The sequence below is a fragment of the Acanthochromis polyacanthus genome, chromosome 5 (assembly GCF_021347895.1).
Source record: "Acanthochromis polyacanthus isolate Apoly-LR-REF ecotype Palm Island chromosome 5, KAUST_Apoly_ChrSc, whole genome shotgun sequence".
NCBI classification, from domain to species: Eukaryota; Metazoa; Chordata; class Actinopteri; family Pomacentridae; genus Acanthochromis; species Acanthochromis polyacanthus.
This window is the reverse complement of record NC_067117.1, coordinates 32,327,090-32,586,075: the sequence shown is the minus strand read 5'-3', so window position 1 is coordinate 32,586,075 and position 258,986 is coordinate 32,327,090. Positions and strand designations below refer to the sequence as shown.

Sequence of the window (258,986 nt, the reverse complement as noted above, 5' to 3'; positions counted from 1 at the left end):
ATAAATACATCTTTAAGAGAAATGGGGTTTCTGAATATATTGTAGTTATGTTATCCAGTTTCACCTGTTTGCAACTATAAATGCACATTTTTATGACAGAAAATGTAATTTTCCTGCAAAAATATGGATAAAAATGCATCCAAGTCTCACTGACGTGCAGCATCACACTAAGATAAGTTAAAAAATTCTGTGACTGTACTCAAGACAGTTCACTGGGATGTTAGTGACTTAAAATGAATTTTGAATGATAGTAGAAATCTCTCAGAAATACATAAGCCTTGTGGGACTCCTTAAAAAAAGTGGCTTCTTATAGAATTCCCATCCAATCTCACCTAGGTGCAGCAATAAATGCACATTTCTATGATAGAAAATATACATTTCTTCCATCCACACAGTTATAAAATACAACATTACGGGTTAACGTTGTCAAGAAAACTTACCCGGGCATTTGTTACTTTTGATTTCTCTATATTTAAGGCATATATCTCAAAAATACATATCTACTTTGGATCTCTTCAGAGAAAAATGGCTTCGGTACAGTTTGTAGCTTTGTCACCCAATCTCACCTGGTTAAAACAGTAAAGACGCATTTTTATGAAAGAAAATACACATTTCTTCCAAAACTATGGCGAAAAAATGCACCTCCACCGAATTAAAGTGCTCTAAGGGTTAGCATGGTCAAAGGAAACTGATGTAAAGAAACTTACCTTGAAGTTTCCTTGAAGTCAAATGTGTTCAACACGGTAAAATATCAAATGATTTCAAATTCCACCACCTCTCCAGAAGTGCAATATTTATAAACTGACAATTAGAGTGTTTTGCCTGAATCAAAAACATGTTTAATAAAAACTATACTGGCCCCAAAATAGAAACTCAAATTTACATCCATCTGTGATTTCCCATCAGTCTAACTGCATGAACATGGTTCTAAAATGAGCTCTGAACAGCAGAACTTTCTCAGTTTTGGACCAATGGGCCGTGTCTGTCTTCATCATGGCTCCACATGGAATAGAATTAATAGAGGATTTAGAAAATATGACTGAGACTTTACAAAGATGGAAAAGGATCCAGGAAGATCAGCCAGCAAACTAAAGACCAGTAAACCACAGAGTCAGTAACAGGAGGTATAGAAGGAGTCATAGCAGCACTAATCAGGGCTGCAGTGGTCGTCCTCCTAAAATGACTCCACAGACACTGAACTACTTTCACCATTTAGCTGTGAAAAACAGACAGCAGCTGCTTCAGACTTGGTCCAGGAGTTATCAATGGAAATCAGAGTTTGTGTGAAGCTCAGACAGTGAAGGACACTTCAGAACATCAACCTCTATGGATGGAGGAAAGAAAAAAGCATTTATTCCTATTTGGTACTTGTAGATGTAACTTTGCTAAACAACATGAAGAGCATGAGAGCATTATTTGGTCAGAGCATTATTTGGTCAGATGAAGACAAATCTGTTGGGCTCAAATGGAGTCCAACATGTTCAGAGTGAACCTGATCAGGGCTACACAGTGAATGGATAGTCCTGACAGTGGAGAACAGACGGGGTGGGGCGATGGCATGAGGCTGCTTGAGTGTCAGTGACATTTATTAATGCACCATCTGTGGATAAACCAGCATACTGGCTGACTGGATGACTTCCAGTCAGGAGAAGATTGAAGAAGAATATTCCAGCAGAGAACCATCCGAAGAACAAAAACACAGAAGAGTTTTGACAGAAGAACAAAGTAAAAACTGCAACCTGGACAAGAATGCTGCCTGACTTGATTTCAGTATGACACCTTTGGGGTATTTTAAAGGCAAAGGTGGAGCATCACAACCCCTCCAGCAAAGAGCAGCTGAAAAAATAGTATCTGAGGAATGACAAAAATGTGTAATCCTTCATACTGAGGAGGATGATCTACTGAGAAGTTTACTGACTACAGTTGTGAATCATTTGATACTTCAGTGATATTGCCCTTAAGTTGTCCTCACTCATGTTGTATACAACATATTCCTTTCCACTTAACACAAAAACACTTTCAAAGGCAAAATTTTGACATTTTTATTACCATATTGCATAAAAGTCATCTTTTTTGCTGCCTTCAGATGCACATTTACATATTTCTTGGCCCATTATCTCCACCTAGCTTAGTGGAACAGTGTGAAACTATCTGGATGTTTGGAAATTACATTCCCATACAACTGAATGGTTTTCTCACAACATAATTATTGGGTGGATTATATTCAGAAGAAGTAGTGTTTTGTATACAAGAATGAAGCACCACATGTATTATCTTAGCATTAGAGTCAGCAGGAGGTGGTTGGGCTGGATGGTGGGCGTACACAACACAGATGTGTAGCACCACAGACCAAAGTGGACATCCAGGTTTAAGCAGCAAATGCACGCTGGCTGGAAAAAATCACTGTTAAAGGTACTTTGTCAAGTCATAGTGGACCACACTACGATCTTCCCCAAACCTGAGCAAAGTATCCAAACACGACCATTTAAACAATAGAATGATGCTGAATAATTTGTTAGGTAAAATTGTTCATTATATGATATCATAAATGATATTAGCTGCAGCATTAAGTCATTTACCACATTAACAGTGTCTAGACTGGATTTATATTTCATTTCATTGAGAAAAATAGTTTTTCTTTAAAAAATGAGGACCTTTCTAAGTGACCCCAAACTTTTGAACATGATGTATATTATATATTAATATCTAAACTTTGTTTTGTAAATTTTCTTACCTCTGTACTATAAAGCACTTTGGCTACACAGCTGTTAGTTCAAACATGCTGTATGACAAACATACAAAATACATTTAAGACATGCTCTGTAGAACTGCAGCAAAAAAAAGAAAATAGAAAAACACTCAGAGAGTGCAGCACTCCACCAAGGCTGTTCATTCTCTCATATGACATTGTCAGAAATGCAACATTTTTTGGTAGAAATGCAGCATTTGTTTATTATTTATTAATGATCAGAAATCACAGCAACATAGAGTGTGTCCATTTAATATAGATGAACCCACAAACAAAAGGACCTTGCAGTGACCACAGGCGTGTGGTATGCCTGTGTACGTCATGTATGGATACTGAATCATGTGACCTAAATATGTAGCAGGCGGTGGGAATTGATGGGACTCAGAAACACCCCCACAATTTAATCAACTGTTCCTTGTATCATTTTTGACAGATAAGTCCCAATAAGTCCACAGCGTGGGGATTTGTAGTAGGATCACAATCACGTGATCGTCAACAGGCAGCTGACGTAGTGTTCACTTGTTGTCATGGTTACAGTGACGCTGTGTCGCTATCTGGCACTGATATAGAAATCTATGGCAAATCCGTGGATCCAGACTATAAGCTGCATCACTGCCAAAATCTAATCACTTGGTCCTTGTGTCATATCTGACCTTCCCTGAAAATTTCATCCAAATCGGTTAGTCCATTTTTGAGTAACGTTGCAAACAGACAGACAGACAGACAGACAGACAGACAGACAGACAGACCAACGGCCAGACAGCCAGACGGCCATCGCCACATAACTCCACCAAGGATTTTGATTGCTTCCAGGAAATGAATCCGTCAGTAGACTTTTGTTATTCATGAATATATTGGCGCTTTGTTGAGCATCAGTGGCAAACATCTGATGCCTGCAGCTGCTGAAAGGTGAGAATTTGACATGTTTTTTGAGTCACAAGTATTTCTGTAAACCAATCACAGTCTTCTTAGGCTCTGCAAAGCCCACGATGCAGTGATGGTGGCCGTCATAAAACAATGACAGGTGGAGTTGTTTCTGTCTGACTATTTGGATGCAGAAAGTTGAATGCTGTCATTCAACCAACTAAATTCAATGAAACAAACAAGCAGGAACGCCTTATTGCTCAATACTTTGTCAAAACTTACCATTTTCAGCATTTTTCTCAGAGGATGTAGCACAGGAGATTTTGAAAACAAGAAAACTGCAGGTTTACACTTGCAGTCCACATCCACAGAGCCGCCAACTAGCAAACTTACTACCGAGCTCATACGCATCTCCATGAAAACTGTATCTGATGATGAAAAGAATGAGAAAAGAGTGGAAAATAAAAAAAACAAAAAGTGTGACTTATGTTGGCAAAAGCTCCCTTCTTGTGATAAACCAGACACAGGAAACTCTAAAACCACTTGACAAATCAGCAGGAACTCAGTAGCAAAGTTCCTCATCAAGAGTGAAATACGGCCGTCTCCTGAACATCTGTGGACCAACCGATCTCCTATCTCTGGTTTCCAGAGCGTTTCAGACAGCCTGGGAGGATAATCCTGCGTCCTGGGTTCACTTCACTGAATCTCTGAGTGCTGAGGTTTAAATTTTTCAAACACTTATCTTCTCGCTGCAGTTTGAAGCTGCTGAGTTCCCATGATGCCTTCAGTAGCTTTGGCATGTCAAGAACAAAGTGCCGTTACCTGACTTGTGTGCTCGATTATAGTACATTTTAAGTGATATACTTTACTTGTTAATTCTGCTACTGGGAGGATTTCTGACAGCTGGAGTGTGTTACAGTGAGACTAGTGCTGCTGCAGGTCAATCAGTCCTTGTATGGAAGAAAAATCTGACAGTGGTGAACTTCAAAGAACCTCATAGAAAAGGAGCTGAAGCTTTTTCTGCTGCTAAATTAAACGTACATATTATCCACGTGGCAGTTTAAATAAACTTAATAAAATGTTTGCTTCATACATGCATCTTCTGTTGTGGTGGAAGTGAACAATGGGAAAACCAGCTGGAGAAAATGTATTAAAATGCTTCCTCTTGAGCGATTTTGTCATCACGACACAGAATGACTCACTGCTTTTTTGGCATCTCCTGCATAATTTAACAGATTTTTTGGTTGTTTTTGTTGGAGAGCATACTTATTTTATCCTTTACTGTGCTGCATCTTACATTTTCTTATTAAACTAAACACATAAGAGAAGGTTTTTACCCCAAGAAACTGTCTGAACTGTTGAAATTTCTTCATTTTACATTCTTTTGCAGCTGTAACATTGAAAAGAGACCAACACTGGGTACTTGGGGCCACCACATTTTGCAGTCTGTGGCTCTTCCTTCATAATTGAACATTTTGTGTTGTTTTGGTTGGAATATATAATTATTTTTCTCCTTACTGTGCTGCATTCTAGGATTTGATCTTAAACCAAACAGGTGAGAAAAGGATTTTATGCCAAGAAATGGTTTGGGTTGCGGTTGTGTTGTGCACTTTGGCAGCAGTAACATTTAAAAACACCAACATTGGGGTGTTTGGGGCCACCAAATTTCACACTGTGGCTTTTTGTGCATAATTTAACAGTTTTGTTGGAATATATACTTGTTTTTATCCCTTACTGTGCTGCATCTTATGATTTCTTATTAAACTAAACATATAAGAGAAAGTTTTTATTCCAAGAAATGGTCTCAATTGCAGAAATTACTTCACTTATATTCGTTTGCAGCAGTAATATTTTAAAAAAAAAACCCAACACTGGGCAACTTGGGGCCACCAAATTTCACAATCTGTGACTTTTCCTGCATAATTTAACAGTTTTTTGGTTGTTTTTGCTTGAAAACATGTCTATATTACTCACTTACTGTACTGCATTTTAGGATTTTTCATTAAATAAAATGGATGAGAAAAGGGGTTTATCACAAGAAATGGTCTGAATTGCGGTTACGTTACGTTCTTTGCAGCAGTAACATTTAAAAAACACCAACACTGGGTACTTTGGGCCCACCAAATTTCACAGTCTGTGTTTTTTTTGTGCCTAGTTTAACAGTTTTGCCGCTGTTTTTGTTGGAATACATACTTATTTTACCCCTTATTGTGCTGCATTGCAGGACTTCTTATCAAATTAAACAGAAAAAACAAGGTTTATGTATCAAAAAAAGTCAGAAGCATATAAATTACTGCACTTATATTCTTTTGCAGCAGCAACATTTAAAAAAAACACGGACATTGGGCACTTTGGGGCCACAAAATGTCATGCTCTGTGGCTTTTCTTGCATAATTTAACAGCTATGTTGTTGTTTTTGTTGGAGAACATACTTACTTTATCCCTTACTGTGCTGCTCTTAGGTTTTATTATTAAATTAAACACAATAGAAAAGGTTTTTACCCCAAGAAACCATCTGAATTGCAGTTAAATTCCGTTCTTCGCACCAGTAACATTTAATAAACGCCAACACTGGGCAATTAGAGGACTCCAGAACTCCAGAACAATCTGTGACTTCTCCTGCATAGTTCAACAATTTTGTTGTTTTTGTAGGAATAGATACTTATTTTATCCCTTACTGTGCTGCATCCTATGATTTCTTATTAAACTAAACAGACAAGAGAAAGTTTTTATTCCAAGAAATGGTCTGAAGTGTAGAAATGGCTTCACTTTACTTTTTTTTTGCAGCAGCAACATTTAAGAAACGCCATCATTGGGTGCTTTGGGGCCACCAGTTTTCACAATCTGTGGCTTTTCCTGCATAATTTAACAATTTTGTTGTTGTTTTTGTTGGGAAATGTACTTATTTTATCCCTTACTGTGCTGCATTTTAGGATTCCTTGGATTTTTGTTGTTTCTTCCAATGAACTGTCTGAACTGCAGAAGTGAACTTTTTGTGCACTGATATAGTCTTCACTTTAAATTCTTGTAAGTTTTGATGTTGTTTTTGTTGGAAAAAATGTGCTTATTTTATCCCCTACTGTGTTGCGTTTTCCATCCATCCATTCTCTATACACCGCTTTATCCTCACTAGGGTCGCGGGGGGTGCTGGAGTCTATCCCAGCTGACTCGGGTGAAGGCAGGGGACACCCTGGACAGGTCACCAGTCTGTCACAGGGCTACATATACAGACACACAATCACACTCACATTCAGACCTACGGGCAATTTAGAATAATCAATTAACCTCAGCATATTTTTGGACTGTGGGAGGAAGCCGGAGTACCTGGAGAAAACCCACGCATGCACAGGGAGAACATGCAAACTCCATGCAGAAAGATCCTCGGCTCAAGATCCAAGGCAAAGTGCTAACCACTACCCCACTGTGCAGCCCTGTGTTGCATTCTACAAATTCTTATTAAACTAAACAGAAAAGAGAAAGTTTGTTTTTTTCCACCAACCACCTGAATAGCAGAAATGTGTATATTTTACATGGAGTCTTTGCATTACTTTTTTTTGGCAGTATTGCACATATGACAGCAATACCATGCTGCAAAATTAAAGTATTAACATTTTTTCAATGTACTAATTACAAAAAAATAAAAGCATTCACCACAGATTGTGAAATTTGGTGCCCTCAAAGCGCCAAACGTTGATGTTTTTTTTATCCTGTGTTCACAATAATAATTTGTCTGCTCAAGTTACTGTCATTTTTGAGCAACAAGAAACCAAAAACAACCTGTTTTTTATGCATTTACTGTTACAACATTGCTGTCGAAAGCCAGAACACAAAGTTCAGCCTGATGAAATCTATTTAACCAGTTTATTTGTTTCAGAAAAAAAGGCCCAAAATCACACAAGTATGCAAAAATAAACACGATTATTGCTATAATTTATTAATAACTGATCAAAAAGGTGACAAAAACAAGGAGCTAAAATGCTAAAAGCTTAAGAAATGCAGAATTCTATGTAAAGAAATGAAACAGACATGATTGATCAGTGGGGAATATTACAGGATGTGTTATTTATTGCTACAGATAAGAGAAAGTTGACATCCAGCAGGCATCTGGTAGATTTTCTGATAAAAAAACGAGGCAGAAGGAGGTGAGAGTGACACCAGCAGTATGAAGGATGCTGATGCTCTGATGCTGAAACATTGATTTTTATCAACACCTTGCAGGAGGCTCTGGACTGATTGTCGCTTAGCTGAAGTAAAAACGCCAAATTCAACATGTGTGAATGTGCGTGTTGCTGGTTAACCTTGAATCTCACCTGGTGGTGCAGCATCCACAGTCAGGACGGGTTTAGGTTTCATGCAGATGCTTCTACTGATTCTTTAAAACGCCTCGTTGATGTGAAATTACTCAGCAAACAGTGGAAAAAGCAAAGTTCTATGAGTTTGCTAATAAACACGACAGCACTGATGAAATGTTAAGAAGAAGCAGAGAGAACAGCTGGTACCGCAAGTAAAGATGCAATAAATGTGGAATTAACCCTCAGAACCCCTAAAATCCACCAGAAGAGTCGAAAGGAATGTTATGGTTGAAAGAAAAACACAGAAATGACACCGTTTGTCAGAGCGAGAAACCGTGAAAACAGAGAAAACTGGTGGATTTTGAGCATTAGAAAGCACTATAAATTATGCTTATTGATTTTTCAACACCAAATATTCATAAACAGACAGTATCTCCTCTCTATAAATCCTCTATAATGTACAGATGCAGATACTATGGTCTGTTTTATGAACCTCAGTGATTTAGAGTTGGTTCCATTCTGATCCTGAAATTTACACATTCTGTCACTTTGTGTAGTCTGTTGATGTTTTTTCTGTTAGATTTTATGTTTTCTTCAAAAAAAAATCTTATTTCATTTTATTTTAATTCAAGGCAAGGCAAGGCAAGGCAAATGTATTTATATAGCACATTTCAACAACGAGGCGATTCAAAGTGCTTTACAAAGACATTAAGAACAGAGGATGATGATTATTAAAAGAAAAACAAAAGAAAACATTTATGAAATCATTAAAAAAAAGTCAGAACAGTAAAAAGATCAAAAACAAGAGTCAGAAAACAAGGGCTGTTTAAAATAACTGTCATAAAATAAGAGTTAAAATAACTGCTAAAAGTAACTGTCATAAAATAAGGTTTAAAATAATTTAAAATACTTTAATCAAAAGCAGCTGAGAACAGGTATGTCTTAAGAATGGATTTAAATGTGCTGAGAGTTTCAGCTGATCTACAGTTTTCTGGGACTTTGTTCCATATATATGGGGCATAGAAACTGAATGCAGCTTCTCCGTAAAATTTTGTTTAACTGTATTGTATTATTTAATTTAATTTAATTTTGTTTTATACTTTATTATTATATTTATGTAATTTAACTTAATTTTGTTTCTTTTTGTTTTCTTTTTCATTTAATTTTAATTAAATTTAGTTTTTTTTAAATTTAACATCAATTTAATTTTGTTTTGTGTAATTACTATTATAATATTATCATTATTATTATTATTATTATTATTATTACTGTGTTTAAATTAAAGTCACTGTGTTTTGTTTTATTTTATTTTATAATATAATTTTTTATTTTATTTTTAATTTAATTTGATTTTGCTTTTGTTTTATTATTCATTTAAGTTAATTTAATTTAGCTTTGTTTTATTTATTTGGGGCGGCATGGCTCAGTGGGTAGAGTGGCCGTCTTGCAACCGAAGGGTTGCCGCTTCGATCCTTGCCCCGTCGTGTTCGAGGTGTCCCTGAGCAAGACACCTAACCCTGAATTGCTCCTGATGGGGTCGTGGTTAGCGCCTTGCATGGCAGCTTCCGCCATCAGTGTGTGAATGGGTGAATGTGACGTATCATGTAAAGCGCTTTGGGTACCTTGCAGGTATAGTAAAGTGCTATATAAATACTTACCATTTTATTTAATTAAATTTTGTTTTGTTTTATTATTATTTTGTTTCATTTTACCTTCACCTTATGCACGAATATTCTGTGTTGTCTTATCGTTTGCCCCTTTACTGAGTATCCATGCTGCTGTAACAACCTAATTTCCCTCTGGGGATTAATGAAGTCATCTAATTCTAATTTATCTGAAATAATAAAGAGTAATTATGAGTGAAGGTACTTTTTACAAACAGCTCGCGTGTCACAGCGCTGCAGGCAGCAGCTCAGTGGGTTATCTGGAGGTTTGTTTGCAGGACAAACAACAGCGACAGGAATCAAACGTGTGACCTTTTAAAACCACAAAGCTGCCCTCAATGCGCAGCATCCAACAGAAAAAACATGTTGCTCCGGCTCTTTGAAACCGCTCATCTTCAACCTGCTCAGATGAGGTTTTTCAACCTCTGTTTCCTCAGACTGATGTGTGTTTTAACTGAACATCTGCAGCCAAATCTGACATTTGTTTATTTACTTACATTCATTACCAGCAGCACTTGGCTGCTTCATGCAAATGTTCCACATTTAGCCTGATTTACATCTGCAGGCTGATGGCCTAAATTAAAAAAAGCACTCAAAGAAAACACAAAAAAGTGCAGAAAAACAGCTAAAATATGCAACAAGCAGAAGTTAGAGCGCATTAAAAGCAGAAATAAAGACCCGGCACTCACAGTAAAGAGAGAATCATGCAGCATGGCAACACAGGAGCCTGTAGCGTAGCAACAAAGATATCAGATTACCTGCAGACAAAACATCAGGACAGAAATTCCATTTTAAAACTCCATAGAGGTAATAAACACTCCACTGTATGGACATTAGAGCACATTTATTGTCCAGTAATCACAATATTTAGGTTCATTTAAAGGGACACGGTTCAAATAAAGCTGCTAAACTGAGGCCCAGATGGAATAATTCGACTTTTATACCAGTGGATGGAAGCTGCTTTTACCTTTTAGTGAAACAAGACAAAAACATCTGTGATTCAAGCTCAAAATATCTTTTTTATCATCTGCAGTTTTTCCTGGTCTTGCATCAAGAGACTCATTTTTCTGTTTGAAAATAAAGTGTGTGTTATTTTCATAAAACCACAAATGTAATATAAAATACATATAATAGATGTCACTGTCATAGGCGTCAGTTTAGGGGGGGACGGTGGGGATGTGTCCCCCCCACTTTTTGTCAGGGGTCATTTTGTCTCCAACACATTCAAATTCTTCACACATACAGCCATGGCCATAAGTTTGGACACAAGTACCATGACGCTTGTGAATCTTAGAAAATACCACAAAATTGTCACTTACAATACAGTACACAACTCCTGAGAACTATATTAAGTTTCATATTTAAAAAAAAACATCAAAAGAGTTTGGTGTCATTTTGTTATTCTTCCCAAATTCGGTTGTGAAAGTACTGCATTTTTTTGTTATTTTCTTCTAATATTATGTTTTGGGAACAAAGTTGTTCCAATGGTTGGAATTTATTGATAATATTATATCCTTGTTGATTTGTTGACTAATTAAACTGGTGCTGTCAAAAAATATTAGTTATGTTCTGTAATAGACATCAAAACAGACATAGTAAGTCATGCTGTGTCCAAACTTATGGCCATGGCTGTAAGCCGTTGTAAACCCAGTTATTTTCAGTAGTATAGAAAATTCCGACGCTCATGAACGCACCACCTGCACTCGGCGGAGAGTTGCACAGACATGCAGCACACCTTTGTGAGGTTAAAAAAAGACGTGCAGATGCTAAATTTGCGCTCGTGCCAAGTGGAAGCTCCGACCAGAGGCGTGCAGGGGCAAAATTTCGGCCCGGGAGAATTAGTACTATAGCGGCCCATAGACCCCTCTGTCCGTATGTACTGATAGCTCAGCAGGTTGCGCCTCTCCCTTTGGTGCAGTGGTTGTGAGTTCAAGCCCAGCCAGTGGTATTTTGTCGCCGTTCTTCGACATTTTCTCAAAGTGCTGTGGTCTCCATCCCCCCCACTTTTAAAAACAAGCTGACGCCCTTGGTCACTGTGCTATGAATTTGTTTTATTTAAAGCTTTTCCATTTCAAAAGATGGATTTTCTCCAAAGGCAGCATCAGTTTGTTTGTAAAAAAATAAATTTTCAGGAAAAGGATAAACAAAACCCACCTACAGAAACTCTAAATTTATCAAGGGATCATCTGAAGGAGAGGACACTGTTTAAAAAGGTAAACTTTTAATTGTATTTTTTTGTTATTTTACTGATTGCATTTTACTAGTTTTGTAAATGACACAATATCAAAAAATACAGAAAAATGAAATGTTACATGTTAACTGTATAAAAAGAACATTTGTAATTTCTCCCTGTTTACATTACAAATAATGTCTAGTAAAATCACAGAAAAAATGAATGCATTTACATGTTTAGTAAAAAAGGATTTTTTAATTGTAATTCTTGATATTTTACAGATCTTTTCCCTGATCTATTTGAGTAAAACCACAGAAAAAATAAAACTATTTAAAAAAAATAAGAACTTTTTTAGCTGTATTTTTTTTATATTTTACTGCTTTTGTAAATGACACATAATATCGAACAACATTACAGAAAAATGTAATGATTTTTCATGTTAACTGTAAAAAAAAGAACATTTTCAACTGATTTTGTCCCCGTTTTGCAAAATTACATGCAAAATCTAGAAAAATTAGAGAAAAAATGAAACAATTTACATGTTAATTGTATTTTTTTTAACTGAAATTATTGTTATTTAACTGATTTTCTGCTTTCATTCTGAATAATTGTTGTTATTTTAGGAAAAAATGCTCTATTTAGGACTGAAAAATGGAAAATTATTTGTTAATTGCTTTGCAGATTTTTTCTGTTTTGTTAAATTACAGATAATATCTTATAAAATCACAGAAAAATACACACGTGGACAAAATTGTTGGTACCCCTCAGTTAAAGAAGGAAAAACCCACAATTCTCACTGAAATCACTTGAAACTCACAAAAGTAACAATAACTAAAAATTTATTGAAAATTAAATAATCAAAATCAGCCATCACTTTTGAATTGTTGGTTAACATAATTATTTAAAAAAACAAACTAATGAAATAGGGCTGGACAAAAATGATGGTACCCATAACTTAATATTTTGTTGCACAACCTTTTGAGGCAATCACTGCAATTAAACGATTTCTGTATTTGTCAATGAGCGTTCTGCAGCTGTCAACAGGTATTTTGGCCCACTCCTCATGAGCAAACAGCTCCAGTTGTCTCAGGTTTGATGGGTGTCTTCTCCAAATGGCATGTTTCAGCTCCTTCCACATATGTTCAATGGGATTCAGATCTGGGCTCATAGAAGGCCACTTTAGAATAGTCCAACGCTTTTCTCTCAGCCATTCTTGGGTGTTTTTGGCTGTGTGTTTTGGATGGTTGTCCTGTTGGAAGACCCATGACCTGCGACTGAGACCAAGCTTTCTGACACTAGGCAGCACATTTCTCTCCAGAATGCCTTGATAGTCTTCAGATTTCATCGTACCTTGCACACTTTCAAGACACCCTGTGCCAGATGCAGCAAAGCAGCCCCAAAACATTACTGAGCCTCCTCCATGTTTCACCGTAGAGACAGTGTTCTTTTCTTCGTATGCTTGGTTTTTGAGTCTATGAACATAGAGCTGATGTGCCTTACCAAAAAGCTCCAGTTTGGTCTCATCTGTCCAAAGGACATTCTCCCAGAAGCTTTGTGGCTTGTCAACATGCATTTTTGCAAATTCCAGTCTGGCTTTTTTATGAGTTTTTTTCAGCAGTGGTGTCCTCCTTGGTCGTCTCCCATGAAGTCCACTTTGGCTCAAACAACGACGAATGGTGCGATCTGACACTGATGTACCTTGGCCTTGGAGTTCACCTTTAATTTCTTTGGAGGTTGCTCTGGGCTCTTTGGATACAATTCGAACTATCCGTCTCTTCAATTTGTCATCAATTTTCCTCTTGCGGCCACGTCCAGTGAGGTTGGCTACTGTCCCGTGGGTCTTGAACTTCTGAATAATATGAGCCACTGTTGTCACAGGAACTTCAAGCTGTTTAGAGATGGTCTTATAGCCTTTACCTTTAAGATGTTTGTCTATAATTTTTTTTCGGATGTCCTGGGACAATTCTCTCCTTCGCTTTCTGTTGTCCATGTTCAGTGTGGTACACACCTTTTCACCAAACAGCAGGGTGACTACTTGTCTCCCTTTAAATAGGCAGACTGACTGATTATGAGTTTGGAAACACCTGTGATGTCAATTAAATGACACACCTGAGTTAATCATGTCACTCTGGTCAAATAATTTTCAATCTTTTATAGAGGTACCATCATTTTTGTCCAGGCCTGTTTCATTAGTTTGTTTTTTTAAATAATTATGTTAATCAACAATTCAAAAGTGATGGCTGTTTTTGATTATTTAATTTTCAATAAATTTTTATTTATTGTTACTTTTGTGAGTTTCAAGTGATTTCAGTGAGAATTGTGGGTTTTTCCTTCTTTAACTGAGGGGTACCAACAATTTTGTCCACGTGTGTAACATTAATTTACATGTTGACTGTATTTTTACAAGTGCTAATTGTCTTTGTTTCTTTTTTACATTGCTAATTATCAGCACCTGATCTATCCATTCATAGTGAAAATGTCTGTATGGATAAATGGGGTCCAGATAATTGAACAATTAATACATTAAAAGGGCGTAGGTGCAGCTGTTCACAACAGTTCAGCCACATTTAAACTGATTCTGAAGAAAAAGAAGAACAAATAAAGTCAGGAAAATGCTGAGTCATGCTTCAGACTTCTTATTTGGCTCATGATGTGTCTTCTAGCATACACAAAAACACAACATGAATGTGTTAATTCTGTACAAACTAATTACTTATGTTCCACTGGAGGGACTATTAATATCTATTAATTTTTCTATCTCTTATCTACCTCTTGTCTTAGCTCACTCTTTAGTAAAAATTGTTTTCTACAAAATAAGACAGACATTATTAGAAAATCTCTAAGTTTTCAGGCGATACGAGGTTGTTGGACTCTAATAAAGACACAGAAATATTTGTTTTCTGCACAATAAAAGAGTGTAAATTAAAAAGTCCACTCTAGTTTTCCAGAAATGTGTTGTTTTCAAGCCCAGAAATGTCTGATTCAGCTGGAAGACGAGCAAAAAAAACAAAACAAAAAACAAAAAACAAACAAACAAAAAAATTAGACTAAACTATTGGTAAGACAACCAGTTAAACATTTGATTACAAGCTGATCCTAAACAAGTTAACCCTCAGATGCTCCAGTGATTGGACCCTACATTCTTCTGTTAGTGGATCAAAAATGACCCCTTTAACAATCAATGATTTTTTATGTCATGTTGCTTAAGAATAATCATTTGTATTATTGTTTGGATTATATTTGCATAGACAAAAGAATGATTTCATGTTTAAAATATGTTTATTTTTCACTTTATAACAGATTTTGAACATTTTGAAAATTGAAAAATAAGGATATTATACAGAACAGCAATAGAAGAATGTCCACATCCATTTTGTTGACATCTTTTCTTTCCTCTCTTTTCCTCCAGCTGCTGCTGCTCTCCATCCCTCCAGGTTTGTGTACTTCATCATCTCTTGTGTGATATTATCAGTGATAAAGAGCTATCATGCATGTTTTGGTGAGACGGTGTTGGTAAGACCCGGTGCAGGCCCTGATCAACATCTCAGGATATTATGGCTCTGTGTTCTGCTCTGGTGGGAGGGAACTCGCTACAGAAAGAGTCCTCATGACTCATTGTGATGGACATGTTTGGACTCCACTCTCCTCCTAAGAAGACTCATCAGAGGAATCTTCTGTGTCTGATCCTGTTCAGTTAGGAGAGATGGACTTCCAGGTGGACGATAATGTGGATACTCATCATCTGAGATGTCAGAGATTTCAGATTCTGAAACCGTAACTGCCTCACCATCATCCAGCATCTGGACGACCATTTCTAGAGTAAACCTAGCAGCTATGACACTCTAGAAGAAGAAACATAAAAGGAACAGAATGTTCTGAATGACACGGAAACCTATCAGTCAATATGCAGCTACATAAATAACACACACAAACACATTCAATACATAGAGTGTGTTATTATGTATCATCAAATTATCCTGCTTTATAGCAAGCTAACACTAGCTAGCTAACACTAGATAGATATATAGATATATAGATAGATTCTATCTATCTATCTATCTATCTATCTATCTATCTATCTATCTAATTAGCTAGCGTGTGTTAGCTTGCTATAAAGTAGGACAATTTGATGATGCATTCCATAATAACACAAGAGTCATGAATATTTATGTTTATTTTTTTTAAAAAATGGGACAGTTCACATTTATGTACATTTCCAGGTAAATACAGGAGATTGTTAGCCTAGCCGCGCTAGACAACCCAAGGCAACGAATTTAATTCTCTGCCAGGGTGGGTCTAGTTACCCTCCATAAGGCTCGAGGTTGAATTCTCCTAAAACTGGCCGGACCAATCACCATGAAGTGTAGAGTCAGAAGGCGGGCGTAACTAAGTGACGACAGAGGCGCGACGATTCTGACAGAAACAACCGGAAACAACTAGTCCAGCTGCGCTAGACAACACACGGCAACGAATTTAATTCTCTGCCAGGGTCGACAACAAAAACGACAACAGTCATTGAGCTCCATTAGCACCGACTCTGAATAATCTTTCTGTTAACATGTCTGTAATATACTTGAGCTTCACCCATTGACTGTATAAATAACGCTTCACCGAACTACCGCATCCTCTGATTTCCGGCGCTCCAGGAGCCTATTTGTTGCTGATTGGTTGTATACCTACCCAATTGCTGCAGAGTGATTTGCATGGGCGTAACGGACGAGGGGTACGCGTGGGACATGTCCCCCGCACTTTCCACATCTGTCCCCTCTGTCCCCCGCACTTTTTTCAGCCGTTACAACAGCTAAACCCGTTATTAGTATCCAGTAACGTGTTTTCCCGAGCCGTCTGTGAATGCACCATAAGCGCATGCTAACGCAGGTGTTCCACAGGAGACGTGCTGCTGTGCTGAGCAGTGCTGAACGTGCGTCTGGAGTAATGTTTAGCAAACCAGCCAGAGCTAGCAAGAAGCAAAAAACTTTACACAGTTTTTTCCAAACAAACCGTGTAAGTTGTGTGACCTTGTTGGATGCAAACAATGTTAGACTTGTTAGCTAAATGATGACAAGGTAAAACGTGGCAATATATCAATATGTTAAGCTAGTTAACAATAATTTAAATGTTGTTGCCTCCGTTACATTACTGCTAATTAGTTTATTCTTGGAATAAACCCAGTCCTCTTTCACTTCTGGGCAGAAGATGTGCTCACAATTGCTCTCCATGTATTTAAGTCTTTTGGTCCCAAAAGAGGATAGTCAGGGAGGAGAAAAAAGAATAGGCTATCTATGGTATAAATTTACAACTGTTTTTTACTCCTTCTCTTTCTAATTCTATCTCAGAATTTTGATTTTCAGATTTTTTAATGATTATTTCCATAACAAAGAGCAGAGTCAGGCAGGAGATGGACCAGAGGCGGCGGCCAGCAGTAATGTTGACCATGCAGGGTCTGCAGAGGTGAAAAAAATATATAAGTGGCTGAGAAAAAAATATGTATCTATGGGTTAAAGTGATTTTGAGGTTAAATTCTACTGCAATTTTTACTCTTCCCAATGCTATTTCAGAATTTTTCTTACCACATTTTTTATGTTTATTGCCATAACAGAAAGAGCAGAGTCAGGGAGGAGATGGATCAGAGGCCAGCAGCAGGGACAAGGATGTAGGGTCTTTACAGGTAAGGAGAGATTATAACTTCCTGGAAATAAGATATCTATTGCAGGGAGAAACCAGGCAGTACTGATCATTTCATGTTCAGTGTTTGGCACCTTTGGCTACTCGTCCAGTAGATGTTCAAGGGACATTGTTGTCAACTCAACTAGAGTTTGGCCACTAAAACTTTAGATTTTATAGTTTAAAGTTTTATACTTTATAGTTTAAAGAACTAGCCTAGTTGGTCCCCTGGTATTGTACTGTGGCTGTTAGGGATTATGTGGTTCTTTAGCCACTAAGGACGGTGCAATTAAATGTAAGAGAATGATAAATCGCTCTGAAAAATTTGTCCCCCTCACTTCTGAGATGGTGGTTACGCCCATGCTGATTTGATAGACAACCTTTTAGCCCACCTCCCTCCCTGTCGAGCGGTCCTAGACCCTTGTGCCTTCAGAACATGGGTCTAGCGCGGCTAGGCTAGGAGATTGTAGCCATACAGCTAATTTCCATCTCGAATCCCATAGGCGGATCAAAAATAACAAATTTACAAAAAACATACCATAACTAAACAAAGACATACAAAAAAGAAAAACAAGCAAAAAGTGACAACACGTAGTGCACATAACAGACAAAATGTGTAATGTGTCAGTATGTTGAAAAATATCAATTTCATGACATAAATGTGTTTCTGAGGTAACAAATGTTGATAATACTGACATGTATCAGGTCTTTTTATGTAAAATAATCTTTCTGATCAGTGACACTTTTCACATAGTGTGTGTGGTCCACAGTAAAAACTTTCCTGACAGCAATAACTGATCACAGGTTTCCATGAGATTCTATAGGAACTGCATGCTGGTCATTTGTGACCCACTTATGGAAGCTTGGAGAAGTAATACAAATATTATAATTTCTTCAAAAGTACGTATGAAAGGCAACTTAAGAATTTAAATGGAATGATCTAAAAGAAACGATAACAACTTTTCTTTACCAAGATGTTGCAAGAGAACGACCGCTTTGGGTCGTTTTTGACCCCTTTATGTTTCTAAAGGTTAACTAGCTTGTCTCCTGTTTGCTGCAAAAGCTTTTATATTTCTAATCGAATCATCACATCTATTCTGCTTTCATTTTTGGGTTAAACTCTACTTTCACAGTAGTTTCACTTCTCTTAGCATATTTTCCAGTTAAATTCTCAGTGAGAAGTAAACTTTGAAGCTTTCAGGTTTGACCTACAATAATCACCACAGTTTAACTCACAGTCTTATCAGTTTAACTCAGCACTTCCTGTGTTCTGGGTCTCCAGAGAATCAGTCGAAGCTGCACTTCTCTATTTTTCTGCTGTTCACGGTGAGCTGAAAAATACACTGCAGGCGCTTTATTCTGGTGAATTTGAGCAAAAACATACAGTAAAAAAAGCTTGAATGGCGCAATACCTGGCAGAGTTCAGTGTGTCAACACAGAGAATGAGATGACCAAGACCAGCATGATACTGCCTCCACCATGCTCAACAGTACGTACTGTATGTGCTGGAGACTATGCCTCAAAACTGGCTTCAAACTAATTCCAGATCACGTTCAGACACTTTAACGTCACTTTAGACTAATTTGGACAAATTTCGAGTCATTTTGGAACTTTTTAACTTACTTTGGAGTAGTTTTGAGTTGTTTTGAACAAACTTTTTGAAGTTTTTAACATATTTTTATCCATTTGGGACAGATACTGTGTAATTTTGGACAAATTTCAACAAATTTTGGACAGCTTTTGAGTTATTTTACACAATTTTAAGTCATTATGGACGACTTTGAGAAATCTTTGACATCTTAACTCATGTTAGACCAATTTGGAATGTTTTGGACACATTTTGAGTCATTTTTAAGATATTTAAAGTAATTTGGAACAGATTTCTCAACATTTTGGACAAATTTTGGACAATGTTTGAGTGATTTTACATAATTTCTAACTCATTCCGGATCACATTCAAATAATTCAAAGCAATTTTTGACAAACTTTGGACACATTTCAAGTCACTGTCGACAATTTTTATGTCATTTTGGACAACTGTGAGAATTTTTTGGTATATTTTACCTAATCATAGACCACTGCATCTGCACTTCCTGGCAGCAGCTGTACCCTTCCTGGCTGAAAATCTGTGTCCTCAGGCATGTTTCCTGCCTTAGGTTCTTTGTTTTAACCGTTTTTGTTTCTGAAGAACTTTCAGATGTGCTGGCTTTATACAGACATAAAGCATGGCAACAAAAAATGTGTCTTTTAATGAAAAGCCTGACCTTCATTAGTGGATAACTGCTACCAAAATGACTCAATATTTGAAATTTCTTGTGTATTTTTATGGAACTGTAGCCCAGGCTCTAAAATTATGCTTTAGTGTAGTATTTATCCCCTAAAACAATTAATTGGAAAGGTAGATAAAATGCTTAAAACAGTGAATCTTATTTTGAAATAGATATACAGTTCATTTAAGTAGATTAGCATGTGTTAAAAACAGTTAAAATGTTATCTAAAAAGGTAACAATGGGAGTGAATGACACTGAATTAGATCATATAAAAATGTACATTTGATAACAGCCTGTTTAAAATGCAGAAGCTATTCTGATAAAAGAAATTTAAAAAAAAAAAAAGCTTTGCCAAGAAGAGGAAAGAGTAAGCCTTGTTTGTCTTATTGTGAAGGGCTAGATCCCATAACCCACAATTCCCAAAAGCTCTGTGAGCCTATCAGTGAACCCCGTTAGCGTTGTCTTTTCTGGATGACGAGAAAGCCATGCATGCTGCCTCGTTTTGCCTCGGAGCATTTCAAGGATATTATCCATAATCATCTTGTTGAGCGATGTGAACGACCGGATGGCTGGAGGTAATCAGGTGAAGTGCTATAGCCGCGCCATTTTCATGCTAACTCTGCGTTTTTTGTTTTTTTTGTGTCGTCATCTATTCATTGATGGAACCATTGACGAGGGCTTGAGCCGTACCTCATCAGGAGCTGGTGATTTGAGGGAGATTCCAGGTTCTACAACCGAGAGATTCCCAGTGTGGACTGGGTGGCGAGCCGGACCCGAACTGTTCATTGTCAGAGCATGCAGGATCCTCGAGTCTTGTCTTCATCAACCATGGGGTAGGGTTAAATGAACATTAACGCACTGACATCAATTGACAAAACGGGCCCCAACCAGAGTAAATTATGAGTCAGTTTTCAATGTCAGCTTATACTTTGTTTGAGTCACATATCCTGTCATACATGTATCCAAATGTGTGTTGCACTTTCCTTGCTTTCCCACCCCTCCCTCTTCTCCCATCCCTCCCCCTTGCCCTCCTCTGTCCCTCTCAACCCGCCTGGCCAGCAGGCAGATGGGTCCCCCCTATATAGAGCCGGGTTCTGCTCGAGGTTTCTTCCCTGTTAAAAGGGTGTTTTCCTTGCCACTGTCGCTTTTGGGCTTGCTCTGGGGGTCAGGCATATGGGTTCTGTAAAGCGTCTTGAGACGATTTGATTGTAATTGACGCTATATAAATAAAATTGAATTGAAATGAATTGAATTGAACCAAACAGAGGACTCATTTGGAAACAATTTAAGTTTTTTGCCGGCTTTATTACTTTATTATTTTTCATACATTGTCTGAACATACTGTTGTGTTCATTTGTTTGTCCTGTTTGTAATAATAAGTGGCCATACAAACAAAGCATTGTTGTCTGTGTCATTATTGATGTTCAGAAACACTGGCTCTCAACAGCTTAGATTCTCCTGATAGTGGTCCAATTGATAATATTGATCTTTACTTACCTGTGCTCTGTTATCGTACAACACAACAAAGGGTTACAGAACCAATCAATTTTAAGGTTTTAATGGCTTTGTGAGGAGACTGTGACTGTACTGAAAGGAATTGCACTTGAAGACCTAAGACTGATTCTTAATGCAATATTTCACGCATAGGGTGTCCGAAAACTGTTTTTCCACCGCTGTATACAGTTTAACGAGTACGAGTGAAGCATGTGATGGCAAATGTGGGTTTATTTTTCACAATGTTCGTTGACTGGAATAACCATGATACGATAATACGCGCTCTAACTGATGATAATTATGCTTTGAAGTGTAAATAAATCAAAATACAGTAAACTTAACACCAAATCTTTGAGCAGAAACTGCAGCACAAGATCTCAACATTCAGAATTTGCAAACAAACCGAGCAAAATGTATGTACAAAAACAACACATCTCCTCCATTAGATGATGAAAAGCTGCCTTTGTCCAATGATTTCTATTCAAGAAGTGACATTTGTCGACTGAAAAACAGATTCGTTGTGTTGCAGAAAAAGGAAAAATGTAATGACTGCAGACTGTAAAATCTGAACGCAGCAGGTTAAACACACACTGTGGTGCAGTAACAGTGCAGCAAATGATCCTGTCAGACGGACGCCCATGCATACATAATCAGCGTGGCGGCCATTGTAGGTGTTTACCTGACTCCGTCTATCTGGGGGGAGGAGGGACGAGTGCAAGCGCTGCATCATGCATGTCAAAACTGAGGGTTTGTGCTGTGCTTTAACGTGAATATTAACACTGAGTCTGCAGCAGAGGAGCTCCTGAAACAACCACCGCAGCCTATCATTTATTAAAGCTTTTACACTGAGCTGTAAAAGGGCGTGCTGAAATTCAAAACTCCATTTAAACGCTGCTTAAATGAAGGAGAAGGGCCCAGCGTGCGAGTTTTACAGCTGAAGTGTAAAAGCGAAGGAATTAAAATGATGTATTGATGTTCATATGGAGGTAGTTCTGCCCTCCAGCTATCGATACTCTTCCAAACCAGAACCTGGGCTCTGATTGGTGGTTGGTGGTTCACATTTGACATCATACTCATGTTTAAATTGATTAAAAAAAGGTGAGATTTTCTTCGTATTAGAAAAAGCCTTGAATCACTTATGAGTAGATAAAAAAGATATAGAAGCTTAGAAACTGAGGCGTCCAAAGCCATGATTTTAAACCACATTTTTTCACTGTTACTTATACATGTTTTCCACTCATTACAACGTGGGAAGTACTGTTGGCAGTTTTTTTTTAAATTTGCATGAGCAATAAAATGAAGTTTTACAAGAGCATTGAGTTTATGAGACATAATTTTAACTATATTGATAAAAAAAAAACCTGAAACGTGTGTTTGACAAGAGTAAAATACACAGTAAAAACACACAAAGAGCGTGTAAGACAGTAGAAAAGAAGTCACATCATCAGAAAGTATCATGTTTATCAATTAAACTTATTTTATGCCAAAAAAAAATATTTCATTGGATTGTTTACATTTAGAAATAGGAGTAAAAAGAGCAAAAGAGCCCTATTTTTCTATTTTTCTGTTGCTTTTGGGGAAGTATTATCTGCATGATGACCAGGGTGTGGATGAATTGAACAAACTGGTTTCTCTTAATTGTACGTGAACAGTAACATGAAATTAAAACATCACTTTTATTAGCCATTACATATTGATGAGAAAACCTGAAGTGTGCTTGAAAATACACAACAAATAATCACAAAGAGGATCACATTTGTCAAAAAATAATAATCGATTACACCTATTTCAAACCCCAAAAAGGCAGTTTGACATACAGAAAGAAAAGTAGGAAGAGCAAAAGTGTCTTAAACCCCATCAAGAACCTGTGGACTGATGAAGAAACAAGTTGTTGGAAAACCAACAAATTTAAATTAACTGCACTAAAAAGAAATAGGAATCTGTTCTTTCATAATCTTTCCTCTAAAATTACAGCTTAATTGAATAAAAAAGAAATAAGAAAGAAATCTTTACAATATTTGCTGTTATTTTCACCATTATGGCAGTTTTGAATGTGACAGCATCTCACAGTTTTTTAACGTTTTGGACACATTTGTTGTCACATTATCTGGATTTTTATTGGATTTTTTTTTATAGTGCAGCTGATAAAGTGGCAGCTGATGAAAAGAAAATGTGGCTATTTGGGCATAATGAGCAGGAATATGTTTGGAGGACAAAATGAGTGACCTTTAACCCCGAAAGCACAAATGTACTGTCAGGCATGGTGGTGGCAGTATCATGCTCTGGGGCTGTTTTGGTGCAAGTGGAACTGGTGATTTACATCAAGTAAACTGAATAATGCAGAAGGGAGATTAAGTCCACATTCTTCAGGAAAATCTAAAATCAGTCAGAAAGTTGAGTCTTTGATGCAGTTTGGATGTCCAACAAGACAATCACCCCAAACACAAATCTGAAATGGCAATGAAATGGTTAAATCAGGGTAGAATTAAGGTTTTAAACTGCTCTCTCTAAAGTCTTGACTTAAACCCCATCAAGAACCTGTGGACTATGATGAAGAAACAAGTCAGTGTCAGAAAGCCAACTAATTTAACTGAACTGCACCAATTCTGTCAAGGGAAGGCTCAAAAACACAACCGGAAGCTTGTGGACGGAAATGGCCAAAGGAAGTTTAACCAAATATTAGCATTTCTGTATCTATATTTTTGACCCAGCAGATTTCATCATATTTCCAGAAGACCTTTCATAAATCTATAAAAGAACCAAAATACAGGGTTGGCTTTTTTTTGACAAAGATTCACGTGTTTCAATGATTCTGTTATCGAAAATTTAGAGTTATAGGAGGCCTTGGAAATCAAGACTACCATGATACATATGGTCTTCACAAGCAAGTAAACAAGTATTTATTGCTGCTATCAGTTTGGATAACTGTAGGTCTTTAAGATACCAGAGAGTTTGGTCTAGAAGAGTTTTGAATGTGAGAAGGATTTTAAATTCTATCCTGGATTTTAAGAGAAGCTGATTTCAGAAATAAAAGCTCCTCCGAGATTAGCTGGAAGGTTTTCCAGGAGTTATTGGCACATCCTGATTATACGGAGCTCAGTCTAAAGAGTTTCAATGCATGGACTAGTTTTTCAGCATCACTCAGAGATGGGATGTTTCTAATTTTGACGACAATGCACAGGTGAAAGCAGGTCGTCCTTGAGTCCTGCTTTAAGTGTGAGTTAAAGGACATTTCCTGGTTGAAAATAATTCCAAGGTTCCTCACTCTAATGCTGTACTTTTTCTAAAATGCTTGGAAAAACCATCTCTTTTACCACCCAAAATTAAGCATTTTGTCAATCAAGGATCAATTACTAGTAATTATGTGAAATAAAGCAAAACACTCGGTGATTTGTGAGGAAGAAGCAGATCTCTGTGTTTGGAACGAGGCTCTGAAGTGTTTCTAATCCACAGAATGAGCGTCTAAACGTCTGGTCCAGAAAGAGTTAAATTATTCTGCATCTGTTCCATGCACCCCTGCAATCCCTACAGATCCTGTCTGCTTTCTGCTGCTTTTCCTCCCTCCTCCTCCTCCTCACCCCTTTCCTTCCTCCCTCCCGTTGCTTGGCCCTGAGCCCAGAGAGAGCTGCCTGGAAGAACGAACACATTTTCAGCCCTAAAAAAAAAGGAAAAATGTTCAGATCTTGTGAGTTTTTTTTTTTTTGTTGCCCAGATGTAAAAGTGTTGGTTTCCTTTTTGAATTTCCTCCATCTAAACACCGGGGGAAACAATATGCACCAGTTTCTGCAGAGGACTGCTGAACTCGCCGGCCTGCTTCCCCACCGAGTACACGCATGCATACGAATAATCCATCCCATAATGATAAACCGCCACCCGCCTCTTCATTCTCTGTTGGCTTTAATAAACATCACTGTTCTGCATTTATCTTAAACAGCCTCAGTGTTTCAATGGAGCGACTCATTAAATGATAATGAACTGGACGCTGTAAACTATAAAAGAGTCTCAGGTGAGTCAGAGAAACCAATAGCTTCAATAAATCCAATTAAGAGGAGCTTTATGAACATAAAAACACAAAATATTCAGCAAATGTCATATACAAGTCTACGTTACTGTTAAAACGTAGCTGTAAACTGAAAGCTGTAACCTTCAGAAAGATGGAATTTTTGTACAGGAAGGAAGGAAGGAAGGAAGGATGGATGAATGGAAAGAAGGAATGCAGAAACAAAGGAAGGATGAAAGGACGAAAGGATGGAAGAAAGGAAAGACAGAAGGAAGGAAGGAAGGGAGGAAAAAGACGGAAGGAAGGAAGGAAAAAGATGGAAGGAAGGAAGGAAGGAAAAGGAAGGAAGGAAGGAAGGAAAGAAGGGAGGAAAGAAGGAAGGAAGAAAGGAAGAAAAGAAGGAATGAAGGATGGGAGGAAGGATGGATAGAAAAAAAGGACAGACGGATGGAGGGAACGAAAAACAGAAGGAAAGAAGGAAGGAAGAGAGAAAGGACAGAAGGAAAAAAGGAACAAAGGAAAGCGCGAAGGATGAAAGGATAGTAGGAAGGAGGGAAGGAAGGATGGAAGGACAGAAGGAACAAAGGAACAAAGGAAGGATGGAAGGATGAAAGGAAGAACAGAAAGAAGAAAGGATGGAAGTAAGGAAAGAAGGACAGAAGGAAAGAAAGAAAGAAGGAAGGAAGGACAGATCGAAGGAAGGAAGGAAGGAAAGAAGGAAAACTGTTCAAGAAACACTGGAGTGCCAAAACACACCTTACAATGACAACCAGAAATACAGTAATTTTACACAACTGAAAAACATTTTCTATTCATGTGTGTGAGATCTAGTTTTTAATGTTAAATAAAGGAAAAACTATTAAATTACATTTTAAGATGAATAACTCATATAAATAACGATAATATATATATATATATATATATATATATATATATATATATATATATATATATATATACACACACGTGGACAAAATTGTTGGTACCCCTCAGTTAAAGAAGGAAAAACCCACAATTCTCACTGAAATCACTTGAAACTCACAAAAGTAACAATAAATAAAAATTTATTGAAAATTAAATAATCAAAAACAGCCATCACTTTTGAATTGTTGATTAACATAATTATTTAAAAAAACAAACTAATGAAACAGGCCTGGACAAAAATGATGGTACCTCTATAAAAGATTGAAAACTATTTGACCAGAGTGACATGATTAACTCAGGTGTGTCATTTAATTGACATCACAGGTGTTTCCAAACTCATAATCAGTCAGTCTGCCTATTTAAAGGGAGACAAGTAGTCACCCTGCTGTTTGGTGAAAAGGTGTGTACCACACTGAACATGGACAACAGAAAGCGAAGGAGAGAATTGTCCCAGGACATCCGAAAAAAATGATAGACAAACATCTTAAAGGTAAAGGCTATAAGACCATCTCTAAACAGCTTGAAGTTCCTGTGACAACAATGGCTCATATTATTCAGAAGTTCAAGACCCACGGGACAGTAGCCAACCTCCCTGGACGTGGCCGCAAGAGGAAAATTGATGACAAATTGAAGAGACGGATCGTTGGAATTGTATCCAAAGAGCCCAGAGCAACCTCCAAAGAAATTAAAGGTGAACTCCAAGGCCAAGGTACATCAGTGTCAGATCGCACCATTCGTCGTTGTTTGAACCAAAGTGGACTTCATGGGAGACGACCAAGGAGGACACCACTGCTGAAAAAAACTCATAAAAAAGCCAGACTGGAATTTGCAAAAATGCATGTTGACAAGCCACAAAGCTTCTGGGAGAATGTCCTTTGGACAGATGAGACCAAACTGGAGCTTTTTGGTAAGGCACATCAACTCTATGTTCATAGACTCAAAAACCAAGCATACGAAGAAAAGAACACTGTCCCTACGGTGAAACATGGAGGACGCTCAGTAATGTTTTGGGGCTGCTTTGCTGCATCTGGCACAGGGTGTCTTGAAAGTGTGCAAGGTACGATGAAATCTGAAGACTATCAAGGCATTCTGGAGAGAAATGTGCTGCCTAGTGTCAGAAAGCTTGGTCTCAGTCGCAGGTCATGGGTCTTCCAACAGGACAACGATCCAAAACACACAGCCAAAAACACCCAAGAATGGCTGAGAGAAAAGCGTTGGACTATTCTAAAGTGGCCTTCTATGAGCCCAGATCTGAATCCCATTGAACATATGTGGAAGGAGCTGAAACATGCCATTTGGAGAAGACACCCATCAAACCTGAGACAACTGGAGCTGTTTGCTCATGAGGAGTGGGCCAAAATACCTGTTGACAGCTGCAGAACGCTCATTGACAAATACAGAAATGGTTTAATTGCAGTGATTGCCTCAAAAGGTTGTGCAACAAAATATTAAGTTATGGGTACCATCATTTTTGTCCAGCCCTATTTCATTAGTTTGTTTTTTTAAATAATTATGTTAATCAACAATTCAAAAGTGATGGCTGATTTTGATTATTTAATTTTCAATAAATTTTTATTTATTGTTACTTTTGTGAGTTTCAAGTGATTTCAGTGAGAATTGTGGGTTTTTCCTTCTTTAACTGAGGGGTACCAACAATTTTGTCCACGTGTGTATATATATTGATAGATTAGCATCACTTCTAGATAGTATATGTCTTTGAAAACACATTTTTTGAAACATTTTTGTTGTCTAACCTTATATAATTTTGCAATGAATCAACAAATAAATGTAAAATTATAAAATTAAAATCTTATTTTGTAAAATGACCTGTTAACCACAATAAAAAAGGGCCAAACTGTAAAAAAAAAAAAAAATCTGCATCAATAATAAATCATTAAACTGGAAAATGGTAATGTTTTATTTGTTTGTTATCTATGTTTGTTTATTTATTCAACCAGTACTTCTTCATCTGTTCATTGTGTTAATTTAGAAATACAGATGCAAATAAAATTGGGAAATCACAATGAATTTTTGAATGCATTTGAGCAGATTTTATGTCAAAAAGTGTTAAGAATTTGTTTTAATATCAAGTTTATATCATTCTGTTTCAAGTTCTTTGTGTTATTTGTACATTAGACATGTAAATGCCATTTATTTTTGGCATTTTACAGAGTTTATTTTATTGCCAGTACAGCAGAAAAATACATTTTAAAATCACAAAATTACAGATTTTTCTTTTTTTTAAAGAAGATTACAGATCTATATTTTTCAATGAAGCTATTTCTATTTTTGTTCTATTTATTCTCATAATAAATCATGTCAGAGCGTTTACATAGTATAATTTAATATTTTATTTTAGAAAGAAACCCAACAAATCCAATGACTGCCTTTGAGAAAGCACTTGTATTAATTTATTCTGAGCAGAACCAGACACATGAAAGTTTACTACCTGTCTATCTCTCTACATTTAAATGTTTTACTTGTACATGTTGTATATGTAGCCCTGTGACAGACTGGTGACCTGTCCAGGGTGTCCCCTGTCTTCACCCGAGTCAGCTGGGATAGACTCCAGCACCCCCCAAGACCCTAGTGAGGATAAAGCGGTGTATAGAGAATGGATGGATGGATGGATGGATGGATGGATGGATGGATGGATATTGTGTTTATGACATTCTCTGAACACACCACACATGTATGTCTGTCTGTCCAGCAATATGAATCCTAACTGTTGCTCTTCTTCAGGTTTCTTCCCATTTTTCTGAGTTTAGAACATGTTCCAGAGTCTGTAAAGCTCCTTGAAGTTAATTTATGCTTTTAGATTCTATAAATAAACTTCATGTGACACTCGGGTTTCAATATTTTCACAGTCTGAGGTGTGATTTGGGCGTAAATTCTCATCTGACGCAGCTTCACTGAGGGGCGACACGAGTTCGAAGGGTGAAAGTGAAAAACAAAACCTTCTTTTTCATAAGTGTGCGTTGATTAAGTCGTGTTTTGACTCCGTGTGTCAGAGCAGATTAGCGATATTTCAGCAGAGAGGGGAGGGAGTCGCATCTCAGCGGGCTCCTGCAGACAATTGTTCCTCAATGTCAGTGCCAATTAACATGAAAGATTGCAAAGAAACTGCAACTCTGAAAGCAGAAGACTCGTTAGGTTTAGATTTTCAGCTTCGTTAGCTCAGTTTAGCTCATCTCATGTAAACAGAGAATCCAGGTGGAGTCTGAACTTCCCTGTGCAGCGATTTAAAGCTAACATGCTAACACTGCAGCAGTGATCTCTCACATTCACATGCTAAAAATGTATGCGCCCATGGTGCACTGCATGTATTTTTAGTGAGCTGCTGGAGCTCCAAGCATCCCTCACATGTCCTACTTTATTTTCAGCCAGGCGCTTACATGCTACGCTACACTGTTAGCCTCAAATCTGCTATTATTTCTGCAATAGCTGAGTTTAATCCTGCTTGATATGCAGCTTTTAGGATTTTAGGTTGCCGATTACAATAAAAAGTTGTGCTTTTTTGTGAGTTTTTAATCGCAAAAATGAAATAAAAGCTCATTTTTTGGATATTAGTGTGTTCTTATTACCAGTGCAGGTGATGTGTGTGTTACTGGTTGACCTCTACGACCTTGTGAGGATGAAAATTCTGGATATTCTATTTTTATCATGAGGTTTCAGGTGCAAAATAAGATCAATAAACGGTTTTTAATCTGTCGTCTTCCCTCCTTTTCATGCAGAAACAAACTCGGTAAACAAACGAGGACGTCTGAAAAGAGGGTTTCCCACAAGACGGGAGGATTAACGGCAGCGGTGCCAAGACGCTGTGCTCATCGCTCATGTGTGAAGCCACACAGACAGACGCCGCTTTGGCTGCTGCAGCTCCCCTTTGGCAGCCATGTTAACTCCCCGGTCTGGTCCATGGCTGTTGCTATGGTAACTGATGCTGGTCTGCTGAGTGTCGGGCGTCTCACCCCTGGCACCGCTGCGAAGGACGACGCAACATGTTTGCAACAAGAACAGCAGAATGATCAAAGAACAACTGTTTCCTGAATGAAAATCCTGAACTGTGACCTGCTGAGGGAAGGAAAAAAAATCTCATTTCACTACAAATCAGAGGATAACACAGCTGTGAGAAAAGTTTTACTAAGATTCACTGATGCTTCGTTGCATTAAAATGCAGATTTAATTTGAATTGCTCTGCACATATTTGGAAATCAGTTTGGAAACCATTTCAGGCGACACATCTGGAAGCATCTGGTGTTTTTTTCACTGTTAGAGTTGGGAAAATGAGAAATACTCTATTAATAGTATAGAAAGTCACGCTGGTCACCAGATGTTCAAACTGAGAGGATTTACATGTGAATGTTTGAGTTTAAAATGAGAAAAATGTTCTTTATTTAGTAGCATCACATTAACAGCAGAGGGCATCGTGCTACAGTGATACACAACATCTCTGTGTTTGCCTCAGCGCAGTTCAACACTGTAAATACAGACACTACCAGTGGACACACCTTCTCGTTCAATGCTTTTTCTTTATTTTCATGACTATTTATAATGTAGATGTTCACTGAAGGCATCAAAACTATGAAGGAACACATATGGAGTTATGTAGCAAACAAACAAGTGTGGAATAACTATAAACATGTTTTATATTTTAGATTCTTTAAAGTAGCCACCCTTTGCTTTGATTACTGCTTTACACACTCTTGGCATTCTGTCCATGAGCTTCATGAGGTAGAACCTGAAATGGTTTTCACTTCACAGGTGGGCCTTGTCAAGGTTAATTAGTGGAATTTCTTGTCTTCTTAATGGGGTTGGAACCGTCAGTTTTGTTGTACAGAAGTCAGGTTGGTCCACAGTTGACAGCCCTATTTGACAACTGTTAGAATCCATATTATGACAAGAACCAATCAACTAAGTAAGGAGAGACAACAGTCCATCAGTACTTTAAGAACTGAAGGTCAGTCAGTCCGGAAAACTGCAAAAACTTTGAATGTATCCTTCAGTGCAGTCACAAAAACCATCAAGCGCTACAATGAAAGTGGCTCACATGAGGACCACCCCAGGAAAGAAGGACCAAGAATCACCTCTGCTACTGAGGATAAGTCCATCTGAGTCACCAGCCTCAGAAATGGTGAGTTAACAGCAGCTCAGAGTGGAGCCCAGATAAATGCTACACAGAGTTCTAGTAGCAGACACATCTCTACATCAACCAATCAGGCGTTTATGGTCAAATAGCTGCAAAGAATGCACTCCTAAGGAAAAGGAACAAGCAGAAGAGATTTGTTTGGGTCAAGAAACGCAAGGAACGGACATTAGACCAGTGGAAATCTGTGCTTTGGTCTGATGAGTCCAAATTTGAGATTTTTGGTTCCACCTGCTGTGTCTGTGTGACGCAGAAAAGATGAATGGATGGTCTCTACATGCATGGTTCTCACTGTGAAGCATGGAGGAGGAGGTGTGATGGTGTGGGGTGCTTTGCTGGTGACCATCATTCAAAATTGATTTATTTATTCAAAGCTGAAGGAATACTGAAGCAGCATGGCTACCACAGAATCCTGCAGCGACATGCTATCCCATCCAGTTTGCCTTTAGTGAGACCATCATTTCTTTTTCAACAGGACAATGACCCCAAACACACCTCCAGGCTGTGGAAGGACTATCTGACCAAGAAGGAGAGTGATGGAGTGCTGCTTAGGTCAGATGACCTGGTCTCCACGGTCACCTGACCTAAACCCAATCCAGATGGTTTGGAATGAGATGGACCACAGAGTGAAGGAGCCAATAAGTGCTCAGCACCTCTGGGAACTCCTTCAAGACTCTTGGAAAGCATTTCAGGTGACTACTTCATGAAGCTAATAGAATTTGGCTTAGAGGTGGGTTTTATTTAGATTTTTTTTAACCAGCAAGACATATTTTGAGGTTTATTTCATCAGTTTTTATTCACACATTGAGCCCAACACAAGTCAATGTGGTCAAAGTTGTGGATTCCTTTCCACTGAATCAACACAAAATGTCGTCAGTGACCACATTTTTAACTTTTTTCTCACTCAGATTAAACCGACAGTGAATACTTTTTGCACATGTTCACATACTATTTTATAAACCAACTGTACTTTTCTCATTCTGCTACTTCAACACTTAAAGCAAAATGTAAAAATAAGCACAAGCTAATACCTGGGCTGTGCTTTCACTCTAAGATGACCTACATGTAAAAACTCACACCAGGTGAGGACAAGTGAGCTGAATCCAGAATATTTTACAATTTAATAGAATAGTTTTACATCCAGTCACCTTTTATTCCGCCTTACTTGTCAAGTTTTCCTCATAAACGCAGAAAATATGTGACCATCAGTCACATCAAGCTTTAAAAAGAGTCTTTTCCAGGTGTGTTGAAGAGAGAACTGAATTATAAAGCACTGCTGAATGCAGTGTTTATTATTTTACTGTGTTGCTGGAGTGTTACGGTTCATTTTGCACAGTTAAAGCTCAATTTCAGCTCATTTTAATATCCCTTAAAGACATGAATATTAGGTTAACAGTTATGCAAAGTGTCAAGGATGGTGTAATTAAAAAGAAAATGAGGTGAGATAATTAAAACTAGACTATTTAGAAAGTGGAATGAAGAAAATGAACAAGATCATTGTGTTTGTGTGCTCCTTGTATAATAGGATATAACAATACTTGTCCTGTTCTAATTATGACTCCCTTCAGTTTTTGACGTACAGTTTCACATTGTGCAGATGAAAAACACAATCTGTTGCTTTTTCTTGCTGTCTAATTCAGTGAAGTCAGAATTCTCAAGGTTTTCTTGTCTTAAATCATTGTTTTTGTCCCGTTTCACGATGTAGTGCTCCCAAGAAGTCTTTTTTTCTTTTGGTAGTTGCGACGTCTTGTGTCATTGAGTCTGTATTTGGTCAGAATCTGTCTCTGCTCTGTATCTCAGAGAGTAAATACATATTCTGGTTTGACAGGCTGTAATGATGATTTATATCCGGAGAGCAGTGAGGTTTGTTTTGGTTTGAGCATGTTTCATTAATGTAATGATGTGTTTGACTCTGATTAGAGGTTGGAGAGGAGTGGATGTCTGAGGCAGATATCTGATCTGTTAGTCTCAGGGCACAGCTAACAAAAGGAGCTTTTTTTCGTTGGTTAGTTCTTGAAGTTGTGTGTGATCTGGAGGCCCATTTTGAGATGTTCTTCTTTTTTAATGCTCACAATCAGTGAGTAATGGCCTGCTTCTGCCCTGCATGCTTTAGTTACTGCTTTTCTTTGGGTATTTGATATGGACCTCGTTGGGATGCTTGTCCCAGCTGGTGTAGTCTTGAAGAATGTGTGGGCTCCAAATGTCAATACCATAGAAGGTGACTGGTTAGATCACACTGTCACATATTCTGGTTCAGATTAATATTGAATTGAATTGAATTTATTTATTTGATAGGGACGATCCAGTTTAACATAGTTCCATTACTTAGCATGAATCTGATGTGCTGCACAGAGAGTTTATAGCAAATGCTAGTTTCCAACTCTTGTCCCTAGATGGGCCTTTAAATATAAAAGTCAGGATATATAACATCATAAAATAACAGAAAAGTTTACAAAAGAACAATAAAATACATGTTCACATAAAAACAAATAATTACACAAACCAGTTCAAAATAAGTTAATAAAAAAAACATGGCAAACTAAGAATGATTACAGCTCTGATTTGCTTTTAGCCAGCACTTGACCTTTGCAGAGAAGGGTTTTAAATCTGTGATTAATTTGATATCAGTTGGTAATGAATTCCAGAGTTTAGAGCCTCTAAAAGAGAAAGCTGACTGTCCAAATGTGGACTTACATTTTTGTATACTACAGTTTCCATTCACCTTGCTTCTCGTTACTCTGCTGCTGTTCTGTCTTTGAATAAATTTGGATAAGGGTTCGGGGGCAAGATTATTAATACATTTGAAAACTAATTTAAGGAATGAAAACTGCATGAAACTTTCAAAGCTCAATAGATTGTATTTTTTCAAAATGTGGCAGTGGTGCCAACAGATGGGTTTTTTGTCCATTACTTTAAGGGCTTTATTATACAAGGATGACAGACTTTTGATTGTTGAAGGTGAACCCTGAGCCCAAACTGTCATACAGTATGAGAAAAGATCATAGAGTGCATAAATATCTGAGCTGCCTGAATTGGTATGTACTGCCTTATTAATTTAAAACAGTTCAGATTACTTTTTACTGATTTGGCGATTTTCTTCACATGTTTATCAAATCTGAGCTGTGGATCTAAAATGACTCCCAAGAATTTGAATTCATTGACTTCTTGTATTTCTAGAGCCTTTATCTTCACACAAAATCTTTCAAGTTGGCACCGTTTCCTTATGGAGAAGCACATTGACACTGTCTTATTTAAGTTTAAAACAATAATAATAATAATAGTAAATAAACTGGTATGTAATTTTTTTGAAAACTCTGTTCTAATTGCTTTTTACAAACAAGCTACTGTTTATAAAAGGATTTTTGTCTACAAGTTATTGAACGAACTAACCAGTACTTGATTAAAATATACTTTAACCCAAAACGGTTGGTTTGTCTTTAGAGTTCCTCTCTTCTGGGGTTCACCAGAAGGCATGTGGGAGGCTCTGAAGTAAACTGGAAGAAGGTTCTTTGGTCTCATTTGACAAAAATTTTTGACCGTCAGACTGATGCTATGTTTGGTGGACACCAAATACAGCACATCATCACAAACATACTATCCCCACTGTGAAGAATGGTGGTGGCAGCATCGTGATGTAAAGCATGGTGGTGGTATCATCATGATGTGAAGCACGGTGGTGGTATCATCATGATGTGAAGCACGGTGGTGGTATCATCATGATGTGAAGCACGGTGGTGGTATCATCATGATGTGAAGCACGGTGGTGGTATCATCATGGTGTGAAGCACGGTGGTGGCATCATCATGGTGTGAAGCACGGTGGTGGCATCATCATGGTGTGAAGCACGGTGGCGGCATCATCATGGTGTGAAGCACGGTGGTGGCAGCATCATGATGGGAAGCACGGTGGTGGTATCATCATGGTGTTTCTCAGCAGAAGGTCCTGGAAGGGTTGTAAAGGTAGAGGGTGAAATAATGCGGCAAAGTCTAGAGATGTTGAGCTGAAGCTACACAGGAATGGTTTAAACACAGCAAGGTAAAAGTTTCGGATGCCGAGTGAGAACCCAGACTTCAATCCAACGGAGAATTTGTCTCTGTTTAGTCTTCATCCCTGTGCAACTTGAAAAAGTTTGAGCAGTTTCGCAAAGAAAAATGGAGAAAAAGTGCAGTGACCACATGCACAAGATGATTGAGACCACCCAAACAGGCCCAATGCTGTATTTGCAACCAAATGTGCATCTACTAAATACTGACTTGGTGTATTTTCAATTTTATATTTTTAATTACGTGACATTAATTTGTAGAAATCTAAATCTAATCTTTGAATTTTGAAGACTGTTTTTTGCAAATTCTTGTCCAAAAAGTCAAATTACATCGATATAATATTGCAAAGTTGAAAACTTTCAAGGGGGTTGAATATTTTTTACAGACACTAAAGAGCACAGAAAGTGAATCACATGGCCATGGGCAGACTAGAGCAGACACGACCACGAGACATGTATGAAGTGTTTGTCAGTAACGAGACCTGTGTGGAGTATCTGTCATACAACTGCACTTTACAGATTTTCATCTTAAAGCACCGACATCGAGACGTTTCTGAATCCTCTCTGAATGACAGCAGTTTCCAAAACTGTCCTTGAATAAACTCGAGCCGTGCCAGCATGAGCTCACACTCTCTTGCATTAATGCAACGTCAGCTGTTGCAGTGACGAGGGAGTGGAGAAGCAAAAGGCCTGCAGATGCACAGGATGCACTCAGCTCAGCTTCCTTATCTCTGCCTGCCATGTGTTCGTGTGTGTGAAGCAAATATCGGTGTGTATTTCAGCCAACTGACGGGGGTGTTTGAGGTGTAAGTCTGTCTCGCTGAGCTATTGCAGAAATGTGTGTGTGTGTGTGTGTGCATTTTAAAGCTTGGTGGGTGTGTTTGTAGGTGTGTCTGCAGATCATTCATATGGATTAAATACTGGCAGCTGACTGTCTAAAAAACTCAACTTCTTCAATCCAAAATGTAACAGAACACACTAAAATATCAGCATCACAAATATAGCACTGCACGTTACAGACAATTACAAATTAAGCTATTTAAGTTAAGCATGGTGGTGGCAGCATCATGATGTGGGGATAGTTATTTATGTTTTCCTTTTCCTTTTTTTTAAGAAACCCATAAAAAATGAAACCAATTATTACTTTCAGAACTGATGATGCATCAGAGAGTGTCTCAGGACTGTTTACTGAAGCAGTTTCTGTCACACTGACCAACTGAAACCAAAACACTCTACATCAGAGTCGATCTGGAGAGTTTCACACGACGGCTTTTAGCTTAATTGCAAGGACTCGAGAGTCTTCATACTTGTGAGGTTTTCACAGCTCAGTGAGAGAAAAACTTTATAACAGCACTTCTCCACAGTTCACTTTGTGTTTATGGGCTGAACATTTCTGTTTAATACGGGGTTTATAAAATCAAATAATAAAAATGTGACATTAATTAAGAGGTTCATTTTCTTGAGATAATCCTTACAACAATAACGTGTTTGAACATTAAAGCATGTGAACATATTCTAGTTGAACCAAAAAATAAAACGAGAAAATTACTCAGAGAGCGCAGCCCTCCACCAAGGCTGCTCATTCCACCACATGGTACTGTCAGAAATGCAGCACTGTATTTATTTATTTATTTATTTTTTGAAATGCAACATTTGTTACCCCACCAAGGAACAAGCTATGTGACGATCGGCGTACGTTTGTCCTTGCGTCGGTTAGTCCATCTGTCTGTCTGTTCACAACATCACTCAAAAACAGACCAACAGATTTGGATGAAGTTTTCAGGGAAGGTCGGAAATGACACAAGGACCAAATCATTAGATTTTGGCAGTGATGCAGCTTATAGTCTGGATCCATGGATTTGTCAAAGATTTCTGTATCACTGCAAGATAGCAACATGATGTCACTGTTATTGATCTCTTTATTGAAATTGAAATTGAAATATTAACTATTTAAAATACACATACAAATGACACAAACAAGGAACAGCAGGAAGATAAATCTTGTAAACACTGTCCCTGTGTTTCAGGGGAACCATGACAACATGTGAACACTACGTCAGCTGCCTGCTGATGATCACATGATTATGATCCTACTACAACTCAACCGCAGCGGAGTCATTAGGACTTATCCGTTGAAAATGATTCAAGGAACAATTAAATAAATTGTGGGGGTGTTTCTGAGTCCCATCAGTTCCTGCCGCCCGCTATGTATTTAGGTCAGACGATTCGGTTTCATTGCTAACAGACAGACAAACCAACACCGACCGTCACATAGCTCCGTCATGTTCCTCGGTGGAGTAATAACAAACCTGTAAGTCTGACTGATATGAGCTCTCTAAGTTTTTTGCTGCTATTAGGATATTTTGTGCATTTTATCTAAATCATTTTAGTGTGGAGGCAGAAATTTCAGTTACTTTTTTAAAAAAAAAATTAGCACAAAATATGATGCTCTGAGGTTTTTTGTGCAACATGTGAAGCAATTCTGACAGCAAAAAAATGTTTACTTTTTCCTCCAGTGTGGTTATGTTTTTGTTATCTGTCTGTCAGCAGGATTGGTTTTTCATTCAACTTGGTGGAAAAAACTGAACAAATTCTGGTGCAGATCTGGTCTAAGTTGCATTCCTATAAAAGAGATTAATCACATTTCCTTCACATATTTACACACAAGTGTTTAATTTGAGAGAAACTTGCTCCCAAACAATAATTTAACAGGTTTTAGATTATGCCTCCTGTCATTTATTCACTTGATAGATATCTACAGTCTCTCTGCTCCAAACATATAGACGTGAAGAGAATGCAGAATGTTTATTTTCACAAATGCACGGCCATCAATCAGGGCATAAGGCAGCAGTGTTTCTGATGTATGCGGTCTGTGCAGGGGCCAAGCTCTTCAGTCTGAAAGCCAAACATGATACTCGCCAAGCGGGGTTGGGGGAAGGGGAAGGAGAAGAGGAAGAGAAAGAAAGGAGACTTCAGAAACATTTACAGCTTTGGGAAGACAGAAAAAGATGTAGAAAGGAGGTGAAGATGAAAGAGGAGTTCAAGAAGATTAGAGGATTGGAAGAAGAGACTAGGGAACGAATGAGAGGATACAGAGATGATAGAGAGAAACAATGCAGCACCTCCAGAAAATAAGCGGAAAGAGACAAATACAGGTCGACAAGTTCAGAAAAAAGAGGAGAAGGAAACATGATGTGAGTGTTGAAAGTTAGAAACCTGCAGCAGAGAAAGTGGAAGGAAAAAGTGCATTAATTGGAGTTGACAAAAGGGGAAAAAAAAGAGTGGGAAAGAGGAGGAGAGAAGCTGAGAGAAGGGAGTGGAGAGGCAGCTGAGGGGGAGAGCTGGAAAATAAAGAGTGTGACGGACGAGCTGAGGGCAGATATGAGGAGGAGAAACAGCAGAGACGCTTCGTTCACCGTCGTGTTTCCAGACGCTCTGATGCTGTAAGAAAAAAAAAAAAGCCTCCTGAGCTGCTGCTGCTCCAAACTGAACGCTATCAGGACAGAACAGGCAGCTGCCAAACCCACCGACACTCTAAACACACTGACTGATGCAGAGAGGAGGCAGCGCTGGACATGAAGCGTTTATTGTGCTGGACTTGGTTTGACAGTTGGGAATAACCGGTTCTTCGTGCTGCCAGGTAGGATTAAAACGCCTTCAACCGCTGCTGGTGAATCATGTGGAGTCCTGTTGGTGATGTTCACTGTTTCTAATGCTGAAAGTTTAAACTAGATGCAGTTTAGCATTGAAAAATGAGCAGTAAAGTGTTTTATATGCAAGTTTAACGTCTTGATCACCTGGAAAAGTGTCTTTCTGGTTTCTGTGACTTTGCAGTTTGGGTCTTTAGTCTTTGGTTTGACTTGTTCATCAGCTCACAAGTTTATTAAAATGGCAAAATTTAGAGCGTTTTCTGCAAGATTTTACACACATTCTATGTAAAAGAACCCAAAACTATGAGTGGTAAATGAAAAGTTTAATATTTTCATGCACAATCTGAAAATCTTCTCTGGTTGCTGTTGCTACACATGGATTTGTAGTGAAACTCAGCAGTTTAAGTGGTTGTTAATGTGAAACTTTATATTAGACGCAGTTTAGCATCAAACCAGAAGTGCAAAAGAAGCATTAAAGCCCTTTATATGCAAATTTAATGTCTGGTTCACCCAGAAAAGTGTCAGTTTGGGTCTTTCTTCTTTGGCTTGACTGGTTTATTACCTCAAAAGTTTATGAAAATGGCAAAATCGACCAAATTCCTGCAACATATGGGAGATTTTATGTGTAAAAGACCCCAAAAATTATAATTTGCGAAGTGAAAAAATTTCATATTTTCATATAAAACCTCAAAATCTTCTCTTTAAGTTGGTGCTACACATAGATTTGCAGTAAAAGTCAGCAGTTTGAATGGTTTTTAATGTGAAAGTTTAAATTAGATGCAGTTTGGCATTGAAAAAGAAGCAGTAAAATGCTTTGTATGTAAGTATAGCGACTTGTTCATTTGAAAAAGTGTCTTTTTGGCTCCTTTGGGGTTGAAATTTATGTACTTTCTCTCTGATTTTACTCATTTATCAGCTCAAAACTTTGTTAAAAAGGCAAAATCTACCAATTTCATGCAACATATGGGACATTTTATATGTAATCTGTGTAAAAGACCCGAAGAACTATTATTGTGAAGTGAAAAAGTTTCACAGTTTCATGCAAAATCATACAATCTTTTCTGGTTGCTGTTGCTACACATAGATTTGCAGTTTAATGTCTTGTTTACCTGGAAAAGTGTCTTTTTGGCTCCTGTAGGGTTGGAATTTGTGTACTTTCTCCCTAGTTTTACTCGTTTATCAGCTCAAAAATGTATTAAAGTGGCAAAAATGATGTTATTTCTGCAACATGGGAGACTTTATATGTAATCTGTGTGAAAGACCACAAAAATTATCATAGCAAAATGAAAACGTTTCACAGTTTCATGCAAAATCTTAAAATCTTCTGTGCTTACTGTAGCTGCATATAGAATTGGAGTAAAGTTCAGCAGTGTGAGTGGTTGTTAATGTGAAAGTTTAGATTTGATCCAGTTTATCATCCAACCAGAAGACCAAAATGTGCAGTCAAGTGCTTTATATGGAGTTTGGGTAATGTCTGGCTCAAAACTTTATTAAAATGAGTGGTTTTGGGGAAGAGCTTCAAACTGTGATCTGGTAAATATGAATTTCCTTGACTGAGTATGGCTTGAAATCTGTGTCCAGTTTTACTTGTATATCAGATCAAAAGTGTATTAAATGGCAATATTTACAACATTTCTGCAACTTATGGAAAAATTCACATAGTCTGTGTGAAAGACCCAAAAAATGATCATTTTGATTAAAAAAATGTCACATTTTGATGCGTTTTGCTGCTGCACATAGCAGTGGAGCAAAGCGGAGCAGTTTGAGTGGTTGTTGGGACATTTAGGAGCAAAGAAAGTGTTGGTTTGTTGAAAGAGCTGCTGGATTTGAAGGTGAATATGCGTTTCCTTGGCTGAACCCGGCTGGGATGCTGGTTTTATTGGTTTTGCGGCTCACTGTTGCTGGATGTTGTTGGTCTGCTTCAGTATTTCTCTCCTATCTGTCCTGATTCTCTATTATTTGCTGAATAGTGTGAGCTTCTTTCCCTCTTTGGAGTCTTGTTTCAGTTTATTTTCACGTCTCAAGTTACATCTGTACAGAAAAAATCCCAAAAGAAAACAGCGGCAACATGATTCTGCTTGTAGAAACTTTGGCTGAACTCGGTTCAAGTTGTGGTTAAAGAAGATTTTAGCAACCAGGTGCACAAGACTGAACATGTTTTAATGACAATATTTTATTATATGATTCACTAAATACAGAATGTTCAGGGAGATGTGCAGTCAGACAATGATTAGTCAGTGAAGAATCTACTGTGTCTCTCTCTGTGAATCATTAGGTAATGATTAGTTATTTAACCAGGAAGTTCCCAGCTGAGAATAAACCCTCTGTTCTGAGGAGAACCTGTCAGAGAAGCTTTACAGAGTTACATAAGAAGAGAAGATCAGCAGACAACAGCTGACATGGGACAAAAGAGAAGCAGGTTAAAAAAAAAACTGAAGGATTAAGACAAACAAAACTAAACCAAACTCATGAATAGCAGCTGTAACCTTCAGTTAAACACCTTCAGATCGATGCCTGGAACTTTAAACTTCATCTGCAGCCAGTTTCTGCAGGTTGTTCCAGGATTCTCTGGGCAGCAGAAATTTAGATGATATGACTGAGAATCAACATCAGTTATGTGCACATTGTGTATGTGTAGCTTTGACTGGACTTTTTAATCAGTCAATGAATGAATGAATGATTGAATGAATGAATGAATCAATCAATCTATCTATCTATCAATCAATTGTTAAATATATAAATGAAAATAAAGACATAAAAATAAAGAAATAATTAAATAAATAAAATCAATAAACAAAAAATTAATTAATAAATGAATAAATAGATAAATAAACAAAACAAACAAACAAATAAATATAAATAAATCAAATAATCGGCCAATAAATAGATACAGAAATAAATGAAAATAAATAAATAAACATATAAAAAAATCATAAATAAATAAATCAATTAAGTCAAATAAATCAATAAAATGAATAAAGCAATGAAAACAAATAAACAAACAAACATATAAACAAATAATACATGAATTAATAGATGAATAAAAATCAAATAATAAATAAAATCAATAAACCAAAAAATAAAATAAATACATAAATAAATTTATGAATAAATAAAATATCTAGTAAATGAATAAATAAAAATCAAATATGTAAAATCAATAAACAAATAATTAAAATAAATGAATAAATAGATAAAAACAAATATACTAATAAATCAATATAAATAAACAAATGAATAAATAAATTAATAAATAGACATATAAATAAGTAAAAAGAAATAGACAAAAACAAATGATAAATAAATGAATGAGTAAATAGTTTTCTACATTCTTTTACAAACGTTTAGTTGTGTTGATTAAACTGACACAACATAAACCTGGTATATGTCTCGTCATATCTTCATATGTAATTTATTTTCATTTGATTTGTGAATTCCTTTCACTGATGTAACAGTAAATCACTGAAGAAGTTCAAATTTAAAATGCTAAAACATTCAGATGTTGTCAGATTCAGACTCTTCATATATTTACTTTAGGGTGCACCAGTATCACTCTTCTTTCACTGCATCCCTTTCATTGTGTTTCCGTGTTTAAATAATTACCATGATCCAAAAAACTCTGATCTCTACAGCTGATATCATCAGAAACTCATGTCCTAATGTTTTTGGTTCTACTTCCTGCCTTGTGACCTTTTTCCCTTCTCTCTCTCTTTTTTTTTTGAATCATTCCTTTTCCAACGTTTCTCATGAACCCCCTCAGCGAGTGCAGCTCCAACTGACAAACTGCCAGAAAAAGCATCAACACAACAGAATCTGCTCCTTCTTTCTCCACATATCCTCCCTTCTTTTCCTTCTTTTTTCTCTCCCACCATCTATTTGTCGCTTCCCGGGGGCTCCTGAAAGCCCCAGAATTCCTCCGGTTCATAGTTTTGTCAGGTTTAATTAGCACTGTTGCAGCGTTGTGTGTGTTTGTGTGGTGGTCGGTGTCATTAGATGGACTCAGCAGGAGGCCAGAGCCTGTCTGAGGGGATCCAGAGACTTTTCACAATAAGAGCGCCACCTTTGAGGGTAAATCTCCTCCATGCTTTCCAGTTTGTGCTAATTGGTTGAGACTGGTCCACAATGGCCTGGTGCTGGTGAAGGGGCAGCACATTATGAGGTCAACAGCTCCGGTCTTTGTGGTCTAATGAGGCGTGCAGATGTTCAGTGCTGTTGACGTTGTGGTTTTATTGTTGTTCTGACACACAACAAGGAGGAATCCTTTAATAAAATGTGTAACTGATTCTACAAGCAGGGGAAGAGACAGACAAGTGTTGGAGTAACTTTCAGGTCGTTTTCTAATGATGAACCTGCTATTTACAGATAATTAGTCTAGATCAGAGATGTCAGACTCATTCTAGTTCAGGGGCCACATTCAACCTATGATCTCCAGTAAAATCACAGCATAAAAACCTATAAATAATGACAACTTCAAGTGTTTCCTTTGTTGTTGTGCCAAAAAATACATTCTGAAAATACTCACATTTAAGGAATTTTCTTTTACAGAACATCATGAACAACCGGAACTTTCTTGAGAGAAATGCATTCAATTTCAACAACATTATGCCTCAGTTTATCATTTACACCTTACAGCTTTATCTACAAAACAACAAAATATTTAGGCATCTGGAACTTAGCAATTTACTTTATGATCAAAATGACAAAAGTCAGACAAAAAACAACAAAAACAAGACAAAATATTACAAAGAGGAAACACAAAACAACAAAAGTGAGAAATAAAAAGGACAAAAACATGAGACAAGCAGCAAAAGTCAGACAAAAGAGACAATACACAACAAAAACGGGACAAAATATTACTAAAAATGAGATACAAAACGACAAAAGAACAATGAGCAATCTAGTAGTTTATTTGATGATCTAAATGACAAAAAGACAAAAAAACCCCAACAAAAACAAGACAAAATATAACAAAAATGAGACACAAAACGACAAAAGCGAGAAACAAAGCAACAAAAAAATATACAGATGACACAAGCGAGACAAAAAGGAAACACAAAATGACAATAATGAGAAACAAAACAACAAAAATATGAGACAAGCGACAAGAGTCAGACTAAAAAGGACGAACAACAAAAACAAAACAAGTATTACAAAAACGAGAGACAAAATGACAGAACAACAATGACTAATCTGGTATTTTACGTTGTGATCAAAACAACTTGTCATGGTCTAGAAATTATTTTAAATTTATAGTCATACAAATGTACAATTTTACAATTAATGTATTCTCTGTAATTTTTCCGCTTTATGAAGTCTTCCCACGGTCCGGTCTTGGCCCACGGGACGCATGTTTGACACCCTGATCCTAATGACTCATTTTAACATCAAAGTGATCATTTCAGTTCATTGTCGTGCAGCTCAGTACAAAATGGAAATATGCAAAACTGTGGAATTAAATTTCAACACAATATAAATAAATGAACAATAACAAGAGATATTATTTTTTTAATTATTAATATTATTTAAATCTGAAGCTCAAATCCAAGTTTCTATTAAATTCATTAACAAAATGGGAAAAATTGATCTGTGTATTAAACAAAGTAAAGTTAAAATTAATTTTTAAACTTTTTCTGTGTTCAAATGTCACATGTTTCATTATTTTACAGATATTTGTAGCTCCCATTTGGCAGTTTTCTTCAATATTGTTAAATTACAGATAATCAAATAATAAAATCCCTGAAAAAATATTAATATAAATATTAATTTACATGTTGACTGTAAAATTTTATAGAAAAAGGGTCAAATTCAAAATAATGTGACAATAAAATCAAATAAACAAACAAATCGCTAAAATCAATAAACTAAAAAATAAAAATAAGTGAATAAATTAATAGAGAAATAAATAAAACAAATCAATAATCAAACAAACATGATTAAATATAAATAAATCAATTAAATGAATCAATATATAGATACATACATAAATAAATATAAATAAATAAAAACATAAGCAAAGAATAAAGAACTAAAACAAATTAAAGCAATAAAAATATAATTAAAAATAAATAAAATAAATAGGTAAATAAATAAAATAAAATCAGCAAACAAACAAATAAGTATGATTAAATCAATAAAATCAGTCAAAAAATAGATAAAATTAGACTGTTTTATTGTAGTTAGGTCAACTGAAAATATTATTTTAAATATTTTTATCTTTATGAACGTTATAGTGTCCCTCTTTTTTAATATGTTGTATTTTTCCTGATACCTTGCCACCAGATTTTCACCTTTTTATTTTAGTTCTTCACCTTTTATTTAACAGTGTATAAATACAGTTCTATATTCTGTATATTCTTTGCATATTGTGTTGGTTGTCTCTCTGTTCTGTGTTTGTTTTTGGTGTTTAAATGTGTGTGTTTGTGGTCGGTGATGGATGAATCATAATTTTACCAAAGAAATGTGCATCGTGTTCTGATCTGAGGTGGATATTATCAAGTTTGTGGAAATCTCAGTGATTTATAATAAAATCCCATCCAAAAAGCGGCTTCACTCTCATATATTATCCTTAAACACACAGCCGACGCTGCTTCCAATTAGTGGCATGACTTCACCCAACAGCCTCTTTTTCTGGACTGATCTTCATGTGACCTTCAGGTCCATGAACCCTCTGGAGAAATGATGAACAGAAAGAAAGATCAAATCAGTTCCTGCTGCTCCACATGAGAAACTTTTAAAAGCTTTACATTTTCTTTTTTTTCTTTCCAGGATACGATTAGTTTATGTGCTACTTCTTCTGCCAGGAGAAAGCATCGTAAAGCTGTCGATGTGCTAACAAATAAGTGTCAGCTGAGGGAAGTAATCCAGAGGAGCAGATGGAAGCTCTACGCTGAGACTGATTAACTGCAGCACAGCGACAAGTGAAATTCTTTCCAGAAACATTTCTGGATGAGATGCTGTGGGTTCGGCCAACTGAGCGATCTGACAATCCGGCAGAGCTTCTGTTCCATCTCCTGAAAAAGTGCTGCTTGGAGCTTAGTCACCTTAGAAATCAAAGTCAGTCAAAGCATTAGTTCTCTAGCTGGACGACAGAGCGACTTTCAGATATCAGAAATTCATATTTTTAGAGAGACTGCTGAAATATAAGCATATTTTTCATCTGTTTTGGTTCACTTTTGTGTTATTTCTGGTTCTAAAACCTATTGCAAGCCACCTCTACCAAAGACCAAGGCTAGTGTAGCATTTAGCAGTCAACAAAACACACATTTTCATGTTTCTTTTTCCTTTTTTTGCTAAAAACAAACCAACAGAAGATAGAAAAATATAGAAAATATAAGTGACAACTTATATTTTAATGGTGACTCGTATTGCTAACAAGCGTTCTGGCTAAGAGCTAAAAAGAAGATTAATTTTCATATATATTCATAAAATATGAAGCTTTTTTAAAAAAGGTTTTTTTTTGTACGTTTCACTTTTAAGACGTAAATTTAAATCAAAGCTTTGAAGGTGCTGGTTGGCTGATTTTGTTGCAGTATGTGAAAACAGAAGCATGCTAACTGTTTCCACCTGTTCCCAGTCTTAATGCTAAGCCAAGCTAATGGGCTCCAGATTGTAGCCTCATAGTTCGAGATAAAAATGGTATTTTTTTTCATCTAATTTGGACTACAGCTTGCATTAAAATGATATAATATGAGGTTGTAAAATTAAAGATTACACCAAAACCTTTCGACCTTATGACCTCTTCCAAAAAACTAACAAAAAAGAGCAGATGTGTGAGTTATTAGCAAAAATTCTAATCTAAGCTTCCTTTACTGATCTGTGAACTGCTGTGAACTTCCTGATCCTTTATTCGTCTATAAACCAAGCTATCATCATACCAGACTAAGATCCAGGTTGTGGTTTCATATTTAGTGTTTTCTCAAACATTCAGTTTATAATAATCTGACATTAATGTTTAAAAAGAACAATGGCAGCAGAATGATGGTTTAACTTAAAATACCCAACACCTCCGTTTACGAAATATACCTATAAAAACAGATTCTCCTTGAAAGCATCTGTATTTGCCATTAAAAGTCCTCATTAGAAGCATTTTCAGCACTAAAACATACTTTAGATTACTGAGAAAAATAATTAGCTCAAGTGTAGGCGTGATTTCTTTAGCAAATGGCAGAGGTCAGATATTTTGGAAGGAAACGTTTCCATTGTTCCAGGACGGCTGCGGTGAAAATATGTCTTCACTTTTGTAAGTGGGAGTGAAGACAGACAGTCGTTTTTTATTGTTGTATTGCATAAAGAGACTTTTGTATCAGACCTCTCGTGAACCTGAATAGAAGAAAGCTGCCCACTCCCTTACTGGTTTCACCTCAACTGGTCGACCAACTGGTTTTGTTCAGGTGTGCTGAGCATGTGTTAACTATTACATCACATTCATACCGGTTAATTGGAGGCAACTGAATTTGAATGAGCAGAGTTTTGTCCTGGTTGGTTCATTTTTTGCAACCTAAAGGTCCCATTTTGTGCAATTATCAGAAATTTAGTTCAAGTTTCACATGTTTCCAGCATTTGTCTTCTGTTTTTTCAGCTAAAAATGCCACAGAGATGGTTGATTTCTCCATGAGTTGATATTTCCGGGTTTTAGTTCTGCTTTAGACGGGCTCACTTTAAATGAAGCTGAGTTGCTGCTGGCCCCGCCCCCTTCAGGAAGAAGACTGTCGCTGTGTCTGCGATTGACCGAGCAGAGAAAAACAGTCAACAGATGGCAGCCAGTTTAGATGTGAATAAATGTGTGAGACGAGGACTTACATGGAAATTTCTGTGACTTCTCAGACATTTTTAATTTGTACTCCTGTGTTGGGTGAGTTTGTCGGATGATGTTACAACACTGGTATTTTAGCGGCTCTGTTAGTTAACACGTAGTCTTAAAGGGATGTGTTTCAGTCACTATTTCATCCTTGTTCTGCTGCCTGACAACAGAAACAGAACAATATGTAAACGAAAGCAGCTTTATTGTGAATTCAGCTGTATTGAAATGCAGTTTATGTGAGCACAGCGAGCAGGAGAGAAGCTAGCGGATGTAAAAACAACAGCTGAATTCAGGTTCAGCTGAAGCACAGCATGAAAACACATTAACCCACTTAGTCCTGATTATTGGTTTAACCTAAAACTTCCACCATCTCTTAATGGCCCTTAGGGTTACAGTTTTCACAGATCACAGAGCTAACATTAGCCACATTAGCCACACAGCATGCTAACACTGAGATTGTAACTGTTCTGTTTGTCTTTTTTACTGTAAAAGTCACCTATTGTTGTGACGACATTTCCATCGATAATAATCCACTGAGTGTTCAGTTCTTCAGATGCTGTCAGTGTGTGAAGACTCTTGTGTTCACTCCTATAGCCAACAGCAGAACATTTGGTGACTTTAGTTCGTTGTTCGGGCATTTTAGAGTTTAGTCGAAGCAGCTTAAGAAGGTAAATAAACCTGGTGGACTTAAGAGTTTCTACTTTGCACTTCTAAGTTTGTAGGAACCACAACAAATATGGATTTTCACCAGATGGCACCTTTAATTAAGTCTGTTCCAGAGTAAATATTTATAAATTCACTGCATTTTCAGGTTTAACCGTAACCTCATCCAAAGCGGTTTCATTTGCCTGAACTCAGCTGCTGAGGTTTCCATTTAAGAACTTTTGTGAAAGTCATTTTTAATGTGTCGTACATTACAGCTTCCTGAACACTGAGACTCTCTTTACTTTATTATTGTGCTTCTTTACCTGCTCAGGTCCTGTCCACTCTCCCCCATATTTCCTGTCAAGATTTACTGTGCTGTGCTGACTAATAAAGCAAGAATGCTATAAAAAGCTAACAAAAATAAGCTCTTTATTTATGATCCTGGGTTTTATAGGCCTTTTTTATTATTATTTTGGCGCACAAAGACAGTCTGTCAGACAGACTTCTAGTGCTGATCTCAATCTGAGCTTTTATTTGCCAGCAGATTGTAACGGTTGGAAATGATTTCTGGGTCAGCAGCAGTGATGCTGAGGGTCCAATTAAAGTCAAGTTTGAGGAGTTTTGTGTCAATTAAATGTTGATTTGTAAGCAAGAGTCTTTTTCGGGTACAAATAGGGAGCTATTATTTCACAGGGGTCCCTATTTTCTTTGCAGAAATCTCTTTATGTGACTATTTTACCAATATTTCACAAGTTTTTTAGAACACTGTAATGCCACTGAGCTCATTTACTTTGGAGCATTTTTTACATATTTGTACTCTACCTGGTTATTTCAGCTTGTGGCTCCTCAACAACCATTTCAGAGGTCGATATAGCACTTTTTTTTTCCACTGACAGTTTTATCCAACACAGTTTGTGTTGCACACAGATGCCGTCTATCTCAATGTACTTCATGTGTACACTCAACAACAAAATCCACCAGCACCTAATAACACTCAATAATTTATCCCTTTTATCTGAATATGTTCTGTATATCTAGGAAAAACAAGCAAAAAATTTACATTTAGAGGTTTTATCTGAGGTAATACGCCATCAAACCCAAAAATAGTTCACTAAATATTGGTAATCTGTGTGCTTTAGTGGTGCTGGAAGGCAAATGTTGTTGTTTGTTTGCTGCATCCACCAGGTCCCAGTCTTTATGCTAAGCTAAGCTAACTGTCTTCAGGTTGTAGCTTCGCATTAGAGATTAAAACTAGTGTAAATTGTCTCGCCTAATTGACATTAACTGATAGTTTATGAGACTAAAATAATGACATGTGGTTAAAGATTTCATCTATGGTTCTGATGTTTTGACCTTGGTACCCCTTAAAAAAACACACAAAAAGCAGATATGTGCAAGTTATTAACAGTGGCACCAAAGAATGAGTACTAACCTGAATTTACATACACCGCTCATCCATCAGCTATGATCGAACCATCCTGTGGAGGGTTGCAGAGGTCTGAGAGGCGGATATGTTTTATGATTTTTATAAGCATCTTTAGGGGTGGAAATTGTTGCAGGAAGTCGCTGTGGTTAATCCTCGTTTGTCTCATTTTTATGTGCACTAGTTTGCAGACAGCTTTTTACAGTAGAGCAACAGTTTTACAATGACAAATGCTGTTAAACGGGGCAAACGGCTGAACTAGACCCACCTTGTGTTTCAGTGCTGAGCTGCAGTTTAGATGCTGTTGCTGCTTTAAATCTGTCTTAAACACTCATGCACACTTTCAAAGAAGCGACAGCAAACTAAAATTAAAATGGATGCACTAAAATCTTCACTTTTATTCTCGGAACAACTTACCTGTGTCGACTTCATGCTGCTGTTGGATATTACCAACATATATCGATCCGAATGTTAGTCAGGAAGCTACAAAATCGACTAACAGACTGAAAAACCGGCTCTAATTTCAGCAGGTGAATCATCTCTCTGAGCAGGTATTTCACAGTGATTTGCATTTATTTGATTGTCTGACAGCTCAAAGTCTCATCAGTGTGTCTGAAATATTCAAAGATCCTTCATCATCTGAGAACAAAGAGCTTGAGAGATATTTAATTCTGCAGCAGTGTTTAAAAATTTAATGTGACACCTGTTTGTTGCACATTGTGTAACAGTAAACAGGTAAAAGCACCACAAACATACTGATAAAAATGCTCTGTTTCGAGCTAAAGTGCTGCATTCAAGATCCTCAAGTAAGACGTGCAAAACGACTACCACTGAAAGTATTAACTCTAACTGTACTCTGATGTACTGCATCATATTTATGACATGATTAGATTGTTGGTAGTTTTTACAGTCACAGCTGGACCAGGTTCAGCTACTCCCACTAAATTTATGTGGTGCCATAATAATGGAGGGGTTCTCAACTCGGGGGTTGAGGTCCCAAAAAGGATCACATAATAAATCTGGAGGCCTCATGAGAACAGGACACAGGAGGCTGGAAAAAAGGAGTTACACAAAGTTGCAGTCATAGTTTGGTTATTTGCTCCGCTAAGGAGGTGGAGCCTCAGAGGAGTTATATGACGATCAGCGTTGGTCTGTCTGTCTGTCTGTCTGTCTGTCTGTCTGTCTGTCTGTCTGTCTGTCTGTTAGCAGCATTATTCAAAGGTGGACTAACAGATGAAATTTTCAGGGAAGGTCAGAAATAACACAAGGACCAAGTGATTAGATTTTGGCAGTGATGTTGCTGATAGTCTGGATGCATGGTTTTGTTAAAGATTTCAGCGGTTGAAAATGATACAACTGAGCAGCCTTGGTGCAGTACTGATCTCTCTGAGTGCTTTTCTAGTTTTGGGAATATTTCCCTTTTTCTGTAAAATTCTGCAGCTGTAATAAATGATCTCCAACCAAACATTGCTTTAATAAAAACAATAAACTTGATTTTTGTAGCATATTTGAAAAAAAATTAAAAGCTTTACAAAACACTAAAACATGGGCTGCACAGTGACAAAGTGGTTAGCACTTTCACCTTGCAGCAAGAAGATCCCCGGTTCAAATCCCGGGGTGAGTCTAAGATCTTTCTGCATGGAGTTTGCATGTTCTCCCTGTGCATGCGTGGGTTTTCTCCGGGTACTCCGGCTTCCTCCCACAGTCCAAAAATATGCTGAGGTTAATTGGTTACTCTAAATTGCCCGTAGGTGTGAATGTGAGTGTGATTGTGTGTCTGTGTATGTAGCCCTGTGACAGACTGGTGACCTGTCCAGGGTGTCCCCTGCCTTTACCCGAGTCAGCTGGGATAGGCTCCAGCACCCCCCACGACCCTAGTGAGGATAAAGCGGTGTATAGGGAATGGATGGATGGATGGAACATTAAAAAGAATAAAACTTTAGTCCAAAAAACTGTGCAATCTTGAAAAAAACAAAAACAGCACCAGAGAAGGAATCAAAAGGTTGTATAAATACTTGTCTGTGCAGGTTTTAAACCTGATTGAGCTGCTCTGACAGTCAGAGGAAGCTTAATAAAGCAGCTAGAAGTCAAAAGGTTTGGAAATCAGTGTTTGAATCTTAACAATGTCCTGTGATTTGTAAAATCATCCACTTGTTTCCAGTGTAAAACGTCAATTGGAGTGGAAAGTACATTTCCTTCTTAAATGCTCTGGTGTAAAAGTGTGAAGCAGCATGAAATGAGTACACCTACTTTAAATGTTGTTGCACTTGAAGGCTGAATGTTATTTTCTACTGCAGGACTGTTTCATCAGAGCTTCTTTGAATGTAAGAAGAAGGAACAAATCAGGCAACATAAATCTGTTTTGGTGTGGACGCATCCTGTTTGGACAGCCACAAACACACACATGTATTGTATGTACAACAGAACTCACACAAAGGCCAAGGACACGACGTAATTCACGCTAGAGGCCGAACTTTAAGGTCGAACTCTAGAGGGTTCATCCAGGCTTCACAGTGATCTACAAGGCCCACGAGTCCGATCTCAAAGAAAACACTGATACTGCAACACTCTGCTGTCCTCAGCGCTAACAACCAGCCGGAGTCAAAGGTCGAACCCGTGTTCTGTTCCCTGACAGCTCAGCAGTGTGACTTAGAAACAAACACCAGACACAATGTGGCCACGAAGATAACGGTGGAGGTCAGTTAGGCTCAACTGTGTGGGACAAATGCTTAAAACGCACTACCTGAGTTTGGATATGCAGCAGAAATAATGCAGTTATTGTTAGATGTTGCAGTTTGAAATCTGAGTATTTCTACGTATAAACAACCAAAAACAAATACTTTAGAAAGACTATACTGAAAATTCAGAAACTAAAGTAGAAAGTGAAAGCAACAAAAATGAGTCACATGTGATTTCCAGTCAGCCTAACTTCAGAAACACAGTTCTAAAATGAGCTGTGAACAGCAGAACTTTCTCTGTTTTGGACCTATGAGATGTGTCTACGTCTGCTTTATGGCTCCACATGGAACAGGATTTTACAAATGATTTACAAAGCCTGACTGTGAGAGTTAACAAACATGAAAAGGATCCAGGAAGATCAGCTAATAACCAGTGAACCAACAACAATCAGGAGTCATAGAAGAAGTCATAGTAGCACTAATCAGGGCTCATAAAATGACTCCACAGACACTGAACTACTTTCAAACAGTGTGAAGCACACTTTGGAACATCAACCTCTGTGGACGACATTCAGAAAATTATCTTTAGCTTGACAGTACAAAACTGCTTGATTAAAGTAAGCTAAAGAACATGAACAGAAGTCTGATGAATGCTGGAGAACATTCTTTGGTCAGATGAAGATAAATTGAAGCTGACCAGTTCTAGCACAGTGAATGTTAGTCCTGACAGTGAAGAACAGAGGTGTGAGTGTGATTTAATGGGGCTGCATGAGTGTAAAAGGTGTTGACAAGATGAAATTTATAGATGAATGTCTCTGAATAAACCAAAATACCTGCTGACAAGATGACTCCCAGTCTGCAGAAGGTTGAAGAAGTGGAATATTCCAGCACAAAATCCCACAAAAACAAAGTGGAAAATATGACATGGACAAGTACGTGTCCTGACTTGAATCCAGCAGAAAACCTTTGGGGTGTTTTAAAGAGAAAGTAGAGCAACACAACCCCTCCAGCAAAGATCAGCTGAAATAAATATTCTCTGGTATTTGGTGTCCTTCAGAGAAAGATCAAGTCTGTCATCAAAAATAAAAGATAGACATAAAAATGCAATATCTTTAATTCAGCAATGAAAGGTCTGTTAGCATGTGGAGCACTGAGTTCCTACTGTGTCTATTTAATGTAGTAAATCTAAACGTATAATTTTCAATTTTACATTAGAGCAAATGCTTCCTGTTCAACTTAGAAGTAATCAGATTACTTCAGAGTTATCCAATCATCATCAAGTCATGTACTGTATGTGTTGTGTGTAAACATGCGCTGCAGTGTTGTTGGTTGAAAAAATGATGCATTTGAGTCAAGTTAATTTACTTTAAGGCTTTTAATGAACCAAATTATTACAGAAAACCACACAGTCCAACAATAACAACAACATGTGTATAATATCTTCCTACCCTGCTGTGTCTGTATACGTGTTTGCTTTTGTGTTTTATCATTTCTCAGCATGTGGTCTGGTCCCCTGTATGAGCCTTAAGCCTCTTCTCTGTTTACTGCTGATAATGATGACGATAATGTGCTGCTCTGGAACAGAATACAGGATATACAGCAGCACTCCTGAGCTGAGACAAGGCCTTCTGCAAAATAAACGATCTCGTAAATTGTGCAGCATTAGTGGGAATAACATCTACATTGGATAATTTGACATTTCAAGGTCTTTGCCCAAAGCCAACGCTGAGAGTCCATGTACAGCGAGATCTTATTTATTAGTCTTAGTTATGGACGATGTGTCAGTTTTTCTGAATATTTATTTTTCCTATAGCAAGGATGGAAAGCATATGCAGCTTTCATCCATACATTTTAATAACTCTTTACCTACCTCTGACCATAATATGTAGAAAGAAAAGCTTTTTTAAAATGTAAATAAAAGGACTGTTACTGCAAGCAAGAGTTGTGCAGAATCATTCAGTATCAATGTTCTTCTCAAGTTACAGGGTTCAACCAGTAGACCAGCTTCTCAAAACATATTGAAGCTTATTAGAAACTGTCCAAATAAAAAGCAAATAAAACTAAAGTAACTGCAGAAATAACATGTTTGACTGCATCAGTGTGATGTGCGTTAAGGTTGGAACCTTTACCTAATGGTAAAGACAGAACTGGAACATTTGACTTTGACAAACCAGCCGTTTTTGTTTATCTGACAAAGAAAATGAAGCACTGTATGGTTGTGTGTGTGTGTGTCTGTTCTCTGTGTGTCTAGACAACCATTCATTCTTTTTTTCTTGGTCTGCATTTATTCTCATTGTTTAACTCCATGGAAGGGGTGTGAACACTTTATGAGATTAATGCATATTTTGGTCTTGCAGCCAAATATTTTATTATTTAGTGCATGCGTGTGACCATCATCAGCCCTCCCTGAAAGCTAAGCTGACACTCTTTACTACAATTCCCTGTTAAGAGCCAGGGAGGGCAGTGCTACACCTCAGTGGTGACGTGAGGGGAAACAAAGGGTGGACAGGACAAAACAGGACGGACAGGGACAGGGACTAGCAAGCGGTGCTATTACATCTGAAGAATATCAGGTACTGTGTTATTCCTGACTATTAATTACCCATCAATAAGACAAACAAACAAACAAACACATACACAAAAACAGAAAACCAAACAAACAAAAAAATAAATAAATGAATAAATAACCAGACAGTACTGAACACCATAGTTGTGGGTGTCATGTCAGTATAGAGTGGAATAGGCCAGAAGAAGATACTAGAGAAAAGGAGAGTGGGTTTAGTATGAGATTAGACTCTGGAGAGAGTCAACCATTCATTCAATCTACTTCACACTTGGCGGGTGTTTTACTGGGAAGCCAACAATGTGCTGCGTCTACTCTGAAGTCATTTGAATGAGCGGTTGTCATGTTTTAGCTTAAAGCTGATTTCTCTTTTTTCATGTTTTAGCTTAAAGCTGATTTCTCTTTTTTCATGTTTTAGCTTAAAGCTGATTTCTCTTTTCTCACTCTTTCTAATGCGATGGTAGAATTCTAGTTTCAAATATCTACAGCGTCATTTTGTCTAGTTCAGACCTAACAGTGGATGTCCAAAAAGGACGTCAACATCTCATAAAGCAAGAACTGGAACATTTGATTTTGACAAACTAGTCTTTTTATTTATCTGACGGAAAAAAAATGAAGCACTGTATGTGTGTGTGTGTGTGTGTGTGTGTGTGTGTGTGTGTGTGTGTGTGTGTGTGTGTGTGTGTGTGTGTGTGTGTGTGTGTGTGTGTGTGTGTGTGTGTGTGTGTGTGTGTGTGTGTGTGTCTGTTCTCTGCATTTCAAGACAACCAATCATCAAATCTACTTCACACTTGGTGGGTGTTTTACTGGGAAGCCAACAATGCGAAGTGTGGACTTTGAAGTCATTTGAATGAGCGGTTCTCATGTTTTAGCTTAAAGCTGTTTTGTCTTTTCGCAGTCTTTCTAATGCGACGGTAGAATTCTAGTTTCAAATATCTGCAGTGTCATTTTGTCTAGTTCAACATCAATATCTTGAAGTTAAAGACATCTTAAACTTGGGTTATGACTGTAGAGGTTAGAAACAGGAAAAAATACTAATTCAGCTGCAAATATGTGCAACAAAACTACAGAAATCACTAATAAAAGAAATCAATACACATGGAGGGATTCCATTTCGATATCTGAAATGGCAATAGTGGATAATTAAAGTGATATTGTGCATGTCTGAAATATTCTTTATTGAGGAGAATGAATTGAAAACCAGATATCTGCAACACATATCCAGTCTAGCTATAAAATGATTTGACATAGTGTCGAGTGTGAAGTTGTTTGGATGAGCGATTCTCAAGAAAGCTGGCTCCCAACATGTACTAGTGTTTACAATGTATGTCTTCCCACCTTTCCAGAGACCAGATTTGTGGTATTTTCTTGTTGGCTTTTCCAAATACGGACTCATCTGCCACTATGCTCGTCTGCAAACGTCAGTATAAAATATAGAGCAGGTTGTTCACTAATGGCAGGCTGGTGGTTCGATCCCCAGCACCTCCATAGTTGCACAAAACCAGCAGCTGATGAGTACTTTTCACTGGTGTGTGACTGCATATGGGTGAATGAGGAACATTGTCAAGCAGTTTGATGACCACTGAGGTTGCAAAGGGCTGTATAAGGGCGCAGACTGTTTACTGAAGTACAATTTCACCAGCAGTTTCTTCTTTAGGTTCACTGTTCCAGGTGCAGGACGATGTTTGCCTGCATTCACCGTAGCAGGTTTTCAATGGCCCTTGGTTTCCCCAAACATCTGTTTTTTGCTCTATCTGCTGAGGAGAAAGGAGCCTCCTGAAAACTGGTGAAGCTGCTGAAATCTCTTTTCTCAGGCTCCCCAAATCACAACTGATCTGTCTCAGGTTGAACGAATAGGAGGCGTTTGGTTTTAGGGTGGATTTTTGGAGCCGGGACGCCCCCCGCAGGTGCCATTTGTCGGGGTAAAATGCCTCGGGAGGCAGAGCAAGAATTTCTATTTCACACTTGGGTGAAGGTCCAGATTGGCCCAGCCACCACCACAGGGCTCCTTCAATGGCCTACATTTTGCCAAGTGAAGTCAATGATGTGAAAGGAAAAACAACGTCACAAAGCTTCTCGTATAAACAGTCTGTCACTCTGCAACTATATCAGAGTGACTCATGTAAAGTGGCCTGATAACACAAAAAACAAGATGAATATGTGAGAGCTTTCACAGAGTTTTTATCTACTGTTCCTAAAGTACAGTTTTTACTCTGGGCCTCCAGAGTCCTGGCAGTTCTGCAGGTTTTGAGCCAGATTTTCCAAACGTTAGCCTGCTGAATCACAGGGAGCTTTGTCTTACTGAAACCCTGCATGCTGTGCCACATGTATACATTTCTATAGATCAGGTTTCTGCTCCATATGAACACCAGCTATACTCATGGAAATCAGTGTTTGGCAGCATTAAGACAACATTATGGAGATAGTGGGGTTAAAGGGAGTTGAGAGAAGGAGGTTGTTTTGATAGTTTTGTAGCAGAAAACAGAGAAATCCCAAATCCCTGATTCCTTTAGGTAATAATGGATGGATTGAAGTCTGCTGCCTGTGATAAGATGGTATAGAATTAGGTACAGATTAATGTTTATAGAAAGTTTCTGTCCTTTAGGATGTGCTGCTAGTGTTGATGGGATCCAGCACTGTGAGTCTGCATTTTAGAAATTCTTTATTCATGTAGTTTCAGTCCTTTGCATCACCAGCAAATCAAGAGTAGTGGACCAGGACCTGTTCTGAGCCTTCAGTGATACACCTGCATTCTCCTGACTGACAAATCAAAATGTCTGCTAGGAAAAAGGTCTGATGTATGAAATACCAACCAATTAAGTCCTGAAGCCTCAGTCGGCAGAGAGGAAAGACGGAGTGTCAACCTGCTGTGCATCGACGGTCTCTGAATGCAGCAACAGCAGGACTGAACCCACTGGCCTCACTTCCTGCAGGGCCTCTGGGTATCAGGTACAACACCAGCTCTCACATACACAAACAGGGTCCCACTGTGAACTTTATTCCTTTTTTTCTTGTACTCGGGCTCCATATGAGAGTGTGTGAAACATTTCATGAATCTGGATGGACGCTGTGTGTTTGTATTAACCCTAAACACCGTGTTAACTCCATGTTTTAATCATTTTCTGTCCCACTGAACGAAAGCATAGAAACCATGAGGGTGATTATTTTCCAATAAAGTTCATTCAGGCATCCACAGATTAATGGCAGAAGGGTTTGAAGTGATGGATCTTGAGATTCAGTTAGGATTAAATTAACATCTAAAGTAAATCTGCAGGAGAACAGAAAACCAAACCCTGGTCATTATTTATGGATTCAACAAGTAACTTTAAGGCAGCAGTTTAAAGTTATGTGACTCACAAACCTGCTGTTCAGACACGCCAGCAACGTAATCATTTATACAAAGCTTCTTCTTCTTCTTCCTTTTCATCCTCTTCCTTCTTCTTTCTTTGTCTTCTTGGTGGAAAGACAAAAAGCTCTTTAAAGTTGATTTAAAACCCAAACTCTAAAGAGAACCTCCTCTAGATCAGGTAGACCAACAAGAGAGCCGTTTTAATGCCACTGAAAGCTCTGACTGTAGGCTCAACAAAGCTTGTTGGCTTAGCTTGGAAAATCCAAACTGAATCTCCATGTAATCTCCTATCTCCATGTTAGGAGATACAGGAGAGTCAGTTTGGCATTGGGCGAATTGAATCGCGTTTCCCTCCCGGGAAAGTTTGGTACGACCAATCATAGCACGGGAGGCGGGAGTTAATGCTGCGTCATCTTCAGCGCCTGGATTACCCATAAAACACCTGCGCACCTCCCGTAACCAAACACAAACATTAACAAAGTTATTCCTAACACCGCTAATAGTTCGGAAGTCGTCTTTTGTTGTGTAGCCTTTTCAAGAATAAGTGTTGTACTTGAGAGTACCCCATGTAGTCGCAGATTTTTGTGACAAAAACGGCAGTAATCATTCACCGCGATGCTTTCTCGGCTGCATGCCATTGTTGTTTGGACTACATGGACTTCAAGGTCGATTTGTTTGTGCGTCACATCCGTGTTACGCTGATTGGTTCTTTCTCGTTCAAGCTGTATTCGTTAGCCCCTCCTTTTTGAAATCGTCTCCTATCATCATAATGCCAGACTGCCTTTATTTGTATTTATATTAATACATAAATAAAGTCAGTCTGGATTTTCCAGGCAACAATAACCTGGCTCTGTAGTAAATCTTTCGAACATCCTAAAGCTGTACACAGAGATAGAGGACTTTATTTGTCGTATTCATATTTGTTCCAATTTTAGGCAACCAGCAAAACCAAAGAAGTCCAAAACAGGAGCAGGCAGACGACCAAAGCCAGGCTGAGATCATGGACAGGGAGGTAAAAGGAGGAATGGAACACATGAAGCACATTTTCACCGGTGCAGCTGTAAATTGTTATAAAAAGCATTCAGCTTGGACTGGAGTCAATTTAATCCATTTCATTCTCTCCAGATGTTGAAAAAAAAGTGTAAATGCTCACAGAATCTTTATTTTTCCCAGCTGGAACTAACACCTGCACTGAAACTAGTCATTATTCTGCCTTTTTCAAACACTGACACAGTCAAATATCGAAAAAAAACCGTCACTTTTTCCCCTACTTGTGATTCACAAATACAATTAATCCACCTGTTTGTGTTAATTTGTGGATCACTGGATGGAACCAAAGTGTACAAGTTGAGTTTTTTCTGGAGTTTTGTCACTAACCAGCTCCTAGATTTGCATATAGCCAAGAAAAATCAAACTGAATGCGCTGAAATATGTGTTTTTGACCAACAGAGAGTTTATAAAAGGAGGATCTGATTAGTATGAATGAAGGACAGGTGTAGATGCTGAGCAGAATCAGCTGCCAGCTTTTAAAGCGGGACACTTTTAAAACCTGACAGTGCAGGTTTCTGCTCTGTTTAAATTCCACTCACTGCCTCCACTGACCTGACTCTAAGGCTCATGGGGTAAGTCAACAAAGCAGCCGGGAGGATCCACAAGATGCATTGATTGTATCCTCAGATGACTTTTGTGTGGAAATCTGAAACTCTGCAAGCACAACATTGCAATATTAACCACAAAACCTGCCGGGAAAAGAAGAAATTGCATACATGATTGCATTTTTTAGAGCCAGAAACAGTAAAAACACAAGAATCAATGAATTTTTAACCGAGTTCTTGAAGTAATCTTGTACAATGTGCCAAAGCATTTCCAAATTCCACTTGAAATTGTGAAATTCCTTCAAAATCATTTTTTCTACATGTCTTAATTTAAAAATCACCAAAATATAATTATGCATGCTCTGTTTTGTCAAGTGACAAAACAGAGCAAAGAAGAGACAATATGGGAACTAATCAAAGAGACTGAGTGGAAAATTAAACATATTTCAGAAAAAAAAAAGAATGCAGTCTGGTTAAAGAACAGTCAGCAGAGAAACAAGTTGTTGGAAGATACACTCAGCATGGTGAAACATCTTTGCAGGGCATCATGAAATACGCAGTTCGTAGAGCTTGTGAAAATGTAAATGATCAAATATCTTTAGCATGTAGAGTCACCGCTTTTTCCCAGCATTTCCAACACCTGTCTCAAGATTTTTCTTCATGTCTTTAATGATTTATGGCTTCATATTCTTGTCATTGTGCACAGGAGACTAGTTTGAGTTCTCTCTGCTTCCAGCCATATTTGTTCTGTTTCCATTGAGCTGCAGGACTTTACATTACTGTGAAAAATGAGTCCACAGTGAGGAAAAATGTGACTGTAGAAAAAACGTCCAGAAATTGACACTTGGGATTCATTAATATGAATATATTAAGCTTCAATACTTCACCTTGACTGTGCAAAATCATGGTTGAATGCAATTTAATAGCATGAAACCACAAATAATGAAACCAATATCGACAATATTAATGCCTTAGATTTGGTTGTTTGTCTTCACATGGCAGCAAGGACAATAATTTAGCAGCAAGTGCAGATTCCAATTGTGTTCTTTTGTATTTTGACTTTGAATTACAGGTTGTAGCTTTATTCAATACTGACAGTAATACCGGTGTTGTCATCAAAATGTTATGCTCCATCACAGCTTTAGGTTGTAACAAACTTCTACCCGGTAGTCCACATGAATCCCAGTCTGCTGTAACTGGACCCTCTGGTGTCGTTTAGGACATCTGCTCTGAGCATCTCCTCGTCCAGGTTTTGTCAAAGCTATTAACGTCTTAAATCATCGACCTGATGTCTGCAGCATGTGGACAAATAAAACCTGCAGGAACATTAGACTCAACAGACTTCAGAGAGACGTTTGTCTGGAAGAGTTGTCAATGTGGAGCAACTAAGCTAATGGTAGCACGTGTAACGCCACTTTAGCTTAGCACGCCAGAATGCTAGCATTCTAATTTAGACTAAACTGAAAGTGCAGCTCAGGCTTCTGAGAATGTCGTTAGTTTGTGGGTAAAAGAAAAGGCATTAGACAAGTTACAGATCTTTAGGGTTCATCCTCTGGTCACCATTAACTTTTGCTCCAAATTTCTCAGATAATCTAGCTGATACTTGGCAAGACATCTCACAAAACCCCCAAAGACTGAAGCTAAAGTGGCTAAAGCTAAAAGCCAATCAAATGATCACAATATAAGTATTATTTTTTTTTTTTAGTGGGGTGGGGGGGTGGGGGTGGGGGGGGATGAATGTCTCTAAAAATGAACTCAATCCCTAGAAAGATGCTGATACGGTGGTTGACAACAACCATGCATGCAGCTGTACTATTTTCTGGTAATGCACTGTTTATGTGTGCTTGATCAATGGTTAAGAAATTGTTGAGTAAAGCTTCACATATCAGCTTTGAGCTATGATTAAGAACAGCTTTTGTTTGTCAGGCTGTGGACTCATCAGCAAGTGGTTTCTGAGAATTGCATCTTACTGGATGTTTTTATTGCGTAATACTCTGATAAAACCCTGAAGATTTACCCGTTTATCTAAGTACTTCTTCATCCCACATATCCCGAAACACGCCAGCTGGTTTGAAAGACATGTTATCTTTATAAAAATAGCCTGAATGACCCCATTTCTCTGAGTCATGAAGTGTAAAAACAGGAAGAGTCATCTGATTTTCCAGTGGAAAAATGGCCAAATCCAAGCACATTACAGTGGTATTTTATCAAAATGACTTTATTCTACATGTCTCATTTAAAGATTGGGAGAAAAATAAAACATATTTGATTAATTTAGTAAATGGAGTATGGCTCTAAAATGGTGAACAGAGGAGCAAATTGTTGGAAGATACAGTCAACATGGTGAAACATCTTTCTACAGCTGATGAGCAGAGTAGAGGAAAAAAAAAGCTGAAAAGACTCAAAAAAATAAAATATTCATGTTTAAAGTGACTCAGATTTGGTTCAAATGGCAAAAATGTCTAAAAGGTATAAAAAAAATATCCAAAATGACTTCACTCGTCAATTTTGTTTTCAAAGTTATTAACAATATTTATAAAATTACTCAAAAATTTGACCAAAATGATAGAAAAAAATGACTGAAAATTTGTTCAAAATGACCTGAAGCAATCATGACGGTAAAATCAAACACACTGGATGATTAACATAAATGTGTCATGGCTCTAAAACAGTGAACAGTGGAGCAGGTTGTTGGAGATACATTCAGCATTGTGAAACATCTTTCTATGGCTGATGAGCAGAGTAGAGAGGAAACGTTTGTAGAGATTATGAACATGGAAATATATTTTCAAAATGACAGAAGCTGTTATGGGAGGGGGGGGGGGGGGGGGGGGTAGAACCCAAGCGCAGACTCAACAAACAGGCATTAAAGGGGGGGAAAAAAATGGGTTTTATTGCCAAAAATCAAAACTACTACAAACCAAGAACTAAACTAATGAGGCAGCATGAAAACCAAACAGTCAAACACAACAGAACTACTGGGGAGTACTCACACTATGAGAGCAGCTAACAACCAAGGGAGCGAACAGGCTAAGATTAATCCACAAAAACCACAGAGTCCAAACAGAGGGAAAGCAGTAGAGTCCAAAGCTGATGCAGTCCAGAGGGGTTTTGTGGGCGCCGGCGACCAGGTCAACATGTGAGTTTGTCTTACAATGTTCCAGCACTGAGTGAGAGAAGCAGAGGGCTTATGTAGTTGAGGAGGGGAGCAGGTGAGTGGAATTTGCTGATTAACTGCAGCTGAAGCTCATGCTGCAATCAGCTGGCAGAGCCAGGGGCGAGTGACCAGGAGAGAGAGAGACAGAGGAGGGAAAAAAAAGACAGGAGCAGGAGTGGGGCCATGACAGAAGCAATTCAAAAATGCTTCAAATTAGTGCTCAAAACTGACTGAAATTTGTCCAAAATTACATAAAACAGTCCACAAGGACTCAAAAATGATTCAAAATGACTTAAAATTGGTCTTCAAATGATCAGTAAAGGAAAATCAAAACCACTGGATGAATGAAATACATGCAGCATGGCTCAGAAACAGTGAACAGAGGAGCAGGTTTCAGTTGCACTCAGCAAACATCTTTCTCCAGAGGATGAGCAGAGCAGAAAAATGTCTGGTTTGCTGTGAAAATGTAAATAGTAAAATATCTAGCATGTAGAGTCCCATTTCCCCAGAATTGGTAACAGCTGCGGACAAAATGAGCCCACAGTGATTAAAAATGAAACGAGAAGATGAAAAAAACAACACCCAGAAACTGTTTGGCGTTCTGACAGTTAAACCACCGTGGATGGAGATTCAGATTAACTGACGGTGGAAACCTTGTTTTGTGAAGTAATTTGCAGGGAGAAACACACATATGAATGAAGAGTAGAAAATAGAGGACAGAAATTCTGCAGTGTCAAAAGATAAATGAATTCTGTTGCCCAGAAACGTGTAGCATGTTGCTGATTGTATGTATAAAAGACGGACAGAAAGGATTTGAACATGCAGAGAGTGACTTTGTGTGAGTTCAGCATGTTTAGGACTCGGTTTAAGTGGTGTTGACAGCAGGACTAATCATTGCTGAAGACCGTGGAGAGCTTCAGTGATTACAAACCCAGAAATCTCCTCGTGTTCCTCACATCAGAGACCACAAGAAGGATAAACACAACAAGAAACAGGCAGAATGATGCCGAGAAAGGTTTAGTTTTTCCTCTACAGGCTCAGCTGATGGAGACGATGAGATAAAGAGGAGTAAGGATTAATTCTGTCTGTCTTAAATAAAGCTTTAAATAAGAGATTGATTATGTTGTTCATCATAATCACAAAGAATTAAAGTACAGTGTGCAATAGAAGTGAGTACACCTCTGGGGGAAAAAAACACCTGAATGTGAAACGATTCAGAACAGAAACACCTCTTAGTAACAGCATTTTATCTGAGCTGACAAGTCGAGTATTTCATCTTATGAGCGGCTAAAAGCAGACTGCTACTACTAAAGTAGAAACTCAGTTCAGCAAAAGTGAGTGTCTATGTCTTCATCATGGCTCCACATGGACAAGAAATCCACAGATGATTCACAAACTCTGACTGAGAGACTTCACAAAGATGGAAAAGGATCCATGGAGATCAACTAAACGTATGGGCGGTATCTATGTCTGCATCGTGGCTCAACATGGAAAAGAGTTACAAGAAAAATACAACTGTGAGACTTTATAAACATAAGAAAGGACACATGAAGATCAGCGAGCAACTAAACATCAGTCAGCAGTAGTCAGGAGGTATAGAAGGAGTCATAGCAGCACTAATCAGGGCTGCAGTGGTCGTCCTCCTAAAATGACTCCACAGACACTGAACTACTTTCACCTCTTTCTGTGAAAAACAGACGACAGCTGCTTCAGACTTGGTTCAGGAGTTATCAACGGAAATCAGAGTTTGTGTGAAGCTCAGACAGTGAAGGACACTTCAGAACATCAACCTCCGTGGACAGCATCCAGAAAACCATGTTTGATTGCTGTCGGTACGAAACTGCTTGACTAAACTTTTAAAATGCATGAAAAGAAGCCTGATGAATGCTAGAGAACATTCTTTGTTTAGATTAGGATAAATCTGTTGACCTCAGACCAACATGTTTGGTGTGAACCTGACCAGGACGAACACAGTGAATGTTGTGAAGCCTGGAGGTTTTAGTGTGAAGATATGAGACTGCATGAGTGCCAAAGGTGTTGAGGAGAGACATTAAATGGGAAAAAAACTTCTAAATTTGTAACTCTGATGTCCAAAGATGAGTGTTTAGAGGTTTATTCAGTGTCCACAGATGCATTTAATACGCTTCTATACTGTATGTGGATTTTGTTCAGTTTCACTTTTACTCAAATTTTACAGTCCAAAGCTGTGAATTTTCATCTTTACTTCTTATTGTTTCAGTGTTTGAAGATGAAGTGACAGCAGCTGGATCTGGACCCTGACAGCTTCACAGCTTGGATGTTTCCATCGGACGAAACGGGACAACAAAGTAAGAACAGACGGAGAATCTTCAGCTAATGTCCAAACATATCGACACATTCACAGCAAACCGCTCTTCTCTCCTGATGAAAGTCTGGAAGTTGGCCTGAGATGTAGAGAGATGCAGAATGAGCACAAAAGATGCAGAACTAATCAAAAGACATGCCAAAATGATTTAAAACTACTTTCAGAGACACAAAAATGATGCAAAACCGATGCAGAAAATACAAGGTCTTGCACAACAAGTTACAAAATGAATCCAAAAGCATGCAAAATGGCAACAAATAGTCACAAGAAGACACAAAAACCCACACATAGACGGCAAAAGACCTGAAAGAAATGTAAAATGATGCAAAACCAACGCAGACAAGACAAAGTTGCTTAAAGCGCCACAACAAGCCACGAAATGGATGCAAAATGACCACAAAAAGGGACAATGTGATGCAAAAACACATGAAAAATGTACAGAAAATTATACAAAATGAGCACAAATAGGTGCAAAAAAAACACGCACACACACAAAAGGAGCAGAAAGAGATGCAAAATTATAAAAAAGAGACACAAAATGACAACAAATAGACTCGAAAGCTAAAAAACAGTCATAGAATGAGCACAAAGACACAAAACTGATTAAAAATCATGCAAAATGATTCAAAACTGCTTCCAGAGACACAAAACGAACACAAGTGAGACACAAAAATTATGCAAAACCATTTCAGACAAGACACGGTTATACAAAGCAGCACTACAAGTTACAAAAACATGCAAAATGACAACAAATAGTCACAACAAGACTGGGTTTTAATGTAGATGTCAAAGCCACCGCCGACATTGCTCACATAGTTCCACAATCTGCTGTTTATTGATGAACACAATCAGGATCAGTCGCTGTGTGTGCACATCTGTACGAGCCGGCAGATGTTTCCCATCCTTCTGAGCGAGTTTGTGCAGAGTTGTGTGCTGGAAAATGCAGATGTTTGTATCTTCTGAGGAGCCGGGCGAGCGAGGAGGCCAGATGTTTGTGTCTCCTCAGGAAAACAGAGATGTACGCTGTGTGGCGAAAGAGTTTATGTCAACAGGTTTAAGGGATTCGGTTTCTTTGGAGTCTTTTAATCTTGGCTGTGGCTCGGCCTAAACACACAGGAACCCTAGACGTCACTACATAACACAACACACAGCAGGTAGAAGGGAGAGAAGTCTGCAAAAAAGAGTCGCAAATGAGGAAAGAGAGGAGTCGGGAGGCCGACCAAGTAAAAAGACATGTGAAGATGATGAAAGAGAAGAAGATACGCAGAGAAATGAAACCTGAGAAAATGGAAAAAGAGGCAGAGAGTGAGGACACAGTGAGAGCAGAGCCAGAGACAAGAGGAGGACAGCTCATCTCACACTTTTTCCCTCTTTTCTTTTCTCCTCCTACATAATTATTTTACATTATTTCCTGTGGCAGAAGTGAATCCCGTCTGTCCTCCTACGTCTGTTACCCCACTTTCTTCATACAGTCAAGATTTGTTTACGTTTAGCAGAAGGCTGAGAGCAAAATGGACTTTTTGGCTGCTTTTCCTCACCAGCTCATTTTATTTAAATATGTCACTCTACTGTCAGCCATAGTTTACTTTCAGCAGTATGTATGTGTTGTAAGTTGTAGCTGCAGTAAAGTCTGTTTAAGGTTCAAGAATTTCAAACTTATTTAACAGTTGTAACTGGTTTTCAACATTTTACTGTTATTTTACAAATTCTCCCTGTTTTTGTAAAATTACAGAAAATAACTGCTAACATCACTGGAAAAAGTAGTGAATTAATTCACAGTAAAAACTATTAAAAACAAACAAACGAACAAACAAAATAGGCCAAAACTGTCATCTGTGTATTTCTACAAATTACAACTATTTTTTTAATTTGTAAATATAAAATTGCACCTTTTATTAACATTTTTTTTACTGTATTTAAATTAGCAAAATGTTATTTTACAGATGCTTACTGTTATTTTTTGGAAAAAATATTTATATTAAGGATAAAAATAGTTTAAAAATGTTTTAATGTAGTAAAATTACAGGAAAAAATATTAATTTGCTTGTTCACTGTAAAAAAAAATTAAAATTAAAAAAACAGGCCAAAACTGTAAATAAAAACAATCCTCATCCAAAAATCTGTATTTTTTTTTCAATTTTCTTTTCTTTTATGCATGGTCATAAAATTACACTACTTTTTAAAAAGCTGTATTTAAATGAGTAAAATTTATTTATTTATTTTTTTTTACAAATGTTTGCTGTTATTTGTTAGAAAAAATATTTCAATTAAGAATAGAAAAACAGTAATTAATGTTTTAATCTAGTAAAATTACAGGAAAGTAATTTGCTTGTTAACTGTAAAAAAACAAGGCCAAAACTGTAAATAATAATAAATATTTAAATTAACAAAACCTTATTTTACAGATGTTTGCTCTTATTTGTAAGAAAAAATATTTAGTTTAGGAACAGAAAAATAGTTTAAAAATATCTTAGAAAATTACAGAAAAAAACATTAATTTGCCAAAAACAAAACAAAACAAAAACAGGCCAAAACTGCAAATAATAATAATGCACATCAAAAATCTATCTGTGTTTTCACAAAATTTGTTCTTTTAAACATGGTCATAAAATCACACTACTTTTTAAGAAACTGTATTTAAATCATAAAAAACAAAACAATAAACATCCACATCAAAAATCTATACTTTAAAAAAACTGTGTATAATATCTACATGAAAATTTTTTATTTTTATAGTAATTTTTAAAATTTACAATGTCTGACTGTAAGAATCTGCTAAAAAATCTCATTATCTGACAGATATTTTCTGTTATTTTCACAGTTTTTGAACATTACAATATTTTACTGTTTTACATATTTTGCTGCTAGATTATCCCCATGCTTCATTTTTTTGATTTTGCTCAGGTTTATACATTTTTGTTTACTTGAGTATTTCCATTTGTTCAGAAACTCCGATCCAAACACAGAACTCACGCAGAGTGTGAAAGTTGTAAAACTGTTGTTGAACAAACTGTTTAAATGTGCAGTAAGGAACAGTTTTCTTCAGGTGGTTGTTGGGGTGAATCAGAGTCAGCGTTGGGCAGGACTGACGTGAGCTGACTGATGGACTGGGTGGAGCAGACTGGATTTACTGGGAGTCTCAGGTTGAAGCTGGTGCAGGCAGGCTGGCTCTTGTGTGAACACGGGTGGTGTCGATGATGAAGGAAACGTCACAGGAAGTAGCAGGGAGTGAACCTGAAACACAGAAACAAAAGAATTACTCAGGAGTTGTCGAGGAACCAGAAAGAGAAACCGACCTCTGTGTTAGTGTGACGAACTGAACAGTCTAGAGGAAGGTGGAGTAAAGAGCAGCACCGGATGTACGGCAGCGATTTGACTGATGGATTCTTCTCAGGTGTGAAGGTGGTTTAGCCAATCAGAGGAGGTGGAGAGTCACACCCAGAAGGAAACAAAGGTCCAAACCAAATCCACACCTTAAGGCCATCACAGCGTCACATACAGTAAAAATCCTTTTTATGTTGGTTTTGTGGTCATTATAAACCTGGAGGTGTAAAAGTAAAAGTCTCAAGACGTTTACTTCTGCAGTTACTCAAACCCCTACGTGCAGATTGTGGTTAAAAGAAACTTTAATCGAACAAAAGTTACTTAGCAAAAGGTGTGGAGCAAACACGAGACAATTTAGGGGAAGTAAAATATACATAACGGAAACTAATCCGGTGAAAAAAGGAAACCATAAATAGAAAAATGAGATGCTAAATGACCCAAACTAGATGCAAATCGACCACACTGAGCTGCAAAACCCTAGCCTAGCCGCGCTAGACAACCCACGGCAACGAATTTAATTCTCTGCCAGGGTGGGTCTAGTTACCCTCCATAAGGCTCGAGGCTGGATTCTCCTAAAACTGGCCGGACCAATCACCATGAAGTGTAGAGTCAGAAGGCGGGCGTAACTAAGTGACGACAGAGGCGTGATGATTCTGACAGAAACAACCGGCGCACAATAAACAGTTATCTTTCGACTCGGCTTTGGCCACAGCCCTTAAAGATTTGAAGCTAAAATTCAACTTGAAAGATAAACAAAGGACGGCACTGAAGTGTTTCATTGAGAAGAAAGACGTATTTGGACTTATGCCGACGGGATATGGCAAATCCTTAATATACCAGTTGGCTCTGCTGGTTGGGAAGCTAATGGGACTTAGCCACAATCCGGCGCTCTAGGAACTACGTCAGCCTATTTGTTGCGCTGATTGGTTGTATACCTACCCAACTGCTGCAGAGGGATTTGAAAGACAACCTTTTAGCCCGCCTCCCTCCCTGTCGAGTGGCCCTAGACCCTTGTGCCTTCAGAACATGGGTCTAGCGCGGCTAGGCTAGCAAAACCCTAAACCTAACCCAAAACATGATGCAAAATGACCACAAAGAGATGCCACATGACCCAAACTAGACACAAAATGACTACAAAGACGTACAAAACGTCCACAGAGAGATCCAAATTTTCTTATACAAGTTGCAAATAACCACAAATATGTGTAAAATAACAGTAGATGTCACATTTCTTGGACTGAACCCAAGCAGAGAACCACGCTACTGAGGCAGAAACAGGTTTGGTGGGGGGAGATGAGGTGGGGGGCCAGGAGTGGGTGCAGAGGGAGGTGGAGGGGTGAGTCCGGGTCGGGAGCTCACTTCGTGGTAGTCGGACTCGCGGACCCTAATAACAGGTCCGAGGGTGTCAATAGGTTCCTCACACCACTTTGTGGTGCTCAGACCCTAATAACACATCCTTTCCGTTACGATTGGCACTAAAGTATGTATGGCATTCTCAGAAATATATTAAAACCAGTTTTTTTTAAACAATCTGAGGAAGATTTCAGGTAAACTGGAAACTAAACATTTTCATAATGCTATATTTCACAGGTCCTTTGCTTTTGTGCAATTTTCCCAGAAATATTCTGCTTCATTTTCAAAAAAGTGACTCATGCATAGCTGCAAATTACTTGAAATTCCAGGAAACATTAGACACAATTTGGGATTAATTATAAGGGGAGTAAAAAAGGTGTGAGTTGCTACAGTTTTCATATCCTTCTTTCTTTTGTATTTTTTTATGTGTAAAAACACAGGAGTATATGCATAAATATAACTTCAACTTTCGCAGAAATAATTAATAATTGACAACTAGGACATCATTTCCGTCACGATGAGTGCCAAAGTGGGACCAAAAAATTCTGAAATCAAAGCCAATTGCAACCAAATTTTGAGGAAGGTTCCAGGTAAACCAGCTGGAAAAGACAGGACCTATAGAATCAAGTGTTTCTCATATTTCCTCATCACTGCAAACCTCCAAAGAGCCTCTTCTACTGTCGATGTCACCATCTCTCTTTCCTAACTTGTCCCTCCCTTGTTTGCACTCCACACTGAACCCAAACATTTTGACGGAGCAGCTTGCTGAAATGTGGCGCTAACAGAACTCCTGCTCAGCACCAATTCACTCGCTTAAAACAACAATCGATGGAGTGATCTGAAAACAAAACCTCATCGTGTGGCGAAAACACAAAACCAAGAGAAATTAGTCACCGAGGAACAGAACCGCTGTGACGCTCTCAGATGTTTGTCCAGCAGCGAAATGTTCTGATGGAAATATTACTTTAATTTGCGTGAGAAGTTGTAATGTCACAGATTTACCCATAAGGCTTTGCAAAGAGTTCAAGAACAAAGAAACTGTAGAAGGCAGTGATGCAACATTAAACAGGATGGAAAAGACTAAAAAAGACAGATGTTCATGCGTTTTTTTTCTTACAAAATGTGTCTCGACCATTCACGGTTCTTCTATGTACATTTTTTGAGGAGTTCTGGGTCAAAGGCTTGGATTTATTTTCTTTAAAATGTTCGTTTCTTCCACAGCAGTTGAAAAGATTGTACATTTCCAAAGCAGCAGCTCTTTATGAGTGGTTCAATTTACGTACTCCGAAGTCTGAGCTGCTCTAGCTGCTATTTTAGGAATGCTGAGCAGGAAGCGGTGTGTATGTGAACGCACATCCAACCAGGAAAACATAGTTCTTCACCCGGGGGAACGTGAGTCATCTTTGACCTCTGACCTTTTCAAAATCAGCCAACCAATCACGTTTCAGCTGAGCCAGAGGTGCCGACAGGGCGCTGGACTAAAACCGGTCAAAAACAACTTAACCATGAACAAATAGAAGATAATTAAAAGCTGCAAATCCCTTCACACACACACACACGTTCCCTCTTTCTCTTGTCTGTCTGAAGAATCTCTTTTATCTGACGATTTACGACGACTCACTTCACTGCCACGACTCTGCAGAAACAGATTCACTCTGGAGAAGATAAATGATGCTTTTGTGGATTTTGTTGACTTGGAAACTGAGCAAAAATCCCAGAGGAGCATGCAAAGTAATTTAAAGCTGTGTTTCTAATGATCACAGATGATCTCTGAGCCAGAGAGGTTTGGAAATACGCAGAAAGAAGATGGAGGGATAGAAAGGTAAAAAAAAAAAGATAATGACATAAAACAACAGAGAGGAACAGGAGATGAGGAAAAACAACAGGGGGAGAAGAGAAGAAGAGAATGTGTTTTCACTGATGGCAACATGCAGGAGGGATGAGAGAACGGCCACACAGGGGGAAATAAGACCCAGAACCACAATCACACACAAGGAGATTACTGAACAAGTCTACAGGGATCAGCTCAGAGGTGCAGAGGGGTTAGCAGGCTCATGGGCTGGAGCGACTTACAAGGTTTAAACCACTGATAATATTTTTTGTTGGAAAGTGAATCAAAGGGTTGCAAAGAGATGTAAAATGTCCAAAACGTGCATGACCCAAAATGACCACAATGAGATGCAAAAGCCTACCCCTAACCCAAAACAAGATGCAAAATGTTCAAAACAAGATGCAAAATGACCACAAAGAGATGAAAACTGACCACAGAGATGCAAATAGGCACAAATAGATGCAAAATGTCCAAAATATGATGCAAAATGATCACGAGGAGATGCAAAATGTTCGAAACCTGATGCTGAATGACCCAAACTAGATGCAAACTGAGCACAATGAAATGCAAAACCCTAACCCAAAACAAGATGCAAAATGTTCAAAACAAGATGCAAAATGACCACAAAGAGATGCTCCATGACCCAAACTAGATGCAAAATGACTAAAACCAGATGCAAATAATCAGGAAATGTTGAAAAATGTCCAAAATGTGATGCAACATAACAACAAGGAAATGCAAAATGTTCAAAACCAGATGCTAAATCACCCAAACTAGATGCAAACTGAGCACAATGAGATGCAAAATAGCCAAAACTAGATTCAAAATGTTCAAAAGCAGATGCAATACAAATACAAAGAGATGCAAACTGACTACAAAGTGCAAAATGTCCACAAAGAGATGCCAAATGACCAAAACAAGATGGTATATGTTCAAAATGAGAAGCAAAATGACTACAAAGACATGCAAAATGTCCACAAACAGATCCAAATGGTCTAAAACAAGTTGCAAATAACCACAAACAGCTACAAAATAACTACACAAAATGTCCAATATGAGATGTAAAATTACCAGAAAGAAATGCAAAATAATCAGTGATATGCAAAATGACATCAAAGAGCTGCAAAATGTCCATAGAGATTCAAAATGTCCAAAACAAGATGCAAAATGGCTAAAACCAGATGCAAATAACCACAAAGTATGTAAAATGTCCAAAAGTAGATGCAAAATGTTTAAAACCAGATGCTAAATGACCCAAACTACATGCAAACTGACCACAGTGAGATGCAAAACCCTAACCCCCCAAAAAGTTCAAAATCAGATGCAGAATGACGAGAAAGAGATGCAAACTGTCCAGAGAGATCCAAATTGTCCAAAACAAGAGGCAACATCACTAAAAACAAATGCAAAAAAATTACCACAATGAGATGCAAAATATTGATGAAAATAGATGCTAAATGACCTAAACTAGATGCAAAAAGTGACATGGAAATTGTCCACAGAGAGATCCAAAATGTCTAAAACAAGTTGCAAACAATCACAAATAGGTGCAAAATAACAACAGAGATACAAAATAATAATAATAATGGAATAGATTTATATATCACTTTTCTGGGCACTCAAAGCGCTTCACAATGGGTCCATTATTCATTCACTCACACATTCTCACTCTGATGGTGGTAAGCTGCATTTGTAGCCACAGTTGCCCTGGGGCAGACTGACAGAAGCGTGGCTGCCAATCCGCACCTACGGCCCCTCCGACCACCACCAACATTCACACACATTCATACACCAGTGTGAGAGCAGCACTGGAGGCAAATATCAGATGCAAAATTACCAGAAATAAATGTAAAATGTCCAAAATGAGATGCAAAATTAGCAATATGAGATACAAAATGATCAAAACTAGATGAAAAGTGACCACTAAGAGGTGCAAAAAGACCACAAGGGATGCTGAATATCTAAAACAAGATGCAAAATGTACAAAACCAGAACCAAGCTGAGCACAAAGAAATGCGGGACCACCGTGAAACTGATCGACTAATATAATTAGTGAAAGTTCAGCCAAATTACTTCCTGTGCCTCTTCAGACAGAATCAGGAGTATTTCCTGACTCTGACCCCCCTGACTTTATGAGGGATTTCCCAGGTTTCTGGGGTTTCAATCTGCCACCACTTAGAAACACGTCTGACTGAAGGAAGCGATCAGAACAACGTGAAAGCAGCGAATGAGGAAGTGGAAATGAGGCTAATTATGATTAGAAACGAGACCAGAGAAACCACATTAAACACTCTACCACTCCCTGAGAGGAGGAAATATATCCCTGCTGCTGCTGCTGCTGGAGACATACAGGCCCTTCTGAAATATGTGTGTCTGTGTGTGTGTTAGTGTGTGTTACTGTGTGTCTGGTTTGGCCACAGAGCTGTTAGCTGTTAGCTCGCTGCAGACCCTCACCAGAGGCCTGTACATCATGTGTGGTGGCAAAAACACACACACACACACAAGTTGACATGTGTCAGACATTTGAACGTTTACACACACACACACACACACACACACACACACACACACACACACACACACACACACACACACACTGACAGGCCCCAGACTCCCATCTCTTTACCACATGAGGCCTCGTAAATCACCTCCAGGTCAAGGCTAATTTTTTAGGACCAAATCTCACCTCAACTCCACAAACCCCAAAGATAATACACACAGAGTAACACACAGACACACAGAGTAACACACAGACACACAGAGTAACACACAGACACACAGTAACAAAGTGTTTTATGAAAAACGAGTGAATGGTTGCGATTGAACCATGATCTGTGAGAGCTAAAGAACATCACTGCACTAAATATTATATTGATTAGAGGCTTTGTAATTAATTAATCTAAATTAATCACATTTTTATCAAACGGCAACATTTAACGCAATAAGCAAAGTTTTTAAATTCAAATAAATGCTGGTTGATGACTGAACTGATGAATAGACATATACGTGAACTTAAACAACAAAAATGTTTCATTTATATTTATCTGCATTTGTCATCTGTCTGCTACATTCAGATTACTGCAGACTCAAAATGCGATTAAAACGATTATATTCTACATTTTAAGACTTTTTGTAAACTGAAGCACTTTCAATGTCTTGAAAAGTGGTCTATTATGGGATGGCTCCCAGGACTGTAGAAGGTATGTGTCAATTGTACCTTATTAAGGTAGTCATCTGGATAAAGTAGTTTCTTTTATGTAAATTCGGTGCAGGGAGCAGAGGTCTGATGCATCGCGAAACTTTCATCAAACGTCTAAACTAGCCGTCGAACTAAAACGAGGACAGATTCAACAGCTTATTTCTAGCCTCAGATGTTTTCAGGAATACTTTTTGCTGAACTGTTTCCATAGTAAAAGAGAAAATTTATGACTGAGCCACCATGTTGGTCCAGTATTTCTAATGAGTTGAAGGTCTGAAGGGAGTCATGTGACCACCTAGTGACCCACTAGTGACCCGCCCACCAAACGGTGATATTCAGACATTTCCATGTGAGAAAAAACAGCCCTGTGGCAATATAGCTAAAGTTAGCTCTGGTGCTAACAGCAACATGTTTTACATTGAGGTGATACCGTCGGCTTCAAGTGCTGCGATGATCAGAAAACTCTTTGTTGCACAATTTCCACACAACCAGGCTTTTATCCATCCATCCATCCTCTATACACCGCTTTATCCTCACTAGGGTCGCGGGGGTGCTGGACCCTATCCCAGCTGACTCGGGTGAAGGCAGGGGACACCCTGGACAGGTCACCAGTCTGTCGCAGGGCTACATATACAGACAAACAATCACACTCACATTCACACCTACGGGCAATTTAGAGTAATCAATTAACCTCAGAGTATTTTTGGACTGTGGGAGGAGAAAAATGCCAGTGGTGGGACTCAATCCTGCTACCTTCCACTTGGTAGTCTCTCTTCTCCTCACCCTGAGCTACTCGCTCAGATAGGCTTTTATCCAAGATGTTAAAAAGAAAACTTTCTACCCAACAAGTTCAATGCAGACTCGTCTTCCTTCACTGTTCAAACTTTCTGACAGTGCGTCCTGTGAATCTTTCTCATGGCTGGAAAACAGACTTTAGGTTCATTACCACCACCTACTGGGCTGGAGCGTTCATCAGAGTTACTGATGTGCCAGAAGTTAAAGGTGTGATTAAATGCATTTTTTAACAAGTTATATTTTTTCTAATATGTAAGAAAGAGATTAAGTAATTAATCAAAATTAACCCATTAAAGTCCCAGCCCTAGTCTAAATATTGATAGAAATAGCTAGCAATGGACTTAACAATGAGATATAAACAATGGTTATTGGGACTTTTTGGGGGGTTTCTGACACTTTTGGATAATTAAACATGTCCTGGTTAACATTATTGCTGTTCCTGAAAATGAATGTGACAGCAGGGTTAAACAGGTTATTTATAGAAGGAGCTTTCTTGTGTCGCTTTGCTGCTTTTGCACAGTTCAAACTTTCTTTATTTCCACAGCAGCAGGTCTAATATCCTCCCTGATGTCCCGTTTGTGTTTTATTTTGCTTCGTCTTTTGCTATCACGCTAACAGCCCCAGCTCCTCATCCGTCCGTCCGTCCGTCCTCAACATGTGCTGGATGTTTTGCTTCAGAGGAAATCCCCCAAATTCCTCTGAACAAACAGACTTTTTCTGCAGAATCAAACACATACTGCAGAAAGAATGTGTGAAGCAGAGGCGAGTGTAAAAAGTGTGACTGCGTGGAGCAGCTGAAGCTTCTCACAGGTGATTTTGTGCACCGCCGGGTTGAAAATTGTCGGTCAGACAGGTGGAGATGTGATCTACAGAAACAGATTTTCTGCTTGTTTGACACTCCGCCGTGCATCACATTCTTCTTCTTCTCTTGTTTCAGCTGCTTAGTGTGGCGTCCAGCCAGAGATGGAGTTTGTGATTCTGCTGCCGTCAGCTGATCCGTTTTGTTTGGAATTCCTAGAAGCCTTTTTGTTAATCTTACGCAAAGAAATCCGCAGCTGTCCTGTTTCATCTCTGCAGGGCTTTTTCACACCAAACAGCAAACAAGTGTCAGTCAGCACCCGAACAAAGTTGTGTTCTTGTTTACAATTTGAACAAACAGCCTGACATGTACATAGACAGCGTACGTTGGTTTATGTCGTTGCTTTGGACTCGTTCTTCAATGTTCTTGTACGTTGATGAGCCACAACATTAAAACTACCTGGATGAAGTTGTGTTACTCAGGTCCTTGTGGTTTGTGGTTTTGGGCCTCCATGGATCAGATTTGTTCTCTGTAACCCAGAAATGTTCAATCAAACTGAGTTTGTAAGGAGTTTGGAGACTGTTCCAGGGCCCTAAGGCTCTTGGTCGTGTTCCTCGAGCGGTTCCTGATCACTGGCGGCTGCTGTGGTCACATGATCCACGTTTCCTAAAACATTTCAGGAAACGTCAGACTCTTCGTACACTGTGATTTCCAAGCAGTTGCTAGGTGTTTTTTTTTTTTTTTTGCTCTTGTTACATTTTTACTTTAAAGCTGCTGTCCGGAGTTTCCGTTTGTTTTCAATTTATGTATAATTTTTTAACAAAGCTTAAATGTGTTAGTCTAGTTCGATACTATAATATAAAGTTAGTATAACGCGATATGAAAATTTATTCCTGAGCTCCGCCTTCCTCTCATAGACCCCCATGTTATTCCAAAAAGCACCGGTTGCTGCCGACCAATCAAGTTCGAGCTTCAGCTTTGTCATGCTGTCAATCAACGGTTACGCGCACAGTAAGCAAGCCCATGCAGAGGTGGGCGAGCTACGCACTACGCAACCGCGCGCACATTTGTTTTGCTTGTGGAGGAGAGAGCATCAGGGATCAGCAACTTCCAGAAAAGTTACCAATCCCACGGCTTGTCAGGCCAAGAGACTGCAGGACGTTTTTTGGCTCGGGGTGCTCGCGTCGCTCCACGACCACGGCCTCCATAGCCCGCCTGACGGCTTCGTTTAGATGCCCGACCTCTGGAGGAAGATGTTGGGGCGTCTGGGACATACTCTTTGTCAGAGGAGTCATGCAATTCTGAACTCTAGATAGAAATAAATAAACAATGTAACACATATACACGCGTAAATGCACTAAGTTTGATAAACAACGTCATCGAGAGGGATACACGAGTGTAATCACATATTGAAACTTTACTCGTTCGTCCTAGCAGATTCATGTTATTTTGGTATTAGGACAAGTTAGACTCAATACAGCATTCTAACGTAATTCCTTTATTATTTACTAAATGTACTAAATGTAGAAGAGGGGAAAACGGCAAAACAGGCGAGATGCTGCAGCACTCCGGGCACTCCTCTCATGTACTGTGCGCATGCACAAATAAAGGGGCGAAATCAGAGGGAGGGTGGGACCAACAGTGTTTTGGGAGACGCTGCGATTCAAACTCCGGACAGCAGCCTTAACCCAACAACAAAAATTCATTCTAATTCAAAATCTCAGCATTTCTCAACAATCAATTTTTTGACTCCTTGTACACAAATAATTGATAGAAAATGTTTTTATTCTTGTTACATCTTAATTTATAGAAAATGTCCAGTTTTTAAATTTAAATTTTAGTCTATAAATTTACCTTACAAAATCTATTAACTTTTTTCTTAGACTTACATAAAAAAAATACAGAAAATATTCTTTTACAATAGATACACCTGTGTTTTTTTTTAAAAAAGGAACTTTTTAAAAAACAACATAAACAAAATCAAACTAATTATACTGACTATATATTTATTTGTTGTGTTTATTTAGCTATCTATTCACCTTTAATTTATAAAAAATGTCCAGTGTTTTAAATTTATGCTTTGTTTACATTGATTTACCAAAAAAGATGTTATTACTAAACACTCACCATTTAAAAAAATACATAAAATCTTATTTTACAATAGACACACTTTTAATTTTTTTTTACGTTTTCTAAAATGTTGCACTATAACTATTGCACTATAAACATATTGTTTATTTATCTATTTATGCATTTATTTTTCAGTAAATTATTATTATATATTATTTAGCTATTGCTATTAACACACTGTTAATTACTGGACAAACTTCAGGTAATTAAGCATTTTTATTATTATTTATATTTATTATTACTTATAATGATCAGTGTCTGTCAGAATGACGACTCAGTGGCTGAGTTGAATCCAACTTAATTAATTTCGGGACGTAAAGCTGTCCTCAGAGTTATTCCAGCATCTTGTCTGTCATAAATGACTTTCAAACTGAATCATTTTCCTCTTTAAGCAGCTGAATGCTGTCGTCATGGGAACGTCTGACCTGAAGGTTCATAAGGAGGGAATTAATGGGACGGAAATGATAAAAAAGTGAAAGTAAATCCACTAGACTTCCTCTACGGGGACGAACTCAGAGTGCAGTGAAAGAGCTCACTGGGCTAACTTTGGTTCCTAATGATCCGACCTGGTTTCTCCATCCTCTAATGTTTGGTCCTGTTGCCGTGGTGACTCAGGACCAGAGTGTGTTTCTCATTCTGGGTCAGGACTCTAAACTGGGTTACTCTGAGCTACCGATGCTGGCAGCGCTCATCAGTTCTGCCACGCTTCTCTTCCAATCCAGGCCACAGGGGCTGCAGGCTGACCTTGATTCAGTTTGTCTGCTGAGGTGCTGCTCAGCAACACGACAAATCCATAATTCAGAGGTCTGCTTTTAGACCGGCAGTAGATTAATCACATTAAAGAAAAGATGTCAGAAAAACTGCACATTTCTGATGTTTAGATTCCCGTCAGCCGCTTCATTATAACAGTCTGAGGGAAATAATAATGCTGTTAGGGAACATCTGGAAACTTCAAGTTAAAGTTTTTGGGAATGATTTTATGAATATTTTTCCTCAAGGACATTTTAGGAGACAAAGAACCTTATTCTTGAGTTATTTTAGGCAAGTTTTGAATCATTTTTGTTTGCACATTACTCATTTTGGACCAAATTTGAGTAATTTTCAAACAGTTTGAGTCTTTTTGGACACATTTTTAGTCATTTTAGGCAAAATGTGAGTCATTTTTAAACATCTTGTGTCTTTTGGGACACGTTCTAAATCATTTTGGACAAAATTTGAGTCATTTAGGACAAATTTTTAGTAATTTTGGACAAAATTTGAGTTATTTTTGTCAGGTTTTGAGACATTTTTGTATGCATATTACTCATTTTAGACCAAATCTGAGTCATTTTAAAACAAACATTTTCAAACCTGAATGAAATAACATTTTCAAAAGTTACTTTATTCAGGTTTTGAGTCATTTTTGTGTGCATGTTACTCATTTTGGACCAAATTTCAACCACCTTGTGTCCTTAGGGACACCTTTTGAGTTGTTTTGGACATTGGGAGTCATTTTGGACAAATCTTGAGTTCGTTTAGGCAGGTTTTGAATCATTTTTTGTGTATGTTAGTCATTTTGAACTAAATTTGAGTCATTTTCAAATACCTTGAATCATTTGGGACAGTTTTTGGGTCATTTTGAACAAATCTTGAGTCATTTTGGAACTTTTTGAATCATTTTAGACAGATCTTGAACAAATATGCCTATTTTAGGGAGGTTTCATTCCTTTTTGTGTGCACAATACTCATTTTGAACCAAATCTGAGCCATTTTGGACAAAATATGAGCCATTTTTGTGTTACGATTGAGGCGGTTTGAACCCAAGCAGCAGGCAGACAGACTGGCAGGTGGATTAAGAATGAGGTTTAATATGTTAGAGAATAAAGAATAATCAAAACAGGAGGCATGGGGAATGAACAGAACGGGCCTCTAAACTGAAACTAAAAGCAACGGTGCTCGGCCGCGGTGGAAACTAAACTAAAACTAAACAGAGGGGAAGAGGAAACTCACTTAATAATGGGGAACGGGAGACGAGGTGGGGGGCTGAGCTGAAGGAGCCAGTGGTGGATGTGGCGGGGACGGCAGAGCAGACGGAATCAGGGCAGATGAAGGGGGTGCAGATCAGAGGAGGGTGACGGGCAGACGAGGGGTTCCGGGGTGAGAGGCAGACGAGGTATCCAAGGGGAGACAGAGTCCAGGGAACAATGTGCGTGAAGCAGTGTGCAGCATGTAGAGAGCAGAGTGCAGTTTGCAATGGCCCAGTGTCAGAGCTGAGGCAGAGCCAGGCTTTTATCAGCCGCTGACTGCTGATCACGAGCAGCTGGGCTCGTCCACAGCTGCTCGTGATCAGCGGAGCCAGAGCACCGGAGAGAGAGAGGGCGTGACAGTTTGTGTCCTTTTGGACACTTTTTGAGATATTTAAGACAAATCTGGAGTTATTTTATGCAGGTTTTGAATAATTTTTGTTTGCATGTTACTGATTTTTAACCAACTTTGTGTCCTTTGGGACACTTTTTGAGTCTTTTGGATACATTTATATCATTTTGAGGCTCATAGTGATGTCAGTATCAAATCAAATCAAACTTTATTTATATAGCACTTTTCATGCAAGAAAATTGCAACACAAAGTGCTTTACAGATTAAAAACAATGCCTCATCATCTGATCATTCCACCCCCTCTCCTCCTGATCCCACATAGTACAGGAACACTCATACCTCCCCACCACCCACGCCCGCCCCCAACCCACCCCTCAAACATGCAGTGAAGTGACAGACATTAAAATAGTTGACATAGGGCTGGGTACAGATGAACCAGAGGAGGAAACGCCACCTGAGGAGTCGTCTGCACCGAGAGCAGAATGTCAGCCATGGCAGCCAGGGCATGACATGGCACCCAGTGGAGGCGTGGGAGAGACGCCCAGACTCCACTCATGCGCTCACAGCACCCAGGCAGCCACAGCCGAACATCGCTCTCGATACAGAGGGCTCCCTCCGAGGAAACACTGGGATAAGACTTGCGCTAAATAAAACAAGATAAAATCAGGTTAAAATGTAATGTAAAACACAGGAATGATAGTAATAGTTATAATAAAGCGGTATAACTGATCAGTATTGATCAGAATGATTGTGATTATCATTTTGACCGTAACTGAGCAACTCCAGTCAGTCATACGGAAACATTTCAGATACAAAAAAACAATGATGTTGACCAAAAACAGGTTCTCTGTCTTGCAATTGTTTTTATCTCATGAGGGCACTAATTAGTTTGACCGTTTAATCAGCAGCTCAAAGCAAATCCAGATCTGAATTAAATCCAAAGGACAAACATTATTTCAGTGTAGTTGCATCTTTGTCATAGACAGGTTTCAAATGATATACAGTAGAAAAAAAAATCTTCAAATCGTTTTCGGTTTTCCGTTAGAATGCAGATGCTGTCCCTTACACACATCATTCTGGAATGATTCATTCTCTCCAAACAGTTTTCCAAGTCATCAGAAAGGAAATTCTTGAGAAAAGAAGCATCAGAAAACCTAAATATCACAGTGTTGGATTGTTCAGAATCCGTGCCGCTCTAGTTAGTAAAATGCTAAACTGTTACCAATGCTAACACTAACAAACCGCTGCAGCACATTTAGATATTACAGGAATATAAACTTAGCAGCTTGTGTGTTCAGGAGAAGAACAGCAAGCTGAGTAGGTAATGGATGTACTCCAGTTTTAGACTTTTTTTAATACGTCTGTTTTTCCTGTTCTGTAGTTTTTGCATGAGATGGGATGGCACCATTTCTTGCAGGATTTTCTACCACCGAATCATTTTTTCAAGTGGAATAAGAGCGATTTCCTCTCTCTGTCAAGATCTGTGATTAGGTGGATTTCTTTAATCCTAAAAAAAGAGCCAAGAAGAGTCTAGTTTCTTAATTTGCTAGAAGGTTATTTGGGAGTTTTTTGTCCAACGATGCCAAAAACCGACTGCCAACATCCAACAATCCATAAAACAAACACCAAGACAAAAACAACATAAATACTGCAATTATAACTTGTACATAGTTTATTTCCACCATCTCTCAGAGAATAAAAGGAACAAAGTAAGTGAAGAAAGAAAGGGGGGAAAAAACAGGCATTTATCACCAGTATCGGATCTTAAAGAACAAAAAAATTTACGTTGCAGTCAAAAACCATGGGTGCAACAGAAAGTTTCCCTCCAATGAGCATCTAAAACCAAAACCAGCAGGTTTCTGTAAAGTCATTCTGAGGCCATAGTGATGATGAAGCTTTAATTAGATGCTGAATGAGGAGGTTTGCATGATGATTAATCGTTTTTTTCCCCCATATTAAACAGAAATTCTGATCACAAAGGCTTTAACATCGACTCTTTCTGGACTCATTTAGAAGAAAAGTGCAGATGAAAAAAAAGAATAACGATGTTGTTGTTTTAACTTCAACCTAACTCGGCATTCACAGAAACCACATGTAAGAACAGATGGCATCCAGACTGTGAGAGTGCATTAAAAAAACCTCTTACTTACATGTAGTATTTTCCTTTAGAACTGCAGTACAGTAAGTATACCTGTGTACACATGATGGAATGTATTTACCCTGCATGACCTTTTATACGTTGAGCCATATTTCGGTGTTGTCATCACTGGCATAAAAGAAATACTTTTGTGGTTCCTTTCTTGTAGAATAATCCTGATTTGTCTGCATGTATTTCCTGCAGAAACAGTTGAAGAAGCTGCCAGCCACAACTATAATTGCGTACTTCACCGACACTAGCAGAGGCCCAGAGCTTCCTCCTATAATTAGGCTCCATCAGGACTATTTGGGCTTTAAAGGCTGTTTTTGTTGTCTCATTGTATTTCTGTTCTAGTAGAACAACTCCAGACACATTTGTAGGGATCCCTTCAATTACACTTCTAATAAAACTCCTTTTTATTGCTTTTCAACAATGAATCATGATCAATTTACTCTGGCTTTTTCAACAAGAACTTACAAAAATTGACTCTTCCATGTCAAAGTGAAAACAGATTTCTGTTAAGTAAATGTCAAACAATGGTTGCTGTCACCACCATGCTTTACATCATAATGCTGCCACCATGCCTCACATCATGATGATACCACCACCATGCTTCACATCATGATGATACCACCACCATGCTTCACATCATGATGATACCACCACCATGCTTCACATCATGATGCTGCCACCACCATGCTTCACATCATAATGCTGCCACCATGCCTCACATCATGATGATACCACCACTGTGCTTCACATCATAATGCTGCCACCATGCCTCACATCATGATGCTGCCACCACCATGCTTCACAATGGGAATGTTGTGTCTCTAATGTACATTCTTTGGTGTTAGCCGGACATAACATCCAGTCTAATTGGAAAAAAAGATCCATTCTGGTGTCCTCAGACCAAAGACCCCTCTTCCAGTTTACTTCAGAGTCTCCACATTTCTACTGGTGAACTGTAGTCCAGAATTAATATGAACTTTCTCCAACAGAGTCTTTCTCTTTGTCTCCCATAATGCTTTGACTGATGAAGAACAGACAGCAGTCAATGTCTCAACAATCTCTCCCATCTCAGCTGCTGAAGCTTGGAGCTCCTTCAGAGGAATCATAGGTGTCTTGGTGGCCTCCCTCACTATTCTCTTTCTTGTAACTCCATCAGAGGAGTCATAGGTGTCTTGGTGGCCTCTCTCACTGGTCTCTTTCTTGTTCAGTCACTCAGGTTTTGAGGACAACCTGTTCTAGGGAGATCTACGACTGTGTCATATAGCTTCCATTTCCTAATGGTGGAGATAACTGGACTCTAAGGGATATTCAGCAATTTTTTTCTTCTTGTAATATCTCTCGACTGATACTTTTCAACAGCCTTTTCACAGAGTTTTTTGTAACCTTCCTTTGTCTTCATGGTGTAGTTCTATCCAGGAGAACTGATCCACCAGTGGCTGGACCTTCCAGATACGGGAGTCTTTATACTACAATCACTGAGACACATTCACTGAACTCCAATGATCTTTATTTTACTAACTGTGGGACTTCTGGCTGCATCTGTATTGAATTAGGTGAGTCATTTTGGACTTGAAAAGAGCTGATTCCTCTGTAACCTGACAGAGTTTGAGCAGTTTTACAAAAAAATGGGGTAACAACAACTTATTTCACATTTTCTATTTATAATGAATTTACACTTCCAAATGGGGGTGAGTACACTGTTTGTAGGCACCGTAATAAATTACTGTTTGGGATATCTGTGAGACAGATGAATGTTTAGTGTTTGAGGAACCTGAAGTATACCTTAAACTGAAATAGTAAAAATAAAAGTTGGTGGTAGAGGTTCACTGTAACATCGGCATGCGGAGGTTAAATTATTGTCAGACATAAATTAAGTGAATATATTATTGATGGTTTTTTTATGAAATTGGTATTGTTTTTTTGTTTAAGGGGGACTTTTTTTGCATCCTTTGGTACCTTACTGATGTTTGTTGCTGTCAGACTAGATTATATATGTTGAGTGTCTGGAGGCACATGAGTGATGTTAAACATTTGTGAGACCTGACGATGGCATGAGACAAACATCAGTGGATCTCCACAATGTTGTAAATCCTCTTGTACACAGAATCATGGTAATCCATCTCGTAGTTGATGAAAAAGGGGATCCTCATGGGGGAGAAAACAAAACTGAGATTCCCATGACTCTTTGCAAACCTCTTGCAGTAGTTGAGATGCTGTAGGTCTTTTTAAAAGTGAAAAATTTGGACCTGATTGTGCAACAGGTGGCACCAAAGTGATAAAAATTCACCTTCTGGGCATCAAAATTCATGCAGTTCTTCCAGTACCTTCTGAGAAGTCTGAATTGAAATAGTGCACTAGCCAACAGACTGGCATGGCAACCCTTAGATGCTAGCGTGGCTAAAAGTCTGCTGCTCTGCCATCACATGCTGTAAAGTCACATAGTAAATATATAACCGGCCTCCATCTGCATACCAGTTTTCTGTGCATATTTGTGGCTTTGTGTCAAGATGCTTCTCCGCTAATGTGTCCCAGAGATGTTTCCTGTTTTGGATGGTCCCGGCGTTAAGGGTGGTCTGGCTGATTTAAGCGTTTGCGTGAGCGCCTGTGTAAATAGACAACAAGGTGAAAACAGACTGCGACCAGAAACCAGCGATAAAAACAGCTCAGGTGGTGTGTTTGTTTCAGTTTTACATCCTTGGCGTTGACAACCAGTTTTACGTACACGATAAACAGATGCTTTCTCATAAAAGAATTGTTTCGTTTGGATATCAGAGGTCTGGCAAAGATTTCGTTCGAACAAAATACGATCTCTGGACATCTTGAGGCAGTCATGTGAACCCGGTTTACAGCTGAGAACACTGGTTTGAGTACAAAGACATTGGGAGTAGCTTCATTTTATTGGTTTGAAATTGGTGTGGTCGAATTTCTCATGAAAGTCTGGCAGCTCAACCATCCACTGACAGTTTTCTTGAAATGTAGCATCATTTTCTGTCACTGAGCCGATGTGGACAGTTTGGCTGCATGAGGATAATTTGGATTTAATAGGAGATGGGAAGGTTTAACAGATGAGGACTTTTTCAGTTTGCTTGCTTGACTGAAATCTGCCTCTTTGGGTCTGCAGGATGTCGGTGAAGCTGCGATTCGACTCCCCTTCAGATGGAGGTTTGGTCCACAGGAGCCGATCCTTCACCGGGTTCAGCTCTCTGACGGGTCGACGACGGTGAGTCACACCAATAAGAACCTTTCAGTCTTAAAGAAACAACAGCACAACTATAGTCTTTGTACTTTAGTCACCATCTCCTGTACAGGAAACCCAAAACTTCTGCTTTAGATTGAGTGGGTTGATTAAACAAGCAGGGTGTGGTGGCTTTAGGAGATGACTAAACAAATTAAAGCTAACCACAGAGCTTTAAAGGCTGGTCGTCCGTTTATGCAGTTAGAATTAACACAGTTTGTTTTTGATTATTAGAAGGATGAAGAAGATCTTTGGGGAAATGCTCCTTTATCTCTCAGCTGTCTGGAGGGGGCGTGTCTGACGGCATTTGATTGACAGCTGGCAGAGAACAAAAGATGAGTCAGCAAACTTGTGCCAAATCTGCATATCATGAGCAGAGAGAATGTAATTAGTGGTATTAGGGACAAAAGACTGACTGAGGAGACATTTACAGAGACGCTGTTTAATGGCCTGCAGCTATTAACTTGAACACTGTTGCTCTTTCAGCCAACACTTTTTTATTTTTGCCAGACATTTACCAGCTTTGTGATCAAAAATTCATTCAGAATCATAATTTGTAACATGCAGCAAAAGTAATGTTGTCTACATTCTTGTATGTCCCAAATGTAACATCCAGCATGCAGAAAATAAAGTAGACGGCTTAGAAGAACATTAAATTGTAATCCGCCATGCTGATTCTGATTCAGCTGCTGCAGGACATTTTGCAAATAGTGATAATTCTATTTTAGATTTGGCATGATGTAATGTGGATCAAACTTTACTCTAATGTGAATGCACATATGTCTTTTACCTTCAAAGATTAAAGCTTGGTGGCCTAAATGAAGAATGAATTAGATATGAACTGATATGCATTACCGTTCAAAAGTTTGGGGTCACTTAGAAATGTCCTTGTTTTTGAAAGAAACACATTTTTTTCCCCAGTGAAGATAATGTGAAATTAATCAGAGGACTAATAACTATTCTGGCTGGAAACGGCTGATTTGAATGGAATATCTACATAGAGGTACAGAGAAACATGTTTTAATGCTACATTGTGTTAGCTAATGGTGTTGAAAGGCTAATTGATGAATAGAAAACCCTTGTGCAATTATTTTAGTGCATGAACAAAAGTGTGAGTTTTCATTGAAAACATGAAATTGCCTGAGTGACCCCAAACTTTTAAACAGTGGTGTATTATAGACAGTATGATCCATTCTCAGTGTACCAGCTAACAATAGCATGTGTACCTATATTATATTAGTGAGTATGAGGATGTTATAATACTTCATCGCTGTCTAATCAAACCCAACACTGACGTGCACTAGTGGAGTAACCCACATATACAGTGACTCATCACGGATGCTTCATTCTGCACTTCTAGGGTGACCATATTCTGTTTCTCTGAAAAGAGGACACACTTATAGCTTGCGTGCGAAAAATTTTCAGCCCCCCCCCCCCCCCCCCCCCCCCCCCTTTAGGGGTTTTCCGTGGGTCAGGGGGCTTTCTGTGCTTCAAACTCAGTTAAACAGATATTCTGAATTCCCCAGAAAAGAACACTTTACCTGGATATACAGAAAAATAGCCCAAAACACTCACAAACAGTTGCTTTATAAATAATATATTTATTAAATTAAAGCAATTCTCCTAAACAATATAATCAGTCACATACAAATATGGCATGCTCTAATCTTTAATAGTTATTGACTCAAGTTGTGTAGGAACACATGTATTCAGATGTTTAACAAAATAAGAAATAATCATCTCTCTTAAGTCTGACACTTACACCTTAGTAAGGAAAAGTGAGGTAGAGTACCATTCTTCAAAATAACCTCCCAATTATCAATTATGTAAAAATAGTAATAATGCCTCAAAATATTAAACAAAAAGAAAAAAGAGAGGTAGCCTATTCTTCAATGTTCAGTTAGCCCATTCTTCAAAATAATGTGTCTAATGGCAAATGAAAAAAATATAGAAATAATGCCTCAAGTCAACAGTCCTTTTTTCCTTCTTTTTCCTTTTCTTATTAGCTATAAGTCCCAGCTTTGCAGACTGTACATTCTGCCTCCCATTTGACACGACCCGGACGACAACAGGGGTACTTTTTTTGCATTTCATCAGTGAAATGACATTTGCGTTTCGGCATTTTCTTTCGGTTCGAGTGCTCTCTCGCAGTGTGCCGACCTTCCTGTCAGCCTGCAAGGAAGCGAATCTCCAGCGCCGTGGCGCGCACCGGCGCTTCAGAGACGCGGCGCTGGCGCTCCGCAGTGGAAATTGTCTGATAGAAGAGAATGGGTTCTAAGTGCTGCGCAGTACGATTCAAGAGCGCGGCGCTGGGCGGCGCGTCGGTTTCGCGTTATATGGAATTTAGGGGATCAAAAACCCGGACATTTGAAGGACTTTTATAAACGCCGGCCGGACAGGCCGGACAGCCTCTCAAAAGAGGACATGTCCGGGCAAAAGAGGACGTATGGTCACCCTATGCACTTTTATTCTCACTGCCTGTACAGCTCTGTAATGTATCAGATAAGTATTTATATCTAGACTTCAGATTATTTTTTTTGTGCTGCACATCAATCCTCCTTGGCGTCATGTAACAACTGATTCCGTTAAAAGATCATGAATTACCAGTTAGGTGGCTCAACAAACCTCTCTACTGTCAACTTTTTGATGCCCTGGGAATGAGAATAATTTGGCAGATTAATGGGCTTTAAACATGCTGGTTGTCTGAACTTGGTACCTATAGAATAGTCTGATTCACTGGATGTAGAATACAAAACAACAACAACCCCCAAACATGCTGAAAGTTTAGATTTGAATGGTGCAAAAAGGTACGCCTGCTTGTTTTTTTTATTTTTTATTTTTATTAAATAACCGTTTTATTGACAGTGTTTGCCTCCCTGTGTGCAAATATTCCACAGAAACAGTGCCCCTGGTTGTTATTCTGCAGAGGCACCACTGCTGCATCCTGGGCTTAGCGCCACCCAGGATGATTGTTGTCGATTTAAAGAAATGCAAACAAGCCAGAGTAGTTTTTCCCTGTTGTAGAAGGATAATGACACAGCGTTATGGATGGTTTTGCTCAACCTTTAGTATAATTCAGACCAGCTGTTTCCAGTCTTTCTGCAAAGCTGAAATGACCATGCAACATATTTATCATGCAGACAAAAGAGTTGCATCAATATTCTCAAACTACAAGCTCAGAATCTAATGTATTCCCCAGTTGAGTCACTTTTCTGCAATTTTTCCTCACATACAGTGTATAAGATGCATTTTAAATGGGTGTAGTGTAAAAAAAAGTTTCTCCATGAATACAGTGTCTGCACCGAGTTTTTGGCAGCTGTTTATGACTCCCGTGGCTCATTCATGTCATTAAAAGTTCTGCACATTGTTTTGACAGTCACAGCTTTTGTCTACATCCACTTCACCCCGTCAACATTCTTGCAATTCACGCAACGAGTATTTTAATTCACTCGAGTCTAAACCATTTCAAAGCCCGAAACTACTGCTGTCTAAACCAACAAAAGAAAAAAAAAGCTTGTTAGGTGACAAATGTCTGAGGAATTATTTCCCAGAGGAGCCGTAACTGTCGGGATGAATGACAGGAGGCAGAAAATAAAGCTCAGTGAAATTGCAACGAGAAAGTCCGACCAGATTCAGGCCACATGTTGACGGTAATAAATCCTCCCTCTGAGGATGGTGTTTTTTTCATACAGCGAAACAATAAATAAAAGAAAATTAAAACTGTCTCGTGTTGTGTTGAGGGAAACCTCGTCACGCTCAGACTGCTTCTTACCAATGGACAGACAGTGAACGCAGCACAGGCTGGAAGATCCCTCTCGCTCTCTCTCCCACGAGAGAGAGCGAGAGGGAACAAAATATGATGTTAAAAAAGGAAAGCCAGCTGGAGTCCACTTCCTGAGTGTGTGTGGATGTTTATACTGTACAAACACACAACAACAGCATCCACAAGTTTTTCCATTTTAAACTCAGATGCACACAAACAAACAGGCTCTGATCATTCCTGAGCATTTCCTGTCTGCCATGAATCGTCATTATGGTGCTTTGATGTATCATCGACCTTTGGTTCCTTGCATTCAAATTACTATAATAACAACGAGCTTTAAAATGCGTTTGTAAAATCTGAAATTACAACCCAAATTTGACAAAGAAGTTCCAAAAAAGGTGAATGAAAGATTCACTTTTCTGTCTGGGAAAAGTCCATTTAGCATCAATATTAGCAAAGCTTGAAATGAAAGACATCAGTGGAGTGTATGTGTCTTAAAATATTAAATAATGTGTTTATTTGCAGAGTTTTTATGGTAAGAACCAACTTTTATTCCAATTCTTGCACATTTCATTCAGTGACTTCTTGTTGCACATGTTCATAAACCCAATTAGAAACCCAGTAACTCATATACACAGCAAAGAAATCAGCATTTTCCAGATGAAATCCAGAAGAAGTCCATCTTCCCTGATGATAGTAACCAGGACTTCGATTCACATGACAGTTAAGAAACCGAGAGAAAACCTCTAACCTGCATGAAATCTCTTAATAATTGATCAGTTCAGGTGATTTACTATCTAAAGAAATCCTTGTGTTGTTCTACTTTCTCTTTAAAGCACCCTAAAGCTCTCAAACTTCCTGGGTGCAGTTTGTGAGAGTGATGTATTAGAAGTGGTCCGGAAGTTTAAGAGTAAAAAATCTACAGACGATAATTCTATTGATATGTCACTTATAAAGGAAGTAATGGACTCTGTCCTCAAACCATTTACTTATATATGTAACAAATCCTTCCAAACAGGTATATTTCCTGATAAGATGAAAGTGGCTAAGGTGGTCCCAATCTATAAAAATGGTGACAAACACATCTTATCAAATTACAGACCGGTGTCTTTGTTACCTCAGTTTTCAAAAATACTTGAGAAATTGTTTGCAAATAAACTAGATGATTTTATAGAAAAGTATGAGTTACTGAGTGATCACCAATATGGGTTTAGGAGTAATCGGTCAACATCTTTAGCAGTGATGGAATTAGTGGAAAATGTATCTACAGCTATTGATGAGAAACAATATGCTGTAGGAGTTTTGGTGGATTTGAGTAAAGCATTGGAGTCAATTAATCATTCCTTACTTCTGCAGAAATTGGAGCGTTATGGTATCAGAGGCGTTACATTAAACTGGATAAGAAGTTATTTAACTAATAGGTTTCAGTATGTAAAATTTAACAATACTATGTCACATTCTAGAAAAGTAAGTTGTGGTGTTCCACAGGGCTCGGTATTAGGACCTAAGTTATTTATACTTTACTTGAAGGATATTGGTACAGCACTTAATAAGTTGAAATTTATTACATTTGCTGATGATACAAACTTATTTAGTTCAGGACCAGACATTAAAGAATTGTTGATAACGGTAGAAAAGGAGTTGATCAGATTAAAGGAATGGTTTGATATCAATAAGTTATCATTAAACAAAACTAAAACAAAATTTATGGTGTTTGGTGGTGTTAGGGATAATTGTGAAATTCACTTAAAATTAAATGGAGTCGAAATAGAAAGAGTATATGAAACCAGATTTTTGGGATTAGTTTTAGATCATAAACTCAGTTGGAAGCCACATATAGAATATATAAAACAGAAATTATCTAAAAGTATTGGTATTATTTACAAAACAAGCCATTTTCTGAACAAGAAAGGTCTGCATATATTGTATTTCTCACTTATAATGCCATATCTGACATATTGTGTTGAGGTTTGGGGTAATACTTATAGAACGTATATAGGCCCTATAATTAAACTTCAGAAAAGAATTATTCGAATAATAAATAAAGCTTCTTTATGTGAAACTACCAAGAAACTATTTATAGAGTCATGTACCTTGAAATTTTTAGATATTGTATACTTAAAAACATTAGAAATACTATTTAAAGTAAAGAATAAAAGTCTCCCTATATGTATTCAACAATTTTTTAAATTAAGAGAAAAAAATTATAACTTAAGAGGGCTGAGTGTCTTTGAAAGGGGTAAGGTGAGAACTAATGTTAAATACAGATGTGTCTCATATCTGGGTGTTAAATTATGGAATGGACTGAGTGAGGATTTGAAGCTGTGTAATTCTCTGTTGAGTTTTTAAAAAGCACTGAAAGGGACAATAATAAAAGAGTACAATGTAAATGACTGATATGTGAAAAAAAAAACTAAGAAGGCTAATGCAGAGTAAAACCTTGTTTTTTTTGTTTGTTTTTCATCCTTTGTGTCTTCTATTTCATGTATTACTGTAATGCTCGCTGATTCTAGGGATTGTATAGGATAGGCAAAATAAGCTTCGGCTTCTGCCTATTCCTCTTTCGGTTACAGAACGTGTAAAAATTCTTATTGTATATACATGTGTATGTGTATATGTGTATGTATGTATGTATATATATATATATATATTTTTTTTTCTGAAGGTTTGGGATTTTTTTTGCTTGTTTCTTTTCTTTTTTCATCTTTTTTAGAGAGGAGTAGAGGATGAGGAAAGAGTAAGAGAAGAAAAGGCGGGAAGGGGAAGGAAGAAAAAAATTGTTTGCTGTAATCTTTGTAACCGAAATAAACCATTCATTCATTCATAAAAGTGCTCTGTTGGATTCAAGTCTGGACAAATACTTGTCTATGTCATACTCCAGGCCATACTTTCTGCTTTGTTCTTGTGGGATTTAGATCTTTGGATGGTTCTCATGCTGGAACCATTCTCTTCTTCAGTCTTCTGCAAACTGGGAGTCTTCTTGTCAGCCAGTATTTTAGTTTATTAACAAACATTCATCTATAAATTTCATCTCCTCAACACCTTTTACACTCATACAGCCTCTTATCATTACATTCCAACCTCCGTTCTTCACTGTCAGGACTAACATTCACTGTGGTAGAACTGGTCAGCTTCACACCAACTTCACCACTGCAGCCCTGATTAGTGCTACTATGACTCCTTCTATACCTCCTGATCACTGCTGACTCTGTGGTTCACTGATGTTTAGTTGCTCACTGATCTTCATGTGTCTTTTCTTATGTTTATAAAGTCTCACAGTTGTATTTTTCTTGTAACTCTTTTCCATGTTGAGCCACGATGCAGACATAGATACCGCCCATACAGCCCAAAACTGAAAAAGTTCTTGAGAGCTGATATAATTCTGAATCAGTTGATATTAGACCGTGGTTTCCTGATTTCTGTTCTACTCTGTGTCTCTGTTTTTAGGCCCCCCTCTGCTCGTAACTCTCTTCGCTCCAAAGCCTCGACCGGAGGTAAATCTCCCAGAATGCACCTCTCCCCCCGCAGAGGTTCAGGAACTATCTGGTCCATGCAGCCGGAGCAGGTCGACAGGGTTTTCCAGGCTCTACGCAAAGGACTCAAGTACGTGTAGCATCTTTATATTCAGGTATTCTGCTGAAAAATGAAGTATAGTAACTGTGATAAAGTAAAAATAGTGATGTAAAAGACATCACTGCAAGTATTATCAGCTACATTTATCAAAAGTACTCATGTACATTCAGCAGAAAATGGCAAAGATGTTGTTTTATTGGTCAGTCGATTGTTATAGATGCTAGTTTGAAGAGCTTCACATTCAGTATTTTAGTCCAGTGGTTCCCAATCCAGAGGTCGGGCCCCTAAAAAGGGACACAAGATTAATCTGAAGGACTTGAGATGATTAAGGAAAATAACACACAAATCTATATGCATTTTTTTTGCACTTTTCTCTACTTTTTTGTTCTTCTTTAAAGGTTAGTTGTTTAATTTTTCATCTTTGAGACTGAAACTATTATTTTAATGGAACCCTTTGATCAGTTCAGACCAATGTCTCTTTGCTTTAACTCTTAAAAACACAGCAAGTGGCTCCTCTAGATATTATGTTTTTTAATCAGAAAACAAACCCAAAAGTTTAGGAACCACTGATTTAATCTTTAAATCATTTCTCATGTATATAACTGGTAACTATAGCTGTCAAATAAATGTGATGGAGTAAAACATGAGATATTTTCACATGAAGAAACAGAAAATGCACTGCATGAATCTAAAAATTGTGCAGTACTTTAGTAAATGTATCTGCATTATTACTTTCTACCACTGTTTATCTTCCTCTGTCAGGTGAAGCTCTTGTCTCCTTCAAATGTTATATATTTTTTTACACTGATGTGATTCTCTGCAGCGAGTATCTGGAGGGTCACCAGGCTGAGATGGACTTTTTGTCTTCACAGCAGAGAGAAACTAAAAGAAACTCCAGATTGGTGAGGAGAGAAACTGTGTATGTTTCAATACGATTGCATAAAATGGCATATACAGTCTGAATAATGGCCTTTTCTCTATTTCCAGGCTTTTCTCTATGACCTGGAAAAGGTAAACTGCATTATTTCCAATCAAACTAAACATATTTAAGAGCTTCAGTATGGATCTGTACTGGTAATTTATAAAAAGTGATCATTTAGACACTAAAACTCATCATATTTTTTGTTTTTCACAGGAGATCAGAGCACTGGAGAGATACATAAGACGATTAGAATTTCAAATCAGCAAGGTGAAATAGTGCTTTTGTAAAATTTTTGTCTTGATTTTTACATGTTTTTCTCAGGTTTAGGAGATGCTGATGCATGAATGTGACCGTTTGCCAAACATCTGAGGAAAATTTGGAGATTTTTTTGGTGTAAATTTGAGAATTTGAGGAAAAGGACGGTAAAATAGCCGTTTTTAGATTTTGAAATAATTATAACATGTGCAAGCAGCTTTTCTCAGGTTTGCTACAAGATGAAGCTAGAGTGAGATTGAATAAATGTGTGACTAAAGCATGATTTGGCTTCTATTTCAGTGTCATAGAGCTCCATTGTTATCCAAAAACCATTAAGCAACTTTTTTTTTCTGAACTTGTTTGCTCCACAGACTGATAAAAGTGCTAAAACGTTAGTGTGAGAGTTGTCATTATAACAATTTTGGCTGCTATTAGGATGAGTTTATTGATGTTTTTATATTATTGATAATAAGAAAATATTGGAAATCAGTTTTATCCACTGGAACTGTGTTTCATGGAAACATAGAAATAAATGGATGTTTTCGTGTCCCTGCAGGTGGAGGAGCTGTATGAGACGTATTGCATCCAGTGGAGGTTGTGTCAAGGAGCAGTCAACATGAAAAGAGCTTTTTCTCTGTCGCCGTCCAGCAGAGCGTCCAGAGAAAGTTTGCTGGAGCTCGGCCGCAACCACCGACACAGTCTGCAGGTATTTAAACATCGTCATTTGTATCTATGTGAAGGTCAATGTGAGTTTTGATATTATTACTGAGGACTTGTACGCATTTACAGATTTTTGTACAGGTCTTTGTACCTATTTACAGGTCTCTGTGCACATTTTTGGGTCTTCGTAAGCATTCGCGAGTCTTTGCACGCATTTACGGGTCTTTGTACGAGTCTTTGTACACATTCATGGTTCTTTATACAGGTATTTGTATGCATTTACGGCTCATTGAACACATTTACGGGTCTTTATATGTATTTACGAGTCTTTGCACGAATTTACGGGTCTTTGTACGAATTTACGGGTCTCTGTACGAAATTACGGGTCTTTGTACACATTTACGGGTTTTTGCACGAATTTACGGGTCTTTGTACACATTTACGGGTCTTTGCACGAATTTACGGGTCTTTGTACACATTTACGGGTCTTTGTACACATTTACGGGTCTTTGTACACATTTACGGGTCTTTGTACGAGTCTTTGTATGGATTTACAATTCTTTCTATGCATTTACCGTTCTTTGTATATTTTTACGGGTCTGTGTGCACATTTATGAGTCTTTGTGTGCATTTACGGGTCTTCGTACACATTTACGGGACTTTGTAAGCATTTATGAGTCTTTGTATGGGTCTTTATACACATTTAAAGATCTTTGTACGCATTTACAGGTCTTTGTATGCATTTACAAATCGTATGCATTTACAAATCTTTGTACAAATTTCCATACAGATTAGCAGGTTTTTTTTGCACATTTGAAAACCTAATTATAGATATACAAGTTTTAAGAAGACATTTGCAGATTTCAGTTCGCACTGACAAATCTCGGTACACATTTACTATTTCTTTTACACATTTATAAATCTCACTAAAGACCCAACTTGAGATACAGACACACAACTCTCCAAACACATTTACAAATAATATCCCCATACTCACAGACTACGACATGATTCCAGCAGAAGAACCCTGACTGTATTTGAGGTATTGTAGTTGTGATTTACTGTCATCAAAATCAGCATTTTTTAGTTTGTCTAAGTGGTGCATTAGACCTATAGATTAGTGAATTCAAATACAGAATATTTCTTCCTCCTCCAAACCTCCCGGAGCGAATCCATAAACTGTAATTTAAAACGTGCTCCGGCCAACAGAGACGACCACTTATCCATCATTAGCTCAGAGCAAATGGCCAATAGTCGCCTCATAATGCTGCCAAATGAAGCTCTGGCATGTGGCTGTGGGTCCCACAGTGATTTTCCTGTTTGCAGCCGCAGGATGAGGACAATTAAAGACGACAAGGACTCATTCATGTCCTGAGTGTGTCTGTATTTTTCTGATTCTGAGACACTTTCTGAAATCCTCACTTCTTTTCATTGGAGTGTTTTCACCGTTTCACTGCTTTTTAGTGAGTTTTAATTCTGTTTTCTGGTTTTTGTGTTTATGGAGGTCCGTAATGAACCAGAATAAGTCTTTAACAGAAAGGTCATCACCTCCAGCAATAGCTCAGACGTCTGTCTTCAGACCACACACACTTTATGTCTTCAACTCCATCACATGTTTCTGATGTTGTTGGACCCCAAAGTTCCCCTCAAAGGTCCCACCTGGAGTCACACAGTAAATCAAACATGGCAGCTGTGTTTATTAAATCAGTGTTTGGATGTGTTGTTCTGTTTTCTGCAGAAACCAGGCTCCTTGAAATGAGGAAATGGAGAATTTTTTAACCATTCTTATTTGGAATTTACTAAAAAAAATATAGTTATTTACAGATATTTCCTGTTTCACTAAATTAGAGATATTTAGTGAAATCACAGAATTTGTTTTTAATCTGACCTGGAAAACAGGCCAAAACTATAAATAATCTGCATTTTATCAAATGGTAATTTTAAAAAACTGCATTAAGTATTTAAAATTATAAACTATATTTTAGCTTTTCCCATAACCACCCCCCCCAAAAATTGAAAACTGTAAAAAAAAAAAAACATTCAAAATATGTTTTTATTTTTAATAAAATATGCTGTCCATTCTTTTACAATAGTTGACCTTGATTTTTTTTACAGTATTTAAATAAAAAAAACAATTATATATATATTATTTACTAATAGTATAAACTAATTTGAAATGAATTGTGTATATTAAATGTAGAAAAAAACAGTAAATACTTTGTTTAAATTTGTATAAATTCCCAGAAAAAAGCATTCATTTACATGTTGACTGTAAAACATAAATAATTTTCCAGATATGTTCCATTGTTTCAAAGAAAAAAAGAAAATTGGTGAACCACATTTTAGCTGTTATTTCATGGACTTTCCCGATTCTGTTAAATTACAGAAAAAAATGTTACCCTAATAAACAAGTCAAATCTCTGTGCTATTTGTTCTTTTTGACTGTAAAATATATTTTTAATGTATTTAAATCCAAAATATATATTATTGAACAGATATATGCACTAATTTGAAAGAAATTCAGTATATTAAGTTTTGAAAAACAGTAAATCCTTTATTGGTTTTGATCATTAGTATTCAATCTATTTTCATGTATTTGTTGCCAGATTTTCTTTTATTCCTTTTTTTTTAGGAACACAGTCAAACTCAAACTGAAGTCTCGTCCATATGTGGATTCTAAGAGATTTTACATGTAAAGATGTAAAAAAAAAAAAAAAAAAATGTAACAAACACTGCAAATTCAGAAATTCTATCTGTGGCCGCAGTGTGGCGACATGAAAATCAAGAGGAAAACTTCTCGTAACTTTCAGAAGCTAGTCAAAAATAAATGAGACAGTTTTATCGAAATGAGGGATTTATGGAGATTCAAATTTATTCACTGTAGAAGCTGAATTAATGTTGCACCGTTTTAGTTGTGTGGAGATTTTAATAGAAGGACTTTTCTTCTGATATATTTTTAGTTTTTTTTAATCTCAGCTCTGCTCTGTGTTTACACACAACATTAATAGATGTTACAGAATTGTCTGACACTCGTAAATCGTCCTCTTGGTTCTCAGTTTTGCTTTGTGCTGCTTCACTTCCTGCAGAAATCGGCCCACACAGTCAGCTGCTCCACACATGCTGCTGCATCTGCTGCTCTTTGTAGTAAAATCACTTTGTTTGCCAGGAATTAATCTCTTCAGAGAAGAAGAATAATCATTAATTTTACTTTTGAAGCTACGAACTGAACTGAACAAGAATAATTACTGTTTTGAGCTCCATTATGATTTGTTTGACTCCGTTTCCTGCTGTTTAGTCAAAATTCATATTTCTAGCGTTTCTTTATTTTTTTATTTAGACAAATAGTCTTCAGTTATCCCTCCTTCTACAATCCCAGCACAACTTAACAGAGGATGACTGTATTTTTGTATTTTAGACCTTTATAATCCCCAATTTTGCATTTAATATCAGTACGTGATCATAAAATAAACACTTCATATGTAGTTATAAGTCGACTGTAACTCCTCCTGTGGTTAAGTGAAGGCTGACAATATAATCAACACATTTACAGTAACATAAAATATGTCTTAAAAGGAAAATTGTAAACGTACATTAATATACACTTAAGAAACACATATTGTTTATTAAACATTTGGAGTATACAGTACAGAAACAAGTTAAATATTGGTTAAAATAAATAATTTCTTTAATTCTCTGAACCCCAAAAAACAGCCAGCAGCTTTGAAAGGCATGTTTTGTTTTTTAATTTGCTAGAATTACACCATTTATGAGAGCTAGAGAATGTCAAAATTAAAGAACTGTGAGGTTTTTCCAACTTTCCATTGGTCCTTTAATCATGATGTGAAGCACGGTGGTGGTATCATCATGATGTGAAGCATGGTGGTGGTATCATCATGATGTGAAGCACGGTGGTGGCAGCATCATGATGTGAAGCATGGTGGTGGCAGCATCATGATGTGAAGCATGGTGGTGGCAGCATCATGATGTGAAGCATGGTGGTGGCAGCATCATGATGTGAAGCATAATTTGTTGTTAAAATATGAATCTAAACAGAAGCTAATAACTACAGCCGTCACATAAATATAGCAGTGTGAGAAAAGATAGGATTTTCTTGTACTTCGGTGCCGTATTTTTCTTTAGGGGCCTTTAGTAAAACTGATATTTGCAGTAGGAACTGAATTTCTGGATGTTGTGGCATCAAAATTCTGGCTAAATCCTTGGATTTCACTTTATATAGAAAATAGGAACTGTTCTCTCATTTTGTTTTGTTTTTTAACTCAGTTCGTTCTTCTCTCCTCCCTGCAGGACATGTCGGCGATGGAAGGAGAGCTAGAAATCCTCCTCGGAGAGCTGCACATCAAAATGAAAGGTCTGAACATTCCCCAAGCAGCTAGCAGGTTTCTCACTGACATGCCATCTTCTAATGTCTGACATGTGTTTTCACTCCAGGTCTGATCGGCTTCGCTCGGCTCTGCCCCGGAGACCAGTATGAGGTGAACTTCTCCATTTGAACACAAAAAAATTCTGGGTTGGACTCTGTTCCCATGAGATTTAACTAAAGAAGAAGATTGGTCGACATGAAAATAACTTTGCAGATGCAGTTTAAAGCTAATACCACAATAAAAATACAGTATTGAATAAGATTACAAACAGTGCTGTGGTTTTTGCAGCTTTTTAATTCTAAATCTTACATTCTTTTGTAAAACTGACCCTTTAGCCTTCATCATTCGGTCATTTTCTTCCACCATAAAGAAAATGACTGAGACTGATGATGTCATGCCTCTGTGATGATGTCACACAATCAGGTGTTGGTGCGTTTGGGTCGCCAGCGATGGAGGATCAAAGGGAGGATCGAGTCGGACGACACTCAGTCGTGGGACGAAGAGGAGATGGTCTTCCTCCCTCACATACACCACAACTTTGACATCAAGGTGATAGAACAAACTGACACATAAACACACTCATGTACGCACACAAACACGCACCTTAACACGTGCATGTTTTACACACACACACACACACACCTCTGTCAATGGGCACTTTAGTAAAATCTAGAATACTTGTGATACCTCCCTCTCTGCTGTTTTGGGTACATTTACTCAAGCATTGTCCTGAATTACAGTTCTGAGGTATTCATACTTTACTGAGGTATTTCTTTGTTGTGCTACTTTGTACTAAAGCTGCAACATTATTCCATGAATCAAATGTAGAACTAGAAAAGCACTCAGAGTGTGCAGACCTCCGCCAAGGATAGAGAGGAAAACAGGAAACCCATGCAGTAAAAGATCATGAGCTGGAATTGAACCTGTATCTCTGACACAGTTCTGTTTACAAATCACCTTCTTAACCAGTTGAGCTATCTGGACACCTTGCTCCAATTTGTTGGACGACATACAAACCTATGATGCTTTTGTCATATTTTGGACCACATACTAAAATATACTAAAAAATTCAAAGTGATCCAGAATCCAGGATCCTTTCCGGATTGCCACCAAAATTAAATCAGGTCTTCCTCTTACCATAGTCTACATCCATTTAAAATTTCATGTGAATCTGCCAAGGCATTTTTGAGTGATCTTGCTAACAGACAGACAGACAGACAGACAAACGCCGGGTGTCACAGAACCTCCTTGGCGGAGGTAATAAGTAGTTGTAATACAGCTGGAACCAGCTGCTCACAGTTAGTGAAATAAAGCTAATCTGAGGTCAGTGAATGTGTATCGGTGATTGTATAAAGACTCTTGTATCAGTAATCCTGGACAGAACTACACCATGAAGACTAAAGAATGCTCCAAGAAACTCTGAGGAAAAACTTATTGAAAAGCAGACATCAGGAGAAACTTTGAGAAATCCAAGTCACTTAGATTTCAGTTAAATCTCTCACTAGGAAATAGAAGGAATTTGGCACGAGTAAATCTGTTTAAAGCAGGTCGTCCTCAAAACTGAGTGACCGAGCAAGAAAGAGAATAGTGAGGGAGGCCACCAAGACACCTACGACTCCTCTGAAGGAGTTACAAGATTCAGCAGCTGAGATGGGAGAAACAGTTCAGACAATGACTGTTGTCTGTTCTTCACCAGTCAAAGCTTTATGGGAGACAAAGTGAAAGACTCTATTGGAAAAAATTCAATGAGGCTTCACCAGAAGGCATGTGAAGCATGGTGGTGGTATCATTATGGTGTGAAGCATGGTGGTGTCAGCATCATGATGTGAAGCATGGTGGTGGCAGCATCATGATGTGAAGCATGGTGGTGGCAGCATCATGATGTAAAGCATGGTGGTGGTATCATTATGGTGTGAAGCATGGTGGTGACATCATCATGACGTGAAGCACGGTGGTGACATCATCATGACGTGAAGCACGGTGGTGACAGCATCATGATGTGAAGCACGGTGGTGGCAGCATCATGATGTGAAGCACGGTGGTGGCACTATCATGATGTAAAGCATGGTGGTGGTATCATTATGGTGTGAAGCATGGTGGTGGCAGCATCATGATGTGAAGCATGGTGGTGGTATCATCATGATGTAAAGCATGGTGATGGTATCATCATGATGTGCAGCATGGTGGTGACAGCATCATGATGTGAAGCATGGTGGTGGTATCATCATGATATGAAGCATGGTGGTGGTATCATCATGATGTAAAGCATGGTGATGGTATCATCATGATGTAAAGCATGGTGGTGGCAGCATCATGATGTGAAGCACGGTGGTGGCAGCATCATGATATGAAGCACGGTGGTGGCAGCATCATCATGTGAAGCATGGTGGTGGTATCATCATGACGTGAAGCACGGTGGTGGCAGCATCATGATGTGAAGCACGATGGTGGCAGCATCATGATATGAAGCACGGTGGTGGCAGCATCATGATATGAAGCACGGTGGTGGCAGCATCATCATGTGAAGCATGGTGGTGGTATCATGATGTGAAGCATAGTGGTGGTATCATCATGATGTGAAGCATGGTGGGGGCAGCATCATGATGTGAAGCATGGTGGTGGTATCATCATGATGTGAAGCATGGTGGTGGCAGCATCATGATGTGAAGCATGGTGGTGGCAGCATCATCACTTAGAAGATGATGTTTTAATTAATTTACTTTACTTGGTAGGAATCGGTTTTCAGTTTGAATAAAAGAATCTTTTTTCTAAGTTCTTGTCAGCAAAAGTCTAAATTATATTGCCAATGATTAAATGTTAACAATTTAGAAAAGAGCGAAACCTTCACGGGAGAAGAATGTTTTTTATAATATTTATCCCCGTTCTATGTGGTTTACATGTGTCTGTTTCTAACCTGCTGTATCCCGTCTCCCAGGTGACGGAGGCGAAGGGTTTGAGTTGGCTGCTGGTCGGCATGGTGACGTGTGCGAGCGCTGACTTCTTCGTGGCGAGGCCTCAGCTGATGCTGGTGGACATCACTGAGCTGGGAACCATCAAACTGCAGCTGGAGGTCACCTGGAAGTACGAAAACACAAATACGCCTCAAACACACAAAACAAATGACATAGAACAGAACACTGCCGTTAAACTAACTGATGATGTGGTGAAGGATGGAACGACGTGAAGTCTAGGAGGAAAAGAATCTGTAGAAAATAACAATGAAAGAAAAATTACAAAGTGGCGAAATACTGTTACATTCACAAGCAGTGAATATATCGAAAATACCAACATAAGCATATTTTCAGTTAAAAATGGTAAAATAGTGTAACTTGACCACTGGTAAAAAAATTTTTTTAGTGCTTTCATTTTATTTTAATTTTCAGATTTTTTTTACAGTCAGCGTGTATATATTTAATTTTTCTGTGATTTTGCCAGATATTATACATATATATATTTACTTCATTAAATATAGTAAAAATAACAGATTGAATGCATTGCAACCTTGTTAAAAAATTACCATTTACATAGCTTATGTGTAATTTTAGTATATATAAACTATAATTTAACAAAACACGGAAAATCCATAAAATATTTAAATTTCTTATAAAACAAATGATTAAAAATCTGCTTTCATAGTGCACAAACAGTAAGTACAAGAAAAACTTGGAATACTTCAATGTTCAGAAACTATAACCGCAACGCCAAATAGCTGTAAAATAATATTCTTTTCTCATTTAAACAGAGTAAAAATAATCTAGAACTGATTACTATTTGTAAGAATGGACATTATTCACAGTTTTTTTCTTTTACATCTGCACAAATACTTTTATCCTGTGATTTTACAAAATACTATATTTTAGCAAAATAGGAGAAATCTGAAAAATGTAATGTTAAAAATTATTAGCAAAACTTTTTAAACAATTTATTTAACTGCAAATACCTGTAAAATAATTGTTTTTTGTACAGAATTAAATGCAATAAGAGTATCATAATTTTACAGTCAAATATTGTAAAAGAAATTAGTATTTGTAAAAATATAGATTTTTAGTGTGGACGTTATGTTCAGTTTTGGCCATTTTATTTTACAGTAACTGTGGAAATTAATGCTTATTTCTTTTTTTACTAGTTATAACCTGTAATTAAACAAATCTGGGAAAATCAGAAAAATTACAATAAATCATTCAAAAATTATATTTAAATGTGAAATTATAAGGTATTTATATGGTGATACATGATAAAAGAATTACTTTTTTGTAAAAATGCTGATTTTTGATTTGGATGTTATTAAAGGTTTGGGCATTTCTTAAAGTCAACATGTAAATTAGTCCTGTGGTGGTGAAGGACAGAGTGATTAAAGGCTTTTTGTCTGTAGGGAAGAGTTAAATCCCCTCGACACAAAGGAAACTAAGAATAATTGGATGATTCGATGAGGGAATAGGTGCGGACAGCTGTGTCAGGAAATCGAATCTGTCGTGTAAAACACGTGAAAGTGTTGCCTGAACTTTGGTCTTGACCTCAGATAGTGAAGTGTGCTGCCTTTTTTTCTCTGTTTGTATGAAATTACATGAATCTCACGAAGGACAAATGCAGTTGTTGCACAGAGAAACTTCCTCTGCTTCCACAAAAAGATAGAAATGAGAGACAACAGCGAACAATTACTGCTGGAAAACCCAACATCTGCTGGTTTCTCTCGTCTCTCCCACTCTCTTATTGTAATCTTCAAAGAGCTTCCCTGTAAAACGGCGACTTTAAGCTGTAAAACACGACCAAGCATCAGCACAGATTCTGTTGTTTTCTTCGTTCTCCGCTGCACCTCTAACCTGAGCCAGCTGTTAGCGAGCAGCTGCCTGAATTCAGGGTGAACATTGCACAGTAAACGTCCTCTGCACCGTGACGGATCACATTTCAGGCTTCAGGTGGACGACGGTTCAGAGATTCTCCCCAGAGAGACAAAAAAAAACCATGAAGCTGCCAGAATCACACTCAAAAAGCACAAAAAAAAGACTCCTGCAGCCGTGAAAACACACAAAACACACAAAATATACCAAGTCACATGTTACTGTTTTCACTGGTCTACAAGCAAAATGCTTCCAGAGTAAAAGTAGCCGAACTTGAGCTACGTTCAGTTACTAAAAATGAAAAAAATCAGTCAAAAGTTATGGTTGGCTCAAGTTAGCAAGATAGAGTAATAAGTCAAATACTGAAACTCTATACGTAGTAATGAGAGAGCAAATATTAATTGAAAGGATATGTGTGTGTCTGAGCTACAAGTTGTGACTCAAAACATTTCTGCAAAGCAGAACATATTCATCTGTGCTAGTGTTTTCATAGAAGATGCTTTCTTTGACACATTGTACACTCTGTTACATTTCATAAGTCATGAGGAGCATCGATCTAAATCCGATGTAGCAGATTTTGTCAGTGTGTGATGCTTTTTTCAAAGTGTCTCATATTTTTTACCAGAGATGCCTCGAAACTGTGTGAACAACACAATTAACTTCAGTTATAGAGTTTTTTCTTGCCCCTGTCGCCTTAGGGCTGCTCAGGGGGTTCAGGCATATGGGTTCTGCAAAGCGTATTGAGACTTGGATTTTGAGAAATTTGGCCTGTAATCGGCACTAAATTGAATTGAAATTGAATCATATTTGAGGTGAGGTTACCCTTTGCATCACAAAAGCGCAGTATAACTGCTGTTGTGAAAAAGGCATGTTATTTTTGTTTTGGGGCTGCACAGTGGAACAGTGGTTAGCACTTTCGCCTTGCAGCCTTCCCGGGATCTTTCTGCATGGAGTTTGCTTGTTCTCTCTGTTGGGGTTTTCTCCAGGTACTGCAGCTTCCTCCTGCAGTCCAACAACATCCATCCATCCATCATCTACACACCACTTAATCCTCATTAGGGTCACAGGGGGGCTGGAGTCTATTCCAGCTGACTTAGGGTGAAGACAGGGGACGCCTGGACAGAATAATCAGTTAACCTCAGCATGTTTTTGGACTGTGGGAGGAATACTCAGAGAAAACCTACACATGCACAGAGAGAACATGCAAACTCCATGCAGAAAGATCCCGGGAAGGACGGACCATCAACCGGGATCTTCTAGCTGTAAAAGTGAAAGTGCTAACTACCACGCCACTGTGCAGCCCTTCCAAAAACAGTCCAAAATCTGAAGTTAATTGATCATTCAAAACTGCCCGTAGGTGTGAATGTGCGTGTGATTGTTTGTCTCTATATGTAGCCCTGTGACAGACTGGTGACTTGTCAGGGTGTCCTCTGCCTTCACTCTAATTCAGCTGGGATAGACTCCAGCCCCTCATGACCCTAATGAAGATTAAGCGGCTGTAGATAATGGATGGATCTTTATTTTGGATGTAGTATAGGGCATCAGGACAAGAGTTGGGCCCCATATTATTGTTGTAACACATGTGCAAGTAATCTTCGTCAGTGGCTCCATAAAAAAAAAAAAAGAAAACCTATGCTTTCTGCAGTTCCAATGATTTGGCGAGAACCAACAGTGATTTCTATTTTTGTATGGTTCCCCCAGCTGCAAAAGGAATATCAAGACAGTCAAAACAGACTGTGCAGTGTCCAAATATTCCATCAGCTCTGCACCCTGTACCTCATGGAGCAGAACTACCAGATCCTGATCCTTCAGAATCCTTCTCACTAGACTCAGATGAGGACCAGGATACTACTCCTGCTGTAGCATCAACATCAGCTGACCCAGACTTTAGGCCACCATACCCCTGTATGGTGGAAAAAAAACAGGAAAAAAAAGTACTGGTAAAAAACACTTTAGAGCATTTAAAAGAAGAGGTTGGAACAATAATTTCAATTACATCAGAAGACAACCAAGTGTAAAATATTTTGCACATCTGTAACAACACCCTTCTCCTCTGCTGAAACACATCTCATATCACAGGATGAACTAAATGATCTGGTCAGGGATTTGGAACTCCCCAGGAGAAAAGTTAGGATGATCCTGATGCCCTGTACAAGTACCAAGCCAAAAAGCGTCATGTCCATTCTGAATAACTGTTGTTTCAAGTGATGTTTTAGGTGATGTTTCAGTTTGTATTTCACAAATACATTTAGTTACAATAAGTCACAACTTCTTAAACTTCAGTGTACCGCCGGCGGTACACCTACTAATTTGCATAGGAATTTGAAGAATGTCCGAAGGCTCCAAACGCGATTATACAAACACTATACGCCGATGGAAAGCTTAGATTCTCATGAATCCGCTGGTATAAACCACTTTCAGATGTGATTACCACAGCGGGTGAGAAAAACACATTTGTCCGACAAAAACGAATATTCATCCATCCGTTCTCTATACACGGCTTCAACGCACACAGCGCGACTCACATTTCCGGGTTCATTATTACACACAGATGAAAATATTCCACAAAAAACGGCCATAATCCAACCTTTTATATCCAGACGACACAAGCCAGTAAAATATTTTGTCCAAAACATGTCTTGAAGTCGGTATAAAATCCACGAATAGGTCATTTTCAAGGAAATGCACCTCGCAATGTGCGTCCAATATTCCCTGTATTTTTCGTCATTTTTTTATTTAGAAATAGAATATTAGCGATTTTTTTGTACTGAAAATGGCTGGAATTGACTGCAGCTTAAAGGGTTAGTCCTTGCCAGGGACCTGAATTAGCACCTGAACACTTCAGATATAAGTATTCTTTCAAACGTTAGATTTATGTACATAGTAAAACTTTGTCATTAAATATCTTGGAAACATTAGCCAATCATCACTTTTATCATTTGCTTTCTGCTTCATCATATCAAAGTATGTAAGATTTTGCCAATTTTTTTCGAAAGCAAACCATTTCCAAAAGTTTGTAAACCAGTGTTTGCATCAGTTTTTCTGCTGCATATAAAATCCATCCATCCATCCATCCTCTATACACCGCTTTATCCTCATTAGGGTCGCGAGGGGTGCTGGAGCCTATCCCAGCTGACTCGGGCGAAGGCAGGGGACACCCAGGACAGGTCGCCAGTCTGTCACAGGGCTGCATATAAAATTCTGTGAGAAAATTGGTTGAGGAAACACAAAAACACAGCTAAAGGCGGCTAAAAAAAGATGATGCTTTGTTGCCAGATAGCTCAAACTGATGTAAAGCTGCATGGTATAAATAGTTTGCATGATCTAAAAACCTCCTACTCAAAAAGTCACGACTCCCTAACAACCAAAATGTCACCTTAATTAGAAAAAAGACATTCCAATTTACCCACTGATCATTAATCTGTGTAAAGACAAGTTCAGAGGTCGATGGAATTACATCAACGTATTCCACAAAAGCACAAAATCCATCAGTTTGCAGAGTCCATGCACCAATTCCTGCTTTCTCACAAAGCTAAAGGCTAAATGAGGAAAGGAAAAAGGAATTTTCCTTGTCTGGAAAAGCATAAAACCTTATAAAAGTCTGGAAATTTGCTCAGTAGACCGGTAGTTAATAGCCAAGAAAACCTGGTTAAATGGATGAAGTAGTGCTCTGTGTATTTGTGCGTGTATATGTATGTGTTTAGCATGTATTTTGTGTCATTTCCTTTAGTCCATTCGACAGCTCTGAGAAGATGAGGCCGCTGTCCGTCAGCAAACAGTCGGTGTCGAGCAGAAAGAATTCAGTTTACAGCTGGACAGCGCCGAGTACTCCGTCCTTCACAGAGAAGTACTTCATAGTGAGTACATGAACGATCCTCATTCACACTGTAAAAACATCTGTACAGCACTCGTTGTGTTCGTAGTTTTCTTAGTTTACTGCTTTTCGAAGTGTTTTAATTTGTTCTGAATCATCAGAAAGAAAATCCTGGCAAGAAAAAAAAAAACACTGTGACAAAACGGTGAAATATTGTAACACTCAGAAACTGTAGAAAAAAAGAAAATAATGATTTAAACACTGAAAAATAGTGTAAACGTGTAAATTAATATTTTTTCTATGATTCTCAAAATACCAACTGCAATTTAACAAAACGGGGAACATCTGTAAAACAAACAAAAATGCAAAAAAACAACCCCGAAAATAACAGCAAATATCTGATACAGCTTTTTGATGCGGAAAGTATTTACTGTTTAACAAAAAAAATCATTTTTCATTCCTTAATATGCAAAATTTTCTCACAGTGACTGCAAATATAGGTAAAATAATGAATTTTTTTGCTCATTTAAATACAGTAAAGACTTTTTTTTTTAAAAAAGGAAAAGAAAAAATACAGACTTTTTTTTAAAGATTGCTACTGATGTAAACTTCTTTTTTGTAACTTTACAAGGTAGTATCTGAAATGTAACAAAACTGGAAAAATCAGCTTTTTGTTTGTTTGGTTGTTTGATTTTACTATTTTCAGTCCTTAACATACAACAATTTTTGTTAAAGACCGCGAATACCTATAAGATGAAGATTTTTGTTGTTGTTGTGTTGCTGGTTTAAATATAGTGAAAAAAACATCATAGCTTTCCAGTCAAACGTTGTAGAAAAACTAATTACTATTTGTAAAAATATAGATTTTTTTTAAGTGGATGTTATTCACAGTTGTTGGCCTGTTTCTTTTACAGTCAACAACAATTAACAGTAAATGACTTCAAAAATGACTCGCGCATAGTAATAGCATACTTGTAGAGGCCTCATACGGTGTCCAGGAACATATGTACTGACTAAAACTGGTGGGAAAACTCTAGAGTTCAAGATCCACACTGAAACTGTGGCAGCTGACAAGAAGCAGAGGAGGGAAGTTGTTACAGATCTGATGGTCTCAGCTGACAGTAAGACCAGGAAGTAAGAGCAAAGGAGATCAAGAAGTTCCAGGAACACCTGGAACAGATGTGGAAGGTGAAGGACACAGTGGTCCCAGTGGGGATAGAAGTATTGAAGACTGTGACCTTAAACTGGCAACAGATTCCAGGTACAACATCTAAGGTTTCTATCTGGATACTGAACAGAACTGTAATATGATGCACATGTACTAGTAACAGACTGGATCTACTTTTTATATGTACATTTTTTTGTTTTTAGACGTTCTAGACCAAATCACACATCTTGGCATCACCTCTGGTCAGTTATTTTGGGCTGGCCTGGTCCCTTTCAAAATAAAAGCAGAGAGAGACATAATTGTATTTTTAATGAACAGTGGGACCTACAAACGGAATTGCACATCATATTTAAATAAAAAACATTTCAAAAGCTCGGTAGATTTGCAGCAAAATAAGGTCTAAAAAAAGCAGTTTACCTCCCGGATTACACTTCTACGACTAGTGCACTCAGCTTCATGACACCATAGGACTGGCTGGATTTTTCCCAGTTAGCGGTAGCATCATGGTGTGAAGCATGGTGGCGGTAGCATCATGGTGTGAAACAGTTCAGCAGATGATTGGCTGTTTCAAAGACGGGGCGGGACATATGTCGTACAACCGACATCTTTGGTATTGGAGGATTCTTCCACAGATTTCCATTCTGCATTCTTCTGTTTTGATGTTTCTGGTTTTATTTCTTGGGTCATGTGTGTGAAACTGCAAGTTTCATGTTCAAATCGTGGGAATCAATCATATTTATCTTGATTGTAATGTTATGTCATTTTATTCAAAATCCAAATGCTTTATTGGTTTTACATCAAGACTTTGTCTAAAACACTGTCAGTTAAAACCTCTAAAGTTTGCTATGTTCATTTCTCTTCAGTCGATGGTTCGAGAGTTACAGGTTCAGGAAGGTTCGCTGCCGTCTCTGGTGTCTAAAAGTCGCCACAACAGAGGAGGAGTTTCTCTGCTCAGCTACCTGTCCAACCCATCACACACCTCCATCGCTTCCAGCAACAGCCCTCAGAGCCCGAACACACCGAAGTAAGTAACAAAGGTTATATACAGCAGAGCTACAGGGACGGTAGTCTTTAGTTACTGGTTTAATTTAACTTTTTTTTATTGTAAAGCACTTTGTAGATGTGTTGTCAAAAGGTGCTATATGCATATTATTATTATTGTTATTATTCAACAGTAGAGCCATTTGCTGTACTACTTTTTTGTTCATATCTTAACATCTCGCTCAAGTTTCCTGTAGTCTTTTCCAGACTAAATTCTTTCCTCCACAGTCTGACCAGGGCTCACAGCTACCCATCCAGCCCCAGTCAAGGCACCAGTTTTGGGGGAAGTCAAACTCAGCTGTCCCTGGGAGAGGAAGAATCTGTAGAGGAGCAGGAGGAGAGGAAGAGGATGGAGGAGAGGGAGGAGGAAGAAGAGTGGGGAGGTGAGACGCCTTCTTCACCAGAGGAGAGTAAAACTGGATCCCTGCAGGCCTTACAGAGGTGAGGGTCCACTCAGGAGTATTCAATGTTTGTTTTGTTTTGCAGTTTTAATGCTTTCAGAGAACAAAGCATGAAAAAACTAAAATGTTTCTGAGCTGTTTATGAGCTAAGAGCCATATCTTTGTGCCTCGATCAGATCCAGCACTCCAGACATCCTCAGAAAGAACACAGAACCAGAACCTGAGAGGCAAAGTGGAGTTCTGGGTCAGGACTCTGTCAGTGTGCAGGTAAGAAGCCCTGAAGGCATCACAAACATTAAAGTTCACCTCAAAACTGTACTGAAATTCTATCAAATCTTATCAAACAAAAGGTTCAGAGGCTAAAACCCTGATTACAGCTGCACCCATGTAGTTTTCTCAGTTTACAAATAATAATCTGTTTTTTCATCAAATACCAAAAATGAAACCACAAGAAAACTGGCCCAATTTCAATTTTAATTATGTCCATTAATACTGCAAATCAAATGTAATAAAGTGGACTGTCCCTTGGAGGTTTTCCCTGTTTAGTTTCTTTTTAAATATAGAATCACAGTCCCATTAATTTGGATTTTTTGACAAGAATTTACAAAAAAGATAAATTAGTCCAAGACCAAAATTGAGCTTTTTGTCCATCAGACTAAACACTATAACATGCATGTTTGATGGACACCAAAGACTGCAAGCATGGTGGTGGTATCATCATGATGTGAAGCACGGTGGTGGTATCATCATGGTGTGAAGCACGGTGGTGGTATCATCATGGTGTGAAGCACGGTGGTGGTATCATCATGGTGTGAAGCACGGTGGTGGCAGCATCATGATGTGAAGCACGGTGGTGGCAGCATCATGATGTGAAGCACGGTGGTGGCAGCATCATGATGTGAAGCACGGTGGTGGCAGCATCATGATGTGAAGCACGGTGGTGGCAGCATCATGATGTGAAGCACGGTGGTGGTATCATCATGATGTGAAGCACGGTGGTGGTATCATCATGATGTGAAGCATGGTGGTGGTATCATCATGATGTGAAGCACGGTGGTGGCAGCATCATGATGTGAAGCACGGTGGTGGTATCATCATGGTGTGAAGCACGGTGGTGGTATCATCATGGTGTGAAGCACGGTGGTGGTATCATCATGGTGTGAAGCACGGTGGTGGCAGCATCATGATGTGAAGCACGGTGGTGGCAGCATCATGATGTGAAGCACGGTGGTGGCATCATCATGATGTGAAGCACGGTGGTGGCAGCATCATGATGTGAAGCACGGTGGTGGTATCATCATGATGTGAAGCACGGTGGTGGTATCATCATGATGTGAAGCACGGTGGTGGCAGCATCATGATGTGAAGCACGGTGGTGGCAGCATCATGATGTGAAGCACGGTGGCGGTATCATCATGATGTGAAGCATGACGGTGGTATCATCATGGTGGGGGGATGTTTCTTTGCAGCAGGTAGAGGTCAAGATGAATGCAGCAAAGTACAGAGAAATCATGGAGGGTTATGACAAAATGACTGGAGGTCAGAAGGTTAATCTGCGTCTTTCCCACATTTGTTCCAGGACTCTCCAGACTCTCAGACATATTCTGACTCAGTTCCACCCTCTCAGCCTCCAGCTGGATCTCTGTCTTCACCCCTTCCAGCTGCTTCGACTCCAGGGAAGCCGGTGGTCAGTGGAGCCCAGCGGAGAGCTCAGGCCATCAGGCTGGGAGCTCTGGTAACAGAGCTGGAGAAAAGCCTGCAGGACCAGAGCTCCTCTGACAAGGAGATGAGAGCTTTGGACCACCAGGTCCTACATCTGGCCACCATACTGAAGGTATGTGTGGAGTTATGTACTGTAAAGAAAAAAGAAACAAAAATCTGTGAAAAGCAGGCAGCAACAGTGGAATACTGCTAAAAAAAAACCTGTGAAAATAACAGCAAATATCTGTACAATAATGATTTTCTTAGATGATTTAAATTCATTAAAACTGCACTGTTTTTTGTGTGTTTTTGTAATGTTTGTATTATTAGTCAATGTGTAAATTAATACTAATTTATGTGATTTTACTGATTAATATTTATAATTTCATAATGCTGGGAAAAATTTGGGAAATGACCACTCAAAACTATTTACAATTTTTCACTGCTTAATAAATCTATTTTTTAAATAACATATTTACACAATATTGTTTTTTTCGGATTGAAATCCAGTACTTTTTTGCTTATTTGTTTTGTTATTAACAATAAACATGTACATTAATACTTTTCTACAATTTTACCAGACATGATTTAACAACACTGGGAAAATATGGACAGTAGACAGTTTTTTTTTAAATTACTGTTAAAACTTACCTGTGATTTTTTCCAATTGTGTGCCATTGTCAACACTTAATATATTTACGTTTTTGTTTCCAAATAACAGAAATTATGTGTACAGAAGTTATATTTTTTATTGATTAAAATGCATAAACTAATAGCGATATTATATGGTCGAATGTTGTAAAAGAACTACTTAATATTCTGGACCTTATTAACAGTTTTGGGCTCGTTTTTCACAGTTATGTAAATTATTACTTTTTTCTGTAAGCGTATTAGTTAATCTGTAATTTAACGCCAAAGTGTTCAAAACACTACAATTAAAAACGATCATTTTATACATGTACACACAGTGAGTGATCTTCTAGTGTTTTTGCTCTTCCAGAATGACCTCTCCATGCTAAAGAGCTCCTCATCAGAGGAGACTTTGGCTGTGGAGGAAGTCCTCGGCAGCTTCGACTTCCTGTCACATGACTTCAACGCTGATGATGACACTTCCTGTCTGGGCAGCCTGAGACTAAAAGACAGCGGGTGAGAGACAGACAGATGGACAGAAACAGTTCACGGTGTGTTGAAATGCTGTAAAATAACTTTTCTCTTTTTATTTTCCTCCGTCAGCATCAGTTCGTTCCAGCAGAGCACTCTGAGGAGCCTCGGCCTCCTCTCTCAGGACAGCCAATCAGCTTCTGAGGAAGACCTCGTCATTGCCCCGCTGACTTCTGGGAACTGGGGTCTCGACCAGGCTCTGGAGACTCACCTGGACATCTGCTGCATCCTGCTGCAGGTACAAGATGGTCACAAGATGTTTGTCCACATCAGGTGTTTCTTTGTTCCTCATGTTCAGCATTTCATTCTGATCATGATTTTTTATAGAAAATACATCAAACTTTTTTTCTTTCTTGTACCTGCTCATTTTTAACAGGGGTTATTCAATTTCAAATCGCCATGACCAATGCCTGATTTCCAGTTTCTGTGTTGTCATTGTAAAAAAAAAAAATGCAGTAATTAGGAGGCTATTAGGAAACTGTTTGTGCCCCTTTTTAGTCTCAAACCTCCAGTTTGTTCTACTGAATCAAACTAATGTCTCCTCAGATGATGAGGACAACTGACTTCGCCCCGTCCAGGAGGGAGCTGCTGCAGGAAATGTCTCTGCAGGCTGAAGTCCTGGACAGAGTGAGCTGCCTGTTGCTGGAGAAGACGGACAGCATCACCGCTAGAGACAGTCAGTGGAAAACCTGTTCACACACAAGATATGACGCTTGAATCAATGCGTCAAATAAATGTACGATTTTTGTTCTCCTCCTTCAGTCCTGCCAAAGGCCCAGAGAACGAGGGATCTTCTGCAGTTCTGGGAGGATTGTGCCAACGACAGCGGCTCTCCTTTCTGTTGCCATGCCGACAGCTTCTCCAGGACGCTGAAGAAACGCTACACCCACAAGGTGAAGGCCAAGCAGCCCGGGCAGTCAGAGAAAGGTGAGTTGGAGTTTCGACACCTGAACCACTCAGCCTGAAACAGGACAGCAGAGTACGAACAGCAGCTGCCCTCACAAAATACTCACCGTTACATGCAGCAAACATACTACTGGGACAAACTGAGTTGTAATAACATGCCTTTGACCACCGCAGTCTGTATTGCGAAAGGAGTTGTCAACACCATGACATAACTCCGCAAAGGACTGTGGATCAGAATGGCCAGATGTAGTAGGACATCTGGGTATTTCTGGCATACTTCATCTGATAAAACTGTGCATTGGGAAATACTATGTATAGCATGCAAGTACGGATTTTGGAACGCAGCTAATGAGGTTTTGCTCAGTAGTTACCATGAGTGTTAGTTACAAGATAACAGCACAAGGATACACTATATTGCCAAATGTTTTGGGACATCTGCCTTTATACATACATGAACTTTAATGACATCCCATTCTAAATCCTCAGGGCTTATTATGAGTTTTGGTCAGGCACTGATGTTGGATGAGAAGGCCTGGTCCTCAGTCTCCTCTAATTCATCCCAAAGATGTTCTATCAGGTTGAGGTCAGAACTCCACACCAATCTCTCTCATCCATGTCTTTATTGACCTGCTTTGTGCAGGTGTTAGCCATGTTGGAACAGGAAGGGGTCATCCCTAAACTGTTCCCACAAAGTTGGGACCATGAAATTGTCCAAAATATCTGAAGCATTAAGAGTTCCTTGCACTGGAACTAAGGGAACAAGCCCAACCCCACAACATAATCCCACTCCACTAAACTTTAGACTTGGCAAAATGCAGTTAGATAAATTCTGTTCCCCTGGCAACCACCAAACCCAGACTGGTCCACCACACAGAGAACCTTGATTGGTCACTCCAGAGAACACGTCTCCACTGCTCTAGAGTCCAGCGGCGGCTGCTTTACACCAAAGCACTTGATGATGTCAAGCTTTTATGCAGCTGCTTGGCCATGGAAACCCATTCCATGAAGCTTTCTACGATGTTCTGGAGCTAATTTGAAGGCCACACCAAGTTTTTTTTTGTGGCCTACCACTTCGTAGTCATGTTGCTGTTGTTCCCAATTGCTTCCAATTTGTTTTAATACCACTAACAGTTGACTGTGGAATATTTAGCATGGACGAAATTTCATGAATGGACTGCACAGGTGACCACCTATCACGGTACCATGCTTGAATTCACTGAGCTCCTGAGAGCGACCCATTCTTTCACAAATGTTTGTAGAAGCAGTCTGCATGCCTAGTTGCTTGATTTTACACTCCTGGGGCCATGGAAGTGGTTGGAACACCTGAATTCAATTATTTGGAGTGTCCCAATACTTTTGTCAATATAAAGTATTCGCTAAGACTTTCTGGAATCCCTTGATTTCCAAGCCCACATATTTTGCCCTTTTTCTGCATAACAATGAAAGCCGCACATGCCTCCAAAATATGTTTTTATATCCTTTGATATTAAATTCCCATCTCTAAGTGTTTCCGACAGGCTGATTTCTCCATGACTGTGTAGTTCCTGGTTTTAGTTGCGTTCTAAATGGGCGGTTTCAGTGTCTGGAGCTTTAAATGCAGCTGAGTTGCTGCTGACCACGCCCCCTTCAGGAAGAAGACTGTCTTTGTGTGGGAGAGCAGGACTTTCTATTACTTCTAACTTCAACATTTGTCATGGAAAGATCAAATTCACAGCACAGGTGTCGTTTTAAACTTGTGTTTGGTCAGTTTTTCAGTTGACGTTCTACAATATGGAGTATCTCTGCTATCTCTTTAGCTCTACTGTTTCGGTGCAGCTTTGACAATAAACATGTTGCACCAACAAGCCTCCAATCTGTAGGAGTGAAGAGATTCACTAACAAACTACAATGGAAATTCACAACACGAATGGCAGCAGTTAAGGTCCTCGGTAGTGATACTGTACTGGAGAGCAGCAGAACACTTCTTTTCTTGTATTGTAGTGGGGTTTTTTTAAGCACCGATTTCAGATTTTTCCGCATCAATTTATACTGCAATTAAAATGTCATTATTTATGTGAAGATCAGGACAATTTAAAATATGATTTAATTTATGCGGGTCTAATTATGTTTCTCATAATAGATTCATGATTCATGTTCAAATTTTGTGAAGTAAAAATGGGCAAACAGCTGAAGTAGAAAGACCCATCTTTGTCTGAAGCATGGTTACAGCCATTAGCTAAGTTATAGCATATTTTTAATGAGTCTTCTGCTTCTTTCTTGCTTTCATCAGAGGGAATGAATGCATTAAAACATTGAGGGAAATGTGTGTCCTGTGCCTCCCCCAAAATCTACACCCATGCATTAAGTCTCGAGCAGTGTTTTTATTCGCAGACTGATCTGAAACCCTTCTTTCTTGCTCCTCTGCAGTGTTTTCTCAGCTCCTGCAGCAGGTGCAGGCCTCCTGCCGGGTGTTGCCCAGCTGTCGCTCGGTCTGCAGCCCAGACAGAGTCTCCCTCTTCCAGCTGTCGGTGTATCTGAAGCGCTGGAGCTTCCTGGAGCTTGGAGATCACATCTCCCGCCTCTCCAGAGAAGGTAGAGCTTTAAAACACCCCAAAAACCAGACAGTATTCAACTTAACTGTAATATTTAATTAAAAATAAACATGTTTACCAGTAGGTCTCAGCTTTAGTATGTATTACAGTCAGGCAAAGTAGTATTTTCTAAGTTTTTTTCTAGAGTTTAAATCCCTAAATCCCTGTAAATTACTCAGATAAAATCACACTATAAATTACACTGTAGGGTCTCAACTTCTATATTTACAGTTGTTGGGTAATATTTGAAGGCTGTGTTTAAAAAAAATAGTGCTACTATTACTTGAGTTTAGTGTTTTATTTTGTTATATTACATACTAGGACCTTATTTGTTTGAACAGGTTTTCATTATTTCTTATTTGACATTTGTTTTGTGTAAAACACCTTAGTTTGTTTACAAAATGTGCACTATAAATAAAATTAGAAACTATAATTATTGTTATTATTACTAGTAGTGATAGTCATCATAGTAGCACGAGTAGTAGTACAATGTTTTGAGCAAAAAATAGCAAAAAAATTACAAACATACAAATACTGTCTTTACTCAAGTTAAAGTACAGAAGTATTTGCACCATGATGTACAAAAACTACCAAAACTCAAAGCACTGTATTCAATATGCAATTGCAGTGGAATATTTATCATATACAGGAGCAGAATGTTGTTACTGGTAATGCAAAACCTTTCATGCATCAATCAAATTTTCTGAGCTGATGTGAAAAGTATTTTTTAACTACGCCTGTAAAATAAACATAATGTAGAAAAAAGCACAACATGAAGAGCAATAGAAGTATGAAGATGCATTTAAATCTGAGGTATTTTACTTGAGTAGTCCTTCAAAGTAAATTCACGTTTCTGCCAATGCTTATTGTTAAAAAATGAACATTAAAACGTCAGCTGAAGGTTCTGAAAGACTTCTGCCTCTACCTGAGTTGTTGAATTACTGAATATATTTATGTACACTGTCATTCAAAAGTTTGGGGTCACTTAGAAATGTCCTTATTTTTGAAAGAAAAGCAATTTTTTTCAGTGAAGGTAACAATCAGAAATCCAGTCTAGCCATTGTCAATGTGTTAAATGAGTATTCTAGCTGCAAACGGCTGATTTTTAATGGAATACAGAGGAACATTTCCAGCAACCATCACTCCTGTGTTCTAATGCTACATTGTGTTAGCTAATGGTGTTGAAAGGCTAACTGATGATTAGAAAACCTCTTGTGCAGTTGTGTTAGCACATGAATAAAAGTGTGAGTTTTCATGGAAAACACTGTCCGGGTGACCCCAAACTTTTGAACGGTAGTGTACATGTTTCTGACTTCACATGTGGGGAATCCCCAAACTTCATGTTCAGACTTTACATGCTGGCGTCTGTTGCGTATTTAAGGAACAGTATGGCGTTATAGTTCGACTGCAGAGCTTTAAGATCTGAAAACGTTCCAGAAATTCCAGCATGCTAAAAGGCATCTGGACATCTGTTAGGATTACTGCTGAATGGTCATGCCAGACAAACTGGGTGTGTTCTGGTATCTCTGTGAGGACTGTGTTGAGTTTAAAGACCTTGTAAGGATTCTGTGGTCGAGTCGCACTGTGGGACAGACATTCAATGCATGTTTGATGGTTCATGTTGGTTTATGTTCAAGTTAGGCTTTTAGTTATGATAGTTTAGGCAGGTTAAGATGCAGTGTGTCAATGACGGTCCTCACAAAGATAGCAGGACTCTGTGTTCAGCCAAAAGGGCCACAGCACCCAGTAAAGGATCAATAAAGTTCCAACAACCACACGATTCATCCTGATGCCAAAATATGAACATGAACACACAGAAATGCATCCTTCTCTCCTCATGTCCTTCACTTGGCTTCAGTCCACAGGTCTTCCATCTATTAAACTGTTAAACTACATTTGGTTTGCATAGAGAAGCACTTATAAAAACTGCTAAAACTATGAAAACAGGACTTTTGGGCTTGACTCCTGAAATAAATCTTGGTGGGTGGAGTTTACAGCCCACATATAACACTAAAAGATAGAAAGATTAGATAAAGCTGAGCTGTGCAAACATACATCATGTCTCAGTATATTAAAAAGCATTACAAAGTTGTTTATAAGCAGCACAGCCAGAATTCTGTAATGGTAATAGTAAAGTATGCGCAGAAATATACACATGAATGGGACTGAAGAGGAGAAAGAAACTGAAAATAAAACTTAGAATGTGCCTGCTTCAATACGTTGGAGGGTGCGTTAATGTAAGTGGCTAAATTGCTCACAAAATTAAATTGAAAACAAGCTGAGGTTTACAATTTCTACATTTCTAAGTGGAAAAATCAACTTTGAACTTCAATTTTTAAGGCAACATGAAAGAAAAGTGCTACAAAGATGGTGGGGTTTTAATGAAATGCTAAATGGATCTTCAGCTAAACCTATTCGTTGTGTTACAGAGTACGTCCTCTCGGCCCTGCGGAGCCCCAAAAGGAGGCGGGCTTTGAATAAGCTGAGGGGGCGGAGCCTCTCAGAGCTCCTCCCATTGGGATGCACCCTGCAGGCACTCGCCTCCCTGCAGATCGATTCCAACCACAAAGTCTGCAAAGCCGCCACCAACTGCATCTGCAGAGCCGCCAGCTACAAGAACTTCAGGAGTAAAGTATGTCTATCAAAATGAAGCTTTTAAGGACCCCTGTTTCTCTGGATTTATTTCCATCAGAGGAATCAGGGTGTATGTGAAGTTCCAAATTATTTTAAATTTCATCTCAGTGTTGGTGTTCCTTAAGACCAATTCAAGCTTTCTTTGAATGTGTCTGAAATTTGTCGTCAACCTAAGTCCATAAGGTTGTGCACGAACCTCTCCTAAAAGTTTCACCACTATGCATACTGCAAATGAGCCAAAAAAAAAGAAAAAGCCACTTAAAACAAATACTAGTTATGAGGAAAGACTACGAGGAGAATCTCTGTCATCCAGATATTTAGAATTTACCATTTAAAAGAATTGTAATTGACATAGTCACCAGTTGACTTACATCTACGGACCTAGAACACAGTAGGAAGTTCTAAATTCTCCAGAAGTCCTGTTCTGTGTCAGACCACTGTTACTCAACACACCTTGGAAATAATCACACTAGCAACACGCTGCAGTACAATCTGCAATCAACTTCTATGTTCTGTAAAAAGTGCAAAGTCGCAGGTTAATAGAAACGTCCACCGTAGCCTTGCATGTTTTTCTGTGTTCAATATAAGAAGCAATGTGACTATCTTCGAAACAAACCACCTCGTACCTGTTGTAGTATCAACAGAACCATGTGCATGTGGGAGAAAAGAAGAGTGTTCAACTACGTTTTAGTTCCTAGGAGTGAATATTCTAATGATCAAGGATCTAGTAGTCGAATGGTTGAAGAGTATGACAGTCAGTTCTTACATTTTTATGTAGGGAGTGGTATTTTAGGCAGTTTATTTATCTAGCATCCTTTCTGTTTGTTAAAAGAAACTGCCATTGTTTAATGTTATTTGTTTGGCACAAAAGTTCCATCCATCCTCTATACACCGCTTTATCCTCATTAGGGTCACGGGGGGTGCTGGAGCCTATCCCAGCTGACTCGGGCAAAGGCAGGGGACACCCTGGACAGGTCGCCAGTCTGTCACAGGGCTACATACACAGACGAACACTCACACTCGCATTCACACCTACGGACAATTTAGAGTACTCAATTAACCTCAGCATATTTTTGGACTGTGGGAGGAAGCCGGAGTACCCGGAGAAAACCCACGCATGCACAGGGAGAACATGCAAACTCCATGCAGAAAGATCCCAGGCCCACCCCGGGAGTCGAACCAGGGATGGCACAAAAGTTGATACCCAAATTTACCTTTTGTCCTTGAACAACCAGAATGACAGCTGCATTCATATTTTCTGTACAAATCAAACATGTTTCTGGTGTTAGACTCCACCCTTATCTCCAATCCTGTTTGTGAGGTTAATGGACGGTGTCTTAAGGCTCAGCTGGTGTGAGCACGGTTTCTGCTGTTTGGGAACCTTGGAGTTGCATTTGGTCCATGTTGCAACCTTCAGCGCTCACCTGATACAGTTTGCAGCCGGGATGAGAGTTGGCTTCTCTAAGTTCAAGGTCATAGTTGTCTGTCAGAAACCTGTGGATTGCTTTTTTTGGGTTCGAGTTGAGTTGCTGTCCCAAACTGAGGAGTTTAAGTATATAAGGATTTTGTTCACAAGTGGTGGCCAAGTTGAGTGTAAGATGAACAGATGGTTTGGGGCCGTGATAGCAGTAATGAAGGCGTTGCACCGAACCGTTGAGGGAAAAGAGAGTAGAACCAGAAGGAAAAGATCTCGAATTAACGGTCCGTCTTTGTTTAAACCCTCACCTGTGGTCATGAGTTCCGAGTAATGACCAAATCAGTGCAACAGCTGACACAAGTGGCCAAAATGAGTATTTGGTAGGTTAGATGGTGAGCTAGGACGTCCGGAGGAAACTCGAAGTAAAGTTGCATCAAAAGAAGCCAGCTAAGATGGTTTGGGCATCTGATTAGGATGGGTTCCTTAATTCGGAGTTTTACTGTGCAACTGTCAGGAAAAAACGAACTTGCTGAAAGGACAACATATCTCATCTGACCTGGGAACACCTCATGATCCTCAGGAGGAACTGGCAAACAATGTTAGCTAGAAGGAATCCTGGAGTGTCCTTCTTAGGCTGCTGCTACCACTACCTGACTCAGAGTAAACGAAGAAAATTGGTGGATGGACGAATATTTATGTTTCTAGTAGAATTACTGTATAATTTTAATAAACATCTATATTTTTATCTGATTGTAACACCAGTTCATGGCTATAATCCTTCAAAACTAGTGGCATACTCATCAAATTCACCTTTACTTCCTGTTTAGTCCTAATTAGCAACTGTTAGCCTGCCAACACACTAAACTCGGATAACATTTAGCTCTATTGGCTATAATTTCTTTGATTTTTTTCATTTTTAACAGACACTATATCAGATATTCTACACTCTTCCACTAATTTTATGCCTCTCTTATGTTTCTTTGTTGACCTTCTTCTCCAGGCGTTGGTTTACTACACGGAGAGTTTGAAAAGCAGCAATGTTCAGATCCAGCAGGGCTCTTGTCTGGCTCTGAAATGTCTCAGGGTGAGCAGCAGACTTTACACAAACTCTTAGCAGAAGCAGAAACACTTACAGAAGGTCAGTTTGTCAGCAGCATTATCAGCTGTCACTGTGTTTGTGTCTGCCAGGCGACAGAGAGTGTCGACCACATAGCAGATTTATGGAGATCAGCAGATGAAGATCTTCGTAGCGCTGCCAGAGAAACTGTCATCTCCTTTGGTACAAACATGAAATCCTACTTTAATATGTTTTTTTTCATCATGTTTTACTTTATTAATGTTTTATTACATTCTTTTGTCGTTGCTGTTCAGGTAAAAAGGCTACCAGGCCTTCCAGAAGATGGACCAGCTGGACTCTGAGATGCAGGAAGAGGCTTACCGGAACCAAGAGACTGAGATTACCATTTTATAGGAAACAGTCTCAATGATGTTGAGTGTCAAGGAGAGAGACTGAGTATAAACCAAGTTTGTGCCTGAGTTGGATCAGTTGAGTTGTTCTACTTTCTGGGAAACCTTCTGAAAAGTCATGTAGCTACAAATCCCAAAGAAACGAGTGCAGAAAATCTAATGAAAGTGGCTTCTTCTTCCTCTGGATGGATCTTCCACTCACTGATGTAGGAGTTTTGTTCCAAAGCCTCATTATGTATTATTTTACTGAGAACTTGAATTTATGTTTGACAGATTTCTACAGTCTTGTTTAAAGATGTTATGTCGCAGCATCACTTTGTAATATAATCAGATTTTCCGGTGTTGGGGCTGTTGTTCAACAACCAGTCGGCATGGTTGTTTTATTGGAAAATGAAGGAGGAAAATGTTATTATTTCACATAATATCGTAAGTGTGTTGGTAAGAAGAAACAAGGAGCTACAATCCAGAATATTACATTAACATTAAACCTAGAAGGACTAATTAAACTCAGAATAACAGCTCTAAATTGAGCCTCTGCAGCCTGTGAATGTTGAATTTTAATGTCAATCAAAGTTCAGTTCTACAGTCCTTTACAACAGCCTAAAGGGTGCCCAAATGCTTCACAGTGAAAAACAAGAGAGGAACAAATGGCTACTGAAATATTTCCACAAATCGGAGCTCAGACTTTCGAGCTTGTTTTTTTTTCATTTTAGGTATATGGAGGTGCAGACTGATGTTGATACCAGCAGACATGATGGCTGAATTGCTTTTAATGTTATCAGAAAAAGCAAACTTGACTGAAAATGTGCTAAAGCCAGTGCAGCAAATTTCCGTCATGGATGTTTTCTTCAAACTGCAAACAAGATCATGTTTCTTTAAGAACTCCTGAGGGTACGTAAGAGAAGTTCTTGACCCATCATAGTCTTTAACTTCAGTGCACTTGGTCCACCGATGTTCATGATTTTATGTGCCTTTGGAATGACCTTGAGCCTCCAGATACTCTTCAACAACATGCACGACTTTATCATCTCATGACAGCATGCATGACTACATCATCACTCTGAAAATGGCGACCACACAAGTGAGATTTCAGTTTAGGAAGCAGAAGTCAGAGTGTAGGACAGTTGAGTAAGGTTCATCAAGGAAACAGTTTGGCTGCTTCTGCCACCTGTCTGGATGGACACATTGACCTGGAGCAATGGCACCCAGTTCCAAGTCTTACTCTCCTTGCAAAATAAAAAAGACAACCACAATCGTTTGAGTTTTTGTTGACAGTGAAGGCTTTAGAGTATACAATTATCCCTCAGAATGGGAGGAACACCCCTTATTTCTGCATTTCCATTGAAGGAACCTGAGTCTATGACAAGTTCCAGGTTGTTTTAAAGTCCCTGCCCAGTGGTAGGTATTCCTGAAGGTAAATTTAAGCTTTTTGTGTCCATTGTGTCTGGAAAACACACATTTTGTTGTCTACCTGAGTCCATAAGGCTGTCCACGAACCTCTCTGCAGACGTTTGCGTGCAGCTTAAACTTTGCACGACTATACGTACTGCAAATGTAGTCCATAGCTTTATAATTACGTCAATTACAATTGTTGTAACTGAAGTAGTAAGTGCAGAAACACAGTAGAAGTTCTTAATTCTCCAGAAGTCCTGTGCTACAGCCATGGCCATAAGTTTGGACACAGCATGACTTCCTATGTCTGTTTTGATGTCTATTACAGAACATAACTAATATTTTTTGACAGCACCATTTAATTAGTCAACAAATCAACAAGGGATATAATATTATCAATAAATTCCAACAATTGGAACAACTTTGTTCCCAAAACATAATATTAGAAGAAAATTTAAAAAATGCAGTACTTTCACAACCAAATTTGGTAAGAATAACAAAATGACACCAAACTCTTTTGATGTTTTTTTAAATATGAAACTTAATATAGTTCTCAGGAGTTGTGTACTGTATCGTAAGTGACAATTTTGTGGTATTTTCTAAGATTCACAAGCATCATGGTGCTTGTGTCCAAACTTATGGCCATGGCTGTATGTCTGACTGCTGTCCGAAAGACTCCCACTGGCACCGTGCTGCAGTACAATCTGTAAATAACTGCTATGTCCTGTAAAAAGTGCAAATTCACAGGTTCATAGAAACCTCCGTGGCAGCCCCAAGAGTTTTCCTGTGTTCAGTATGGCAGGAAACGGAATCTGTGAAGCAAACAACCACATCCCAGTTGTAATGTTCACAGCATGCAGATAAAAGGGAAATAAGGATGTTCAGTGATGACAATCGTTGTGGAGTTTTTGTGGGCGGTAAAGACTTTGGAGTATACAATCATCAGTCAAAATGGGAGTTACACTGCTTGTTTCTGGGTGGAACTTTTTGAAGTACCCTCATAATTTGAAGTGCACACAGTAGGGTTGGAGTGACTAATCATAGCAGTCCACTACAACTAGCTAGTACCCAACAACTCTCGTAATTCAGATAGTATGATTTTCCTATATTCCTACAGTTTTATGGCATCAATGTTCATTTTACAGTGACTACTTGATGTCTACATTTCCACTGTGGTTGATTTGCCCTCACATTTGAAACACTAATGACTTTATCTTTCAAGAATCAGGAAGTTTCAGGCTATTATTCAGTTTCCAACCAACAAATTATTGCAGAAAAATAAAGGACCAAGTCTCAGTAAGTCACAAAAAGATTTGAACTTATTAATTTACAGTCTAAGTTAGTCGACAACTAATGGTGTTGGTGGTAATAGTAAAGTCAAATGATCAGTCTGCAGGCAGGTGCTGCCCTCTGCTGGCTGCTCCACTAAACTGAAAACATCCATTTGTGGTTCAACCAACCAGATTTGGGTTTCTAATTACCATTTATGACGTCAATAAAACTTTGCGGGAGGAAAATGCATTTTAATCTGCGATAAAATTTAAGCATCTGTGTCAAATGTGGTTTTTCAAGATAACCCTGCATCATGTTTAGCAAAGTTTTGGTCATAACTATGTTGGAAGAAAAAAATAAAATCTGTTGATTTACTGACTGGTATTAAATCCGAGGTCAAACTGGTCAGCATACCAAAGCTCTCATGTTGGAAACCCAGCGGTGAATCAATTCAAGTCTCACAAGGGATGCTTTAATACAGAGCAGCAGGGAAGACACTTTATCTTTATTTTGTTTTCACATGATCAGATGCAGAGGTAGATTAAAAAAACAAAACCGACAAAATGTTCTGCATATAAATAAGAACCCGACTCTTAACTGTGGCCTTCTCTGGCACAGACACATGGTTCAGGATTTGCACTTTAAGAAGGTTTAAACGCTCAAAGGAAGGATTTTTCAACCCATTTTTAACACTTTACCTTTCCTGAAATCAACCTGAATAATTCTGACACCTTTTATTTGGTGATTTTCCAGACGCTTTTGCTAAAATCTCTAAAAATCAAAATGCTTTCAAGGTTACACTGAAGGAAAAAGAGGCAGAAAGGAATGTAGAGCTGAGGGAGACTTGTAAGAAAAGACGGTAAATGAAGGTGTGAAAGGATAAATATTGAGAAGATGCATGATGCTTTGGCACAGATACTAACTCATGCATCTTAAATTTTGATCCGATGGTGGTGCTACATGGAAACTGATTATTCATTTTGCAGGTTTATGGGACTTACGGAGATGCAAGCTCATCTTGTTTGGTCCCAGCTTTGTGTGAAACTGGTTTTAATAAATATGTATCATAGTAACTGGATGTATTTCTTATCGAGATGTGTACTGGGGACTTATGTGAGAAATAAAGGCTCAACAATCAGTTTTTGTGCTCTGATACTGCTGTGTAAGTGTACTGTAATGTTTTTTGACACCTGCCACTTCTTCTCCATGTTTTGTCTAGAGTTGCATCAAAATTATGACTATTTTTTCTGAAAAATGCAACTTGAAAGCTCAATTACAGACAATTTAAGTGGCTTTCTGGCTCACTGACAGTCACTTTGAGAACTACAGTGCCTCGGATATCTAAAACACAGTAATGAGAATGATTAAATAATTGCAGTTTCCTGCTTTTCCTGTAGAGCTTCTAATTAAATATTCATATAATCTTCTGAGTTCACTTGTGCAAAGCTAATATGACATAACCCGCAGTGGCAGATCTTCCGTGGGAGCACGGGTGGGCAGTGCTCATCAAAAAGATCATCAATGCAAAAAAAACCCTCTTCCTGTTCACTTCTTAAAACCCAAAGCCACACTGCAGTAGCACCCTAAACTAAAACTGCCAATGGGTTCCCTGTTTTCCTTTCTGAACAATTCAAAGGTCCCTCTCTATCTCCCCACACATCCACCAACCACTGGAACACATCTCCAAAGTTCTGCTGAAGCTCAGCTTCCCCTCAGAGGAAGTGCCGCCAGATGAAGGAGCCTTCTGAGAGGCAGCTGGCATCGTGATTAGACGGTACTTTGGTCTGTTCCAGTCCAGCTTCAGCTCCAGAGACGGCAGGCGGGACGAGTCAGCGGAGGCCGGGTGAACAAAGGCATGCAGCTAAGTACAATCCAGAAAACACCAGAGAAGGAGAGCAGCAGCCCAGGGCCAGAACAGAGTAGCATAGTATGTCTCTTAGAAAACATCATAGTTAGCCTTTGGGATGAAAAAACGCCATCATATACATCATATATTGTACAAATAACAAGTCAAAGGAAAGAGACATACATTGTAGAATTGTAGTAATTGTGGGCTGACTGATTTACTGATTATCAGTATTTTATTTTTTACTGATTTACGGTAATAAATACATTTTAAAATGGGGCTACTTTGGCTCTGAACCTTTATCTACCTGTGGTCGCTCTGTCTTCTGGAGTGATTTGATTGGTTATACGTCACAAATAAAACTCCTTTAACTTAACATCTGTAAACAAAAGCGTATCAACAAAGTTTTCTGTTAGAGTTTGTGTTCTTCTAAGTTTAACTCCAAGATTTTAAATACTTTCATTTACTGCAAATGAATATCTCCTCCAAATGTCTCACTAATAATCACTATCAGCCTTAAAAACCCACAAAACACCCTTCTATACCCGACCACACTTAGTACAGTCCGGTTCCCCCTTCTATAAATCTGCTTGGAATCTTCCACTTCCTGTTTGTCAAAGTGGCCTTCTACCTGGACAGGTTTTGTTGGAGCTCATGCAACAAACATTTTGGGTAACTGCACTTTAATATGGATGGATGACACTGAATTAGAGTCTGTTTTAATAAGACTGAGTTCAGATGTGTAGCTCTGTCATTAAATAGGAAATTATTTCTCAGAATTCACAGAGAAAAGTCTGAAATGTTTGCGAGGTTAGCGTCCCACGTGTTCTTTGGCTCAGCTAAAGCTAAGGGTGCTTTCACACCTGTTAGTCCGTTAGGACCCAAAAGTTGTTACAATGTTGCTATTTTCAACTGGTTCAGTTCGCATTCACACCAGTGTTTTCACAGTTGAACCAACTACGATGAATGTTATATCTCCCCCCCAGTCGTTTGGCGGCGCTGTTCACAAAATAAGGTGTTTTAGATGACGTAGGTGAACGCTGATTGGCGCAGCATGTGAAGAGGGAAAAATCCTGGAAGAAAACAACAGGCTGTGTTTATTCCATGGATCGAGGAGAACTATGTTCTGTTCCTTCTTGTTGCCATATATTCGTATCATTGCTTTATGCAGCAAGCACAAATTCTGCTGTTGTTCCAGCATGAAGCTCGCATTCGGTACGAGAACATTACACAGTCATTTTTGGCATGGAGAAGATGCATTGCAAGACGTTATCGTTATCCCAAAATTCTCTGTGCAGGTAGCTACGGAAGCTCCCGTAGACCAAAAAGTCTGCTGCGCCATCAAGCTGGTCCGAATGGAGACAGGTTTGTGTTCTCACCAGGAGCGAACCGAACTGGAGTTCACATCCCGAAGGTGGTCTCGGTCCGGTTCTTTAGTCCGCACCAAAAACATCTGGTCTGCTTTCACACCAGCCCAAACGAACTGTACTTGCAGGTGTTGCGGACTCCAGTCCGCTTTTAGCGGACCAAAAGGCGTAGGTGTGAAAGCACCCTAACTCTCTCCAACTTCTGGATCTCTTGAGTTGCTTGTTGTTCAAATATCTTGCTATAGGTGCTGAAGCTCAGAAAGTCTGAGATGTTTGTTCCAAATAAGCTCATTCTCAAGTCTTATCTGAACTGTCCTCTTTTGTTTGAACTTTCCCTAAACTTAGGAGTTAATGACAGAGCAGCACATCCAGACTCAGTCTCATTTATGTAGAGATTAAACTTCAGTGTTATTTATTGATGTTAAAGTGCAGTTTTTTTTATGTTTTTGCCACCCATCTCACCTCCTACTCTCCGCCCTGACTCCTCCCAGACTCCGCCTTGGCTCCATCCATGTGGTCACTTTATTAGGAACAGAAACTACGATGTCAAAGGGACGACGAATTTACTTCTTTTTGTCTAATCTGTAGCTCAATTAGTTAAAGGTTTCCCTATGGAGCTGCAGGTCACTGGTTCAAGACTAGACCCTTTTAAATTTTATCAAAATTCTAACAAAGACAAAGAAAGAAAAGTAAGTAAGTAAAGTTTATTTCTTAAGCGCTTTTCACAGATAAAAATCACAAAGTGCTTCACAATAAAATACTAGAAAAAACAAACAATTTTAAATGCAATATAAAACAAAATACATATATAAAACAGAATAAGAAAAATGTCAGCTAAATGCTCTTCTAAACAACAGTGTCTTCAGTCCACTTTTAAAAGAGTCCACAGATTCTGCAAAACGCAGAGACAAAGGCAAAGCATTCCACAATGTGGGGGCCACAAACTGAAAAGATCTCTGTCCTCGAGTTCTGAAGATTACAAGCAGGTTCTGACCTGAGGAACGAAGAGCACAACCAGGAGAGTAAGGAGTCAACATCTCCAGGATATAATGTGGAGCTTGACCATGCAAAGCCCTGAAGGTGACAACTAAAATCTTAAAATCAATCCTGAATTTGACAGGGAGCCAATGTAAGGCTGATAACACAGGAGTGACATGGGACATTTTGGAAGTTCCAGTCAACAGTCTGGCAGCCGAATTTTGGACTAGTTGTAACTTTTCAAGATAGGTCTGATTTAAACAAGAAAAAACAGAGTTACAATAGTCCAACCGTGAAGATATAAAAGCATGGATAACCATTTCCAAATCCTTCTTTGAGAGCATTTTTCGAATTTTCGAGATGTTTCTTAAGATTTCTTCAGATACTAATTCTTTTTTTTGTGCATTTATCATCGATTTTTTGTTGTTTTCAAGTTTTCTTTTTAACTCGCGTCTCGACTCGACCGTTTTTCTCAGGAGGTTGGACTTCAGCCTTTGTGCTGGAGGGTTGAATCCTCAGTTCCAAGACTTTCCAAAGCCTCCAGACCTCCCGAGTCCTCAGGACCTGAGCTTTTACACAGTCTGAGGGCTGAAATGTTCCAAGTCCCACAGTAGATCTCTGTTAGATTTAACTTTCAGACAGTCCAAGGACTGAAATCTTCTAAGTTCCTGAGTAGTTCTCTGTTAGTTTGAACTTTTAGACAGTCTGAGGGCTGAAATTTGAAAAGTTTCTCAGTATTTCTCTGTTAGTTTGAACTTTGTGGTTCACAGAAGCCTTAAAACTTGTGACCATGAGTCTTGATTTCACATTTAGATCATCCATCTGAGTTCTTCTCAGACCTTCACCTGTGAATTCTTTAGAAATCCTGAACAAACTTTGATTCTCTTCATTGAACAGTAAAGTTTGTGGAGATCAGAAGGTAACATTAGTTTGATCGATGCCTTCAACTACTAGTAGACTTTATCTGGAAAGCAGTTTTCTGAAATGAGTTCTTAGTAAATCTGTCCACAATCAAACCCAGAACATATCAGAGGAAATGTTTGAAGAATCAACTTGATGTTTTCATTTCAGACTAGAAAACGCTTTAAGACCTTTATCTGTTTTTGCTCTTTTTGATCGTTTTATTGTCTCTTCTGTTTAATTTGATCCTCTAAAGTCTAACTGGTGTCTTTTCAAATGTTTTGTCTTTAGTTTGATTCTTCTTAAATGTTTAGTTTTGCTCTTTTCTCACCTTTTATTCTTTTCTAATGTCTGATTTGATTTTGAAATGTTTTGTCTTTTTAATGTTTGTTTCTCAAATGTTTTATCAGCTTGTTTGAAAAATTTCCTTTTCTTTTCCAATGTTTAATTTTTACATTAAATCTTTAAGGTTTTTCTTTTTAAATGCTTTATTGTATTTTCTGTTTAATTCCTATTTAAAGTTTTATTGTCTTTAAGATTTAATTTTCTAATTAAACAATTTTTAATTAAATGCTTTGTTTTTTTAAAGGTTTAATAATGTATTTAATTTTTTTGTATTTTTTAAATGTTTAATTATCTGAAATATTTCATCTTTAAATTTTGTTTGATAAAATGTTAAATTCATAATTTCATGTTTTGCATCTTCTGTTTATGTAATTAAATATTTTGTCTGTTTAATAATTTAATTGTATTTAATGTTTAATATTCTTTTTAAAAGTTTCATTTTATTAAATGTTTTTTTCCCTTTGAATTGCTTTTTTAATGCAATTTATTTCTTAAATCTTTTTTTTTCTGTCAAGATTTTAACCCCAACCTTAAAAATGAAACAAACCCTTAAATCACAATGAAAATACTTCTGTTGTCACAATCATGAGTTAGTCACTCATTCAGTTTATCAATTCTACTTCATTTGTTTAGCACCTTTCACACAGATGACAAAACTAAAGCAAAGAGAACAAACTATGCTAAAACTATGATTAAAACTCAAAAACATTTTTTTAAAAAAAGGTTTAACATGGTAATAAAATATGTTGTGTCCAGGGGATGGAAAGAGTTTATTGAAGTCTTCTTGGGCTCACACAGTAAATCATTTAAAATAGAAACTTGATATTCAGTCTAAGGAAACTGCAGAGCGACAGAAGAACCAACAATATCTCCTGTTTTCTCCTTTAATGAGTCGACTCCTCTGGTGCTTTCAGACCAAAGAACTACAGACTCTTCACAACCTGCTCAAACTCTTGGTACAGGACCTCACCACACGAGTCAACAAGGTTTCCTTCTCATTTCTACTCTGAAGCTCACCTTCTCCTGCTCAAACTGCTGACAAATGTTTCTGCTGCTCTAAAGTCTGGTCTCCAGAACTTCCTAAAAACTCTCAAAGTCTCTTCTGCTGCAGGTTGCTTTGTAGAAATGTTCCAGAAAACCTCACTAAACCACATGGAGGGGCCTCAAGGTAGTCGTCCAAATGAAACCGTACAAAAACCAAACTAGCACAACCCAAACGCTAAAGTCTCCTGCAGCCTACCAGAGAAGCTCTTTAAACAGAGAATCAGGACAGAAACTCTTACCTTCTGGACAACCAACGTTGGTTCACAAACAAGAATACAGAATGTGTATTCAGGATACGGTCGTTGAGCTTACTAGTTTATGCTGTAATTCACATAAACAAGGAAACAAGTCCATCATAATTTGAATGTTAACAGACCAAAAAGAAAAGGTCATATACAACTTTCTTATTGGGTTAAAGAGCCAAAAAAAACCTCATGAAAATACTTTGTAAAAGCGAGAGGTCGGTAGCAGCTTTCATTTGTTCTTACAACTTTTCGGTGGCCCCCCAAAATATCTGTTGTACCCCCGTGTCCCCCTACTAAAAATAATCTGGATCTGCCCCGATTACCCGGATAAAATCTTGAAAATGTTTTTTTTAAAAGGAAATAAAAACATTTAGCAATCAAATTCCAATCGAGAACAAATGTTCTATGGTGTTCTTAACTTCTTAAGAAGGATTGAGATACCTGAGATCCAGAAGAAAATCTCCAGAAGCTGGACGAAATTGAATGAAAACCTAAAAAAAAAAAAAAAAAAAAAGTCAAATTATGTTCTCAACTTAACCTTGACAGGAGATAAGTAAGACATTAAGTCTTTGAGTGCAGTAAAGTTTAAAAAAAAGAGGCTTTAGTCCCCATGAAGTATTCCCCCAAACAGCTGTAAAAGCAGAAATACAGATTTTTTTGGGGGCAAATTGTTCCAAGCAAAAAAAAAAAAAGAAAAAAGGTCAAGATCTTAAAAGCAGAGATAAGAAAAGCTGATTTCACAATTTAATAATTCTGAATATTCTTTTCCTCGTTTCTTGGTGCGATCTGATTTCAGAATCCTAAAGTAAAACCCCACATTTACACAAATCAATGCGAGCGTTTTCAATCAATATGTTCTTCAATATCTGAATTTCTACACTTGGAAGAATGTGTAAAATATTAGCAGCACTTCTGTTTATTTCTTGAATATATATTAAAGCTTATTTTATCTTGAATTAAGCAGAAAATAATCTGATTTAAGCAGCTGGAATCAGAGTATTTTGATCTTTTTTCTTTTAAAACACTCAAAAAAAACAACTGATTACCAAAACAGCTGCAGATTAATTGAAAGGTTGACAGTTAACATAAATGATTGCTGCAGCTCTGTTTTAAATAAAGACTGTGCAACATGCAGACTTTAAGGAGGCCATATACTGTAGAGACTATATATGATGATTTATCCGTCTTTTCCCAAATTTAGATATTCCTGGATAGAAAAATCATGAATTTGTGGCAAGAAAATATAACTGCAAAAAAAGCTGACTTGTAATTTTGAATTAAAATTCTCACTACACCCTAAAAACTATTCAAAGAGCATCAGTTTATGGTGCACGGAGCTTCGTTTGGACCTAAATGTCACCATCTAGTGGGAAATATCAAGCAAACAAATGTAAACGGACATCCATAAAAAGATGTTCCGCTGCAGGCCGTCACCATTTTTGGAATGTGAACATGAGCTTTCTGCAGAAAAATCCACTAAAAAAAAAAACATATCTATAAAAACAAAGAATTCAGAGGTCTAACAAACGTTGAAAAGGCAAAACAAACCCTTTTAGTGAGAAAAATATCCTTTCTTTGTTCGGTAAAACACTGAATTCCACGCGGACGAACACGTAGAGAGGAAAAACTTTATTTAAATTAAAACCAAAGCAGTTGTGGCTACACACACACACACACACGCAAACACACAATTGTCAGACACACAAACGGGTACAGAGTATAAACACCTTAGCTCGTGTCCGGCAGCTAAACGTAACACTTAGAGCAGAGACACACAAGGAAACCTGGATAAACTTCTAGCGAACACGTGCTGCTGTTTCCCGTCTGTATTGCTTAATGTGGCTGGAAATGCGGTCCATCTCCTCTTTGCTTCCTTGTGTCTCGCTGCTTCTTTAAATCAGCATGTCATGATCACAAAAAAAAAAGTCTCTCATTCTCCCTGCACACATCCAGACTCTTCTACCCTTTGGAAACTTTCAGCATTTTGTTTTTAATTCATTAAAATCTGTGTGTGAACTGGAAAAAACCAAAACAAACAAAAAAGAACCCATGCACAAGAAACAAAAAAACAGCAAGAACAAAAGAAAAGTTTGGATCTGGAGAGAGGAGGGGCAGCTGCAGAGCACAGTGGGGTAATAACACACGGGGGTGGGGCAGTTCCTCAGCATTGTCACACCTTTCCCCAGCTTTGTGGGTAGCGACGCGGCAAAAACAGGGTGGGAATTATTCACAGCATAGATATTGATTGTCCAGTGTCAGTGTGCTCTAATTGTTGAGCATTTCGTGTGCAGATGCCAGATGTGGCGACGGAGTTTGGTCATGTGGGGCTGAAATCGGCACTTTTTGCTCCCGTTTTCTTTCGATCACGTCGAGACGCCGACTATTATTAAACACTCCCCGGCGTTCAAAGTCTGTCGAGCGAGAGAGCGCGGCCGCCAGCGCAGATTCTGCTGGGAGTTTTGATAAATTTGGCAGTTTGAGGAGCGAAATATTTTCCATTTCAGAGCCAACAGGTTTCATTGAAAGTGGAGTCTCTCTTGGAAGTAAACAAGGAACCAGAATACTGAAACACAGTGGTGACTTTAGGTGGATGTTATACTGTAGGTTTAGAGTGAAATTCTTCTTTCCTCAGCACCGAGTTAACTCATGTCTTTCCCTTTGCAGTTTCTAGGTTTGAGTGCCTCTCCTTCCCCAAACTAAAGTCTCCTCCGACAGCGCTTTCCACCTTCCTTGGGTTCTTTACAGCATTACAGAACAGCATCCCTCTGTTTTAACACCATCTTTGGCTGGGCGCTCTTAGTTTTCCCTTCCAGCACTGCCCACAAGAATCGCAGCCCGTCCCTCTCGCAGCATGGCAGCATCGCTCTACAGTAGCCTCCCCCCTCTTCCCCTCTCCTCCAGCGCTCGCCCTCCTCTCCTAGGTTCCAACAATCGCCGGGTCGTGGGCGGCGTCCGGCAGCGAAGCGTCCTGGCAGTGGTACAGGAAGCAGTTGCCCCAGCAGCTGTAGCAGATGAGGAAGAGGGCAGCCAGGAAGACCAAGGCACAGATGGTGCAGGGCTTCCTCTCCAGCAGGAAGCTGAGCAGGTAGAAGCCCATGAACATGGAGTGGTTGAACCACAGCGCCGGGTTCAGCGGCTTGGGGATGAGCAGCACTGGGAGCAGCCACTGTAGGCAATACATGGTCTCTATGTCCGGGGAAGGAGCTCGGTGGAGGGTTTAGTGTCCGTGAGGGCGGCTGGAGGACACTGAAGGAAGCTCAGGGTGAGGAGATGATTCTATCCGACGGAGCTGGGATGATGCAGGAAGAGTTCGACGAAGACAGATGTCACCATTGTCAGGTCATCCCTGGAGGAAAAAAGGGAAAGTTTTAAAAGAAAGTCAAATTTGAACCAAGGTTTGGTCAAACTCGAGCTAAAATACTGATTATTTTTAGCCATTAATCCTCCCCCCCGTCGGACGATGCCGCGAACAGTATTGGTCTGGTGAAGTCGCCCGACGTGTCCTCCTTTTGGGCGTTACTGTAGGACCCGATCCTACTATCCGTTTCCCCTCGCACAACCAGCCCCCCACCCCCCGCGTCGGACGTTACGGAGCAGACCGGACTGAATATTCGTCATTAATAGGAGCCAAATATCCGGAGCCCATAAACTGCTATTTGGGCCAGCCCAAGTGTCTTTACAGTTCACACTTATTGTACTTCTTGTCCTGCTTTATTGAGGCATCAGTGGTATCCAGCTGCTGAAACACGCAAGTCAATAAAGTTTATCTTCAGACAAATAAGGAGCAAGTGCTATCAGTCAAATAAACAGCCAGTGCTGCAAACCCAAAGAATTATAGAAGTAATTTAAACATTTGTGGTGTGGAAGAATGTGCCAATTATTCCCTGAGAATGGGAAAAATCACATAGTTTGCCGTGTAATCAATCTGAAATGTGCAAAAGGATTTATTGTTTTAAACTATTGTCCCTTGGTTAATTTTAATTATTTAACAAAACAATGCTCCCTTTTTTGTTTAGTCTGTATGTCACCATTTTGTCTGTTATGATGCTGCTACAGGAGAGAAAAATAACACTGACTTGTTTGTATTTCATTAGGCTGATCTCAGTTGTATTGGACAGAGCTCAGCTAACTATGTGTCTTTGGTGTTCCCTAAAAATAGCAATGGGGGAATTACTTTGGAACTTTTGCACAAAGGGAGGCGAAAACTGCAATTAAAAAGGGGGTAAGTCACTGAAAAAAAGATAGCAGGGCTGCCACATTGCTCAGTATAAATCTGCAAAATGTACAATATCCTGTTGGAGGTGGAAGCAGGTTCCCTTACTGAAGTGGATTTGAAAACGATGACACATAGGTAGCAGAAGGGAAGGAGGACGTGGGGTGAAATACAGCACAAATGGCAGATTTAAACCTGCAGGTAACACTCAGTGAATCACAAACCGGGTTTTCATCAATCTTAATACCATCTTTGTAAATTTAGCAACATTTTCTTGTTGTTTTTTTGTATTATTTTGTATATTCCAAGTGCTTGCATGAAAGTGCTGTGTGATGCAGTGGCTTCATGCCAAAGACCAGTTTCCCTGCAGGACAATAAAGCATCTTATCTTAATCTGCAGATTCTGTTCTCAATCAGCTGCCCACAGGGAAATAAAGTCTGTGAAACTTCCTGGTGCCCATAACTGTCTAAAACACAGATACTATCACAGCTGACAAAGAAAAGCAGCAAATTATCAGACTTGGAACAAGAACATCTGCTTAAATCCCAAATCTACTAAGACAAAAGCACATCTTTAAACTTTATTCTTGTACTGCATATAAATTTCATTAGCACCGTTATCATGCAACAGTCCAGGGCTCAAGGATCCTTTGTCACTTTATTTATATACACTACATTCCATTAGTGCCATATCTTTTATCACATTGAATCTACTTGTCAGTTATCCAAACAGCAGAGTCGATCAGCTAATCATTTATCTAAAAGTTCCACGTTTAAATCAGACATCTTTGTCGACAATGACTGTTGGATAATAAACATGCAAACATCCGAGACCGTGTTTGCCAAAATGTCAACCGGAACTTTAGAAAAATTGCAATGGGCCACTGTTTTCTGAAATTTTACCAACGATCCAAAAGTTTTATCAAACCACAGAGGGGGGAAAAAGCAGACAGATTACTGCCAATTTGGGTTTTTAGTGCTGATTTTTTTGGGTTTTCTCCTGACAAGACCCTTGCTTGTGTTGTATTTACTCTCTGATGTACGCTGCTTTGGATAAAAGTGTCTGTTAAATGAAATGGTAGAATTTTGCCACTTCAGGAAGATAGAATGACTCGTCTTTAAACTCCATATTTATAGAAATATAAACACAACACAGTCACCTGTCTTTTCCTGCCAAATCTTGAGCAACATGAGACATAGAGCCACTCCTTTAATAGCTACAAGATCGCTGGTTTGGCACAAGCGTCACATTTTGCACATGTAAATACTCCATCATATATGGAGGACACAGGTTACAACTTACAAACCACTACATTTAAAGGATGAGAACCAAAGGCAAGATAGGATATCAAAACATGCTGATTTTCTGGCTTTTTAGCGCCAAAGTGAGGAATGACAGCTGCTGGCTCAACGCCGTTCTGCCACATAATAAAACATGGGTGTCAAACACACAACCCGCTGGCCAAAACCGGCCCTCCAAAGGGTCCAGTCCGGCCCACAGGTCAAATTTGTAAAGAGTAAAAATGACAAAGACATTAACTGCGAATTGTAAATCTGTAAAACTATAAATCTAAAGTAATTTTTAGACCATGACAAGTTGTTTTGATCATAAAGTAAAATACTAGATTGCTAATTGTGCTTTTGTGTCTGACTTTTGTAATATTTTGTCTTTTTTTTGTCTGACTTTTGTCATTTGTCTCATGGTTTGCCATTGTGTCTGCTTTTTGTCTTGCTAGAGGTTTTTTTTTTGTCTTTTTATAATTTTGTGTTTTGCTTTATTTGTTGTTTTTGTCGCTTTGCATCTTCGTCAATTTTTTGTCTTTGTGACCTTTGTGTCGTTCTTTTGTGTCTCATTTTTGTAACATTTTGTGTTGTTTTTGTTGTTTTGCCTGACTTTTGTAGTTTGTCTCATGTTTTTGTCATTTTGTGTTTCCTTTTTGTCTCGCTCATGTTATGTCTTATTTTTGTTGTTTTGTGTTTTGCTTTATTCGTTTTGGGTTTGTCTCGTTTTTGTTGTTTGTCCATTTTTTTGTCGTTTTGTAACTTTTGTCTCTTTTGGTTTTGTTTTGTGTCATTTGTAATAATGTTGCTGAAATTTCAGGTTGTTCATGAAATTTTGTAAAAAGATAATTCCTTAATTGTGAACCTTTTCGCACTAAAACAAAGGAAGTGGTGGTTATTTATTGGTTATTATGCTCCGATTTTACTGGTCTGGTGTATGTGGAACCTGAACTAAAACGACTTTGACACACCTGCAATAAAACTTAGTGACTAATCCCTGCCCAACCCTCATTAATGACTTCCAAAAGTAAACATTTAGCCAAATGTTTAGGTGTTAACTTCCTTGTAAGGGCCTCATAGCTTAGCTGTAGCTGTGTACTTCTCAGCTCCAGATCCTAAAACCACAACAACAAGACACACAACAGCTGATTTAAAATGACATGAAACTGGTGTGAGCCGGTGTGGAAATGTGCCTGGAGTTTAAAGTGACTGGTCTGAACAAGAAAACTGGCTGCGGCTGGCTGGAGGACAAAAGCAGAGTTACTGTCAGGGACAGCTGCTAGCTTACAGACTGCCACCTTAGAAATGTTGTTATAACCAACCATAGCTTGTGACAACTAGTTAGTGAGCTAGTTGGGCTAAATTAGCAAACACTGAGGCAGAAGTTCATCTAAGCTGCTGGTTATTGTTGACTTAAAACGTTCAGGTTCTCTGTAGCCAAAGATTAAGACCACTAATCAGTCCTAAAGCTAACCTATAGCTGGTCTAGTCTCTAATGTATGAAGAGACAGGAGGGTAAACCAGACCCCATTTAAAAGTTTGGTTATTTAAGGTAACCAGACTTGGAGTTGAAAGCAAAATGCGCCATCCGGAACCGCACACAAGTCGCTTTAGGAGCCACTGGTTATTTCGCTGTACTGGTAATACAACAAGCTGCATTTATTTTTGAGCCTTTGTTAAAAATCAGGCTGTTTTATTTATCGCCTTCCGCAGAAATTCATCGCAGTGGGCGGTAACGGCAATTAGCTTGCAGCCGTTACTAAAAATACTAGGTTTGAAAAGAATTATTCTACATATAGATCCGATTCTCAGTTTGCCACAACACTGTACATTTCGAGAGTAGTTCACGTCATATTCTGGTATAAGACAAGCCAGCGTAAAGTGCCAACTTGGACCGGAGGTTGGCACTGACAACAGCATGTATCGGAGGCTAACTAGCGAGGTTAGCTTCAAAGACAAAAGATTTCGTTATTACTGTTGAACCGCCGGAGTAAACAAAACAGATAGTGTTTTTTTTAAAGTGTGGATTTGCGTTTGAATGAGTGTGAGAAATTAAACTGAACCAACCTGACATATTTTGGGTTCATTCTCAGCAAAGACAAACCGCCAGCACCATGTCTGTCTCAGCAACCGACTGCGCACGTAGCTGCTAACAAGCATTAGCATTAGCACGAAGGACCCTTGCTGCAAAGTTGAGGCCGTTTGTGGTGTCTGTTTTCTGCCTGAGTAGAATTCATTTCACGTCAGCAGAGTTTATCACCAGAAAATTGCACAAACCCAGGGGACTGTAGACCAGTTGTTATAACATCCAGATCATTTAAAATAACAGAGAAAGTCGTAAATAAAAGGCCATCTAGAAAATAAAGGATATATACCAAAATAAAAGGGCAGCTTTGGGAAGATTACTATGCAATGCCAAAACAAACAAACCCCCAACAGATTTCTCTTCTGTAATCTTAAAATGCACAAAAGAATACATTTACATGTCTAATGTCAAATGACAATTAAAAAGGGGGATTTAGTAGTTTTAGTTAGTTAGTTTAGTTAGTTAACAGTGATAGGTTTTTATAAAGAAAAATCCCATTTCTTGACAAATACTTAAAATACCTTCACAAATTCATCATAATTTGCCATTTATTTTCTAATTCCTTAGATGAAACCATTAAATCAAAGTTTAATTCCACGGATGCATTTATAAAATTAGATACAACTGGTGACAAACAGAAAAAAACAACTAAATCACGAAAACACATTTTTTCAACATTTTATTCAGTGTATGGTGTCCAAGGACTGGTAATCTGTCAAAATGCAGTTTTGATTCAGTTCAATTTTGTGTTTGTAGTGCCAGTACACAACATATCATCATCTTATAGCATTTCGGGTGGTAAGTTAAAGACCTTATGAATTGTAAACCCAAGTAGAGAGGGTGTCTACCTCTGATTCCACAACAGAGTCTCATAACTGTAGGCTCTGCACCCAATTCTACTTCTAGAAACTCTGGGATCCACAAGTAAATACATTAAGGTCTTTAATATAAAATGGAATGTGGTCATTAAGAGTTTTATGTGTGAGAGGCAGGATTCTATAGGCTACACTATCCTGGATTTTATACAGAGCAAATGAAGAGAAGCTATACGGGAGAAACATGATCTCTTACTGGTTCCTGTCAGAACTCTGGCTGCCGCATTTCTTATCAGCTGGAGGTTTTTAAGTGAATTTTTGGGACATCCTGACAGTAGGGAACTGCAATAGCCCAGCCTGGAAGTTGCAAATGGTTAGACTAAGGTTTCGGCATCACTGAGACAAGATGGCCCAGAACCTCTCAGTCCTGGACTGGTCCTGAAAAGGAGAAGGTCCAACCCCTCTTCAGAAGTTTGGTTCTGGAACCATTACTATGCATGGATTTGAGTCCAACGATATCTAGTCGGTACCGCTCCACCTCCAGCACCAGCTCCACTTCCTTCCCATTGAGGTGACATTCCACGTCCACACAACCGGCCTACACCACCAGGGGGCAGCACACTGCTGTCCATTTCCAGCGTTCATAGCACCAGACCTTGATTTCCAGCCCTGTGGGTGGTGGGCTCATGCTGCTACTACGGGTTGTACCAGAACGAACCCCACAGCAAGTCTAAGCCACCAGACACTCGTAGACAAGCTTCATCCTGGACCAGTTTTTTTTTTTTAATCTCATTGGGGTTTTCTGAATCGCTCTTTGTCAAACTTTATTCCTAAAGCACTTCTCACACAAATGAAATTTAACAAAAAGTGCAGTGAAACAGTACAAACAACCCACCACAACAACCGTGTTACAAATAAAAGGACTGTAAAACAATGGCATTGAGGAAACATTATCTTAAATAACACATGCATGCGGTAAGGAAACATACAGTATCTGAATAAAGAAATAGGTGAAGGGCAAAATTGAAGTCAAAATTCTTTAGCAAAAAAAAAAGAATAAACAATACATTGAATGGACTAAAATATGAAAACAAGTGAAGAGAGAAATTACTTTAATTTGTTCTAAGAAGTGTAATAAAGTCAATCAAATCAAAGTGTGAATAAAAAAAAATAAAATTAGCTCTAAAAAGGAATGCTACATTAATAAAACCACTAGAATCATTTAAAAGTCTGACTAAAAAGGTAGGTTTTGAGTTTAACTTTAAAACCATCAGCTCTTTCTGCTGCTCAAGAGATGTATTAACAAAATACTGTCGTTTTTGTTCTGACTTTAAAACAAATAATTTACTTAAAAATCCACAAACAGAAGACCTGAAGGTTCTGAAGGGCTCACAAAATAATATGTAATCTACTAGATATGAAGGAACCAACCATTAAGAGCTTTAAAAACAGTAAAATTATCTTAAAATCAACTCTAAAAGTGACAGATAACCAGTGCAGAGACTTTAAAATGATTTTCTTGGCCTACAATTTTTTAAGACATCTGTGATTTATACCAAGAAACTACTGTTTTTCATTGCATTCTTTTTCAAAGGATCAACAGTTTTAGTGTGACTGGAGTCCCACCAATAACATTATCCACCTGTGTGGGATTAACTTCAGAAGAGCTGCTCTCCATTGTGTTAGCACTGAAGTAAATAGTGATGGAAGAACTTCCTTAAATTTATTCTGAACATCAGCTGTAGTGGAACTTCTTGAAGTCCACTGGTGAAAATTCAACTAAATCTGGCATTTTAAGAAGGTAAAGCTATAAACAAAAAGGCTAAATGGAGAAACAAAACATGCAAATAAGTAAATAAAAGTTTTTTAAAAATCCACCAGACCATAAAAACAGACGACATCACATTAAAGCAAGCATAAAATATGGGTTTTAAGAAGAGATTTTAAAGAAGACTGATTTTAGCTTGGAGATGATTCAGATGTGAAAGAAACAGGACTAGAGATCAAAGGTTAAGTAATTCCTAGATTTCTGGCAGTAGGTTTTTAGGTCATGATTACTAAGACTGATTTTTGTGTGTGAATAAAAGTCTTTCTGATTCAGAACATATTTGCAGGCCTCTTTCTTTATTACCTATGCCCTTTAGTGGTATCTTTAAAGGGTGGAATGAAGTTTATTTTGCCCCAAGTGTTCATCATAAATGTTTTCAACTTTATAATGAGTCTGTTAGGGTGATACAAGTCATCATTATGCTGAAGATTTCATTGCAGGCAGGTGAGAATAAACTTGTAAGACTCCCCATTAGTCAGTTAGAAGTGAGGAAGCTGCTTGGATAAAAGGCGAGATGCGTTCAAGAACCAAAAATACAATTCTAGTTGGTTTCTGCATCATCTCTCCTCAGATTTCCTGAAACCATCAACTAGATTTAACATTTTATTCCTCAGTTGTTTCTCCAAACTTTGGCTTTTAAGTAGTGATGTTACGCTCGAGCCAGTTTGCTCGACACAGTGCCGAGCTTTTGAAGCGAATGTGTTCCGAGACAGTGTTTCGATCATAGATATATACAAACGCTAGATGTCTCGAGACGGAGTCGGCAGCGTCGTCACTTGGCAGCCATCTTAGGACAGGGGACTGCTCTGGCGCACTGTACTGTAGTCAATGGTAAGGTGGATGATTTCCTCACTTTAACACTCATAACTCGCTCAATTCTTGATTGATTTACAAACGGTTTAGTTTATTACAAACCTTATTAACGTGGCTATGATTCAGGCTCAATTCCGAAATCGCAGCTTTTCGTTTTGAAAAATGCGGCATAGTTGTGTGTCTTTTCTGCCTGGCTACTCACATTGAAGATGGTGTTACTCACAATCTGATTTTCAATGATTAGGTTTTCCTGAGACCAACGTTTTTTGAGAACCTAATCTTTAGGTGAAATTACATTCTTTGTGGTTGTGGTTGTATTTATTTGCTTGTTAAGAGACTTTGATTGAGACCTTAGACTTATTGTTTGTATACATCTATGCCTGGATTAGTTAGCCTGCAGCCGAAATGCATTGTGGGTAATGTAGGCACCAGGTTCATGAAAAGAAAAGACATCATCTCTTTTTGTTGTGCATTGATTTTGGTTGAGCTTTGTTTTTATCTGTGCATTAGAAAGCTGATAGTAATAAAAAAGTGCAATGCTAAATATTAAAATTACATTTACATCCATTTATGCTGAAAAAAGCTGGTATCTGTGTTCATTATTATATGAATTCAATGGTTTTAATTATTCTTATGTAAGCAGTAAAACAAGTACATCTCTGACGTTTATAACAAACCAAGCTGTTGTAAAATCGGTTGAAAATTGAGCAATCTACAGTGATTTTAAAATCCATGCTCCATTGACTTTAATGTTATGAGTGATCGAGCAGCCCTGTCCCAAGATGGCCGCCATGTGGCGACGTTGCTCCCCATAGGCTGACAGCGCTCATGAGCCATCTAGTGTTTGTATATATCTATGGTTTCGATCCCTACTTCAGCACGCCCACAATCACGTGACTATCGAGAACGAGGCCTCGTTACGTCACATCGCGTGTCGCGGTGCTTCGCGCGAACTTTGAAGGGGTTGGACATTTCAATCTGTCCAGGTCTTAAAAGGCATAGGGGTCTGATTCACTCCTGAAATTGTGGGTTTTTGAGAGGAGGAGATCACGCTAGTGCATTTGCCATTTGTCATTTTGAGAGAAGTTAGGGAGAGTATACATTTAGTTAGAATTTAGTTTAGATATATCTAGTTGCATTTCATACATTAAATAACACACAGATACATATGCATTGATTCATTCATACACAACACACATTCATTCATAGAAACACACTACACATATATGCACACAAACATACATATATAATGTTTTAAAACATTTATTGCAAGTACAAAGCAGTGAGACAAGCAGTCCTGAGGCTTTTTCATTTTTTTCCACTTAGGTGCAGTTCTGACACAGGACCAGCAGATGTCACTCTTCTGGTTGTGTCAAATGCTTCGAAGCAATGTGTCATTCTTAAAGCAGATGTGTCAAAGTGGTTCATTGCTTCATGAAGCTTCGATTTCACCATCACTACTTTTAAGTGGAAGCTGCTAAACGGGTCCTCTAATTTCCCCAAAACTAAAGCAGTAAACCCCAAACTATTCTGTTTTTTCACAATTTATAAAAAAAAAAGAAAAAAACTAACAGAAACTCAGAGCCGCATCACAACACACTGGCTGACAGAAACAAAGAGTAATATCTGCTGCAGTTTGTGTAAAACCCACTTTATAAACCGTTCAGCTGGAGGCTTCAGCCAATCAGCTTCCAGAGAAAACCTGCCCCATCATTCACAGTCGCTAACCGACTAAATCGATTCACCTGCAGCTCATTTTCTCAGAGAAACAGATCCTGATGAGGGTGTAAACGAGCTTCAGGTGCTGCTAATTTGTGGAGAGACAGTTTTTGGTCAAGAAGCTTCTGTGGAACATTTTGTTCAGTTTCATCCGGAACAAGCTGCACAGTTAGTTTGAAACAGCAGCAGAACCTCGGTAGTTTTATAGCACAACAAACATTAATATTTAGCAGCATCAATAAGATATTGAAAGAACACAGTGAACAATGAATTTATGAAGCTTTGCCCAAATCTGGTAAATATTTTATCACTGTGATGCTCAGTACAACACTGGTGTACTGAGCTACATGTTGTTTTATTTCCAATAGATGTGGCAGGTTGCATTTTATTTTGACTTTACACGTCCTGCTGTTGGAAATGCTCTTTGAATGACCAAATCCACAGAAAGTGGTTCCCAACAAATCCACCAATTACTCTGATTCAGACAGAATTTGTTACAGAACTGTAACCACAGCTACTCACATCTTACTGTTACGTCTCAAACAAATGACTTGTTGACTCAAACATATTCCTAATGACTTGGACACGACTGTAGTGACTTCAGCACAATCATGGTGACATTATGACTCAAATTTGACAAAGACTCAGTGACTTAATCCTACTGACTAAGACAAAATCCTAGTGACTTGGACATCACTGCAGTAACGATGATCACTGTAATTCTGATGTGACTCCAGTGACTCAAACATAACCAAGTAGTTTCAGTCATGACTGCAGTGACTTGGACATCACTAGACGACTCGAGCATCATCATAGTGACTCAAATATGAATATAATGACTTGAACATGACCGAGTGACTTGAACCTTGATCATGTCCAAGTCACCACACATTGTCATGACTGAACTGTCGGCAATTTTACTGTTATGACTCAAATTTGACAACCACTCAGTGACTCGGATGTGACCCTAGTGACTCGAACATGACTGTAAAGATTAAAAACACGACTGTATTGATTAAACCCATGTCCTTGGTACCTCTGACTTTAACATTAAACACTTAAACACTGAAGACTTGGAGCTCGACTTGGACTAGGGGTTAGACATAAACTTTATGACTTGAAAATGACTGGTGTGACGCACCGAATATTCGGATACCAAAATTAATATCCGAGTACCGCCGTAGTGAACGAATATTCGGGATATTCGGGTCCAGCCCTACATTATACTGACTCAAACTTGAAAGTATTGCCTTGAAAATGACTAGAGTGACTCACACTACATGTTGGAGTCACTGCGTTTATGTCCAAGTCACCAAACACAGTCACGACTGAACTGTCGTGACTTGAACATGGTTTAGTTACTTGAATATTTTAACTGACTCAGTCATGATGACTCTGCGTCATTATAGTGACTCAAACATGAATGTAATGACTTGAAAATAACTTGAACTACATGTAAAATATTTTAGTATATTTTAGATAGACTGGAAAAATCTATAAAAAACATTTTTTTTGTTAAATTAATATCTTTTTTTTACAGTGTGAAGCCGTAACATACGAAATTGTGTTGTATTTATCTCAAACTGTAATGTGTTCACAGTGTGTCAGTAAGCAGGAACTGTAACTATGATAAACCACTTTCTCGACTGTTTTAAACAGCCAAAACACAAAACCAGCCATCCATTAATTTACTTTCTGCGCTAATTCAGGGTTTCAGGAAGAAGAAACGACAAAAACAAATACGTTTTCTTCAAATTTTTATTTCTCACACTTATTACATTGACAACCAAAAAATTAAACAATATGTGATCAAAATGCATAAAAACAGACATAGAAAAAAGACCTGTAAAACAACAGACAAAAAACAATAAAATTCAGAAATGAAAACCCAACAAAATGTTTAAATGTTTACATCATACCTTGTCGACTTTACAAAGGGTCATTTGTGTGTTTTTGCTACAACTGAATGCCCATTGACTTGTACTAGCAGCACTGCTAACAGACATCTGTGAGATTCTGAGAAGAAAAACTAAAAAAAAAAACTTGAAAAAAATCAGAATCTGTTCAGTCCAAGCAACATAAAGTCTCTCATTTGTCAAACTAAAAGCAACATCAGCTGTGTGTTTTTGTTATATTGATGCTCGCTGCAGTGCTGAAAGCTACATGCTCGTCTATTCTGCCCGTACGTTGTGCTCTCGGAAACAGATAATCTACGCCGCAGGCAGTTATTTAAAGTATTCACGAAAGACGGTTTTTGTCCTGAATCCTGCTTAGCCGACAAAGTGCATATCGATAGTTTATAGTGAAGCCATATACAGTATCGTTACATCAAGAAAAGTCAGAGTAAAAAAGCGAAAACACCAGCGACGTCTGGATGAAATGCAGATGGGCAGGAAGTAGAACACAGACCAACAACAGCAGCATCAGAATCAGTCTTAAAGACAAATAAAAAGAAAACAAAACGTGATTACAGCTGCTGATTTTCTGTCTCCACTCCAGCAGTGATTTGAGTTGAGGATCACAGAAATACATCTCAGATTATTTTGTAATTCTGATGTTACTGTTTATGCTGAAGTTCAAGACACGAAGAGTTGTGCGAGTCCCATTTTTGACGTGTTAATTTGAACTTCAAGTGGTTGGTCAGTTGTTGCCATGATGTTTTTGAAGTCGGACAGAACCATAGGCATGGACGCCATTATAAAGACTCAGACAGGATGCTAGTGACACCAAAATGACTTTGATGTGACTGCAGATGTGATTCGAACATGACTCAGTAATGTCCACGAAGACTTAAACACGATGAAAGTCTTACAGATCTGAAACAATTGTAGCATCACAAGTGGAAATTACTTAAACTCGGTCATAGTGACTCTGACATGTCCTCTGTGAGTCCCGGGTGAGTTATGTTGACTTGGACGTGACTATAATGACTCTGACATGACTGCATTCATGAAGACATGAACACAGCGAGTCAGACAAGATCAAGACCACAGTAACTCAAGCCTGAATGCGACCACAGTGGCTTGAATGTTACTGTAGGAACTCGAACTTGTAGTGACTCTAATTTCTATAGTGACTCTGGCATCATTAAAGCTCCTCAAACATCACTGTATAAATTGCAGAAACTTGGCTGTAGTGACTCTGACATATCCTCTGTGACTCCTGGATGACTTTAGTTGACTTGGACAGGACTGTAGTGACTTGAATATGATGATAATGACTAGAACATGGTTGTAATTAATGGGCCATAATAATGATGACTCTGCATCATTGTAGTGACTCAAATATGAAAGCAATGACTTGAAAATGACTGGAGTGACTTGAACTACATGTTGAAGTCACTACGTTAATGTCCAAGTCACCAAACAATCATGACAGAACTGTTAGGACTCGAACATGACCACAGCTACTCGAAAGTTACTGTTATGACTTAAACTTGTCAATGACTTGGTGGCTTAAACATAACCCGAGTGACTTGGACATGACTGTAGTGACTCAAATGAAGTCCTGGTGTCTCGGTGTACTGGTGACGTGGATATCAATAGGGATTTGAGCATAGACATGACATTATAGTGACTCATGAACATGAATGTGATAACTTTAACATGACTGTAGTGACTTGAACTATATGTCGGAGTCACTCTGTTCATGTCCAAGTCCCCAAACAAAGTCATGACAAAACATTCAGGACTCAAAAATGACCACAGCTACTGGAATGTTGCTGCTATGACTCAAATTTGACAAAGACTCAGTGACTCAAACATAATCCTAATGACTCAGACACAATCCTGGTGGTTTGCACACAACCCAAGTGACTTGGACATGATTGTAGTGACTCGAGTGAAATCCTAGTGACTTGGACATCACTGCAGTAACGATGATCACTGTAATTCTGATGTGACTCTAGTGATTCAAACATAACCAAGTAGTTTTCAGTCATGACTGCAGTGACTTGGACATCACCAGAGCGACTCGAGCATCATCATAGTGACTCAAATATGAATATAATGACTTGAACATGACCAGAGTGACTCAAACTCTGGTCATGTCCAAGCCACCACACATTGTCATGACTGAACTGTCACCAATATTACTGCTAACACTCGAACTTTACAACCACTCGGTGACTCAAACATGACCTTAGTGACTCGGACATGACCCTAGTGACTCGGACATAACTGTAGTGATTAAAAACATGACTGTATTGATTAAAAACATGTCCTTGGTACCTCTGACTTTAACATTAAACACTAAAACACTGAAGACTTGGAGCTCGACTTGGACTAGGGGTTTGGCGACTTGGACTTGGACACCGTAACTAGCTAATATGTTCATGCTTTCGGCCTGTAAATGTCGCCGCCCACGTGTCATAGCCTCAAGGTTTAGCCAGCAGCATACTGCAGCCATTTATTCCAGCGCTATTGGAAATAAACGAACAAACGAACAAAAATAAAAGCGGCTAAACGGCACACGAGTATAGCGATTCACGAGACGAGTCGCCGAGTCGTAAACATCCTCAGCGCTTAACAACCATTCCTATAAGCAAAAATAGAGATATTTCAGTCACCGTATGTAGTAACATTTAACATGATGCAGCATTTTTCAACGATGATAGTCGCTAGTTTTCCGAGAGGAATCGATAAAGTGCCAAAACATTTCTGTCAAAAAGTTGCTACAGGTTCAACTTCGTGTTCGGAGGAGCAACTAAGAGGAGTCGCCACCGTCAGACCATTTTAAAGGCGCTAATATGAACGCAGCACTGTAAAAATACTCCAGTCCGAGTCTTACATTCAGGGTATTACTTCTGTGATTGTAGTAATAGTAGAAAAAATGCAACATGTTAAATTTTATGCAGAAAAAGTGAGTTTTTATGCCATTTTGCTGTAGTACTTGGTGCCATTTTGGGTGATTTTGCATCATAATAGCGAAATATTCATCTGTAGCTAAAATAAATATACTTTGTTACATTCCACTACTTCCGTAATTGTAGTATTAGTAGTATCATGAATAAAAAGTGATTTTTTACTTCATTAAACTGTAGTATGTGGTGCCATTTTGGATAATTTTTGAATACTGTTGGGTATTTTTGTTCCGTTATAATGTATTTTTGAAGATCATGATAGGTTTTTTATTTAAAACATTAATCTGTAGCTAAATGAAATATACTCCCTACTTCAATGACTGTAACATTAGTGGAAAAAAATAAAAATATTACATTTTTATGTCTAAAAAGTGAGTTTTTATGTCATTTTACTGTAGTATTTGGTACAACTTCTGACGATTGTGAATACTGTTGGGTAGCTTCACCTACAATAATGTATTTGTTATGATCACATCAGGTTTTATATGGAAAATATTAATCTGTAACTGAATTAAATATATACTCAGTAACATTCCCCCACCTCAATGATTGTAGTATTAGTTAAAAAATGCAAAATACTATATTTGTATGCATAAAAAGTGACTTTCTACTGTAGTTTGTGGTACCATTTTGACAATTCTGAATACTTTTGGGTAGTTTTGTTCTGTTATAGCGTATTTTTGAAGACTGTGATATGTTTTATATGCAAAATATAAACATGGAGCTAAAATAAATATACTCACCACAGTGATTGTAGCATCAGTCGAAAAATGCGAAATACTGAACTTTTATGCATAAAAAGTGAGTTTTTAGGCCATTTTACTGTCGTATTTGCCACATTTTTTTTGCAAATTTTGAATGCTGCTGGGTAGTTTTAGCCCCTAGTAACGCATTTTTTTTAATAATCACATCAGGTTTTGTATGCAAAACATTAATCTGTAGCTAAACTAAATATACTCAATTACATTCCACCACTTCAGTGATTGTAGTATTAGCAGAAAAAAAATGCAAAATACAAAATTTTTATGAATAAAAAATGAAATTTTATGTCATTGTACTGTAGTATGTGGTGCCATTTTGGACAATTTTGAATATTGTTGGGTATTTTTGTTCTGTTAATGTATTTTTAATGAGCATGATAGGTTTTATTTGCTAAATATCAATCTGTAAACTAAATATACTCGGTTACATTCCACTACGGTTAATTAAACTTTTTGGATATCTACTTTCAGTGGGACGCATCATATTGTATGAAGTTACTTTGACAAGATTTTACAAGGATTTGAAAAATTAAAGAAAAAATATTCGTCTTTTCTGAAAATTGTTGGTAATTGTATCTAATTTTAGAAATATATGGACAGTATTGAACTTGAATTTAACTTTTTCATGCATTAAGTAAAAGGGACAATTTGTGAAAATACGATAAGTTTGCAACAAAACAGAGTTGGAATCTAAAAAACAATGTAAAAAAAATTATGGCTATTTTCTTTTTAAGTTGTTTTACATAACTCATGACATTAAAGCTCCTTTACATTTGAGGATTCGTCTCTAGTTTTAATTGTCTACAGAGCTAAGGCACAAAGCTAAACATATAATTGCGATGGTCACATTAGCTAAAATCAAGCAGGGGTTTGTTTTGAGTTTTTTGGAAATTCTTCATTTTGTCTCAGCTTGTTTTACTATTTCAAATATTCAGACATGTAAGAGATTCACCATTTAGAGAGATTTGAGTGTGTGATATCCAAAATGACGTCAGTGACTCCTCCTGCTGAGCTCCTCTCACTAGACGACACATCTTTAACATCCATCAACAACCTTTTCCTTCATTTTTCTCTGTTTCTTTCACCATTTCCATCCCATCATCTTCCTCTTTCCTCTGTCTGTCCATAAAAAGATGCCTCCTCTTCGTTGATCAGAGATGTGTATCCTGCTCCTCTTCCTCCTCCTCCGTTGCTGCCTGATTGACAAACACCTGAAAAAAACCACACAATCGAGCCTTAAAAACAATTATTTTCACTTTATTAATATAGCCACTTAACACCTGGTCATCCTATCACCTGCCAGCGGCTGCCCTTCTCTCCGCCTCCTTCCCCTCCCCCCGCGAGCCCGTTGGTGCTCGGCTTTTTCTCCCGCATCTCGGGATGGCTGTCATTGGTCACGTCCAGAGTCGGGTTGTCATGGCAACCGTTCTCCACGAAGTGAAGCTCCTCAGCGCGAAACTGCAAGGGGGAAGAAATAAAAAAGCATCAGTTTGTTTGTCGAATTCATGTTTATGTTGGTGTTGGTGTTTATGGTAGTGTTCGTGTAAATGTTTGTGCTAATGTTTGTGTTATTGTTGGTGTTTATGTTGATGTTTAGGTTGGTGTTTGTTTTGGTTTTTGTGTTGGTGTTGAGGTGTCTGTCCACTATATGCGATTTCCCCGCACGGCAACGCACCGCATCTGAGGCGGTCACTAGTGGACCACAACATTGCCACACAACAGCGCTCCAACAACAGCGGGCCGCTATGTGGTGACGTGACAGACCGTTCAGCTTGACGGTCTGGCAGGCACGTTGGATAAACACAGCGGCTCGGTCGAAAACTTTTCCTTTTATGTCAAAAACACTTCAGCGAGAAGTATTTCTGAAAGCATTTGAGGCGAGAAATCAGCTGTGCAGCAGCTGAATCTGTCCTCATTTTAGTTCACTCGTGCCTAGTTTTGATGTTTGAGAACAGTTTCACGATGCGAGGAATCTCTGCACCCCGCATCTAATTTGCATAAAGTAGAAGTCCAGTGTATTTTACGTAAATGAGCTGCAGCCCTCTCCGGGTCAACACACCGGATCACAGATGGAAACGCACTGCAACCGGACCAGAATGCCACGTGCGGAGTGTTTCCAGCTGCGATCCAGTGTGTTTACCCGGAGACGGCCGTAGCTCATTTGTATGGAGTAGACTGGAACCCGGTGCAGAGATTTCACGCATCATGAAACTGTCCTCAAACATCTAAACTAACCATCGGTGAAATAAAACAATTACAGATTCAGCTGCTGCACAGCTTATTTCTCGCCTCAGAAATACTTTTCGCTGGAGTGTTTTTGTATTATTAGGCAAAGTTTGTGGCTGAGCCACTCTGTTGGTCCGGCTTAAAATCCAGGAGCAGACCAGCCCCCGAGTCGATGTGTTTGTCTAATCAGGGGCAGGCAAGGAGCTGGAAGGTGTTGAACACAGTTTGCCGTGGAGGAGAAGCTTACAACAGCTGTATCTGTGCACGCATGGTAACCATTACTGTGTTTGAAAAAAAGGGAAAGTTTGTGGCCCAGTCACTGTGTTTATCAGACTTATCTGCTGGACTGTCAAACTGAAAGGTCAGCCATGTGACAATGTTGTGGTCCGCTAGTGACCGCCCACCGGCCGTGCCATTTTCAGATGCGGTGCGTTGCTGTGCGGGGAAATCGCATATAGTGGACACGTACCTTTGGTCTTTGTGTCGGTATTTGTATTTATTTTGGTGTTTGGGTTGGTTTTTGCGTTGGTGTTTGTTTATTTTTGAGTTTATGTTGGTGTTTCTGTTCATGTTTGTGTTGGTTTAATGTCGGAGTTGGTCTTTGTGTTGGTATTTGTGTCTATCTTGGTGTTTATGTTTGTGGTAAAGTTTGTGTTTATGTTGGTGGTTGTGGTTATGTTTGTATTTATGTTTACATTTGTGTTTATGTTTGTATTTATGTTTACTGTCGGCCCACCGTGGTCTTGGTGGCCGGCAGGCGTCTCTGCCAGCAGATGTAGATGAATCCAGACGTGATGATGACCATGCAGACGGAGCCGATGATCACCAGAACCACAAACAGCTTTCCGTAGTCGCTGCGAGTCTGACTGGGCTGAGACTCACAGGTGCTGGCAGCACTGTAGCTCTCAATGCCCATCTGATGACAAACACACAAAAATACACGCAATCAAACACAGTTTAACTGGATACGAAACTACGAAACAAACTGGATTTTTTCCAGTACAGAACAAATATTCTGCATGAGTTCCATAAAAAGGAAGCAATCTCAGATGAACATTTTTTAACTTAACATAACGAATATTATTTTCTGTCACTGACACATCATTGGCAGCCATATTAATTTTTTTTCAATTAAATTTCATTTATATAGCACCAATTACAATTCAGATTGTCTCAAGACACTTCATAGAACCCAGAAGACCTGAAAAAATTAAAACAGACATTTGTCATCTTGGACTTTGGGAAACCCTGATCGACATCTTTTAGTTCAATTCAATTTTATTTATATAGCACCAATACCAGGCCAGACTGTCTCAAGACGCTTAACAGAACCCATATGCCTGAACCCCCAGAGCTCTTTATGTGGGGGGACCCATCTGCTGCTGGCCGCCGGGTTGAGAGGGACAGAAGAGAGGTAGACATCTAAAGAACTCTTGAAAGACTTCTTTGGTTCAACCACCAGTAAGAAATTCATTTAACCCTGTAGAAGTTATGTTTTAATGAAAAAGTAAGCTCGAGATGGTTAACTGATTTAGAACTGGTTGTAGGACTGATTTCAGACCGTCTTGGGCGGGTTTTGTCTTAACCCCAAGAACACCAAACCTACTATCAAGCATGGTGGTGGCAGTATCATGCTCTGAGGCTTTCTAGAAGTCTTTTTGTACTGGTCTCAGACTGTCTTGTAGTGGTCTTGGACTCTTTTCGCAGTAGTTTAAGATTGGCTTTGGTCCCAATTTTGAACTGGTTTTTGACTTTTCTGGGACTGGTTTCGGACTCTTTCTAAAACTGGTTTCAGTTTTGGTTTTGGACTGGTTTCAGACTATTCTGACTGGTTCTGAATTTTTTTGGACTGGTTTAGGCTTGGTTTTGGTCCTGGTTTTAGATCTTTAAAGGATTGGTTTCAGATTGTCATGGGTGGGTCTTTTTTAACCACAAGAACACTAAACCTACCACCAGGCATGGAGATGGCAGTATCATGCTTTGTGGAACTGGAGCTTTATACAAAGTAAATGGAATAATGTGGAAGAAAGATTACCTCCACATTCTTCAGGGAAACCTAAAATCATCAGTTTTTGGGTCTATTAGCTGTATTAACTCAAAAATTTAATGTCAGGTTTGAAAGTAAAATTAGCTTTGAAAAAGTTACCAAAATGACAAAATTTATCAGAGCCAGGCACCATGAAAATGGAAAAAAATCATTTTAAAAAACTTTTAAGTAGTTCTTTTACTTATCACCTGTTATTTTTTGGGGGGTTGCCGGTAAATCAAATCTAAACAGGATCTTTCATCAAAATCACTTTCTGAGAGTTTTCAGCTGAACTTCATGCAGTGTTTTTATAAAGCAGATATGAGACAAGTATGGAAACTAATTAAAAATGTAAATGGTAAAATACTGATAGTATGTAGAGTCACCGTTTCAAGACTTTTCCTGATCTCTCCCAGCATCCCCAGCACATCCTTGGTAGCCATCACTCCTGGAAGACAAAGTTTAACAGAGTTTACACCAACTTCTGTCTGACTATACATTCACTATTTAAGAGTTTCATTATGTGAATGCACCATTTGGAGTCAGGACTTTGTGTCTGTACTGAATCATCATTCAATGGATTCCCTTGATGTCTTGTTTCTGGATCTGACAGCCAAAAGATTTTCTGATATCAAACCCCACAGAGGCAGCTGGAAATAACTCCTCATGACGTCAGTCCTTCTATTCTCATCTGTAAATCTGAATAGTGAAGGACTCCAAGCTGCTTCTCACAGTAATCGAATGTTTCAGGGTGAAGCCTTGAGTGAAGATTAAAGTGAGAATCAAGGTTGCAGATTTAATTTAATTTAAACAAAGGCATGAATCCTACTTTGTGCCCTTTACTTTCCTTTTTTTCCGGGTTTATTTTCTTACTGGAGTCTCTTGAAGTGTCGCCATCTTACTGCAGGCTGCACAAGAGAGGAACTAATTGGATGAAAAATGCTCTTTTTCACTTATTACTGAACGGTCAAAGCAATCACAGCGAATAGTTAGTGGTGCAAAGCATTTCCAGTGTTTCTCCTTTTAGTCTGATTGCCTTTTTGCTGAAGGTTATTGAGGCTGTCTGCAGCTCACGGCTGAAAAAAAGTAAACTCATCCAACATTTTTATGCTTGTTTGCAGTCTGAACCTCAAAAACCCGATGATGGGGTTGAAAAACATGTTATCTTTTAAAAAATTGCCAAAATTGCACCATTTGTCACAAACTGTTTAAACAGAAAAAATAGTCAGATTTTCAACTTTCTGACTGTCCTTAAATGTTTTTTGTATGTGATGTGGAGCTTCATTGAAAAATATTAACCAACTCTATGCTCAAAATTGTGATTTTTATTCAAATGACCTTATTCTTGTCTTGTTCTTGGGACTGGTTTCAGACTGTTTCTAAAACTGGTTTAAGACTCTATTCTGACTAGTTCTGAAGATTTTTTGGACTGATTTGGGTTCAATTTTGAACCTGGTTTTAGACCATTTAAGGACTGGTTTAGGACTGGTTTCAGACTGTCTTGGATGGGTCTCTTCTTGACTCCAAGAACAGCATCAAGCATGGTGGTGGCAGTATCATGCTCTGGAGCTTTCTAGAACTATTTTTGGACTGATTTCAGACTGTATTTTGGACTGATTTTTGGACTCTCTTTCATTGGAAAAATGAACTAAATCTAAGCTCAAAATATGATTTTTATTAAAATTATCATATTCTAAATGTGCTGTTGTTGCTGGTTTAGGTTTTGTTTGGGTCCTGATTTTGTACTGGTTTTTGGCTTTTTGCAATTGATTCGCTGTGGCGACCCCTGAAGGGAAAAGCCGAGAGGAGAAGAAGAAGAAGAAGAACTGGTTCTAAAATTGTTTTCAGTGTTGGTTTTGGATTGGTTTCAGACTCTATTCTGATTCTGAACATTAGACCAGGGTTGAAAGGCGTGTTATTTTTTGAAAATTGCCAAAATTGCACTGTTCATCCGAGTCACAAATTGTTAAAACTAAAAAAAAAAGTTAGATATACAACTTTCTGACTGTCCTTGAATGTATTGTGTTTGATGTGCAGCTTCAATGGGAAAATTAACAAAATCTAAGATCAAAATAGTGACTTTTATTAAAACTGCCATATTCTGCATGCATTGTTTAAAGAATCACCAAAAATGAAGTGTTTGCTATAGCCAGATTCTGTAGAGAAACAAAAAATTCTGCAGTCCTCTGTAAACAAAATGAAACCATTAGTGATTCAGATGTGATCAGCAGTCATGTGACAAAAATTATGTTAACTTCTGGCAGAACTGCAGGCTGTGTTTACCTAAATCTAAGAATGGAAACAAAAATAAAAATGTGATGAACAAAATGTTTGGAATATGCCAAAGCCACCATTTTTATTCTTAGTACTGCTAAAATGCTACACAGGTGGATGTGTGTATGGAGTCACAGGAGTGCCACATCAAAATATAAATAAATAAATAAATAAATGTGGAAATATAAAGAGAAATAAATAAATAAATGTGGAAATATAAAGAGAAATAAATAAATAAATAAATGTGGAAATATAAAGAGCAATAAATAAATAAATAAATAAAAAGGAAAATTTTGTCTTTGCTTTTACCTTTTCTGTTTTTTCCTTTTATTTATTTATTTCTCTTTAAAGTTCCACATTTATTTATTTACTTATTTATTTATTTCTCTTTATATTTTCACATTTATTTTTTATTTATGTATTTTTATTTATTTATTTATTTACTTATTTCTCTTTATATTTCCTCAGTCCACCAAGAAAAGGAAAAATGCAAATCAGTTTGCTCTGGGCGGGGGTTCTGAACACAGGATTCCTGCCTGACACCAGCTCTGAGCAAGGCTGAAGTGAAGCCATGTCACCGTTGAGCTTCGGCTTATTCTGCCACTGATAAGAGAATAAACATTAATAATTTACCGAATTAGCAGCGTCCTGGATCCGTGATCAGGAACGACTATCCACCCTGGACAGGAAGCCCCGCCTAGAGCCATTTGATTGACAGCTCAGTTCACCAAATGAAAGCAAACTGATTTGCATTTTTCAATTTCTTGGTGGACTGACACCAAGAAATAGAAAAATGCAAATCAGTTTGCTCTGGGTGGGGCTTCCTTTCCAGGGTGGGGAGTTGTACCCGCACACAGGCTTACGCCAGCTCCGACCACGGCTGAAGTGAAGCCGTGTCACCGTGGCGCTTCGGCTGATTCTGCCATCAGACACTGAAAGGACGGTGCTAATTCGGTAAATTATTAATGTTTATTTTCTTATCAGTGGCAGAATAAGCCGAAGCTCAACGGTGACATGGCTTCACTTCAGCCGTGCTGGGAGCTGGTGTCAGGCAGGACTCCTGTGTTCAGAATCCCCGCCCAGAGCAAACTGATTTGCATTTTTCCTTTTCTTAGTGGACTGAGGAAATATAAAGAGAAATAAGTAAATAAATAAATGTGGAAATATAAAGAGAAATAAATAAATAAATAAATAAAAGGAAAAAACAGAAAAGGTAAAAGCAAAGACAAAATTTTCCTTTTTATTTATTTATTTCTCTTTATATTTCCACATTTAATTATTTATTTCGCTTTATATTTCCACATTTATTTATTTATTTATATTTTGATGTGGCCCTCCTGTGACTCCATATGTGTGTGTGTGTGTATATATATATATATATATATATATATATATATACATATATATATATACCGGGCTTTGCAAAAGTTCTGTTACACTTGCAAAATGCAAGCAAAATGAACACAAAGATTTTTTGGTGCAATAAGATAATTTTTCATTTTCCAAATATTTCAATACATGTGTTAATGATAATATTAATCAGAAATGTGGCCACCCAAAAGTTTTGTCTTATTGCACCAAAAAATCTTTGTGTTCATTTTCGTGAATGTCTCAACAAGTGCAACAGAACTTTTGCAAAGCCCGGTATATATATATATATATATATATATATGTATATATACACATACATACATATATATATATACACACGTGGACAAAATTGTTGGTACCCCTCAGTTAAAGAAGGAAAAACCCACAATTCTCACTGAAATCACTTGAAACTCACAAAAGTAACAATTAATAAAAATTTATTGAAAATTAAATAATCAAAAACAGCCATTACTTTTGAATTGTTGATTAACATAATTATTTAAAAAAACAAACTAATGAAATAGGGCTGGACAAAAATGATGGTACCTCTATAAAAGATTGAAAACTATTTGACCAGAGTGACATGATTAACTCAGGTGTGTCATTTAATTGACATCACAGGTGTTTCCAAACTCATAATCAGTCAGTCTGCCTATTTAAAGGGAGACAAGTAGTAACCCTGCTGTTTGGTGAAAAGGTGTGTACCACACTGAACATGGACAACAGAAAGCGAAGGAGAGAATTGTCCCAGGACATCCGAAAAAAATTATAGACAAACATCTTAAAGGTAAAGGCTATAAGACCATCTCTAAACAGCTTGAAGTTCCTGTGACAACAGTGGCTCATATTATTCAGAAGTTCAAGACCCACGGGACAGTAGCCAACCTCCCTGGATGTGGCCGCAAGAGGAAAATTGATGACAAATTGAAGAGACGGATCATTCGAATTGTATCCAAAGAGCCCAGAGCAACCTCCAAAGAAATTAAAGGTGAACTCCAAGGCCAAGGTACATCAGTGTCAGATCGCACCATTCGTCGTTGTTTGAGCCAAAGTGGACTTCATGGGAGACGACCAAGGAGGACACCACTGCTGAAAAAAACTCATAAAAAAGCCAGACTGGAATTTGCAAAAATGCATGTTGACAAGCCACAAAGCTTCTGGGAGAATGTCCTTTGGACAGATGAGACCAAACTGGAGCTTTTTGGTAAGGCACATCAACTCTATGTTCATAGACTCAAAAACCAAGCATACGAAGAAAAGAACACTGTCCCTACGGTGAAACATGGAGGAGGCTCAGTAATGTTTTGGGGCTGCTTTGCTGCATCTGGCACAGAGTGTCTTGAAAGTGTGCAAGGTACGATGAAATCTGAAGACTATCAAGGCATTCTGGAGAGAAATGTGCTGCCTAGTGTCAGAAAGCTTGGTCTCAGTCGCAGGTCATGGGTCTTCCAACAGGACAACGATCCGAAACACACAGCCAAAAACACCCAAGAATGGCTGAGAGAAAAGCGTTGGACTATTCTAAAGTGGCCTTCTATGAGCCCAGATCTGAATCCCATTGAACATATGTGGAAGGAGCTGAAACATGCCATTTGGAGAAGACACCCATCAAACCTGAGACAACTGGAGCTGTTTGCTCATGAGGAGTGGGCCAAAATACCTGTTGACAGCTGCAGAACGCTCATTGACAAATACAGAAATGGTTTAATTGCAGTGATTGCCTCAAAAGGTTGTGCAACAAAAGATTAAGTTATGGGTACCATCATTTTTGTCCAGCCCTATTTCATTAGTTTGTTTTTTTAAATAATTATGTTAATCAACAATTCAAAAGTGATGGCTGATTTTGATTATTTAATTTTCAATAAATTTTTATTTATTGTTACTTTTGTGAGTTTCAAGTGATTTCAGTGAGAATTGTGGGTTTTTCCTTCTTTAACTGAGGGGTACCAACAATTTTGTCCACGTGTGTATGTATATATATATATACATATATATATATGTATATATATATATGTTAATTTAAGGTGAGAAATAAATATTTAATTAAAATTTCCTGCGATATTAACGTCCCTAAAACCCTATTTAAAAAAACAATTTTATCCTTTGTAACTCTGCAACATTTGTTATTTAAAAATCCTGTTGAAATCATGTATTTTTTTCTTTAGTTCCACATTGAATTTCATTTTTAGTTGCTCATTTTGTTTGATTTTCACCTGAGTAATACTGAGGTTTACTTCGAATTTTCATTTTTATACATTTCTACTGATGAAACACAGGCAGTGTAAACAGTATTTGTGTATTTTTCTTCGTACCGTGTTCAGTCGCCACATTCATCAGCACCTGGTGCTGCTGGTGCGTCGGTTTGCTCAGGTAGATTACCCACGATCCCTCGGGGCTGTTCATTCTTCGGGCAAACACTTCCTCCATGATCTTCAACAACTGAACGCCATGACACACTCGAAACTCCTCCTGTCACACAAACACACAACGACGCACGTTTTTCACATTTTTATTTCTAGGGCCAAAACATTAAGAAAGAGGATTTATAGATACTAAACGGCAGCAAGGAGGTGAAACTAAAGACGAGGAGAGGCATTGGAGAATATCTCACTCCATCCATGTTGTTGTAACAACCACAAGGATGGTTTGTGTTGTTGCCATGGTGACAGACGCCAGCAAAAGGCCTTACTGCCTTGCATGACAACAGAAAAGCTCAACACAAACCCTCCAGCTGCTGTTCTGAAAACTCTGTTTCCTCCTTTGGTGAAGTGAAGATCACATCTGCATTCACAGCTGGGATGACAGATGTGAGTTTTGGGGAAAATAAACAGATGGAAACATCTAGCAGTGGTTGAAAATAGACAGACCTGTGCACAAAATCACTCCTGATAAATGATATTCCTCGCCTTGTTGGCATTTGAACCCCCGTGTAACCTACTGGGCAGTTTCAAAGGCACGTTATCTTTAAATAAAAACCCCAAAATTACAATATTTATCAAAGCCAGAGACTGTAGAAGCTGAAAAAAATGTCAGATTTTCCCTTTTCCAATGGTCCCTGAACTACTCATTGCCATTACATTGGAAAATTAACCAAATCTAAGCTTAAAATCATCAAAATCATTTTATTTTATGGATCACATTTAAAAAATTGCCAAAAATATTTTTTTGCTTTCACCAGATTCTACAAAAAATCAAAAATGTTGTGCTTTTTTGAGCAACCATGAAGCCGCGATGAACTCTGCTGCAACCTACAGTCATGTGATAAAAATTCAGGAACTTTTAGGCTGAACTGCCGGCTGTGTTTACACAGAACAGAGAGAAGACAAGACATTAAAATGTAAATAATAGAATATCTATAGTATGTAGAATTACCCAGTGATTGGCATCGCCTGTGGACATATGGAAAAATGTTGTACATGTGGATTCAAGTTATTATTTTTTATTTTTTAATGATTTATGTTATTAAAGCTTTGTCATGCTGCTGCGTTTTGTCTCCTTCTTCATGGTTGTTCTGTTTCCATAAAGGTGTGGGACTTTGTAGGTCTGTACAAAGATGCTTTTCTGGCGTTTTTTGCTTTTTGTATCATTTTTCCTCCCATTTTTCACATCAATATAAAGTACCTCTGTGGAAACAGAACAACCATGAAAAAGGACAAAGAACCCAGAAATGTCTTTTGTGCACCGTTAGAATGACAAAAATAATAAAAACAGGATAAATACTTTAGCACATATATTTTTGAATTTCAATCCACATTTTCTCTATATACACTGCCTGCAATTCAACCGAAAAGTCCCTGAATTTTGGCCTCACGGCTGTTGGTTGCAGTTGAGTCACTAATGACTTCTTGGTTGAACTACGAAGTGACAAATTCTATGTTTTTTGCAGAATTTGGTTAGAGTAACTGGGATGTTTTTAAACTGACATGTAGAGTACTTCCTGGCCGAGTAGTTCAAAGACCGTCAGAAAGTTGAAAATCCAATAATTCTGTCTGTTTTTGCAGAGAAGTGGTGTCATTTGAGAGATTTTAGAAGAAAGAAGACATGACCATCAAATCTGCTGGGGGTTAACTTTCCATATGTGGCACCGTTTAATTCAAAATATTGATTTCTTTTACTCACGCAGTTCATGTTTTGCACCATGTTCAGGATGACATAACCACGTCCGGACAGCTCACTCCAGTCGATACACACCACCTGCAAGATAACAGATTGTAGGAAAGGCTTGATACACATTTATTTCCCACTTCCTCCATCCTGGCGTCCGTAAATATACCTGCTGGTCCTTCTCCATCCCACTGAGGTCTGGGTAGGTGAAGCCGACAGTCGGTGAAGGATCCGTGGTGAGAGGGACGATGTGTCGGATTTTAGTTTCCTCTCTGTTCATCTTCCTCCATTTCTCCTCCTCCACCTCCTCGCTTCTGTCTCTGTTTTGTGGTGGAAGTTTTCCCTTTAAAACTTGGATAAAAAAGAAAGAATTGATGTCTTTTTAAACAGTCAGGCTCACTAGATTTGATTCTCTTTAATCCACTAAAAGTCTGGCGAAGCTTCAAGAGGAAAACTGTCTTCATGTTCAACCAAATCAGTTTAAGAACAATATATTTGATGCTAAGTTAATTTGTCGAGTCCAGTAGAGATTGACCAACTATCTGTTTATCTTCTTCCTGAGCTCTCGTAGGAGGCGGTCGCATTTTTCCTCTCTCCGTCTCTATCTCTGTTCTCCTCCCCACACCCTCATGTTTGCTGCTTGCTGCACTTTTGTCTCGTCTCGTTGGTCTGACTTGGAGCGATCGCTTGGCACTGGACCTTTGAAACACTGATCATGGAATTGATTAGCTGGTCTCGCAACGCAATTGACAAGATTGTCGCCACAAACAGTTTTATAGAGTTTCCCCTCTGGTTACGTGATGGACGCCTGAGGGAAGTGGAAGGGGGTCATGTGTCTGGCAGCCCAATCCGTGGAGGATGTGGAAGATGTTTATATATTCGGATTTGTGATGACAGGCCTGCTGATAATTGGCTTGTTCACGGGCCTGAGCTTCTTGAAAATCAGGATGACCGTGGATAGAAACGACGTCCAAACTCTGCTGGTCTTTGCAAACGATCGGATCAAGGCTGCTGGTGACCGGAATGACAAACTCAAACACAAGATGGACAATTTGCTTGGTGTGACTGTTGATTTGAGTCGCAAAGTGAATGCCATCAAGGTGAGGATCGCCACAGCTGAGGTCTAAAAAAGTTGAGAGCAGCTAGGGGGAAGGTGACATTGCTCCTCTCCCCCGCCTAAACAAGAACGATACTGATTACATTCTGGCACCCCTGGAACAATAACAAACTCATCTGGAAGTTTTTTCATGGCCAAGAGATAGCTCCCCTAAACCCCCACCCCCCCACCCCCTTATGAACTGAGGACTGAGCTCACATTCACACACACATGCCCTCCCCTCTACCAAGCCGCCTCCACCAGCTTCCAAAAGCTTTGTTTTTTCCTATTCCTCAAGACAGGCAGCACGCTCTTAAAGGGGAACTTCGGTTTTTTTCAACCTGGGGTCTGTTTTCATATGTCATTTCATACATGTGAGTGATAGAGAAATGAATTTTCGACATAGCTCCAGTATTTAGCCAGGCAGGCAGCTTCGCAGCTCAGCTAGCGAAAACTATGGGGCAACTTGCCCCCCCCGCGTCAAAGTCCGCCCTAACGTGCTTTTTCCCCACACCGACCGGCTCGGATAGTCTCAATGAGTGTCCCACAACATACTAGAGATGAGAAGTGAACGAAAACCTCCACATTACCTGGCGATCACTATTTGTTGTGGTCTGTATCCAAATCTCAGGACGCTAGAAAGCAAATCTCGTTCCGAAATCGTGCGATAGCTCGCGAAATCGCGCGATAGCTCGTGCCAAAACCGGTGTTTTGGCACGAGCTATCGCGCGATTTCGGAACGAGATTTGCTTTCTAGCGTCCTGAGATTTGGATACAGACCACAACAAATTCTGATTAAACAGGAACTCAAAGATTATACATTATTGTCACTGGAAAGTCAATAGATAGTTTAAAAATACACCTATTTTTTATACAAGTACATAAAGATTTTTTTTATGAGTTAAACTGTGTTTATCTGAAGTTCTTGAACAGACTTGTAAATAATGCAGAACTCTGGAGTTAAGTGCAGCAAACAGCCGAACGGTGTAATATTGACCCAGAACCTGCCGCTAAAATACACAAATAAAAGGCTGGAGTTCATCCTGTGTGACAGAGTCTCCAAGTAGGTGGAAGCTCTGAACAGGACGAGGACACTGTGCACACGTCGTACATCGTTTAACTTTTAGTCATCTTATCGTAGAGCTGTCTTGAGCCAAATCAGGAGATCGGGTATCAGAACCCAATGCGTCATTTTTAACTGATCAGTATTGGAAAGAAGCCAATTCTTTGAAACTAATTGCACAAACAGCTGTTTCATGTGCTGCTGGGAATCATAAAAGAGTTTTTAGTTTATCATGGCTTGATTTAACACATGTATGCTGGCCAGGAGTCATTAAACCTCACAGAAGTCTTTGTCATGGTGCCTTTTTACTAGCTACACCCCAACAATGCACTCTGCTTGCCAACACTAAAGTTCCAGTCTCTTCTTCTTATTACAATATTAGACAGTAAGAGGCTCCACCAGATACTGCATCTAATATCCAATACTTAAAGTGTGTGTTATCTCGGAAAACATTATCAGACAATGGTAGATACTGAATTTAGCAGCTCAACGCAAAGAAAAATCTTCATTAACTATTATTTAAAAAGCATTAATTAAGCAATGTTCAAAGTTTTAATCAACTCAGGGTGATATGAAAAAGCTTTTAATACAGTATATGTGAATATTAACAGTTTGTAATATATTTATTTAATAGGCAAAGCCCCAACCATCTCTGCAAATGACAAATATTGCAATTTATTATGACAGATTATTTTGTCCAAGCTAAATAAAAGGTCCCACCTATGAAATTACTTAAATATTAAGTAAATTCAAAACCCAGCAGACCTGCTGTTAGTGGATTATCACTGTTAAGATTTCAGTTTTGAGGACGTTTATTAAACTGCTCTCACCTTTAGAGTTGTGCTCGCCCTGCTCCAGCTCCTCTTCTTCCTCCACACTGGGCTGCAGAGGTTCTCTGCTGGGAGCCAAGCCGACCTCCGGCGCTGTTGGATTCTGGGTAAAAACGTCCAAGTGAGTCAGACCTGCTTCCTCCTCTTCCTCCTTCCTCTCCGCCTCCTCATCCTCTGTCACATCTGCAGCAATAAACCAGAAGTAACATAAATTAAAATACTGTTCCAGTTCAATCACAGCCTTATTTAATACATGTATGCTGGACATGGGGTCATTAAATCTCCCAGAAGTCTTTGTCATGGTACCCCTTTACTTATTAAAGCCCAGCAATGGACAAGGTGGCAATTCTGCTCTACCTTTTGTGTAGCTTCCCAGCAGCCCGAAGTCTGTTCCGGTGTCGGTTTCAGGTGTCGCAGTTCCAACAGCGTCTCCAGCAGCAGCGGGAGTGGACGTCGCCGTAGCAACAGATGTAGTTCTGGTTGTAGTCGTGGAGGAGTGAAGGACTCCGTAACCGCTGGACTGAACGTCTTCCTCCCTTTCTGCCTCCCACAGCTCCCTCTCTAAAGGACCCACCTGAAGGGTAAAATACAAGTAAAATAGAGTTATAGGAGAAGTTCTGATATTTAGAGGTGTCATTCTGACTGTGGATGGAGGTCACCATATCCTATTTCTTCTAAAATCTATATAAACAGTCTCCTCTGACTCTGCAGCTGCCATAAATCAAATGAAAGAAGCTCTGAGTGGATTGAAAAACTTTGATCCATTCTTCGGGATCACCTTTATGCACTCAGTGGACACTTTATGGGGAACAGCAGCTGAAGAACAGCAGAATATTTATTCAGACATTCAGCATCATCCATGCTGCAGATTGAGTCATCAAAAATAAATGCAGTAACTCAGTGATGAGAGGTGGATTCACTTTTTGTTGCATGAATTTCTACTGTGGGGAATTTTTAATGAATTAATTTTCAACTGTTAGTTCTTAATTTGACATCAGAACAAACCATCCACTGTTCAACTTAAGAGGTAATCTGATTACTGTGTGGTTATACAATTTTGATCATATAACACTGAAGACATTGCATATATTGTACTTATTTGATTTCATTTTAATTGGAAACCAAACCGAGTCTCAGTTTTTATATATTAAATACTTCATATTATTGATTAAAATTACAGTGATGAATAAAATAAAGTCACGTATATCCATAAACCACACAAAATTGAAAGAAAGGCTTAAGAGGTGGGTTTGAAGTGTAAGGATCTTATATCTTGGTAAAGTTTTTAGTTTTAATATGTGAAAACAAAAGTTTATAATTATATATTTTCCACTGGACTAGCAGTGTGGGAACCTTAATGTGCAAAAAGTAAAATAACATTTTGGTAAGTTCACTGTAAACCAAAATACAGATTATTACTACATTAAATATTATATAAATTCATAATAATAATAAAAAAAAATAACTATGATTGTTGTTATATATAAAAATATTCTAAAGAAAATGTATATATAATATATACTTGGAATATATTTTTTCATTATTTTAAAACTATAATAGTAGCAGTAATAATAATAATAATAATAATACTAATAATAATAATAATAACAATAATGTGATTATTATTATTACTGTGTGGAATAAAAAATATATTCCAAAGAATATATATAATGCATATTTTTAATAGATTTCTTTTCAATTCTTTCAAAACTGTAGTAATAAACTAATTACTTTAATAATAATAATAATTATTATTATTATTATTTTTATTATTAATAATAATAATAACAATAAATATAATAATGACTATTATTATAATTATATTTTCCTCTATTTTTACGGAGATTAATTATTTGTAGGTATTTATTGGTAGAAGTATCCTCTTCTATTTGAATAATTCACCATTTTGTGACGTTTGCATGAAAAGCTATTAAGCATTAAAAAAAGGTAAAATATTGCTAAGCTGCTCAGTTCACAGAAAGCAGAAAGAAATAGCAGAAACAGTGGCGCTAATGAAGGTAGAAGTACAACTAAAAAAACGTATTTTAATAGTTTAGGTACCGGGCTTTGCAAAAGTTCTGTTACACTTGTTGAGACATTCACGAAAATGAACACAAAGATTTTTTGGTGCAATAGGATAAAACTTTTGGGTGGCCACATTTCTGATTAATATTATCATTAACACATATATCGAAATATTTGGAAAATAAAAAATTATAAAATTATCTTAGTGCACCAAAAAATCTTACAGTTCATTTTGCTTGCATTTTGCAAGTGTAACAGAACTTTTGCAAAGCCCGGTAGTAGTTTTAATATTAGTGAAGAATTGATAAAAAAAAAAATACGTGAAGATAAACTAAATTAACATAAACAGACATGAGAATATAAAATGTCTGCTGCCATTAATTTGTAAACTGAAGGTTAAAATGTTCATTTATCTAAATGCTATTTGCTGAATTAGTTCTAGACACTCGTCCGGCTGATCTGGGCCAATGAGACGCCGCTAATCCCATAAAGCAGTTAAAGACTAATTAAATGATACGGTGCAGGGTTAGTAGGTGAGCCCTGGATTACATCTGAATTACTGCCATCCAATTAAAGTCCAACTGCCGCCCATGATTTCTCCTCTTTTTATGGGTCCTTTTAAACCTCAACAGATGCTAAAAACTAGGCGAGGCGTGCTGTAAATTAACTGGTTTACACGTATTATCATCTTGTTTAGAGGGTAAAGTGCATTTGTTCCACATGGTGACATTTTGATAATAACAGACAGAATGGAGCAGCATTGGAGGTTTTATGAGCTTTAAATAAGCAGTTTGAGGCCTTAAAGTCCTCAACGGTGATTAAAAAATCTGAGTTTTGTTGGTTTGTTTGGTATTTGTTAATGAGAAAACAGCACCAAAATATAAAATGAGTTTCTTGTGTGTGATATTTGTGGAGTAATTTTCAAATTCTTAAGATTTATTTCGCTATAAACTGATAATCCTCCTGGAATCATCTCAAATTCATACATTCATACATTGTTTTCTTTATAGAAACATGACAGTTTTCTGATTTTAAATGCTGTATTTGCATACTTCTTTGTAAAAATTGTGTAATTTACGGTCTGATTGGCGACTTAAGTTCAATTTTCTATGTCCTCTGTGCAGCTTGACATGGTTGGACTTCCATAAATGACTGTTTGTTGTCCACAGGTGTTATCAGTGCTGGAAAATAAAATATTGGCTCTACATACTATTAATATTTTATATTGATATACACACAATTTTTTGATTCTATACTTTTATTCTTGCTTCTTTCTGCTTTGTATTTACATTTCCTGCAGTTCCGCCAAATAGTGCATTATTTCTTTCTTCTTTTTTTTTTTATTTTTTTTACAGAATTCAGTTCCTTCACATACAGTCCCTTGTGAAAGTATTCGGCCCCCTTGAACTTTTCAACCTTTCGCCACATTTCAGGCTTCAAACATAAAGATATAAAATTTTAATTTTTTGTCAAGAATCAACAACAAGTGGGACACAATCGTGAAGTGGAATGAAATTTATTGGATATTTTAAACTTTTTTAACAAATAAAAACCTGAAAAGTGGGGCGTGCAATATTATTCGGCCCCCTTGCATTAATACTTTGTAGCGCCACCTTTTGCTGCAGTTACAGCTGCAAGTCGCTTGGGGTATGTCTCTATCAGTTTTGTACATCAAGAGACTGAAATTCTTGCCCATTCTTCCTTGCAAAACAGCTCGAGCTCAGTGAGGTTGGATGGAGAGCGTTTGTGAACAGCAGTCTTCAGCTCTGCCCACAGATTCTCCATTGGATTCAAATTTGGACTTTGACTTGGCCATTCTAACACCTGGATACGTTTATTTGTGAACCATTCCATTGTAGATTTGGCTTTATGTTTTGGATCATTGTCCTGTTGGAAGATAAATCTCCGTCCCAGTCTCAGGTCTTTTGCAGACTCCAACAGGTTTTCTTCCAGAATGCTCCTGTATTTGGCTCCATTCATCTTCCATCAATTTTAACCATCTTCCCTGTCCCTGCTGAAGAAAAGCAGGCCCAAACCATGAGGCTGCCACCACCATGTTTGACAGTGGGGATGGTGTGTTCAGGGTGATGAGCTGTGTTGCTTTTACGCCAAACATATCGTTTTGCATTGAGGCCAAAAAGGTCCATTTTGGTTTCATCTGACCAGAGCACCTTCTTCCACATGTTTGGTGTGTCTCCCAGGTGGCTTGTGGCAAACTTCAAACGAGACTTTTTATGGATATCTTTGAGAAATGGCTTTCTTCTTGCCACTCTTCCATAAAGGCCAGATTTGTGCAGTGTATGACTGGTTGTTGTCCTATGGACAGACTCTCCCACCTCAGCTGTAGATCTCTGTAGTTCATCCAGAGTGATCATGGGCCTCTTGGCTGCATCTCTGATCAGTCTTCTCCTTGTTCGAGGTGAAAGTTTAGAGGGACGGCCGGGTCTTGGTAGATTTGCAGTGGTCTGATACTCCTTCCATTTCAATATGATTGCTTGCACAGTGCTCCTTGAGATGTTTAAAGCTTGGGAAATCTTTTTGTATCCAAATCTGGCTTTAAACTTCTCCACAACAGTATCTCGGACCTGCCTGGTGTGTTCCTTGGTCTTCATGATGCTCTCTGCACTTTAAACAGAACCCTGAGACTATCACAGAGCAGGTGCATTTATACGGAGACTTGATTACACACAGGTGGATTCTATTTATCATCATCAGTCATTTAGGACAACATTGGATCATTCAGAGATCCTCACTGAACTTCTGGAGTGAGTTTGCTGCACTGAAAGTAAAGGGGCCGAATAATATTGCACACCCCACTTTTCAGTTTTTTATTTGTTAAAAAAGTATAAAATATCCAATAAATTTTATTCCACTTCACGATTGTGTCCCACTTGTTGTTGATTCTTGACAAAAAATTTAAATTTTATATCTTTATGTTTGAAGCCTGAAATGTGGCGAAAGGTTGAAAAGTTCAAGGGGGCCGAATACTTTCGCAAGGCACTGTAGTTTACTTCTGATGATTTTTTTCGACCAAAAATGATGAAGATTACAGAGAATCTGATGAATTGTAAAGATTTTACCGTAAGCGTAGATGTGGTTAATCTTCCCGATAGAACTGCAGCTGATTATTTCAAGGACTGTTCGGACAATAAGTTGTTATTTATTTTTTAACATTTTTTAAATCATTTTTGTAATAATAATACATCTTGTTTGGGTTTTGGGATTCAGATGGTTAATCTACATAATCAAATATCCAACAGAATTTACATTAACATATCAGTGTCGATATTAAAGACACCTATTATGACGTATTGATGCGTTTCTCCATCCTCACCTCCAGGACGGGGGAAGCTCGGTGCTCCTGCATCCCAGAATTGTGCACCTCGGCTGGGAAGGAGACGCTGGGCTCCTGGGAGCTGGACGGATGGAAGGATGGACTGTAGCCTGGGAGATACAAAGAGACGCGTCAGAAACAGATGGTTTGGTGAGTTCGCTGCCAGCCAAAGGGAGGTTTTGACAGTCTGCTTTAATTAAAGACTCACAGGAGATGTACAGTGATTGTTGACGCAGCTGGTAGCTAAAAATCATCGATATTCATGTTGTGTTAGGAGGAGATTTGAATACGATAAAGACATGAAATAACAAAAGTCATATTCTCTCTCATCTGTGTTCTGATATGCTGTAAAAATACTAGTAAACCGGTAAAGGTTGAAAATGATGGCATCAGAGGAGCTAGATTAGTTAACTGAATAAACTGTTAACAAAAAGTTACAACTGCGATCAGAAAAGTCTGAATCTTCTGAGAGCTTTATTATACACACTATTGTTTAAAAGTTTGTGGTCATCCAGACAATTTCATGTTTTCCATGAAAACTCACACTTTTATTCATGTGCTAACATAACTGCACAAGGGTTTTCTAATCATCAATGAGCCTTTCAACATCATTAGCTAACACAATGTAGCATTAGAACACAGGAGTGATGGTTGCTGGAAATGTTCCTCTGTACCCCTATGGAGATATTCCATTAAAAATCAGTCGTATATATAGATACAGGATGTCATCGCTTTACAACGTCTTCGATCTACAACGTTTCATTGTTGTGTTGGATGTGGTTACGGGGAACTAGTTGGTGAGGGTCATTACGCAGCGCTATAAGACGCCTTAGTTTACATTCACCGGTTGTAGCCACCTTGGATTGTGCTACATTCGCTAACTTTTTGCCCTTTGTTGTGGCTCCCAAGCATAAGTCAGACTCTTCTGATGGCAGTGCTATGAGGACAAGCAAAGCTATCTCCATTGAAGGGAAATTAGTTGAAATAAAACACTCGGAACGTGACTTTTCCGAAGAACTGCTCGATATCGGGATGCATGTAACGGCTTTGTTTACATTTTCACTGGAGTTCCAACAAAATTGACTTATGTTAATCCGTACGAACGCAACTCTGACGTAAGTTGAGGACACCCTGTATTCCTTTAAAAATCAACTCTTTCCAGCTAGAATAGTCATTTACAACATTAACAGTGTCTAGAATGGATTTCTGATTCATTCAATGTTATATTCATTGAAGAAATTGCTGTTCTTTTTTGACCCCAAACTATTGACCAGTAGTGCACATTCAGCAAAAAGCAAACACAGACATAGCAGATGAGCCAAAGTTGTCTTTAATGGTAATTAAAGATGAAATTTAATTGATGCTGTGCTGATATATAACCCTGACAAACTTCTCTGGAAATGAACCTGACAGTTGGAGATATTTTTAGTCTGGATCAAAGATGTCCAGAACTCTTTTTACTTTCATCTTTACAGGTGTTTTGGTGATCAGAGGGTTCTTGGACTGAACGTGGCCTTTGGCTACATGAATGTTTAAAACCAAAACCCTCCAGAAGCTGCAGACGTGATGTTTACACCCAGCAAAGTGGAGCAGCTCAGTCTGCAGAAGCGTCGGATTAAAACCTGATTTTGCCCAAAGCAAACATTTGATCCGAGACATCTGCGAAATAGCGAGAGCTGCTTTGAAGATGCAGCTCTCTGGTGGAAACAGCAGGTCTGGAATCACGGCGGCATGAGGGCAGAAATGGGGCCAACATGGCTGCCAAATGGTGTGTTTAGGTTCTGTCGGAGAAAAAACTCCTACTGACCGATCAGAGCGTCCAGATCTGGCGTCGTGTGGTTTCCCTCTGCGGCTTCCAGGACGTCGTCTTCGGTCTTCTCTTCTTCTTCTTCCTCTTCTTCTCCTGCTCGTCTCTCTCGGTCCTCCAGGTCGGTTCCGTAGAAGCCAGAAGCTTCCTGGGAGGCGTCGGTGGCCCCAGTCCCACCGAGGAGCTCCGTCTCTGGGTCAGCGGAGTCGGGCTGCCCCCTGAAGCCTCCTTCATCCAGGGGAACCGCCAGATGAACCATCCGCTGGAAGAGGAGAGAAATGCAGTGAGATTTACAAACAGAACTGCAGAATTCATCACTAGTTTACAAAAAAATGAACCAAATATTCATTGCTTTTTTGAAAACTGTTAATCCTTTCATACTGTTGCACTGTTCCAGAAATATTAACATTACAAACAGTGTTTAGAGTTTAATTACTGGGATTAATTAGCATTAAAAATAAAAACATTTTGGCTCTAAATCACATCAAACAAATGTCTCATGTTTTGTTTTTCATTTCTGCTCCAGCTGGCTGTAAATGTGACTTGAGTGTTCATACTGGTCACTGTTTAATTAAAGACATCAGAGGTCTTTTTACGCTGGAGTTGAGTTTTCAGAGCTACATTTAAATTACTTACTGATTAAAAACTGTCTCTGAAATGAAAAGGATGATATTTAGACAGATCAGTTTTAAAAGGTTGTTTTTCCTTTCACTGTACTTTGTTTTGTTTGTTTATTTTTTTGTTTATTTTCACATTAAATCATTAATATTAATCATGTTTTTCAGGTAATATATGAACTCATCACTCAGGTTTCACAATAATTTACTGCAGATATGAAGCTAAAGAGCCTCTGTGCCCTGAGTTTGGCTCTCAAATCAAGTGTTACTGACTTAACTATTAAAAGAAATGTCTTCTGTGCAGTTCTAATGCCATAAAACATAAAAAACCTACACAAGTTGAATTCCTTTAAATTTAAATGTCAAAAATGTAGGATCACCAGAGATGAATTCTTGGTTGCACCAAAGATTTCAAAATTTGTATTTTTTTAAAAGAATGTGGCTGCTGCAAACAATGTTTGGCTTTGAAAAAAGACATACAGTCATGGTCAAAAGTTTACATAGACTGGTAAAGAACTTAATGTCAATTTCTCTCTTGAGTTTCCAGTTATTTCTACAACTCAGATTTTTCTCTGATAGAGTGATTGGAACAGATACTTCTTTGTCACAAAAAACATTCATGAAGTTTGGTTCTTTTATGACTTTATTATGGGTTAACAGAAAAAGTGACCAAATCTGCTGGGTCAAAAATATACATACAGCAACATGAATTAGCAATTTTGGTGACTTAGAAAGTTGTGTCAATGAAATGAGCTTCATAGCATTGCCTCTTAACTTCTCGTGAGTGATTATGAGTGACTAGAGCTGGTTACTTCTCTGAGGCCATTTAAATAGGGCTCAGTGGATACAAATGCCCACAAACGCTACAACGGGAAAGTCAAAGGAGCTCAGCATGGATCTAAAAAAGTGAATCATTGACTTGAACAAGTCAGGAAAGTCACTTGGAGCCATTTCAAAGCAGCTGCAGGTCCCAAGAGCAACAGTGCAAACAATTGTAAGTATAAAGTGCATGTCACTGTTTTGTCACTGCCACGATCAGGAAGAAAATGCAAGCCATCACCTGCTGCTGAGAGAAAATTGGTCAGGAGGGTTAAGAGTCAACCGAGAACCACCAAAAAGCAGATCTGCCAAGAATTAGAAGCTGCTGAAACACAGGTGTCAGTGTCCATGGTCAAGTGTGTTTTGCATTGCCATGGACTGAGAGGCTGCCGTGCAAGAAGGAAGTCCTTGCTCCAAAAGCGACACCTTAAGGCTCAACTGAAGTTTGCTGCTGATCACATGGACAAAGATAAGACCTTCTGGAGGAAAGTTCTGTGGTCAGACAAAACAAAAATCGAGCTGTTTGGCCACAATGCCGAGCAATATGTTTGGAGGAGAAAAGGTGAGGCCTTTGACCCCAAGAACACCATGCCTACCGTCAAGCACAGTGGTGGTAGTATTATGCTGTGGAGTTGTTTTGCTGCCCATGGAACTGATGCTTTACAGAGTGAATGGGATAATGAAGAAGGAGGATTACATTCAAATTCTTCAAGATAACCTAAAATGATCAGCCCAAAGGTTGGGTCTTGGCCACAGTTGGGTGTTCCAACAGGACAATGACCCCAAACACACATCAAAAGTGGCAATGGAATGGCTAAATCAGGCTAGAATTAAGATTTTAGAATGGCCTTACCAAAGTCCTGACTTAAACCCCATTGAAAACATGTGGACAATGCTGAAGAAACAAGTCCATGTCAGAAAGCCAACAAATTTAACTGAACTGCACCGATTCTGTCAAGAGGAGCGGTCAAACATTCAACCAGAAGCTTGTGGATGGCTACCAAAACCATCTAATTAAAGTGAAAATGGCCAAGGCACGTGTAACCGAATATTAGCATTGCTGTATGTATATTTTTGACCCAGCAGATTTGGTCATTTAACCCATAACAAAGTTATAAAAGAACCAAACTTCATGAATGTTTTTTGTGACAAAGAAGTATCTGTTCCAATCACTCTATCAGAGAAAAATCAGAGTTGTAGAAATAACTGGAAACTCAAGAGAGCTATGACATTATGTTCTTTACAAGTGTATGTAAACTTTTGACCTCGACTGTAAACCACATCAAAGAAAAGACTCAAAGCTGAATTTCTAAATATTGAAAATAAGATGATTAGTTCAAGTTCGGTCAGAAAGTTGGAAATCCAATCTTTTTGTTTTTATAGTTTCTTGCTGGCAGGTTTCTGTTTTCACTGCGGGAAAATGACCTAATTTTTTTAAGGTTAACTGTCAAATACTCTGAAATGCTCTTTATATGTACATGATATAAATGTGTCGATGCATTGACGTCAGACTGTTTTACTTCCTAGAACTCTGTATAGTCACCAGTCCCAAAAATCTGGCATCGTTTGGGTTCCATTAGCTTCAGAAACATTACAATAGCTGGAAGAACAACATCAGCAGATACAGGGGTATTTAAAAAAGATGCTGCAAAATGTGTTTCAGAACACCAGTATCAGCTTAACAATATAAAAAGTGTCATATTATCAAAAAAATAAACATATTTCAAGTGCAACTGACATTTCACCACGTCTACTGGTTCAATCAATGTCACTTTTCTGTATTTTCTTTGGTCTTTTAAAGACAAATGCTGTAATTTGTCTACTGTGGGAATCATCGGCATCTATTGTCATGGCAACTTGAACATGAGCTAACTTTATGGGACCAAATATTTAGATTTATCAACCAAAACGTTTCCAAACAGAGTCCTATGTTCTAACCCTGTCCGGTTCCTCCTTACCTCCATCTCGTCCTCCACATCCAGATTCTCGTCCACGGCGGCCCGAGTCCTCGCTGGTGCGTTCAGCTGGGAGGAGTTGGTCGACTCCATCTTTCCCTGCGAACGGGACGTTTCATGTATCTCGGGCCAGCCCATGTCGTGGACCAGGTGAGGCTGAGCTCGCACCAGCTCATGGACTGAGTGGCGTTTGGCTCGGACTAATTCCCGGAGGAAGCGTGATGTCTGGGCTGGGCCTTCGTCCTGGTGGAGCGGCGAAGCCAACCTGAAGGCATCGCAGCTAACCAGGAGAGCTGCAGGAAACAGGAGAAACACTTTAAAGATGACGTTGCAGTTTGATTTATTAGATTACAATCTGTCCTTATGGAGCAATTCGTTGGTCCGACATTATTGATCCATTTGAGAAAATGACTTCAACAGAGGCCTTAGAGGAAAGAAAACAGCATCAAAGAAATTAAATAGAATCTAACACTAGCAATAAACAATAATATTAAATAAATAGATATACACTATCATTGAAAAGTTTGGGGTCAACCAGATAATTTCATGTTTTCCATGAAAACTCACACTTTTATTCATGTGCTAACAGAATTACACAAGTGTTTTCTCATCATCAGTTAGCCTTTCAACAGCATTAGCTAACACAATGTAGCATTAGGACACAGGAGTGATGGTTGCTGGAAATGTTCCTCTGTACCCCTATGGTGATATTTCATTAAAAATCAGCTGTTTCCAGCTAGAATAGTCATTTACAACATTAACAATGTCTAGACTGTATTTCTGATTAACTTAATGTTATCTCCATTAAAAATGCTTTTCTTTCAAAAATAAGGACATTTCTAAGTGACCCCAAACTTTGGAACTGTAACATATGATAACTAGAATTTGAACATTTCAAGGTTTCAGGAGAGTTGGAAATATAGGAGCGATTCTAGATTACTATTCATTTTTTCAACCTTACTTTGTTCTCTGAACATAACTAGAAAAACACTCAGAGAGCTCAGTACTTCACTAAGGATGTTCATTCCCCCATATGGCATTGTCAGAAATGCAGCATTTTTTATTAGTTATTGATGATCAGAAATCACAGCAACATAGAATGTGGACATTTAATATAGATGTACCCACAAACAAAATGAGCTTGCGCTGAGCAATGGAATCAATTGCTCCTTGTTTTTCTGACGAATAAGTCCCAATAAGTCCGCGGGTTATTTGCAGTAGGATCACAATCATGTGATCATCAGCAGGCAGTTGACGTAGTGTTCACTTGTTGTCATGGTTACAGTGACGATGTGCCGCTTTCTGGCAATAATACGGAAATCTTTAACAAATCTGTGAAAATTTCATCCAAATCTGTTTTTGACATTTTTTCCTAGAGCACACACATCTTTTCCGTAGATGTGCAGGACTTTATATTGCAGAGAAAAATGAACACAGAGTGAAGAAAGATTTGAGGGTTAATATATTTCTATGACTGTGTTACGGTGTGTTATAATAGTGCTTAATAAGTTCACTTAAAGGCCTCTGATGCTAAATATGATGGACTAAAGTCAAGTGTTGCTTTAAAAACGGGTGTACGAGAAAAATCCAACTGAAAATCTAAGAGAAAGGTCAAACAAGCTTGAGTGAAATGTCAGATTAAGTCATTTTCCTGATACAGATTCTTCCTGCTCAGCAGAGAAACAGTGGAGATAGTAAACTGAATTATACATTAAAGAGATTGAATTCACTGTTAGAGCATCACAGAGTTCTTATCTCCACTGCTGCCCTCTAAAGTCACTGTGAACTCCTTCAACTGGCATCCTAATGAACTAATAAATGAAGTTATATTAACAAAGTCTATTTTTCACTGGTTCATTCACGTGTGGCTGACATACTGTTTCTAAATGGCTTATATTATGTTGTAAATGACTTTAATAATGATTAGTTTTGTTAATAAATTACATAAACTATAAATGAGAACAATGTTTGGGTTGCCAGGTTGGGTTAAATCCTCCTTCATCAACTTTGCTGGTCTTTTTTTTTGCTTTTTAATTCATTACATCACATGTCAACTGTCAATCAACATTTAGACTATTTGGCTAAAAGTGGTTTAACCCATATCTAATTTATAAAAATTTAACCTAATTTGTGAGCAAGTATTGCAAAGTAAATACAGCCATACAGTACATGTGAAGTATTGTTGGAAGATCACGGTTTTAAGGGAATACAATAATGATTACATCGTCTGAATAAAATAATCTTGCATCAATTTCAATGAAATTTCTTGGTAATAACTTGTCTGTTTCTCTCTCTTTTTTTAAGTCAATATGACATTAATAAAGAATGCTTGATTTCTTAATTCCTAATAAGACTTTAAAAGTGAGTCACCTGCATCTACAACTATGAATAAATTAATAAAGGAGTCCAGAATTCATCAAGTATGTAGCTTTAAATGTTAAAAATGTATTTATATTTGCACATTTCTTTATCATTTTGTGATTGCATGGACAGAATTGCTGCCTATTTTCATGTTTCTGTCAATAACAATACAGCAACAATAAAGGAATTACATTCTATTCAAAAAAATAAACAGTTTTTAAAGTCATTTTAGCCAGTTAAACAGTTTTCCACATGAATTTAAGCAAAAAAGACGATTTTTCAGCTAAAAAAAGTGGTCTTATTAATGTTTTTTAAAGACAGCTTAATCGATTGGTTGTCGACCAGATTAATCACCAACTATTTTGAAAATCGAGTCATCAAGTACTAGACTAAATGTGTTCCAACTTCTTAAATATGAATATTTGTGGTTTCTTTCCTCCTCTTTCACAGTAAATTGAATATTTTTGGTTCTGTTGGTTTTATCTTGGACACTAATCCGCATTTTTCAGCTATTTTTGATATTTTATCAACAAAACCTGCAGAAAACAATCAACAGAATGATCAACCATGACTATAATCATTAGCTGCAGCCCTACATATAACTAGTTTTACTATTAGAAAAAATGTGTTTATTCCAGCTTCTTAAATGTGAATATTTCTGGTTTCTTTCCTCCTATTTCACAGTAAATTGAATATCTTTGGTTTGGTTGGTTTTATCTTGCACACTAATCCACATCTTCTGACGTTTTATCGACAAAACCTGCAGAAAATAATTAACAGAATGATCAACAACGACTATAATCATTAGTTGCAGCTCTAATTATAACTCATCTACAATATAAATGATGCATTCTTCATTATTACGTCTGTTAATTACGGCTTTTAAACCCCTGATGGAGCCATATCAGTCAGTGGAGCCACTAGCATCACCTGCTCATCCTTCATTCAATCAGCCGTTTAATTTCCGTCCACTTATTAATTCATCGGCTCACTCGCTCATCCAGTCGTCGCTAATCTCCCACAGTCACCTTCATGGAGACCACAGATGGCGTCTGACTGAGCAGATTATCATATCACAGTCGACATGTCTCAAACATGTCTGCACCATGTTTGGCCTGCAGCCACCAACAGATCCACAAACCTCCTGCTGACTCACACGTTTATCTCAGAGAGGCAGCAGTTTAAAATGCTTCCGGCCGTTCGGCTGATCCCTTTATTCTCGGTCCAGCAGTTTGATCAGTGATGAGGTCTGACTGTCATAAGTTTGTTATAAATGTGATGCCACAAAACAACTTCTTAAAAAGTTCTAATGTGGGTTTGCCTACCTTTTGTTTAAAAATTTGCACAGAAAATCAGGCTAAATTAAGGAAAAAAATCTTAAATTTAGTGAAAATGTGCACGCAGAAAAACTAAATCTCCAGGAGCATAAATTCTAAACAAAAACATCAGAACCATGTGGAAGAATACTGATGTTTTCCACCATTAGAGATGTGAATTTCTAAATCACTAATGGTTTCCTGCATATTTGAAAAATCAAGGTAAATTACACTACACATTATGAGTTCTTTTTCTGCAATCTCAGTGACATCCATCTGGAGAATTTTGCTACACTAACGGCTCATTTCAATTCATAATATTTGCATAATGGTAGTAGGTTGAAATACTAATTAATTTACATTTACTTTTAACAGTTTTATGGAAATTCTTTCAAAATTTGGGGTGCATTTGCATGGAAACTGAGCTTGTTAGGCTGTACTTAGGCACCAGCAACAATGCTAAAACTCCTATATTTATCAGGTATAATGTTTACCACGTTCACCATCTCAGTCTAGCTAACATCCATCAGTTAGCAAGTGGGATTAGCAAGTTAAGAAGTGTACAATGTAACGTGAAATAGCAAAATTAATAAGATATTCCCAAAAAAAGACGAATTATTGATGGTACAAGAGTGTCCAGTCATGCTAGATGTTCTATAAGATACAATGGTGCTTTGAGCAAAATGCTAACATGGTCAGATTGGCAATGCTAACATGCTAAGCTGGTATAATGTTTATTATATTAACCCTCTTAGCCTAGTGTGTTAGCATGGTGATATTAGCTAGTTATTATTAATAACCAGTCTGCTCCACCAGCAGTCAGCATTTTTTTTTTGGAAGTCATGAATGTTCACACAAACCTGAGCTCCAAACTACAAAATGTTATGATAATGGTCAAGATACATGATAAATTGCAGGTGGAACTACAGGAAAAGCCAGCAAGTCAACAGAATTAGTAGGATTCATTCACTGGGAACCACGAATGACTGTACAAAGTTTAGTTACAATCCACAAGTTGGGTGTCACGATAATTCTTAGGATAAGTGAATACTTGGTGGTTGACCTACAGGAAAAACTAGCAGGTCAAAAAAATTAGAATAGTTTCATCCACAGGGAACCATGAATGGCTGCACAGAGTTTACTTCAAAATGAGAAGATGTTATGATATCTCCTGGTATACCTGTAAAGTTGGAGTGGAACTGCAGGAAAAGCCAACAGGTCACCAAGATTAGTAGGAATTATCATCTGGGAACCATGAATGTCTACGTAAACTTTTGTTTCTGTCTACAAGATATTAAAAAAATTTTTTTTTGGATAAATTACAATTTAAAGGTGCAACTACAAGAAAACCCAGCAAGTCACAATCACTAGGATTTATCTTCTGGAAACCACAAATGTCTGTACAAACTTTAATTCTACAACCTGCAAGACAGATGTTGAGATATTTCTAAGGATATGTGAGAACATATTGGTAGAACTACAGGAAAAGTCAGCAGTTAACCAAAATTAGTAGGATTCATCCTTTGGGAACCACGAATACATGTACAGTACAAAGTTTGGCTCCAATCCACAAAGCAAGATATTTCTCAGTTTAAGCAGGAAGTTGCTAGTGGAACTACAGAAAGAACAAGTGGGTCACCAAAATTAGTGGGATTCATCCTCTGGGAACCAAAAATGTCTGTACAAACCTCAGCTACAATCAATAAAATGTTAGGCTATTTAGTTACAATCTGCAAGGCAGATGTTAGGATGTACACCCACTGTCACCGTTGAGACAGGTTCTAATTTATTTGAATGAGAAAGTGTCTCAAAACTTTTGACAGGGGGTGTAGCTAAAGGTGAAACTACCAGAAAAGCCAGCAATTCAACATTCAGTAGGATTTATCCTCTGGAAACCATGGATGTCTGTACAAAAATTACTTCCACAGGACAAATATTGAGTTATTTCTCAAGGTAAATGAGCCTTTGCTGGTGAAATAACATAGAAAGAAAATGGGTCACCAAAGTTAATGGGATTCATCCTCTGGGAACCATGAATGTGTGCACAAACATCACCAATTTGCTTGTGAACTTCCATAAAAACCGTCCTCTGGGAACCATGAATGTCCATATAAACTTCACCTACAATCAGTAATATGATAAGCTATTTAGTTCCAATCTACAAGGTAGATATTAGAATATTTCTCAGGATATGTTGGAAGTTGAAGCGGAAACTACCAAAAAAGCCAGCAATTCACACATTCAGTAGGTTTTATCCTCTGGAAAACATGAATGTCTGTACAAACTTGAACTCCAATCTATAAGGTAGATGTTTAGATACTGAGTTCTAATCTACAAAGCAGATGTTATGGTATTTCTTCAGGTCACAGACAGGTCACCAAAACTGGTAGATTCATCCTGTGGGGACGATGAATTTCATGACGTACAAGAGCTGATCTAAGTCTGTTCTCCAACATAGTGCACTGACTCACAATGCAATCCAGACACATCTGAGCTGGATGCTGAATTTTTCATAAGCAGAGCAAACAAGCAAACAGTGCAGCACACAGACGCAGAGGCTTTGTGTGGATTGTTGACAGCACAAAAACAGGAATTTATCATTTAAAGCACTGCAAGAACTTGTCACTAAATATAAATGTCCTGCTGGCTGAGAATTACTGATCCAGCGAGCAGCTCCAAGGACGGTGAGGAAGGCGGGTGAGGGAGGATGGAGGTGGAAGGACGAATGGGAGTGAAGGCCGATAAGGGATCCATCACCCAATGGAGAGGAGCTCTGGCTGGGTTGTTGTTATTACAAAACCCACAGTCAACACTGTGCCGAGTCCAGAAACGTACGTATTCACAGCCTGCACAGCATTCATCTTATCCAAGGAGATGATGAAATTTAGAGTTTTAGAAAGTAGAGTTGTATACAGTCGACAAGATAACACCAACTGTGTGTGGCTTCTACGCCCTGATTCCTTGTTGATTTTTGTATATTTGTCTGAAAGGCTGGATGCTACTCGCCAAGCCTGAGATAAGGTTTGTAAATTTGCTATGTTGGTGCTGATGTAGCTTCCCCTCAGTCTTTAAAGCGGACTCCCTGATGCGGCGTTATTGCCATATACCCGAGAGGAATGTCTGGGAACATCGTGCAGTACAGCTAATGCAGTGGTAATGAAATGTTCAGCCCCCTGAGTAAACAGTGACTGAAACCTCAAACACTGCCAGGATTAGTCTGAGCTTGTCTTTCTCAACTATAGAGGGGTGTTGTAAATATAAGAAGTTATTGGAAGAGGTTAAAAAAAACCCGAGTTTCTCAACAAAAATAAAACAATGCGGGCATAACTCAACCTACTACTTGTTATACGCCACATCTACGGTGGCTTTAACAGTTCAACATACTGCAGCAGAGTTGCTAAGATTAGTAGGCCTAACTAGTGACGTCAATCCTAAATATTTTCACCTTGAATTTATCATAATAATTGGTTTTCTTTGGTCAATAGTTTTTGGCTCAAGTCATTGGTCAACTGCATTTAGTGCTACAGTATTTGACAATGGCAGCTGCAACAAAGTCCACGGTTTCAAAAGTATGGATGACAAGAGACGCTTTAGATCTGCCGACTTCTCTCCTGCTCCCTGTGCTCATATGTACTGCATCCTTATACAGTTTAAGTCCAAATAAAGCAGCTGTAATTTACATATTTTTTCGTTTGTGTTGTGAAATTCAGACCAAAACTTATCCCATTTAGACAACATGATAACCAGCAGCAACTTCAAAGCTACAATCCGACAAATGCCAGGGTTTCCTCTACATGTAATTGATTGTGGCGCACCGCCACGGCAAAATAAAAGCTGCCACACCTTCAGAATGTTTTTTTTTACCTTGTTTTTATGTTGTTTTATGTTTATATTAATGACGATTATTGTACTAAATGTGATTTCGGCACAAAACGTGGTGTTTTTCGTGAAATGTGAGGCTACGCTGCAAATACCCTACCCTTATTTTGAAAAACCAACACTGGAACACCGGAGTCACTGCCTGGCACCTGCCTGTCTAACTCCTGTGCGCGAAATGCGAAGAGAGTAGAGACAACAGTCCGACGTGGAGGGAGAGAAAAAGATGAAAGAAAGGTCCCTAAACTAGGTTGTATTTGATACAGTTTTTTTTCAAACCAGTGAAAACGAAATATAGATGGATTAGGCTACAGAAAAAATCCTGAGTCGTGATAAATGTGTTATTCATTGTTTAATACAGGATACGCATTATCATTATTTCAGAGAGATTCTTATTTTTATTTTATTTTTGTACCATTGACACTTGTTAAAGAGAGATTAATCTAGGCCTAATAAAGCATGTCGAGTCTTTGGTTAAACAGTAGAGAGATAATATTTTGTTGTAGATTATTTTTTAAATGTAAATTTAAATTTTCTGTTGATAGAGGAAACCCGTTACGTTTCAGATAGACTTTTTGAACAGCACGACATAACGTTAGCTTAGGTCATGCCCAGGTAATTTTCTGCCATGACTCTTTTCTGGTCACATTTTCAGATGAGTATATTAAACTATTTTCTCAAGAAGAAAAATTTTCCAGAGGAAGAGACTCAGGTAACCTTACATAGAAGCTCAATGTTCTTGAGACTTTTGTCGTGATGTAATTCCCTCAAGTCAATAGAAATGATGATGTGTACCATGATAAGTGCAACATTTAAATATTCCTAACATTACCTGCGTGTTATTGGTGATGATGTGAACAAATTTAACACTTCCCAATATTATATTAGATAAGAGCGCAGGTAGAAGTAGTGCAGGAGGTGAGTGGAGGAGACAAAAGAGGAGAGGCAGAGAAGGAGGTTGAGCATGGTGAGGCAGCAGAGAGCAGCAGCGAAGGAGGGAGAGGGAGGAAAAAAACAAAACACAGGGAATCCGGCTGGGACCCAAAATGGACTGACATGACCAAGTTCCGCCCATGGCTGTACCACACTGATCAAGGTGAGTAATAAACATTACAATATCATGCAATTTAGTTTTTATTTTTCATTAAATTTAATTTCAATTGAACAATGACTGTGCCATTAATTTTGACCCTGTGCCTGCAGGAATGTTCTGCAGGTTATGCCGCCAACACAAACAATGGGCAAAAGCAGGAGTGGCCAAGCGACCATTCATCGAGGCAGGATGCCAAATCTACCGTGTTGACTACTTAGACAGACACATGGGGACAGAGCACCACAAAAATAGTGTAAAATCACAAGCCTTATTGGCACAAGGTGAAGTGCCTTCAATCAAATGTCATAGATTAATTTAAAAGCTACAAATGTCTCTGGTATAAAGTTTTTGTTAAAATAACCATCAAAGATCATGTTTATCTGTGCTAGCTTTGCATAGGTTCTTCAGTTATGACTGCCTTTGACCCCATTATCAAAATGGAACAAGAGTCCATCCTTGGTGGCTTTAAATGTCTGTATTATCTGACCAAGAGGGAGCAGGCACACCATACTAACTACCCAGCTCTTTTGGATCTGGCTGAGCTGCTGGGCTGTAATTATTTAAAAAAGCTCAAGGTAATGTTACTGTGGTCATATTGGTCATATTTGCAGTATTTCATGCTAACTCACAATCTTAATACTTAGAATCTCAACCTTAGAATCATAATATTTTATTTCATTTACTCTTAGATTGGGAAAACAATAAATTACAGGTCTCACATTATTATTGATGAAATGCTGGAGATTTTGGCCAATTGGAAGAGCCAGTTCTTCAAGACATCCATTGGGTTAGAAGTGGATGAAAGTACAGATGTCGCTGTGACAAGACAGCTGGAACTGCATGTCAGGTAGAAATTCAGAGGGAATGATTTCTGACTGAATCTGAATTATATTTCTTTATGTTTATCATTCATCTGTTTATGCATTTTAAGATATATGGACACGGAGGGGCAGCTTTTCAGCCAGTTCCTGGACCTGGAAAATGTCAGTGATGGAAAGGCAGATACCATTGTGGCAGCTATTAAGGAAGTGCTGCACAAAAAGAAGATTCCTACCCAAAGGCTTTATGGATTAGGAACGGATGGAGCTGCTGTAATGACTGGTATGAACTCGCAACATAACAAAGTAGAATATTCATTGGGATTCTTCATGAATTAGTTACTGCATGTATGTGCTAATTTTGTTTTATTCTTGAAACAGGGAGGTTGAATGGTGTAACAAAGCAGCTCCAGGATGACTTCTCTTGGTTGCTGCCAGTTGCTTGTGCTGCACATCGCCTCGCCTTGGCATGCAGGGATGCCTCATCTCATGTCACCTATATGGCCACCTTCAGAGACCATTTGCAGCAGCTCCATCTTTATTTCCACAATAGTGCCAACAGAACTGCTGTTTTAAAAACTGCAGCACAGTCCCTGGGCTTGCAAGCCTTGAAAGTGATGGTGAGATCACACAAAAATATACCGTACATGTATTGCATCATCTAACAAAAAGTGTGACTTTTATTGTGCACTACAGATGAGCTTTCTTTATTATTTGCTTTTATCTCATCAAATATTTTTCAGGAAGTAAAAGACACCCGCTGGCTTTCTCAGCACTTGGCAATAACCACATTGCAGCGAAACTTGCCGGCTGTCCTGGCTGCTTTGGCAGAAGAGACCGAAGTCAATAAGTGCCCTGTAGCCAAGGGCCTTTATGGCTTCTGCTGCACGTATCGTTTCGTCGCAGCAGTCTACCTGCAGGCAGATGTGCTGCCACATCTGGCTCGGCTCTCAAAAATTTTCCAGAAAGAAAATGTGAACTTCCTGGCCATAAAAGAGCAGGTACATTATAAGAATGTAACTTAAAGACTTTTTCAGGATTTGTAAGCAACAGAACCTATGAAGCTATTTTTGTGAGTCATGTATTGTTATAAAAAAGCTAAGCATTGTGTGACTGCCTTTATTAGGTCGCAGTGACAAAGGCCTGCCTGAAGTCCATCCGGGATCTGATCAACAGCCACAAGGGTCATTCCTAGCCCGGCTCCATGAGGACCTAGATAACCCTACTGGATTAGGAACGTTTAGCATCATGCATGAGGAGGAGAGACACAGGAGAGGCAGACCCCAGGGTGAAGAGACAAGGGAGCGGCTCTGGTCACGTTTTAGGACCCAGGTACATTTTTGATGGCTGTGAAGTTAAATAATATAATCAGCGAATCAAATAAGGTCTTCAATCTATCAATTAGCAAAGTTACTAATTTTCTATTTTGTGTCATGTTTAGGTAATGGAGCCTTATCTGGACGGCCTGCAAGACAGCCTAGACCGCCGGTTTCAACACCTTGACATCCTGGAAGCCTTTCAAGTGCTGGGACCCCAGGCAGCCACAGAAAATGATACTGTCAACACAGGACATCTTCAGACTCTGTCCAGAAAATTCTTGCAGCAGCCACAAAATCCAGCACTGCTGCAAGAGTTTACATCATACAAGCAGCATCTGCTAGTTGGAGCCTTCAAGGTAAAATGAGAATTTAAGCAAGAGGGGAATTATATAGAAAGACGATTGAGGACCCCTGATCAGTGTTATACATTTAATGTGTTTCAGAATCTGGAACAGCTTAACATCATGATGAGACTGGCATCCCAAAACGACGAATGGGGACAGCTCTATCCGTCCTTGAGCCAGCTAGCGACCATTGCGTTGACATTGCCCATATCATCCGTCAACTGTGAGAGAGATTTCTCTACAATGAATAGGGTCAGACATTTGGTTATTAGTAAACTTTAAGTCAGAGATGGTTTGGTTTCTCTCAATTTTCTAGACCCCACTCACTTTTAATTGTTTTTATGTGTAGGTGAAGACAGATCTCAGGAATAGGCTGCAGGGGGATCATCTGGCAGCGTGCATGCTCCTCAGCATCAACGGACCAGCTCTTAAGGACTTCCCTTATCAAAGAGCCTTAGAGCTCTTCTTCAAAAAGCCACGGAAAATGAAGTGCTCTGAGCCAGGCTGCAAACTGTGCCATTAGATAGACAGTGCAGTTGCAGTTGCAGATGCAGTTTCAAATGTTAAAAAAGTCTCACAGGAGACAGAAGGGCACAGTTGTATATAGTTTTGCTACAGCCTTTTACTTTTTGCCTCTTTGTTTACTGTTGTTGCCACAGCACTAGGATAAAGTAAAGGCACAAGCTCTGTGGCACTGGCAGATTGAAGCCTCTTCTAGATGCTGCTTTAATTTGTCGTTGTGTTTGTTGTTACTGCAAGTTAGTCTTTTCAGTTATTATTTTCAATTAATGTACTGGAAACCTGATAATAAATAATGTATTTAGAAAAACATTCAGTTTGAAATAGTCATAATTTCACATTTCAAAATCTGTCGTCGTCGTCACCCCCCCGTCTTCCACTCGGGCAGACCTCCCCCACAGTTTAAAAAAATCCTGGACGAAACCCTGAATGCATCACCCACATGAGTTAAAAACACTGTTTGTGCTGTAAATTCTGTTGTATTTACATAGAATTGGACACAACCAAAGAGGGGGGGGATGTGGCGAAGATGGCCCGAATATTCGGATCCCGGATACAAATTTTTCACACTGCCTTCGTTTTGTCTTCAGTTAAACTGAAGAATTCCCAAACAGCGGAGGTCTTCAGCATCTTGTGTTCATGTAACGAAGTGAAGCGTGACGTCAGAGTTGGCAGCCACTGGGTCATTCGGCCGGTGGTAACAAACACGAATGGATGAGTCGAGATGAGCCGAACATGGCGGGATGAGCCGAAGTGGGCCGAAGGCGATGGGAAGAGACGAGCTCCGAATATTCATATTTTCGTCTGGGGGGAGGAGAGGGTGATCACATAGGCATATGTGTATATGTCACAGACCAGGGGTCGGCAACCCGCGGCTCCGGAGCTGCATGCGGCTCTTTCAGCCCTCTGTTGTGGCTCCCTGCAACTTTGGAAAAAAATTGTTCTGCCTTTCAGGCGCGTTTCAATGCATTTTAATATAGAGAGTTTTATTGTGAAATTACCACTCTTATTTTGACGTGTCACTCCACCGGATGTGCTGTTGGGGTTTTCCCCCTGTGACATGAGAGTGCAAAGCTGATGCAGAGAGACAACACGGAGCTTCCGATTCCCACACGTTTCATGCCTTTTTTTTGTTTTACTCCTGGAGAAGCAACGCCTGTAGTTTCACATTGTTTTGTACTCAAGAATGGCAAGCCTGTATATTAAAGCTCCACTCCAAGAAAGACATGTCTTGTCTCATATTCGGATACCAAAATTAATGCCTGGATACCGCTGTAGCGAACGAATATTCGGATATTCGGGTCCAGCCCTACTAATTACATAAGAATGGTAAATACTTGACAGATTTTTAAAGTTCTACCTCTCCTGGAAAAAGGCTGTAAATTATTTACATATATGGCATTTTTTTGACACAATTATTGACAAAAATAGACAAACAAGACCAGGCGTTTTAATAAATGTATCGATTATTATAGTACTTAAAGGGTTAAAACAACCTGCTGTGCTGACTGAGAGTCCGTAGCAAATGAGAAACATCAATACATGTTAATTCTAAGCCAACTACCAGTAGACACACACAGTCAATTGAATTTTATGCCTCAAACACATCACAAAACAGATAAAGCCTCAACTCTGCGTCCAAATATCACATAAAAGCACATCTTTCTCAGACTACACATCCTAGTTTAACAACCACACAGTGACCTTCAAATCTCTGTTCTCCAAAGGCAAGTTTGCAGCGTAATTACTTTGGAAAAATCTACCAGGAGCAGGGACTGAACAGCTGAGTTAGCCTTATCAGCTTAGCACAGATAAGCTCCATGCTGAGCTGGACGAGGAGGCCAGGTGTCATGGGGGGAACAGGGCAGCTCCTGGAGGGGGAGATACCCTCAGAAGATCATCACCGAACCAGAAGTTACAGATGCTGAGAGGAAAATCCTTTCACAGAGTGAAAACCAGTGATGTTACTCAGTTAGTCAAAGTGGTTTATGATGTTTTAAACCAATTATTCATTTGCGACACTATAGGAACATAATTGATTGTGTCTTCTAGAAAACAGATTAAATTTTAACTTTCAGTGTCAATAAATCCTTTTACTTATATATAGAAATGTTCAGGACTCACACATACCATAACAAATGATGGATGGAAGAACTTTTTTCCTATATTTATGACAAAATCTCTCTGTTTTATATTTTGATGACTCATCCAGCACCCACATACATACAGAAATATTTGCAGTCATATGATATGAGGCGATCAAAACTGGAGATGACTTTGTTAGTTTGTAACTACAGAGTGATATCGAGGGTCGGATATACTCAATACGCAAAAAAGTAAACCTCTTTATACGGTGTTTTTTGCATTAGCTGAGGACTGCACTTTCGATTTTATTTTATATATACAATCACATTAAAGATATATTGGTACTGACTGATGAGTGCACTAAAACAAAATGTGTGGCTAATTTGTTTCTAAAGAGGACTGGATCTCTGCATGCTGCTGTGGCCAGTTTGAGTTATCAAATCCCACCCAAAAAGTGTGTCAAATCCAGGAACTAATTGATAAAATCCCTGTTGAAGTTATAAAGCACCCCTATATTCATACTTTACTCACATTACATTTGTTGAGGAGCAAAGCTGTGTTTAATATTTTCAGCGTTAGTACATTTTAAATATGACCACCATTTCACGGGGATTTTAGACGAACATGACTTATTTGTGCTATTATCAATTGGATACAAGATAATTGCTCAAGCAACTTGATACCACTGAGGGCACAATATTCTGCTTTGTTCATGAAAATTACAGCTAACTGATGAGCTAATTCTGAATTTCAAACTTAGTATCTTTTAAATATTAACACCATTTCATTGGAATTTAAAGTCAACATAGCATACTCAAGCTAATGCAACATTAGCACAGGGATACAGGAAAACCGCTGGCGTGCCAAAAGACTACTTTGGCTTAACTACCACCGAGGACACCAGTGTAATTTTATATTGTTTTACCTCCTGATGCTAATGGTAAAATTAAGATGGAAAAACAGCAAAAATAAAAATAAAACATAATAAATCAGCATGCTAGAAGACTAATGTGTCTTAGATACCAGTGAGGGCACCAACATTTTGCTTGTTCTTGAAAATTACAGCTAACTGAGATGCTAATTTGGGTCATTCCAGATGAAATGACCAGATATTCCTTGGGGGTGTTGCTGCACCATTTTCAAATTAGTCCTAAATTTGCATGCCATTAGACAGTCACAAAAGTACTTTCTATGCAAAATTGTAGGCCTGTAGCTCAAATAGTTTCTGAGTTGTGGGGGTCTGAAAGTTTCAGAATTTGGGCTATAAAAAGCCTCACCAGGGTTTTTTGCATCTTTAAGTGTTTATTTCTCAGCCTCCAGACATATCAGAGAGCTGTGAGTTGGTAAACAAGGCCTCTGCATGTAGCTAGTGCCCCACAAACATCCCCAGGTGTTTCCCTACACTCTGCAGGCCATGGGGCTTGCTAAAAATGCTAAAAATTAAGAGATACCTACTCACGAGTGGGGTTTGGGACCTTAAAGCTGCTGTCCGGAGTTTAAATCGCAGCGTCTCCCAAAACACTGTTGGTGTTCCCTCCCTCTGATTTCACCCCTTTATTTGTGCACGCGTGCAGTACCTGACAGGAGTTCCCCGAGTGCTGCAGTATCTTGCCTGTTTTGCTGTTGTCCACTCTTCTACATTTAGTACATTTAGTAAATAATAAAGGAATTACGTTAGAATTCTGTATTGAGTCTAACTTGTCCTAATACCAAAATAACATGAATCTGCTAGGACGAACGAGTAAAGTTTCAATATGTGATTACACTCGTGTATCCCTCTTGATGACGTTGTTTATCAAACTTAGTGCATTTACGCATGTATATGTGTTACATTGTTTATTTATTTCTATCTAGAGTTCAGAATTGCATGACTCCTCTGACGAAGAGTATGTCCCAGACGCCCCAACATCTTCCTCCAGAGGTCGGGCATCTAAACGAAGCCGTCAGGCGGGCTATGGAGGCCGTGGTCGGGGAGCGACGCGAGCACCCCGAGCCAAAAAACGTCCTGCAGTCTCTTGGCCTGACAAGCCGTGGGATTGGTAACTTTTCTGGAAGTTGCTGAGCCCTGATGCTCTCTCCTCCACAAGCAAAACAAATGTGTGTGCGGTTGCGTAGTGCGTAGCTCGCCCACCTCTGCGTGGGCTTGCTTGCTGTGCGCGTAACCGTTGATTGACAGCATGACAAAGCTGAAGCTCGAACCTGAGTGGTCGGCAGTGCCCGGCGCTTTTTGGAATAACATGGGGGTCTATGAGAGGAAGGCGGAGCTCAGGAATAAATTTTCATATCGCGTTATACTAACTTTATATTATAGTATCGAACTAGACTAACACATTTAAGCTTTGTTAAAAAATTATACATAAATTGAAAACAAATGGAAACTCCGGACAGCAGCTTTAAGTACTAGAAATACTTCACAGACTTGTTCTAACACCCCTGGGTTCCATTCTACACAAACTTGTGTGATAACTTAGCAAATGGAGCTTTCTAGGTACCTCAGTTTGGAAAATATGAGCTCCCAAAGTTGGACGAGATTTTTAATTGGCTATTTTTGGTGGCAAAAATCTCAGTGTGGGACAGGTACCAGAGACCCCACATTTTTCTACAAGACAGTTCCATCTGTCTTCTATCACTGTACAAAAAAAAGCAGCAGGGTTATATTTGTAGTTACTGAGATATTCTTACTCAAAATGGCATGGGTAATGTCAAAATCGTTTTTTGCTTTTCAGTACTTTAAATTGGGATACAAGTATTAGTAGTCATTCCAATGGTAGTATTATGTATGTTTTTGTTCTTTTTGAAATGTTAGTTGTTAAAGGTGACTACCTTCAAAAAGTGTAATGGTATAACTTAGGTATGGCAACCACCATCTGGTGAAACCACACGGAATGACCCATTTATATATTTTCAGAGTTAGTGTCTTTTAAGTATAACCACCATTTCACTGGGATTTATGGCGAACATATCCATGTCATGCTAATGGCAACATTATAGCACTGGGATGAAGAAAACTGTGAGCATGCTAAAAGACTAACTTGCCTTAGCTAACAGTGAGGACATCAATGTCACTTTCTGTATTTTGGAGATTTTTAGCTATCAAGCACAATAATTCAGATATTCCTCTTAACATTGCCATTGGTAAAATTATGAGTGAGAAACTGGAAAAATTTTAGCATGCTAAAAGACTAATTTGATGTAGCTACCAATGAGGATACCGGTGTCCTGCTCTGTTCGCCAATATTATAGCTAACTGAGATGCTAATTTAGAATGATAGGATTTATCTCCAGAGTTAACACCTTTTGAATCTGAACACCATTTCACTGGGATTTTAGGCTAACACAGGCAAATTATGCTAATGGTAATATTAGCATTGTGATGGAGGAAAATTGTTAGCACTCTAAAAGACCAATTTGCTTTAGCTACCCGTGAGGACATCAATGTCACTTTCTGTATTTTTAAGATTTTTAGCTATTAGAGACGCTAATGCAATTATTGCTCTTAACATTGCCAATGGTGAACTTAAGAGTGGGAAAATGGAAAACTTTTCGCATGCTAAAATGCTACCAATGAGGGTACTGGCAGTGTTGCCAACTTAGCAACTTTCTCGCTAAATCTAGTGACTTTTCAAAGCTCCTAGCGACTTTTTTTTGTCAAAAGCGACTCGCGACAAATCTAGTGACTTTTTCTGCCGTTTTGGAGACTCTGATAGGAAAACTCGGCTCATTCTGCAGTTACTGTTTTCAACAAGCAGCAGGTGCTGCTGTGAGCTTCTCCCCCTCCCAGAGCACAGGCTGTCAGTCCAGTAACCCCGCAGCAGTCCCAGTGAGGGGAGGGGGAGACCCACATCACTCCGCGGCCAGACCGCAGATGAATCGCGCATGCGCAGTCACTACAGATCCCATCCAGACTTACGGAGCCATATAAACAAAAATGTTTCTTCACTGTCATGCTAAAATAAACCACAGCATTTCGCCTCTAGTACAAAAACAAATTTTGGGTGTTTTATATTCCCTTTTTGCTCTCTTCCACAATGTTATTCCTCTCTCCTACAACGTTGATTACAATTACATGCAAACTGGGAAATATGCAAATTAGGCGATGACGTCATTTAGCGACTTTTAGGACAGCCAACAGCGACTTTCCTTGCTGAGGAGTTGGCAATAGTGGGTACTGGTGTCCTGCTCTGTTCTCCAATAACACAAGTAACAGAGATACTAATTCAGTTATCTCCAGAGTTAGCACCTTTCAAATTTGAACACCAGTTCACTGGGATTTTGGCTAACATTGTCTCCTAATGCTAGTAACAACAATAGCATGGGGAAACCAGAAAAATGTTAGCGGGGGGGGTGGGGGGGGGTGTACTTTAGCTTACTGAGATGTTCATCCAGATATTTTAAGAGTAGTACTGTTTAAAATATGACTGAGATTTTAGTGTGCACATAGATAATTAATGCTAATCACCAATGTTAGCAATCAACAGGAAAATCATTGGCATGCTAACATGATTTACTGAAAGTTACTGTTAGTGAGCAATTATGCTGCTTTAGCATGCCAACACATTAAATGCTATTTTCTATCGATTAGCAGGTGAACATCTGGCACTTTTTAAGCTATCATTAGGACCTTAGCTACCATTAATAACATCAAGTTTTTCAAGTTACATAACAGTTTTGGAGACTTTAACTATCTGAGAGACTAATTCATATATTTTCTGAGGTAATATCTTTAAAATGTGACTCATATTTCAGTTAAGTTTTAGAATTCCTGTTGCTTCCTAATGCTAATGTAGCATTCAGTAGGAAAATTGCTCAGAAGCTAGTATCTTTTATGAGAGTTGAAGTTTTCCCGAATTTCTGACATTCTATGGACCAAATAATCAACTGGAGGATTATTCAATGTATGTTATTATATTAATTTATTTATTTTTATATGCGTCAATGTTTTTTATAGCCTTAAAGATTGTCATGTTTTCACGAGTGTGCTGACATTTTATAAAATCTTTCACGCTATGTAAATTCACATTAAATTGCAGGTCTTATACATTGTTGTTATTGTAATTAACTATAGTTTTCTTGTTTCTTGCTCTTTTGAATAGTTATTTTGGTGTACAATGGTCATTTAGTTCTGTTGTTGCACTGTGGATGTAGGTCTCTATAAGCACCGCAGAACTCATTTAGTTTCAGTTTCACATGACCCATGAAATCTGAGGGGACCGTTTTCCTCTTCAGTGTAGGGCTGGGCGATATGATGATAGATATCGTCTGGACGATAGAAAATGTCTATCGTTTTATGTGAAGATCCTATCGTTTATATCGCAGTGTCGCAAAACACACTTTATGGCAGTATTTTACGTCACCAACGTGCCTTACGGCAAGCCCAGGCACGCGCCCGCGGCTAAAACATAAACAGCTATGGAGGAAGACGGTGCACTCGACTCAGAAGAACAATCTAAACAACAAGATGACGAACAACCAGCTCAAACCGACGAGCTTGTACCTAAAAGAGGGGGAACTTCTGTCATATGGCGGTGGTTTGGATTTAAAAAGACCGACAAGGATCAGACTACCGTACTTTGTAAGGTATGCCGCTGCCCGGTCCCATTCATTCATTGAATTTACCAAAAACATGCTATATCGTGAAGTATATCGTATCAGGGTATAAAATAAGCTATATCGGGATATAAAATTTTGGTCTTATCGCCCAGCCCTACTTCAGTGTACATTATGTTCCGGGGGTCCGAGCGTTAACACCCCTCAAATCAGCTTATGGAGGACTGGAACCCTCCCCCAAATCCCCTTCGCCCCAACAAGACATGGAAACACCGCTCATCCAATTATCTCCTCTAATCAGGCCTCCGAAATGTCTTGGGTTAAAAAAATAATTTCCACCTCAGAAACAAACTGCAGCATTGAATCTTCACAGAGACAATAACAAATGTCGATATTTCACCAGAAACGGCTGGAATTTGTCTTCACTGAGAGCTGAATTGTACAGAAACAACTGCAGACAGTGCTGGAACTTCATACGTGAGCAGATTTTTTGCTGCTGCTGATGTTGATGAAAAAATAATGCCCAGAGTTAGTCTTTAACATATAAACAAGTGGTTCTGATCTATTATAATAAAGCTATTGTGTTGTATGTACTAATAAATCCATCAATTAGTCATCTATTCTGATGATCAGTTGATGGTTTTAGTAATTTCTCAAGCAAAAACATCCAAATGTGACAGTAAAATTAATATATTTGGCCTGTATCAGTTGTTTTTATATATTTTCTAAAGCAACAAATGATTAACAGGCAACTGATTATACTGTGATTGACTGATGATGGAGATTGAGGATTTGCTGCTTTTCTCTGTTTGAAATTACTGAATAAAAAATATATTTGGATTTTTGGACTATTTATCCAAGAAAACAGAAAAGTCAAACAAAGAAACACATTATTTTGGGGCCTTTTCCAGTATCAGATATAATGTGCAGATTATTTGCAAAAAAAACTGAATATTCTACTTTTTCTATTAACAAATCATCCATGATTAAACAAAAATGTGTTATTTACAATCCAAATTATTACAATTAAATCATTCATCTAGTGATGGTATTCTATATTTGAATAAATAATATGCATTTTGCTTCTGTTCCATGGCATTGTCACAATATTTAAGAGAGCAAACAATTAACCAGCAGATGTACTTGTAATAAAAATATTGATAATTGTTTAAGTAAGTTATCCTGTTAATTCTCCTGCTTTTGCAATGTGAGAATCTGCTGCTTTTCTCTAGTTTTACACCACTGCACAAGGAATATAATTGGGTTTTTGGACTCTTAATCAAAGAAAATAAGAGATTTAAACACATTTTCACACATTTTCGAGTCTAAACAGTTAAAACTGAATATAATCTGCAGATTATTTGCTAAAGAAACGATACATATTCTCATCATTAATTTAGCTCCTGCATCTGAAATGTCAGGATCTGCGGCTTTTCTCTCATTTTAAATTACTATATATTTACCGTAACATATCTGGATTTTAGGCAGAGAAAACAAGACTTTCAAACCAATCGAGGGTCATTTTCACACATTTAGAGTCTAAACAGTTAATCACAAATTTAATCTACAGGTTATTTTGATAAAGAAGCTATATTCTAATGAATATTCTAATGAACCAGCACATCACAAAATAATGTATTATTTATACTTAAAATTATGTTTTTAGGTCATTTTTTCACAGAATAAATGAATGTAACAATGTGGCATTTCTTTTTCATGTATACATATACATTTATTGGGCCAAATAATTAAGTGGCAGATTAACAGATGATGAGAATATGGCTGCTGCAGCCCTGATTTTGATAATTAATCTGAATCCTGCATCTGAAACGGAGGAATTTGCAGATTTCTCTCATTTTAAATCACTGTATATTGAATATATTTTGAGTTTGGACTGAGAAAGCAAGAATTTGAGGGTTATTTTCACACATTTTACAGTCAAAGCTATGGAATTATTGCAAATATGCTCTACATAATTTTGCTAAATAAGCTAAATCCCATAATGCACAAAACAGACCGCTCTCAACACTGCAATTAGGTCAGTCAACTAAGTCATTTATTCAGCAAAAACATGCAAATATGACAAAGGCACAGTCTTTCTTATATGTGCCAAGCGGTTAACCAACAGTTTAATTTAGTTCCTGCTTCTGGAATGTGAGAATCTGCTGCTTTTCTCTCATTTTAAATCACTATATATTCAATATATTTGGATTCTGGGCTGAGAAAAGAAGAATTTCAAACACATCAAGGGTCATTTTCACACATTTTGGAGTCTAAACAGTTAACTGCAAATTTAATCTACAGATTATTTTTGCTAAATATGCCACAAATATCCTAAAAAACCATCAATAAATCACAAATAACTTATTATTTATACTCAAAATGCTGTTCATCTGAATGTGACAGTGACACACACATATACAATGTACTGTGAGAATCTGCTGTTTCACATCATCGTATATTGAATAGATTTGGATTTTGGGTTGAGAAAACAAGAAATTTAAACACATCCAGGGTAGTTTTTGCACATTTAGAGTCTTGACAATGAGATTTTTTCATATGTGGAAGTAAATATTCTAAAAAAGAACAAAAAAAACAAAAAACGTGAATTAATCAGAAAAATTGCATTACTTTCATTTATAATGATGCAAAACTGCTTCAACTTGTCTGTTGTTGGTGATGATGAGGAGGACGATGAGGATGATGCTTCCTCGTGCCCAGCAGCTGGTCTGTGTGTATGTGTGTGTGTGTGTGTGTGTGTGTGTCAGACACTGCAGTGTGTGTCTGCTGCTGATTTAAGTGCACTGCGCGCCTCCTACACACCGCTCAGCTGCATCCATCTACTTCGCAGAATTGAAGCTTCATTAAAACGGGCAACACCCTGTTTTCTACCAATAATAATAATAATAATTAATGCTGATATTATCACTGCAGGATAAAAAATCGTAACCTCTCGGAGGGTTAAAACGTGCAGGAGTGACTTTATCTGCATGTCTGATGTTTTTCAAAGTCTGCAAAGATCCACATTCTGCAGCAGGTTGTGCGTTTTTGCGCATTAAACGCGTCTCCAAGGGTGAAATATGAAATGTGTGCTGCAGTGTGTGCTGTATGCTGGCTGGGAAGACGTGAAAACAGGGACTCACCAGCCAGTGTGATGAGGCCCGGCATGTCTGCTGCAGTGCTCCCCTCCTCCGCTCTCTACGCTCGGATCGCAGGTTCCAGCTGCGGCGGCTCTCTGGATGCTGGATGTCAGCGGGACGCAGCGCTCATGGCCGCCGCCTCTCGGCTTCTGTGTGCGGGTTAAACTTCCAGTTGCCTCCGGAGGGACGGAGGGACGGATGGACACCCGGAAGGACGAACGGACGGACGGGTTATGTGAGGCAGAGATGCTGCACCGCCCACAATAAGCATCTGAGAGATGAAGCGTGTGGCGGTGACTGCTGTTCCTCCTCTGACCGCTAGAGGCCGCAGCAGCTCAGTCACTGATGCCTTCAAGGACGCCTCGGAAAATACGGTGAAAAATAAATGGCAAAAAACATTACAGTGCAAAATTGACGAATTAAAAAGTGTGTGTGTGTGTGTGTGTGTGTGTGTGTGTGTGTGTGTGTGTGTGTGTGTGTGGGGGGGGGGGGTAATTATAGGGGTTGTGGGACCTAATGTCCTCACAACCTTAGGAAAACCAAAAGAAATGTCATTTGTGGGGACCTCATTTGGGTCCCCATGAGGGGAAACTGTTTTCTTGGCCATGTTGTTGTTACTGAAAAAAGTAAAAGTGCAAAAACGTTTCTTTAGGATTAGGCATTGTCTTGGTCTGGTTAAGGTTAGGGTTAGGGTTAGGGTAAGGGTTAGGGGTTAGATATGAATAGGTCCCCACAAGGATAGGAAAACACAGTGTGTGTGTGTGTTTTTGTGAGAGAGAGAGCGAGAGCGCGTGTATGTGTTTTCATGTACACTACCAGTCAAAAGCTTTAGAACACCACAATTTTTCCAGTTTTTTATTGAATTTCAAGTAGTTCAAGTCCAATGAATAGCTTGAAATGGTACAAAGGTAAGCGGTGAACTGCCAGAGGTTTAAAAAAGGTGACGTTACAAAAAGCTGAAAAATAATTTACATTTCAGAATTATACAAACAGGTCATTTTTAGGGAACAAGGAATGGCTTACCAACTTAAAGCAGTTCTGCAGCAATCAGACCTGCCAACCTGTACACATTTTGCGTAGCAGGTATGCAATTTGACATCAAAATACGCTGGTACGCTCCGCCTCATTAAAGTACTCAAAAAGCTGCAGACATCTGTGAGTGCTGTTAGAAATGTGGACGTGCAATACTCATGCCTGACAACAGGATGCAGCAGTGTAGTGGTGCAATTTCAACCAATCATCATAGAGTAGCAGAGAATCTGCCGAACCCTTGTTGGCCCGCTCTCTCCTGTCCTCTGCCTCCCTCCGCCTCTCTCCCCGTTCCCTGTGCCCCCACCCACAGCAGCTGGCGGTTAAAACGGTAAAATGGTGTGTGTGTCTCTGTGTGTGTGTGTTTTTGTGTGTGTGTGTGTGTGTGTGTGTGTGCACGCGTGAGTGTACGTGTGTGTCTTTTGGCAAATATGTACTGTTAATAATGTTACTTTCACGTTGCAAATACGATGTCATATCAGGGAAATAAGCACCGAGAGTTTTTTTCCTATCGACATGAGCGCGAGCTGTGTGTGTGTGTGTGTGTGTGTGTGTGCGTGCGTGCGTGCATGCGTGTTTGCGCGTGCGTGTTTGTGCGTGCGTGTGTGAGATTAAGTGGTACGCAAAATATTTCGCCAAGGTTGGCAGGTCTGAGCAATGAAGGTTGCTCAAGTCTTGAAAGCTGGTGATACCAAATCCAACAAGTGTCCCAACTTTTCTTGATTATATACAACTCCCTCTGTCTGCATATAAGTAGTGTTGGAACACACCCTGGGACCAAACTCTCCAGAGCATTATTTGAACAGGAGTTAATCTCAATGAGCACTTTTTTTTCTTAGTGTGGGATGTTTGTTATGAACTAAAATGACATTTTTTAATTTTTTTAATTTATTTTTTCTTTTCCATAACATTAACAAAACTATACACCCATTTTTTTTGTTTTTGTTTGCCCCACTGTGCCCCAACCCCCAACCCATCCACCCACAGAAAAAAAAAGGAAATGAATAATATATGCATATATATACAGATACAAATACATCTACATTCATACCTACAAAAATGCATAGACACACCTACACATACATACATACACATCCTTTATAATTACGTAACATAATATTACCAAAAGAAAAAAACAAGAAAAACTAAATAAAATAAAAATAAATACAATAACGACACGAAACCAAAAAAAACCCCAAAAAAAACAAATAATATTTCACTTTTCACAATCGGGATGTTCGTTAAGAGACCTTTAGTCCTATATATATATATATATATATATATATATATATATATATATATATATATATATATATATATATATATATATATATTAATATTGAATTCATTTAACTGTTAATTTTTATTAATTACCTAATTTACTCTTCTGTTTCTTTCATTTATTTTTTAATTGCTTTTGTTTTATTTTTTTTGTTTTGTATTTTCAAGTGTCCGGACGTAATAATTTTTAAAAAAAAATGTTTTGTCACAACAAATGACCTTTCACTTATATATATATATATATATATATATATATATATATATATATATACAGGTCACTTCTACGACATCCCTACCTAGAAAGAAAATAGAAGCAGCAACCATTGTTTACACTATTTACCTACTTTTATAGTCTGTACATTATAAGGAACACCAATGTCTACTCATTTTCAGTCATTCTTTGCAAAAGTATTCAAACTTGAAAGTAACAGATTCCATAGTTCTATGAAACTTTGACCCTGACCGTATTTCTCAAAAGTTAGCCTCTCCAATGGTAAGAAGTCTGAAATTGGGGCAAGAAATGTCTTAAAAATGGGAGGAGAGTGATCCTTCTAGAAGTATACATTTCTTTGCAAAATATGTTTTTGTAATTAGTAATCTACATTTCTTTCTATCTAAAGGGAGATTTTGTGTGTCATTCAACAAGTAGAAATTAGGTTTAAGTTCATATGACTTCTGTAATGTATTTTTTGTAAAGGAATGGATTGACCTCCAGAAAACTGTCAAACATTTACATTCCCAAAACATATGCAGAAATGTTCCATCTCCCATTTTGCATCGTGGGCAGTCTGCAGAAATGCTGTTTGATATTTTATTCATCTTTCTGGGTGATAGATATGGTTTGTGGATAAATTTAAAATTAGCTTCTTTAATTTTATTACTAATAAATGGGAAATATACAGATTCGCATATGTTAGACCATGCACTTTCTTCAAAGGTCAATCCTAAATCCCTCTCCCAAATCCTTTTTAATGGTTGAAGAGATGACTGTCCTCCCACTGCGAGACAGTTATAAAACTCGCTGATTTTTCCCTTGATTGTATTGGCCGTTAATATCTGATCTTCAATTTCCAATTGTTCTGTTCTTAGTTTATTTTTCTTTATAAGTGACTGGACAATACTCCTAATATGTAGAAATTTTAAAAAGTCTTTATTAGAAATACTAAACTCTTCTCTTAATTCACTGAATGATTTCATTTGTATATTATCTTTAAATAAGTCTTTAAATTGGTTAATACCTTGGTTTGTCCATTCACTTATATTGATGCTTGTAGTTTGATTTGTTAAGTCTGGGTTTAAGTAAATAGGAGAATACATTGAGATGCATTTACTAGCACCATGTTTTTTTCTGCATTCTTTCCAAATTTGCAAAGTATTCCTAATAGTAAAACTAAGCTGTATAGCTTTTATCTTTTCAAAATTGTTTACAAATATAAGAGAGCTCAAAGGAAATGGTTCAACGGAGTGTTTTTCTATTTGTATCCACTGGGATTCCTGTCTATCCAATACCCAAGACGCTAAATTTCGTGTTTGAGCTGACCAGAAGTAATGTTGGAAGTTTGGAAGATTCAGTCCTCCCAGGGATTGTGGTTTCATCAAAGTCGAAAGACTAATCCTGGGTCTTTTACCACTCTAAATAAATTTAGTAAGATATCTGTTTAATGATTTGAAAAAATGTAAGGATAGGTAACAAGGAATCATCATAAATAAAAAATTAAATCGTGGGAGAATATTCATTCTGATGACATTTATCCACCCCAATAATGAAAGGGGAAGAGTACTCCAATTTAGGAGGTCCGATTTGACCTTATCCATAAGAAATAGATAATTTTCCCTATATAAATCTTCTAGATTTGGGGTAATGTTAATGCCCAGGTATTTGAAACCCTCTGTTGTCCAGTTAAAGGTGCAAGATGCTAACGTTTTTTCCGTTGTCTGGTGAAAGAGGACAGCATTAGATTTAGAAAAAATTATTTTATAACCTGAATAATTTGAAAAATTTTTAATTGTCTTTTGCAAATGTACGATTGATTTTTCTGGATCTGTTATATACAGAAGAATATCGTCAGTGTACAAAGAAATTTTATGTTCCTTATCGCCCACTTTTAAACCGCTAATATTTATATTATCCCTGACACCAGACGCGAGCGGTTCGATGACCATGGCAAATAACAGTGGGGACAAAGGACATCCCTGCCTCGTCCCTCTAGTTAGAGGGAGGAAGTCAGAGTGAGTACCATTGGTTAAGACAGCTGCTTTTGGGCAAGTATAAAACATTTTAACCCATTCAGAGAAGTTATTACCCGTGTTAAATTTGTGCAATATAGAAAACAAAAAACTCCACTCCACCCTATCAAAAGCCTTCTCTGCATCCAATGAGAGGAGCAGAGAAGGCTCTTGACGGTTATTGATACAATTTATTACATCTAAAACTCTTCTTATATTATCCGCTGCGTAGCGCCCTTTAATAAAACCGGACTGATCGGGATTGATCAGTTTAGGCAAAACAGAGTCAAGTCTTCTAGCTAATAACTTTGTAATAATTTTGTAGTCGTGATTTAGAAGACTGATTGGTCTGTACGAAGAACATTGAGCCGGATCTTTTCCACTTTTATGTATAAGACTAATATAAGCTTGGTTCATTGATTGCGGAAGTATTTTTGTGTGGCATACGTTATTTATCATATCCATAAAGATAGGTTTAATTTCCATCCAGAACTCTTTATAAAACTTGTGAAACCATCTGGGCCTGGACTTTTATTTGAAGACATTGAATTAATATTATTAGTGATTTCAGTTTCTGAAAACTGAGAGTTTAACTGTTGACGATCCTGATTAGATATTTCAGGGAGATTAATATGTTCAAGATAACTATTTAGACTATCCTGAGAGTAAAAAGACTGAGAAGTATAAAGATTCTTGTAAAATATAAAAAATGCCTCATTTATTTCTTTAGGATGATATACAAATTTGTTATCACTAAGGTGAATGCACTTAATGGTTTTTTGAGCCTGTTCTTTTTTTAACTGATACGCCAAAAGTTTACTCGGTTTATTTTCAAATTCATAATCTTTTTCTTTCATAAAATGCATCTTTTGAATTATTTCGTTTGAAATGTCTAAATTTAGTTGCGCTCTAGCTATAGTTAATAACCTCCAATTATCCTCTGTTTGAGCACTCTTGTGAAGTGTTTCGTATCTTAACACCTCTCTTTCTAATTGTTTTCTTTTTTCTTGTTTTTCACGATTTTTAAGACGTGTAAGATATGATAAGGCCACGCAATGTAGCCTTTGCTGCTTCCCAGATTATGTTGGTATCTAAAGAAGGATCTGTATTTTCTTCTATGTATCAATGAACACTTTTAAATCCAAACTGTAGATTCTTGAGGCTGACTCCACAACATGCACTTGCTTTTCATAACTTGCTTGTAAAAATTATTGTAATTATTATTATTTGGTGACATTTTATTCTATTTTATTTTGTTCTATTTTATTTTATCTTGCTTTATCTGATTTTATTTCCCTGATGTGTTCTATTGTTGTTTTGTTTTAATCTGATTTTAATTCCCATTTTATTATTTATTATTTGTTTTTAACTGGAAAGCACTTTGGTCACTTTGAGTGTTGTAAAGTGCTCTATAAATAAATTTTAATTGATTGATTGATTGATTGATTGATTGATTGATTGATTGACTGACTGATTAAATGTACATAATATCAGTGGAAGGTTGTGTCATATGAACCGCCAGCAAATATTGAATACACAAACAAACACGCACATATAATTCACTGGACTGTCTTTAGCTCTGAGAATGACACACTCTGTTCCATCATTTCGACAAGCTTCTGCAAAGTCACAGCATTTAATTCTGTCCAGAGTTGCATTAGTTTTCTACCAAGATCATACATTTATGATGGGAGAGTTGGATAAAGTCTTCTCCAGAACACCGTGCTCCCTGAACCATTCATTCTCAATGTGAGCCCCATGAATCCTGGCATCGTCATCTTGGAACATGTCCACACCATCAGGGAAGAAAAACCCCACTGATGTAAAGACCTGGTCATTCAGCATATTCAGATAATCAGCTGACCTCATTCTTTGGGAACATAATGTTGGTGAACCTGACCAACCCCAGATAATAAACAAACCCCCACAGGCTGGTAGGAACTAGACATGATGAGTTCATCACTTCATCTGCCTCTCTTCTTACCCTGATGCCCCCATCACTTTGGAACAGGGTAAATCTGGACTCATCAGACCACATAACCTTCTTCCATTGATCCAGAGTCCAATCTTTATGCTCCAGAGCAAACTGAAGCCTTTTCTGATTAGCTTCAATGATCAGTGGTTTTCTTAGAGCTACTGCTGTTTAGTCCCAACCCTTTGAGTTCCCTTCACATTGTGCGTGTGTAAATGTTCTTATTTTCATTATTAAACAAAGCCGTGAGTTCAGCTGTTGATTTCCTATGATCATCTAGGAGTTTGTTCCGACCACATTTACTCCTCAAAGATGATGGTTCTCCACTATCCTTCAGGTTTTAATAATGTGTTAGATGGTTCTTAACCTGATTTTAGTAGTTTCATCTCCTTAGTTGTTTTCTTTGCTTGATGCAGGCCAATAATTTGACCCTTCTGAAACAGATTAACATCCTTTCCATGACCACAGGATATGTCTTCCTACATGGTTGTTTAATTGATGAGAAACTCCTCACTGCATCAGATAGAGTTAAATAAGTTGTTGCAGCTGAAACACATTCATCACTGCAGTAATTATCCAATGGAAGGCTCTTAACTGTTTGCTCAGTTAAATCAAATGGTGACTTTTTTTGGACAGGCAGTGCATAATTCAGCTTAATGAAGATTCATTAAAAACTTTTTAAAAATTCATCATTTACTTCCTTGATCATCAGACACATGAACTTAACAATAGTGTTTTGTCCTTTATGGGTTTTTGATACAATTATCATAGTCCATGAGTCAGATAGGTTGGTCGGTACCACTCAGGGGGGCAAATTGCCACCTATACCATTTTATTGTGCTACCCATGCATACATCAATTTGGTTTGATAAACCTCTCAAAGTGGCAGCTTCATGTATTTTTTGTAAGTCGCAAGTTTTCGCAGACTGTGTCCCATTAGAACAAAAGCGCTAGCCATTTACCAGCCTATCCCTGGCTTTCGTTTGGGAAGAATGTCTTGAACATTTCCAGAAATGCTCCAGAGTACATTTTGGAATTGCCCTTTGTGTTCAAAACAGAACTTGATGCTATCTAAATTTAAAAACTTACATAATTCTAATATTTTTATTGTTTTCATATGCCTGTAAGAAGCTGTTTCCCTAATGCATGAACTGGCTGAGTATACACTGTTGCTATGACCGTGGGCACGATGTGTGCTTTCTTTGGTGTTAACATTACAAATACAGCCATGGCCATAAGTTTGGACACAGCATGACTTACTATGTCTGTTTTGATGTCTATTACAGAACATAACTAATATTTTTAGACAGTACCAGTTTAATTAGTCAACAAATCAACAAGGGATATAATATTATCAATAAATTCAAACAATTGGAACAACTTTGTTCCCAAAACATAATATTAGAAGAAAATAAAAAATGCAGTACTTTCACAACCGAATTTGGTAAGAATAATTCAATTCAATTCAATTCAATTTTATTTATATAGCATCAATTACAGTCAAATCGTCTCAAGACGCTTTACAGAACCCATATGCCTGACCCCCAGAGCAAGCCCAAAGGTGACAGTGGCAAGGAAAACACCCTTTTAACAGGGAAGAAACCTCGAGCAGAACCCGGCTCTATATAGGGGGGACCCATCTGCCTGCTGGCCGGGCGGGTTGAGAAGGACAGAGGAGGGCAAGGGGGAGGGATGGGAGAAGAGGGAGGGGTGGGAAAGCAAGGACAACACAACACACATTTGGATACATGCATGACAGGATATGTGACACAGACAAAGTATAAGCCAACATTGAAAACTGACTCATAGTTTACTCTTATGATGTACGGCTCTAACATTACACATACTACATATATAGCTAGCAGTAAAATTCAAACAGTCTGTAAGTTAGCATAACAAGTATAGTGAAGGCAATGCAGAGTTGACTGGTGGAAAAGGGGAGTTGGAAGCAGTGGGCTGGAGGAAGGTCAGCTGCAGCATCCCACAGTGGACATGATGGAGACTGGACCAGCTGGTGGAACATCGACCGCAGATCTGAAGCATCCAGCTCTGGGACCAGGGACACTCGGGGAAATAGCACAGGGGGAAACAGAGTGAATGTACTGCAATAACGGTATACATATTAAATGTAAAGGTAGATAGAGAAGGGCTCAGTGCGTCAAGAAAAGTCCCCCAGCAGCCTAGGCCTATAGCAGCATGACTAGGGGCAGAACGAAGGGACGTCCAAGAGGGAGTCAGCTGTGCAATGAAGACACAAGCCGAACCCCTGTGGGTCACCCAGTCAGCCCCAACTATAAGATTTGTCAAAAAGGAACGTTTTAAGCCTGGTCTTAAAAATAGAGAGGGTGTCTGCCTCCCGAACCCAAACTGGGAGCAGGTTCCACAGGAGAGGCGCCTGATAACTGAAGGCTCTGCCTCCCATTCTACTTTTAGAAATTCTAGGAACAACAAGTAAGCCTGCAGTTTGAGAGCGAAGAGTTCTACTAGGATAATAAGGTACTATCAGATCTTTAAGATATGATGGAGATTGGTTATTAAGAGCTTTATATGTCAGAAGAAGGATTTTAAATTCTATTCTGGATTTAACAGGAAGCCAGTGAAGAGAAGCAAGTATAGGGGAAATATGATCTCTTTTGCTAACTCCTGTCAGTACTCTCACAGCAGCGTTTTGGATCAACTGTAGATGTTTGAGAGAGCTATTTGGACAACCCGATAATAATGAATTGCAATAGTCAAGCCTGGAAGTAACAAAAGCATGAACTAGTTTTTCTGCATCACTCTGAGACAGAATGTTCCTGATTTTTACAATATTATGCAGGTGAAAAAAGGAAGTCCTACAGACTTGCTTTATGTGCGAGTTAAAGGACATGTCCTGGTCAAAAATAACTCCAAGATTCCTCACAGTAGTACTGGAGGCCAATGTGATGCCATCCAGAGTAACTATTTGCTTTGAAAGCGAGTTTCTAAGATGTTTGGGGCCAAATACAATGACTTCAGTTTTGTCTGAATTTAGCAGTAGGAAGTTAAAAGTCATCCAGGTTTTAATGTCCTTAAGACAATCTTGCAGTCTAGCTAACTGATCAGTTTCATCTGGCTTCATAGATAAATACAATTGTGTGTCATCTGCATAACAATGGAAGTTAATACAATGCTTCTTAATAATATTGCCTAAAGGAAGCATGTATAATGTGAAAAGTATAGGTCCTAAGACAGAACCCTGAGGGACTCCATGATTAACTTTAGTATGCTCAGAAGAGTTATTGTTGATATGCACAAACTGGAACCTATCTGATAAGTAGGATTTAAACCAGTCCAGTGCTGTCCCTTTAATGCCAATTGAATGTTCTAGACGCTGTAATAAAATTTTGTGGTCGATTGTGAATAACAAAATGACACCAAACTCTTTTGATGTTTTTTTTTAATATGAAACTTAATATAGTTCTCAGGAGTTGTGTACTGTATTGTAAGTGACAATTTTGTGGTATTTTCTAAGATTCACAAGCGTCATGGTACTTGTGTCCAAACTTATGGCCATGGCTGTAGACCTGACAGAAATTGGTACCGTCTCAGGTGACCAAACCTAAGTGGTACTAAAATATACATTAGGATAATTTAAGCACATTAAGATGGGACAGCTTTTCCATACTGACAGCTTTATCACTTATTTGTGATTTTTCACCATAACTGTGGTTTTGCACATATCCTTTAACCCTCTGAGGCCCACAGTTGGAAAACTGCAACATTTTTTTAAGGCTGTGTAGCTGTACCTCTTTCTTCCTGAATGTAGACAAACACTACATATCCCAGCACCCCACTCTCTGAACTGCACAACCGCAACATTTTTGGCAGTAAAATATTAATACTGTAAGATATAACACATTCCAAGTTCAAACATGTCTTCCACTGACCCCCCAGCTCTCTTTTTAGGAACATTTTTTTTTCTTCATCCTAAAGATGTTTAGTGAGAAGACAACTCAAATATTTTTTTAAAAAGTATAATACATGTGATTTTTAGGGATGTCTTTCAGTGGTTCAAAAATGCAACACTGGGTCTTAAATGGGTGCTACTTGTTTACACAGAAGGCCCCATCACAGGTCATGAGAAAATTCATCAATTGTGCCATCTATACAGTGTCTATACTGTATATATACAGTCATGGAACAAATGATCAGACCACCGTTGTTTTCTTCACTTTCTTGTTCATTTTAATGCCTGGTACCAATAAAGGTATATTACTTGAAGAATACAATGAAAGCAAAAAAAAAATGCAAATGATTCAATAATACTTCATGTCCTATCTGACATGCTTCAGCTTCATTGTAGTCCAGAGTATATAAGGGGACATTTCATGTCATAAGCAGCACTGCACATGCAAAGACCTAGAGTTGTTTCCTGCTGACATTCAGCACAACTCAGAAGTTGTCAGCTCTCATATAACGCCTAAAACAGAAGAATTATGTGAAGCCACAATGGCAGCCACCTTGGCACTGCTGAAAATTGGCATGAGTGAGAGACAGGTAGCCAAAGAACTGAAGATCTCCAAGACAGTCATTCATTACACTAAGAAAAAACATTTCAGCCAACTTACTGGTTAGGAGAAAGCCTGGAGAAGCTACAAACCAGACTGTCTGCCCCTACAGTAAAACATGGGGTGGATCAGTGACCATCTGGGGTTGTTTCAGTCTGGGTGGAACAGGGCAAATGAACCAGGTCATGTTTGGGGATACTCTTGAAAACAGTCTTCTTCCATCAGCTGGAAAACTCTTTCCTGTCTCCAATAACTGGATTTTCAAACAAGACAATGCCCCTTACCACACAGCAAGGTCAGTTAAAGCCTGGATGGAGAACCAGAACACTGGAACCATGCCTTGGCCTGCTCAATCACCAGATCTAAATCCAACTGAAAACCTGTGAAAAATCATCAAACTGACTGAACACTTCAGCTAAAACTGTTCCATTGCCTCCGAACATCCAGCTTCAGGTTCCAACAACAGTGGCATGGGACAACATTAATCACAATGAAGAGACACTATCTGGGACTGGAACATCACACAGGGTAAACGGGATAATTTTGCAACCAAAGGTGTATGGCTCAATGCCTGAGCCCAAACCCACAAATGTCATCCAAAAAAACACGAGATGACTATTGAACCAGGAGAGGTGTTTCCTCCAGTTTACAGTGGAGGATAACACACTGGCCCTGTCCCATGTTGCCTCTCAGAAAGTACTGAGAGACGCCCAAGAAAAACAACCTGCTCTGGTTGTTAGCTCGCGTGCATTGTTCCTCCAGACAAACTGAAGATGGATGGACTGGCTTCCATATACAGACAAGAGATGAGGAAGAAGTCATCCAAGACACTCTGGGATATCTTCCAACAATCACTGCCCCTGCCACTGACTTATCAACAGTTCAGGAGATTCTGACACAAACTCTGAAGATTAGGAACATGCTGCAACTGCCACATATAGTGGTAGCTTTTGACCAAGCCTTCTACGCAAAAGCCACTGACATTTTGCGGAAACACAAAGAGAGGTTTCCAAATATCATTTCAAGGATGGGAACCTTCCACACCATATGTACGCTGCTAGGAGTAATTGGCAAATGATTCCAAGATGCAGGTTTGCAAGACTTGTGTATTGAAGCAGGTGTGATTGCAGAGGGATCGGTTGATGGTGTTATGGAAGGACAAACTCCAACAGGGCCATCCAACTACACAAACTGCTGTATGGCACTTTGTTCCCCCTTGTATGGAAAGGCTTTCTTTCTTGGAATCAGAACACTGGAAGCAACAAGAAAGTCCATCTAGACAACATTTCATTGTCTGTGGAAGAGCTGTGTGAGAATGTGAGACAACAAACACTCCAAGAAACATTGAACAATCCATCATATCCACATTTAGTTCACCACTTTGGAGAGTATCTTGATCACCTGCAGAACCACAGTGGAAAGTTCCCATCTTATTGGCTGTCTTACATGGATAACCCTTATGGCAACCCTTAATACTTCTATGTAAAGGTCAAAGCCCAACCACAGAGGTGGTAAGGATGTTAAAGGTTGTAAGGACACATTTTCCCTGGCTCTATGTCACACTAAAGATGTATTGCATAAAAGATGAATGTGTCACAATCTACCAGAAGGATAATGACAAAAATTAGTATTAAACGCTCTGCTTTAATTTAAATTTCTCAGTTAAAATGTGTAAATATAAACATTCCTTTAAGTTTTTTGTATCACAGCATATCAATAAGAAACTCTTTATAGTTTTCAATGATTTTGAATGTATTTTATGAGTGTAGTTATTATTTAAATCAATGTATATGCTTGCATTTACCATATCAGAGGCTAGAAAATTGTATTGACATACCTATTAAAAACACATGGATATCTCACATAAAGCTGCCACTTGTGCATGTCTATCATACAGGAATAGTTACTAGGGATATTGTCCTTAACAAAAATGCATATGAGAATTTGCCCCCCAAGTGGTACCCATGACCCCAATTTTACCCACTTGGCTCATGGACTATCACCCACTTTCCTGCATTAAAGGCTCTGCACCAGAAAAAGCTGCTCTTAATGACAATCAGGTTGAAAAATAAGAGAGAAAAATTCCCAATTGAAAACACTCGGATCATTTACTGTCTTTAGTGATGATTTATAAAGTTACAGGACAGTTGTAAGATGTGTATGATGGCTTTTCTTCCAATAGTGAATCAGTCCAAAACACAGAAATATGGCTCCGAAAAGCAAAGCACAGACTCCACCAGCCAGAAAGCTCTTTGTAGACGGATCCAAGGACGAGTCTACAACAAAAACAACCAAGAAAAACATATATGAAGTATGCAAAATCCATATTAAACTATTGTATGCCTCATTTTGGTATTTTTGTGTCATTTTGTGTCTCTTTTTGGTAACTTTCTGTCCAATTATAATTTCTTTTGCCTCATTTTGACAATTTTATGTCTCATTTTGGTGTTTTAGGTCGATTTTGTTTCATTTTGCATCTCATTGCAGACATTTTGTGTGTTGTTATCTACCTCAACTTGACCATTTCTGTCTCCTTTTGGTCATTTTGTGCTAAATTCTAGTTGTTCCTGCACAACTTTGGTCTTATTGTGGATTTTTTTTGTCATTTTTTGTCTCATTCTGGTTGTCTATTTCATTTTGTGTATCATTGTCCATTTCTTTTAGATAGTTTGGTCATTCTGAGTGTAACTGTTGAAGTTCCCCACTGAAAAGGAATTAACTAATATTCCAATGTTGAAGGGTTTGTTGTTGTTTACGATTTCATTTAATTTGAAATTTGTGAGCATGCGGATATTTATTTTGAAAGAGTACCTGGCGTTGTCAGGAATTGTGGGTAACCGCGCTCTCAGAGCAAGGGCAGAGCTACCGTGACAAGCTACACAACAGTTCCAGAGGCGCACACGGTAAATTATTTTTGTTTTATGTAAAGATTTGGTTGTTTTGATGGTATTTAAGTTCTCTGTTACTTTATTTATGTCGCACTGAGAGAACTTTTGTTTGAATTCTTTTTCAGTTTTCACGGTGTCCATACTTTTATGTGTCCACAGTGTCTGTATGAGGAATATATGTCGTCGAAGGAATGGAATTAAATTAAGAAGTGGACATCAGTATGAATCGTGGCCTTATTTGGGAATTCGTGTAGTTACACTGAGGGTCTTGTTGGTTGCCTCATTTTGGTCTATGGTCAGAGATAAAACCATCTGTTGAACACACAAAATGATCACTAGTTGTAGTTGTATCAACATACAACATGGCTGCAAAGATGAACAAAACAACCACAAAAAGACTGAAATCATTAAAAACAAAATGCAAAATGACCAGAAAGAGATTAAAACTGACTTAAGATAATGCGAAATGTAATATGAAATGCACAATGAAAACCCTGACCCCAGTGAAGGATCTTGGGCTCGCTGAGGGTGGCGTGTTCCACCATGCAGCTGATCTGGTCCTGTTGGCCAGGTGTGTACTCCAGGTAAGAGTGAACCTGATAGGTCCAGTCTCCGTTCGTCAACACCTCACTCTCGGTCACGCCCTCAGTCACTTCCTGTCCGTCGCGGTGCCACGACACTTTGATGTATTTGGGGTGGAAGTCGTAAGCGCTGCACACCAGCATGGTGTTGTGACCGGAGGCGACGTCCACCTCCTGCAGACTGATGCTGGGCTCGGCTGAAACCACAACACTTTGTAATGAAAGATGTGTGAATATCTCACATTTATCACATTCATTAGTATGTTTGATCTATGCTTTAATTTCAGAGTAAAATGAGACATTAACATGCATAATTTCCAAAAAAAAACTGGGGTGTTCTAAAGCTTTTGTAGTGTAAATCTTCACTCATCCTATGAACATCAATGCACTGATCCAGTGTTTGAATATTCACCCATGTATTCTTCAGTCACGTTATATATTAATTCAACGTTTTCGACACATATCAGCTCTCTCTCCACTTTCCTCTGTAGAAGATCGCCCTTGTTGTTATTGTGCGCTGACGCTGTGATCATTCCAGCTGGAGTTAAGCCCGTCCAATTCCCAATTGTGCTGTTGTAGTTCATCGTGAACTCTTTGTTAAAATACCAGTCGATCAGGTACTCCACTTGTTCCTTCTCTCTGGAGTGCATAGAACACCAGAAGTCAGCATACATGAAGTAGCCATCTTCATCCACAGAACAGTCTGAAGGGTGACAAAGAAGGAATAAGGTTTACTCTCATTATGTTTGAATTTGCAGGTACAGTAGGTCCACAAGTATGTTTGCTCATATCCTCAGTTCCTTCACACTCAGAACATTGGTCAAATCAATTATAAATTGATCATTCCATCTAAAATCCTCATCACTTTCTTCTTGACCATCTCTGATTTACCTGATTTTTTTTTATACCACAAAACATGGATATTTCTAAAGATATTTGTGTCAAGTCTGACACAAAACAACAGTCAGGGACACGCATGAATATTGAAACTGGTTCTACTAGCAGTAATTATTCATTCCTGTTCAGGAAAACTACAGTAATGCAAATATTTCAATATTTGAATCACCACTGGACTATTGCTTTAAGACAGACATGAAACATGATAAGCTTGTCCTTTAAAAATGCGTTCTAACACCTTTGGATAAAGCTCACAGCCTGCTGAAAGTCAACACCGCTGACTGCTCAGGTGACTGAAGACACAAACTAAGACATGCTTTCTAACTTGCTGCTATGGCAGGATCCAGTGATGCAGAACAATCTGTTTTCAACTTTCCACAGCTCAGACCACCACCTTAATACAACCGAGAACAACAGAAAGCTAAATATAACACTGAAAAGAAAAAAGCAGAACTGCAGAACAAGAAGCAGAAGACACCCTGGTGACCAACTTCTTACATTTTAAAAATCACTAAATTTCCACACTGAACAAATTCGCCATTTGCACCAAAGAAAGGCATTCTGAAGTACAAAAGCAGCAAAATACATAAAATTTTAAAAGAGCTAAAAAAATTGAGAATGCAGTAACAACGATGCAAGATTCTGGCAATATTTTGACATTTAACTGACTGAAATGGAGCTGATGATAACATTACATTTTATGGTAATACATTGTATTTTATGAGATGGACAGAATTCTTAGTTTTAGTGTTAACTTTATCTTAACTTGAGTGAATGTTGTGGAGTTAAAAGACGAGTATTTTCTCTCTGAAATGCAGTTAAGGACAAGTACAAAAAAATCATAAACTGGATAGGACAAGTACTTTGACAGCAAAAAAAGTGAAGGTAGGTAGGTGGGTGGGTAGGTGGGTAGGTAGGTTGTTTTTCATTGCCATGTGTAACCATTTTTTTTAAAAAAACATTATCTAACAACTGGTAATAAAAAAAATTGTCCCAATTGTCGCTGCAAAATCCAGTTTGGCAAGATTTTAGCTAAACAGTCACCAGATTAATTCAGCCCCCACCCTGTATGGCAACAGCAGTTCTTGATGCCAGTTGCCCCCCTCAGCAGGACAATGCACCAAAACACACCGCAAAACTTTTCAAGAGTGGCTCCAGAAACACAACAGAGCTAAGGTCTTCACTCAGTTTCCACACTCCCCAGACCCAAATCTTATTGAGCATCAATAAGGGATGATTTCGGTAGGTTCCACCCTGCAACCCACAGGACCCTCAGAATTCACTGCTGCCACAGGAACAGAGTTAAGCAGAGTTTTAACAGAAAAAGGGGACCAACACAATATTAGACAGGCGGTCATAATGTTCTGCCTGATCAGTGTTTATGCAGCTGCAAGGTGGAAAACGCTTCATTTTGTTTACATGTTAAGGTCACTGCTTAGAGTGCAACATGAAGCACATGAACCTAAGCCTTAGAAAAATGCACATATAAAATGCTTTACTGCACATATGGTGCACAGAAAAAGTGAAATGAATTACTCACCTGTGACGTATGGAGATAAAAACCACAACAACAGCGAGTACTTGAAGGGCTTCATGTTGAAATCAAAGTGAGATCGGGCTGTTGAGGACTTTTCAGGAAACTGATACATTGTTTGCACACGACTCCTTCCTTTTGGCTCCGGTTCATGAACCTGTTCGCTCTGATCTTTGTGCTGTTTACGTCACCATTTACAGCAGGGGTTTTCCCCACATTTATTTTTCCAAAACTATTCATTTCCAACCATGAATGCACTTTGAAGGAAATTCACCATCCTGAGCAACATAATTAGGAAATATTTCAAACAAACACATCTTCAAAATTGCAGTATTTCATTAGCTTTTTTTTCTGATTTCTGCCTTGTTCCATTCTGGCACTCATAGAGATTCTTTGTTAAATTCAGATAGTCACTGGTTCATTTCATCATGAATCAGATCTTGGATAAACACGTTTCAAACAGTGCAGATCCTAAAAAAGAACATTCAGACTTCTCATAGAACACTGTGAACAAACACAAGTGAAAACAAGGAAATAACAGTCAATCAAAAACAAGGAAACGTAGATTCTTCTTTTTCTCTTTCAAACCACACAGAGACGCTGAAGGAGTCCTCACCCCAACTGTGTTTTGATAGTTTTATATTACAGAGCTGCTCTCTGTCTTTGTTTTCCATTTTGTTTCTTAGTTAATCCACATTCCAACAGGGCACACAGTATTAATCCATCAGAAATAAAAAATCAGAAGAGGATAGGCTGCTACATCATTTGACATCAATGGATAAAATCCTTTTTATGCCTCTATGAGTGAAAGGTTGGTTCTTTTTGTTGCACAATAACTCTCCAACCTTTTCAGGTATAAATGGACATGTATAAAAGGACATTAACTAGTGGAAGGCTGATTCTGAGATCAAACCTATTTCATTCATGACTTTATCTGGGTTTCTATACTAGTTTGTCCAATGGGTTCCACCAAGAAAAACTTGCTTTGACATACACAGTCATGTGTCAATTGGACTTAAACTTGCATAATAGATTGTTATCCCCAGGAAATCCACAGTTCACCTTCACTAAGTCTTCCTCAGTAATGGATTACTTATAGGGTGGTGACAGAAAGAAGGATCTGATCTTTATCATTCAAACATGAGGGACAAGGTAAGATTAACAAAGTCTTCCTCTGTTCTTGAGGATGCGGATTTACAGTATGTATGTAGTTATAATTTATCATGTTGCATTAACACAATCAGAAGGAAGTTATTTGCTAGAATAACAGAAAGAAACACTGTGGTTTATAAACCATATAAATAAATTAAGTTTGACATGAGCTCCAGTTCCAGTGGATTTGTTATGAATTAAATGTCTGCGCTATGGTGAGTTAGGTTTGTTTTCTTTAACAGTGAATCCTCACATGGAATTGACTGTGATTTATCTTTATTGCCTGTATGTTAAGGGATAAAATAACCACATCCATGTCCAGCTGCATGTCTTACAGAAACACATGCTGTTGATTGTATAAAAACTCCAACACATCGTCCAACGTGTGATTTTTTTATGTAACATCAAAATAAATGACACATCATTCAAGTGTATAAAACACAAATTCAGTCACTGAATTCATAACAAACTGTGATTTACTGACAACACGAATCTGGTGGTTCACAGAAGCCTTCTATATAATGTGTTTGATTTTAATTCAGTCATGGTATTGATTGTGTTTTGCTCTGAAAGCACCTTTAGCATGGAGACCAAACCATGTCTTTGCGCTGAACCTCTCCCAGTAAAATCCCAAAATGGAAGGCATTAATCTGGCTGCTTGTTAAAAAAGAAGACTCCGGTTGCGATTCCCATCAGGCACAATACGAGGCTCACGATGAAGAATACAGCTGCAGGACTCACACTGCTCCTCTTCTTCTTCTCCTTCAGCTCTGCAATTTCAACAAAAACCAGTAAAATTTATCATGTGTATGTTTAAAAGGCCTCTCTGCTCTAAAATGCAGTGTAAAATATATGGGAAGTGCTCAAATTTGCAGCAAGCATGATTTATGTTACATCATTGTGGGACGAGTTTTTGTCAGAAGCAACTTAGAAAAACTGCTTTCATCAGTTGCATGAACAAGAGCTAGAGATCTTTAAAGAGACTGTCTTTTCTAAAGTAGATTTTTCCCCAAGCAAATAAGCATGCACATTACAAGAGTTCCTTGCTTGTGTTGCTTCTACTCTCAGATGTACATCGCTTTGGACAAAAGCATCTGCTAAATGAAACTGTAGAATTGTAGCTTTGGGATTACTGAAATCGACAAAAGTGCAAATGTTGGGGGTTCAAGGCGGTTAGAAAAGGTGATTTTTAGTTGAACTGTCTTCACTGGGAATACTTTTCATGAGTGGTTATGTTTCCATATGATTGTCAAACAAATTTAAAGCATTTTTCCATCCATCCATTGTCTTCCGCTTATCCGGTGTCGGGTCGCGGGGGCAGCAGACGAAGCAGGTCATTCCAGACTTTCCTCCCCCCAGCGACGCTTTCCAGCTCGTCCTGGGGGATCCCGAGGCATTCCCAGGCCAGACGAGATCAGAGGCATCTGAGTCAAACAGCCAAACCACCTTAACTGGTTTCTTTCAATGCGAAGGAGCAGCTCCTCTACTCTGAGCTCCCTCTGGATGTCTGAGCTTCTCAACCTATCTCTAAGACTGAGTCCAGTCACCCTGCGGAAGAAGCTCATGTCAGCCGCTTGTATCCATGATCTTGTTCTTTCGGTCACTACGCAGAGGTCATGACCATAGGTGAGAGTTCGGACGCAGATGGACTGGTAAATCGAGAGCTTTGCCTTGCAACTGAGGTCCTCTTTACCACGATGGTTCGTGTTGAAGGTCATGATGTGAAGAAGTCAACAGAACCACATCATCTGCAAAAAGCAGAGATGTGATCCTGAGGTTCCCAAACCAGACACCCTCCTCACTCTGGCTGTGCCTTGAGATCCTGTCCCTAGACACTCCCGGGATGCAGGAGAAACTCTTCCGGACACGGTCCTCCAGCAGATGTTCCCAGTTCACCCTCACTACACACTTGGGTTTACCAGGTCTGTTCGGCAGCCTTCCCCATCATCGGATCCAACTCACCACCAGGTGGTGATCAGTTGACAGCTCTGCATCTCTCTTCAGCCGAGTGTCCAAGATATACGGCCGCAGGTTTGATAATACCATTATAAAGTCGATCATCGGCCTTTGGCCTAAGGTGCTCTGGTAACCGGTATACTAAAAAAACAACCTTATGCTCAAACATGGTGTTCGTTATGACCAGTCTATGACTAGCACAGAAGTCCAATGACAGAACACCACTCGGGTTCAGATCAGGCGGGCTGTTCCTCCCAGTCACCACCCTCCAGGTTTCTCCGTCATCGCCCGCATGAGCGTTGAGGTCCCCCAGGAGAACTATGGAGTCCCCGGGTGGTACCCCTTCCACCACCCAGAGACTCCAAGAAGGTTGAATACTCCGAAGTGCTGTTTTGTGCCTGAGCACAAACAACAGTCAGAGTTTTCCCCTCTGCAACACAAAGTCGCAGAGAGGTGACCCACTCATTCTCCGGGGAGAACCGCCACAAAGCGGTGCTCAGCCAGGAGCTCGTGAGTATCCCCCATACCTCTCACACCTCTCACCTTGGACAACTCCGGAAAAGGAGAGAGTCCAACTCCTCTACAAGATTCTGGTTCTGGAAGCCTTGCTGTGCGTAGAGGTGACCCCAACTATATCTAACCGGTATCACTACACCTCCCGCAACAGCTTGAGTTCCTTCCCTACCAGTGAGGTGATGTTCCATGTCCCCAGAGCTAGTTGACACCACCAAGGGGTGGTGCACCCAGACGTCCACTCCCGCCTACTGCCCGGTGGGCATAGCACCCGACCCCGATTTCCTGCCCAGTGGGTGGTGGGCCCACCGGGCGGCAACCCGGTGTTACTTTTTTGTTTTTTCTTGTAGAACTTCTTAATTCCAGCAAAAAACATGGCAGATTTGCAAGTTTAACAACATCACTGCCTAAAACTCACATACTAAATCTCTTCCTTACCCCAGGTCTTGGTCAGAGGCTGCTGTAAGGCCTGATGTTCCACCTTGCAGGAGTAAACGTCTCCCTCTTGAGGAGTAAAAGTCAGTGTTGAAATTCTGTGGAATGTCCCATCAGCATTGTGTTGGTAACGCAGGTTGAATACCCCCTCTGTGACCTCCACCCCATTTTTGGCCCATGTGAAGTTGATGGTGGCCGGGTAGAAGTGGTTGGCCAGACAGTAGAGAGTGTTGAAGACATCTTCCTCCCCCCCATACCGAGTATAGACAAAGCTGTCTGGAGCCTCTGGACAAAGAACAGAATATAAAGAAGTGAGTAAGGGTACTTTTTGGGACGGCAGCTTCTAACATAACAGCAATTATTAATTAACCCTCACATCGCGATTTACGCGCCAGCCCCTTAAAATTGTTGCCCCACTGTAATCAAACGAAGCAGGAAAATGAAGCGTCAGTGAGTCTCCCTTTAAACTTGTGTTGAAAGTGCAGATTTTGAGCTTTCCACCAGTTTTTGAATCATGTTGATCAGCCAAGTAAAACCAGAGATATGATCAATAATTAACGCCGCATTTTTATGCATGGCGAAACTTTGAATTTTGGACTCAGCGGAGAGTCCTCTCTGCTGAAAGCGCCTGGCTAGAAACACAGACCCTTCAAGTGATACTTGGTGTAGGACGGAAAATGGGAACCAGATTTCCACAAACCTGGCGTTCTCTGGAGTAAAAACGCGAACTGGATTTCCCTAAAGGTGACTGAGAAACTTGGAGCTGAGTGACAGAGACGCTCTGACGGGGAGCGGACGCACAGACACGCCCCCAGTCTCTGTGTTCATAGCAAGAGAGTGGAATATTCTAGAAATACACAGAGGAGAGATGGCCAAAGTGTGGATCTGGACCTTTCTATCATTTTTTTTTTTTAGTCAGGGGATCGTTATAACTCTTTGGGAGAGCAGCACGTCCTTCACTGGCTTTGGCCACCGATGACTCTCTCTGCTAGACATAGAGAAGACCAAAGATGCACAGGAAATGAAGATTTCGTTTCAGATGTAATGTAATATTACTACTACTACTACTAATACTAATACTAATAATAAAACAACAACAATAATAATAATAATAATAGTAATAATTATATTCATAATAAACATATTCTAGCAATGGAGAACACCAGGACTCCAGATTCTCCCTGTGGTCCTAAAGCCTGTTTCTATTGTTTTTGCCATTGTAGAGACAGTGGTGGACAGAAGAAGTTTTTTTTGGAGTGGCACAAATTCATTTATGCAAAATTTTATTGTGACTCCTGATGATTTTGTAAATAGTTGTGCAAAAGTGCCTAAAAATTTCCTGGATTTTAGTGCAAATAATACTGTGTTTACTGCTAAATTTGAACATTATTTTATGACATAAACAATTTTTATTTGCATTCTAAGTTCTGAAAATGGTTAGTTACACATGTTTATGGTGTCCACATTAAAAAAAAATCTAACTTTTTCCTACTCGGACTTAGTATTTTTTCTGCAATTTTAGGTCAAGTGTGTTCATGCACTATATCATAATGTGTACATAATTATAGAATCACACAGGTGAGGTTGTGCTGAAAAAAAGACAGCAAGCAAAGCAAGATCAACAGCTTTTAAGGTGAAATATAAAGGTAAAATCCGAATTAGTCAAAAGCGGACGTCCTCCAACCCCCCCCCCCAAACACACACACACACACACACACACACACACACACACACACACACACACACACACACACACACACACACACACACACACACCGGGCCCTAAGGGTTAAATTTGTGCAAAAAAAGAGCCTTGTTGGACATTAACATTGTACAGGGACTACTATCATTAACTCTAATCACTGTAATTGTGCTTGTATTAGCCAGAGGGGAGGTTTTTCTTTGTCATTATCTTGTCATTATCTTGGCTACAGTTTGTAGGGGTAACCTGTACTATCAAGCAGAGTCTAATTCCCCAGAGATCCTGCCGTTTAACCTGCACCTGTGTTTTAATTCCAATATACCTAGTACCTGGGTACCTAAACCAGGTGTAGACAGTAAACCTGTCACCCAATCTGTAAAATCCAAGAATGTGTTCAATGACAACAAATATTTTAACTTTTCGTGTGTTCGACAACATCTACACATCTGATGATCTTCAGTGAAAAGCAACTGGATTTTCTCAGAGTGGAAAAAGTTCTACTATTTTTGGAAAACGCAACCTCTGACCTTCTTATTTTCTTCTTGCCCCTTCCAAAGATGAAGGTTTGGAAAATGAAAGCTGGTTCACAAAAACTAAAAACTGTAAAGTTCAGTACCTTGCCTCATGGGAGAACCGGGATCAGCTCCTTTTGCTGTAAACAAACTGCTGTGACAGTGTGCAATGCTGGTTTTAGCAATTTCATAAGCCCGTTTCTTCCACTCCTTTACAGACTGTGGGAGCTTGGGTACCGCCATCACCATCTCTCCCTTGTTGAAATCAGCATATGCAATGACAACATCATCAACAACGACGTCCACTCGAACATCGTTGGATTCATAGCATGAGTAGATGTAGTGGAACTGATGGGACGATGCTGCAAAGAAGTTCAAAGACACAGATCTTAGTACTATTCTGAAATTAACTCTAAACAGCCTGTAAGGGAATCTATTATCATGTAGTTTATATCCATCCATCCATTTTCTTCTGCTTATCTGGGGCCGGGTCGCGGAGGCAGCAGGCGAAGCAGGTCGTTCCAGACGTCCCTCCCCCCAGCAACGCTTTCCAGCTCTTCCTGGGGGATCCCGAGGCGTTCCCAGGCCAGACGAGATATATAATCCCTCCAGCGAGTTCTGGGTCTACCCCGGGTTCTCCTCCCAGACGGGCGTGCTCGGAAAACCTCCAAAGGAAGTCTCCCTGGAGGCATCCGAATCAGATGGCCAAACCACCTCAACTGGCTCCTTTTGATGCGAAGGAGCAGCGGCTCTACTCCGAGCTCCCTCCGGATGTCTGAGCTCCTCACCCTATCTCTGAGGCTGAGTTCAGCCACCCTACGGAGGAAGCTCATTTCGGACACTTGTATCCGCGATCTTGTTCTTTCGGTCACTACCCAAAGCTCATGACCATAGGTGAGGGTTGGAACATAGACGGACTGGTAAATCGAGAGCTTCGCTTTATGGCTCAGCTCTCTCTTCATCATGACAGTTCGGTACAACGCCCGCATTACTGCTCAGGCCGCACCAATCCGCCTGTCCATCTCTCGCTCCATTTTCCCATCACTCGTGAACAAGATCCCAAGATACTTGAACTCCTTCGCTTGGGGAAAAAACTCCCCCCCAACCCAGAGGGAGCAATTCACTGGTTTCCGGCAGAGAACCATGGCCTCGGACTTGGAGGTGCTGGTCTGCATCCCTGCCGCTTCACACTCGGCTGCAAACCGCTTCAGTGCGTGCTGGAGGTCACGGTCTGAGGACGCCAACAAAACCACATCATCTGCAAAAAGCAGAGATGCGATCCTGAGGGCCCCAAACTGGAACCCTCCCCACCACGACTGCACAGTGGGCTGGGACCTGGAAATCTAGAAAATTTGACCCCCTCCAAATTGCTTTTATTTTTGTTTTTCTTATAGTAGAATAAAAATCCAGTTAAAAAAAAAAATCAAGTCAAAAGGTCTATTCTTTAAAAAGTTAGGCCAGTTTGAATCTCAGGAAATGACACATTCCACAGGCGTCCAATTAGAGTAAGTAGCATAAGGTTGAAAAAAAGGCGGCAATTTCAAATGTCTGTAAAAAAAAATGATATTTGAGCTTTTCATTCTATTTCTTTTTGAGAAATTAATCATTTTACCTGGGATTTTAACAATATTCAGGTTTACCTGCTCCAAATTTTCTTAATTGCTTAAATTTAGAAGATTTCTGCAAAGTTTGAAAAAATATAGTAAATTTTCACTCTTTTTTCTGAGATTATTTTCATGTACCACCCAGAATATTTCCACTTGCCATAAGCCAGATATGGGAAAGTATATATTTTCTGAAAGAATAGGATGTCAGGTGTTGAAAAATACAAGTGTCAGAAAATCTGGCTTTTGGCAACTCTCACAGATCAAATTTTACTGAAGAAGGTCTAAGTTCCCCTGTGTGGACCTTGGGCGATTGATGTTAACACGTATGTATCGAAATTGTAAGTAGTACTTCTAATATACACATACTTTGCAGTATAAAAAGACTTCTAGATGTCTCTAAGTGTAACAACTGCCTTCAAATTTTGAAAATGGTCATTTAAGGCATCAATTTAGGGCAGATTTCATTAAAAAATTCGGTAGATTTTTCCAGTTTTTTGTCACAATTTTTCCTTTTAAGGATTCACATTTTGTATTTCTCATTAAAACAAAACTACATAGAGCAGTGAAATAGCTTGCAGAACTAGTTTTGGTTTAGAGAACCAAAATGCACTTATCTTTACTTGTACTGCATGGATCATAGTAAAATATGGTATTCTGTTCATAGTAAGTATTAGCTGTAGGAAATTTCCCAACAGAGATAAACACCCAATGAACGTGACATTATGTAGTTTAAGTAATATCTTTGTGAATAATTCATTAGGTTACATTCTTAAGTTCAGAGAAAAGCCTTTATGTCCTGTGTTATGATAGGCCTATGGAGGATAACTAACTTCATGTTTCACTGTTATGTTTTTTGTAAAGTAGTCATTTACTCTGTATAGAATTAGTTAATAAAACATTTGAAGGCAATATCATGTCTCGCCTTTCAAATTTACGTTTAATCACCAAATTCCATCGGTGGAACCCTGCACTTATGTCTAGAAAAATCTCCCTGCAGCCTTAACTTTTTAATATAATTTAAAGATATCTTTTTAGATGTATTCCCAAGTATATTGCAGTTGAAATGAGCCCTCAATCACTACCAGGGGATGATTTTTAGCCAAGATATTACATTTTTTCCAAAAAATAAGCCGAGCAGCCCACTGTGGACTGCGCCTTGAAGTCCTGTCCATGAAGACCACAAACAGGATTGGAGACAAGGGGCAGCCCTGGCAGAGTCCAACACCCACTGGAAACGTGTCTGACTTAGTGCCGAGTATGCGGACACAGCTCTCACTTTGGTCGTACAGAGACCGAACGGCTTCATCAGATCCACGAAACACATGTAGACTGGCAGGTCAAACTCCCATGACCCCCTCAACAGCTCCACAAGGGTAAAGAGCTGGTCCGCTGTCCACGACCAGGACGGAATCCGCATTGCTCCTCCTGAATCCGAGGTTCGGTCAGGTTGTTCCTCCCAGTCACCCCTCTCCAGGTTTCTCCATCATTGCCCACGTGAGCGTTGAAGCCTCCCAGGAGAACTATGGTATCCCTTCCAGGACACCACCCAGAGACTCCAAGAAGGCCAAATACTCTGAACTGCTGTTCGGCGCATAAGCACAGACAATAGTCAGAGTCTTCCCCTCTGCAACACGAAGTCGCAGAGAGGCGACCCTCTCGTTCTCCAGGGAGAACTCCAACAAAGCGGCGCTCAGCCGGGGGCTTGTGAGTATCCCCACACCCGCCCGGCGCCTCTCACTGTGGGCAACTCCGGAGTAGGAGAGAGTCCAACCCCTCTCCAGGATTCTGGTTCCAGAACCTTTGCTGTGCGTGGAGGTGAGCCCAACTATATCTAGCCGGTATCGCTCCACCTCCCGCACCAGCTCAGGCTCCTTCCCCACGAGTGATGTGACGTTCCACGTCCCCAGAGCTAGTCTACGCCACCAGGGGGCGGCACACCCAGGTGCCCGCTCCTGCCTACTGCCTGGTAAGCATAGCACCCGACCCCGACTTCCTGCCCTGTAAGCGGTGGGCCTACTGGGTGATGTAGTTTATAGTTCAGACAGTAATAACATGACACAGTCTATAATTCTCAAAATATAGTTCTGCTTTTTTGCTTCTTTGTGAATTACAGTAGGAACATTTGTGCTCAAGTGAGTGCAGTATTTCTTGACAGATCCTGAACACACCATCATTGAACTGGGTGGACTCTTCACATGTTCCAGCACCTGAGGGCATTTAAAGCACCTGTGGAATCATGGTTGCCTTTTGTCTCTGGTTCCTGGTGGCCACATGGGCTCCTCTGTGACTCTTGAGGGCGGTGGTTAAAAGGTTGTTGCTGTTTTAAAGGTTTTGTTTAGTGATGGCTGATCAAGGCTTTGTTGAAGCTTCAACACTTCTTTCAAAACACGGTTCATAACTGGAGGCTTCAATAACACACAATGCACATGCAGGACATCTAGTAGTCAGTAAAATAAAGTGAATTCAGACATGCTCATTCATGGATTGTTTTGGATCTGACTGACTACACACATATTCCTGTTCAACTACACGAGATGAATATGCTTTCTAGTGGAAACAACAACAACAATAATATTACGAGTTGCTTAAATAATGACAATAATTATTGAAGACCATGTTTGTTGTTTGGCATGTCTGTTTCTAACCCTATATACTTGTCACTTATATTTTGGTATTGTGAAACATTTAAATGATGCTGCTACATTCACAGGATGGGCTCTGCAAATACAGACTGATATAATTTTCACATGGGCCTGGAATAAGTACAGATTATATTATGGATTATATTATGGATTTTGGCCAAGTATGTTTTGGGGTTCAGTTGATTTGTTGGCGTTCGAAGCGCTTAACTGCTTCAAACGTCACTCAAGTGCGTCAAACGTAATGAGTCACGTGAACAAACTACACCTCAGCACAGTGGTTCGCTACATTTGCTTCATTCAGGTGTCAAAGACCCATCACTAGTTTTATTCATGCTTGTGAAGATAGGGATCGAGGCGCATTTGTTTGTCTCTCTTGCCTCATATTCAGGTTTGTGACCCCAAACGTTTGCCTGTCTTTGCATAATGTGGATGCTGCTAATCTTCCTCAAGTCTGCATCGCCAATACACCATAATGTCAAGATATGATTATTTTAGCCAGCAGTAAGCCATTGTTTTTGCCTAAAGTACATTTTTAGACCAATCTGAAACCACTAAAGAAGGAGTGTGTGGGTTACTATGTTTTCATGTTTGATGTGCTAACCCTACTCCTGCTGCCTTTGCTCACATAAACTACATTTTAAGAAAGCTAAATTCACAGTTAAGCTGTTTCTGTTGTCAGACAAGGAAATGAATGTGAAATAGTGAGTGAAAGGCGGTCCATTGGAACAACACGGTGACCAGTAGTCACTTCGGTCATTTCATAAGCTGTAGCTGATTTTATGTCTGCATCATTGTCTGTACTCAAACACAATTAAAAACAACAGAATTTAGTGATATTTCCATGTCAAATGATGGCTCAAATTTTTTTTTTTTGCACACTGTCAGTCACACATACATAGACGGTCTTCTTCCTGAAGGAGGTGTGGACAGCAGCTTTTGTACTGCGACCTGGTCAGGCCGAGTGTCTGTAACAGAACCATAGAACCATGAAGGGTATTTAATTGGATAACCTGTTTTAATAGATCAAATTTAAGCTGTGAGAAACTGACCTGACTCCTAGTTTCTTTCATTGACAAAGAAACTGGTATTGTATGTTAGATACATTTTATTTTGTTTGGTTAAAGAGAGAGATGCTTCTTACAGCTGATTTAAATCTGACACTCTGAATATAACCTGTTCCAGATCAGGTTAGCTCTGCAGCAGTTATCATGGTGACCTAACAAGGTTAAAACACACCCACCTCTGTTGCACGGAAAACTCTGACCTTACGCTCAACTTACCTGATTAAACACTAATCTCTCGTTACAGTCCAGCCTTCTGGACACAGAACATACAAATGAAATGCGTCACGGACCGGAAGATCTTTATATTTATTTTTCAGTGTTATTCACAACAGAAAACAATATTAACTATTTTGATCAGTTGCATTGAGGCTTAATTCAGACTACATGCACCTCAGCAAGAAACAAAACTACACAACTCTCTCTGTTGTTAACACACTGCTGTTTGACTGCCAATTTTCAGCATGCGTGACCTCCCAAAGCAAGCTTTTGTTTCCTTCCTCTTCTGCTGTTTGCCTGTAGTATGTTCTTTATATTTTCTTGAAGTCTTCAACCCTTTTTGTGTGAGCTGATTCATTTGCAATCAGAACCTACAGCAATAACTTAAAGTTCAGCATCATGCATCTAAATTAAGCTGTTTTGATGCTATGGGATGCTTTTACTTCCCACAAACAGCTGCTAAGTTACTCATAACGGATTTATTGATGCCTTACTTGTTGCAGATACAGCTCCAGTAGATATCAGCAGTATGATTGCAGACAGAGCCATCTCTGATCAGTCAGTGAGTTTGGTTTTTGAGCAGCACCTCCAAACATAGACGTGAATTTTATCCAGCCAATCAGATAAGATTACAGCGCTGTTGCTGGGTAGATGAACAGGTTTTGAACAGTTTAAGCCAGAGGAAGTGGAAGTATAATGGTATTTGTAATGCAATAAATGGTAAAAAAAAGAAAGAAAGAAAAAAGTGGCCTCTAAACTTAGAGTTGTCTTTGTATCTGAATATATGTGTGTGTGTGTGTGTGTGTGTGTGTGTGTGTGTGTGTGTGTGTGTGTGTGCGTGCGTGCGTGCGTGCGTGCGTGCGTGCGTGCGTGTGTGCGTGCGCATGCACAAATACATAGATTGAAAATGGACAGAAAATCTAATTAAATTGTGGAATTTGTAGCCAAATATTACTATACACTGCCTGTCCAAAAAACGTCTCCACTTGGATTTAACTAAACAAATAGGTAAGAGCCTTCCATTGGATATTTACTGCAGTGATGAATGTGTTTCAGTTCCAAAAACTTATTGAACCCTAGCTGAAGCAGTGAGGAGCTTCTCTTTTCTTAAACAACCATGTAGGAAGACATTTTCTGTGGTCATGGAAAGGATGTTAATCTGTTTCAAAAGGGTCAAATTTGTTGATCTGCTGCACAGTGGGGTACTGGTTAGCACTTTCGCCTTGCAGCAAGAAGATCCCCGGTTCAAATCCCGGGGTGGGCCTGGGATCTTTCTGCATGGAGTTTGCATGTTCTCTCTGTGCATGCGTGGGTTTTCTCTGGGCACTCCGGCTTCCTCCCACAGTCCACAAACATGCTGAGGTTAACTGGTTACTCTAAATTGCCCGTAGGTGTGAATGTGAGTGTGATTGTCTGTCTGTATATGTAGCCCTGCGACAGACTGGCGACCTGTCGCCTGAGTCAGCTGGGATAGGCTCCAGCACCCCCTGCGACACTAGTGAGGATAAAGCGGTGTATAGAGAATGGAGGTATGGATGGATAAAATCGATCTAAATGAACCAGTGGAGGGCGTATCCTGAGATCAGCCCTCGACTGGTTTTTGTCCAAACTCTCAGAGAGTTACTTCAGAATATCTTGGAGAGGAAAAGTGTGTAAACAGCACAAACTTGAGGGGTTCCTCAAGGATCACTGCTCAGTCATCTCCTCTTCTCCATATACACAACCTCACTTTGTGCAATCATCCACTTCCATGGTTTCTCTAACCATTGCTTTGTTGATGATGCCCAACTCTTCCTATCATTCCTCCTGAACGACTACACTGTCTCTGCCTTGCAAATGTCTCGGCATGGATGAAAAAACACCACCTTCAACTCAACCTCTCCAGGACTGAGCTCCTTGTCATCCCAGCCAATCTCTCCATGCAACAAGAAACCAACATCCAGTTTGAATCAACCCAACTCAAATCCACAAAGTCTGCCAGAAACTTGGTTGTCATGATCGAAGACCAGCTAACCTTCAAGGCTCATGTGTCCTCTGTTGCTCGGTCCTGTTGATTCTCTCTGTACAACATCAGGAAGGCAGACCCATCCCGTCAGAACATGCAGTACAACTCCTGGTCCAGGCTCTTGTAATATCACACATCGACAACTGTAACCCCTTACTGGCAAGTCTCCCCTCATGCACAGTCAAACTTCTGCAGATGATCCAGAATGCAGCAGCACATCTCCTTTCTAACCAGCTAAAAACAGCTCATGCCCCCTGTTGTTCAGATTGCTTCACTGGCTTCCAGCATAAAATTCAAAACTCTGTCACTTGTCACTTCAAAGATACAATAAAAATAAAATAATTTTAAGAAATGCTGTCATAAGTTCAAAAAAAGAAATGTTGTCTTTAGTTGTAGATTTTTGTGCAGACTGTTGACAAAACAACAAATCATTTTATTAAGACAACCTGCATTTGGGAAGAATGATCACTATGAGATTTAATACAGCAGCAATCTACCACACGGTTCATTTTGAATCATGAACTATGTTAGAAATAAAAACACACCTGAAACTGAATAAGTAACAAACCTGCAATGTGAAGCTTGTAAATTACTTGTTAGCTGCTTAAATTTTGCCTGATAACTTCACAAAAGGCCACAACAGAGTATGTTCCAGACAAATCAACTTAAATATTAAAATATTTTGCATGAAGTATGGAGTCCTTTACTGTGAAGAAGGGAAGTAGCAGGTTCCTTTGAATGTGCGACTTCTATTTCAGTCCACTAGATGTTGCTGTTGACCTTTTAAAGAGTACAAACAGAGATGCTCTTAAGGAGACATCAGTTGGAGAATCCTGAATAGAAATCTGTGAGAGACAGCTGGTGGTTATTTGACACGTCACACTCTTTCAACCCAAGTCAAGAAAATCTGTGCATACAAAGACCTATAATCATTTGAGCAGTGATTCAATACATGCAGTTTTTATGTTCTGGTGACCACTGAAATTGTTCATTTATATAGGAGCCTGGTCTTGTTAGCTTGATAGAGCTGAGAAGATGGCTGCTGAGTGGCAAGACTTGGTGCTACCATCTTTATGCTGTGTTTTTGTCTTTTTCCATGTATCAGGACCCGCTTACTGGATTCACAACTCAGACTAAAAACTTTCTGGTGTCAGGGACTAAAGAAAACATCCAACAGTGGAAAAATTGACACCACATCTTTCTTTCAAGTCACTGAGATGATGAACTCGTCTTGCCAAAAATACTCCCCCAAAAACTTTACTTTGTGATTTCTGGGAGTTTCTTTTCTCACTTGGAAACATGAAAGTTTTTCTGAATTTCAACAACTAGGAACCAGATACTGTAAAATCAGCTGATCGGTGACAGACTTTTAAAACAGAATCATGCACTATTACATAGCACTTATTTCTATGAGTCATTTTGTTCAACTTCATTTGCATGGTGAGTCTATATTTTTCTCCAACCAGCTCATCCATGAAGATATTTGCTTCTTCATTTTTCTCCTTGATGACTTTCTTATGCTGCTCTGTAGCTCAAACCAGCTGCACTCTGCCTCATTATCACATCAGTCTCCTGCTGGAGTCGAACCATGGATGATCCAGACAAACCTCACAGAGCTGCAGGAAGAGCAGCATGGAAGTCTTTCTTGTTGGTTACCATGGAAACATAACTCATTTATAGTAGTGTGGATGGATTAATGTCTTCAGTGAGCTCTTGGTTGAGTTGGTGCTCGAGTCAACAGCGTCACTTCTTGTCTAAGAACACAGCTTTGGAACATTACTCTTCAACATTACAAATGCAGTGTGATGGGAAATCATATTTGCTGCCAGAAATAGCAACAACACAGATAAATTAAAGTTATCTGAAGTGTTGGTGAGTGGATCTATGAACGCGTAGTGTATGGTGTAAAATATCCATCCGTTAGCTGTAGCCACTCAGCAGGAGGCTGCAGCTGGAGAGGTAGAGGAACCTCCTGGACGGGTGTCCGAACCATCACAGGGGAAACATCAAGACACATATAAATATGTTCACACTTGCATCACCAATTCACCTGTCATGCATGTGCTTGGATTGTGGGAGGATGCTGGAGCACCAAGAAGAAAACTACAAAGACACAATAAAGACATGCAAACTGCACACATACAAGGCTCCTGCCATCTCAGAGGTTTGAACCTTCCTGCTGAACCTTTTTGTTTGTTGCTAAATTGAAACAAACCAAAATAAAGAAAACACGGTGTGATGGTGTAGTGCAGGAATGTAATGGATCAAGTTTGCAAGAATGGGAATGACTGGATTCAGGATATATTGCCAAGTGAGATGATACAGCTTTCACCAGCTTTTCTCTGAAATTAGACTCAAAACTGACCTACAGGCTGTTAAGTCCAGTCAGTCAGATTAAACTTAAATGCAGCCCCTAACTCGCCAAATACTTCACAACCCTGCAAAATGACATACTATTTATACACTGTGCATTATAAATAAGCCACTCTTATTGTCTGTCATTACTCTATTTTGAAATTCAATTTTGACAATGACTATAGAGATCAGTGCTGTCACTGTTAAAATAGCACTCAAATAAACACACAGATTAAAAGACAAATCTATATGAAGGTTAATAAAACAATAACAATATGCAACAATAAGATACAATACAATAGGAGACAAACTCTTCCCCGAGACAACAAATACCTCAAAGCAAGAACAAGATAAGAACAAGGTTAGAACAAGTTAGATCAAGGAGTAGCACCTTCCAAACACAAGTGAAAGATGAAAAATGAGCAGTGAGTCAGATTTGCATTTAAAAAGACAAAACTGAATTTGAAAACTATCGAAACCTGATTTAAGACTATCCATCCAGCAGGTGCTGAGATATTTCGATCTGAACAGTTTTACCTTTTATTTAGGTTTTCATAATTTCCATGATTTTGGGAACCATGATTTCCCTCTTAGTGTTTTTACAGATTCTCGCAAATAACCATGAATTGTCGGCTGCAGTACATTATTAGTCCTTTGACAAAGAGGATCTCCCCCTGCCAACCCTGCATGCTATCAGGTGTGAGGCTTTACGTCAGAACGTTCGGTACTTTAACCTCTTTGATTGCAGCGGCTGTTTGCTAAAGTTTGACGTGTTGAAGAGTTTGAGCTGAGGTTGGATGACACACTTTAGTCTGTTGTCTGCCTGCTGCTGCCATCACTCCATCAATGCTCTGATGTGGAGCACAAATTCCATGAAATCGTTAAAGTTGTGTCTTCGGTGCTTAATTCTTAGAAAAGTTTATCACATTTTGGTTTATTATTTGACTTTGTGTCCTTGCAGAGATTGAAACTGATGTAATCAGTCGATCAACAGAAAGTTTATGATAAACATTTGTGAAAATCAACTCAGGCTTGTACTTCCTCAATTTAAAATGCCGTAACTACACTCTGAATTATCTCCTTTGTCTAATTTTCGAGCAAGTACACGCAAGCCACCACTGATTTCATATGAATATATTTAGATTTGGACTGCTACCAAGCGATTAGGCTATGTAGATTTGTGCTGTGTTTCAGTGTAGGTGTTCAAATGGTGGCCCTTAATCGTAAAGTCAGATTTATTTCTTGGGCATCTGGAGATGAACCAAAGTGCTGTACAGTTAATATAGAACTCGATAAAACTGCTTTGCATTCACATATAGGGAATTACAGTAGTCTAACCATGTGATGATAAAGACAACTTTAACCTTTTCAAAGTCCTTGAAAGAGAGAGAGAGAGAGAAATTGGGCATTAGTCCGGCTAAAAGTTTTAACAAAAACGTTAGTTTCGAGTGGAACTTACTGTCAAATTCAAAGGAGTTGTGAAAGATCACTACAAGATTTTTTTAAAGAGTGATTATCTGAAGCCAAAGGACCAAAAGTGTTATCAGGTCTATCAGACACAACAATCTCAGTCTCAGTTTTGATTTTAGTTGCAAATACATTTGTGTCTTGTAAGCAAAATAATGAAAAGGTGTGTGGAGTTTCCTAAAAATGGACCTCAATGAGTGCAATGAGAAATGGATGGAGCCCAAAATGGAGCCTTAAGGTGCCCCAATAGTGCTCATTCAGTGAGATGAACCAGGTACTTATGCAGTTTTAGTTCATACACTGATCCTGCTTTCATGCTGCACAAAAACTACGGCAAAGGTATTTACTCTGTGGTATCCAGCCCCAATGGATCAATGGATGGATGTTTTCCATTGATTATCTGTCTGTAGCTCATATAGGTATCCTCTGTTATCTGGACCTTCTCTCTTTACAGATAGAACTGATTAAAGGCTGTCCTCATGCTGCCCTAAACCAGCAATATAGAATTATCTCTAGATGTGTTGTAGATTGTGAATTGTATACTTTATGACTAACACTCCATAAACCTGGAAAAAAAGGACTACTATGCATTATTATCATAAGACTACAAATGTTCTCAACTGTTCAAAAGTTTGGGGTCACCCAAACAATTTCATGTTTTCCATAAGAAGCCTTTCAACACCATTAGCTTACACAATGAAGCATTAGAACACAGGCGTGATCTGGAGAGACTGAGGACACCTTCATCGCTGACCTTGCAGTCGGCCTCTGCACTGGACAGATCAAGACAGGTGCACCTTGCCGATCTGAGCGTCTAGTCAAGTAGAACCAGCTTCTCAGGATTGAGGAGGAGCTCGGCGCCAAGGCCCGTTTTGCCGGCCAGAACTTCAGGCACCCCATCTGAGCGGATTCTTCCTCTTTGGGTCTCGGTGTGTTCATTGCTCATAAATAATACCTCCATACCCTTATGTTTCTCCATACCCCTATGTAGATATTCCATTAAAAATCAATGAGCTAGAATATTCATTTACCACATTAACAATGTCTACACTGGATTTCTGATTCATTTAATGTTACCTTCATTGAAAAAAAAATATTTTCTTTCACAAATAAGAACATTTCTAAGTGACCCCAGACTTTTCAACAGTAGTGTACATTAGTTTATTGTCAGCAAAATAATGAAAACGAGTGTGACGTTTCTTATAAATCGACCCCAATGATAAATGGATGGGGCCCAAAATAGAGCCTTGTGGAACTCCAATAGTAAGAGGGGCTGCAGTCGAACAATATTTGCTGAGCGAGGTGGACCTGGTACTTCCAGTTCATACACTGATTCTGCTTTAATGCTGCACTAAACAAACATCACAAAAGTATTTACTTGATGGTGTTCTCCACTAATTATCTGTCTGTAGCTCATGTAGCTGCTTTGGTCTCTACCACCTCCAGAATTAGCTTTTGTAGCTGCTAAATGACGTATATTTTTATTTCAAAATATTCTTTTAGGCCTTTTCACGCTATATTTTATAGGATAGTGGAAAGAGAGACAGGAAATGTGGGGAGAAGAGTAGAGGAATGACATGTAGCAAATTGCTGTGGATCAGACAAATGACCACTGCATCGGGGACTATAGCAACTTTGTATGGGTGGCCCACTCAACCTGCTGAGCTACTGAGGCGCCAAATAATTTTTTTTAATTCAGCTGTCTTCATGAGAGAAGAAATGGTGCTGACAAAAACTGCAAAATTGTGCCAAAAGATCTCAAAAAACTAGTTATTTAACTCTGAATTGAGATTCTTTTGACACAGTTGTTCTGAGCAGCGCTGTTGGGGAACTGAAACCTTTCCTATCATGCACTGATTGAGGTTAAATCAAGCATTTAGACAAACAGTCACATATTAAGCACGACTATTTATATAACTGCTGCAGTATCATTCTGACGGTAAGAGTCCCTGCAGGTTATCACTCAGGTTAAAGATCCTCTCTGTGTCTGTCTTTTATGACAGCTGATGCTTCATTGCACAATTTAGAATACTGTTCATAAAACACCAGAACAGCACTTCTTATCTAACTTAAAGTGCAATAATCATGCCAGTTTCTTTCCTATCTGTTAATCTTCCTGTTCAGTATTCAGTCAGACTCCTGGGAAGTTACCGCCGGCTGCTGCTGCATCACTTTTAAGGTCAAATCCATGTGCGGCGAGGCGTCAATGAGGAAACATCTGCCTGCTCAGCACTTCGACTACTTTTCTGTAGACAAAAATACTCCAAAACTGTATCATCAGTTATACAATTTTACTTTTTGAGATGATATCTATGCTAACAGTAGCGCTACATTTCTTCCTCTTAGTAGTGATAACGACAGCTGCTGCCGTAACCATTGCTATTTAACTTTACTTCCACTAATAATGGTACTACTACTGCTGGCGTACTAAGTAAAACTATTATTACAGTTTTTCATTTTCTGCTACATCTGCAGCTACTCCTGTTGTCATGGGCCAGAATGCTGTGCATACATTACTGCAAATAGTCCAAACCGATGACATCTTCAGACCTTAAAACTCATGACATTTTGTATACATGTGGCTATATAAGCAAAATAAATACACAGCAAATTTAAAAGTACATTATTTTCCCGGGTCTGAAAACAATGTTTTAACTAAATTCTTAATTTTATTGCAAATAAACTACTGTTCAAAAATTGACACAGAAATGTCCTTGTTTTTGAAAGAAAAGCAATTTTTTAACTGAAGGTAAATTTAATTAATCAGAAATACAGTCAGCCATCGTTAATGTGGTAAATGACTCTTCTGGCTGGAAAAAGGCTGATCTTTAATGGAATATCTCCATAGGGGTACAGAGGAACATTTCCAGCAACCATCACTCCTGTGTTCTAATGCTACATTGTGTTAGCTAATGGTGGTGAAAGGCTAATTGGTGATTAGAAAACCCTTGTGCAGTTGTGTTAGCACATGAATAAAAGTGTGATTTTTGATGGAAAACATGAAATTGCCTGGGTGACCTCAAACTTTTGAGCGGTAGTGTTTATTGAAATCTATAAATTTGTTGAGAAATTCGATTGCAATGCCAAAGAAAATAGAACACACTTTATTTAATTCAATCATAAATGCTCATTTCCTGATTTTTTTGGTAATAATTAGTAAATCCCATTTCTCAACTGTGTCATTTAAAATATTTAGATTCTAAATGTAATATAATTTACAGCTACAATTTTGTTTAATTTGCTCAGATTTTTGTAATTCTTATTTGACAAAAATATTTTCAAACTATTTGTCTGCAGTAAATCTTACAATAGAGCAGAAATTATTTCTGCAGACAAAACCCACATCAGCCATGAGTGAAGAAAGAGCTTGTAAAAAGTGGGGATCTGGCATTTTTATGTGGCTGTTACACCCTCCTGTCCTTAAAACTGGTCCTTAAACAGCTGGTTTTATTACTTCTCTAACTGTAACTTACTTTCTACTGCAGCTCTTAATGTCTCTAAGTTGCTAGGATGTGCAAACACACTCACACATTCCCCCCAGCTGACCCATGACCACTCACAGGCAAGCCTCTGTCCACCAGCCAATGAACAGGAGACCGGTCGAAGCGCTGCCCACGTCACAGTACGGCCTGATGAAGCTGAACCCTGATCTTACATCACTCAGCAATGTGGGTCAGAGTTCAACAGCAGCTGCTGCAAGACGGCGGGAGGTTGCTTCACTGAAAGGCAGTGGCAATGCACATCACAGAGTTGAAGTTATCTAAAGCTGCAGGATGAATTAAAGTTAGAAAATGAAATAAAGTTATAAAAGCAACCAAATTAGTCAGATTTAGAATAAAACTTGCACAAAAGTTTTTTTTTAAAGTCCTGCAAAGCAGCAGAAAAAAATTAATTTGTGTTTTTTAATCTTGCATTATTAAACTTAAAGCTGGTTGAAGCTGCAGAATAAAGCAGACATTCACCCATGTGCTCCTTTCCCTCCAATAATAGGTGCTACAGAGAGAGAGACAGCTGTGGTCAGGACAAAACTGTCTGTCTGTCTGAGCTCTGAGTTATCAGCATTCAGCCGGCGGCAGAGAGAACCGGTTACACGAAGACGACATGACGTCCTGCTGCTCATTAATGATTCACCACCCACCTGTAACACGCTGTGTTTTTCTGATCTGTGAGGAACAACAGGTTCATACAAATAACCCAGAGAACAAGCCTCCCCTCCACACACACACACCTCCCCACCTCCTCTTCCTCTACCAGCAGCCCTCCCTTGTCGTGTGGGACATCCCAGAGTATAAAATGAGCGACTCCTCTCCACAGCAGATACAACAGTCCCAGGAGGAGAGTCGGTCCTCAGCTCTACCTGAAAGCAAGCAACAGAGATACCTCAGCTGATGAGGCCAAGCTAAAGGCTTCTGCTCCAAACAAACTACTGAAGGTGATGATTTTTCTTTTCTAAGTGTGTCATTTGTGGAGGTTGTCTGCAGAGTAGAGGGGGATCCTGCACATGGATGCTGTTGCATCACCCAGAGTCTGTCTGGAGGCTGCAGCAGCTGCATCAAGTTGGATGAACTGTTTCTTATTTAAACTTTGTTATGCTTTTTGGATGACATTTAAGATATACTAATCACATTTTTCTCCTCTTTTTTCATTTTCTTTGCCTCATTCTGTTCTCTTTTTCTCTTTCTTTTTCAATCTCGACATCTTTTCACTCTTACACTGCAATCCTTTTCTACTCTTGTCTTACACACTTTTCTGTTAATCCCCTCCTTTCCTCTTTACCCCTCTTTTTCTGTTCTCTCTCCAGACTTTTTTTGTCTTTTCTTTCTCTCTCGATCAGCTCGCTCTCCCTCCAGACTCCTCCACTATGCCTCCTCAGATCCAGTCCCAGAACCAGAGTGGTCCCAGGGTCCTGCAGGGCGACATCAGCGCCCTCAGCCCGGCCGTCAGGGAGTTTGTGGAGGCCAACGTGACACTGTGCCAGCCTGACTCCATCCACATTTGCGACGGCTCTGATGAGGAGAACCGGGCTATCCTGACCCAGCTGGAAGAGCAGGGGATGATCAAGAAGCTCACCAAATATGAGAACTGGTAGGTTTTGGTTGGTTCAGGTGGATTTTGTGGAGCAGCAAGTTAGAAATTAGACTTTTTATGCAACAAGAGCTCCAGAGAGAGTTGTTTACAAGAAGCATTTTTGACTTCCACGGGTTTTAGCTTGGATCATTTATGTAATCAAGGCAGACTGCAGGTGATGCTTTTGTTCATAACATTGAGCATCACTCACATACCTGGAAAGAGTCCACATTCTGACAAACCAGTAAGTTCAGATAGCACAGTCACACCATGACTGTTTACCAGGCAAACAAACCCTCAGGGTGTAAAATGAACACATACATTTTGTTTCTTCGTCCTGCAGCAACACGTAGGAGAGCCAGGGTAGCTGAACTGACACTGAACTTGTTGCTTTACTGTAGTCTATAGTTGAATCAATTTGGATCAAAAACAAGCCCTAATGTCTTCTTATTCTCTCCTCTCGCACCTCCTCCTCTTTCTCCTTCAGCTGGTTGGCCAGGACCGACCCAAGGGATGTGGCTCGAGTGGAGAGCAAGACGGTGATTGTCACCGAGGCCCAGAAGGACACGGTGCCCACACCGGTGGGAGGTGGAGTCAGCCAGCTGGGTCGCTGGATGTTGCCGGAAGAGTTCGAGAAAGCCATGACCCAACGCTTCCCCGGCTGCATGAAAGGTACAGACCAAGACGTTGGACTCAACCGAGTCTTATTAGACAGGCTGAACAAATTATATGAAAGCATCTGGATCCCAACAGTAAAAATCTGCAAAGTTTTTCACCAATAAAAACCCAGATAACACAACAGCAGAAATGACTGATTGCAAATCATTTTAATACAGATCCTTCTGAGCAGCTAAATGTGTTTTGTAGTGATCTTTTCTTTTTCCTGCTGGTGTACACTAGTTTGATATTTAACTTTGAGCAAAACCAAAATCAGGGTCTTTTAATATATATCCAGGGCAAACATTACTTTTAAGAGATGACAAACACAAGAATATTGTATAACAAACCGGTAACAACTTTTAAAAAATCAAGAAAAAAATGCACAAAATGTGGCCAAAAAACTCATATTTTCCCCCCTGATTATTTGTTAACTGCAGTTTCCTGATGCCTAGAAACGTGAATTTTTAAGCTCAAGTATAGACTTTGATATCTACAATAGGGAAGAACAGAGCTTGACAGAAAATGGCATGAAAGTGAAAAGAAATGTGACCGTGTCCGACTGTTTGTCTCTGCCCTTCAGGTCGTACCATGTATGTGATCCCTTACAGCATGGGTCCGGTGGGCTCCCCGCTCTCTAAGATCGGGGTGGAGCTGACCGACTCCCCCTACGTTGTGGCCAGTATGAGGGTGATGACCCGTATGGGGAAGTCTGTGCTGTCTGCGCTGGGAACCGGAGAGTTTGTCCGCTGTCTGCACTCCGTTGGTTGTCCTCTGCCCCTTAAAAGTACGTTTCCACACTGCAGGGGAATAATATGCATTATTGGAAAGAACTACTGCTTCTATTGCACTACCATCGTAGTGAGAACTACTTTAACCAACACTGTGATGACTAACGACTATTATGATGTAGCTACAACAACTAAAATTCCTGCCACAATTGCCTTACTACTCCTGCAATCGCCATTACTTATTGCTGCCTCAGTCATCATAATCAACTGTCCACTGATTCAAACCAACCAGAACACTGATTCCTCCTCCAGAGCCCCTGGTGAATAACTGGCCCTGCAACCCCGAGCAGACGTTGATCGCCCACATCCCAGACCGCAGACAAATTGTCTCATTCGGGAGTGGTTATGGAGGAAATTCCCTGCTGGGAAAGAAGTGCTTCGCCCTGCGAATCGCCTCACGCATTGCCAAGGAGGAGGGCTGGCTGGCCGAGCATATGCTGGTAAGGAAGGGAAAGAAAACACATCTACATACACCACGGTTCAAACGTTTGGGGTCACCCAGACGATTTCCTGTTTTCCATGGAATCTCACACTTTTATTTATGTGCTAACATAATTGCACAAAGGTTTTCTAATCATCAATTAGCCTTTCAACACCATTAGCTAACACAATGTAGCATTAGAACACAGGAGTGATGGTTGCTGGAAATGTTCCTCTGTACCCCTATGGAGATATTCCATTAAAAATCAGCCGTTTCCAGCTAGAATAGTCATTTATCACATTAACAATGTCAAGACTGGATTTATGATTCATTTAACATTATCTTCATTGGGAAAAAAAAGCTTTTCTTTCAAAAATGAGGACATTTCTAAGTGACCCCAAACTTTTGAACGGTACGGTATATCAGCCACATAATGGATTCATTGCACCATTAATTCCAAAGCTAATTAATTAATACTTCTTGTGTTCAGATCCTCGGTGTCACCAACCCTGCTGGGGAGAAGAAGTACATGGCAGCAGCCTTCCCCAGCGCCTGTGGGAAAACAAACCTGGCCATGCTCTGCCCGACACTGCCTGGCTGGAAGGTCGAGTGTGTTGGAGACGACATCGCCTGGATGAAGTTTGATAACCAAGGTGAGAAAGGAGAAACTCCAAGGACATTAAAGCTGCAATAATACTCACAATCTAAACTGACAGGAGTATTTATCATGTTCATATGTATCTTCTCTCCTTTCTTTGCTAGGCAACCTCCGTGCCATCAACCCCGAGAATGGCTTTTTCGGTGTAGCACCTGGCACCTCGGCCAAAACCAACCCCAACGCCATGGCGACCATCGTCAAGAACACCGTCTTCACCAACGTTGCAGAGACCAGTGACGGTGGAGTTTACTGGGAGGGAATGGATCAGTCCCTGCCCGAGGGAGTCACCGTCACATCCTGGAAGAACAAAGCCTGGAGCTCAGAGGATGGTAAGAAGATCTGTAGAGTTTATTTAACAGCTTAAACAACAAGAAAAGAGACTGCAAATTGTGTAGTTAAGAAAAAAGGCAAGAGTGAAAACAAAAGTTTACTGGATGCAGTTGGAGCATTGACAGTATTGTATTGTCAGATAAAATACAGATGAACCATGAGTGAGGACATGAGCTTGTATGTGTGTGTCTGAAAAATAAAATGTTTTTCTTCTCTTTCTGTCTTTGAAGGTGAACCCTGTGCTCATCCCAACTCTCGCTTCTGCACTCCGGCCGGACAGTGCCCTATCATCGACCCCCTGTGGGAATCCCCAGAGGGAGTCCCAATCGAGGCCATCATTTTCGGAGGGCGCAGGCCAGAAGGTGAGAGGACATTACATGGAGATCCTAGGAATAGGATCGATACATCACATAAAAAATATAGAGAAAACAGATGCAATTGCATTTTAGAGAATAACAGATATTCTGCTTCCTTTCAGGTGTGCCGCTGGTGTACGAAGCCTTCAACTGGCAGCACGGAGTGTTTGTTGGAGCAGCCATGAGGTCCGAGGCCACTGCTGCAGCTGAACACAAAGGTCAGTATCTGATGTTTCTGATGACATTACTTGTTTGCTTGGCCTGACAACCAATAATTGGATGTTTATGGCCTGAGGATGCTGTTGGATTTTACTGAATAACTCATGTAGGAGTTAGAAGTAAAGCTACAAAAAAGTGAAAGGCCACTTAAATTTAGTCTGAAAGTCAAAAAAGATCTCAGTAAGTTGATGGATTTATGTTTCAGGAGTTAACTTAAAACCTACTTATTCACTCTTTTGCTTCTTCTATCCAGGCAAAGTAATCATGCACGACCCCTTCGCCATGCGGCCCTTCTTCGGCTACAACTTTGGCCAGTACCTCTCCCACTGGCTGAGCATGGCCGATCGGCCCGGCGCCAAACTCCCCAAGATCTTCCACGTCAACTGGTTCCGTAAGAGCCCCACTGCTGGCTTTCTTTGGCCTGGTTTTGGCGACAACATCCGCGTCTTGGACTGGATGTTCAGGCGGTTGAACGGCGAGGCCGGCGCCATGCCCTCCGCCGTGGGATACCTGCCCTGCCACAACTCCCTGAACCTCCAGGGCCTGCAGGGCAAAGTGGACCTGGACGAGCTGTTCTCCTTGGACCAGGAGTTCTGGCAGCAGGAGGTGCAGGATGTGAGGAAGTACTTCGCCACGCAGGTGAACGACGACCTGCCCAACGAGGTGGCCAGGCAGCTGGACCTCCTGCAGCAGAGGGTGAAGCAGATGTAAAGAGGAAAGAGACAAGCGAGAGGGAAGAACCCCGTGTTAGTTATTCTGAACGGCCATGTTGGTAATTCATCTTAGTCTGAAAGTCTGTAATTCTACACACTTTCTTAAATAGTCCTAAGTAGATTTCTGCCTTTGAGACTTTCTAAAAGAGGAACACTTCTCATAATTTTTTCCACTTTATATTTTCTTAAATTGCTCTGTAGCTAGAAATTCTGTCCTGTTTTCAGATTGTTCTTTTGAAAAAGCCTTTGTTAAAATAATTTCCCAGGGATGTTTAGATGAATTGTATGAATACTAGAATTAACAAACATTCCATATAACAAACAAGACTCATGATTCCACTCAAGACAGCTGAATTCAGTAGGAAATGTTTAATTTCCATCCGTCTTAATGTTGTTGTAGCAGCACTATTTATAAAATTGTTGTTCTGATGTGTTGTCCTATTGTACGTCTGAGGTCTACTATTTAATGATAACTTATTATGAATGCACATCATACTGTCATTGCCATATAAATTTACATGGCACAAAAAGAAAGTTCATGTCCAGTATTGTGTTACCCTTCTAACAAAAGGAGAAATGTTTGTGTTCTGTTCCTGTTGTTTTTTGACTTAATTTATTTTTATACTATGTTAGTATCTCTTGGTTCTGTTTTATTTTGATCTTATGCCCCAAAAGAGGGAAACAGCAATAAAAGTATTTAAACTTAGCACTGATTCTGCTTCATTTTTCAAAGATCTGGTGTACTTGGTATTGTTTTATCAAAGAAACATGTGATTATGATAGCACAACATACGCTATCGGTCAAAAGTTTGAGAATGTCCCAGTTTTTCCTTTTTTTGGGGGAGGGGGGAATTATGGGGGGGAAATAAAAATATAGAACAAACAAACAAAGTTTTTAAAAAATCAATTTAGAAGTCAAAATGTATTCTAAACATTTAAGTCATCAAAGTCGTGACCTTTGTCAGATATAACAACTGAACACACTCATGGCATTCTTTCCACAAAACAAATCAAATATTCTTCAGAAAATTCTTCCCAGTTCTGTAGCAGAAGTTCCCATAAATATGTGACGCTTGTAGGTTGCTTTGCTTTCACTCTTCTGTCCAGTTCATCCCAAACCAGCTTCATGGGGTTTAAGTCTGGAGACTGTGCTGCCACTCCATGTTTTCAAGCTCACCATCTGTTCTTTTTTCCTAAGGTAGTTCTGGCTTAGCTTGGACTTATGTTTTGGGTCATTATCTTGCTGTAGGATGAACCCCTGACCAACTAGGAACATATCAGAGGGTTTCAGGAACGTTCATTATGTCTTCTTATTAGTGTACTGGTTTTGAGTTCTTTTGTTCAGACGTAGAATAATTAGGTAGATGTCGATTACCTTACTTGCTTGACGGTTTCGACACCTGGGACACTCTACTCCAGAGGAAATAGGCCGGCGGGGATGCGGCATGCCTGGTGGGGTGGTTGGGTCCAGTGGATTCACCACGAGATGCCATTACGGCATGGGTGTGGTTGGCCTGGCAGATCTGGTGACTCTACTGGGAGTGCCACAAATGCCGGCTGTCAAATTCTGCTGGCTGACACGTCACAGGCTGTCAGTGAGACGCTTCTGATGAAGGCGAGAGGTTTCGCCGAAACTGTCAAGCAAGTAAGGTAATCGATATCTACCTAATTATTCTATGTCTGAACAAAAGAACTCAAAACCAGTATACCAGAGGGTACTGCATGGTGCTGCAGAATGCTGTGGTAGATGTTTAGGTTCAGGGTTCCTCTCAGTCTGTACAAGTCACCGACCCTGGATCCACAAAAACAGACCCAGACCATCATGCTTCCTCCTCCATGTTTGACAGTTGATGTCACACCATTGATGATGTTTCATGGTCCAGGCAAGCCTCTTTATTTTATTCTGATGTCTTAGCAATGGCTTTCTTGCTGCAACTCCAAGTCTTCTCTTCACAGTTGAAACTGAGACTTCTTACTACGACCTCTATTAATCTGTGTTTGAAGCTGTCGTCCTGTGAGCTCCTATCACCAAGCTGTTGACTCTCAGAAACTGGTCTTCTGATTCTGTTGTGGCTTTGGGTCTTTCAGACCTCTTCATGTCAGAGTTTCCTCCAGTTTTTTGAGCCTTTTGATGGTGAAGAAAACTGTACTCACTGACACCTTGACTTTCTTCGTAATTTCTCTCTAGGAAAGACCTACATTTTTAAGTGTAATGATGGTCTGTCTCTCTTCTATTGTGAATTGCCTTTTCCTCACTATTTTTATAGCAACACAGTACTTTCTGCAGTACAATTCTTTTCATATAATGCTCTGGAGGATTTGGTGCCACAGTGTGTTCCAACACTACTTTCATGCAGACAGTGGGGGTTGGAAGTAACCAAGAAAAGGTGGGACACCTGTAGGATTTAGTAGCACCAACTTTCAAGGCTTGATCAACCTCCATTGCTGCAGAATAGCTTTAAGTTGTTAAACAATTTCTTGTTTCCTGAAGAAGGCCTGAAATATACATTACTTTCCAGTTTTGGGTAAACTTACCTTTTTTTAAACCTCTGTCAGTTCAATACTTACACACGTGGACAAAATTGTTGGTACCCCTCAGTTAAAGAAGGAAAAACCCACAATTCTCACTGAAATCACTTGAAACTCACAAAAGTAACAATAAATAAAAATTTATTGAAAATTAAATAATCAAAATCAGCCATCACTTTTGAATTGTTGATTAACATAATTATTTAAAAAAAACAAACTAATGAAATAGGGCTGGACAAAAATGATGGTACCCATAACTTAATATTTTGTTGCACAACCTTTTGAGGCAATCACTGCAATTAAACGATTTCTGTATTTGTCAATGAGCGTTCTGCAGCTGTCAACAGGTATTTTGGCCCACTCCTCATGAGCAAACAGCTCCAGTTGTCTCAGGTTTGATGGGTGTCTTCTCCAAATGGCATGTTTCAGCTCCTTCCACATATGTTCAATGGGATTCAGATCTGGGCTCATAGAAGGACACTTTAGAATAGTCCAACGCTTTTCTCTCAGCCATTCTTGGGTGTTTTTGGCTGTGTGTTTTGGATCGTTGTCCTGTTGGAAGACCCATGACCTGCGACTGAGACCAAGCTTTCTGACACTAGGCAGCACATTTCTCTCCAGAATGCCTTGGTAGTCTTCAGATTTCATCGTACCTTGCACACTTTCAAGACACCCTGTGCCAGATGCAGCAAAGCAGCCCCAAAACATTACTGAGCCTCCTCCATGTTTCACCGTAGGGACAGTGTTCTTTTCTTCGTATGCTTGGTTTTTGAGTCTATGAACATAGAGTTGATGTGCCTTACCAAAAAGCTCCAGTTTGGTCTCATCTGTCCAAAGGACATTCTCCCAGAAGCTTTGTGGCTTGTCAACATGCATTTTTGCAAATTCCAGTCTGGCTTTTTTATGAGTTTTTTTCAGCAGTGGTGTCCTCCTTGGTCGTCTCCCATGAAGTCCACTTTGGCTCAAACAACGACGAATGGTGCGATCTGACACTGATGTACCTTGGCCTTGGAGTTCACCTTTAATTTCTTTGGAGGTTGCTCTGGGCTCTTTGGATACAATTCCAACGATCCGTCTCTTCAATTTGTCATCAATTTTCCTCTTGCGGCCACGTCCAGGGAGGTTGGCTACTGTCCCGTGGGTCTTGAACTTCTGAATAATATGAGCCACTGTTGTCACAGGAACTTCAAGCTGTTTAGAGATGGTCTTATAGCCTTTACCTTTAAGATGTTTGTCTATAATTTTTTTTCGGATGTCCTGGGACAATTCTCTCCTTCGCTTTCTGTTGTCCATGTTCAGTGTGGTACACACCTTTTCACCAAACAGCAGGGTGACTACTTGTCTCCCTTTAAATAGGCAGACTGACTGATTATGAGTTTGGAAACACCTGTGATGTCAATTAAATGACACACCTGAGTTAATCATGTCACTCTGGTCAAATAGTTTTTAATCTTTTATAGAGGTACCATCATTTTTGTCCAGGCCTGTTTCATTAGTTTGTTTTTTTAAATAATTATGTTAATCAACAATTCAAAAGTAATGGCTGTTTTTGATTATTTAATTTTCAATAAATTTTTATTTATTGTGACTTTTGTGAGTTTCAAGTGATTTCAGTGAGAATTGTGGGTTTTTCCTTCTTTAACTGAGGGGTACCAACAATTTTGTCCACGTGTGTACCTTTGTACCATTTCAAGCTATTCATTAGACTTGAACTATTTGAATTTCATGGAGAAACAGCAAAAGTTTCTGTTTCTTTAATATCCATACAGACTAGATAAATGCCATCTTTGAAATTTACAATTTAAAGTACAGTAGGCCTCGATGAAAGGTCTCTGTGCTCCAATAATTGTATTTTCTCACTGTGCTCTCACTGCATAGTTGCAAAGATTTTTTATTTCGTTAGTTCAGGTTATTCAGTGATTCAAGAGAAGGAAGCCAATTACACCCTTTTACAGATAGTGTAAAATAGTAAGATTTCTGATAAAGTGAAGTCATTTCTCAGTAAAGATGTTATGCACACCAGCCACACAAAAAGACAGACACTCAGCCGAGATGTAACTCAAAGTGCTGCATTCATTATCATTATCATTATCATTATCATAATCACTTGGTGCTATAAAGACATAAGTTGAAAAATTAACCACATTCTTGTCCAACAAATTCTTATATTCAGGTCAGAGAGGTTTACAAATGGTTCCAATAGTCCCAGAGAAAAAAAATAAACATTCAGTAGTTGCACTGAGAGTGCTAATTAGGTGAAATTAAAAAAGTAATTGAGCTGAGTGTTTCTTCACATTATGTTTGCAAAGCTTTCAGCAAGGTTTTAGCTCGTGACTATAAATTAATGCAGCATTTGAGGAAAAGTTATTTAAGCGCATTGCACTAAATGTTTTTTTGAGAGGGGATAAATTCAGAGCCCTTTACTCACCATCAGGCAGCACAAGTACCACTGCTGAAGGGCAAACACACCCAAAACGTGCTGGAGGGATTACACACACCACTGTTCAAAAGTTTGGGGTCACCCAGACGATTTCATGTTTTCCATGAAAACTCACACTTTTATTCATGTGCTAACATAACTGCACAAGGGTTTTCTAATCATAAATTAGCCTTTCAACACCATTAGCTAACACAATGTAGCATTAGAACACAGGAGTGATGGTTGCTGAATGTTCCTCTGTACCCCTATGGAGATATTCCATTAAAAATCAGCCGTTTCCAGTTAGAATACTCAATTACCACATTAATAACGTCAGGACTGGATCTATCATTAATGTTATCTTTATTGAAAAAAAGCTGCTTTTCTGTCAAAGATAAGGAGATCTCTAAGTGACTCCAAACTTTTGAATAGTAGTGTAAGTAGAGCTGGCTTTAAAAACATAAAATGTCAGTTCAAACACATTAAAACACCACACATGTACACAGACCGCTGAACTCCACGCGACTGTCATTACCTGTACCGTCGCTGTGCGGGGCCACATACACACGTGGACAAAATTGTTGGTACCCCTCAGTTAAAGAAGGAAAAACCCACAATTCTCACTGAAATCACTTGAAACTCACAAAAGTAACAATAAATAAAAATTTATTGAAAATTAAATAATCAAAAACAGCCATTACTTTTGAATTGTTGATTAACATAATTATTTAAAAAACAAACTAATGAAACAGGCCTGGACAAAAATGATGGTACCTCTATAAAAGATTAAAAACTATTTGACCAGAGTGACATGATTAACTCAGGTGTGTCATTTAATTGACATCACAGGTGTTTCCAAACTCATAATCAGTCAGTCTGCCTATTTAAAGGGAGACAAGTAGTCACCCTGCTGTTTGGTGAAAAGGTGTGTACCACACTGAACATGGACAACAGAAAGCGAAGGAGAGAATTGTCCCAGGACATCCGAAAAAAAATTATAGACAAACATCTTAAAGGTAAAGGCTATAAGACCATCTCTAAACAGCTTGAAGTTCCTGTGACAACAGTGGCTCATATTATTCAGAAGTTCAAGACCCACGGGACAGTAGCCAACCTCCCTGGACGTGGCCGCAAGAGGAAAATTGATGACAAATTGAAGAGACGGATCGTTGGAATTGTATCCAAAGAGCCCAGAGCAACCTCCAAAGAAATTAAAGGTGAACTCCAAGGCCAAGGTACATCAGTGTCAGATCGCACCATTCGTCGTTGTTTGAGCCAAAGTGGACTTCATGGGAGACGACCAAGGAGGACACCACTGCTGAAAAAAACTCATAAAAAAGCCAGACTGGAATTTGCAAAAATGCATGTTGACAAGCCACAAAGCTTCTGGGAGAATGTCCTTTGGACAGATGAGACCAAACTGGAGCTTTTTGGTAAGGCACATCAACTCTATGTTCATAGACTCAAAAACCAAGCATACGAAGAAAAGAACACTGTCCCTACGGTGAAACATGGAGGAGGCTCAGTAATGTTTTGGGGCTGCTTTGCTGCATCTGGCACAGGGTGTCTTGAAAGTGTGCAAGGTACGATGAAATCTGAAGACTATCAAGGCATTCTGGAGAGAAATGTGCTGCCTAGTGTCAGAAAGCTTGGTCTCAGTCGCAGGTCATGGGTCTTCCAACAGGACAACGATCCAAAACACACAGCCAAAAACACCCAAGAATGGCTGAGAGAAAAGCGTTGGACTATTCTAAAGTGTCCTTCTATGAGCCCAGATCTGAATCCCATTGAACATATGTGGAAGGAGCTGAAACATGCCATTTGGAGAAGACACCCATCAAACCTGAGACAACTGGAGCTGTTTGCTCATGAGGAGTGGGCCAAAATACCTGTTGACAGCTGCAGAACGCTCATTGACAAATACAGAAATCGTTTAATTGCAGTGATTGCCTCAAAAGGTTGTGCAACAAAATATTAAGTTATGGGTACCATCATTTTTGTCCAGCCCTATTTCATTAGTTTGTTTTTTTTAAATAATTATGTTAATCAACAATTCAAAAGTGATGGCTGATTTTGATTATTTAATTTTCAATAAATTTTTATTTATTGTTACTTTTGTGAGTTTCAAGTGATTTCAGTGAGAATTGTGGGTTTTTCCTTCTTTAACTGAGGGGTACCAACAATTTTGTCCACGTGTGTATTCGTCTCCCATGGTTCACTGCAGCTCTTGTGTAAGATGGGAAGATAATGACGGCGACTGAAGTTAATCATCACTGACTTGTTTTTGACACTATCTGTGATTTCAATCATACACCGCCTTTTCTGTTGCAATGTGTTTCAGCTGAATGCTTCTGAGAACACTAAAGACAAAAACACAAACAACACTATGACCCGGAAAGATTTACAACCAGTGTGGCAGATAGGCCAAGCAGTTTTTCTCTGTTTTTTGCTCGAGCTACATTTGAACTCACTTTTGGCTCATTTTTCTCTGCAATATAATGCCATGCACTTCAATAGAAACGGCACAACCGTGACTAGAAGTAGACAGAACTAAATAGTGATTTTTGCAAAATGTAGCAAATTATACAAAAGACAAAAACACAGAGGTGGATTATCATGGATTATTTGACTTCCAAATAAACCTGGAACTACCATGTACAACATTTTATTCAGGTGTCCACAGGTGTCGCGAATACTGGACAAAAAAGATGACTTTACGCACTGTAGATATTTTACTACTTAGGTTTTTAGTTTGTTTAAATACACTACCATTTAAAAGTTTGGAGTCACTTAGAAATGTCCTTTTTGAAAGAAAAGTATTTTTTTTACCATTGAAGATAACAATAAATGAATCAGAAATCCAGTCTGGACATTGTTAGTGTGGTAAAAGATTATTCTAGCTGGAAATGGCTGATTTTTAATGGAATATCTCCATAGGGGTACAGAGGAACATTTCCAGCAGCCATCACTCCTGTGTTCTAATGCTACATTGTGTTAGATAATGGTGTTGAAAGATTAACTGATGATTAGAAAACCTTTATGCAATTATGTTAGCACATGAATAAAAGTGTGAGTTTTCATGGAAAACATGGAATTGTCTGGGTGACCCAAACTTTTCAACGGTCGTGTAATTATCTGCCATCTACTGTGTGAACACTGCCTGCAGTTCAACCGATAAATCCCAAAATTTTTGTCATGATTGTTGGTTGAAGCTGAGTCAGTCATGGCCACTCAGTCGCACTGAGTAGTGCAGAACTTCATTATTTTGTAATATGGTGCATTTGGTACATTTTAGATAACATCACAAAATATCACAGTTTAAAACTTGGATTTGGTTAATTTTGCCAACAGAACTGGATGTTCTGAATGGTTCAAAAGGTTGAAAATGTATCGATTCTGTTTATTTTTGCAGTTTGGGGCTCTGTTTAATGGTGATTTTGGCCATTTTTAAAAAAGATAACGAGCCTTTTAAACCCACTGGCAGTTTCTCGAAGTATAAAAAGCCAATGTAAATTCTTTGTTTTGCCATTTCTAGTTCCCACTATAGCTAATTTCCCAAAGCAGGTATGTGAGCTGCATAGTTCATTCCCTCAGCATGCAGACAAATGTCTTTTGTCATGTTCAACAGCCAAGAACGCAGATTGAGAGGCTTCATGTGGAACATTTTTGTCTTAAACTGAGCAATTAGTCTTATTTTCTTAACCCTTGTGTGGTCTTAACATCCTGTAAGCTCCCCTTGCCCTAAGGGTCAAAAATGACCCACCTATACCCGAGCCTCTTAAATAAAGCAGCTTAACTAAATTTTTAACCCAAAATCTATTTTACATGAAGAACCAACCTGTCATGCATTACACATTTTGTGAATGTCTGGGTTGTTCCTCTTCAGAGTGCTGAAAGACTCCATTTAATCAGTGGACACCACTCATTTTTATTAAGTCACACATTGCAACTTTTTTTTTCTTTACTAAAGTAAAGGTTTGCTATCACTTTAACGGCTGCTAAAGGTGCTGCATAGGTGTAAACATTATTTGTTTAGCAAGAGATATGACTTGTATATTGTAAGAAAGAAACAAGTAGCTTTAAATGCATGTTTTGAAGGGAAACAACAACAATGTGCTGTATACCGTACAATACAATTTCAACAACAAAAACTCAGCTACAAAATACTTGCCTTCTCACATCTTTTGAATCATTCCTGCCACCCTCAAGGTGAAGAACCTACAACAAAATTAAGAACTAGAAAATCAGTCAGAGAGCTTAGTACTCCGTCAAGGCCGTTCATTCCCCTTATGGCATTGTCAGAAATGCAGCTATTTTTGTAGAAATGCAGCTTTTGTTCATTAGTTATTGATGATCAGATATCATGGAATTTAAAACATAGAATGTGTCCATTTAACATAGATGTACCCTCAACCAAAATGACGTTGCGCTGAGCACAGGCGTGTGTTATTCATGTGTATGTTGTGTATGGATACCGAATCGTGTGACTTAAATATGTAGCAGGCGGCAGGAATTGATGGGACTCCGAAACACCCCCACAAATCAATCAACTGTTCCTTGTATCATTTCTGATGGATAAGTCCTGACAAGTCTGCAGTGGTCCATTTGTAGTAGGATCACAATCATGTGATCATCAGCAGGCAGCTGTTGTAGTGTTCACTTGTCATGGTTACAGTGACGCCATGCCGCTATCTTGCAATGACACAGAGTTCTTTACCAAATCTGTGGATCCACACTAAAAGCCGCATCACTGCCAAGATCTAATCACTTGGTCCTTGTGTCATTTTTGACCTTCCCTGAAAATTTCATCCAAATCTGTTGGTCCATTCCGTCCATTTTTAAGGAATGTTGCGAACAGACAGACAAACCAACGCCGATTGTCACATAACTCTGCCACGTTCCTTGGTGGGGTAACACAGGCTGTAATTTTCATAATGAAAGAATGTGTACTCAAATCAGCGACCTCCCAACTACCACAGACAAAATGCAGGAATTATGGGAAGTACCTCGTGTATGTGTCCACAGACAGACGGCGTGCTTTCATTGACCTTTGACTCAATAAGTCTGTTGAATTAACTTTAACACCACCAAGAACAACAACATCTTAGATCTCTTTGAGAGCTTTGTTTGTCCGATTGTGCCATTGGAAATTCTTCTTCGAGACAATCATTAACTTTTTGTGTCCTGCCAACCACGGACCATCTGAATGTTCTTGTTTTTCAGATGTCTTTTCTGAGAAAATAATTACCTCCCGAGCATGCAACACCATGCTCTTACTGCGTGTCTCAAACTACCTGTTTATGGGCACACTTCTTATCTGACTTTTATTTAACTGTTTGGGTTATTTGCTCATCTATAAAGGCACTCCAGGGTTGCACTTTATCCATTCTGATCTTTCTAACTAGGTTAAGGCACATTTATAAAACCACATGTTGTAGAACGAAAATGTTTCATACATTAGATACAATAAAACTGATGATTTAAGAGATGGATTTTAGTATTTATACTCAGTAATAATCAGTAATGGCTTTTAAGGGTGTGTTTGGGGTTTACCTCTCTTGAGGCCTGATTTAAGGGGTTTTTCGTTTTTTTTATTTGGAAGATCATGCTGCTGTATTGTCTGGCATTGTGGTACACAAACAACAATAAAAGGAAAATGTGCATCTTCTCTGATTCCCCGGTTTTCTTCATGTCTTCACTGGTCGCCTCTGCCGCTTTCGCAAGTTCATTTAAAGCACTCAGCTCAGCACAATACCATGATGTTTTCACGTTCAGTTTTCACTTGTTTGCTGAGAGGTTATGTCACTCTGAGGAAGTTGTTCATCACAGTGAACATGAATGGAGGGTAGCAGATGGATTTTACCTGAGAAAGGAAACAGTAGTATCTCTACAGATGCAGACTCTGAACAGTGTATCAGCTGTACTGATAAAATACGTCAGCTGTTATCTGTGTAGAAGTGACGGTGTGCCACGCTGTTCTCATGGATGTCAATAAAACTTTCAAAGAATTTAATAAATAACGTGGAAGTAAAGAAAGGTCAAAGTTTTATTGCCATCGATGCGTTTTAGGAATTGGGAAATCCTTTAAAATGGTACACTGAGTTCAGAAGGGGCAGAAAAATACATAAATTATCACCAGATTAGGTAAAAACTGGAAGCATCTTGTTTCAGTTGATGCTTGGAAGGTCTGCCTTGGGAGAAATTTGGCTTGGATTAAGAGGGGTACTGCTGTACAAAAACCTAAAAAACGTTCAGGGCATGAGACCACAAAAACAACAAGACAAGCATAGAATAAATGCATACAGACGATAAAAAACACCTAAGATAGTATAAAGAGAGTAAAATACATTCAATTTGCAAAAAGTCAATTTACAAAGAGAAATATTAGCTTTAAAACATCATCATAAAGTACAAAGAAGCCACCAGTCTTTCATGTTTGCTTGCTGATGATCTTGACAGACAGACGTACAAATGAATGTTTGCACCTTTTGTATTTACAGAGAGAGATCTGATACCTCCTCCCTGAGTTCATCAGCATGTATTCTCTATGTAGAATATGGGAGCTGTCTGTTAAAGTAGTTTTCACCTGTGAAATGGCAGCCTGGTTAAAAAGGCTTCAGTAATCCCGCATCTCGTTTTGAATGGACTGACGTCATGTGTTATTGAACCAATATGTGGTTCCATTGCTTTACTTGCAGTGGTTGTAAAGAAAAGTTGAACTCTTCAAGTGACAACCAAACAAATCTGTTCATAAATGTCCAGTTTGCTCACCGCCAATCCAACTCTCTATGCATACATGTGACTGATGCCTCACTAAGAGACAATTTGTCCATACAAGGTCAATATTTCTAAATATTTTTATACTGAATAAGCAACACCATGTCCATAATCTTACTATAACCTGATCTAGCTCCTTCCATGTTCCACCCAAGTTGTTGGACTAGTGCGGCTGCAGAAGTAAATCTTTGGTACTATTAGTTAAGATCAAAGTTACTGAACCCAAATGCAGCACACAAACAGGAAGTGATGAGCAAAGAAGTTAACTGACAGGCAGGTCAATAACGTTTTTAAACTTTAATATTTATTGAATGTGGGTACTGGTGTGTGAAAGAGTGTCTGTGTGCATGCATGTATTGATCGTGTTTTTTGGGTGTTGCACAGCACTTCAGATAACAGGAGTAGCAGAAGTGACTGGACTGAGGAAAGGTGACAGGAAGCTGGGGCTATGGCTTTGGTAGATATCTGCAGATGTTGAGGTTTGGGCTGGATCAAACAGAGCGCTGGAGGGAAGCTGAGTCAATAAGGGAGACAGAAGCTGGAGTCCAAAAACTCAGCTGACTGAGCAGTAGAAGAATTAAAGAGGCTGAAAACTTGCCTGATTGAACACAGTGTAGGATCTGGCAGAGTGGAAGCAGCAGGGCGGAATATTGATTATAACGACTGAACTGGTTGCAGCAGGTGACACTCTGCTCCAACTAAAGCGCACCAGACTCACTCCTGCAATCAGACACACAAAGACAGACTACAAATACAAAGGAGGAAATGGAAGAACAGCAGGGTCTCCAAGGTTTTCACCTCAAGTGGTCCCATTAACATTTGAATCTTTATGTAAGAAAACGGCTCGTAATATTTAAGATATTTGCGAGAACATGGAAAAATTTCAAAACCATCAATGGACTGATTCTGTATCCTTTGCCAGTATGGTAGCCTAGCCGCGCTAGACAACCCACGGCAACAAATTTAATTCTCTGCCAAGGTGGGTCTAGTTACCCTCCATAAGGCTCGAGGTTGGATTCTCCTAAAACTGGCTGGATGAATCACCATGAAGTGTAGAATCAGAAGGCGGGCGTAACTAAGTGACGACAGAGGTGCGACGATTCTGACAGAAACAACCGGCGCACAATAAACAGTTATCTTTCGACTTGGCTTTGGCCACAGTCCTTAAAGATTTGAAGCTAAAATTCAACTTGAAAGATAAACAAAGGACGGCACTGAAGCGTTTCATTGAGAAGAAAGACGTATTTGGACTTATGCCGACGGGATATGGCAAATCCTTAATACACCAGTTGGCTCCGCTGGTTGGGAAGCTAATGGGACTTAGCCACAATCCGCCGGCGCTCTAGGAACTACGTCAGCCTATTTGTTGCGTTGATTGGTTGTATACCTACCCAATTGCTGCAGAGTGATTTGAAAGACAACCTTTTAGCCCGCCTCCCTCCCTGTCAAGTGGCCCTAGACCCTTGTGCCTTCAGAATTCAGAACATGGGTCTAGCGCGGCTAGGCTACCAGTATGGTCTAATGTTGCCTAAAAATAATTAAAACATATCAGTGACAAGTTCCTTCATTACCATGAACACATGTGGTGTAGTTTAATACAACATCCTGCTGCCTCAAACACCCAATACATCCCCAAATGTGCTGTAATGCGGAAAATAATCCCTGGAAAAATCCATAGTTTGCCCCCTTGTCAAATGTTTTCTTAAAAGCTAATCTTAATTAGGAATCAGTGGGTTTAAGGCTGAGTTTTAGAGAGATGAACCGATACATTGCTGGTTTTAGTAGCTTCGTGGGAAACCGTCAAAACTGTGCCTCATGGAAAAAGGATCTGTGCCAGAGCGATTACTAAAAGAGCACGATGTGACGTTGTGCAATGAAATGGGGATGGACAGCATCAAAGCAGATTCCTTATCAGCTGTGGGTGTGTGTGTTCTGGCGTAGTGAAGCACACAGCTGACACGGTCACTTCACTATGGGTTCTGTCGGACACTCACCCTTCACTGGACGTCAGCACTAACGCTGTCTGGGTCTGGGCAGGGATTGGCCAACGCTCAGAGGGAATTCCAGATGATGTAAAACAATATTACGTTGCTGCCTAACACAAATTAACCTCTAACATCCATTTAAACTTCAAATCTGTCCTAATGACCTGCAGGTTTCATCTGTAGACGCAATCTTGAATATCAGGTTTTGCAAAAGTTATAGTCAGGTATTTAAATCATGAGTTCCCAGTACATGGTGTGGTGATTTACAGGAAATGAACGAACAAAGTTAGTTTCTTCGCCTCTGGTGTGGCTTTGTCAAACCTTTTCATTCCTTGCTTCTTCCTCATCAATCCTTCAACCCTCTAAATCTTGGCCATCTTTTATTGTTTTATTGTTTAACTCATGGCAGCTGTAATTTTTGGCTGTTTGACAGCACTGATTCATGTTTGTGCATTGAAGACATCAGCTAAAGACAATGTATTCATTGTTAGTTGTCATTATGGGGTTCATTTGGGTCACAAAATTTGTTTCCTGCCGCTCAAAGCTAGCAACATTGCACATCAAGCTCTAAAAAACATTAAGGCATTGACCAACCCATAATACAACACTCTTTGTAGAAGATAGACTGGATGGTCTTGAGGGCTCCACAGTGGCTCGGTGGTTAGCACTGTAGGAACATCCCCGGTTCATGTCTCGGCCTGGAATCTTTCTGCATGGAGTTTGCATGTTCTCCCTGTGCATGCGTGGGTTTTCTCTGGGTTCTCCGGCTTCCTCCCACAGTCCAAAAAATATGCTGAGGTTAACTGATTACTCTAAATTGTCCGTAGGTGTGAATATGAATGTGATTGTTTGTCTGTATATGTAGTCCTGCAACAGACTGTTGACCTGTCCAGGGTGTCCCCTGCCTTCACTCTAAGCCAGCTGGGATAGACTCCAGCCCCCCGTGACCCTAGTGAGGATAAAGCGGTGTATAGAGAATGGATGGATGGATGTAATGTTACAAGCAGCATTCAGATTAGCTGTTAACTTTCATTACCTTTACCGAGACACATTGAGGATTTAGTGGCACCTAGTGCTGAGTTTACAGATTGCAACCAATGATACGGTGACTGCAGAAACATGGCAGCACAACAGGGTAGGCTCCCTTTAACCTCTTAAGCCCTGGCCATATTTTCAGAAAAAATTTCTTTGGCCCACGGGTGGGCCGACCGGGCTTAAGAGGTTGAGCAACAAAAAACATGATCTATAGCTGCAGGTGATTATACACTGATGAAAATATAAACATGAACACTACATTCAGATTTGCAAACAGATACCCTTAAGTCTTGGACAGGATCTTTAATCTACATGTCTATTATTCTTATGTTCTAGTCCCTCTTTAACACTGTTTGTATTGTTCATTTAGCTGTCTGTGAGTTATCCCTAATTATTTTACAAAAACTATCTCCATGCATGAGTCTTTTGGGGTTTCTTTGGGTTGTTTTGTTTATTCACAAGTTGCAACAGATGTGTTATTTTGGCTGAACTTTCCACTACCAGTCCTCATGCAGTTATCAAGAAAAACTGTCAGAATATTGTCATCAATTTTGTAACAAAGTATTGGTTTTTGTGACATCCCTCCAACATAATGTTACACTGGACTATGTCTGTGTAGTTTCTCAGTCAGTATAGTTGGACTTCTATTTGGTTCTTTAAGAAGTTTCACCTCTCAACCAAGAGGCTTTTTCTGTTATAACCGACAAAATTCACATGAATCAGGATTTGTTAACGAGCTCAGGCTGTTAATGAGCTTTGATTCAGGTGAGACGGTGGTGACAAAAAAAACACATACAGCTCCAGACCAGTCAGTCAGAACTGAAGAAACCTCTTGGATGAAGGTGGAACATCTTCAAGAACCAAAGATAAGTCTGGTTGCTTTCGACTGAATCAATTTTCAGACCTAATGCCCAGAAAAAAATGACTTTCTGAGGTAACTTTTCCCAGCACTGTGTCCTTGCATGGACATGTTGCACAATCAAAAAGAGTTAATGTAGTCCAGAGTGATATAAGGTGAAAGTAGATGAGCAAGCACAGACGAAAAGGTGTGCATAGGTTTGTAGTATCACTCAAATGATCTGCGCATGATCTTTAGAATGAGTTCAAGTGACCAACCTACATTATTTTATCACTTCATTCACCATCCCATCCCCATTTTACTACTCATCAGTAACTATTTCAGCCTTTATGTCTGCTCTGCCAAGCGAGCCCTAAAACAAACTGAATAGTGTCTGCACAGCGAGGCAAACTGCCAACTGTGTGGCAAGACAGAGAGACAGATAGATAGTAGAGAGAGAGACAGATAGATGGAAGCATGAGTGGTTTATTAACCTACAATCTGAGGTGAGAGCTTACGTAGAAACTTGGCAGGAACAGAAAAGAGTGTAATGCAGTTTGAAGCTGTTGAG

The 258,986-nt window shown here is 38.8% G+C and overlaps 6 protein-coding genes across 14 annotated transcripts; 2 read left to right on the top strand and 4 right to left on the bottom strand.

The window, feature by feature from the left end:
- The first annotated feature begins 38,245 nt into the window (after window positions 1–38,245).
- Window positions 38,246–127,128, top strand: ripor3 (RIPOR family member 3). Of its 7 annotated transcripts, XM_051948486.1 has the most exons (29): window positions 38,246–38,919; window positions 59,323–59,399; window positions 64,837–64,971; window positions 65,379–65,466; window positions 84,825–84,971; window positions 86,540–86,638; window positions 93,864–94,019; window positions 94,813–94,891; window positions 94,977–95,000; window positions 95,125–95,178; window positions 95,723–95,872; window positions 100,132–100,195; window positions 100,276–100,319; window positions 100,632–100,757; window positions 103,144–103,289; window positions 108,777–108,903; window positions 110,892–111,052; window positions 111,298–111,510; window positions 111,647–111,737; window positions 113,050–113,304; window positions 114,172–114,317; window positions 114,405–114,570; window positions 114,879–115,008; window positions 115,095–115,259; window positions 117,645–117,809; window positions 120,238–120,440; window positions 122,860–122,943; window positions 123,048–123,141; window positions 123,233–127,128. In XM_051948486.1, the coding sequence occupies exons 6-29, from the start codon at window positions 86,541–86,543 to the stop codon at window positions 123,328–123,330; spliced, it is 3,039 nt and encodes a 1,012-aa protein (XP_051804446.1). In that variant the 5' UTR covers window positions 38,246–38,919; window positions 59,323–59,399; window positions 64,837–64,971; window positions 65,379–65,466; window positions 84,825–84,971; window position 86,540; the 3' UTR covers window positions 123,331–127,128. The 7 variants fall into 7 exon arrangements, with proteins under 7 accessions (XP_051804446.1, XP_051804445.1, XP_051804441.1 ...); XM_051948485.1 differs by lacking the exon at window positions 64,837–64,971; XM_051948483.1 differs by lacking the exon at window positions 84,825–84,971 and having other exon boundaries at window positions 38,247–38,919.
- A 7,197-nt stretch (window positions 127,129–134,325) lies between these two features.
- On the bottom strand, window positions 134,326–140,414 carry blcap (bladder cancer associated protein). The gene is made up of 2 exons (XM_022220341.2): window positions 140,277–140,414; window positions 134,326–136,061 (listed from the first exon to the last, which is right to left on the bottom strand). The coding sequence occupies exon 2, from the start codon at window positions 135,894–135,896 to the stop codon at window positions 135,633–135,635; it is 264 nt and encodes an 87-aa protein (XP_022076033.1). The 5' UTR covers window positions 135,897–136,061; window positions 140,277–140,414; the 3' UTR covers window positions 134,326–135,632.
- A 6,796-nt stretch (window positions 140,415–147,210) lies between these two features.
- On the bottom strand, window positions 147,211–199,367 carry podxl2 (podocalyxin-like 2). Of its 2 annotated transcripts, XR_007942053.1 has the most exons (14): window positions 199,061–199,367; window positions 176,643–176,932; window positions 173,249–173,510; window positions 171,442–171,551; window positions 166,440–166,656; window positions 166,083–166,265; window positions 163,263–163,444; window positions 163,109–163,183; window positions 161,302–161,458; window positions 155,731–155,792; window positions 154,055–154,234; window positions 152,389–152,550; window positions 148,813–152,303; window positions 147,211–148,341 (listed from the first exon to the last, which is right to left on the bottom strand). XR_007942053.1 is itself a non-coding variant. In XM_022220340.2 (13 exons), the coding sequence occupies exons 1-13, from the start codon at window positions 199,083–199,085 to the stop codon at window positions 152,244–152,246; spliced, it is 1,965 nt and encodes a 654-aa protein (XP_022076032.2). In that variant the 5' UTR covers window positions 199,086–199,367; the 3' UTR covers window positions 147,211–152,243. The 2 variants fall into 2 exon arrangements, 1 of the variants encoding a protein (XP_022076032.2); XM_022220340.2 differs by having other exon boundaries at window positions 147,211–152,303.
- Window positions 199,368–212,183: 12,816 nt separating this feature from the next.
- On the bottom strand, window positions 212,184–216,137 carry LOC127534097 (rano class II histocompatibility antigen, A beta chain-like). The gene is made up of 4 exons (XM_051948519.1): window positions 216,001–216,137; window positions 213,976–214,266; window positions 213,482–213,760; window positions 212,184–212,370 (listed from the first exon to the last, which is right to left on the bottom strand). Exons 1-4 carry the CDS (start codon window positions 216,107–216,109, stop codon window positions 212,231–212,233), a joined length of 819 nt encoding a protein of 272 aa, XP_051804479.1. The 5' UTR covers window positions 216,110–216,137; the 3' UTR covers window positions 212,184–212,230.
- Window positions 216,138–217,525: 1,388 nt separating this feature from the next.
- LOC110966097 (H-2 class II histocompatibility antigen, I-E alpha chain-like) lies at window positions 217,526–228,387 on the bottom strand. Of its 2 annotated transcripts, XM_022215338.2 has the most exons (4): window positions 228,288–228,376; window positions 222,369–222,626; window positions 220,054–220,335; window positions 217,526–217,916 (listed from the first exon to the last, which is right to left on the bottom strand). In XM_022215338.2, the coding sequence occupies exons 1-4, from the start codon at window positions 228,340–228,342 to the stop codon at window positions 217,792–217,794; spliced, it is 720 nt and encodes a 239-aa protein (XP_022071030.1). In that variant the 5' UTR covers window positions 228,343–228,376; the 3' UTR covers window positions 217,526–217,791. The 2 variants fall into 2 exon arrangements, with proteins under 2 accessions (XP_022071030.1, XP_051804480.1); XM_051948520.1 differs by lacking the exon at window positions 222,369–222,626 and having other exon boundaries at window positions 228,288–228,387.
- Window positions 228,388–237,888: 9,501 nt separating this feature from the next.
- Window positions 237,889–243,538, top strand: pck1 (phosphoenolpyruvate carboxykinase 1 (soluble)). The gene is made up of 10 exons (XM_022215336.2): window positions 237,889–238,052; window positions 238,422–238,705; window positions 239,175–239,359; window positions 239,928–240,131; window positions 240,388–240,575; window positions 241,047–241,209; window positions 241,319–241,543; window positions 241,775–241,906; window positions 242,023–242,118; window positions 242,373–243,538. The coding sequence occupies exons 2-10, from the start codon at window positions 238,482–238,484 to the stop codon at window positions 242,828–242,830; spliced, it is 1,875 nt and encodes a 624-aa protein (XP_022071028.2). The 5' UTR covers window positions 237,889–238,052; window positions 238,422–238,481; the 3' UTR covers window positions 242,831–243,538.
- The last annotated feature ends 15,448 nt before the right edge of the window (window positions 243,539–258,986 follow it).

What these genes read in the sequence shown, in the direction of transcription:
- LOC110966097 (XM_022215338.2), bottom strand. Translation starts at nt 228,342, where the DNA reads ATGGCTCTGTCTGCAATCATACTGCTGATATCTACTGGAGCTGTATCT. An exon ending in TGGAGCTGTATCTGCAACAA is followed by an intron (nt 222,627 to 228,287) that starts GTAAGGCATCAA and finishes ACTTCTTTGCAG; the next exon opens with CATCGTCCCATCAGTTCCAC. An exon ending in CGGTTCTCCCATGAGGCAAG is followed by an intron (nt 220,336 to 222,368) that starts GTACTGAACTTT and finishes TTCTTTGTCCAG; the next exon opens with AGGCTCCAGACAGCTTTGTC.
- pck1 (XM_022215336.2), top strand. Translation starts at nt 238,482, where the DNA reads ATGCCTCCTCAGATCCAGTCCCAGAACCAGAGTGGTCCCAGGGTCCTG. An exon ending in TTGTCCTCTGCCCCTTAAAA is followed by an intron (nt 240,132 to 240,387) that starts GTACGTTTCCAC and finishes TTCCTCCTCCAG; the next exon opens with AGCCCCTGGTGAATAACTGG. An exon ending in AGCCTGGAGCTCAGAGGATG is followed by an intron (nt 241,544 to 241,774) that starts GTAAGAAGATCT and finishes CTGTCTTTGAAG; the next exon opens with GTGAACCCTGTGCTCATCCC.
- blcap (XM_022220341.2), bottom strand. Translation starts at nt 135,896, where the DNA reads ATGTATTGCCTACAGTGGCTGCTCCCAGTGCTGCTCATCCCCAAGCCG.
- podxl2 (XM_022220340.2), bottom strand. Translation starts at nt 199,085, where the DNA reads ATGCCGGGCCTCATCACACTGGCTG. An exon ending in TGGTGCAAAACATGAACTGC is followed by an intron (nt 161,459 to 163,108) that starts GTGAGTAAAAGA and finishes TTTGTGTGACAG; the next exon opens with GAGGAGTTTCGAGTGTGTCA. An exon ending in TCAGGAAAAGTCTTGAAACG is followed by an intron (nt 154,235 to 155,730) that starts GTGACTCTACAT and finishes GTTTGTCATCAG; the next exon opens with ATGGGCATTGAGAGCTACAG.
- ripor3 (XM_051948481.1), top strand. Translation starts at nt 86,541, where the DNA reads ATGTCGGTGAAGCTGCGATTCGACTCCCCTTCAGATGGAGGTTTGGTC. An exon ending in GCTCTACGCAAAGGACTCAA is followed by an intron (nt 94,020 to 94,812) that starts GTACGTGTAGCA and finishes GATTCTCTGCAG; the next exon opens with CGAGTATCTGGAGGGTCACC. An exon ending in CAGCATCACCGCTAGAGACA is followed by an intron (nt 115,009 to 115,094) that starts GTCAGTGGAAAA and finishes CTCCTCCTTCAG; the next exon opens with TCCTGCCAAAGGCCCAGAGA.
- LOC127534097 (XM_051948519.1), bottom strand. Translation starts at nt 216,109, where the DNA reads ATGTATCAGTTTCCTGAAAAGTCCTCAACAGCCCGATCTCACTTTGAT. An exon ending in TTTATCTCCATACGTCACAG is followed by an intron (nt 214,267 to 216,000) that starts GTGAGTAATTCA and finishes GTCACCCTTCAG; the next exon opens with ACTGTTCTGTGGATGAAGAT. An exon ending in CGTGACTGAAGAATACATGG is followed by an intron (nt 213,761 to 213,975) that starts GTGAATATTCAA and finishes TTGTGGTTTCAG; the next exon opens with CCGAGCCCAGCATCAGTCTG.